At 50.4% G+C, this 278,799-nt stretch overlaps 7 protein-coding genes across 12 annotated transcripts; 3 read left to right on the forward strand and 4 right to left on the reverse strand.

Moving 5' to 3' along the window:
• Nucleotides 1-21,390: 21,390 nt before the first annotated feature.
• On the forward strand, nucleotides 21,391-30,760 carry TARDBP (TAR DNA binding protein; the record flags this gene model as incomplete). 5 transcript variants are annotated; one of them, XM_080690879.1, is made up of 6 exons in its annotated part: nucleotides 21,391-21,628; nucleotides 24,840-25,003; nucleotides 27,196-27,336; nucleotides 29,060-29,230; nucleotides 29,563-29,689; nucleotides 30,696-30,760. In XM_080690879.1, the coding sequence occupies 6 exons, from the start codon at nucleotides 21,391-21,393 to the stop codon at nucleotides 30,758-30,760; spliced, it is 906 nt and encodes a 301-aa protein (XP_080547005.1). The 5 variants fall into 5 exon arrangements, with proteins under 5 accessions (XP_080547005.1, XP_080547004.1, XP_080547006.1 ...); XM_080690878.1 differs by lacking the exon at nucleotides 30,696-30,760 and adding an exon at nucleotides 30,625-30,680 and having other exon boundaries at nucleotides 29,563-29,707; XM_080690880.1 differs by lacking the exon at nucleotides 30,696-30,760 and adding an exon at nucleotides 30,625-30,680.
• Nucleotides 30,761-34,093: 3,333 nt separating this feature from the next.
• Nucleotides 34,094-48,829, reverse strand: MASP2 (MBL associated serine protease 2; the record flags this gene model as incomplete). Its single annotated transcript, XM_080691282.1, has 10 exons — nucleotides 34,094-34,857; nucleotides 36,142-36,216; nucleotides 36,708-36,842; nucleotides 37,988-38,066; nucleotides 41,541-41,659; nucleotides 44,787-44,934; nucleotides 45,076-45,272; nucleotides 47,708-47,839; nucleotides 48,311-48,488; nucleotides 48,578-48,829. The coding sequence occupies 10 exons, from the start codon at nucleotides 48,827-48,829 to the stop codon at nucleotides 34,094-34,096; spliced, it is 2,079 nt and encodes a 692-aa protein (XP_080547408.1).
• An 8,973-nt stretch (nucleotides 48,830-57,802) lies between these two features.
• On the reverse strand, nucleotides 57,803-61,165 carry SRM (spermidine synthase; the record flags this gene model as incomplete). The annotated part of the gene is made up of 8 exons (XM_080690488.1): nucleotides 57,803-57,823; nucleotides 57,894-58,016; nucleotides 58,117-58,262; nucleotides 58,330-58,413; nucleotides 59,450-59,603; nucleotides 60,297-60,389; nucleotides 60,661-60,781; nucleotides 60,999-61,165. 8 exons carry the CDS (start codon nucleotides 61,163-61,165, stop codon nucleotides 57,803-57,805), a joined length of 909 nt encoding a protein of 302 aa, XP_080546614.1.
• Nucleotides 61,166-67,577: 6,412 nt separating this feature from the next.
• Nucleotides 67,578-99,791, reverse strand: EXOSC10 (exosome component 10; the record flags this gene model as incomplete). 2 transcript variants are annotated; one of them, XM_080690578.1, is made up of 25 exons in its annotated part: nucleotides 67,578-67,608; nucleotides 68,150-68,226; nucleotides 69,094-69,155; nucleotides 69,594-69,762; nucleotides 70,524-70,597; nucleotides 71,283-71,367; nucleotides 73,392-73,466; nucleotides 73,659-73,754; nucleotides 77,679-77,785; nucleotides 77,880-77,958; nucleotides 78,089-78,139; nucleotides 81,231-81,342; nucleotides 81,979-82,029; nucleotides 82,553-82,701; nucleotides 82,849-83,005; nucleotides 84,302-84,492; nucleotides 84,977-85,120; nucleotides 85,880-85,990; nucleotides 86,201-86,276; nucleotides 90,168-90,282; nucleotides 90,423-90,588; nucleotides 90,915-91,019; nucleotides 93,123-93,246; nucleotides 97,797-97,933; nucleotides 99,681-99,791. In XM_080690578.1, 25 exons carry the CDS (start codon nucleotides 99,789-99,791, stop codon nucleotides 67,578-67,580), a joined length of 2,655 nt encoding a protein of 884 aa, XP_080546704.1. The 2 variants fall into 2 exon arrangements, with proteins under 2 accessions (XP_080546704.1, XP_080546705.1); XM_080690579.1 differs by lacking the exons at nucleotides 70,524-70,597; nucleotides 71,283-71,367; nucleotides 97,797-97,933; nucleotides 99,681-99,791 and having other exon boundaries at nucleotides 93,123-93,245.
• A 4,333-nt stretch (nucleotides 99,792-104,124) lies between these two features.
• Nucleotides 104,125-239,135, reverse strand: MTOR (mechanistic target of rapamycin kinase; the record flags this gene model as incomplete). The annotated part of the gene is made up of 57 exons (XM_080691283.1): nucleotides 104,125-104,140; nucleotides 105,694-105,799; nucleotides 107,856-107,936; nucleotides 108,409-108,489; nucleotides 109,543-109,608; nucleotides 111,725-111,860; nucleotides 112,172-112,246; nucleotides 112,649-112,721; nucleotides 116,201-116,283; nucleotides 119,398-119,520; nucleotides 121,527-121,674; nucleotides 122,239-122,374; nucleotides 125,034-125,208; nucleotides 125,417-125,551; nucleotides 126,496-126,678; nucleotides 126,776-126,898; nucleotides 128,029-128,127; nucleotides 128,398-128,494; nucleotides 129,043-129,143; nucleotides 129,667-129,906; nucleotides 132,912-133,029; nucleotides 133,811-133,926; nucleotides 138,241-138,372; nucleotides 138,445-138,570; nucleotides 141,283-141,390; nucleotides 141,588-141,665; nucleotides 143,331-143,446; nucleotides 146,133-146,233; nucleotides 150,367-150,506; nucleotides 154,239-154,314; nucleotides 187,014-187,159; nucleotides 187,271-187,433; nucleotides 191,855-191,997; nucleotides 195,862-196,008; nucleotides 196,790-196,882; nucleotides 197,823-197,985; nucleotides 198,530-198,642; nucleotides 199,253-199,420; nucleotides 202,511-202,597; nucleotides 211,163-211,413; nucleotides 213,242-213,371; nucleotides 213,593-213,727; nucleotides 214,638-214,730; nucleotides 215,440-215,529; nucleotides 216,149-216,271; nucleotides 220,380-220,585; nucleotides 220,908-221,123; nucleotides 222,577-222,821; nucleotides 223,914-224,042; nucleotides 224,935-225,121; nucleotides 229,223-229,331; nucleotides 229,411-229,686; nucleotides 232,590-232,724; nucleotides 234,355-234,555; nucleotides 235,153-235,385; nucleotides 236,740-236,848; nucleotides 238,974-239,135. 57 exons carry the CDS (start codon nucleotides 239,133-239,135, stop codon nucleotides 104,125-104,127), a joined length of 7,641 nt encoding a protein of 2,546 aa, XP_080547409.1.
• On the forward strand, nucleotides 175,448-180,244 carry ANGPTL7 (angiopoietin like 7; the record flags this gene model as incomplete). The annotated part of the gene is made up of 5 exons (XM_080692752.1): nucleotides 175,448-175,817; nucleotides 178,243-178,343; nucleotides 178,868-179,062; nucleotides 179,670-179,868; nucleotides 180,075-180,244. 5 exons carry the CDS (start codon nucleotides 175,448-175,450, stop codon nucleotides 180,242-180,244), a joined length of 1,035 nt encoding a protein of 344 aa, XP_080548878.1.
• A 6,529-nt stretch (nucleotides 239,136-245,664) lies between the features above and the next one.
• UBIAD1 (UbiA prenyltransferase domain containing 1) lies at nucleotides 245,665-256,110 on the forward strand (the record flags this gene model as incomplete). Its single annotated transcript, XM_080692680.1, has 2 exons — nucleotides 245,665-246,193; nucleotides 255,623-256,110. The coding sequence occupies 2 exons, from the start codon at nucleotides 245,665-245,667 to the stop codon at nucleotides 256,108-256,110; spliced, it is 1,017 nt and encodes a 338-aa protein (XP_080548806.1).
• Nucleotides 256,111-278,799: the final 22,689 nt, after the last annotated feature.

The raw sequence follows: 278,799 nt of genomic DNA on the forward strand, positions 1-278,799 counted from the left end.
AATCCCCGGGGCAAGTCAGGAGCCTCAAACACCCGGTTATAACCCCAAGAGCTGCTCTGCCCACGAGCACCTTGCCACGAGTGGACGAAGGTAGCCGGAGTAGCAGACAGGCAGGGGTCAGCAACAGCAAAGCCCGTGGGTCTACCTTCAAAACCCCTGGCCTATCACGCCCGGCTCCGGGCCCTGGCCTGGACCCCGCTCCTGCCTCCTCTTTGCCCTCCTGCCCTGGCTACGGTCTACTCCACCCAGATGCCGGCAGGATTCTGCCCTCCCCACTCCTCTGCACCTCCTTCCCTTTGTGCCATCCACACTGGGCTGCCTGCCGCCTCCCGAGCACCCCAGGCGCTCCCCTGCCTCAGTGCCTTTGTACTGGCGGTCCCTACTCTCTCTCTCTTCTGGATATCTGCATGACTCACTGCACCAGTACTAGGGATTGAGCCCAGGGCATTCTACCTCTAAACAATATCTTCTGCCCTTTTTCTTCTTTCTGGTTTATTTTTTCTGCTGGTTTTTTTTTTTTTTTCTTCAGTACTGGGAATAGAACCCTGAGGAATTCTACCTCTGAGCTACACTCCAGCCCTTTTTTTTAATTATTTATTTTGCAACAGGGTCTTACTAAATTGCAGAGGGCCTAAGTAGCTGAGGCTGTCCGCGGTCCTCAATCCTCCCGTCTCAGCCTCCCGAATGCAGGAGTACAAGCATACACCACTACACCCAACTTTGTTTTGTTTTTGAACCAGGGTCTTGCTAGATTGCTGAGAGTCTAAGTTGCTGAGTCCAGCCTCGAACCTGTACTCCTCCGGTCTTAGCCTCCCAAGTTCTGGGATTACAGGCATGCACACCCGGCTTCACCCAAGTCTTTGTGCTAAGGTGCCCTTCTCGAGGAAGCCGGCCCTGACCACCCGCTTAACCCTGTCTCCTTCCGACCGCCTCACCTATGTCTAATTGACTTGTGATTATAGTGGCTGCTGCCCTCGCTCAAATGTCAGCTCCGCGGCGCCAGGAGCCTTTGACAGGTGTGTGCGTCTCTGCGTCTCTGCCTTAAGCAGAGTCTGGCATACGGAGGTCTCCCAGTAAATACTTGTGGGATGGGAGGGGGGAGATAAAGAGGGGTATCACCGGGTAGAGGGATTATAGGCAGCTCTTATTATCTTTTTTCGGATATCCTCTCGTTTCCATAATTACCTTGTGTGGCTTTTGCCGCGTTTTCTTAAAAAATCCTTTCTCAAAGCTCACCGTCTCATTTGCTGACACTTGACTCAATTGTACGGTTGACGGGAGCCGAAGATGCTCTTGCAGGGAACTGCCGGGGCGGCCTTTGTGTGTGGGGTTCTCTGGTGACAAGCGTTCCTCTTCAAAGCACACAGCTTAGCTTCCCCGCTCTTTTTAGCAAAGGAGATCAAGGCCGCGCCTGCCTCTGGCAGAGGGTGGCTCTGAAGGGTAGATCGCTGGGGAAATAGAGTGCCTGCGCCTGGATGTGCAAATTGACCTGGATCTAGGTTTTACATTCACATTTGCACTTTGTAAATATTTGCCCGGCGCCCCGCTGTTCACACCTGCTTGCCGTCCCTTTGAGTTTATGGAAGGCAGCAGGCAACGTCGTTTCTCCATCCCCACCTGGCGCTGCTGGCGCCTCCGCCTCCGTGTGAAATAAAAACTCTCCTTCCAAAGCCACAGGTGTCTCTGACAGCGCCTAAAACTAATGGCCTGTGGCTGGCTGCTGTGACTAATTCTCTGATTATTGACTTTATGATTTTACGCTTAAAACTTCTTTATAATAACGCACAGAAATGTTTAATGGGCTCTATCCAGAGCCATAAAAATTACTTATTGAACAAGCGTTTTAAAACTATTAATCTATTGTTTTCCATTAATAATGGCTCGCCAAAGAACAGGCGACAGCTTAATGTAGCCACCGCATTTCTCCGAGAAAAGTGGCCTTTTATTACAGAAACGCGGCTCCCAAGGCGTCGCAAGCCGGCTGGCCACCGGGCAGCCTCCCGGGGTAGAGTCCAGCGCTGCACCAGTCCCAGGAGGTGCTTATAAGAATTTCCAGAATTGAACAGGGCCCCTGGGAGGCTTTGCTAGACTCTGGGGGAGATGAGGAAACTCCTCTTTTCAATTTCTCTCTTTTCCTGTATGAGACAGGAGGAATCCTGAACACTCACACTGCAGCCTTCCAGACAGAACACAGGGAAGAGGGCTAGAGGCACCTCTCTTTTCTTGTTTCTTACGGAAGGTTCCAGGTAATCACCTTATGACATATCCATGCCCTTTCTACTTTTTCTATTGCCCGTTGGTTTCTGAAAGTGGTCATTTGTAGTTTAGACATGCCTATAATCCCTGTACTTAGGAGGCTGACACAGGAGGATCTTAGGTTTGCGGCCAGCCTCAGCAACTTAGTGAGATCCTGTTTTAATATGTACAAAAAACAAAAACAAAAACAAAAACAAAAACAAAAACAAAACAGGGCTGGGGGTGTAGCTCGAGGGTGGAGTACCCCTGAGTCTAATCTCAGCACCACACACACAGAAAGAATTACTTTTCTGGGCACGGTGGCAAACGACTATAAGCCCAGTACTTGGGAGACAGAAGAGATTTGCAGGTTTGAGGACAGACTCAGGAAAACTGTGAGACCCTATTTTAAAAGAAAAAGGGAGCCGGGCGTGGTGGCGCACGCTTGTAACCCCAGTATTTGGGAGGCTGAGACCGGAGGATTGCTGTTCATGGCCAGCCTCAGCTACTTAGTGAGGCCCTCCGCAACTTAGTGAGACCCTGTTTCAAAATAAAGACTAAAGCCGGGCGTGGTGGCGCACGCTTGTAATCCCTGCACTTGGAAGGCTGAGACAGGAGGATCACGCAGCTTCGAAGCCAGCCTCAGCTACTTAGTGAGGCTCTCACCAACTTAGTGAGACCCTGTTTCCAAATAAAAATAAATTTTTAAAAAATGGGTCTGGGAGTATAGCCTGGAGGTAGAAAGCCTCTGGGTTCCACCCCCAGTACCACCAAAATAAATAAATAAATAAATAAAAATAAAGACTAAAAAATAGGGCAGGGGGTGTAGCTCAGAGGTCAAATGCCTCTGGGTTCAATCCCCAGACCCGCAATAAAATAAAATAAAATAAAACAAAAAGGGCTGGGTGAGACCCTATTTCAAAATACAAAGGAGCCGGATGAGGTGGCACACACTTGTAATCCCAGCAATTTATTTTATTTTATTTTATTTTTATTTTATTTTATTTTTTGCGGGTCTGGGGGTGGAACCCAGGGGCATTCGACCTCCGAGCTATACCTCCTGCCCTATTTTTTATTCTTTATTTTGAAACCGGGTCTCACTGAGTTGCAGAGGGCCTCACTAAGTAGCTGAGGCTGTCCGCGAACCGCGATCCTCCGGTCTCAGCCTCCCTAATGCTGGGATTACAAGCGTGCGCCACCACGCTCGGCTAATCCCAGCAATTTGAAGCCTTAGACAGGAGGATTGGTTCGCAGACAGCCTCAGCTACTTAGTGAGGCCCTTTGCACCTCAGTGAGACCCTGTTTCAAAATAAAAAATAGCCGGGTGTGGTGCACGCTTGTAATCCCAGCATTTGGGAAGCGGAGACTGGAGGATCACGGTTCGTGGACAGCCTCAGCTATTTAGTGAGGCCCTTCTCAACTCAGTGAGAACCTGTTTCAAAAATAAAAAGACTAAAGCCTGGCGTGGTGGCACACGCTTGTAATCCCAGCATTCAGGAGACTGAAACCGGAGGATGGCGGTTCGAAGACAGCCTCAGCTACTTAAGTGAAGGCCTCCGCAACTTGGTGAGACCCTGTCTCAAAATAAAGAATAAAAAGCCAGGCGTGGTGGCGCACGCTTGTAATCCCAGCATTCGGGAGGCTGAGACTGGAGGATCGCAGTTCGCGGACAGCCTCAGCTACTTAGTGAGCCCTCTGCAATTCAGTGAGACCCGGTTTCAAAATAAAGAATAAAAAGTAGGGCAGGGGGTGTAGCTTGGAGGTTGAATGCCCCTGGGTTCCATCTCCAGACCCGCAAAAAAAAAAAAAAAAAAAATTAAATAAAGAAAGAAAGGAAGAATAAAAAATAGGGCAGGGGGAGACCGGCCTCAACTTGCAAAACTCTCAGCAACCTATTGATGCCCTGTTTTGAAACAAAATATAAAAAAGGCCTGAGGGTGTAGCTTGGAGCTGGGGTGCTCCTGTTTTTAATCCCAAGTAACACACACACACACAGTGATAGCTTGCCCTTGTTTGGGGCTATTTTAGGTGTGCTACTCACCTACCAAGTACGCATGAGCTGGCTTCCCATTTCCAGCAGTTAAGCCTCAGATCTATTTTTTTTTTTTAGGGTACTTTAGGGTTTGCAGCACACCAGCACCCGGTAGGCACTTCTTCATAGGTGTCAGGGCATTTTTCATGCAGCAGATACCGATTATGGGTCTCCCAAGCACCAGGCAGGGTGGTCCTGGAGCTGGAGATCTAACAAGCACCCGAGGCTGGGCCTCTCAGAGCTACTTCTGCCTCTAGAGCCGCTGACGAGGAGCAGCCGTGGGAGATGGTTCTTAGCAGTGATGAGGGCCCAGAGCAAGTGGGCGAGATGGGGACTGCGCTGGGGCTGCCCCTTACCTGGCCGGTGCAGGGTCCTGCCCAGCCACCGCCTCAAACCCTCCACGTGGCTGCGGGGGATCTGCAGGGTCATGTAGTCTGAAAAGCACTCGACCTGGGCTGTGGGACGAGAAGAAACTTGTGAGAAAGGAGGAAGGAAGGACCAGCTTCTCCCAATTCAGCTTCAGCGGACTAGCTAGGAAAGGGTGTGGAGGAGTCTTACTGCTGTAACTGACAGCCACCCTTCACTCCAGAGAGGTCGCAGTTGACACTCTATCCCATAAACTTCAGGGAGAGGCTTTTCAGATAATGGTGATAACGGTGGTGATGGTGGAGGTGAGTTCAGAGTTCAGCGTGCCTACAAATCACAAGGGCGCTGGCTAAAACACAGATTCAGGTCTTAGGTAGGACTGGAAGTTCAGCTGTTCTAAAGAGCCCCAGGTAGAGCCAGGCGTGGTAGTGCACGCTTATAATCCCAGAATTTGGGAGGAGGATTGTGGTTAGAGGACAGCCTCGGCTAATTAGTGAGGCCCTCTGCAACTCACTGAGACCCTGTTTCAAAATAAAGAATAAAAAAATAGGGCTGATGGTGTAACTTGGAGGTAGAAGGCCCCTAGGTTCCATCCCCAGTACTGCAAAAAAAATAAAAAAAGATCCCCAGGTGATGCGGAAGCTGCCAGTCCAGAGACCATACCTTGAGTGGCGAGGTCCTAGACTTCATTCACTCTAACTCTGTTTTACAAGGGGAGACAGAAAGCAATGCGCTCTGATGGCAAGAGTGTGGGCACGGCGACAGAGCATCTGGTTTGAATCCCACCTCTAAACTGCGTGTGCTTGGCTTGGTTTCCATCTCTCCCTGTGAACTGTCTGCATGATGACTGTGATGGGGTGGGGTGGGGATGGGTTGGGGACGGCACGATAATGGGGGTGGTGATGATGAAGACAGCGATGGTGATAACAGGTGATGGTGGGGATGGAATGATGATCATGACAGAGGATGGTGTTGATTACTGGTGGTGGTGATGGCATGTGATGGTGGTGGTGCTGATGCTGGCAATGATGATGATGGTGAGGGTAGTGACGGTGATCATGATGATGGCGATGAGGAGGGTAGTGATGATATGATGATGGTGGTGATGGAGACAGTGATGGTTGTGGTGATGGCGGTGATGGTAGTAGTGATATAGTGATGGTGACGGCGGTCATGATGATGGTAGTGATGGTAGTAGTGGTATGGTGATGGAGGTGATGGTGGTGATAATGGTGGTGATGCTAATGGTGGTGATGGTGGTGATAATGGTGATGGTGGTGATTATGGTGATGGTGGTGATTATGGTGATGGTGGTGATAATGGTGATGGTGAAGGTGGTGATGATAATGGTGGTGACAGTGATGATGGTCTGATGGTGATGCTGGTGATAACGGTGGTGATGGTGATGCTGGTGATAACGGTGGTGATGGTGATGCTGGTGATAACGGTGGTGATGGTGATGCTGGTGATAACGGTGGTGATGGTGATGCTGGTGATAATGGTGGTGAGGGTGATGCTGGTGATGATGGTGATGGTGTTGACAGTGCCGATGGTCTGATGGTGATGGTGGTGATAACAGTGGTGATGGTGATGGTGGTGATGGTAGTGATGCTAATGGTGGTGATAGTGATGATGGTCTGATGGTGATGGTGATGGTGATGGTGGTGATAACGGTGGTGATGGTGATGCTGGTGATGGTGTTGATAGTGCCAATGGTCTCATGGTGATGCTGGTGATAACAGTGATGATGATGCTGGTGATGGTGGTAGTGGTATGGTGATTGTGGTGAGGGTGATGTTGGTGATAATAGTGGTAATGGTGATATGATAGTGAGACTTCACAAGGTGAATGTGAGCCTTGAGTAAGTTAATACACATGGTGCTAATTACAGAACACATGCTTAAATAGGATACCTCTGGTAATGAGAATTGCTTTCCCCCCAGATGGAAGGATGTGCCCTGGTCTCAGTGCAGCAGGAACAGAAGCCTAAACTCCCACCATTATTTTCCAGGTCATCAAACAGATAAATTAGAACCCAGCAAAACTGAACAAATGTCAGAATACATGTGACCCAGAATCAAAGCTAACCCCAATGCAGTATTCCTCTGTTGGTCTGAGAGGTACACAAGGACCTACAGGCACAGCCTCTTGTTGTCTGGGTGAACAGGTGGAGAAAATAGGGGCTCTTGCCTGAATCTGCCTGGCCCGGACAGTTGGTACCCATGTGCACGTCAAAAGATCCCAGTAGCCAGGCGTGGTGGCGCACGCTTGTAATCCCTGCGCTTGGGAGGCAGAGACAGGAGGATCGCGCAGGTTCGAAGCCAGCTGCGTGCGCTGGCTTAGGAGACCCTGTTTCCAAATAAAAATGTAAAAATAGGTCTAGGAGTGTAGCCCCGAGGTAGAAGGGCTTCCAGGAACCCCAAAACCCCAGTACCACCAAAAAAAAAAAAAAAAAAAAAAAAAGATCCCAGTAAAGCTGGGCACAGTGGTGCATGCCTGTGTTCCCAGTACTTGGGGGGCTGAGACAGGAGGATCACAGGTTTGAGGCCAGCCTTAGCAATTTAGCAAGACTCTCAGCAATCTAGTGAGACTCTGTTTTAAAACAACAACAACAAAAAAAATAGGACTGAGGGTGTAGCTCAGAGGGAGAATGCCCCTGGGTTCAATCCCCAGTACCAAAACAAAAAAACAAACAAACAAAAAAAAACTGTGCTATCAGAAGCATGAGCAGGTCCCTCAAGTCAGATCTGACACAAAACACACCCTCTGTGTGCCGGTTATTATTATCAAAACAAGCACTGAAGCTGGGCGTGGTGGCACATGCCTATAATCCCAGTATTTGGGGGATGTGGTGGCACATGTCTATAATCCCAGTATTTGGGAAGCTGGGACAGAAGGATCACAGGTTCATATCCAGCATCAGCAACTTAGAAGGGATGCCCTTTTCAACTCTGTGAGATTCTGTTTAAAATAATAATAATAATAATAAGTTGGAGCCGGGCGTGGTGGCACACATTTGTAATCCCAGCATTTGGGAGGCTGAGACCAGAGGATCACGGTTTGCAGACAGCCTCAACTATTTAGGAAGGCCCTCCACAACTTAGTGAGACCATGTCAAAATAAAGAATAATAAAAAAAAATAGGGCAGGGGGTGTAGCTTGGAGGTAGAATGCCCCTGGGTTCCACCCCCCCAAAAAAAAAAGAATTAAAAAAAATAGGACTAGGGGTGTAGCTTAGAGGTAGAATGCCTCTGAGTTCGCTCCCCAGTACCATAAAAATAAATAAATAAATAAATCCAGCTGGAAGTATAGCTCACAGGTAGAATGTCCTTGTGTCCAATCCTCAGTACTAGCAAAAAAGAAAAAGAAAGAAAAACTCAAAAAACAAGTCCTGAACTCTGAGTCAGACGATGCTGGGTGCAACCTGAGTCTGGCCCCCGCCTGTCCAGAATCCTGTTTCCTTGGTTTTTTTTTGCAGGTCTGGGGATGGAACCCAGGGGCATTCGACCTCCGAGCGATACCCCCAGCCCTATTTTTTATTCTTTATTTTGAACCCGGATTTCACTGAGTTGCAGAGGACCTCACTAAGTGGCTGAGGCTGTCCACGAACCGCGATCCTCCGGTCTCAGCCTCCCGAATGCTGGGATGACAAGCGTGCGCCACCACGCCTGGCTCTGTTTCCTTGTTGGGAGAACGCACGACTGCCATCCACGGGCCTTTCTCACTTCCAAAATGATCCAGTCTCACACGGCAGGGTATCAGCCTGCTCCGTGGGAAATGCCTGAAGTCTGACGCCAACACCAAGCGCGATGCCTGAGGACTTACCTGCCAGGACGTGGAGTGCGGGGCGTGGCCTGTCCCTGCTCGGCCTGAGGGTGGCGCTCCACGGGGACACTGCGGGCTGAAGGCAGGCGAGCCAGAGGGCCCTGCAGGAGGAGGCAAGGGTGCTGGGGACGTGTGGCCACTGCCTGGTCTGCTGCCGCTCAGCCACTCGGGTATAGTGAATTATAGCTAACTTTATATGTATGAAATATATATTTTTTTATTTTATTTATTTATTTATTTTTTGGCGGTACTGGGGATGATCCCCAGGGGCATTCTACCTCCAGTCTACATTCCACAGCCCTATTTTTTTAGCCTTGTTTTTTGGTAGAACTGGGGATGGAACCCAGGGGCTTGTTTTTTGTTTTTTGGTGGTACTAGGGGTGGAACCCAGAGGCTTTCTACCTCCGGGCTATACTCCCAGACCTTTTTTTATATATTTTTATTTGGAAACAGGGTCTCACTAAGTTGCTGAGAGCCTCACTAAGTAGCTGAGGCTGGCTTCGAACCTGCGCGATCCTCCTGTCTCAGCCTCCCAAGCGCAGGGATTACAAGTGTGCGCCACCACGCCCGGCTAACCCAGGGGCTTTCTACAGCTACACCCCCGGCCCTATTTTTTAGTCTTTTTTTTTTTTTTTTTTTTGCGGGTCTGGGGATGGAACCCAGGGGCATTTGACCTTCGGGCTACACCCCCAGCCCTATTTTTTCTTCTTTATTTTGAAACCGGGTCTCACTGAGTTGCAGAGGGCCTCACTAAGTAGCTGAGGCTGTCCGCGAACCGCGATCCTCCAGGTCTCAGCCTCCTGAATGCTGGGATTACAAGCGTGCGCCACCATGCCCAGCTTTTTTTTTTTTTTTTTAAACAGAGTCTCACTGAGTTGCAGAGGCCCTCACTAAATAGCTGAGGTGGTCTGTGAACTGTGATCCTCTGGTCTCTGCCGCCTGAATGCTGGGATTACAAGCGTGCGCCACCACGCCTGGCTCTATCCTTTCTTTTTGTTTTACTTTATTTATTGTTTTGTGTGTGTGGCACTGGGGGTGGAACCCAGGGGCTTTTCTACCTCCAGGCTATACTCCCAGACCTATTTTTTAAATATTTTATTTGGAAACAGGATCTAAGTTGCCGAGAGTCTCACTAAGTAGCTGAGGCTGGCTTCGAACCTGTACGATCCTCCTGTCTCAGCCTCACAAGCGCGGGGATTACAAGCGTGCGCCACCTTGGGTGGCTATCCTTTATTTTTGAAACAAGGTCTCACTAAGTTGCAGAGAGCCTCACTAAATAGCTGAGGCTGACCTTGAACCTGCGATCCTCCTGTCTCAGCCTCCTGAGTACCGGCATTATAAACATTCAACACCAGGCCCAGCTGTGGGAAGGATTTTATTAACTCATTATTAATGAGGAAGCCGGCCAGGCAGATGTTACAACCACTTCAAAGGAGAAGAAAAGAACAGACCCTTTTCTGGATCAGGAATGTTGAAATGAATTTGCAAAAAGATTCAAAAGTGGCTCCTCCACTGTGGGAGAGGGGAGTCCAACTTGAACCTCCCTCCCACGCCCGCTGGAATTTATTTGCATGTCCCTAGATAGGAATCATCTACATAGCCACAGTTCCTGCCGGCCGGGAGCCCCGCAGAGCAGCTCTGAGGCTTGGAAGAGCGCAGCCAGGGTGCTGGAAGGGGCTGCTCTAACCGGGCATCGCCTCCATTGGTGATAGTTATAAAAAAATCTTTTTGCTTGCCAGGAGTGGTGGGCACGCTTGTAATCCCAGCATTCGGGAGGCTGAGACCGGAGGATCACGGTTCGCAAACAGCCTCGGCTACTTAGTGAGGCCCTCTGCAACTCCGTGAGACCCTGTCTCAAAATAAAGAATAAAATATAGGGCAAGGGGTGTAGCTCGGAGGTCGAATGCTCCTGGGTTCCATCCCCAGACCTGCAAAAAAAAAAAAAAAAAAAAATATATATATATATATATATTTGCTTATTCCAAAATTCTTTATGTCAGTTAAAACATCACTGGGAGGTGCCATTTGAACCAAGATGGTATGTCAAGGAGCCCCAAGCAAAGGCCCAGGGAGGGACATCCCCAGCAGAGGGAGCAGCAGAGGTAAAAATGCAAACAGGAGCCAGGCTTGGGGCAGGCCGCAGGTGAGCCCAGCACTTGGGAGGCTGAGCTAGGAGGAGCGCCGGTGTGCAGCCAGTCTCAGCTACTTAGTGAGGTCCTCTGCAACTTAGGCCCAGTTTCAAAATAAAGGAAAAAAAAAGATAGGGCTGGGGGTATAGCTTGGAGGTAGAATGTTCCTGAGTTCAATTCCCAGTACTACAAAAAAAAAAAAAAAAAAAATTCAAACATAGGACCCAGGCATAGTACACACCTGTGATCCCAGTACCGGAGAGGCCGAGACAGGAGGATCGCAGGTTCAAGGCCAGCCTCAGCAACTTAGTGAGGCCCTCAGCAAATGAGTTGAGGGCCCTGTTTAAAATAAAAAATAAGGCCGGGCGCGGTGACGCACGCTTGTAATCCCCGCGCTTGGGAGGCTGAGACAGGAGGATCGCGCAGGTTTGAAGCCAGCAGCGCGCACTGGCTTAGGAGACCCTGTTTCCAAACAAAAATGTAAAAATAGGTCTGGGAGTGTGGCCCGGAGGTAGAAGGGCTTCCAGGAACCCCAGTACCACCAAAATAAATAAATAAATAAATAAATAAATAAATAAATAAGCAAGCCGGGCGTGGTGGCGCACGCTTGTAATCCTCGTGCTTAGGAGGCTGAGACAGGAGGATCGCGCAGGTTCAAAGCCAGCATCAGCTACTGAGTGAGGCTCTCAGCAACTTAGTGAGACCCTGTTTCCAAATACAATATAAAAAATAATAATACGTCTGCGAGTATAACCTGGAGATAGAAACCCCTGGGTTCCACCCCCAGTACTACCAAAAATAATAAAATAAAATAAAATAAAAAATAAGGCCAGGCGTGGTGGTGCACCCTTGTAATCCCAGCATTTGGGAGGCTGAGACAGGAGGATCGCAGTTCACAGACAGCCTCAGCTACTTAGTGAGGCTCTTTGCAACTCAGTGAGACCCTGTTTCAAAATAAAGAATAAAAAATAGGGCTGGGGGTGTAGCTTAGAAGTAGAATGCCCCTGGGTTCCATCCAAAAACCAAATAATAATAATAATAATAATAATAATAAAAATAGGGCTGAGGGTGTAGATCAGAGATAGAATGATCCTGGGTTCAGTCCCCAGTATCGCCCCCAAGTAAAAAGCAAGCACTGCACTCCATCCCGGGACACAGCCTTGTAGCGCACTCCTGGCTCTGCCACTGAAAACTGAGCTTACCCCGCTTTCTTCATTTGTTGGGGGGGTGGTATTATTTGAGTAATTAGTAAAATAGACATGGCTGGGGCAATTGGGTGAGAAGTCGGGATCTCAGAGGGCAGGTACGTTGGAAACCAGGGCCGAGGAGGCAGCCTGGGAACAGAGAAGTGGTGGGCTCCGACGCCGACCGCCAGCCTGGCTGCTGTTTGGGGAAGTGGCATGTGGGCAGCCTGCCCCTCCTGCGGCGCCTGCTCCCACACGCCTCCCTCAGCTTCACCTGGGAGCAAGGTGTGAGCTTGGGCTTTGCACACAGGGTTCTGCAGGCGTGTCCTTTCCAGCCCTGCAGCAGACCCTTTACCCCCAGAGCCGTGACCCTTCACCCCCAGAGCCAGGCGCATGCCAGCCATCCAGGAGAAGTGGGTAGTCCCTGGCACTCCTCCCTCCCAGCCCACACAGCTTCTCCACAGCCTGCATTGTCCTCAGACTTTAAAAACCACAAAATATAGAACAAAAGCCCCGTTGTGGACAGCCCGGGGGGCCAGAGCAGCTACTGAAGAACTGCAAGCTAGCCTTGGGCCTCCCTTCCCACTCCCAGGAGTTTGGGAAGGCTTAGCTTAATTTATTCTTTTTTTTTTTTTTTTTTTTTTTTTTTTGGTGGTACTGGGGTTCCTGGAAACCTTTCTACCTCCAGGTTACACTCCCAGACCTATTTTATATTTTTATTTGGAAACAGGGTCTCTTAAGCCAGCGAGGCTGGCTTCGAACCTGCACCATCCTCCTGTCTCCGCCTCCCAAGCGCGGGGATTACAAGCGTGGCCACCACGCCCGGCTATTCATTTATTTTTGATACTAGGGATTGAACCCAGGGGTGTGTTCTACCTCCAAGCTACACCCCCAACCCTGTTTATTTTAAAACGGTGGTGTGGTGGTCTCACTAAGTTGCTGAGGCTTTAAACCTGCGATCCTCCTCTCTGAGCCTCCCAAGTACAGGGATTACAGGTGTGTGCCACCACGCCTGAGCACCTTAGCTGGGCAGGGGAGGCAGCCTTATCCTTACCATCCGACCACTGGTCTGCTGGTGTCCAGGACTCCTGTCATTTGGAAACTCCTTTAAATTAGAAACTTTTGTTAATTTGAACCTTTTTTTCTGTACTAGATGTTGAATCTGGGGGTGCTCTACTCCCCTAGGACCCCAAGCTCTTTCTGAGACAGCCTCACTAAGTTGCCCTGACTGGCTTCCATCTGTGATCCTCCTCCTCCCTCCTCCTCCTCCTCCCTCCTCCTCCTCCTCCTCCTCCTCCTCCTCCAGCCTCCTGAGTTGCTGGGATTACAGGCGTGCACCACCGTACCTGGCTTGAACCCTAATTTCTTTTAAGGGCCCTTCTAGGACAATTAAGGAGTGTGTCATTTCCTCCTAACATTCTGGAACCTCTTTACAAGAATGACTCAAATCCTAAAATAAACCGGGCGTGGTGGTGCACGCTTATAATCCCAGCATTCGGGAGGCTGAGACAGGAGGATCGCAGGTCCTGCACAGCCTCAGCTACTTAGTGGGCCCTTTGCAACTCAGTGAGACCTTGTTTCAAAATAAAGAATAAAAAATAGGGCTGGGGATGTAGCTTGGAGGTAGAATGCCTCTGGGTTCCATCCCCAGTACCGCAAAAGAAAGAAAGAAAGAAAGAAAGAAAGAAAGAAAGAAAGAAAGAAAGAAAGATAGATTCCAAAATAAAAGCTGGGTGTGGTAGTGCACACCTGTAATCCTAGTACTTGGGAAGCTAAGATAGGAGAATGGAAGGTTCGAGACCAGCCTCAGAAATTTAGGGAGACCCTGTTTCAAAAGAAAAAATAAAAAGGCCTGGGGGTATAGCTTGGGGGTAGAAGGCCTCTAACCCAGTACCACAAACACAAAAATAAAAATCAGGACAAGGTACGATGTGGGGCGTGTGAAGGAGAGCAGCTCCAGCCAGCCGCCCTGGGCTCCAGTCCCTGCTAGCACAGCTACACCTGTCCAGCCCGCGCCCGTGTGGCCGTCTTCCCTTTCAACGAAGGCTTTTTGTGTGTGTGTGGGTGTGGGGATGGAAGCCAGGGGCATTCGACCTCCAAGCTACACCCCCTGCCCTATTTTTTATTCTTTATTTTGAGTCTCACTGAGTTGCAAAGGGCCTCACTAAGCAGCTGAGGCTGTCTGCGAACCGTGATTCTCTGGTCTCAGCCTCCCGAATGCTGGGATGACAAGCGTGCGCCACCACGCCCGGCCGAGGCTTCTGGATTCTAATGGAAAAGATTTTATTTCTGTTCCTAGGAGTATGGGACGGTCTCTCCCAATTTACACCACTTCCAGATAAGACCCTTTTGGCAGGCCTGGTTAAGGGACACTTACCAGACGACTGCCAGGGACACCCGCATCCTGTCTCCGCAGCTCTCTCCTTCCCTGGAGAAATGTACCCAGAAGCTGTGGCAAGTTTATAAATGAAAGGTCAGAGGTCAGCCCCCCCCCCCCCCGTGTGGGGGTCAGTTGGGTGCCAAAAAGCACAGACAGACGCCAGCACCTCTCTGCCCCTCCCGCCCCCTCGGGAGGGGTGATGGCCTAAGCCCTGGGAGCTCAGGATAAGGAGGGTAACTCCGTGAGAACAGAGTGGTTCCACTGGACCGTCCCACCCACCGGCCGCCCCTCCCTGGCGGCAGGAGAAGGCCACGTGGGGAAAGTCAAGTTTTGGTGCTACGGATGGAGCCCAGTGGCTCTCTACCTTCCTGCTACACGCTCAGCTTTTTTATTTTTCTTTCTTTTCTTTTCTTTCTTTCTTTTCTTTTCTTTTATTTTATTTTATTTATTTATTTTTTTTTTTGGTGGTACTGGGGATGGAACCCAGGGGCATTCTACCTCTGAGCTATGCCCCCAGCCCTATTCTTTCTTTCTTTCTTTCTTTCTTTCTTTCTTTCTTTCTTTCTTTATTTATTTATTTATTTATTTATTTATTTTTGGTGGTACTGGGGGTGGAACCCAGAGGCTTTCTACCTCCAGGCTATACTCCTAGACCTTTTTTTTAATATTTTATTTGGAAACAGGGTCTCACTAAGTTGCTGAGAGCCTCACTAAGTAGTTGAGGCTGGCTTCGAACCCGTGCGATCCTCCTGTCTCGGCCTCCCAAGCGCGGGGATTACAAGTGTGCGCCACCACGCCTGGCTTTATTCTTTATTTTGAAACAGGGTCTCACTGAGTTGAAAAGGGCCTCACTAAGTAGCCAAGGCTGACCACGAACAGAATCCTCCTGTCTCAGCCTCCCAAATGCTGGGATTATATGCGTGCGCCACCACATCTGGCTTTTTCTTTTTAAGTTTTTCTTTCTTTCTTTTTTTTTTTTTTTGACTGAGGGTAGAACCCAGGGGCTTTTCTACCTCTGGCTGGAGTCCAGGCTCTCCTCCTGTGCCCTTCCAGGCTGGCTTCACCCGCCAAGCCTCCAGCACTAGCGTGGCTGCATCTGGTTCTTAGAGCCTCTGAAGACATTTCACAGCCCGGCATGGTGGCGCATGCTTGTAGTCCCAGTACCTGGGAGGCCGAGGCAGGGGGATCCAGGTTCGCAGACAGCCTCAGCTACTTAGTGAGGCCCTCTGCAACTCAGTGAGACCCTTTTTCTTTCTTTCTTTTTTTTTTTGGTGGTCCTGGGGTTCCTGGAAGCCCTTCTACTTCTGGGCTACACTCCCAGACCTATTTTTACATTTTTATTTGGAAACAGGGTCTCCTAAGCCAGCGCGCGCGGCTGGCTTCGAACCTGCGCGATCCTCCTGTCTCAGCCTCCCAAGCGCGGGGATTACAAGCGTGCGCCACCACGCCCAGCAGTGAGACCCTTTTTCAAAATAAAGAATAAGCCGGGCGTGGTGGTGCACGCTTGTGATCTCAGCATTTGGAAGGTTGAGAACGGAGGATCGCAGGTTCAAGAACAATCTCAACAACCTGAGACCTGTTTCAAAATTAAAAAACAAGCAGGCTGCGGTGGTGCACACCTGTGACCCCAGTGTTTGGGAGGCTGAGACTGGAGGATCAGCTACTTAGTGAGCCCTCCACACTTTAGTGAGCCCTCTGCAACTCAGTGAGGCCCCGTTTCAAAATAAAGAATAAAAACAGGGCTAGGGGTGTAGCTTGGAGGTCGAATGCCCCTGGGTTCAATATAGGAAAGAGAAAGAAAGAAAGAAAGAAAGAAGAGAGAGAAGAAGGAGGGAGGGAGGGAGGGAGGGAGGGAGGGAAGGAAGGAAGGAAGGAAGGAAGGAAGGAAGAAAAATAAGGCTAGAACCCAGGTATGGTGGTGCAGTTTATTATCTCAGCATCGATCCTCCTGTCTCAGCCTCAGGACAGACTAGCTGGGATTGTGGGCGTGGGCCACTGCAGCAGGCATAATTCAAGGCTAAACAGCCATTCAGAGCAAGCAAGATGGTGGCAGAACTTCAAAGCCAAAGATATGCCTCTCCACTTTGTTCTTAGAATCAAATTAATTATGCTAATTTAATTTGGTTTTTGATACTGGGGATTGAACCAGGGACATTCTACTTCTGAACTACATCCCCATCCTTTATTTATTTATTTATTTATTTATTTATTTATTTATTTGTTTGTAGAACTGGGGTGGGGTGGAACCCAGGGGCTTTTCTACCTCTGGGCTATACTCCCAGACCTATTTTTTATACTTTATTTGGAAACAGGGTCTCACTAAGTTGCTGAGAGCCTCACTACGTAGCTGAGGCTGGCTTTGAACATATGTGATCCTCCTGTCTCAGCTTTCCAAGTGCGGGGATTACAAGTGTGCGCCACCACACCTGGCTCTATTTTTTATTTTGAAATAAGATCTTGCTGAGTTGCTGAGGCTGACCTCAAACTGCGATCTTCCTATCTCAGCCTCCCAAGTACTGGGATTTTAGGTGTGTGTCACCATGCCCAGCAGGTTAATATTTTTTAATTTCTCTTTGTTACTTGGAATTGAGCAAATAACACTGTACCACTAAGCTACACCCCCACCGAGCACTGCTTGTCTATTTCTTTTTTTTACTGTGATACTGGGGATTGAACCCAGGGACATTGTACTTCTGACCTACACCCCCAGCCCTATTTTATTTTTTATTTGGAAACAGGGTTTCGCTAAATTTTTTGAGGCTGAGCTGAGTGTGGTGGTATAGGCTTGTGATCCCAGCATTCGGGAGGCTGAGACAGGAAGGAAGATCGCAGTTTGCGGATACTCTCAGCTACTTAGTGAGGCCCTTTGCAACTCAGTGGGACCCTGTTTCAAAAGAAAGAATAAAAAATAGGATGGGGGTATAGTTCGGCGGTAGAATGCCCCTGGGTTCCATTCCCAGGACAGCAAAAATAAATAAATAAATAAACAAATAAATAAATAAATAAATAGTTGAGGCTGCCCTCGAACCTGCGATCCTCCTGTTTCAGCCTCCCAAGTATTGGGGTTACAAGTGTGCACTTCCACGCCTGGCTTCTCTTTTTCTTTTCTTTTATTTTTTTGGGGGGGTCTAGGGATGGAACCCAGGGACATTAGACCTCCGAGCTACACCCCCTGCCCTAAGTTGCAGAGGGCCTCACTAAATAGCTGAGGCTGTCCGCAAACTGTGACCCTTTGGTCTCACCCTCCCAAATGCTGAGATTTCAAGTGTGCATTTTTCTCTTTTTAATTCAAAGTTTTCCCAGCAGCCCACTGTGTCCTAGATTGATTACGAGCCACCTGTCCTGGGCTGCGTCCTCACAGATGGCAGGCCCCCTTGGCACACAGAAGCTAACAAGAGCAGAAGACAGCTGGTCAAACCTCCCAGGTTCCCTTGAGCGGTGGGAGGAGCCTGGCCGGCCTCCTGCGGCCTCACACCCAATCGCCACCCCAGGACACCGTCCTCGTCCACAGCTCCCTCCAGGAGCACCCTGAGCTCCTGCTGACACCTTAAAAAGAGAAGCAGAAACAGGAATTGAAAGGCAGGTTTTCTTCCCTCTTTTGACAACGTAAACCCCATTCCTCCTACACACACAATGCATCCAAACACACACACACACACACACACACGCACGCACACACAATATAAAACCCTTCACAGCCTTGCTGGCTTAAGAGACCCTGTTTCCAAATAAAAATATACAAAATAGGTGTCTGGGAGTGTAGCCCAGAGGTAAAAGCCTTTCCAAGAACCCCAGTACCACCACCACCCCCAAAAATTATATGTGTGTGTGTGTGTATGTGTGTGTGTGTGTGTATATGTATGTATGTATGTGTGTATATATATATGTATATGTATATGTATATGTGTATATATATATATATATATATATATATATATATATATATATATATATAGCCTGGAGGTAAAAGGGTTTCCAGGAACCCCAGTACCACCAAAAATAAATAAATAAATAAATAAATAAATAAATAAAAATAAAGAATAAAAACTTAGGGCTAGGGGTGTCACTCAGAGGTAGAACACCCCTGGGTTCCATCCCCAGGACTGCCAAACAAACAAGCTAAGTAACTAAAAAACCATTCTACCTCCAAGCTACATCCTGAGCCCTTTTTATTTTTTATTTTTGAGACAGGGTCTTGCAAAATTGTTGAGGCTGGCCTCGAACTTGTGATCCTCCTGTCTCAGCCTCCCAAACATTGGGATTACAGGAGTGTGCCACCATGCTTAGATTATATTTTTATTTTTGAAAAAGTGTTATGCTACATTGCTGAGGCTGCCTTCAAATTTTTGATCCTCCTGTCTCAGCCCCTCAAGTACTGGGATGACGAGCATGTGTCACCACGCCCGGCTCTGTATTCTTTTTGTGTGCATGGGGGGAGTACTGGGGATTGAACGCAGGGGCATTCTACCTCCAAGCTACATCCACAGCCTGTTTTCCTTTTTCTTTTGAAACAGGATCTTGCTAGGTTGGTGAGTCTTGCTAAGTCTCTGAGGCTGGCCTTGAATCTGTGATCCTCCTATCTCAGCCTCCCAAGTACTGAGATTCAGGTGTGCGCCACCCCCAACTGGTTTACGAAGACATTTATGACAAGGACTGAACCAAACCATTGCCTGTCTTGCCCAAGGTCTACCTGATTAGTGAACGTACCCCAAACAGGTAAAGCACCTGAGCCCTTCTTAGCCTGGGAAACAGGATACGAGTGATTTTTCCTTCCTCTATTAGAACAATTTATGTATTTATTTAGCACTGGAGATTAAACCCAGGGGCCCTCTGCCTTCAAGATACACCCCCAGCCCTTTTATATTTTTTTCTTTTGAAACAGGAGCCCCCTAAGTTGCTGAGAGGCTCACTAAATTGATAAGGCTGGCCTCGAACCTGCCATTCTCCTGTCTCAGCTTCCCAAGTATGAGGATTACAGGCGTGCACCACTGTGACCAGCCTAAAATAGTTTAATTTATTCTAGGGAGGAATTTGCCTGTCCTGGGAGAGAATGCAAACCTTTGCATTCTCAAGAAGTGGGAGCCAGGCGTGGTGGCGCACGCTTGTAATCCCAGCATTCGGGAGGCTGAGACTGGAGGATGGCAGTTCGTGGACAGCCTCAGCTACTTAGTGAGGCCCTAAGCAACTCAGTGAGACCCAGTTTCAAAATAAAGAATAGAGCCGGGCGTGGTGGCGCATGCTTGTAATCCCTGCGCTTGGGAGGTGGAGACAGGAGGATCGCGCAGGTTCGAAGCCAGCCGCGCTGGCTTAAGAGACCCTGTTTCCAAATAAAATATAAAAATAGGTCTGGGTGGGAGTGTAGCCTGGAGGTTGACGGGCTTCCAGGAACCCCAGTAGCACCAAAATAATAATAATAATAATAATAATAATATAAAAATAAAATAGGGCTGGGGGAGTAGCTCGAAGGTAGAACGCCCCTGCATTCAATCCCCATCACCACAATAAACAAATAAACAAACAAATAAATAGGGGTGGGGGCATAGCTCAAAATAGAATGTCCTTGGGTTCAGTCCCTAGGACCACAATAAATGAATAAATAAATAAGAAAAAGGGCTGAGGGTACAGCTCAGAGGTAAAACTTCCCAGTACCAAAAAAAAAAAAAAAAAAAAAAAGGAAAAAATTCAAACCCCAGCTCAGCATGGTGGTGGACACCTGTAATCCCAGTACTTGGGAGGCTAAGATGGGAGGATTGCAGGTTCAAGGCAGGTTCAAGGCCAGCCTTATCACTGTAGAGACTCAGCAACCTAGGAAGACCCTATTTCCAAATAAAATATAAAATAGTACTGGGGTTGTAGCTCGGAGGTAGAATGCCCCTGGGTTCCATCCCCAGTCACACACACACACACAGATTCAAATCTCAGGACCATTTATTCCTCGGATAACCTTAAGCCAGATACTTCTCTGTGCCTCAGGGTCCTTCACTGTAGAATAAGAAACGTATGGAAGTCAACCACTGAGCCAAGCGAGGGAGGAGGGAAGGGGAGGGAATGAATGGGGTGGGAATCGGGTAGGGGTTAAATCAGTGATGTGTGCATGTCTCTACACACAAGTTTTTTACCCCGATATGATGTATGAATATGATAATATAATGCACCAATAAAAATTTTAAAAAAAGAATATTATCAGTAGTGCCCACCACACAAGACTGCGGTGACAACGAAGTATGTGAGTACTTAGCGAGTACCTAGCACACAGCAGCACCGCCGTTGCCATTACTTAGAACGAAGCTATTGTTTCCGGGTTGGGAAGCCGGCTAGCAGAGGGAGCCGGGGACAGGACACGCAGGCTTTAAGGAGAAGAACGACCCGGCCCGGAGCCCCGCCCCCGACGGGCCCCGCCCCTTCCGGGCCCGCCCGCCCCCCCCGCCCTAGTCTCGCGAGCTTTCACTGCGCGCGAGCTCCGGCCGGGACGGCGGCCGGCGGTTGGTCGGGCGGAACCATCTGCTACGATGCGTGGGGGGAGCCGCAAGTGCGCGCGCCCACATTTTCCCCGTTCTTGGGGTTCCCAGGCCCCGGGGCGGCTCTTGTTTCACCGGGGCCGTGGCGGCCGCAGTCCCAGCCTCCCTGGACGGCGCCCGGGCGGCTGGGGCGGGGGCCGCGGGGCCCCGGGTCGGCGCCCCCCCTGTGGCGCGGGAGTCGGTGGGCGCGCTCCGCGGCCGGCGGGGGGAGGCGGAGGCCCTGGCGCCATTTTGTGGGGACGACGCGGTGGCTGGGCTGCGCTCGGGTCCCTCGCTGCTTCGGCGTCCCTGTCGCGCTCCCCGGCCGCGGCCTAGCGGTGAGTCGCGGCCGCGCTCGCTGCCGGCGCCCCGGGCCCTCTCTGGCGGCGGCCTGCGCAAAGCGACGTCGGCCGGGCCGGGCCGGGCCGGGCCTGCGGGCCCCGGCCGCCATCACGCCCTGGCCGTCGCCCCCCGCGCGCTCGCTGCTGCGCCGCTCGGGCCTTGGGCGCGGCGGGACGCCCCTGTTTTTGGGGGGAGGTTCGCTCCGGCGCGCTCGGGCCTCCCGACCCCGGCTGGCAGGGCCGTTCGCGGCGTCGCTGGCCGCCGGGCATCGTGGGGACATTGCCGTCCCCGGCTTCCGGGGGCGGCCATGCAGAGGGCAGGGCTGCCAACGAGCTTTGAGACGGCTCCTGTGCCCCAGCTGGTGGTCACTCACACCTCTCTTCCCTTTCAGAGAACAAAAGATGTCTGAATACATTCGGGTAACAGAAGATGAGAATGATGAGCCCATTGAGATCCCGTCCGAAGACGACGGGACCGTGCTGCTGTCCACGGTTACCGCCCAGTTCCCCGGGGCCTGCGGGCTGCGCTACAGGAATCCGGTGTCGCAGTGTATGCGAGGGGTCCGGCTGGTAGAAGGAATTCTGCACGCCCCAGATGCCGGCTGGGGAAACCTCGTATACGTGGTCAACTATCCCAAAGGTTTGTTGCGATTCGGCTTTATGTAATTGGGCTGACGTCTCCTTGGTTGGGTTTGTGTCTCATCCTGAGTCATGGATCGTATGCTCTTTCCCTGGCGGAGTGTTTCCTCTTAATCCGTGCATTTCCTCAAACTACTGTAAGCTGAGTTTGGAAGACCACAAATAAGTGTAACTTGGTGAAGTTGGGAATTACAGAACCTATTTAAAGAGAAAACGGATGGACTTAAAAATGCCTGGATAAGCATTGCCAGGTTAATGACAAATGTAGAGAATTACAAAGAATGCTTTGTAGTTCATAAGTAGAACTTTTCTGTTTTTTTTCCTGGGGCTGGGATTGAAACTCAGGGGCATTTGATCTCCGGGCTACACCCCCTGCCCTACTTTATTATTATTATTATTATTATTATTATTATTATTATTATTATTATTTATTTTGAAACAGGGTCTCACCGAGTTGCCAAGGGCCTCACTAAGTAGCTGAGGCTGTCCACAAACCCTGATCCCCCGTCTCAGCCTCCCAAACCCTGGAATTACAAGCCTGTGGCACCATGCTGGGCTCATAAGTAGAACTCTCACAAGTGGGTCCTTCTAAAGCGCCCCGGTATTTTGGTTTGCGCATCGACTTTCCAGTTTTATGTGGTTCGTTAATGTAATCTGACTTAAATGAACATAATTGCGGTAGCCCGGGTCTTGAATTAGTATAGTCCTGATTATCATCTTGAGGTTCTGGTCTTCTTATTGCTGCCTCTGGTCACTGGCATTTTATTTATATATTTTGCAGCACTGGGGGTGGAGCCCAGGGACATACCACCTCCATGCTGCACCCTCAGCCCTATTTTTTTATTCTTTATTTTGAAACACGATCTCACTGAGTTGTAAAGGGCCTCATTAAGTGGCTGAGGTTGTCTAAGGACCACGATCCTCCTGTCTCAGCCTCCCAAATGCTGGGCAAGCATGCACCACCATGCCCGGCTGGTCACTGATATTTTAAATCTAAAAAAAAAGGAGATAGGAAGGAAGATTGGAATGTGTACCAAAGAAGTAGGCACCTTTACATTTAGTGCTATGGGAATACGTTAGCTGCTAGCTTTTATTTTACTTTTTTTTTTTTCTTTTTCCCCCCTGTGGTACTGGGGATAAAATCCAAGCTATACCCTCCAGGCCTATTTTATATTTTATTTGAAAACAGGGTCTCACTGAGTTGCTGAGTCTCACTGAGCTTCTCTGAGGCTGGCTTCGAACCTGTGATCCTTCTGTTTCAGCCTCAAGTACTGGGATTACAAGCATGCACAGCCATGCGCCCCCCCCCACGCCCCCCCCCCCAGCACTGGGAATTGAACCCAGAGGTATTGCAACTGTGCACCGCCCTGCCTGGCATATTATACTTTTTTATTATTTTGCTGTAACTTATTACAACAAAGTTAGTGCGCTAAATTTATTGTGCAAGACATTATGTCTAGAAAACATTTAACATTATAAACCTAAATTTTTCCCTTGTGCTTTTTTTTTTTTTTTTTTTCCTTGCGGTACTGGGGATGGAACCAGGGGCATTTTACCTCTGAGCTGCACTCCCAGTCCTGTTTTTTATTCATTATTTTGAAACAGGGTGTCACTGAATTGCAAAGGGCCTCACTAGGTAGCTGAGGCTGGCCACAAACCACAATCCTCCTATCTCAAATACTGGGAATACAAACATGCCCACCACACCTTGTTTCCTTGTGCTATTTATTGAAACATTTGCTGTGGATTAATATTTATCCCAGCCAAGTGTGGTGCATACACAGTACTTGGGAGGGAGGCTAAGACAGGAGGATTGCAGGTTCCTGGCCAACCTCAGCAACTTGTGAGTCCCTCTGCAACTTAGCGAGACCCTACTTCAAAAAGAATAAAATAGGGCTGGGGGTGTAGTTCAGAGGTAGAATGACCCTGACTTCAATCCTTACTACCCCTCCATATGTATATATAAATATCTGCTTATCCCAGTCTGAATGTTAAGCTTTGTGTGGTACTGCATGCCTGTAATCTCAGCTACTTGGAAGGCTGAGGCAGTAGGCTCCACCCCCCTCGGGTCTGGGGATGGAACCCAGGGGTGTTTGACCTCTGAGCTACAACCCCTGTCCTTTTTATTGTTTATTTTGAAACAGGGTCTCACTAAGTAGCTGAGGCTGTCTGGTAACCGTGATCCTTCAGGAGGATAATAAATTTGAGGCCAGTGAGGGCAACTTAGTGAGACCCTGTCTCAAAAACAAACGGTGAGCTGGGTGTGGTGGTGCACACTTGTAATCCCAACGTTTGGGAGGCTGAGATAACGAGGATTTTGGTTCGCAGGCAGCCTCAGCTACTTAATGAGGCCTTTTGCAACTCAGACCCTGTTTTCAAATATAAAGAATAAAAAATAGGGCTGGGGGTATAGCAAGGATGGGAATATAGTTCAGTAGTGGAGCACTTACCTAGCATTCATAAGACCCTGGGTTCAATGCCCGGTACTGCAGAAAAAAAGAGAGAGAAAATAATTGTTTCTCTTCCTTTCCCTTCTAAATATACTAAGGTTAAATCGGGGCTTTAATAATAATCTCAGCCAGGTGAAGTGGTGCACGCTTGTAATTCCAGTACTTGGGAGGCTGAGACAGGAGGGTCACTTCACTGTTCAAGGACAGCCTCAGGTACTTAGGCCTGTGCAGCTTAGTGAGACCTTGTTTCAAAAATACGGAATAAAAAACAGGGTTGGGTTGTAGCTCAGAGGTAGAACCTCTGGGTTCCATCCTCAGTACTACAAGAAAAAAATAATCTCAGGTTTTTTGTTAGAATTAAAGGCATATTCATTGTTGCAAGTTTGGAAAAGACAAATATTAAAATTGCTCTCAAATTTATGCATGGAAATAAAGTTACTCTGGTTTTGGCCATAAGGCATCCCAATAACTAAGGAATTCTATTAGTAGCCATAAGACCAAATGAAATAGTCATTTTTGTTTTGATAGACATTTTGAGAGGGAAAGCACAGCTGACTAGGCTTGGTGTTACACAAGCGTCTCGAGGAGGGAGCTTGCCTTCATTCTCTTCATGAGCGCTAGCATCACTCCTTGCCAAGTTTTCAGTGTCTTGCTATTCTTAGAATTGTGTTTTTGCTTCTCATTTCTAGATGTGGGAGTTAGTAAGTTTTAAAATAAGTGCCTAGTGAGGATTTCTAAAAGATTTCTGCTCATTTTGTTTAGATAACAAAAGGAAAATGGATGAAACAGATGCTTCATCAGCAGTGAAGGTGAAAAGAGCCGTCCAGAAAACATCTGACTTGATAGTGCTGGGTCTCCCTTGGAAAACAACGGAGCAGGATCTAAAGGACTACTTTAGCACCTTCGGAGAGGTTCTCATGGTGCAGGTAAATTTTGATCTCGTTTAGCCAGTGGGTGGCACTGGCATTCTTGTTGCTTGAGTGGCACTGTCCTTGGTTTTGGGTGGGTGGTCTGGGTGTGTGTTGGTTACTGAGGATTGAACCCAGAGGTGTTCTGCTTCCAAGCTATACCCCCAGCCAATTTTATTTCTTATTTGGAAACAAGGTCTTGTTGCTGAAAGTGTCACTAATCTTTGAACCTGCAATCCTCCTTGACCTCCCAATTATTGGGATTACAGGCATGCACCGCGGTACTTAACTTTTTTTTTTGGTGTGTGTGTGTGTGTGACGGCGGGAGGTACTGGGGATCGAGCCACACAAGCATGTTCTACCTCCAGGTTACACCCCCGGCCTTTTTAAATTTTGTTTTGAAACAGGGTCTTGCTAGGTTGCTGAGGTTATTCCTGTCTCGGCCTTTCAGTACTAGGACTACAGGTATGCTCCACCTTGCCCAGTGCACTGTCTTGTGAGTGTGAGTTACTGGGGATGGAACCCAGGGGCCTTCTACCTTTGGGGTACACTTGGGAGACCTGTTTTCTAAATTTTATTTGGAAACAGGGTGTCACTATGTTGGTGAGAGCCTCACTAAGTAGCTGAGGCTGGCTTCGAACTTGCGAGACCCTGTTTTCAAATATAAGATAGGTCCCCAGTACCAAAAAATTGTATAAATGGATTTTATCTGGCTGCGGTGCTGCAAGCCTTTGTGCAATCCCAGTATTTGGGAAGCTGAGATCGGATTGTAGGTTCGGATCCAACCTCAGCAATTCAGAAGGCCTTGATGTTGTGTTTGTGTGTGTGGTGCTGAGGATTGAACCCAGGGGCATTCTACCTTTGAGCTACATCCCCAGCCCTATTTTATTTTTTATTTTAAAATAGGGTCTCGCTAAATTTTTTGAGCCTAGCCATGAACCTGCAATCCTGTCTTAGCCTCCCAAGTACTTGGATTACAGGCATGCACCATCAGACCTGGCTAGCAAGACCGTATTAAAATAAAAAGGGCTGGGGGGTAGTTTAAAGGTAGAAGGCCCCTGGGTTCAATCTCCAGTGCCACCACCATAAAAAAAAAAAATAAATAAATAAATGAGTTTTATGCTAGATCTGGTGGTGAATGCCTGAATCAAAGTTCTTGGGAGAAACTGGGTGTGGTGGCACATGCTTGTAATCCCAGCATTTGGGAGGCCAAGATGGGAGGATCCGGGTTCGTGGCCAGCCTCAGCTACTTAGCAAGGTGAGGCCCTTTGCAACTCAGTGAGACCCTGTTTCAAAATAAAGAATAAAAAATAGGCTGGGGTGTAGCTTGGAGATAGAATGCTCTTGGGTTTCATCCCCAGTACTGCAAAAAAAAAATAAAAGTTTTGGGAGACTGAGGCACAGGTTTGAGGCTCACCTGAGCAATTTACAGAGGCCTTGTTTAAAAATAAAAATTTTTAAAGGGCTGGGAATGCCAGGCATGGTGGCACACACTTTTAATCCCAGTGCTTGGGAGGCCAAGACAGAAGGATCACAGTTTTGAGAACAGCCTCAGTAATTTAGTGAGACCCTCTTTCAAAATAAAAGAATAAAATTGGTTTGCGAGTGCAGCTCAAGAGTTCAGTGTCCCTGAGCTCCATCCCCACCACCACGATAGGAGGGGCCTGGGGATGTAGCTCAGTGGTAGAGCACCCCAGGTTCAACCCCCAGTATCCATCCATACATCTCTCTCTCTCTCTCTCTCTCTCTCTCTCTCTCTCTCTCTCTCTCCCCCTCCCCCCCCCTCTCACACACACACACACACACGAATATTACCGTTAACATCATCTGGATTCTCTCTTGTTGCAAAACCCAAGATTGACTTGATTTGAGTTTTCACTTTTGTGTTTTCACTTTTGTGTTTTGTAATACTGGGGAGTGAACCTGGGGCATTCTGCCTCTGAAGTAAGCCCTATTTTTTGTTTTATTTTGAAACAAAATCGCAGTAAGTTGCTGAAGACCTTGCTAAGTTGCTGAGGCTGGCTTCAAACCGGGTTCCTCTCGTCTCTGCCTCATGTGCTGGGATTACAGGCGAATGCCACCATGTTCAGCTTTGATTTAAATTTTAATTAACCACTTCATCCAATTGAAGCTGTTCAGATTTTATATCAGGGAACTTCGCTTTGGGGTGTGTGTATGGTGTTACAATAAATTTTAATCATCTTTTCTAGGTCAAGAAAGATATTAAAACTGGTCATTCGAAAGGTTTTGGCTTTGTTCGCTTTACGGAATATGAAACCCAGGTGAAAGTCATGTCACAGAGACATATGATAGACGGGCGGTGGTGTGACTGCAAACTTCCTAATTCTAAGGTACTTGGGGTTTTTTCTTCTGTGTTTTGGGAAAATTTTGCTGACAAACATCCTTATAAGACACTAAAATAAACTGTTACATACATGTGGACTAGGGAATACAGCTTGATAATGTGATAGAGTGCGTGCGTAGTATGCAGGGCCCTGGGTTTGGCCTCTAGCCCCACAGAAAGGGGGAAGGGGTTGTAAGTGGCAGGTGTGTTGAGATCTTTTGTATTATTGACGTCTTAGTGCTTTAATGCATGCTGAAATATTTAGCTCATTACTCTTCCAAACAAGAACCTTGGATTGTTTTTATTTTTTGTGGTTCTAGGGAAGGAGCCCAGGGTATTGCACATTCTAAGCAAGTACTAGCCACCGAGCTATGTCCTCAGCCTACACCTGGTTCATTTTTTTTTTCTTCCTTTCCTATTTTTATATCTGTCAAGTTCACAGTTTCTTGTGTAGTTGTTTGCTGAAACTTAAAGACAATCACAATACATTAATCTTGTTAAAAGGCCTAACTTAGCTGGATGTGGTGGCGCACACCTGCTCCTGGTACTTGGGAGGCTGAGACTTGAAAATTGCAGGTTCGAAACCAGCCTCAGCAACTTCGTTAAGACCCTGTGTCCAAAAACTGAAAAATAAGGCTTGGGATATAGTTAAGAGGTAGAAGGCCTCTGGGATCCGTTCCCAGCATGCTCGAGCGCGCACACATGCGCGCTGAATTTTGCCGGGCATAGTGATGCCTGTAATTTCAATACTTAAGAAGCTAAAGCAGAAAGATTGCAGGTTTAAAGACAGCCTCACCTATTTAGACACTGTTTGTAAATAAAAATTTAAAAAAAAGGAGGTGGTGTAGCCCACAGGTAGAATGCCCCTGGTTTGATCCCTAGCAAAAAAAAAAGGGGGGGGGCTAACTTGTTTCAAGCAAACAAATAAGACCCCCCACCCCCCGTACTGGGGATGGAACCCAGGGGCATTCTACCTCTGAGCTACACCAGCTCTATTTTTTATTTATTTATTTTTTTTGGTGGTACTGGGGTTCCTGGAAGCCTTTCTATATCCGGGCTACACTCCCAGACCTATTTTTTTATTTTTGGAAACAGGGTCTCTTAAGCCAGCGCGGCTGGCTTTGAGCTTGCTCCATCCTCCTGTCTCCGCCTCCCAAGCGCGGGGATTACAAGCGTGCGCCACCACGCCCGGCTATTTTTTATTCTTTATTTTGAAACAGGGTGTCACTGAATTGCAAAGGGCCTCACTAAGTAGCTGAGGCAGTCTGTGAACCCGATCCTCCTGTCTCAGCCTCCCAAAAGCTGAGATTACAAGCGTGCGCCACCACGCCTGCTGAATTGTTTTATTGGAACATCATCTTTGTTAGGTGTGTTCGTAATTTAAAGTTTATTCTTCCTTAAATGATCATAAGATAGGTACTAATGCAAGAAATTAAGAGTATTTCCACCTTTTTGTTTTTTGTTTATGGTACTGGGAAATTGAACCCAGGGCCTGTTTCATGCTAGCCAAGCGTTCTTACCACTGAGCTACGTCCCTAGCCAAGGGTATGTCCACCTTTTTGCATTACCTATTATGCAAGGCAGAAAGATTTCTTTGTATTTCTGCCATAATGCTCTGCATTGCTGGTAAAGGTTTTTTTGTTTCTGTTTCTGCGTTGCTGAAGTGTGCGCCACCATGGCTGGCTCCGATAAGTGTTTCTGATATTTTTCTCTTGTTTTGATTTGACCAGCAAAGCCCAGATGAGCCTCTGAGAAGCAGAAAGGTGTTTGTTGGGCGCTGCACAGAGGACATGACTGACGATGTGCTGCGGCAGTTCTTCTGTCAGTACGGGGAGGTGGTGGACGTCTTCATTCCCAAGCCGTTCAGGGCTTTCGCCTTTGTTACGTTTGCAGATGATCAGGTATTTTTCTCCTTAATAATTTGTCCCAACTAATGACCATCCTTGGCTAAAGCTTTCCAACCTTGGAAGGTCTGGGGTACCATGGATGGAGGTATGCGTGAGATGCCCTTTGGATCATTTTCAGCGTGTGGCCTTTTGGGTGCCGTGCATCTTAGGAAGGGAACCAAATGTCACTGTTACATTGCTAAAGCTGAAAGGCTGTTTGGAAGCCTCGGTGAAATGAGCAGTCAGTGCTTAGGCTTATTTTAGATAAATCATGCGTAAGGCCATGTCTTGCTGTTTGTAGTGTGAGTCAGTGGTTTAATCTCGTCTCCATCCCTTATTTCTTACAGGTTGCCCAGTCTCTCTGTGGAGAGGACCTGATCATTAAAGGAATCAGCGTGCACATATCCAATGCCGAACCTAAGCACAATAGCAATAGACAGTTAGAAAGAAGTGGAAGATTTGGTGGTAATCCAGGTGGCTTTGGGAATCAGGGTGGGTTTGGTAACAGTAGAGGGGGTGGAGCTGGCTTGGGAAACAACCAGGGTAGTAACATGGGTGGCGGGATGAACTTTGGTGCTTTCAGCATTAATCCGGCCATGATGGCAGCGGCCCAGGCAGCACTGCAGAGCAGTTGGGGCATGATGGGCATGTTAGCCAGTCAGCAGAACCAGTCGGGCCCTTCGGGTAATAACCAAAGCCAGGGCAACATGCAGAGAGAGCCAAACCAGGCTTTTGGTTCTGGAAATAACTCCTATAGTGGTTCTAACTCTGGTGCTGCAATTGGTTGGGGGTCAGCCTCAAACGCAGGGTCAGGCAGTGGTTTTAATGGAGGCTTTGGCTCAAGCATGGATTCTAAGTCTTCTGGCTGGGGGATGTAGGTGGGGGGTGTGGTTGGTTGGTAGAGAATGGTGGGAATTCAAATTTTTCTAAACTCATGGTAAGTATATTGTAAAATACATATGTACGAAGAATTTTCAAAATTGGTTTGTTCAGTGTGGAGTATATTCAGCAGTATTTTTGACATTTTTCTTTAGAAAAAGAGGAAGAGCTAAAGGAATTTTATAAGTTTTGTTACATATAAAGGGTTGGAATAATTGAGTGGCTGAAAGTGAACTGCTGTTTGCCTGATTGGTAAACCAACACACTACAATTGATAGCAAAGGTTTCTCCTGTAATATTTATCCCTGGACTTCAGTGAATTCTTTGCATGTTCAAAGTGGAAACCATTGATTAGAACTACATCTTTTTTCTTTTTTTAATTTGAATCCCACCACATAGATTTTTCCCCCCTTAGGGAAATCTCTTTGGGGAGAGTATGGTGTCAGTGTTTGGTTCTTTTGGTTTTGTTTTTAACACTTGTCTCCTCTCATACGAAAATACAATATGAAGCCTTCATTTAATCTCTGCAGTTCATCTCATTTCAAACGTTTATGGAAGAAGCACTTCATTGAAAGTAGTGCTGTAAATAATTCTGCCATAGGAATACTTCTGTCTACATGCTTCTCATCCAAGATCGTCATCACGCCGCACAGGCTGCGTCTTTGACGGTGGGTGTCCCATTTTTATCCGCTACTCTTTATTTCATGGAGTCTATCAACGCTATGAACGCAAGGCTGTGATATGGAACCAGAAGGCTGTTTGAACTTTTGAAACCTTGTGTGGGATTGATGGTGGTGCCGAGGCATGAAAGGCTAGTATGAGCGAGAAAAGGAGGGAGCGCGTGCAGAGACTTGGTGGTGCATAATGGATACTTTTAACTTGGCGAGATGTGTCTCTCAATCCTGTGGCTTTGGTGAGAGTGTGCAGAGCGCAATGGTAGCAAATAATGTACGAATGTTTTTGCATTCAAAGGACCCACCTCTGTTGGAAGACTTAAGTGAGTTTTGTTCTTAGATAACCCACATTAGTTGAATGTGTTAAGTGAAATGATCTTGTACTTCCCGCCCCTTCGTCAACTGCTGTGAATGCTGTATGGTGTGTGTTCTCCTCTGTTACGATATGTAAGTGTGGAAACGTGAACTGAAGCTGTGGGGTGCGAACATGGACTGAGCTTGTGGTGTGCTTTGCAGGAGTACTTGGAAGCAGAGTTCACCAGTGAGCTCAGGTGTCTCCAAGAAGGTGCGAGTTCTCATGTCTGTTAGCTCATAAGAATGCTGTTTGCTGCAGTTCTGTGTCCTGTGCCTGGATGCTTTTATAAGAGTTGTCAATGTTGGAAATTCTTAAATAAAACTGATTTAAATAATATGTGTCTTTGTTTTGCAGCCCTGAATGCAAAGAATTCATAGCAGTTAATTCCCCTTTTTTGACCCTTTTGAGATGGAACTTTCATAAAGTTTCTTGGCAGTAGTTTATTTTGCTTCAAATAAACTTATTTGAAAAGTTGTCTCAAGTCAAATGGATTCATCACCTGTCATGCATTGACACCTGATACCCAGACTTAATTGCTATTTGTTCTTGCATTGTCTAAAGTGAAAAGTTTTTCTTTTTCTTTTTTTTTAATCTAGTTTTTAATAAGTCTGGGTGCCCGCACCTAAAATGGTAAGCAGTACCCTCCAGCTTTTTCTTAGTGCCTCTGTGCATCTGGGCGATGTTCTATTTACACGGCCTGTACAGATCTCCATTAGGAAATAATGCTTTCGAAAAATACTCGGGAGAGTGGGCAAAAGAATGTTTATTTTCAAATGCTTTGTAGCAAAGCATGTCGATTGAAAAGAAGGGACTATCATCACCTTTGTGTTTGGGATTTGAAAAGTGGAATTAATTGCAATAGGGATAAAGTAGAAGAAACCACAAATTACCTTGTGCCTGAACTCCATTAAGAAGCCTGATAGCTTTAAGAACTAGTGGGGTGGGTTGTCTGTCTGGAAGTGTTAAGCGAGGTGGGCTTTGCCCTCCAAAGGGGGAGCGTGGTAATGTTGAATAAACTCGTTACAGAACTCAGACTAGACTCTCACGATGCGTTGTTAAGAATGTAAAAGCAATAATACATTGATTCTCTATTGTACTTTTCATGTAACTACTAATCCTGTGAGAATTGAGCTCGTTTTCTAGTTGGAAGAATGTGACGTTTTTTGTGTTGATAGTTATCTAAAGCCCTTACCTACTTAGATTATGATAAATAGGCTGTCATTTTGCAGTTTGTGTGCTTTAAACCTTTATAAGTGAAGTCATCCTTTAGACTTGAGATTGCCACGTCGTTGTTCAGTTTCCTTTGTAAAAGGATCTTGAGTTGTCTTATTTTTTTTCTGCACCTAAGTCTGCATGATTTCCAAATCCTGTACCATCTGAATTTTGCATTTTAGCACTTGCACTGTTACTCAGCAGCAGTAACATGGTAGCACTTAGAATGGTTTTCGGGGACCTCCAAAGACTAAACTGACAAGCCTTCAAGGAGCCCAGGGGTAAGTTAACCTGTCGACGGCATGGTTTGAATCCCTTGTTTACACTTGTTAAAGCTAGTTACTGGTCATAGAAGGCTTTCAACGTTGAGTAGCCGTTTAACGTGTTTATGATACTACATCGCCACGGGTAGTTATTCTACCCTTTAAAAAATTAAAGTTTAGAAGTATTAAACTATTTGGCAAAGATTTGTTTTTAAGTCTATTTAGTCATCTAAATGCCTTCAATTCTAAATTTTTTTGAACCACAGTTGAATAAAAAGTTTTGTTGTCACCACAGTTTAGTGTCTGGAGTCTTACTGGAAAAGTACTATTTTTCATTTGTGACAAAGATGTTGGAAAGTTATCTTTAGAAAGTAAGTCTCAAGAAGTTGCACTTTATATGCACAAGAGAAATGAAGCCCAAACTCACAGTGAATTTTTACCTGTAATGGTAGCTATTTAGCTGACTGAAAATTTTTATTACATGTTTATTATTAGAACTTTTTTAAGTGGGAGGAATAGCCAGTTAAATGAGGAACTTAAGGTTAAATCAGCACCTATATTGTATCCTTAATAGGAACTTAACTACTCCGTAATAAAACTGCATATGGTAGTTAGAGTTGTTATTGTTGTGCACTGGGGGAAAGCTCTGCAGTGCATGTTGGCTCTCTGGATGTTACTCGGCCGTGCAGGATCTGCGGTCTGTCGGCTTGCCTGTGACCAAGAACTTCATGTAAACGGCGGGACACACAGATTTCTCGTAGAACGTCAGGGCTTTGTTTCTAAAAGTGTGTTTCAGCTTGTGGGGATGCCAGGTTTGATTCACTCAGTCCTCTGAACCTGGACGCTCTATATTATTTCCAGTTGCTGGGAGCATCCTTACAGCTAAGTTAAATTCCTAGCACTGAGCTTGCTAAGTCATTATGGGTACTTTTAGGACATTGGAGATGTGCTGCCAAGTTGCCCCTTAGGCAGTTTGCACCAGTCTACCAGTGAGAAATCCGTCTTCCTTTTGTCTGAGTCTGATGAGTGAGCGCGCTCGCCATTTTACGGCATTTGTTTAATACGGGAGTTAGTTAACGACATGGGGTAAAGTGTCAGTGTTTTCAGGTTTCTGCCTGAAAACAATTATTTCCCAAAGTTACTCCTGATCCAAAACTGCTAGGATACATAAAGCACTCTTATCTTAGAAATCAGTAAGAACAATTGTAAACAATTGTAAATCAGGAAGAACACAGGTAAAGTCACAGGACATGGACACACAGTCTGAGCAAGCGGTATAAAGGTGGGCTTTGCAAGTCACCAGATGCGCGGAGCAGTGTGTCCCCTGAGCCCTCAGGACAGGGTGGCTGAGCGGCAGGCGGCTCAGTCCCTGTAGCCAGCCCACCTGCTCTGGTTTGTTTTGGGGGGAGCAACAGCTGCCATGTCAGTGCTTTGGGGGTCACGTTCCTGCTAAAGTCTTTCACTTCTAAAGTGAAGCTGATTGAGGACATGCAAATTAAAAATTATTAATTATATTTTCAATCCAGGGAATATAGTTAATGACTTTTGTATAAACCCCATACTGACCTGCTTCCCCACAGTTGGCGGAGCCCCAGGACACTATCCCTCCCACAAACCATCTCTGTGTCTCGTTGTCTAGAAACACTAGCGCCCCCCCACTGTCACCTCGACAGCTGTCCTTGCCCCCAGCTTCCAGGCCAGCGCAGAGCATGTTCTCGGTGACCCTCGCCCCTGGGGAGAGCTGCTTTTCATAGGCAGCGGTGCATCTTTGATGGTCGGCAATTGGGATGTCGACAAACATCAGATTTCTAGCAAGAAAGCCCCTTTGGGTTAACCCCCACCCAGATACGGTTCCCAGGTCATTTGTCTTCATCAGGGATTCGGCTTCTCTTCTCGGCAGGCAGATGGGCATGATGTTGCTGTTGATCACAACCTTGTTTCTCAGTTTAATCAGTGCTATGTCGTTGTCAAAGCCAGCGCCATGAGCGTAGCCTTCGTGTATAAAAACAGCCTCCGCCCAGGCCCGCGTGTGATTGGATGACACTCTCTTCAGGGCCCCCATCCGAATGTCCAGGGAAGGGGCCTCTTCCCTTTGCCCGTAGACGGCGTGAGCAGCTGTTAGGATCCACTGGTCACGCAGAAGCGCGCCGGCGGCTGTGCTTCCGCCCAGGAGCAGGACTTGCCAAGGAAAGTAGCCAGGCTTAGCGGTTTGCCCTCCGTGTATGCGGCCTTCTGTAGTGCGGGTCGACTGTCCACACACTGGGGAGAAAAGCAGACCCGTATTGAAGCTCCCAGTGGTGGGCTTCTCCCATTGTTACCACTTGGGTGGTGTGTGTTTAATGTCAACCAAAAAAACATCCTGGGAGTAGGGGTGTTCCCCTATCCAGGTACATGAGGCTATTTAAAATAGCATTGTTCAAAAACCTGCTAAGTTTGCTATTTCCTAGATCCTCAGGAACTAAGATGGTGAGAAGTAACTTGTTTTGTCAAAATGATTTAATCCACGGGGGAGTTGGGCGTATGTTCAAGGCCAGCCTGGGCAGCTTTGAGACCCCGTCTCAAAAGGGCTGGCATGGGTCCTGGTGGAGCACCCCGGGTATGATCCCAATGCTCCAAAAGGCAGATGGGTAGGGCGGTGTCGTGTGAGACAGGCGGGCAGGATTGCCCCGGGAGGGACGAACTGGTCGTGTTTCTGCTTTCAGAGGAAAAAATGGGTTCTGTACCCTGCAGTTCTGGAGAAGCAGGAGCTAAGGTCGCTGTTGGGATTTGCAAAATGGCTTTCACTTTTGAACATATAAATGTTTTAAATATTAGAATGTTGCAGTTGTATATAGGGCCCCTTGGGTTGAGAAATTAGTATTTTTGGTCTGGTTGGTTCTTCTAAACACTAAATTTTACTGGGTCTTTATTTGCAAACTAATTACCCTCATTAATGCAGCATGTGTTTCCTGTTGTGGTATACTTATATTAAAACTTAAAAATGTGTCAGCCAAGTATAGGTTTCAAAAACTAATTTAAGCCAGATAACACAGGGGTATGAATGTATTATTACCTTTCAGATTTTTTTTTAAATCATTCTCAACTATTATTGTTGGAGCCAATTCTGGTTAAAAAAAATTTTAAGTGCTATTAAAAGGCAAATTGCATTAATGTTTAAAAACCTAGATGTCATTGGAAACAATTGCTTAGGGAAATAATGAAGTTATTAGCTTTGGGTTTTAATAGCATTTTACAGAGAAGAAAAGTAACTCAACAGAAGAACTCGTGTTTATAAATGTATAAAATGGTTTGAGATAATTTAAAAAATCATTTACTTTTTTATGCTTGCCTAGTTATAAGGTCAAAGTAACCCCGTGACTGATGCAGTCAGCACCTCACAAACTCCGTGTGGAGTGGGGGGAATGAGAAGCTAGTATTTGGATAATGGCTTGGTCTCAGAGCCAAGTGCTGGAGGCCGTTTCTGCCGACCACAGCGAGCTCCGCCAGCGCTGCCTCCCGCCCAGCCCTCCCGCGGCTCGGTCTCCTGTGTGGATGTGCCCTTACCGGGCTCACAGGCCGGCGGCCGTTTTTCTCCTTTGCAGCTCGTCCAGAATCCATCAGCCGCACACACATATTTACCTGCGAGTCATTGGGAGAGCAGAGATGTAACTGCGTGTGTGAGGTGACTGTCGTTTGCTTGAGTGCCCCTGGAAAATGTTGATTCTTGGGCATCCATGGGAGAGAGAGGTGTCTGAATAACCATTTTACATGATTTCATAAATAGGAGCGCTCTGCATTACCGTGTTTGCTTGCAAAGTGGAAACCTTTTAGATGTGTAACTTGAATATGTATCAAGATCTCAAGTGCTTAATGATAAGGTTTTGACTTGTTAAATTAAACCATTTGGAATATATTGTGTGTTTGTAGTAGTCATTTACTAGATAAGATCTGTTTTCAGATTCTCGCAAATTGACATTAAAGTCACTCTCGCAGTAATAATTCACTTAGTGGGAGAAGTGCCTTTTTAATCTCGTCTCCCTTAGCCAAAAATGTGGGCTCGAGTTTCTTTTCAGACCCCGAGGGTTCGAGTTCTACATGTTGCCCCTCCCCGCTTTGAGGATTGTGCTCACCGTCGCTCCTCTCCATCGTGTAGAAGCTCTCTTGGCAGTGGTACTGGATCTCGGCCATGTAGGTGGTCACTTCAGCACCCGTGATGTACTCCACCTGGCCATTGGGCAGCTCGTCTGGAGGGCCGCAGTCCACAACTGCAAGAGAGCATGGGGGAGACCTCAGCGCGCGGGGCTGGGTGCCACGGCCCGAGTTCCAGGCCAGGCACCCCAAAGTGAGGGAGACGTGGAGGTCACGAGCAGCTAGTCCAGAAGGCAGTTGGCCACTTGCTGACCACGTGAAGCCTCGTTTCCTTGTGCGTGGCGGGCACTCTGGTGGGGGTGACGGCATTCTGCGGCCAAGCTACACCCTCAGGCTGATTTTATTTTTTTCTTTTGAAATAAGATCTCTGAAATTGCTGCGGCTGGCCTCCAGCTTGGGGTCCTCCTGGCCAGCCTCCCAAGTCCTGGGATTAGAGGCCCAGGCGCCAGCTCACCTTTCCTTTGCGTTGGTTGGGTGTAAAGTCATAAAGTTAAATTCCCCTAGGAATTTGTTCCGTAGAACCCTTGCACGAAATATGCAAAAAGCGCATGTACAAATGTGTTAAGCACAGCTGTGCCGTGATAGCACAGCTGGAAACAAGTCAGTGCAAGTGAACAGCGCACGCGCGGCCCGTGCGGCTTGGGAAGGGCCGATCGGCCCTGGCTGGCGTGGGGAGCAAGCCGCAGTCATTTTTGCTGCCCCATCTTGTCTGGGCCACATGACAGTGAAGGGCCTGTTGGAGACTCGGTAGTGAAGAATGGACCCCGCTGTTGTGTCGTGGTGCTGGGGATGGAGCCACAGCCCGTCCGCAGCTTCCTGGTGGTACTCCACGGATACGGGCCAGAGATGCTTTCACTGCTTTTGTTAAGTTTCAGTTTTTTTCTTCAAATAATTTACGTGGTTCTTAATTTACAGAATAGTTTGTGTAACACTCGTTGGTCTCTGTGAATTGTGATTTTTTATATGTGTACCTGTGCTCATGTCACGTGTACTTTATGGTACGTGTGTAACAAAGGACGTACGTCATGGTGGCGGTGGTGTGCGCTTAGCTGGTAGTGTGGTGGGCATACGGGTTGGTCGTGTATAATTACTACACCGAGTATTGATACCTTAATGCAGAACAGATGCCTGCAGGGCACATGTGGGCTTTTCCCTAGTCATCCTCTGCTTTACCCTCAGTGTGCCGAGGCGCTGAGTGGGCCCTGGGGGCGGCGCCATGGTGGGGGCAGGGCAGCAGAGGGGAGCTGCCGCAGTGACCTACTGCTGCACTCCGGCATCGGGCGGTCCCAAGATCCGTCTTTCTGACAGACTGCCGCGAATGACTTCAGGGACAGAGAGCCCTAAGGAGAAAGCGAGACAGACTGTTATATCAAGTCCCAGATACCTCACACAGCCTCAGCAAGTAGTGACAGTCACCAACCTAGTGCGACCCCGTTTCAGAAATAAAATAGGAGCCAGGCGTGGTGGCGCACGCTTGTAATCCCAGCGTTTGGGAGGCTGAGACAAGAGGATCGAACGGTTCAAAGCCAGCCTCAGCTACTGAGTGAGGCTCTCAGCAACTTAGTGAGACCCTGTTTCCAAATAAAATATAAAATAGGTCTGGGAGTGTAGCCTGGAGGTAGAAGGCCCCTGGATTTCATCCCCAGCACCACAAGAATAAAAAATAAAAATAGGGAACCGGGCTGGCGGCACATGCTTACAATCCCAATACTTGGGAGGCTGAGACAAGAGGATTGCAGGTTCATGGCTGGCCTCAGCTACTGAAGCCCTGTTTCAAAGTAAAGAAAAACCAGGCATGGTGGTGCACTGAGACAGGAGGATCATGGTTCTTGAACACCCAGCTACTTCTGCCCTTTGCAACTTAAAAAACAGGGATGGGGTGTATCTCTGAGGTAGAATACCCCTGGGTTCCATGAAGAGAAAATAGGGCTGGGGGTGTCACTTGGGTAGAATGCCCCTGGGGTGTACCTCGTTCCATGGTAGAGCACCCCTGGGTTCAGTCCCGGTAAAGTGCCAAAGGGTTATGCTCCTGAGTTTGAGAAAAGCCTGGCATCATGGCTCATGCTTATATTCCCAGTAAGAGGGGCTCAGACCGAGACCAGCTCAGCAACTTAGGCCCTGTTTCAAAATAAAAAGTAAAAATAGGGCTGGGGGCATAGCTCAGAAGTAGAATGGCCCTGGGTTCAATCCCTAGTACCACCAAAGAAAAAAAAAGTTTGTAAAAGGCTGGCATGATTAGACCTGATACTGTTGTACAAGTCTGTACCTTTCTAGCCGGTGGCCATTAGCCCGGAGAACTACTAAAAATACTCCCATGGCCAGGTGTTATGGCGCACACTTGTAATCCCAGCATATGGGAGGCTGAGACGGGAGAATCCGGGTTCGTGGACAGCCTCAGCTATTATTTAGTGAGCCCCTTTGCAACTCAGGGAGACCCTGTTTCAAAATAAATAATTAAAAAAAAAAATAGGAAGCCGGGCATGGTGGCGCACGTTTGTAATCCCAGCATTCGGGAGGCTGAGGCCAGAGGATCGCAGTTCGTGGACAGCCTCGGCTACTTAGGGAGGACCTCTGCAACTCAGACCCTATTTCAAAATAAAGAATAAAAAAATAGAGCAGGGGGTGTAGCTTGGGGGTCAAATGCCCCTGGGTTTCATCCCCAGACCTGCCAAAAAAAAAAAAAATAGGGCTGGGGGTGTAGCTCAGAGGTAGAATACCCCTGGGTTCCACCCCCAGTACTGAAGGGGAAAAAAAACAACTAGGAAGCTAGGCGTGGTGGCGCACACTTGTAATCAAAGCACTTGGGGGCTGAGAAGAGGGAAGGGTCCAGGACAGCCTCAGCAATTTAAAGAGGTTCTCAGCAACCTGTAGAGAGCTTGTTTCCAATTTGTGGCTAGCCTGGGCTACTTGGGTTCTCTGTAACTTATTGAAACCCTGTTTCAAAATAAGAATAAAAAAATAGGGCTGGGGGTGTAGCTCAGAGGTAGAATGTCTTTGGGTTCAACTCCCAGTACTACAAAAGTAAAAATAAAAGTGGGAATGTGTCTTAAACCAGTCCTCCCTAACACACACACACACACACACACACACACACACACTCTCTCTCTCTCTCACACACACACATACACACACACACACACACCAAAAAACATTAAAATGCAAGATGGCATTGGCAGAAGCTTATTCAAAGGATATTAAGATTTTTTCCCCTAGAAACTGGACAAGAACCTGGCCAAGAAGTCTGCAAGGTGGGAGCGTTTGCCTGGTTCTGGCCCTGCAGGGCCGCGGCTTGCAGAGCTGGCCAGCGTCTGTTATTACTTTTTACCACTGGGATTCCGTGACAATTTTGAAGAGCATAAAGAGGACGTGTTAATCTCTTACCTGTGCCCGTAAAGCAACATGCTAAGCATATTTTAAAATTATGCTCCCTCTCCCTTAACGGTGATCACTATTTATAACTTTGCAGGGCTGTCTCATTTTTGCGGGCCCGGGGTGGTTTCGTGGGAGGGACATCAGCTGCCCGGGGGAATCGTCGTCTAATACGAGGTGTTAGCACCGAGCCCGCGGGACGAGCTTAGCGCACGCGTCTTTCTGATGTTTCAGCCACTTCACAGAGCGCTGGTGTAACGTGAACGGACAGAGCTTGCCCATTTTAACCAAAGCTTCCCCACGTAGCTTTTTACAAAGCAGGCATGGAGCAGGGTCCACGCTGGAGCCTTTGTCTGGCAGACGTGAGGCTCAGGGTTCAAGCACAGCACCAAAACCTAAGTAAATTTAAACTTTTTTTTTTCAGGTCTGGGATGGAACCCAGGGGCATTCTACCTCCGAGCTACACCCCCAGCCCTATTTTTTTATTCGTTATTTTGAAACAGGGTCTCTGCAAAGGGCATTACTAAGTAGCTGAGGCTGTCCGCAAACCGCAATCCTCTGGTGCCAGCCTCCCAAATGCTGGGATTACAAGTGTGCACTACCACGCCCAGCTAAAAATAACTTTTTTTTTTTTTTTTTTTGGTGGTACTCAGGGTGGAACCCAGGGCCTTCTACCTCTGGGCTACACTCCCAGACCTATTTCATATTTTATTTGGAAACCAGGTCTCACTTAGTTGCTGAGAGCCTCACTAAGTAGCTGAGGCTGGCTTTGAACCTGTGTGATCCTCCCGTCTCAGCTTCCCAAGCATGGGGATTACAAGCGTGCGCCACCACACCCGGCTCTAAAAATAACTTAAAATTTTTTGTTTTGTATTGGGGGGGAGGGGAACCCATGGGCTTTCTACCTCCGGGCTATATTCCCAGACCTATTTTTATATTTTATTTGGAAACAGGGTCTCACTAAGTTGCTGAGGTTGGCTTTCAACTTGAGATCCTCCTGTCTCAGCTTCCCAAGTACTGGGATTACAGCTAAAAATAACTTTTCTTGCAGGTCTGGGGATGGAACTCACAGGCATTTGACTTCCGATCTACACCCCCTACCCAATTTTTTTTTTTATTCATTTTTGAAACAGAGTCTCACAGTTGCGGAGGGCCTCACTAAGTAGCTGAGGCTGTCTGCGAACCGCGATCCTCCGGTCTCATCCTCCCAAATGCTGGGATTACAAGCGTGCGCCACCATGCCCGGCTAAAATAACTTAAAAAAAAAAATTTCCAAGAATAAAATTCTTCGTAGCCCCTCCTGCCCACTGCAAACTCTGCTCTGCTCTTGAAGCCCTGATCCCCCCCGTGCTGTCCCCACTGTCTCCCACGGCAGTCATACGTCCGCGAGCACACGGACACTGGTGAGCGACCATGACCGTGAGCTTGGTTTTGCAGGCACTCACTTGCAGAAGCTCGTAGCCAGTCTCGCAGATCACGGAGAAGCTGTCTTGGAAGGTGTACTGGGCTTGCACGGGTGAGAGGCGGCCATTAGGTGGTGCCCGCGGAGCAGGGCACGGCAGCGCTGCGGAGGAAGCCAGGCTCAGTGTTGGCGCTGGAGCTGCGGCTAAATGGGCCATCTCAAGTTTTGTTTGGTGGCTCTGGGAATTGAACTCACGTGGGCATTTTACCTCTGAGCTACACCCCCAGCCGTGTGTGTGTGTGGGGTTGGTGGTGATGGGGATGGAGCCTAGGGGCGTTCTACCTCCCTATTTTTTATTCTTTACTTTGAAACAGGGTCTCACTGAGTTGCAGAGGGCCTCACTAAGTAGCTGAGGCTGTCCGCCAGCCGTGATCCTGCTGTCTCAGCCTCCCAAATGCTGGGATGACAAGCGTGCGCCACCACACTGGGCTTTTTATTCTTTATTTTGAAACTGGGTCTCACTAAGTTAGCTGAGACTGGCCACAAACCCAAATCCTCCAGACACAGCCTCCCAAGTACTGGGATTACAAGCGTGCGCCACCAAGCCCTGCTGTGTGTGTGTGTGTGTGTGTGTGTGTGTGTGTGTGTGTGTGTGTGTGTAGCACTGGGGGTGGAACCCAGGGGCTTGTCTACCTCTGGGTTATACTCCCAGACCTATTTTATACTTTATTTGGAAACAGGGTCTAAGTTGCCGAGAGCCTAAGTAGCTGAGGCTGGCTCTGAACCTGTGTGATCCTCCTGTTTCTATCCTTGTATTCTCTCTCTCTCTCTCTCTCTCTCTCTCTCTCTCTCTCTCTCTTTTTTTTTTTTTTTTTGTGGTACTGGGGTTCCTGGAAGCCCTTCTACCTCCGGGCTACACTCCCAGACCTACTTTTACATTTTTGTTTGGTAACAGGGTCTCCTAAGCCAGCGCGCGATCCTCCTGTCTCTGCCTCCCAAGCGCGGGGATTACAAGCGTGCGCCCCCACGCCCGGCCTCCCAGACCTATTTTTATTTGGAAACAGGGTCTCTTAAGCCATCATGGCTGGCTTCGAACCTGCGCGATCCTCCTGTCTCCGCCTCCCAAGCGCTGGGATTACAAGTGTGCGCCACCATGCCTGCTCCCCCGATTCTTTATTTTGAATCAGGTTCTTACTAAGTAGTTGAGGCTGGCTGCAAACCTGTGATCTTTCTGTCTCAGCCTCCCAAGTACTGGAATAACAAGCATTCATCGTCATGCCCAGCTATGAAGTTATTGATTTATAAATCAAATGAAATGAAAGACCGTCGACCACAAGTATGGTAGGGCTCTGGGGATTTAACACCATCCAGGCCTGGTAACACATGCCTGCAATCCCATTACTTGGGAGGCTGAGAGTAGAGGGTTACAGGTTTCAGGACAGCCTCCGCAGGTAGCAAGATTCTCAGCAACCTAGTGAGGTTTTCAAAACAAAAGGCTGAGGGTGTGGCTTGGATTTAGACTGCCCTTGGGTTCAATACCCAATGACGTGCGCGCACGCACAGATTTAACACCAAAGGCAAGATTACACTCAGTAGTTTACACAAATCAAGGTCTGGCTTTGCCCAGCGTGGTGGCGCGCACCTGTAACCCCAGTGCTCAGGACGCTGAGGCAGGAGCGTCACATCGAAGGCGGCCCAGGTGACTCGGTGCAACCCTGTCTCACATAAAAAGTGGGAAGGGATGGGGTGGCTTCGTGTAGAATGACCCTGAGCTCAGTCCCAGGTACCGTGGGAGGGAAAAAACTGTTCCTTTGACTGGGACTCAGCCCCAGGAGGGAGAGAGAGCCAGGCGTGTGGTTAGATGGTTCTCGGCTTGAAACCAGAGTCACTCTGAGGAGAGCGACAGCAGGGCTTCAGCAGCTGCTTGTGGGCTGGGGTGAAACTCAGTGACAGTGTGTGAGGCCCCGGGTTCAATCCCAGCACTGCCAAAAATATATATATATATATTATATACATATAATATATATATATAATGCAGCCCCAGCACAGCGCCTGGCTGACTCTTGCTTGGAAAGGGTGAGTTGCCACTAAACCCGGAGGCCGTGGTGTGGGGAGGAACCAGGGAGGAACCTGGGCTCAGACACAGGCGCGTGGGCAGCAGGACAGGTCAGGTCCCAGCTCCCTGCTGCCGCCCTGCAGCTGCCCTGTCTCAGCGCCCCCTTCCCCTCCCGCGCCCTGCTGCGCTCCTGGGCCTCTGGGCTCCCGGCACCCAGCCCCTGCCTGGGCCGGGTCCCGCCTCTGGGCGCCCACCATGCCCAGCGCTTGGCTCCAGGGCTGCGCTTGCGGGAGGGGCCTGTCCCTGGCTGGACTGAGGGCAGAGGTCAGGCAGCTGTGGCTTCTGCCGCCCTTCCCGCCCACCTTCCAGCAGAGAAGGAACTCATGCTACCTTACCATACTGGGGATGGAACTCAGGGGCCTTCTACCTCCGAGCTGTACCCTCAGCCCTGTTATTTAGTCTATTATTTGAGATACTGGGGATGGAACCCCAGGGGCATTGTATCTCCAAGCTACACCCCTGGTTTTTTAGTCTTTCTTATTTGAAACAGGCCTTGCTGAGAAGCTGAGGCTGGGCGTGAACTGTGATCTTCCTGTCTCAGCCTCCCAGATGCTGGGATTACAAGTGTGTTCTGCCATGCTCGGCTTTATTTATTTATTTTTTTTTTGGTGGTACCGAGCCACACTCCCAGACCTATTTTTACATTTTTATTTGGAAACAGGGTCTCCTAAGCCAGCGTGTGCGGCTGGCTTCGAACCTGCGCAATCCTCCTGTCTCTGCCTCCCAAGCGCGGGGATTACAAGCATGCGCCACCACGCCCGGCTTATTCTTTATTTTAAAACAGAGTCTCACTGAGTTGCGGGAGGGCCTCACTAAGTAGCTGAGGCTGGCTGCAAACCTGTGATCCTCCTGTCTCAGCCTCCCAAGTACTGGGATGATAAGTGTGTGCTCCCACGCCCGGCTCATCCATTTTATTTTGAAACAGGGTCTTGCCAAGTTGCTGAGGCTGGCCTCCAGCCTCCTAAGAACTGGGGTTACAGGCCTGTGCCGCGGCCCTAGCGGGGCCCCTGCCTTTTCTCTTCCTGGTGCTCACCTGGCAGGTGGGTGGGTGGGGAGAGTGGCCGCTGCTTCACAGTCCAGCCCACTCAAACCTGGTGTCCCTTCCTGGCCCGGCCTAGGAAGAGCCTCCTGGTGGCTCCTGGACACGTCCTGCCTGACCTGCCCGCGTCCTACCTGTGCTGGTGTAGCGGAGCTTCCAGCCCGTGTGGTCCCCTGACTCATCGGTGACAAAGGTGACAGTCACTGTGTGGCTCTGGGTTTCAATTCTTCCAGGGGGCGTCTTCCCACAAAATGGGCCGTACTCTGCTTCGCCGGCTTGGATCTGAAAAAGGACCAGGACCTGCTGCCAGGGACCTGCCTGGCCCGACGGGCGGATGGAAACTGCCCCCTGGCAGTCAGGAAAAGCCACGGCCAGGGCCCTCTCTGCAGCACCGCCCACCCCCTGTGAGGCCCAGGACCATACCTTGAGCGAGTCGTAGGGACACTGGGCTTCGGGGTGCGCCTCCACATCGAAGGACCCCACGAAGTCCAGGACGATGCTGAAGCCCTCCTCCAGGCGGATGCTGTACGCACAGCTGGAGAGCTTGGGGTACGGCTGTGGGTACTCGGGGCTGCTGAGCTCCCCAGCCCGCTCGGTGAAGACCTGGGCCGAGCACAGGGCTGGGAGAGGGCAGAGGCCGGCGTGAGCCAGCAGGCATGGCCTGGGCGGTGGGTCACGCGGACAGAGGCGTCCACAGGTGCCAAGCGCCCCGCCCGAGGTGGCACTAGGGAGGGACAATGCCAGGGTGAGGCCTCCTGGGCCCAGTCGCAGTCCCTGGCAGGAGGGGCGCAGGTGAGGACCGGCTGCCAGGGTTCGCAGGCACCAGAGGGGGGGGGGGCCTCTCCCTGGTCCCCAGGAATTCGGGAAAGTAGAGAGAGGCTCCTTCGTCCAGGGCCCTTCTCACAATTTCTCACGCCCACCAGACAAGGAGGCTGGAGGCAGGAGGATCGCAGGTTTGAGGCCAGTCTCAGCAACTAAGCAGACCCTCGGCAGCTTAGAGAAACACTTTTTTCCCTTGTGATACTGGGGATGGAGCTCAGGAGCATTCCACCTCTGAGCTACATCTCCAGCCCTGTTTTTATTTATTTTGAAACAGGGTCTCACTGAGTTGCAGAGGGCCTAAGTAGCTGAGGCTGTCTGCGAACGGCGATCCTCCTGTCTCGGCCTCCCAAGTACTGGGATGACAAGCGTGCGCCACCACGCCCTGCTCTGTTTAGTTTGTGGTACTGGAGCTTAAACTCGTTGGCATCCTACCTCTGAGCTGTTTTATTTTTAACCTGTGGTCTTCCTGAGACACTGTCTCAAAATTAAACAAAAAAAAAGGCCGGGCGTGGTGGCGCACACTTGTAATCCCAGCATTTGGGAGGCTGAGACGGGAGGATCATGGTTTGTGGACAAACTCAGCTACTTAGACCCTTTGCAACTTGGTGAGACTCTGTTTCAAAGCAAAGAATAAAAATTAGGGCCGGGTGTCATGGCGCACGCTTGTAATCCCTGCGCTTGGGAGGCTGAGACAGGAGAATCACGCAGGTTCGAAGCCAGACTCAGCTGGCTTAAGAGACCCTGTTTCCAAATAAAATATAAAATAGGTCTGGGAGTGTAGCCCGGAGGTAGAAGGCCCCTGGGTTCCATCCCCAGTACCACACACACACACACACACACTCTCTCTCTCTCTCTCTCTCTCTCTCTCTCTCTCTCTCTCTCTCTCTCTCTCTCCCCCTCTCTCTCTCGGGATGTAGCTCAGAGATAGAATGCCCCTGGGTTCCATCCCTACTACCTAGTACCTCAAAAAAAATATCTTCAAAGTCTGTGGTGTGGTGTAGTTCAGAGGGTAAACGCCCCTGGCTTCCATCCTCAGGACCCCTCCAAAACAAGAATCCCCACGCCCAGCACAGCAGTTCCAGTGCATCCACCAGGGCCCCGCTCATACCTGGCCCAGCCAGCCTGCGCTGGTGGTGCGGGGCGCGCTGGGCCTCTTCGGGCCCTTCCCCAGGTCTGGCTCTGCGTGATGGCAGTTCAGGGACATTGGAGTTGACGGAGCGCCCACCCCCGTGCTCTCAGCCCCCTCCCCACCGCCCAGATGTGCAGCGGGTAGGCGTTGGGGTGAGACTTGTAGGAATGGGGGTCACGGCTCGCCCTCCTTCCATGGGCCGCTCCCTGTGGGGCAGAGACTCGCCCTGTGTGGGGGGCAGGCTCCCCGCGCCAGCGGCTGCCTGGGGCATGCTGGGAGCCTGGCCTCGGGGGCGCAGCGGGCAGCAAGAGTGCTCAGCCCCTGGTGAGCCCAGGCCAGCCCCTGCCCACTCTGGGCCCCAGTGCCCACCTCCACATGTGGGGCTGCAGCCCGCCTTTCTGGAAAGGAGCTTTCGGAGGGGCCCCCACTAAGCTGGGCTCATCAGCTCTGGGGTGGGGCGGAGGGAAGAGGGCCGGGGTGCACCCCATCCTCCGACCCGCACCCACTGCACCCCCATCCTCGTGACCCGCACCCACAGACATGCAGCCGGTGGAGGTGTTGCCAGGTTTATTGTTAGATGGGGAGGGGCTCTGCGCAGCCAGGGTCTCCCTGACCCAGAGCCCCCAGGGGTGCTCCCGCGGAGCCCGAGCCGAGGTGTCAGGGACTCTGCTCTGGAAGAGATGTGAGAGTGAGGGCCACCATGGGGCAAGCGGGGTCAGAGCCAGGCCGGACACTGGCCGTCCAGTCCTGGCAGGGTGTCCACGTGGCTCAGCCTGCTGGGGGCCGGAACAGGAGGCTGAGCAGGCCTGCCCCCACCCAGAAGTCCCTGGAGGTGGGGAGCCCCAGAGGCCTGGGCCCCCATTTCCCCACCCGGGGAGCTGGTGGCAGCTACCTAAGATGGAGGGGTGTCTGTGCCAGAGCCCAGTGGGGACTGGGGCCTCCTGCTGCTAATAAGCTGCAGGAGGACGGGAAGGGAGGAGGCGCTCGGGAGGGAGGGAGAAGGGCCCAGTGGATCCCTTAGACCCGATTTGGAGCCCTGGGGTGGGTGTGCCCTGGGGTGTGCCCCGGGGCGGGACGGGCTGCCCCCACCAGCCCTCCGCTCACCTGAGCAGGTACGCCCGTTGCGGTGGAGGACGTAGCCCGCACGGCAGGTGCAGTAGAAGCCGCCCAGGTGGTTGTGGCAGTGGTGGTCGCAGGCGGGCGCCTCCCCTGGCGACTCTTGGCACTCGTCGATGTCTGCGAGAGGCACCGGGAGGTGCTCAGGAGGGAGGAAGGGCGGCCTCCAGCCCGCCGACGGCAACGCCACCCCTTTAGCTTTTTTTGGGGGGGGGGGTCTGGGGATGGAATCCAGGGGCATTGTACCTCCGAGCTGCACCCCCTGCCCTGTTTTTTATTCTTTATTTTGAAACCGGGTCTCACTGAGCTGCGGCGGGCCTCGCTAATCGCCGAGGCTGTCCGCGAACCGCGATCCCCGGTCTCAGCCTCCCGGACGCCATGACCAGCGCACCCACCACGCCCGGCTAATCCCGTCTAGCTCCCCCTGCAGGGCGGGGTCCGAGACGCGGCGGACCCGGGCCGAGGACCCCCGCCCTCCTCCACGCCAGCCAGCCGCAGGGTCCGCAGGGTCCGCGGGCCTGGCCTGGCCTGGGCTGGCCTGGCCTGGGCTGGCCGGGGCTGGCCGGGGCTGGGCTGGCCGGGGCGGCTCACCCTCGGCGGCGTAGAAGGCCTCGAAGCCGGAGAAGGCCGCCTCGTTGGAGAAGTCGGAGCGGAAGGCCACGTCCAGGCGCGGGCCCGGCGAGGCGAAGGACGCGTTGCCCGGCGCGCGCTCGGTGTCCGTGCTCTCCCGGCCGCACAGCGTGGCCAGCAGCCGGGTGCCCGCGCTCAGCTGGGGGCCGGGGTCGGGGTCGGGGTCGGGGTCAGGGGTCAGGGTCGGGGTCAGGGGTCCCCCCCTCCCCCCCCCGGGCGGCCGCCCACCTTGACGAAGTCGTACTCGCACCGGTAGGACGGCTCCAGGTCGAAGTGGGTGAAGTAGAGGCGCAGGCGGTAGCCGGGGGGCGCCGTCAGCGTCCAGCGCCGCTCCTGGTGGTCGCCGTAGGCCCCCGGGAAGCCGGGGGAGGCCAGGCGCCCGAACACGGGCTCCGGCCACCGGGGGGCCGCGGGGGGGGCCGCCGCGCCGCTCAGCAGGCCCAGGAGCAGCAGCCCCGGCCCGGGGGGCGCCCGCCGCATGCTGGGGTCACCTCCTCCTCGTGTGGCCGGCCGCCTTTGGCCTGTGCGTCCAGCGCCGCCGCCTTTGGCCTGTGCGTCCAGCGCCGCCGCCTTTGGCCTGTGCGTCCAGCGCCGCCGCCTTTGACCTGTGTGTCCAGCGCCTGCGGCTGGCCACCTTTGACCTGTGTGTCCAGCGCCTGCGGCCGGCCACCTTTGACCTGTGTGTCCAGCGCCCCCGCCCCGGCCGGGATTCCTGGAATCGCCGCGACCCGGGCACCCGACCTGGGCCGCCGGGCCTGGGAACAAGCCCAGCTTGGCCCTGGTGGACAGCCCGCCAGGTGGCCGGCTCTCCGCGACGGCGTGGACAGCAGAGGTCCCGGGCACACACGGCGGCGAGGCCTCCCCTCTGCCTCCCCCGGCCCAGGCCCAGAGCACAGGGACGGGTCCTCTCGGTACTGGGCACACAGAGTATCCCAAGCCAGCCGGGCCTGGTGGGCGCGCTTGTCATCCAGGCACTCGGGAGGCCGAGACAGGAGGATCGTGGTTCGCAGACAGCCTCAGCTACTTAGTGAGGCCCTGTGCAACTCAGTGAGACCCTGTTTCAAAATAAAGAATAATTTTTTTAAAGAAAAGGACTGAGGTGTAGCTTGGAGGTAGAATGCCTCAGGGCCCCATCCCCAGTACCACACACACACACACACACACACACACACACACACACACACACACAAAGTATCCCAAGCCTCCCAGTTACTGGATCACAGGCCTGCAGCACCATGCCCAGTTTATTTTATTAGGTTTATTTTTATTTGTGCATATTTTCTGTGGTACTGGTTATAGAACCCAGGGGCATTCTACCTCTGAGCCGCACCTACAACCCCTTTTTCTACCTCTGGTGCTACACCCCCTCCAGCCCTGTTTTTTTTTTTTTTTTTTTTTTTTTTTTTTGGTACTGGGGATAGATCCCAGGGACATTCTACCTCTGAGCTACACCTCTAGCCCTATGTTTTTATTTGTTTATTTATTTTTGGTGGTACTGGGAATGGAACCCTTCTACCTCTGGGCTACACTCCCAAGACCTATTTTATATTTTTATTTGGAAACAGGGTCTTTTAAGCCAGCGCGGCTGGCTTCGAACCTGCGCGATCCTCCTGTCTCCGCCTCCCAAGCGCGGGGATTACAAGCGTGCGCCACCACGCCCGGCCCTGAGTCCAAAGATTTTAAGAGGGTGATAAACAATTGGTAAAGGGTTTGGGGCTAACCAGTGATGAGTTTATTGAAAACTAAGAAAATGAAAAGAAAAAAAAAACAACCAAACTCCAGGGAGGAGCAACAGTGGGGTAGGGATGAGGCCGCCACGCTCAGTCCTCAACTGTGGCCGGTTAACGCTGCGGTGCTGGTGTGACCACGAGAAACGGGCGGGTCTGGGGGTGGAACCCAGGGCACCGACTCCGAGCTACACCCCCAGCCCTACTTTTTATTCTTTACTTTGAAACAGGGTCTCACTGAGTTGCAGAGGGCCTCACTAAGGAGCTGAGGCTGTCTGCGAACCAGGATCCTCCTGTCTCAGCCTCCCGAATGCTGGGATCACCATGCCCGGCACCAAGACTATTTTAATTGTTGAGCAGGGCCAGGGCCATGGGTTGAGAGCTAAATCCTCATCTTCCCCTACAGAAACGGCAGACCACGGCTACCACTGACAAGCCCGGGGCGGTGATGAGCATGGAGACGCGGGGAGAAGACACAAACCCGCAGATTCCTCAGCTGTTGACCCACAGACAACACAGTGGCACCTGGGGCTGTCTGCAGCCAACACCCGCGGCCTGCAACTCAGTGAGACAGTTTCAAAATAAAGAATAAAGTGCCGGGCGTGGTGGCACACACTTGTAATCCCAGCGCTTGGGAGGAGGAGACAGGAGGATCGCGCAGGTTCGAAGCCAGCCGTGCTGGCTTAAGAGACCCTGTTTCCAAATATAAAATAGGTCTGGGATTGTAGCCCGGAGGTAGAAGGGCTTCCAGGAACCCCAGTACCACCAAAAAACAAACAAACAAACAAAAGAAAAAAAATAGGGCTGGGGGCCGGGCGTGGTGGCACAGGCTTGTAATCCCAGCATTCGGGAGGCTGAGACAGGAGGACTGCAGTTCGAGGACGGCCTCAGCTACTTAGTGAGGCCCTGTTTCAAAATAAAAGAATAAAAAATAGGGCAGGGAATGTAGCTCTGAGGTCGAATGCCCACTCAATTTAGTTCTGACACTAGATGGCGTCAGAGCCCACGGTTGAGGGGTCAGCTCCAGGAACTGACCCCAAACTGTCACTTTTTTTTGGTACTGAGGATTGAACCCAGGGGCATTATACCACTAAACTACATACACTTCAGCCCATTATTATTATTGTTGTTATTAATTATTAAGTTGCCAAGAGCCTAAGTTGCTGAGGCTAACTTCAAACCTGAGATCCTCCTGTCTCAACCTCCCAAATTCTGGGTTTACAGGCGTGCATCACCAACAAAGGTGGCCAGCTTTGTCACCCATTTGGGAGACTGAGACAGGAGGATTGCAATTTGCAGACAGCCTCAGCTACTTAGAGAGGCCCTTTGCAACTCAGAGAGACCCTGTTTCAAAATAAAGAATAAGCCGGGCGTGGTGGTGCACGCTTGTAATCCCCGCACTTGGGAGGCTGAGACAGGAGGACAGCACAGCTTCAAAGCCAGCCTCAGCTACTGAGTGAGGCTCTCAGCAACCTAGTGAGACCCTGTATCCAAACAAAATATAAAATGGGTCTCAGAATATAGCCTAGAGATAGAATTGCCCCTGGGTTCCACCCTTAGTACCACAAAAATAAATACATTAAAAAAATAAAAAGACTAAAAAATACGACTGGGGTGCAGCTTGGAGGTACAGTGCCTCTGGGTTTTAGCCTCAGTATGGAAAAAAAATGTGGGGGGTGTAGTAGCTCAGGCAGAACGTCCTGGGTTCCATCCCCAGCACCACACACACACAAACATACACACACTCAAACGCACACACACACACTCACAAACACACGCACGCACACACAAACTTACAAACTCACACAAGCACACACACACACTCAAACGTACACACACACGCATGCACACACACAAACACACACACACACACACAGAGCTGGGGGTGTGGTTCAGAGGTCGAATCCTCCTGGATTCCATCCCAGGTACAAAACAAACAAACAAACAAAAAGGTTAAGGAAGATTAAAAACATTCCTATTAGGAAATTTCAGGGGTTTTCAGAGAGATCTGTGAGGCTTGGGGACAAAGACCAAATATATTTTGAGCTCTATCACAGAAGATAATCCCCAAATAATTAGCTCAAGGCGAGGAGGGGCTGCCTCGGGGAAGGTGGCCGAGCCGCCCTCTAACAGCTGGCTGCTTGGGAGCAGGGGCCCCGGTGCTGCACTGAGCTCAGTCCCGTCTCTTTTCTTTCTTTTGCTTTGAGATGGTTCCACATTGGCCCAGAAGATTTGATCGTCCTGCTCCAGCCTCCCGAGCAACTGCATTACAGGTGTGCCCTGCCAAGTCCAGTGGGCAGAGCCGGGCGTGGTGCGCACGCTGCGAATCCCAGCATTCGGGAGGCTGAGACGGGATGATCGCACAGGTTCGAAGCCAGCCTCAGTTACTGAGTGAGGCCCATTGCAACTCAGTGAGATCAGGTTTCAAAATAAAGAATAAAAAATAAGGCAGGGGGTATAGCTCGGAGGTCAAATGCCCTGGGTTCCATCCCCAGACCCACAAAAAAAAAAGAAAAAAAAGAAAAGAAAAGAAATTACCCAAGGCCCACTGGATTTTTTTTGGTTTTTGGGTCTGGGGATGGAACCCAGGGCATTTGACCTCCGAGCTACATCCCCTGCCCTATTTTTTATTCTTTATTTTGAAACCTGGTCTTACTGAGTTGCAATGGGCCTCACTCAGTAACTGAGGCTGGCTTCGAACCTGTGCGATCCTCCCGTCTCAGCCTCCCGAATGCTGGGATTCCCAGCATGTGCCACCATGCTCAGCCATGGGTAATTTGACAGAAGTTTGAAAAACCTAAGCAGGGTATGGGGACCCACACCTATAATCCCAAGTACGCGGAGGCTGAGGCAGGAGGACCGCAGGTTCAAGGACAGTCTCAGTGAGTAGTGAGACTCATTCACCTAGTAAGACCCTGTTTTAAAATAGAATAGGGCCGGGCATGGTGGCGCACGCTTATAATCCCAGCGCTTGGGAGGCTGAGACAGGAGATCGCACGGGTTCGAAGCCAGCCTCAGCTACTTAGTGAGGCTCTTAGCAATTTAGCGAGACCTTGTTTCCAAATAAAATATAAAAAAAAAGGTCTGGGAGTATAGCCGGGAGGTAGAAAGCCTCTGGGTTCCACCCCCAGTACCACCAAAAATAAATAAATAAATAAATAAATAAATAAATAAATAAATAAAATAAATAGGGCTGGGCGTGGTGGCACACGCTTATAATCCCAGTGCTTGGGAGGCTAAGACAGGAGATTGCACAGGTTTGAAGCCAGCCTCAGCTACTGAGTGAGGCTCTCAGCAACTTAGTGAGACCCTGTTTCCAAATAAAGTATAAAAAAATAGGTCTGGGCCGGGCGTGGTGGCGCACGCTTGTAATCCCTGCACTTGGCAGGCGGAGACAGGAGGATTGCACTGGTTTGAAGCCAGCCTCGCTGGCTTAACAGACCCTGTTTCCAAATAAAAAAATATAAAATAGGTCTGGGAGTGTAGCCCAGAGGTAGAAGTGTTTCCCAGAACCCCAGTACCACCAAAAAAAAAAAAAAAAAAAATAGGTCTGAGAGTATAGCCCTGAGGTAAAAAGCCCCTGGGTTCCACCCCAAGTACCACACACATACACATAAATAAAATAAATAAATTAATTAAATAGGGCCAGATGTGATGGCACATGCGTGTGACCCCAGCATCTAGGAGGCTGAGACCAGAGGATCAGGGTTGGGGGCCTCAGCTACTCAGCGAGGCCCTCCGCAACTCAGTGAACACTCTTTGAAAATGAATAAAAAACAGGGCTAGGGGTGCAGCTTGGAGGTAGAATGCCCCTGGATTCAGTCAAGACCCACCCCCCAGATCTAGGTAGGGTTGATTTTATCCCCTTACCATGAACAGGGCCTGTTCACAACCCACTCCAGAGCTCTAGGCCCTGGGGGGCTTAGTCACAACCTCATGAAAGCTGCTGGCTTTTTTTGTTTTTTGTTTTTGGTGGCGGGGATTGAATACACCCCCAGCCCTTTATTTTTTACATACTGGGGATTGAACCAGGGGCATTCTACCTCTGAGTTATAGTGCCAGCCCTGTTTTATTATTTGTTTTGAAAGGTTGTAGAGAGCCTTGCAAAATTGCTGAGGCTTTTTTTTTTTTTTTTTTTTGTGGTCCTGGGGGTGGAACCCAGGGCTTTTCTACCTCCGGGCTATACTCACAGACCTATTTTATACTTTATTTGGAAACAGGGCCTCACTAAGTCCATCCTCCCGTCTCAGACTCTCGAATGCTGGGATTACGAGCGTGAACCACTATGCCCGGCTATTCTTTATTTTTTTAATTTTTATTATTATTTTTGGTGGTACTGGGGTACACTCCCAGACCTTTTTTTTTTTTTTTTTTTTTTTTTTTTTTTTACTTTTTATGTGGAAACGGTCTCTTAAGCCAGCGCGGCTAGCTCCGAACCAGCGCGATCCTCCTGTCTCTGCCTCCCAAGTGCAGGGATTACAAGCGTGCACCACCACGCCAGGTTTATTCTTTAATCTTTTTGAGTGTGGTACTGGGGATGGATGCCAGGGGCATTCTACCTCTGACCTACACTCTCAGCCCTATCTTTTTATTCTTAATTTCAAAATGGCCTCACTAAGTAGTAGCTGAGGTTGTCCGCCAACCACGATCCTCCTGTCTCAGCCTCCCAAATGCTGGGATGACAAGTGCGTACCACCATGTCTGGCTTTTTTGAAAAAGGCCTGAGTTGCGGAGGCCCTCCTAAGTAGCTGAGGCTGCTCACGAACCTGCAGCCCTCCTGTCTCAGCCTCCCAAGTACTGATATTTTGTTTTTGAAGCAGCTTCTCACTAGGTTGCTGGAAGTCTCACCCCTTGCCGAGACTGTCCTCGAACCTGTGACCCTCTTGTCTCAGCATCTGAAGTGCTGGGGTTCCGGGCGTGCACCACCATACCCAGCTACTTTTTATGTTTTGTGGTACTGGAGATTGAACCCAGGGGCATTCTACCTGTCTCAGCCTCCCAAGTGCTAGGACTCCACGCCCTTTTCAAATTGTGAGAGGCTCCTAAGTTGCCCAGCTGACCTCAAACTCCTGCTTCAGCCTCCCGGCTCTTCCTCAGGAGGGCGGCCAGCACGGGGCTCTCCCCTTGGAGCTGGGCGGGTTGGGAGCCCCACTCCCAGCATCAGTCCTGGGTCCAGGGGCGCCCCGCGATTCTGCTATTGTGCCCTGCGCTCCCTCCTGCTCAGTCAACAGCCTAGCCTTTTTTTTTTTTTTTTAATTAGGGATGAACCCAAGGGCACGCTACCTCTGAGCTAGACCCCAGCCTTCACCAAGTTGCCAAGGCTGGCCTCAAATCCGCTAAGCCTCGTCTCAGCCTCCCTAGACCTGGGATTACACCCAGCTGCAACCCTGATTCTCTTTTTTGTGGTACTGGGAATGGAACCTAGGGGCAATCTACCTCCGAGATACACACTCAGCCCTACTTTTATATTTTGGTGGTACTGGGGTTCCTGGAAACCTTTCTACCTCCGGGCTACACTCCCAGACCTACTTTTTATGTCTTTATTTGGAAACAGGGTCTCTTAAGTCAGCGCAGCTGGCTTAGAACCTGTGCAATCCTCCTGTCTCCACCTCCCAAGCACGGGGACTACAAGCGTGCGCCACCACGCCCGGCTAGCCCTACTTTTATTTTTTTGTGGTACAGGGGGTGGAACCCAGAGGCTTTTCTGCCTCTGGGCTATACTCCCAAACCTATTTTTATACTTTATTTGGAAACAGGGTCTCACTAAGTTGCTGAGAGCCTCACTAAAGTAGCTGAGGCTGGCTTCGAACCCGTGCGATCCTTCTGTCAGCCTCCCAAATGCTGGGTTTACAAGCATATGTCACCACACCCGGCTTTTTTTGGTGGTACTGGGTATGAAACCTTTCTACCTCCGAGCTACACTCCTAGACCTATTTTATATTTTATTTGGAAACAGGGTCTCCTAAGCTAGCGAGGCTGGCTTTGAACCTGCACGATCCTCCTGTCTGCCTCCCAAGTGCGGGGATCACAAATGTGCGCGCCGCGCCCGGCTTTCAGCCTGACTTTCTAAGGCAGCGCTTGACCAGAGCTGGGTGCTTTGTTACAGGCGCTCCCAACTAAGGCTTTTGTGACCCAGTTCTCAGATGCTGAGACAGGAAGACACGGGCTCGTGGTCAGCCTCAGCCAGTGAGATTCATCAACTGAGTAAGACCTTGTTTCAGAAATAAAACAGGGCTGGGTGCGTCGCCCAGAGGCAGGAGGCCTCTGGTTCCACCCCTCGCACCACACACAAGAACAAACTTCCTGAGGCTCCCTGCTCCTGTCTGTAGCCAGGGTGCTGGTCAGAGCTGCCCCAGCTCACAGCTGGCAGGAGGCAGGTGAAACTTACACCCCGGCCTGGCTCCGCCCAGGCTCGGCCCATCCTGAGGGGCCTGCGGAGTGGAGAGGCTGAGAGCAGACCTCGCTGCCGGGAGCCCAGGGGCCTGGACAGCCGCCCCATCGGCACCTTTCTCCAGGAGCCTGTGAAGGCTCAGTGACTGAAGATGCCGGAGCCTGGCCTGGTGGGACTCTGGACACCACTGCAGCGCCCCTGGCTGCTCCAGGCTCCAGGGTGGCCCCTGAGCAGAGAGCCCAGTGCCCCAGCTGGCTTCTAGGAGTGCCCGGGAACAGGGCAGGGATGGAGAGCCTGGACGGGGTCACACTCGCTGCCTGGGTGAGGTCTGAAAAGGCGCAGAGGGAAGGAAGTTGGGGGGTGCCCAGCGGGGGAGAGGTTCCAGTGCCAGCCTAACATGGGGACTGTTCACAGCCCTGCATGCCTCAGCACCCCAGCAGCTCCCCCCCAGCTCCAGTCCTGCCTGGGGCACACACGGGCGTCTCTGGATTTTAAAAGGTGCAGGGTGCTCCCCCTCCCAGGGTCCTCCCTTCCCATGCCTACACCCGGGCTGGGCCCCAGGGCAGCTTTTCAACCACCCAAGTCCCTGTCTTGGCCAGCAGGAGCAGAGGCTGTGGCTCTGGAGCAGGAGCAGAGGCTGTGGCAGAGGCTGGGCCCCAGGGCAGCTTTTCAACCACCCAAGTCTCTGTCTTGGCCACTCGGGGAGCAGAGGCTGTGGCTTCAGCACCTTGGAGAGGGGACGGTGTTGTGCTGGGAGTCCCTGGCGGTGGGGCAGGCCTGCTTTCTTCACCCCGCCCCGGGTGTGGCTGGAGCTGCAGAGCAGCCGGACAGGCCAGCATCTGACGTGCAGGTCTCCGTGCCAATGTGGCGAGAGGTCTGGATTCTCACTCCAGGCGGCCCCAGGAGAAACCAAAGCATCTGGGCTCAACCTGGTCCTGTCCACCCAAGGAGTGGCCTGTGTGGGCAGCTCCGGGGCGTCAGGTCACTCCTGCGTCCCTCTGTGCCCTGGAGGTCAAGGGGCTGGGCCAGCGTCACGCAGGACTGAAGAGCTCGGGGACACACTGTGGCTTTTGTTATAAATACACATGTTTGCTGAGGGGCAACGGAGGGCAGAGACGGTACTGTACAGAGCTGGTATAGGCTTGGGGCTGAACGCCAGAGACGGACAGACGCACACAGTCCCGCGGCAGGGCGGGTGGACGGGCAGCATCCTGGGGCCTGTAACACTTGGTCGGTGGGCGGCGCCGGCAGGGTCCTGTCCGGGCGGCGGGCTGGCGGGCTCCGGGCGGCCCCTGGGCTGGCCCGAGGTCCTGGGCGGCAGCGGGGCAGCTGGGCTCAGCTGACATCGTTCAGGGCCTGCGGGACACGCGGCTGGTCAGGACGCAGAACGGCGGGGAGCGTGGGCCCGCCGCCCGCGGGCACCTACCTTGCGGGCGAACTCGGGCAGCACGAAGGCAGCGCGGTGCACGTCGGCATTGTAGTACTTGAGCTGCCTCTGCTCCACCTGCGCCGGCGTCAGCGGCTGCGCGGGCTCCCGGAAGTTGGTGCTCTGGGGGCAAGGACAGGGGTCAGGGCGGGCGGGGGCAGGGGTCAGGGCGGTGCAGGGGCAGGGGTCAGGGCGGCCGCCCGCGATGGCCCCGCCAGCTCACCGGGTTCTTGCTGCACAGCATGAAGCCGATCTGGCCGCTGGGGTAGGTGGGGATGGTGCAGTAGGCGTAGCCCACCACGGGGAACAGCGACTTGCAGAACTGCCGCATCTCCTTGATGAGGTCCAGGTGCAGCCACTGGCACTCGCCTGGGGGGACGGGGCGTCAGCCGGGCCCGCCGCGCCGCCTGCTGCCCGCCCGCCCGGGCCAGCTCACCCTGGCAGCAGAGGACGCCGTCCTCCTTGAGCGCCGTCTTCATGAGCTGGTAATACGACTCCTTGAAGAGGCTCTCGGCGGGGCCTGCGGGCGGGAGGACGGCGCGGCCAGCTGAGCCCGGGCACAGCCACCTGCTGCAGACCCGCGCCAGCCGAGCCCTGGCGCCAGGCTCCACTGCCCGGAGACCTGAGGGCCCCCGCACATATTTCTGAGGTCCTGGAGAGTGAACCCAGGGGCGTTCTACCTGAGCCGCACCCCTAGTCTTTGCCGTTACAGAAGGGCCGCAGGCTCGAGGCCAGCCTCAGCAACAATTAGGAAGGTTCTCCAGCACCTTAGTGAGACTGTTTCAAAGTAAAAAAAAAAACATGCCGGGCATTGGCCCCGGCCTGTAATCCCAGTACTTGGGAGGCTGAGACAGGAGGATCGCGGGTTCCTGGAACTGCCGCATCTTCTTGATAAGGTCCAGGTGCAGCCATCGAGTGAGGCCTCCCCAACTCAGTGCAGCTTGGGTGGGGTGTAGCTCAGAGGTAGAATGCCCCTGGGTTCACTCCCCAGTGCCACACACACACCAGCCAGGTGTGGTGGCACATGCCTGTAATCCCAGTACTTGAAAGGCTGTGAGTAGGATCATGGGTTCGAGGCGAGCCGCAGCAACTTAGTGAGACCATTTCCAAATAAAAAAGAAAAAAAACAATAGGCATTGGGGTGTAGCTCAGAGGTAGAATGCCCCTGGGTTCAGCCCCAGGTATAAAACAAGACAGACAAAAATAACCCAAACCAAAAAAAAAAAAAAAAACAAACAAAAAAGGCAGGGGGGATAGCTCAGAGATAGAATGCCTCTGGGTTCAACCTCCAATATTTAAAAATAAAAAGAGGGGAGACTGAAGAAGGGCTGGGACCTCTGTGGGCCGAACCCTCAACCTCCTCAGGCCCCAGCCTGTGAGCTGTGGCAGGGACCTGGTCTCATCTCCCCCATCTTGGGGCTTGTTTGAGGGAAGCGACAGCTAATAGAGGGGAAGTACAGTTGTAATTTCGAGGGCCCCCACTCTCCACACTGAACAGGCCGGGAGGCTGGCCCCCAGACTGCCGCTGCCGGAGGGCCCGGCCCAACCCTGCCTACCCATGGGGTCTGAGGAGTCGGTGATGATGACGTCAAAGGCATCTTGGTTCTGTTTCATGAACTCAAAACCGTCGCCCACATGTAGGGTCAGCTTGGGGCTGGAGTAGCCGACGGCCATGCTGGGCAGGAACTTCTTAGAGACTTGGATGACGTCCTGGGGAGGGAACGTGGGGACCAGGCTGGGCCATGGAGGACGGCGGCTCTGGAGCCAGACAGTTGGGGGCTCTCCTGGGTGTCACCTGGACAGGCCTCGGTGTCCACATCTGCAGAATGGGAGGACTCCGGCGCCCCCACTCCTCGCCAGGCCTCATCTCCGCCATCCCTGTCAGTTACTCCACCTGCGAGGCTTTCTCCCAGGTCCTACTGTACAGGCTGCAATTTCAAGCCCCGGCCAGAACCTTCCTTCAGCCTCCGCCCTCCCTGTTGTTGTCTTCAAGCCCTGGAAGCCGCCTGCTCCAGGCCCGTCCTGACGGCCTCCCAGCCCAAGCCTGCACCCCCCTGGCCCTGTCAGGCCTCCTGGGGTCCCCCTTTGATGTCTCCTCCAACTCGGAACATGAGCTCCAAGGGCCAGGACTGACCCAGCGCCGCCGTCCCCAGCACCTCAAGCAGCACCTGGCAGAGAGCAGGTGGGCTCCCAAGCCCTGCTGTGTGGAAACGTCTGAGCCCTGCCTGGGACTTAAAACTAGAAACCAGCTCTGACCTTACCAGGCACTGGCGTCCATGCTGCGTTACACACCGCCTCTGTCTGGTCTTTCCACGGAACCCTCCAGACACGGGCTTTTCAGATGAGGAAACGGGGCCAGGAAGAAGTCAAGGAGCCCGCCCAAGGCCGGACGCAGGTACTCACCTCGTCGATCTCGCACTGGACCACAGACTCCACGGACGGGTGCTTCACCACCTCCCGCAGGACGCCCCCATCTCCGCCCCCGATGATCAGCACCTGGGCGGGCAGGACGGTCAGGCGCAGGTGTGGGTGCCGCCGGGCGAGGCACTCACTGGACACCGGGGCAAGGCCGCTGCTCAGCTCCGCCATCCCCGGCGGCAGCCACCTCCCTGTCCCCGCGACTCGGGCCCAGGACAGCTCTCGGGGACGCGCGCCCCACCCTCCTGCAAAGGCTGCTGCCAGGGCACCCCTCCCCGCGGCCCTGCGGCCTCAGGGCGGCCCCTGGGCCTGCCTCTGCCCAGCCCTGCGGCTCGCCCCGGCGGCGTACCTTGCGGGGGTTGGGGTGGCTGCAGAGGGGCAGGTTGGCGATCATCTCCTGGTAGGAGAACTCGTCCCTCTCGGTGCACTGGATGACGCCGTCCAGCACCAGCACGTTGCCGTAGGTCTTACTGCGGGCGGAGTGGCAGGCGGGCCTGGGTCCTCGGGCAGAGCCGAGGCCCGGAGGTGAGGGCGAGGTGACACGTGGCGGGCGGCGGCTGCGGGTGGGGGCTGGGGCCTGGGGTCCGCCCGCCCGCCCCGGGCCGCGGTGCAGCGCAGGCCCGCCCGCGCAGCCCGGCCGGCGGCTCGGAGCTCCTGACAGTGCTGCCGGGCGCGGGCGGCGGGTACCTGCGGAAGACGAGGATGTCCTGGTATCGCGAGCGCTGGTGGTGCAGCAGCTGCTCCACCTGCAGCGACAGGGCCTGGCCCGGCCACAGGCTGCACGTCTCGCGGAACCAGCCCTCGCGGATGGCGGCGGGGCCGGGGGCGGCGGGGCCGTCGGGGCCGGACTCCATGGCGGGGCGCGGGGCGCGGGGCGCGGGGCGCGGGGCGCGGGGCGCGAGCCCGGGACTGCAGGCCGCGCGGAGCCGCTGCACAACGGGACCAGCTCCGCCCGCCGCCCGCGCCGCAACCTAACCCGGCCCGGGGGCGGGGCCTCCCGGGGGCGGAGCCGCAGCGCTCCAATGGCGGCGCGGGAGCCGGCCCGAGGCGACGCGTCGGCTCGGCCTCGCCGGGCGCTGATTGGCCTCCGGCTTGAAGCACGGCGCTGATTGGCCGGGGCGTGCCGTCCGTCGGCGGCAGCAGGGTAGTGCGGCCCGCTCAGGGGCCACGTGGGGCCCGGCTGGGCTCGCCCGCCCGGGCCGGGGGCGGGCTCCGGGGCGGGCTGCGCCGGCGGGAAGGGCCGGGGTCCCGGCTGCGGCCGCCCGGGCAGCCTGGCTGGGGCTCGGAGGGCGGCGCGGAGCCGGGGCGCCGCTGCATCGCCGGCCCGGGGGTTACGGGGGGTTACGTTGCTGCGTGGTCGAGAGATTAGAAGGCGTCCCTGGCCGGGCGCACACTTTGGGCCCCCGGATTGAGCCGAACAGATCCTGTGGAGGGTATAGGTGCACTGACGTCTATTTACGTGCAAGTCATCACAGCCTGCGATTTGATAAGCTGGATCTGGCCATTTCCCTTCGAGTCTCCGGCCCCTAAGCGGATGGCTGCACTAACAGAGTTGTAAACGAGTTTCTCAATTTACCAGGAGTGTCCAGGAAGAGGCCCAGCCATGCATCTTCAGCACCAAAAAAGACTGGCACTTTTTTTTTTTTTTAATTTATAAGCCGGGTTTGGCTCCTTGAAGGGTGGGTGGTAACGTGCTGTTTTAATAAGAATGTCAAAGAACTTCTCAGAATCACATTAAGCATGCTAATTACCAAATATTAAATGCTAATTGCTCTATGCGCACTTGGCATGCCGAGGAAGGGTGTTGGAGGCAGCCTCGCGGGCTGACGGCTTCTGGCTGGCTGACTGACGTTTTGCAGCCTCCACCTGGAGTGGGAGCAAGTTCCCGCCCTCTTTCTTTGCTAGGCAAGCACTCTGCCGCTGAACTGCACCCTCAGCTTTTATTTTATTTTGAGATAGGGTCAGTAGGTACACCCTTCAGTTTTGTAAACTTCAAGCTTGTAAAGGAGGAGGCAAGCTGTTTGTGGCTTAGTGAGGCCCTCCCCAACTTCATGAGACCTTGTTCAGAATAAAGAATAAACCAGACATGGTGGCGCACGCTTGTAATCCCAGAATTTGGGAGGCTGAGACAGGAAGATATGTGGTGGTTCGCAGACAGCCTCAGCCAACTTAAGCCCTTTGCAACTCAGTGTGACTCTGTCTCAAAATAAAAAGAATAAAAAACGGCAGGGGCTGTAGTTCGGGAGGTCGAATGCCCCTGGGTTTTATCCCCAGGCCCCGGAAAAAAAAAATAGGGTTGGGGTTTTCACTTAGAGGTATAATGCCCCTGGGTTCCATACCCAGTACTGCAAAATGAACAAATAAATAAATAATAGGAACCGGGGGTGGTGGCGCAAGCTTGTAATCCCAGCACTCAGGAGACTGAGACAGGAGGATCACAGGTTCAAGGCCAGCCTCAACTACTTAGTGAGGCCCTCCACAACTTAGTGAGACCCTGTTTCAAAATAAAGAATAAAAAATAGGGCTGGGGGTGTAGCTCAGAGGTAAGAATGTCCTGGGTTCCATGTTCCATCCATAGTACCACCACAAAAAAATAAAAAATAAAAAAGTTAATAGGACTGAGGGTGTAGTTCAAAGGTAGAACAGCCCCTGCTTCAATCCTCAGCACCACAAAATAAATAAAAAATAAACAAATAAACAAGCAAACAAACTAAAATAGGAGCCAGGCATGGTGGTGCCTGAAAGGCGGAGACAGGAGGATTGCAGGTTCATGGACAGCCTCAGCAACTAATGGAGGCCTTGTACAACTGAATGATGAGATGTTTTTCTTTTTTCCAGTACTGGGGATGGAACCCAGGGGCATCCTACCTCCCACTTATAGACCCAGCCTGATTTTTTACTCTTTATTTTGAAACAGGGCCTCACTAAGTAGCTGAAGGTGGCCTTGAACTGGTGTCCTCCAGTCTTAGCCTCCCAAGTACTGGGATTACAAACATGGTCGCCATGCCCGGCTCCCATTTCAAAATAAAAAAATAAAATCCTGCTGCTACATGCACGTGACCCAGAAATGCCATTCCTCTTCAGATCTCGAGGTAGAAACGCTGGTTTCCCCAGAAGCAGCCGCACTGCACAGCCCACCTAAGACCACACTGACGAAGCCCAGGAGAAAGCCAGGCACGGAGGAGACGCTCCGCGCTGCAGAGCGGTGGGGCGATCGTTCCAACTCCTAACAAGTGCTTTCAGTTTTAAAGGGGGAGGGGAAGCCGGGCGTGGCGGCGCATGCTTGTGATCCCAGTATTTGGGAGGTGAAGACAAGAGGACCTCGGTTCAAGGACAGCCTCAGCTACTTAGTGAGGCCCCTTGCAACTCAGTGAGACCGTTTCAAAAATAAAGAATAAAAACTCAGGGCTAGGGTATCGCTCAGAGGTAGAATGCCCCTAAGTTTCAGCACCAGTACTGCAAAAAAAAAAAAAAAAAATGGTGGTGGGGGAGAGGCCAGCCCGTGGCCACCCTGCAAGGTACGGTTTCAGTGGTACGGCCACGAGGTGTCTGTCCTAGAGATTCAGTAGCCGGCACCTGAGAGCCATTTCTTTTTTTTTTTTTTTTTGGTGGTACTGGGGGTGGAACCCAGAGGCTTTCTACCTCCGGGCTATACTCCCAGATCTTTTCTTATATTTTATTTGGAAACAGGGTCTCACTACGTTGCTGAGAGCCTCACTAAGTAGCTGAGGCTGGCTTTGAACTTGTGTGATCCTCCTGTCTCAGCCTCCCAAGCGCGGGGATTACAAGCGTGCGCCACCACGCCCGGCTCTGAGAGCCATTTCTAAAGCCCTATGATGGGCCAGGCAGTCAGCTGTGGCTGAGTGGGAACAAACTGGCCATTCAGTGGTGCGGCTTGGCTGAAAATGGCAGGTGAGCCTCTGCAAGCCCTCCGCTCAGCCTCGCCCACCTCCGACCCTCCGCCTGCCAGGCCCTCTGAGCTCTGCCGCAGGCCCTGTCCAGTCCCAGGCAGGTCCTGACCATCTCCAAACCACACCCACATCCCCTCCTCCTCGGCTCTAAGTGATCACCTGCACCCGGAGGCTCCCGAGGATGGGGCTGCAGCTGTTCCCGAGCCCCTTGACACTCTGGTCTCCACCCCATGCTCCAGGATAAGGACGACGCTGGGGACGCCTGCATGCTGACTTCATTTTCCAAGACTGGATACTAAAACGACCCCAGAGGCCGCATGTGGTGGTACATGCTTGTAATCCCAGTACTTGGGAGGCCGAGATAGGAGGATCGCAGGTTTGAAGGCAGCCTCAGCAAACTGTGAGACTCTCATTAACCTAGTGAGACTTTCTTTTTTTCTTTTTTTCTGGTACTGGGGGTGGAACCCAGAGGCTTTCTACCTCCGTGCTATGCTCCCAGACCTATTTTATATTTTATTTGGAAACAAGGTCTCACTAAGTAGCTGAGGCTGGCTTCGAACCTGTGCGATCCTCCTGTCTCAGCCTCCCAAGCACAGGGATTACAAGCGTGCGCCACCACACCCGCCTCAACCTAGTGAGACTTTCAAAAAAAAAAAAAAAATAGAGATGAGGGTCTAGCCTGGAGGCAGAATGCACCTGGGTTCAATTCCCAGTCTCTGTCTCTACACCCCCCCACCTCTCACACTCCTGTGGTCCCCTATCTTGCAAACAAGTGTCACAAAGACAAAACTAGTGGAGACCTTTCCTTTGTTGTTGTTGTTGCTAATGGGGATTAAGCCAGGGAACTGCACCCCCAGGTTTGTTTATTTTTGCAGTACTGGGGATAGAACTGGGCATTCCACCTCCTAGCTACAATCCAAGCCTTCTTTTTCTTTTCTTTTTTTTTTTTTTTTTTTTTGGCACTGGGGACGGAACCCAGGGGCATTCTGCCTCTGAGCTACACCCTCAGCCCTGTTTTTTATTCTTTATTTGGGAACAGGGTCTCACTCGCAGAGGGTCTAAGTAGCTGAGGCTGGCAGTGAACCTGCGATCCTCCTCTCAGCCTCCCAAGTGCTAGGATTAAGAGTGTGTGCCACCATGCCCAGCTTTATTCTTTATTTTGAAATAAGGTCTCATTAAGTTGCAGAAGGCCTCACTAAGTTGCTGAGGGTGGCTGCAAACTGGGGAACTGTGATCCTCCTGTCTCAGCCTCCCAAGAAAGAGGATTACAGGTGTGTGCCATCACACCTGGCTGGATACAATTACTTTCTGAGGCTGGTTCAATCTATGGACACGAAATCATAGTTATGAAGGGCTAACTGTATACCTAGAAATCTAAACACAGTAAGAGGCCTAAAAGAAGTAGGTATCAGAGGTCATTTCCAAGCTGAGCGTGGTGGCACACGCTTGTAATCCCAGTACCTGGGAGGCTGGGACAGGAGGATCGCAGGTTGATACCAGCCTAGGCTACTTAGTGTGACCTGGTTTTAAAAAAAAAAAAATCGGGTTGAAGATATAACTTGAAGGTTGGATGCCTCTAGGTTCCATCCCCAGTAGCAAAAAAGAAAAAAAAAGATAAAAGAGAGCCCAGCTTGGTGGTGCACATTTATAATCTCTGCATTTGGGAGGCTGAGACAGGAGGATCACAGTTTGTGGACAGCCATTGCTACTTAGTGAGGCCGTCTGCAATTTAGTGGGACTCTGTTTCAAAATAAAGAATAAAAAATAAGGCTGGGGGGAAGGTAACTCGGAGGTAGAATGTCCCTGGGTTCCATTCCCAGTACTGCATTTAAAAAAAAAAAAAAAAATGCCAGGCGTGGTGGCGCACGCTTGTAATCCCCGCGCTTGGGAGGCGGAGACAGGAGGATCGCGCAGGTTGGAAGCCAGCCGCGCTGGCGTAAGAGACCCTGTTTCAAAAATATAAAATAGGTCTGGGAGTGTAGCCCGGAGGAAGAAGGGCTTCCAGGAACCCCAGTACCACCAAAAAAAAAAAAAAAAAAAAAAAAAGACTGTAGCTCTGAGATAGAATAACTCTGGGTTTCATAAAAAATAAAGAGGTCATTTCCATGTGATAGGATTATAATTAAATAGTTTTCTTTTCTAAAAAAATTTTTTTTCAGTGCTGGGGATTGAACCCAGGGCCTTGCTCTTACTGAGCAAACACTATTACTGAGCTCCATCCCAGGCCCAGTGTTCGTTCGTTCATTCATTCATTCATTCATTCATTCATTCATTCATTCGTTCATTTTTGTGGTGCTAAGGATGGAACCCAGGGACATTCTGCCTGAGCTATACCCAAGCCCTACTTTATTTTTTATTTGGAGATAGGGCCTTGCTCAGTAGCTGAGGCTGTCCTTGAACGCGTGATCCTCCTCTTTGACCTCCCAAGTGCTGGGATTATAGGTGTGTGCCACCATGCCGGGCTGTTACTTTTTTTTTTTTTTTTTGCAGTACTGGGGATGGAACCCAGGGGCAGTCTACCTTTGAGCCACACCCCCAGCCTGATTTTTTATTCTTTTTCCTTTACTGCAGTACTGGGGATGGAACCCAGGGGCATTCTACCTCTGAATGACACCCTCAGTCCTACTTTTATTCTTTATTTTGAAACAGGGTCTCACTGAGTTGCAAAGGGCTTAAGTAGCTGAGGCTGTCTGCAAACGGCGATCCTCCTGTCTCAGCCTCCCGAATGTTGGGATTACAAGCGTGCGCCACCACGCCTGGCTCTGACTTACAGGGTCTCACTGAGTTGTGGAGGGCCTCGCTAAGTAGCTGAGGCTGGCTGTGAACTGCGATCCTCTGGTCCCAGCCTCCCAAGGGCTGGGATGACAAGCGTGCTTCTGTCACTCCTTTTGTAATCAGGAGAAGATAAAGTTTCTTGTTAGTTTTTTAAAGAGGAACAGAGAAGAGACCAAGTCCTCCGGAAGCCACAGCTGGCTCCAGGCCCCTGCGGCTCCTCTTCCCAACAGGACTCAGCAGAGCTTCACCCCCATTATCAGAGAGCAGGGAGGAGGCCACTGGGCCCAGAACCTCCCGTGCGCCGCGCCAGCGCCTCCCTGAGTCACCTGCTCTCCGCATTCCTCCCCAGGGTGGCTCTGACGTCTCTAGAAGGCGCAGCAGCGCTGGAGGGCTCACTCAGCTCTCACACAGCAACAGGACGGGACCTGTCCTCCTTACCAGAGCTGTGGCGGCAGCAAAGGAAAAGTCAGGAACCAGCTTTCTTCCAGTAGGAATTAGTTTTAATGGTTTAAAAATAAGTCTGTACAAAACCAGCCCCCTTGGTGCTCGCGGTCTGGAGTCCCAACGATCTTGTCCAGCACTATCTCTTTGGCCAGCTGTGCCTGAAGCCTCTGCAGAGAAAGGGCAAAAGAGCGTCACTTTCTCCAGCGGCGGAGTCGGTTCTCAGATGCGCGTGCAGACCTCCATAATGCAGACCCGAGGGAGAAGGGCTCGCTCGGGTCAGGGGGACGGGGCTGGCAGCAGCTCGGCCCACACCGCCCGCGGGCAGTGGCAGTGTGGGGGAGTGGCTGAGCCCGCCACGCCCTTGGGGCCAGGCTTCTGACCTGGGGCGGGGTGTCGCTCTAGGATGGGAAATTCAAGCTTTTACCTAAAATATTCTCCAACAGCATTTGCTTACTGACTCTTTCCTCATTCCTAAGAAACAGGCTGGCCTAGAAAAATGTCATACCTATGTGCTCTGAAGTAACAGAAGGAGCTACGGATGGCGGGATTCGAGCCCAGAGACGCAGTGAGTGGCCACGCACTATGTGGCACGGACACCCCCCCTCCTCCCGCCGTTTTCCAAATGGCAAAAGAAGGGCCTGGCCGTGGAGGTGTCCCGGACCGGGCCTTTTCTCCCCTGCTGCCCACTGGCCCAGTCGCTCCACATACCTGTCTGATTTTCCAGTTGGAAAGGACATGCTTTTGTTTCCCACTGACTGCTTAGGTTTTTTGGCTGCGATGCATTTCTGAAAAGGTAAGTGAGGACCATTTACACTGGGTGACGGCTGGGCGCGGTGGGCACGCTTGTCATCCCCGTGCTTGGGAGGCGGAGACAGGAGGATCGCGCTGGTTCGGAGCCAGCCTTGCTGGCTTAAGAGACCCTGTTTCCAAGTAAAAAAATATAAAATAGGCCTGGGAGTGTAGCCCGGGGTTAGAAGGGCTTCCAGTAACCCCAGTACCACCAAAAAATAAAAAATAAAAAAATAAACTGGGTGACAACTGTGACCACCCGACACGCAGGAGAGGCCGAGGCTCGGCTGGCCCGTGGAGACACCGGAGCCTTGCAGATCAGCAGACAGGCGAGCTCCGCAGCCCCGCCCTCATGCTGGTCGCAGCCTGGAGCAGCCTGCCCTCATGGTCTGGACCCTATGGGAGGCCAACACGGGCAGAAGAGGGAGGAAGTCCTTTCAGCCTGCAGCTGGGGTTCCTATGGCAGCAAACAGGAAAATACCTTTTCAAACTGCACACCAGCTTTTCGGCTTCTTTTTTGAAAATTTCTGGAGCTGGGCGTGGTGACACGTGCCTGTAATCCCTGTCCTTTGGAAGCTAAGGCATGAGGATCACAGGTTCGAGCCCAGCCTCAGCAAGTAAGCAAGCCCGCAGCAGTGTAGCGAGACACTGTTTTGAAATTAAAACGAGCTGGGGGCGTAGCTCGGAGGCAGAATGCCCCTGGGTTCAAGTCCCAGTAAAAAGATGATGTGCTGGGCAGTTGAGAGGCACTGCCGCTCTTGAGAGGAGCAACACGCGAGGGAAAACAGTCCCCAGGAGGGCCAGTCTCCTCGGCAGGGAGCAGGCAAGTGGGCACCGAGCGCGGGCAGGCCTGCGCTGCTTACCTTGCCAGACGTGGCCTGCTTGTTTGGGTCAAATTGGCAGGAAGGTTTGGATTTGCTGTCTCCTGCAAGGTAAGCGATGACTGAGTCAACAAGTCCACACGTGCAACGTGCTTACTGCACCCTACGATTCACACTCGTGTGGGATGTCTCCGTGCTCTGTGGCCCCACGATCAGGCGTATTTCTCAGATCTATTCCCAGGCCGTTAGGGTAGGGGCCGCTTTCACACGCCACACGGCTGTGTGTGTGCGACCTTCCTGATGAAGCCCCTAGCGTGGACTGCCCTGAGCGCTCGCTCTCCTCTCTAGGGAGCTGCAGGAGTCGACCTCACCTGCCTCAGGTGTCCCCACCCTGGGGCAGGCGTGGTGTGTGCGTGCATGTCTTTCCAGGCGCAGGACGGAGGACCCGCCCGCTCCTGGGCGTGGGGTAGCTGGTGTCACAGCTTGCCGCCCACTCTTCAGCTGCCTCCCATCCTGTCTTGCCAGCCCCCGCCCTTCCTCACCAGCAAAAGCCTTGAAGTCCGACTGGCTGTAGTCATATGGGGTGAACGCTTTCTCTGGTGCACCCGCATCCTTTGGCTTCTTGGAAACGCGGAGGCGCTTCTTCTCCTGCTTCTGCTCCGTGGTCCTGAGCTCACTTGTCCTCTCTCTCTTCTGAGCAGCGTTTTCTAGCTGCAGGCGAGCACGCCCAGGGAGGGAAGCGCAAGAAGCATGTGAGTAGACGCTGCGGATTCCACCGGGCGCCCATCTGAACGCCTGGGGATGGGCTTCAGATCTGGGTTTTTTCGGGGGTGGAGGGTAACTGCATACATACTGAGGTGTCTCGGCATAAGAGATACGCATGACATTTGTTTGTTTCATACATATACTTTATATACACAAGCCATACTTTTTGCCATATTTCTAATGATTCTGTGCATGAAACAGTTTCATGATGTGGCTTTTCTGAGTGCTGTAGGTGCTCAGAAAGTTGTATTTTGGAGCATTGTAGATTCTGGCCTCATATTAGGGAGACTCCACTGGCATGAGCGGGGACCCAGCTGGAGTGGGAGGTGAGGAGCCTCAGCTGGGTGTGGGACCTGGCTCAGACTAAGGACAGTCACACGGTCAGCTGGTACCCGCTCTCAGCCAGACAGGGCCACAGGCCTCGGGAGAGGGCAGGGTGCAGAACTCCCCAGTGCTGGGCGGAGCGGGAGCACCGGGCCCCACGCCCTGTCCACACCACCACGCCTCGGCCCAGTGCTCAGTGGATCTGCGACAACACAGCGGAAGCCACCATCTCAGGATGACAATACCGACTGCTCAGGACGAGGCCGGTGCTGCGGCATGGCGGGAAGGAAGGGGGGCAGCTGCTCAAGTGGGGGCGCGGGTAAATCCCGTCGGGGAAAGTCCTGACCAGACCAAGCACCGTCTCAAAGCAAGGCCACACATACCACAACCTGCTGTCGCACAGAGATGGTGTGCTCCACTGTGGCTCTGTGCTCTTCATCTGCCGGTTCCTGGGCAGCTGCAAGAGAAAATGGTCTGTGGAGCCACTGCCCGGCGTGGTTCTCCAGCTGACGGGGAGCGCAGCGCCTGGGCAGCCTCTCGTCAACAGCCCGTCAACAGCCCTACCCTGCCTGCTCCTCTCCAGGGACCCAGACCGTGTCTCCAGTGGCTGCCCAGACATTCCTGGGCTGTTTAGTGGGGGTCACCTCCACGTCAAAACAGAAACAAAGCTCCCCTCAAACAGGCTCCTCTGCCATCGCCATGGTCACAGCAACCCCGTCGTCCCTGCTCAGGACCAGCCCGTGGCATCCCTGCTCCTCCCCTGCCCTTCACACGACTCTGCATCAAGCTGCAGGCCTCACTGAAGGGCTTCCACGCCGCATGTTCACCACCTCCTGCCCCGGCTGCTGTCTCCTCACTGGGCCCTGCCTGCATTCCCTCTGCAACCCACTTTCCGCACAGCCGCCGGAGCTGCATGTGAGCAGCTCCCGCCTCTCTGGCCTCTCGCTCGCAGGGCGCCTCTGCGCTCCTGGCTTGCCATCCCACTCCCCAGGGGAAGGCGGCTCCACGGGTGGGGGTGAGGGGGAGGACAGAAGACCTGTTCTGGTCACTGCTGGACTCAGCCCCTTCGTTGACAGACTGAATCAACAAATGGATATGCAGGGAGTCTTAAGGAGCACGGCTGATAAGAAAGCGAGTGTTACCTGTTTGCTCAGCTGCCTCCTTCTTAGCCTCTTTAGATTCTTTCTGTGCCTGTACCTGGCTGGCCAGCTTCCAGCGGTTGCTGATCTATAATAAAGACAGACATGACAAAACCACTCCCAAACCCAGCCGCCCAGGAGAGCCTTCCTTGGGCAACGAGGCAGCGTGGGCTGCCACCTAACAGAGACGTGTTCCAAGCCAGAAACCCCAATCTAAGCACACAAAACTAAATCTCCTGCTGGCTTTATTTATAAAATCCTTATTCAGGAGGACAAAGGGAGACTGTTTCCAGGGCTGGGCTGGAGGCTTTCACATCCAGCGGCTCCTTCCTCCCTCAACACCCTGGGACAGAGGTCCTGTCAGCACTTCCCTTTGCAGGCGAGGCACCAGGCTGGGAGGCTCAGTGGCTTGCCCAGGGACCTGCCAGCGAGTGGTGGAGCTGGGACTCAGCAGGACTTCTGCAAGCCCGATGTGTGTCGGCTGTGGCACTGGAATACATCTGGGTGACCCAAAACAAGCATGGTAAGGTACAAACAGCTGCTCCCTGCGCCACACAGTGGGGGCGGGGTGGGGCGGCTCCCGGAGCAGCAGCCGACCCTCAGCACGGGGCGAGGCCTGCCCGCGCACCACCTGAGACAGAGCCCTGCCGCGGGGTGCAGGAGCCACTGCCCTGCTACCAGAGCAGATTCTTCCTACAGAGAGGAGGGAGGCTTTTAAGTTAGCACACTGCCTCCCAGGCACAGGGAAGAAACCCAGGGGGCGCATTCTCATTCTTTTTTTTTTTACTTGACTCTCACCCCTTTTTTTCCCCGTATTCTTATTCTTAATGTCGACAAGATGTAAGCTGCTATCCCAGTACTTGGGAGGCTGAAAGAGGAGGATCACTGGTTTGCAGACAGCCTCAGGTACTACTTAGTGAGGCCCTTTGCAACTCAGTGAGACCTTGTTTCAAAATAAAGAATAAAAAAACTAGGGCTGGGGGTGTAGTTCAGAGGTAGAATACCCCTGGGTTCCATCCCCAGTAACCCCCCCCAAAAAAAAGCCTGAACGTGACATTTATGTGTAAAAATGCATCAAGCTGTACATTCAATATTTGTGCACTTTATTACATACAAATTAAACCTCAATTAGAAACTGCAAAACAAGCCAGGCTGGTGGCACTTGCCTGTAATCCTAGTACTTGGAAGGCCGAGACAGGAGGATTGCAGGTTTAAGACCAGCCTCAGCAACTTAATGAGACCCTATTTCAAAATAAAATATAGGCAGGTGTAGTGGCGCACGCTTGTAATCCCCACGCTTGGGAGGCTGAGACAGGAGGATTGCACAGGTTCGAAGTCAGCCTCAGCTACTTAGTGAGGCTCTCGGCAATTTAGTGAGACCCTGTTTCCAAATAAAATATAAAATATAGGGCTGGGAGTATAGCCCAGAGGTAGAAAGCCTCTGAGTTCCACACCCAGTACCACCACCAAAAAAAAAAAAAAAAAAAAAAATATATATATATATATATATATATGCGCACACTTGTAATCCCAGCATTTGGGAAGCTGAGACAGGAGGATCACAGTTCATGGACAGTCTCAGCTACTTAGCGAGGCCCTCCACAACTTAGTGAGACCCTGTTTCAAAATAAAGAATAAAAATAGGGCCGGGGGTGTAGCTCGGAGGTAGAATGCCCCTAGTTCCATACCCAGTACCACAAAAACAAAACAAAACAGAAAAGAAAAAGCTCAGGGAATGTGGGCTAGAAGTAGAATAATTCTGGGTTCAATCCGCAGTACAAAAACAAAGAAACTCTGCAAAACAAAAACAAATGACTTTTTTCCGTGCTCGGGACCGAACCCAGGGACTCACGCACGCCAGTCCGTGCTCTACCACTGAGCCACAACCAGCCCAAAGCTATTTCTTAAGAGGTTTCCAAGAGCTTTTGAAAATCCGCCTGAAGTTCTGCCCCTCAAAGCCTTCTCTCTCCGGAAACAATACTCAGGTAAGAAGGGCATTCAGAGGATCTCAAGTCTGTCCACATGGAGCCTAAGATAGAAACCTGGTTCAAGTAACTAAGAAGTCCCCTTCCTTAGAGAGCAGCTCTTAGAAAAGCTGCCAACTCTACTCACTTCGAAGATTTTCGAGGATGGATCGAACTTTGCCGCCTGGGAGATGTGGCCTCGGTCTTCTATCGAAGGCAGGAACTGTGGGAGAGGAGACAGGCACGGGAACTGTGGAGAGGGCCAGGCGCTTGGCGGGGCTGCAGCCTCGATCTGAGCCCCCACCGGGCACCATGGACGACGGAGGCTTCACTCCCCAAAGACCGGCTGCTTCTCGGCCAGGTAAAAGGCAGCTCTGGCTCCTGCCAGACTTGAGCGCACACAGCTACTACTCACCATCCTAAATGGGTTTTCAAAGGATTCCATTATGTTCTGGGCTTTTTTCTGTGCAACTGTTAATGGAGTCTTTCCATTTTCTTCAGCACTGGGTTCCTGCAGGGACAGACAAAAAACCAATCACTTATAACCATGATCACGGTAGGACATTAGTATGCAAGAACTGTCACAACAGCAGCGACATTCATAATAGTGGCGGCCGCAGCCGGGCGTGGTGGCGCACACTTGTAATCACAGCACTTGGGAGGCCGAGACAGGAGGATCGCGGTTCATGGACAGCCTCAGTTACTTAAGGAGGCCCTTTGCAACTCAGTGAGACCCTGTTTCAAAATAAAGAATAAAAAATCAGGCTGGCTGGGGGTGTAGCTCAGAAGTAGAACGTCCCTGGGTTCCACCCCCAGTACCAGGGGGGAAAAAGTAGTGGCCAATTTTTCTTAAGCATTCCTGGGTATAAGACTCAGTACCTATAACGGCACACAGTAAGCCTGGGTTGACTTTTTTTTGGTACTGGGGATTGAAAACTGGGGATTGAAATCAGGGGCATTCTACTTCCAAGCTACACCCCCAGCATTATTTTACTTAGAAACAGGGTCTCACTAAGTTGCTAAGTATTTATTTTGAAATAGGCTCTTCTCACTAAGTTGCTGAAAGCCTCAGTAAGCTGCTGAAGCTGGCTGCAAACATGCAATCCTCCTGTCTTCACCTCCCAACAATCCTGCTGTCTAACCTCCAAGTACATGCCTGGCTGACTATTTTTTATTTTGAAATGGGTTTCTCCATGTTGCTGAGGGCCCAAGAAGTTGCTGAATCTGGTTTTGAACCTGTGACCCTCTTGTCTCAGCCTTCCAAGCACTGGGATCATGTGCTGTGCCGCCCCGGCTTGAGCTGCAGTATATACCTGCTCCATCAATGAATCCTTAAGGCTGACAGAGGCAAAGCAGGCGTTTAGCCTCAGGTCCACCTGGCCCAAGAAGCTAAGGTCTTAACTGACATCTAAAGTGTTCTATTACAGAGCCTCCTGAAGGAGCAGTGATATGATGCAGAGCAATGCTGCTTCCCTAACAGCATTCCTTTATTTACTGGTGGTGAGGATAGAACCCAGGGGAGCATTCTGTTTCTGAGCTACACCCCAACCCGATTTTATCCTTTTTAATCTATTTATTTCTTTTTTTTCTTTTTTTTCTTTTTTTTGGTACTGGGGGTGGAACCCAGAGGCTTTCTACCTCCAGCTATACTACCAGACCAATTTTATATTTTATTTGGAAACAGGGTCTCACTAAGTTGCTGAGAGCCTCACTAAGTAGCTGAGGCTGGCTTTGAACCTGTGCGATCCTCCTGTCTCAGCCTCCCAAGCGCGGGGATTACAAGCGTGTGCCACCACGCCCGGCTTCTCCTTTTTAATTTATTTATTTTGGTGGTACTGGGGGCGGCACTTAGGGATTTTCTACCTCTGGGCTACACTCCCAGACCTATTTTCTATTTTATTTGGAAACAGGGTCTCACTAAGTTGCAGAGGGCCTCACTAAGTAGCTGAGGCTGGCTTCGAACCTGTGCGATCCTCCTGTCTCAGCCTCCCAAGCGCTGGATCACAAGTGTGCGCCGCCACGCCTGGCAGCACCACCCTTCCCTTATAACACAGAGCAGTGGGAGACAGAAGCCGCCCGTAGACGAAGCACAGCATGTCCATGTTGGCGCAGCCTCAGCTTCATGCTTCAGGCTGAGCTGCTGAAGCCACCTGACTGCTCACGTTCACACGTGGTCAACCCAAACGCCTAGACTTTAGCGCTGGGGACTGCACCCGGGGGTAAGTGCAAGTTCTAACACTGAGCTACATTCCCAGCCCACTTTTCCCTCCTGGGTTCCCAAAGCAAGAGTCAATCTAAACTTAATGTAATTAAGCTTTCTTTCCAAATAAAAATGTAAAATAAAAAATTATTTGTAAAGAAAGCCAAGTCCAAGGCAGGACATTTTACTGATAACATTTTAACTTCTCTGCTTTGGCTCAACATTTTGGTATGATGGAATGGTAATTTTTTTTTTTTTTTTGCAGTACTGAGGATGGAACCCAGGGGCATTCTACCTCTGAGCTACACCCGCAGCCCTATTTTTTTTCTTCTTCTTTTTTTTTTTGTTGGTACTGGAGGTGGAACCTAAAGGCTTTCTACCTCCGGGCTATACTCCCAGACCTATTTTATATATATTTTTCGGAAACAGGGTCTCACTAAGTTGCTGAGAGCCTCACTAGGTAGCTGAGGCTGGCTTCGAACCTGTGCGATCCTCCTGTCTCAGCCTCCCAAGCACAGGGATTACAAGCGTGCACCACCACGCCCGGATTCTTCTTTATTTTGAAACAGAGTCTCACTGAGTTGCAAAGGACCTAAGTAGTAGCTGAGGCTGTCCTCAAACTGCGATCCTCCTGTCTCAGCCTCCTAAATGCTAGAATTACAAGCGTGCGCCACCACGCCCAGCTGGAATAAGTTTTAATACTCCAACCTCCTCCATGACCCAGGGTGTTTGCTATTTGGATACTGAATAAGCTTCATACCTGTCTTATCCAAACAGATAATACTTGCTTCTCTTCCTCAGTTCTTTTAATTTTTTGTTACTAGGGGTTGAACCCAGGGGCATTCTATCTCTGAGCTACACCCCAGCCCTATTTTTTTTTTTGGGCGGGTCTGGGAATGGAACCCAGGGACATTTGACCTCTGAGCTACAACCCCTGCCCTATTTTTTATCCTTTATTTTGAAACTGGGTCTCACTGAGTTGCAGAGGGCCTCACTAAGTAGATGAGGTTGTCCGCGAACTGCGATCCTCCTGTCTCAGCCTCCCGAATGCTGGGATTACAAGCGTGCGCCACCACGCCTAGCTTCCTATTTTTATCCTTTATTTATTATTATTATTTTATTATTTTTTTTTTGATGGTACTGGGGTTCCTGGAAGCCCTTCTATCTCTAGGCTACACTCCCAGACCTATTTTTACATTTTTATTTGGAAACAGGGTCTCCTAAGCCAGCGTGCGCGGCTAGCTTCGAACCTGCGCGATCCTCCTGTCTCTGCCTCCCAAGCACGGGGATTACAAGTGTGCGCCACCACGCCTGGCTATTTTTTATCCTTTATTTTGAAACATGCAAAAGGGCCTTACTGAGTAGCTGGGGCTCACCACAAATCTGAGATCCTCCTGTCTCAGCCTCCCAAGTATTGGGATTACAAGTGTGTGCCACCACGCCCGCCTTTTTCTGTTCTGAAAATTATGGCTTTTCTCTCCCTACCATGCCTGGCGGTTGCTCGCTCAGAGTTCTACCATGCATTTTCTTTTCATCTCTGGTCACGTCTGTACTCACTGTCCTGACCAACCAATGCACCTGCATTCCCTTAGCAAGAAGCCTAGAGTTCCACTTATGGGCAGAAATGCCAAGGCTGGGGTAACAGCTAGAAAAGGCCGTCAAAGCACCACATGCTCCAGCAACATGGCCCATCCCAGTGAGCCACAGTCTCCAGAATGGACGGAGTCACTACCATGCCCACCGAGGCCTCTTCCAGGGCCGGTGACAAGACCCTGCCCATTTCCTTGTGGCCGTTCTGCGCTCCTTCTTCCCACGAGCCACAGGGCAGAATGCTTAGAGTTTTTCCCCTGAAAGCACGTGCAGACGGTGTTGGCTGCAGCCAGGCAGCTAGGAGAAGCACCATGTCCATTAGGGGGAGCGCTCTGCTCTGCCAGGCTGCAAGACGAATCACCCACGCGCCTGGCTGTGTCAGAGAAGCCTGCTTCCGGCACCGGCACCTACGCTACTCAACGCGAGGACACCTTCCTCGGAGGCTTCTTCACAAGTGGTGCCCATGGCAGAAGCCTGCCATGTCCTGCAGCTCTGAGCGCTCACCTCTCCAGGCCTCTCCCCACCGGCTTTTACTTTCAGCATTAGTGTGAAAAGTGCACATACCTTTCCTGGCAGATCTTATCTGATAAGCCCAGTAAACACCCACAAACCTACATCACCTTGATAGAGCTTCCTGACACTCACATTAAACAGTGTGATGACGGCTGTGGCTAGCAGGCACTGCGTGTCCAGCAAGGCCTCCTCTTTAGGGTCAGCAAAGAGGGTCCCGTGTTTCTGAACTGGCACGAATCCTAGAGGCAGGGAGGTCGGCAAGGTCACAGCCTGCAGGCCGGGAACCCAGGCAGCGGGCCCCGCCCCTTCAGGAGTCCAAGGGCTTCTACCTACCGGTGGCTGGTGTGACTGGGAAGCCATCTGGAGCAGCATGAGAGCAGTCGTGAGGTCCAAAGAGAACATTCTCCAACCTCTGTACCAAAGAGAAGCCAAGGGCGTGTGTGAGACGCGTGAGCCGGCCAGGGGCCCGCCGGGTTTGCTTGTGTGGGCTCTGCTGGCCGCCCCGCCACCCGCCACGGGGGAGACAGCTGCGGGCACTCTACCTCCACACTGGGCAGTGGTCCGCTCTTCTTCACTCCAGTTGCAGCTTCGGACTAAGGAGGAAAGACAAGGGGAAACTGAGGAAGGCCGCGAGATTCGATGGCACACGTGTTTCGCCTGCAGACTGTGCTCTTCCTTGAGGCTGTGTTTCTCAAGAGCCCAAAGACACCTTTTCATTCCTGCATCCCTTCCAGTGCCCGGCACTACATGATCGGGTGCTCAAGGGTTACGTGTCCAATGAAAGAACAGAGCACAGGAAGGGTTCCAAAGAGCTGGGGAGAGTCTTCTCCAGCAGCCAGGGCTCCCTCTACTTGGACAAACTGCAGAACTAAGAAAAACATTTATTTCTTTTGTGTGGTGCTGGGATCAAACCCAGCACCCTGCACATGCTAGTGGTAAGCATTCTACCACAGAGCCACACCCCCAGCCCAGAAAGACACTTTTCTATGACAAGTGTAAATGTCTTTATCTCCAGATTCTTTCTGGGTCAATAATTTTTTTTTTTTTTTTTTTTTTTTTTTTGGTGGTACTGGGTGTGGAACCCAGGGGCTTTCTATACTCCCAGACCTATTTTATATTTTATTTGGAACAGGGTCTCACTAAGTTGCTGAGGGCCTCACTAAGTAGCTGAGGCTGGCTTCGAACCTGTGCGATCCTCCTGCCTCAGCCTCCCAAGCACGGGGATTACAAGCGTGCGCCACCACGCCCGGCTGGGTCAATAATCTTTTGAAAAATTACATAATTTACAACATGTTGATATTACTAAATAGCAAACACACTTAAAATCATCCCCATAATGCCCCAACAAGGGAACACTCACTCCATTTTAAGGAATGAGATGTTGCCCAATCACATATTGAAAAGTTAGGCCAATTGAGATGTTTAAACCAACCAACCACCAACTAACCAACCAACAAAAAAAAACAAGCATGGCGGCACAGGTCTGTAATCCCAGTACTTGGGAGGTTCAGAGCAGGACTGTAGTTTTTGAGGTCAACCTCAGTAACTTAGTGAAATCTTAGGCAACCTAGTGAGACCCTGTTTCAACATAAAATAAACAAACATAAATAAATAACAAAAAGGGCTGGGGGTGTAACTGGAAGGCAGAGTGCCTCTGGATTCAATCCCCAATCCCCAAACAAAACAGCCTCAAATAAAAACATGCAAATCTAATTTTAGCATTGCTGCATTACCTAACAGGGCACATGTAGACACATGCGTGTATGCCAGTACCTACTATTACACGCTCTCACAGGGACATGCGTCTGTTTTCAGTGGACAACCCACTACCACTTAAATTTGTCTGCCCTTTAGCATTTTCTTCGCAAGATTAACTCTTTTATTTATTTTTTTTTTTTGCAGTACCGGGGATGGAACCCAGGGGCATTGTACCTCTGAGTTATATACCTCCAGCCCTATATTTTAGTCTTTAGTTTTTTTTTGTTTTTCTTTTTGTGGCGGGTCTGGGGATGGAACCCAGAGCTCCAAGCTACAGCCCCTGCCCTATTTTTTATTCTTTATTTTGAAACCGGGTCTCACTGAGTTACAAAGGGCCTCACTAAGTAGCTGAGGCTGTCTGCAAACCGCGATCCTCAGGTCTCAGCCTCCCAAATGCTGGGATTACAAGCGTGCGCCACCACGCCCAGCTGTCTTTTTAGTTTTTGAAACAGGGCCTCACTGAGTTGCGAAGAGCCTACGTAGCTGAGGCTGGCTGTGAGCCGCGACCTTCGGTATCCACCTGCCAAATGCTGGGATTATAAGCATGCGCCCGGCCCACAAGATTAACTCTTTCTGAATTTATTATTTCTTGCAGTCCTGGACCTGAACCCAGAGTCTTGAGCATGCCAGGCAAGCACTCTACCATCGAGCCACGTTCCCAGCCTGAATTCCTGTTTGTACCCATGGCTTGGATTCCACCTCCATTACCCCTACAAGTCCAAGTGCCACCCAGGCCATGACTCTACACACTTACTGCTCAAAAACAACTGGAGCCCCTCATCAGCTGCTACCCGGTCCACTGGCCTTTCCTCCTGCTGCTCCCGTCCCTGTCCCTTTCCTTCTGTGACTGGCACACACTCTCCAAGCACCATCCCCTCGCACTGGGCCACTGCTGCACTTCCACGAGCTCCCTGTGCTGAGACGCCTGGCTCCACGTCACCCCGGCCTAACTGCCTTGCGACAGCAGCTCAGGCCTGCCACGAGATGTGGCCTGCTCTGCTCACCTAAGAGAAGCTCACTGAATAAAAGGAGAGGCCTGGTGTTGTGGCACACACCTATTTTTCCAGTACAGGAGGGTTGCAGGTTTTTTCTTTTTTTGGTGGTACTGGGGAAGGTACTGCGCGATCCTCTTGTCTCAGCCTCCCAAGTGCTGGGATTACAAGTATGTGCCACCACACCCAGCTAGGGCTGCAGGTTTGAAACCAGTACTGGCAACTTAGTGAGACTCTGTTTCAAAATGAAAAATAAAAAAAGGGCTTGGGTTATCACTCAAACTGCCACTGCTTTAATTTCTAGTACAAAAACAAAAACAAAAAAAAAGGGGTAAGTTTCAGTTCTTGAGTATCATAAAGAAAATGCAGGCTGGGCGTGGTGGCGCACACTTGCAATCCCAGCATTTGGGAGGCTGAGATAGGAGGATCACAGGTTCGCAGACAGCCTCAGCTACTTAGCGAGGCTCTCCGCAACTTAGTGAGACCCTGTTTCAAAATAAAAAATAGGGCTGGGGGTGTAGCTCAGAGGTAGAATGCCCATGGGTTCCATCCCCAGTACTGCAACAACAACAAAAAAAAGCAAAGAAAGAAAATGCAGGGTTTGGGGATATAACTCGGGGGTAGAATGTGCTTGCCTATCATGCTTAAGGCCCAGGGTTCCATTCCTAGTGACTCTGACATGTACGCACAACACACGCACAAAATACACACACACACACACACACACACACACACACACACACACACACACACACACAGTTAAATCCAAGAAGACACACCGGTCCCTGGATTTCTAAAACTTTCTAATACCTTTTTAGAGTTTTTTTTAGAGCAGATACCAGCTCATGAACACAGACCACCACAAGAGTCACGTACTAGCACAGCAGAAGGACCAGCCCACTGGGCCGGGGCCTTACGCAGAAATGCGTCTCACCTTGAGCAGGGGCATCTCCCGGGCCTGCTGGATTAAAAGGTGCATTTCGTTGATCTGCTGCCGCACAAGAGGCGGCACTGGGTTGCAGCAGGCTATGATGCCCTGAGGCTCCCTGGAGACAAGGAAGAACACACTCGATTCAGCCCAGAAACAGCCCCGAGGCTTCCCAGCAAGCACACTGACTGTGCTACGCCAGGTGCCTCCGCACAGCTAAGGACCGAGAGGGCCAATCGCAGGAGAACGGCCCAGGCTAGCAATGCGCACGCTTGCTCTGGCTGCCCTGGGCCCCGGCTGGCTCCTCGCCAGGAGGAGTCTGCAAAGGGGAGAGCTGGAGCTAAGCTCCTGGCACTGCTGACTGCATTCCACAGGGGAGTGTGGATTTTGATTCCTGCTTCTACTTCAAGCAACATCACGAACGCTTAGTATCATGAAGCCTTAGTTTGGAAGAAAGCACAAATGAGAATCCAAGATATCTTATTGCTCTGTAAGAGGCTGCTGTGGCTTCAGAGCCTGACACTAAACTCCACGTTAGGCATAATTATTGGAACATGCAGTTCAAAAGCCTTAGTTCTTTTATGGCAGCTTTAGGGCTGAAATTCTCGATTCCTTGGACTTGCTACCTTCCAAGCTCAGAGCATGAATTTTCTCTGAATAAACAGCCTTGGGTAGTAGCAATCAGAAAAGACTGAGTTTGAAGGGCTCGTGGTTTGCGGAGAAGGTGAGACCGTATCGATCAGCTCTGACTCACCTGGGCAGCTCTTCAGCTATCTTTAGCATCATATGGTTGGGCAGTACATATCTGGAACAAAAGACACAACAGGACACATCGGAATCCAGCTAGCAAGTTCCACTGACTAATACAATTAAGCGGGGGCATGGCGGCACATGCCCACAATCCCAGTACTTGAGTGGCTGAGCTAGGAGGATCACAGGCTCAAGGCCAGGTTCGAGGCTAGCCTCAGCAATTCAGCAAGCTCCTCAGTAACTTAGCAAGGGCTGAGGGTACAGCTCATGGGTAGAGAGCCCCAGGATTCAATCCCTGTTACCCCTACCACAAACAAACAGAAGCGCTTAATGCAGGCTGGAGAAGTGGCTCAGTTGTAGAGCACTTATTTATATTTAAGGTCCTACGTTTGATTCCCAGCACTGCAAAAGAAAAAAAAAGAAAGAAAGAAAAAAAGGAGCTATAACACAGGGCACCACACTTACCCTTTATGACAAAAGAGAAAAAAAAGAGAGAGAAAAGCAAAGTCCCCATTTCCTGCACCTCACCTGCTCAGTCCCCACGAGCAGCAGCATAAACGGAAGCCTGAGACCCTTACCCGTAGCTCTCGTCCTCCCTGCGAGCCATCTTATCCCTCCAGGCAAACAGCAGCTGGAACGCAGTCAGCTGCTGAGAGTTGAGATGCTTCTTTTGCTTCCGATACAGTTCAAGGTAGGACTCATCCGTGAAGATGGGTTTGACGAATTTCTGCAAAGCGGTAAAGAATATTTAAGATCAGCAGAACCAAGAGTGTGCCTGTGCTCGTCATCACGGGTGCAGAGTGGAGGTAAGAGCGGGCCGGGGTCAGGAGGAGAGCACGCGCCTGGGCACGGTGGGGCTCGGGCCGAGCTGTACCTTGAGGCAGATGTCCCTGCTGCGCTGCCACACCACCTGCAGCTGCACCGGCTGCTCGCCGCCTCGCTCCCACAGCTCCACCCTCATCTTGTCATAGATGTACAGCAGGTAGTGGGTGTCATCCCGGGCATAGCTGAGCATTTCCTCAGGCAGGGGGCTAGGATGGCACAGAGCACACGGTGTCACCGAGTACCCAAGGGGCGCGGTCCAGCCTGTCCACTCTGCGTGCCAGGACATTCTCAAAGCCCTCTGATTTCCTGATTCCCCCAGAAACAATACTATGATTTTACTAAACTTCTTGCATCTTAATAAGGCAAACCTTTAAAAGCTGGGTGGAAAGGGAGACAAGGGAGATGATGTGGTCAAGCAAAGTACACTGTGGCTGCGGGGTGTGGTGGCCCATGCCTGTAATCCCAGTGCTTGGGAGGCTCACACAGGGATTGCAGGTTTGAGGTCAGCCTCAGTAACTTAGTGAGATCCTGTTTCGAAGTAAAAAATAAAAAGGGCTGGGGTATAGCTTGGAGGTAGAATGTCTCTGGGTTCAAACCCCAGCACTTATACACATACACACAAAATAAAAATAAAATAAATAAAGTTGGGCATGATGCTGCACGCTTGTAATCCCAGCATTTGGGAAGCTGAGACTGGAGGATTGCAGTTCGCGGACAGCCTCAGCTACTTAATGAGGCCCTTGGCAACTCAGTGAGACCCCGTTTCAAAATAAAGAATAAAAAAAAAATAGGGCAGGGGGTGTAGCTCAGAGGTCAAATGCCTCTGGGTTCCAACCCAGACCTGCAATAAATAAATAAATAAATAAAATAAAAAACAAAGTAGGGCTAGCTCAGAGGTAGAATATCCCAGGGTTCAAACCTTACTACCAAAAATAAAATAAATAAAATAAGGCATGGTGGTCCGGGGATGACTCTTCACTCCAGCTGTCTGTCCCTGGGCAAGCTTCTTAACTTTCGAGGCTTACCTGCCTCAAATACATTTTTATCTTTTAATTTAGAAATGTGGACATGTGGAAATGGAGATCAGCTCAGTGGCAGATTCATCTGACAGCTGCAACCTAGGAGGCTGAGCATGAGCAGCTGGACCAGCCTCCAGGAGAGCGGCACTGTGACCGCCATGCCACACAGGCGAGCCTCTGAAGCTGAGCCTGAGCGCCTCGGCCTTTCCCACACCTCAGGGAGGCCGGCACCGGCACACACCATGCCAGGGAGGAGCTGCAAACTCGGGGCCAGTGTGGACAGGGCCACCTCCAGGAAGCAGATCAGTCCAGTGTCAACTGGCCTCTAAGGCTTCCTACTGCTTCTGTGTGGCAGCGAAGAGCTAGAGGGAACCCTGCCAGAGGGCCTTCAAACAGCCACAGCCTCAAAGGGCTCTGCAAGGAGAGGCCAGTGAGCGGCCGGGCCCCTCCCGCCACCCACCCCTCCTTGTCAAGCAAACTGACCGTATCCTCCAGTCGGCCAGCTGGTACTGCTTGTTGGACTCCACGCTGCAGTAGAGTTTCAGCAGGTGGTCCAGCGAGTGCCTGCCCAGGTTAAGAAGGCGTGCTGCCTGATGGGTATCGAACATGTTCACTACGTACAGCCCAAAGTCTTTCTGCAGCCACTCTATGTCGGAATCCGCACCGTGGAAGACCTGAAAAAAGAACCAGCCAGTGCCAGGCGGCTCACTGGCACACCAGCACACCCCGCCTCTCTCCTCTGCCACTCGGGGATCGGAACAATGGCATTGAAGCCAGAGCGAGGGGCAGGTGTGCTGTGAGTGCTTCTACCCGGGCCAGCCTTGGTCTACGCTCCTAACTGCACAGTGTTAAGAGCCGACTGTCAGCAACGCACGGGGCAGCAGCTCTGCCAGCCTCCGACGGCGGGGCTCCTCACAGCAGTCATCAGCATGAGTCAACACGGGTGGCAACCTCCTCCGTCCCGGCTGTCCCCATGGGGTTCAGAGACAAGCACTTCAGTGCACGCAGGGTAGGGCACGATTTCTTCAACCCCACCTGGTCTGTTGGAGAGTGTGAAATGCTACACTGGAAAGCACAGCAACCCTGCGGCACACGCAGAGACGGCGTGCCGGCTCACCTTAACCCCGCGGCACACGCAGAGACGGCGTGCCGGCTCACCTTCACGATGGCTGGGTCTGTGAGGCTCTCGTTGAGAATGTACATGTCGCTACGCAGCTCCAGCGTGTCGACGATGAAGTCTTCTGTGCGGGTGGAAATCTGCATCAGACAGGTGAGTCCTAGGAAGCTCCTGTAGGAGTGGTGCTAAAATAACAGAAAGAGAACAGGGGAAACATGTTTACGAGGCTTTCCTCACCAAGATATATATTTTTTTGGAGCTGGGGACTGAACCCGGCACCTCACATGTGCTAAGAAGTACATGCTCTACCACCGGACCAACCACACCGACCCTTCCTTTACGTTTTGAAAAGCATCTACAAGCCGGGCGTGGTGGCGCACACTTGCAATCCCAGTACCTGGGAGGCTAGGACAGGAGGACTGCAGGTTTGAGGACAGTCTCAGCTTAGAGTGAGGCTCTCATCAACCTAGCAGGACCCTGTTTAAAAAAAAAAAAGTGAATAAATAAAAAATAAAAACAGGGCTGGGGTGTAGCTTGGAGGTAAAATGCATCTGGGCTCGATTCCTAGCACACCCCAACCCCAAGCACAAGTGAGCTGCAGCACAGTGTCATGGCTGCTAGCAAATACAGATTACAACTAGGCTAATTTTGTAATTCTCAAAAAGGTGAACCCACAGAAAATTCAAGAATTAGCCAGGCACGGTGGCACATGCCTGTAATCTCAGTGCTTGGGAGGCCGAGACAGGAGGATCGCAGGTTTGTGCCCAGCCTCAGCTACTGAGTGAGGCTCTCGGCAACTTAGTGAGACCCTGTTTCCAAATAAAGAATAAACGGCTGGCACTGTAGCTCGGAGTGAGAATGCCTTTGGGTTCAATCCCCAGTACCACACACACACACAAAAAAAAAAAGTGCAAAAATTTTATTCGAGGTCAACTACAAGATACCTCTAAGTCAACAGCAAATTCTTGACACTTCAAGAGCTTTTCGTTGAGTTCCACAAGTTGGTCCAGAGAAGATACAAAATGGCAAGGTGTTTCTTGTACAGGTCTGTATAACTGGATTAAGAAAGTACAGGGGAAAAGGAATATTAAAAACCATCCCCACTAAAGTACAAAATGAATTCTGAGTTCAAGAACTGGCCATGTCACGGCCTCCTACTTTAAAGACAGCCAAGGGGAGTCAAAGCCACACCCATCTGGACTCTCCTGACTGGCCTCCTCTCCCCGGCTGGCAGGCGCCACTGGGAGGCTGCAGCGGGCACTCACCTGGGGCTGTGGCTTCTGAAGCACCGAGTCTGGAGGAGTGAAGTGATCGAGTTCATACTGATAAGGGTGTGCAAACCTGAAGCAGAACACAAAGAAATCTCTTTGATTCCATGATTCGAGTAAAAGCAGCTGCTCTGATCCAACTTGTAAAAGCAGATGAGAAAAGACCATTTGAAAACATTTCCCTTTATAACAGTACCATTATTACAATAATTACTCAAGTACATAAATAAATCATGTGATTCCCGATTATCTTAAAAGTATGATCATTCATTCTACTTCGTACGCTGGGTGTGGTGGGGCATGCTTGTAATCCTAGTAATTGGGAGACTGAGACAGGAGGATCGCAGGTTCTTAGCTAGCCTCAGCAACTTAGTGACACCCTGTTTCAAAACAGGGTAAAAAATAGGGCTGGGGGTATAGCTCAAGAGGTAGAATGCCTCTGGGTTCAATCCCTAGTATAGCCAAAAAAAAAAAAAAAAAAAAGTCTTTTTCTTTAGAGAGACCTAGAGATCCAAGTAGCTTTATAAATATTTCAGTGAGCTGGGTATGGTGGCACAGGCTTGTAATCCCAGTACATGGGAGGCTGAGACAGAAGGATCGCAGGTTTGTACCCAGCCTCAGCTACTCAGTGAGGCCCCCACAACTCAGTGAGACCCTATTTCAAAATAAAGAATAAAAATAGGGCTGGGAGTGTAGCTCGGAGGTAGAATGCCCCTGGGCTCCATCCCCAGTGCTTAAAAAAACAAACAAAAAAGCATTGAGTGTGTATTTGCAAAGTGCTGTATAGTTGATATTATGGATGATATAAAACTGACAAGCATACAATTCCTGTGGTTTAGAATAACAAGTTTCTGAGGTTAGAGAGAATAGCACTAATATTTTAGTTGGCTATTAACTAAATGTTAAGGTACTGGGGGTAGAACCCAGAGGCTTTCTACCTCCGGGCTATCCTCCCAGACCTATTTTTGGAAACAGGGTCTCACTAAGTTGCTGAGAGCCTCACTAAGTAGCTGAGGCTGGCTTCGAACCTGTGCGATCTTCCTGTCTCAGCCTCCCAAGTGCGGGGATTACAAGTGTGCGCCACCACGTCTGGCTCTAAATGTTAAATTTTTTCTGTTGCAGCCAGGTGTGGTGGCACATACCTATAACTTCAGTACTTGGAAGGCTGAGACAGGATGATTGTAGGTTTGAGGACAGCCTCAGCAAACGGTGAGACTCTCTTTAACCTAGCGAGACCCTAGTTTAAAAAATAAAAATAGAGCCGGGCATGGTGGCGCACACTTGTAATCCCAGCTTTCGGGAGGCTGAGCCCGGAGGATCGGGGTTCGCCGACAGCCTCAGCTACTTAGTGAGGCCCTCTGCAACTTAGTGAGACCCTGTTTCAAAAAAAAAAAAAAAAAAAAAAAAAAAAAGCCGGACGTGGTGGTGCATGCTTGTAATCCCTGAGCTTGGGAGGCTGAGACAGGAGGATCACACAGGTTCGAAGCCAGCCTCAGCTACTGAGTGAGGCTCTTAGCAACTTAGTGAGACCCTGTTTCTAAATAAAACATAAAATAGTTTTGGGAGTATAGCCTGGAGGTAGAAAGCCTCTGGGTTCCACCCCCAGTACCACCAAAAAAAAAAAAAAAAAAAAAAAAGAAAAAAAAAGAAAAAAAAAGAAAAAAAGAAAAAGTGGGCAGGGGTGTAGCTTGGAGGTCGAATGCCTCAGGGTTCCATACCCAGACCCCCCCCCCCACACACACACAAAAAAGAGCCGGGCGTGGTGGTGCACACTTGTAATCCCAGCGTTTGGGGGGCCGACTGAAGGATTACAGCTCGTAGACAGCCTCAGCTTTTTAGTGAGTTCCTCTGTAACTCAGTGAGACCGTTTCAAAAAAAAAAAAAAAAAATAGGGCAGGGGGTGTAGCTCAAAAAAAAAAAAAAAAAATAGGGCAGGGGGTGTAGCTCAAAAAAAAAAAAAAAAAAAAAGCAAGCAAGCAAGCCAGCAAGCCGGGCGTGGTGGCGCAAGCTTGTAATCCCAGTAATTGGGAGACAGGAGGATTGCATAGGTCTGAAGCCAGCCTCAGCTACTTGGGGAGGCTCTCAGCAACCTAGTGAGACCCTGTTTCCAAATAAAATATAAAATAGGTCTGGCAGTGTAGCCTGGAGGTAGAAAGCCCCTGAGTTCCATCCCCAGCACCACATAAAATAAATAAATAAATAAATAAGTAAAAACATTAAAATTATTCTGTTACTTTATCGTGAATCTGCACTAAACGCCGAGCCTGGTGCGTCCTGGAGGGCAGGGCCCTCTCTCATTCCCTTTACTTTCCTAGCTCCTGGCTGGGGCCTCACAGAGCAGAGGTGGGGCTGAACAAATGCATGGTCAAAGGCTCTGACTACATGTGAAAAAAAGCCAATACTAACAAAGCTTTTTCTTACCTTTTCCTAATAAAGGAAAATCCATTAGTGTATTTTTTTAAAAATTTTTTATTTGCGGTACTAGGGATGGAACCCAGGGCCATTCTACCTCCAAGCTACACCCCCAGCCCAATGGTTTTATTCTTTATTTTGAAATGGTCTCGCTGAGTTGCAGAGGGTCTAGGTAGCTGAGGTGTCTGTGAACTGCGATTCTGCCTCAGCCTCTCAGATGCTGGGATTACAGGCCTGCGCCGCCATGCCCGGCTCCCCATTAGTCTATTTTTACTAGTTTATGTTTTTTGTGGTAGCGGGGACTGACCGCAGGGGCATTCTACTTCTGAGTTAACTTCCACCCCTATTTTTAATTTAAAAATTTTATTTATTTATTTATTTTGTGGTACTGAGAATGGAACCCAGGGGCATTCGACCTCCAAGCTGCACCCCCAGCCCTATTTTTTATTCTTTATTTTGAAAGCGGATCTCACTGAGTTGCAAAGGGCCTCACTAAGTAGCAGAGGCTGTCCGCGAACCATGATCCTCAGGTCTCAGCCTCCCAAATGCTGGGATTACAAGTACAAGCATGTGCCACCACGTCCGGCTTAATTTTAATTTTTAGCTAGGCATGGTGGTGTACACTTGTAATTCAAGTACTTGGGAGGCTGAGACAGGAGGATCACAGCTTTGACGTTGGCCTCGGCAATGTAGTGAGGCTCTCAGCTAACTTAGCAAGACTTTCAAAATAAAAAATAAAAAGGGACCCAGGCGTGGTGGCGCATGTTTGTAATCCCAGCATTTGGGAAGCTGAGACCCAGAGGATCACGGTTCATGGACAGCCTCAGCTACTTAGTGAGGCCCTCTGCAACTCAGTAAGATCCGGTTTCAAAATAAAGAATAAAAAATAGGGCAGGGGGTGTAGCTCGGAGATCGAATGCCCCTGAGTTCCATCCCCAGACCCGGGGGAGGAAAAAAAAAATAGGGCTGCAAGTGTAGCTTGGAGGTAGAATGCTCTTGGGTTTAAATCCTAATAATAGCTGGGCGTGGTGGCGCACACTTGTAATCCCCGCACTTGGGAGGCTGAGACAGGAGGATCGTGCAGGTTCGAAGCCAGCCTCAGCTACTTAGTGAGGCTCTCAGCAACCTAGTGAGACCCTGTTTACAAATAAAATATAAAAAAGGTCTGGAGTATAGCTTGGAGGTAGAAAGCCTCTGGGTTCCACCCCCAGTACCACCAAAAAAAAAAAAAAAAAAAAAAATCATCACCACCGACATCATCACCATCATAATGTTACAGGGCTGTGGAGGTCATCATCTCTAATTTTGTTTGTACATCTGTAAATGGGACAAGAGCAGCAGTCCTCTCAGGACCCTGGGGAGGCTACATGGATGATGGCGTTAGGCCCTCTGTAAGCACAGACGAAGGGAGGCTGACTGCCAAGACCCCCATGAGGACGAGGGGAAAATCACCGGGTCCTCAGACACTTCACGCCCACATTTTACAGAGGTGACACTGAGTGAAAATGTGGTAACAAGGCGAGTCCAGGCTTGGAGGCAGCGAAACACTCACATGTCCTGCTCAACCTGCTGGGTTCGCTGCTGATGGATGAAGTCTGCCAGGGCAGGGGGGACGTCCAAGTCCTCAGGGCGGTCCTGTGGCCGTTCCCGCCTTTCTTTAGATAGAGCTGGAGGCCCAAGTAGCGAGAAAACAGCATCACAAAAGAGATACAACTGGCTCCCTCAGAGAGAGAAAGCCAGCGGGCAGACCTCTACTCCTCTGTCGGCTTCTGCATCAGACCGGAGAGACAGACTCAGCAGTACTCACCCTGAGGGAGCGGTTTCTGAGCATTGGGCTTGATGAAGATTTTGGGAAGAAACGGTGTGTTGGAATTGTCAATCTTCTCTCGAAATTTGAGCTGAGGTCGGATAATGTTTTTTGCATGAAGCAGCCGGAAAGTTTCAGATTTCGCTTTTCTGCCACATTCTCCTGCCTGGAATCAACACACATGCACTTTATAACACTCAACTGATGAATTAGAAAAGTAAATTCCAGCAGGGCTCTACTGTGGTGCACATGTAGTGAGGCTCTCAGCAACTTAGTGAGACTGTCTCAAAAGAAAAAAGGGCTGGGCGTGGTGGCCCACGCGTGTAATCCCAGGACTTGGGAGGCTGAGACAGATCGCAGGTTCAAAGCCAGCCTTGGCAATGTAGCCGACTCTCAGAAACCTAGTGAGACTGTTTCCAAATTAAAAAAAAAAAAAAAAAAGAAATCTGGCTGGGGTGTAGCTCCGAGGCAGAATGGCCACACGTCCCTTACCTTCCGGTTCCAGCTGGACACCACTGTCTTGGGGACCTGCAGCCCCGCAGGGAGGACAGGCTGCTGATGCTTACTCACACCTGATGCATCATCCAGGAGAATGCCCTAGGAGCAACAGGTATCACGTTGGTGTCTTTGAGATGAGCAGAGCTAATTACCTGACATTTTAGAGAAATATATTTACAGGATTACGCAGCAGTGGATCAACGCATTTGTCACAATGCCACGTTATGGAGCGCGGGTAGGCCCGTTGTTACCTGTCAGTCAAGAGGGCGTACAGCTGCCTGTGAAGGAACACACACACACACACACACACACACACACACACACACACACTCAAACACATTCTCTCTTTTCGGATCCCTGCATGAGGGGTCATTAGAGAGTCACATCAAGGCCGGGCGTGGTGGCGCACGCTTGTAATCCCCGCGCTTGGGAGGCTGAGACAGGAGGATCGCGCAGCTTCGAAGCCAGCCTCAGCTACTTAGTGAGGCTCTCAGCAACTTAGTGAGACCCTGCTTTCAAATAAAGTATAAAATGGCTCTGGGAGTATAGCCCGGAGGTAGAAAGCCTCTGGGTTCCACCCCCAGTACCCCCCCCCACACACACACAACAAAGACCGGAAGGGTAGTAATCATTTGCTCCCACCTATGACTGATTTTCTTTACAGCTCTCAATTATGTTGAAAAACCAAAGGCGACTTAACACCGTGCTGTGGCCATTAAAGACAGAAGACTGGGTCCTACAGATAGAAGTATAGGGGCTGGGAATACAGCCCAGCAGTGGAGTGCCTGCATGTAGCCCTGGCTTTGATTTCCAGTAAAAGTAAAACAACAACAAAGTGTAGTACTTAGAATGAGAACAAAGGCAGTTCTGTTTTGCAGTCAGAGCACATCATGTGGATTAGCAGTTTGGACACTACTAACAGAGGTGCCCCAGGTGAAAGGTCCTCTGACAGAGCTTGAAATCATAAAATAGGAGGATTCGCTGAAAGACGCGTGGGTATTTAGGCCGGGGACAGGATGACTTCATGGGATAGGAGACACATCAGTATCTCTGGGACTGTTACTGGTTCAAAGTTTTATTTATTATGGATGATCTGTGTATTTCTGCAAATAACGTTCTATTGTGGGATTAAAAAGAAGTGACAGAGCTAGGCACAGTGGCGCACGCTTTTAATCTCAGTACTTAGGATGCTGAGACAGAAAGTCACAGGTCACAGCCAGCCCCAGCTACTTCTGCAACTTAGTGAGACCTTGTTTCAAAGACAAAAAATAGGGTTTGTGGATATCTCTAGAGGTAGAATGCCTCTGGGTTAAATCTCCAGTACCATAAAAAAAAAAAAAAAGAAACTGATAGTAAGCTAGATAGATTAATACAAATTTCCCTCCAATCCTGCAGATAAGGGTGTTTAGCAGATTGTAACAATGAAAATGAATTAAATACTAAAGTTTGGCTGTACTGGTGCAAAGCTCTCCTATATTGCAATACAAACAGGATTTACAAATCAGGAAAATAAATATATAATCAGATGCTTAAAGACAAGTTTCCAGGTGGGTGTGGTGGAGCACGCTTGTAATCCCAGCATCTGGGAGGCTGAGATAGGAGGATCCGAGTTCGTGGATAGTCTCAGCTACTTAGTGAGGCTGTTTCAAAATAAAGAATAAAAAATAGGCCTGGAGCTGTAGTTCAGAGGTAGAATGAATACCCCTGGGTTCCATCCCCAGTACCGCAAAAACAAAACAAAACAAAAAACCTAAAACAAATCAAAATAAAAAAACAACAAAAATAGGTTTCCACAGGGAGTGATTTTTTTGGGGGGGCAGTGATATTTTAAAGACAACTGTGGCCAGGCGTGGTGGCGCATGCTTGTAATCCCCGCGCTTGGGAGGCTGAGACAGGAGGATCGCACGGGCTCGAAGCCAGCCTCAGCTACTTAGTGAGGCTCTCAGCAACTTAGCGAGACCCTGTTTCCAAATAAAATATAAAAAAGGTCTGGGAGTATAGCCCGGAGGTAGAAAGCTTCTGGGTTCCACCCCCAGTGCCACCAAAAAAGAAAAAAAGACAACTGTGGTTACTTTTGAGAATAAAGATGCCAACTATCAGAAGGAAACGTTATTATTTCCTTTTCATTTTCTAAGGTACTAAGGTTTCTCTATAATGCAAAAGTTATGTGTTAGCTAACTCAGAGTACTGTGGGGTACTCACCACTCTCTCCAGAATCACGTCATTGGTATCCACGAGTAAATCGAACTTGTCCTCCAACTCAGTCACCTTCTTTCGATCCTTAATGTTGCTGCGACAGCCATGGTACTGCATGACGCGACTCATGCTAAGGAAAGAAAACGTAGGCCAGTCTGTGCGCATTTATCTCACTTGCTTACAATCTGGGGGACCATTTCTGAAACTACCGGGGGATGGGAGCAGCCAAGGATCGAGCCCAGGGGCGCTCAACCTCAGACTACACTCCTATTCCTTTTTCCTTTTTATTTTTTGCGGCACTAGCAATAAAACCCAGGGGGCATTCTACCTCTGAGCTACACCACCAGCCCTATTTTTTATTCTTCATTTTGAAACAGGGTCTGAGTTGCAAAGGGCCTCCCTAAGTAGTGAGGCTGTCTGTGAACCGTGATCCTATCTCAGCCTCTGAAATGCAGGGATTACAAGCATGAGCCACCACACCTAGCTATACTTTTTATTTTGATTATTAGTATTTTTTTTGTGTGTGTGGTACTGGGGTTCCTGGAAGCCCTTCTACCTCCGGGCTACACTCCCAGACCTATTTTTACATTTTTATTTGGAAACAGGGTCTCCTAAGCCAGCGCGCGCGGCTGGCTTCGAACCTGCGCGATCCTCCTGTCTCTGTCTCCCAAGCGCGGGGATTACAAGCGTGCGCCACCACGCCCAGCTATTTTGATTATTTCAAAATTATTATTATTTTTTGGGGGGGTCTGGGGATGGAACCCAGGAGCATTCGACCTCCGAGCTATACCCCCAGCCCTCTTTTTTATTCTTTATTCGGAACCCAGGTATCACTGAGTTGCAGAGGGCCTAAGTAGCTGAGGCTGTCCACGAACCGTGATCCTCCGGTCTCAGCCTCCCAAATGCTGGGATGACAAGCGTGCCCACCATGCCTGGCTACACCTTTTATTCTGAAACAGGGCCTCACTGATTGCTCAGGGTCAGTTGCTGAGGCTAGCCTCGCACCTGTGACCCTCCTGCCTCAGCCTCCTAGGTAGCAAGTACTGGGATTTCAGGTGTGTCCTGACACGCTTGGCTTAATACACTTTTTAAAAGTTAAAAGCCAGGTGTAGCCGGGCGTGGTGGTACACGCTTGTAATCCCAGCGCTTGGGAGGCTGACAGGAGGATCGCACAGGTTCGAAGCCAGCCTCAGCTACTTAGTGAGGCTCTCAGCAACTTAGTGAGACCCTGTTTCCAACTAAAGTATAAAATAGGCCTGGGAGTGTAGCCCAGAGGTAAAAAGCCCCTGGATTACACCCCCAGCACCACAAAAGAAAAAAAAAAAAGCCAGGAGTGGTGGCACATTCCTGTAATCCTAGCATTTGGGAGGCCGAGATAAGAGGATGGCAGCGGACAGCCTTAGCTCCTTAGTGAGGCCTTTTGCAACTCAATGAGTCCATTTCAAAATAGAGAATAAAAAACAGAGCTGGGGGTGTAGCTTGGAGGTAGAATATCCCTGGGTTCCATTCCCACCACTGGAAAAAAAAAAGTGAATCCAGAAGCTGAGCGTGGTGGCGCAACTGCTTATAACCTGAGCATTTCGGAGGCTGAGACAGGATCTGTGTTCGTGGCCATCCTCGGCTACTTCATTTTGAAACCTGTTTTAAAATAAAGAATAAAAAATAGGGCTGGGAGCCCGGCATGGTGGTGCACCCTTATAATCCCAGCATTCGGGAGGCTGAGACTGGAGGATCGCGGTTTGCGGACAGCCTCAGCTACTTAGTGAGGCCCTCTGCAGCTCAGTGAGATCTGGTTTCAAAATAAAGAATAAAAAATAGAGCAGGGGCTGTAGCTCAGAGGTTGAATGCCCCTGGGTTCCATCCTCAGACCCGCCAAAAAAAAAAAAAGTAACTCAGAGGTCAAGTGCCCCTGGGTTTCATCGCCAATACCACACACACACACAGAAAAATAAATGAATAAATAAAAGTAAAAGAAGTTAAGCTGGAGTTGAGCTTGGTGGAGCACACTTGTAATCCCAGTGTTTGGGAGGCTGATCAGAGCATCATAGGTTCCACAACAGTTTCAGCAAGTACTGAGACGCACAACCTGGTGAGACCCGGTTTCAAAATAAAAATAAGATAGGGCTGGGGGTGCAGCTCATTAGAGGTAGAATTCATTGGGTTCAATCCCAAGTGTCAAAAAAAAAAAGTTAAACCAGGACAATTACAGTGGTACAACCTTGTAACCCCAATACTTGGGAGGCTGAGACAGAAGGATCATAGGCTGAAGGGCAGTCTCAGCAAGCAACGAGACTTTCACCAACCTAGTGAGACCTTGTTTCAAAAAAAAAAAAAAAAAAAATCAGACTGGGGGTGTAGTTTGGAGGCAGAATGCCCCTGGGTTTAATCCCCAGTGCCCCATGCACACAAAAACAGTTAAACTAGGCTGGGTGAGGCGGTACACATCTATAATTCTACTACTTGGAAGGCTAAGGCAGGATGATTACAAATTTGAGGACTGCCTGGGCAACTCTGAAAGACCCTGTCTCAAAATAAAATTTAACAAAATGGCTGGGGAGCTGGTGTATGGTCATAATTCTAGCACTTGGAAAGATGAGACAGGTCAATTGCAGGTTTGAGGACGGCCTCAGCAACCTAACAAGGGCAGGGAATGTAGCTTGGAGGTAGAAAGCTTCGAGGTTTAATAACAAGCAACACACACACACACACACACACACACACACACACACACGGCTGAGGGTATAGCTTGGAGGTAGACTGGGTTCAAACTTCGAGGTTTAATAACAAGCATCTCTCTCTCTCTCTCTCTCTCTCTCTCTCTCTCTCTCTCTCTCTGAGGGTATAGCTTGGAGGTAGACTGGGTTCAACCCCAAATCTGAAAACAAACAAACAATAAATGGGCTGGTGGTATAGCTCAGTAGTAGAGCCCTTACCTAGCATGCCTGAGTTCAATCTTCATTATGGCACACGCACACACACACACGAACTAAAAATTTACCAATTGAAATCTATTGTTTTAGGGGTTGGGCATGGTGGCACACATTTGTAATCCCAGCATTTGGGAGGCTGAGACAAGAAAATCAAGGTTTATGGCCAGCTGGGAGTGGTGGCACATGCTTGTAATCCCAGTATTCGGGAGGCTGAGACTGGAGGATCGCAGTTCACGATCAGCCTCAAGTACTTAGTGAGGCCCTTCACAACTCAATGAGACTGTTTCAGTTTAAAGAATAAAAAAGCCGGGCGTGGTGGCGCACGCTTGTAATCCCAGCATTCGGGAGGCTGAGACTGGAGGATCGCGGTTCGCAGACAGCCTCAGCTACTTAGTGAGGCCCTCTGCAACTCAGTGAGACCCGGTTTCAAAATAAAGAATAAAAAGTAGGGCAGGCGGTATAGCTCAGAGGTCGAATGCCCCTGGGTTCCATCCCCAGACCTGAAAAATAAAAAATAAAAAAATAAAAAACATGGCAGGGAGTGTAGCTTGAAGGTCGAATGCCGCTGGGTTACATCCTCAGACCCGCAAAAAGAAAAGAAAAAAAAAAAAAAAAAGAGAAAAAAAAAAAGGTTCATGGACAGCCTCAGCTACTGAGGCCCTTTGCAACTCAGTGAGACCTTGTTTCAAAATAAGGAATAAGCCGGGCATGGTGGCGCACGCTTGTAATCCCCGCGCTTGGGAGGCAGAGACAGGAGGATCGCGCTGGTTCGGAGCCAGCCTTGCTGGTTTAAGAGACCCTGTTTCCACATAAAGTTAAAAACTAGGTCTGGGAGTGTAGCCCGGAGGTAGAAGGGCTTCCAGGAACCCCAGTACCACCAAAAAAAAAAAAAAAGGAATAAAAATAAAAAATAGGGCTGGGGGTTTAGCTTGAAGGTAGAATGTCCCCTGGGCTCCACCCCAAGCACTGCAAAAAAAAAAAAAAAAAAAAAAAAACCTATTGCTTTATTTTCATATTTTTTTCTTCTTTTTGTTTCTTGTTTTGGCATTGAATCAGCAGGGGCATTCTGCCTGCCTCTTACATACACTGCCAGTCCTATTTTATTTTTTGCGGGTCTGGGGATGGAATCCAGGGAGATATATATATATATATATTGGTGGTACTGGGGTTCCTGGAAGCCCTTCAACCTCCGGGCTACACTCCCAGACCTATTTTATATTTTTATTTGGAAACAGGGTCTCCTAAGCCAGCGTGTGCGGCTGGCTTCGAACCTGCACAATCCTCCTGTCTCTGCCTCCCAAGCGTGTGCCACCACGCCCGGCAGAATCTAGGGATATTTGACCTCCGAGATACAGCCCCTGCCCTATTTTTTATTCTTTATTTTGAAACCGGGTCTCACTGAGTTGCAAAGGGCTTCACTAAGTAGCTGAGGCTGTCCACGAACCGCGATCCTCTGGTCTCAGCCTCCCAAATGCTGGGATTACAAGCGCGCGCCACCACGCCTGGCTTTATTTTTTATTTTGAAAGAGGGTCTCACTAAGTTGCTGAGGCCGCCCTCAAATCTATTATTCTGTCTCAGCCTCCCAAGTACAAGGATTACAGGCATGTGCCACTGAGCTCTGCTACACACTGCATTATTCTTTATAATACAGAAAATTATTAATGAGGCGAAACAAATTTTAGGAAAAATTACCCACCTCTTTCTTTTCATTTCTTTCACGAACACAACGGAACAATACGTAGTACTTACCAATGAAGCAGCCTGTCTCCCTGTGTTTCACAAAATGCCCGGAAGCCAGGAAAACTTCGGTAAAAATCATACTCATCACCGGACTGTGGCAGGCCCCCGGATGCTTTGGTCACCGCCACCACTGACCCCAGAGCAAACTGTCAAAACCCAGAAAAGATGCCGCACGTTAAATACTGGTCTTCATTTGTTCAGCCAATCACTCCTTAAGGATCAACTGTCTGTGGCAGGTTGTACTAGACGCTAAAGACATGCAGAAGATAATCCAGGCTTCATCCATCCGACAAATACTCAATTCAGCGAGACTCTACCCCAAGCCCTGTTCCGGGCCTGTGGATTGAAAGGTGAACGCAGCACCCAAGTCTGGAGCCTGTACTCTTGGGAGGGTGGGTTACCAGGGAAGAACGTATGTAGTCATGGACTGGGTAACAAGGGGGCCGAGTTTTAGAAATCCACCCTAAGTGAGTTCACTGACCGGTGACTTCAGTCCGTACCTAAGCAAAGACATCTACGGCATCACGTGCTAGACACTTTTATGGGGCACCGTCTTCTAGGGGGTCTTTCACTGATCGAAACATCATCATGCAGTATAATACGGCTAACATTTAAGGTGGGCTGGGTTTGAACCTCGGCTCTGCTACCTATAAGCTGTGATTTGGGGCAAGTTATTTATTTCGACCTTAAAAATAAGTACCTCAATAAGGAGCTCAAGTTATTAATGAGCTCCTCCAATCACTTAGAATAGTGTCCGGCACATGAGTGTGTGGTTCTGGGGATGGAACCAAGGGGCCTTCTCCCTCCTGGCCATGTCCCCAGACCTATTTTTATTTGGAAACAGTCTTTCTTATGATCCTACTGTCTCAGCCTCTTAAGTACTGGGATTACGCGTGTGCGCCACTACACCTGGCTACAGGAATGCTATTACCCCTGGCGTTCAGACCCATGAACTCTACCTAGAAATTGACTGTACTTTTGGTTTTTTTATCTTGAACACCTAAAATCAGTACTCTACTACTTTGAGTGGCCAATCTGTAAGGAAAATTTAGTTAATAAAACAGTTCTCAAGCCAGGCGTGGTGGCGCACGCTTGTAATCCCCACACTCGGGAGGCTGAGACAGGAGGATCACACAGGTTCGAAGCCAGCCTCAGCTACTGAGTGAGGCTCTCAGCAACTTAGTGAGACCCTGTTTCCAAATAAAATATGGAAAAATAGGTCTGGGAGTATAGCCTGGTGGTAGAAAGCCCCTGGGTTCCACCCCCAGTACCACAAAAACAAAAACAAAAACAAAAAACAGTTCTCTACTGAAAGTGTTGTAATGTAGTGAGGAAAAAAAGCCAAGCTGGGCATGGTGACACGCACTTGTAATCCCAGTACTTGGGGGGCTGAGACAGGAGGATCACAGGTTCACAGCCAGCCTTGGCAATTCTGCAAAGCTCTCTGCAACTTAGTGAGACCCTGTTTCAAAATAAAATATAAGATAGGACTGGGGGGGGGTAACTCGGAGGTAGAATTCCCCTGGGATCAATCCCCAGCACCCCCCCTCCCCAAACTGTCAAGGGGCGTATAGCCTGGAGGTAGAATGGCCCTGTTTGATTCCCAGGACCACAAAGAAAAAAACAAAACAAGACAATATAAAATAAAATAGGACTGGGGTGTGGCTAAGAGTAGAAGGCCGTGGGTTTAATCCCGTGCCACGCACACATCCTGAAGTGCTCTCCTGGGTAAAGCGGGGTTGTCGTCCAGCATCACGAGTCTCGTGAGCAGGAGCGCGCGCGACGCTGTGGCTCGGCCGCCGCTCGGGGCCCGGCCGGCCGGGGCGGCGTCGAGTCCCTCGGGTGAAGCCGCCATGCCGCAGCCCCCCGCCCCGGGCCCCGGCCCGGGCTCACCTTCACGAAGCTGTCCGCGTCCGGGAAGCCCGGCAGGACCATCTCGCCGTCGGGCTGGGCTGCGCTGGCGGCCGGCGGGGCCTTGGGCTCCCGGGAGCTGGGAGGCGCCATCTTTCCGCTTCGCGTGGCTCTTCTCGCGACAGCGGCGCACTGCGCATGCGCAGGCCGGCCCGCCCCCGGGCTGGAGGGTTTTTTTTCTTTTTTTGCGGGTCTGGGCCTGGAACCCAGGGGCGTTGGGCCTCTGAGCTACACCCCTTGCCCTATTGTTTTTATTCTTTATTTCGAAACAGGGTCCCACTAAATTGCTGAAAGCCTAAGTAGCTAAGGCTGACTTCGAACCTGCGCCATTCTCCTGTCCCAGCCTCCCAAGCGCGGGGATTACAAAGGTGTGTCACTACGCCCGGCTTTTTTTTTTTTTTTTGGTGCTAGGGATTAATCCCATGGCCATTCTACACCCCTAGCCCAATATTTTCATTCTTTTATTTTGAAACAGGGTCCAATTAACTTGCAGAGGGCCTAAGTAGTTGAGACTGGTCTCGAACCTTAGATCCTCCTGTGTCAGCCTCTCAATCATTGTTTATTCTTTCTCTTCCTTCCTTCCTTTCTTTCTTTCTTTCTTTCTTTCTTTCTTTCTTTCTTTCTTTCTTTCTTTCTTTCTTTCTTTCTTTCTTTCTTTCTGCGGGTCTGGGGATGGAATCCAGGGATATTCGGCCTCCGAGCTACACCCCCTGCCCTATTATTTTAAATATTTATTTATTTAGCCGGGTGTGGTGGCGCACGCTTGTAATCCCCATGCTTGGGAGGCAGAGACAGGAGGATCACCCGGGCGCTGGCTTAGGAGACACCCTGTTTTCAAATTAAAAAAATGTAAAAATAGGTCTGGAAGTGTAGCCCAGAGGCAGAAGGGCTTCCAGGAACCCCAGTACCACCAAAAAAAAAAAAAAAAAAAAAAAAAAAATTTATTTATTGGTAATGAGGATTGATTGAACCCAGGGGCATTTTACCTCCAAGCTACCCCCCAGCCCTAATTTTTATTCTTTATTTTGAAACAGAGTCTCGCTGAGTTTCAAAGGGCCTAAGTAGCCAAAGCTGTCCTTGAAACTAGAACCTCTTGTTTTAGCCTTCCAAATGCTGGGATTATAAGCATGTACCACGCCCGGCTTTATTTTTTATTTTGAAACAGGGTCTCATTAAGTGGATAAGGCTGGCCCCCAGCTGTGATCCTCCTATGCTGGCCTCCCAAGTACTGGGTTTACAAGTGTGTGTCACCACACCTGGCTCTGGTTCAGCCCTATTTATTTATTTATTTATTTATTTAAATATTGGGGATTGAACCCAGGGGCATTCTACCTCTGCTATACCTCCAAACCCATTTTATATTATTTTGAAACAGGGTATCACTAAAGCAGAGGGCCTCACTAAGTAGCTGAGGCTGGCCTCAAACTTTCATTTTTTTTTCCTTTTTTGCAGTACCGGGGATTGAACCCAGTGACATTCTACCACCGAGCTACACTGCCAGCCCTATTTTATTTATTTTGTGTAGTGCTGGGGATCAAACCCAGGGCCATTCTACCTCCTTGCTATGCACCCCAGCCTTCTCACTTCTCCCATAAGACCTGTCTTAAAGTCCCCTTTTCCACAAGCCTTCCCTGGTGCACGGGTAGAATTACTGCTCCTACTTATGGCTCCTCTTGCCAGTGGGGTTGGGTCCGTATTTCAAGCTTGTGATAAACTGTCTCTGCCCTGTCTGGTGAAAGATACCTTGAGGAAAAGGACATTATAAACATTCTTGTGTTATTTGTAGTCTGTAATACTAAGTGGTCAATACTGTTGAATATCAGGGTGGGCTTGGTGATCCAGGCCTATAATCCCAGTTTTTGGGAGGCTGAGACTGGAGAATTGAAGGTCTGTGGCCAGCCTCAGCAGTGTAGTAAGACTCTCAGCAACGTAGACCATTTCTCTTCTTCTTTTTTTTTTTTTTCCAGAGACATAGAGAGGTTTATTGAGGAAGGTAGGAAAGACACATTCAAAGGAGACTACGGGCCACTTCAAAACGAGAGGCCACAAGACTCTTTAAAAATTTTTTTTTTGTGTGTGTGGTACTGGGAGTGGAACCCAGGGGCTTCCTACTTCGTCTATACTCCCAGACCTATCTTATATTTTATTTGAAACAGTGTCTCACTAAGTTGCTGAGAGCCTCACTAAGTAGCTGAGGCTGGCTTCGAACCCGTGTGATCCTCCTGTCGCAGCCTCCCAAGCATGGGGATTACAAGGATGCACCACCACGCCGGGATGACTCTTTCAAAATTAAAAATAAGATCTGGGTATGGGAGCTCACGCTTGTAATCCCAGTACTTGGGAGGATGAGACAGGAGGATCAGAGGTTCCTGGCCAACCTCAGCTACTTAGGCTCTCTGCAACTTAGTGAGAACTTGTTTCAAATTAAAGAATTAAGAGCCGGAATGAGCCAGGCATGGTGGCTCATGCTTGTAATCCCAGTATTCGGGAGGCTGAGACCAGAGGATCGCGGTTTGCGGACAGCCTCAGCTACTTAGTGAGGCCCTCTGCAACTCAGTGAGACGTTTCAAAATAAGGAATAAAAACTAGGGCAGGGGTGTAGCTCGGAGGTAGAATGCCCCGGGTTCCATCCCCAGTCCTGCAAAACACAAACAAACAAACAAAGAAAAAATCAAATTCAAGAATTAAAAGTAGGGCGGGGAGCTGGGTGTGGTGGCTCATGCTTGTAATCCCAGCATGTGCGAGGCTGAGACAGGAGGATGACATTTGTGTTTGCGGACAGCATCAGCTACTTGGTACTTAAGTGAGGCTCTTTGCAACTTTGACCTTGTTTCAAATTAAAGAATAAAACATTAAGGCTGTATAGCTTGAAGGTAGAATGCTCCTGGGTTCCATTTCCAGTACTACAAAACAAACAAAAATAAATAGGACTGGGGGTATGGCTTGGAGGGTTGAATACTCCTGGGTTCAACCCCAAGTACCATGATAATACTCTGAATAGTGTTCAAGGAATAAATGTTTCCCTTTTTTTTGGGGGGGGGTGCTGGGAACACAACAAGTGCTACTGCTAAGCTATATCCACAGCCCCATGCGTTCTTTTGGAAATAATTTTTTTTTTTTCCCCATACTGGGAACCCAGGTGCATTCTACCTCTGAGCTATGCCCCCAGCCCTATTTTTTATTTTTTTTTATTTTTGGCGGGTCTGGGGATGGAACCCAGGGGCATTTGACCTCTGAGCTACATCCCCTGCCCTGTTTTTTATTTTTTATTTTGAAACCGGGTCTCACTGAGTTGCAGAGGGCCTCACTAAGTAGCTGAGGCTGTCCGCAAACCGCGATCCTCTGGTCTCAGCCTCCCGAATGCTGGGATGACAAGCGTGCGCCACCACGCCCGGCTTCTATTTTTTATTCTTTATTTTGAAACAGCATCTCATTGAGTTGCAAAGGGCCTAAGTAGCTGAGGCTGGCTGCAAACCACAATCCTCCTGTCTCAGCCTCTCAAACGCTGGGATTACAAGTATGCGTCACCACGCCCGGCTTCTTTTGAATTTACTAAGTGTCATGAATAAAAAGCAGCTTATATGTTTTTAAAATTCTGATGTCGTTTATTGGCACAAAAATTATCCAGATACAACATGGTGGCTGGGCATGGCTACATTTTGTACTGTGCGCATCTATCAGACCTCTCCTTTGCTCCTCACTCCCACACGTTCTAGCCATTCCTCTTGGCGCAGCAACTGCACGACAGCCTGTGTCCTGAGCCCCGCTGTAAGCAGCACATCTGGACCTCGCTGGACGCAGCGGTGGCCAGCGCAGGCCCTGCTGCACACCTGCCTCCCGGCGGCCAGGCCTTGGGAGAAGAGCAAGCGCAGCATGACCGGGTCAGGCAGGAGGCCGGCCGCTGTGGCCCATCCTGCAAACGTGGCCGCTAACGTCCAGGGACCAGTGAGGGAACGCGGCGAGCGGGGCAGTGCGCCTGCTTCTGCTTCTTTACGGCGCAGGCCCCGACCGTGTCCTCCAGGACCCCAGCCTTCTCCACCGTGCTTCCTGCCATCCCCACGTTGAGAAGAACGACTAGGTCCCTCTTCTGCCAGCAAATATTTACGATGCGCTCTCTTGGGAGATGAGTCAAAACCCGTATTTCTAAAGTTATGGACCTTCTCTTCCCTAAATCCATGGCTTGACTTGCGAAGTATCACTGTGTTTCATTGTCTTGGGAACAGAATCCAGCCTCGTGTTTCTGACAGTATCTTCAACAGCAGCTAGAAAGCTGGTCCAAACCAACTTTGAATATACAGTGGTTCTTTTCATTTTGATTTCAAAATATTTAACAGAGTCAACCTTCTGACCCTAGTTTCAGTTTACTGGAAGCATAGACCGAAGTACAAAGGACCGGAGGAGACGCCGTGGGCACGCCGGCCCGCTGTTACCAGAAGGGGCACCTGCGATGGGAGCAAAGGAGCTTAGCCGGGAGCCTCCGCAGAGCCTCAGCGGAGGCTGAGCCCAGGCCTCCCTGACTCCCGCTCATCGCCAGTCAAGTGCCACAGGACTCTCCTGCCGCTGCCCTCCCAGTGCCCTGTGCGTGACCACGTGCACGCGAGCGCTCCTGGAGGCCAGACCCCAGCACAGGCCTCCTCCATCTCGCCCTCCCCTGCCATAGCCCTGCCTCCCTTCCTGTGCCCTTCCTGCGCCTCTAGGTGATGGCCAAACTGCAGAAGGACCCTCACTACCAGGAGCGGGCGAGCAGCCATCTGGCCTCCGGGGTGGGCCACTTCTGGAGCTGTCGGTGTACTGCTGTGCTATGGGGGACTGAACCCAGGAGCATTCCACCTCTCAGTGACACCCCAGCGCTATTTTTTTAATTATTATTTTGTGGTACTGGCCCCCCTCTCCCCCACCCCCCGGTACTGTGGAATGGAGCCCAGGTGCTTTCTACCTCCAAGTATACCCCAGCCCTATTTTTTTCTTCTGCTTTTTTTTTTTTTTTTTTTTTTGGTGGTACTAGGGTTCCTGGAAGTCCTTCTACCTCAGGGCTACACTCCCAGACCTATTTTTTTTTTTACACTTTTTTATTTGGAAACAGGGTCTCTTAAGCTAGCGCTGCTGGCTTTGAACCTGTGTGATCCTCCTGTCTCTGCCTCCCAAGCGCGGGGATTACAAGCATGCGCCACCACGCCCGGCTTTTTATTCTGTATTTTGAAACAGGGTCTCAATGATTTGCCAAGGGCCTTCCTAAGTAGCTGAGGCTGGCCGCAGATCCTCCTGTCTCAGCCTTCAAAAGCTGGGATTATAAGTGTGCACTAACACACCTGGCTCAGCCCTTTTTAAAACTTTTTTTTTTTTTTTTTTGCCATACTGGGGCCTGGACCCAGGGGCATTCAACCTCTGAGCTACACCTCCAGCCCTATTTTTAATTTTTAATTTTGAAACAGGGCCTCTCTAAGTTGTAGCGGACCTCACTGCATTGCCGAAGTTGGCCTGTTATCCTCCTGTCTCAGCCTCCCAAGTATTGGGATTACAAGCGTGCACCGTCATGCCTGGCTTGGTATGCAACTGTAAAACCTATTTTGTTATCTCTCTTCCAAATTGCATCCATGTTTCTGGGTTTCCTCCTCAGTGGAACCAGGAGCACACATTGAGCACAGCCTGAGAGGAGCGGAGCCGTAGCTGCCCTCTTTGATTACCCCACTGAATCTTCTGCTCCCTGGGTTTGGAGCCTCAGGCAGGGCCTTCCCTGCCAAGGCTATTCTTTCTTTCTTTCTTTTTTTTTAATGGTACTGGAGATGGAACTCAGGGGCATTCTACCTCCAAGGTACACCCTCAGCCCTATTTTTTAGTCTTTTGATTTTTGAAACAGGGTCTCACTGAGTTGTAAAGGGCCTTGCTAAGTATCTGAGGCTGTCCAAAACCCGCAATCCTCCTGTCTCAGCCTCCCGAATGCTGGGACTACGAGCATGTGCCGGCACGCCCGGCTCCCTCTGACATGCCCACTCACCAGCCAATGTAGCACTGGCAGAGGTTTTCATGGGACGTGGCCTGTTTGATGAGAAGCTCCACTTGCGTTGGGACATCCAACGTATCATCGTGAGAGAAGTCTCGACCTAGCACCGGAGAAACAGACACTGTGGCCTACGACTGCGCTCAGCACACTGCTCGGCCCCTGCCTGACTCCCCTGCCTAGGCAGCCCCATGGCTGCTCCGCATGTTGTGAGCGGGCAGCACCTACAGCTGGCTTTAAACCCCACCTCTACGTGGTCTGAGTGAGTACCAGTCTCCTCCTCTTCATGGACTCATTCAAGAAGGCCAAGTCTTGCAGTTGGCGGAGTTCAGGTGAGGCCAGGACCTAGCCATGGGTCTATTCAAAACCTCGAGTGGGCCAGCAGCTGAGAAAGCCTCGTTGGAATCCACTAGCCATTGATGACCCTTTCCTCAAGATCTCAGCTGTGAGATGCCCTCTGCAACCTGCCTTCCACCTTGAGGTTCAGTTCCAACCCTCCCACTGCCCCGCATATCCCAGCCTCTGCCCTGCTTCTCTCCAGCAGCAGTACCCTCCCCTCCTCCTTCCCACAACACCTAACCCACCACGTGAGGCAAGTCTGCGGCTTCCTTCAACTTTCACCTGCGCTGCTTGTTGGGTTTTTATTCTGTGGTGCTGGGGATGGAACCCAGAGACATTCTACCTCCAAGCTAAACCCTCAGCCCTTTTGATTTTTCGTTTCTTGCTAGGTTTCTGAGACTCTTGGTACGTTGCCAACGCTGGCCTCAGACCTGTGATCCTCCAGTCTCAGACTCCCAAGTACTGGGTTTACAGGCATGTGCCACCGTGCCCAGGCTGGCCTCAAACTTGCGATCCTCTTCCTCAGCCTAAGCGGAGCTGGGATTGCGCCATTCCACACCTGGCTCTTACTTATATCTCAAACTCTCTTTAATGGCATCCATTTTGCTGTTTTGTAAACATGCACTTCTCCCTCTCATAAAAGAAAACAAAGCAAATGGACAAAAACCAGGCTGGCGGTGCAGGTCAGCGGTGGAGTGCGTTGCTGAGCACGTGTGAAGCCCGGGGTGACCCCGCACCACGGCTGCTCTAAGTGAACCCTTCCTAACCCGCTCCCTCCCTGCATAAGCGGCCCCAGAGCAGTAGCCATGTCGCCCTTCTCAGTCTCCTTTCACTCACTCTTTACTTGTGTGTGTGGTACCGGGGGTTGAATGCAGGGGCATTCTATAACTTCAAACTATGCCCCGCCCTGTTTTTGATTTTTTTTTTTTTTTTTTGGTGGTAACGGGTTGAAACCAGAGGCATTCTATCTACGTACTATACCTCGGCCCTATTTTAGTCTCAGTAGATTGATGAGAATCCCACTGTTTCCTGAATCTGTTCTTGAACCTGTAACCCTCTTGTTTCACCCTCTCAAGTACTAGGATTACAAGTGTGCACATGCCTGGCTCTTTGTATTTTGTGGTACTGGGGATGGAACCCAGAGGCTTTTCTATCTCTGGGCTACACTCTCAGACCTATTTTATATTTTACTTGGAAACAGTGTCTCACTAAGTTGCTGAGTCTCATTAAGTAGTTGAGGCAGTGACTCTCCTGTCTTGTCCTCTCAAGTACTGGGATTACAAGAATGTGCCATCATGTACATTTTTTTTTTTTTGCTTGTTTTTTGCAGTACTGGGGATTGAACCCAGGAGCATTCTACCTCTGAGATACACCCCCAGCCCTTTTTTTTTGTTTTGAAACAGGGTCTCGCTAAGTAGCTGAGGCTGTCCACGATCTGCGATCTTCTGGTCTCCACCTCCCGAATGCTGGGATTACAAGTGTGTGCTACCTACCATGCCCGGCCCCATGTACTGTTTTTGAAACAGGGTCTTGCTAAATTGCTGAGGTTGGCTACAAACCCAAGATCTTCCTGTCCCAGCCTCCCAGGCACTAGGATTATGGGTGTGGCTGCTGGACTCAAGAGAACCTTACTCACCTCCTGAGCTAAATGGGGTTAAGTAACGCTGCTGTCAGTCCTCAGCAAGAAGGGCCAGGGCACTTCACGCTGGCCCAGAGACAACAGGAGTCCGTGGGTAGAAGCTCAGGCACTGAGCCCACCCAGGCGGGGATGCCCACCCACCGCGGGAGGGAGCAGGGACTCAGGCACAACGCACACTCACCGGTGAGCTTATCTCGAACCCTGTTAATAATCTGGATTGCTTTCTTATTTAGAGCTTCCGGTTTCACCAAGCCATCTCCAACTGGGATGCAGAAGGGCGGACAAGACAGTGAGAACTGAGTGACCAGGTAAGTTCAAGGGCACCTCAGATTTTCTTAAACATCTGCTTTTTGCGTGCCGCACAATCCTTCCTCTGTACCCACCTTTGTCCTCAGAATATGATGGTTTTTTTTTTTTTGGTGGTACAGGGGGTGGAACCCCGAGGCTTTCTACCTCCGGGCTATACTCCCAGACCTTTTTTATACTTTATTTGGAAACAGGGTCTCACTAAGTTGCTGAGAGCCTCACTAAGTAGCTGAGGCTGGCTTTGAACCTGCGCGATCCTCCTGTCTCAGCCTCCCAAGCGCGGGGATTACAAGCGTGCGCCACCACGCCCGGCCCTCAGAATATAATAACTTTCTGGAACCTCTCCTCTCAAAGGCGGGCTTGTGGCTTCCTCTGGCTATTTTATTAATGAGCTAGCCATGGGTGCAGTTCCTTGGGATTTAACTTACTGAAAGAATGAATGGATTCTGGCACTGTGGTCCCTGTTTTCTTATGGGCTGGTTCACCAAGTTCCACACCGTCCAAAATTTCTAGAGGAAAAAAATCAGGAGAAAATTTAGTAGATACCAAGATAGCATTGGTAGTGTAACTTAAAAGTGTGTGTGTGTGTGTGTGTGTGTGTGTGTGTGTGTGTGTTGGTACTGGGATTATACTTAGGGGCATTAGCCCTTTTCTTTTTTTTTTTTTTGGAGGTACTGGGGATTGGGAGCTGAACCCAAGTGCATTCTACCTCTAAGCTATACCCTCAGCACTATTTTTTTTTTTTTTTTGGTGGTACTGGGGGTGGAACCCAGAGCTCAAAAGGTCAAATGCCTCTGGGTTCCATCCCTAGACCTGCAAAAACAAAGCAAAACAAAACAAAAAAATAATAAAAAATAGGGCTGGGGGTGTAGCTCAGGTACAATGCCCCTGGTGCTAAAAAAAAAAAAAATGCTTGATGACCAACGTAATACTGTTATTAATTACCCCAACCCAGACACCCCTGAAGGGCATGCTAAATGCTGGCTGATATTCAGATATACTTTTAACTGTTTTTATAGATAGATTAAAATCAGATGATAAAAAATTCTGAGCTTGACGTATCTGTTCCATCCTGCCAACAATAAATAAGAAACACAGGTGCCTGGGGCTGAGTAATTTTTTTTTTTTTTTTTTATGGTACTGGGGATTGAAGCCAGGGGCATTCTACCTCCGAGCTATACCTTTAGCCCTAATTTTTATTATTTTGAAACAGGGTCTCACTAAGTTGCGGAGGGCCTCACTGAGTAGCTGTGGTTGTCCTCGGACCCCGATCCTCCTGTCTCAGCCTCCCGAATGCTGGGATTATAAGTGTGCGCTACATGCCCGGCCTGAGTAAATATTTTTAGATCCTATCTTTGAAGTTCAGTCACTGCCTGCTGGGTGAGAGAGATGTCAGTGACGTGGCAAGTCTGCCCAGCTCCCTGTGAAGAACTCCAGAGGTCATGCTGACTTCCTTTACATCTTGCTGCCACTATCTGAGTCTCCCTTCCGAGTGCGGCGGCACCCGCCCCTTCAAGAAGCACCCTGGGCCCAGGGCACACGGCCTCCCGGGCTGCGCTTACCCACGGACTGGCCTGCGGAGTAGGAATCTGTCCTCGTTCTGGACCGCTTGTTGCCTTTGGTGTTTGCTGGGGAAAGAAATAAAGTCTTATAACTGCTCCAAACTTTCACTGGGGAAGAAGCCTGGTCAGTGGGGCATGGTGCACACGCCTACAGTCCAGCACTGGGGAAGCTGAGACAGGAGGATCACAATTCTGAGGCCGACCTCAATAATTCAGTGAGACCCTCAGCAACTTAGCAAGATCCTGTTTCAAAATTAAAAATACAAAGGGCCTGGGGGTAGAATGCCCGCGTGTTCAATTCCCATTTCAACACAACACACACACAGAAACCTGGTTGAGCCGGGCGTGGTGGCGCACGCTTGTCATCCCCGCGCTTGGGAGGCGGAGACGGGAGGATCGCACGGGTTCGAAGCCAGCCTCAGCTGCTTGGTGAGGTTCTCAGCAACTCAGTGAGACCCTGTTCTCAAATAAAACATAAAATAAGTCCAGAAGCCGGGCGTGGTGGCGCACGCTTGTCATCCCCGCGCTTGGGAGGCAGAGGCAGGAGGATTGCGCAGGTTCGAAGCCAGCTGCGCACGCACTGGCTTAGGAGACCCTGTTTCCAAATTTAAAGAATATATAAAACAGGTCTGGGAGTGTAGCCCAGAGGTAGAAGGGTTTCCAGGAAACCCAGTACCACCAAAAACAAAACAAAAAGCCTGGTTGATATATTTTCTTACAATGACAAAACAATGATTTTTTTGAAAGTCATAACCCCAAAGAGAGACAAAGACATATTACTGAGGAGTAACGAGGGCTGTGAACATGGGAAGTGAAGTCCAGGACGATGCTCTGTGCTGTACATTTAGATTTAGACAATGTTATATGGATAATTTAAGGTCAAACCCTGATTTAGAAACCTCCTGTTAATAAATCCGCAAAGGCAGCAAATACAAAGTGTAGAAGATATTGCTGATGAGATGTAACTGTTTGGCAGGGCGTGGCAGCACTGCCTATAATCTCAAGGATTTGGAAGGTTTAGATTGGGGGATTGTAGGTTTGAAGCTATAGGCTTTCAGTAACTTACTGAGACACTGTTTCAAATTGAAATAGGGCCAGGCATGTAATCTAAGTACCTGGGAGGCTGAGATAGGAGGGTTACAGGTTCAAGGACAGCCTTAGCAACATAGCAGGACTCTCAGCAATTTAGCATGATACTGTTTCTTTTCTTTTCTTTTTTTAATGGTACTGGGAATGGAACCCAGAGGCTTTCTACCTCCAGGATACACCCCTACCCCTATTTTATAATTTATTTGGAAACAGGGTCCCACTAGGTTGCTGAGAGCCTCACTAAGTAGCTGAGGTTGACTTTAAACCTGCATGATCCTCCTGTCTCAGCCTCCCAAGTACTGGGATTACAAGCATGTGCCACCACCCCCAGCTATGATACTGTTTCAAAATAAAAAACAGGAGCTAGGCATGGTGGCACATGCTTGTAATCCCAGCATTTGGGAGGCTAAGTAAGGAGGATTGCAATTAGTGGTTAGTGGCCAGCCTTAGCTACTTGGGGAAGTTCTATGCAACTCAATGAGACCCAGTTTCAAAATAAAGAATAAAAAATAGGGGAGTGTAGTTCGGAGGTAGAATGATCCTGGGTTTATTTATTTTTTTCTTTTTTTGGTGGTACTGGGGTTCCTGGAAGCCCTTCTACCTCCGGTATACACTCCCACGGGCTACACTCCCAGACCTATTTTTTAACATTTTTATGTGGAAACAGAGTCTCTTAAGCCAGCAAGGCTGGCTCCGAACCAGCGCGATCCTCCTGTCTCCGCCTCCCAAGCGCGGGGATTACAAGCGTGCGCCACCACACCCGGCGATCCTGGGTTTAATACCCAGTACTGGGAAAAAAAAGAAAAAGGTTTGCAAAAATTCCAGCTTGCTACTCTCTATAAATCCCCTCCTTCCAAAAAAATCCCACTACGGTACTTAGTTTATCATGAAAAATACTATAATTAACATTCGAGTCAATAATTCTAGCTGGAAACGTCCTTGAAGGCCTCCCAGCCCCCCGCGCTGTGGTGAGCGTGGGAAGCAGATGCTGGGGACCCGCCTCAGGCTCCGGCCCAGGGAACAGGCAGGGGGACTGCCACGGGTCAGACACCCCGACTCGGGAGGACGCGGCCCGGCCACCGTGTGCGCTCACTGTCCATCAGCCTCCAATTCAGCAAGGGGTCGTAGACGAAGGCTTCCAGCACCGCCATGACGCTGTCCTTGTGCTCGCGGAGGACCTCCATCACTGTGTGGCAGGTGATTCTGTAGTTGCCGTCCAGCCCCGTGACCTGAGAAGGACAGCCAAGCACCACAGGACTGCACTGGCTCCCCGGGGCCTCCTGGCGCTGTCACCCACCTGGGCAGCCCCCAGGCCACTGTGGGGCGGAGGCTGGGGGCCTCGGGAGGAGGCAGGACTGAGGTACACACGAAGGCGGGTCTGACGTGTGTAAGACTCTCAGGGACCGTCCCTGACACGGGGGGAAGGGAGGGGCCGTGCCACAGAGGGCGCGTGAGCCTTTGGGCACGGTGAGCTCCGACAGGCAAGTCCGTCCTCAGCGGCGACGGTGACCACCCGGCCCACCTCAGAGCAGCCTCTCACCTCCATGGCATTGGTCAGCATTCTCGTTAGTCTAAATGGAATCTTCTCTGGAAATTTCTCTCTGGTCATAGCAACCTACGTGGGAATCAAAGAAAAATCCAATCCCTGAGGAGACTTTTCTCTAGGTAAAACAAGGTGGGGGCAGGTAGCTTTTGATCGCACTAGAGCATAAAGCGAAGTGGCTGGAGTTCGGTGAGGGACTGTGATAGAGACTGAAAAACCCAAAATAGGCAAAAGAGAGAGAGGGGACAAGTGTGCGCTTTCCTGCCCTCAGCCAGCGTGAAGGGCGCGTCCCTCCACTCAGGCTGGGAAGCGTGGCCATGCCCGGGGAGCTAGAGTCCAGCCGTGAGCTCAGATTTGTTGCAGAGACTGACTTCCCATCACGGTGGCAGGAAAGGTAGGGGGAGGGCAGGAGTCTCTCGGCCCAAGTCTTCCTATCTGCTGGAGGGAGGTGAGCATTGTAGACCGTGTATTCACCTCGAAGCAGTCCCCGAAGTCAATGTGCAGAATCTTCCCACTAAGGCGGTCCAGCATCAGGTTGGATGGGTGTCTGAGACACAGAGGAAGAGGAGGGAGGAGTTAACCGCGGATCCACTGAGTCAAAGGACCCGCCTGTTAATTAGGCCGGTTTTATTGTGAGAGGCCCCGCTCCCTGGTTTCTGCCCTGTTTCAAGTCGCCTCTGTCCTACAGTGGCAGACTTGAGGACTTGTGACAGGTCACATGGCCAACAAAGCCCAAGGTATTTATTATCTGCTCTTACAGAAAGTTTCTGAGTGCCTGCTCTTTTTTTGGAGGGGTGGGAGGCGGGGTTTCTGGGGATGGAACCCAGGGGCATTTGACCTCCAAGCTACACCCCAGCCCTATTTTTTATTCTGTCTTTTGAAACAGGGTCTCACTGAGTTGCAAAGGGCCTCACTCAGTAGCTGAGGCTGTCTGCGAACCACGATCCTCCTGTCTCAGCCTCCTGAATACTGAGATTACAAGTGTGTGCCACCATCCCCACCTTCTTCTTATCATCACCATCACCATCACCATCATCATCATCATTATTATTATTATTTTTATTATTTGTGGTACTGGGGGTGGAACCCAGAGGCTTTCTACCTCCGGGCTATATTCCCAGACCTATTTTATATTTTATTTGGAAACAGGGTCTCACTAAGTTGCTGATAGCCTCACTAAGTAGCTGAGGCTGGCTTTAAACCAGTGCGATCCTCCTGTTTCAGCCTCCCAAGTGCGGGTATTGCAAGCGTGTGCCACCATGCCTGGCATCATCATCATCATCATCATCATCATCATCATCATCATCATTATTATTATTATTATTATTAATTTATTTTTTGGTGGTACTGGGGTTCCTGGAAGCCCTTCTACCTCCAGGATACACTCCCACGGGCTATACTCCCAGACCTATTTTTCGACCTTTTTTATGTGGAAACAGGGTCTCTTAAGCCAGCAAGGCTGGCTCCGAACCAGCGTGATCCTCCTGTCTCCGCCTCCCAAGCGCAGGGATTACAAGCGTGCACCACCACGCCCGGCTACTACTATTATTATTATTATTATTATTTTGGTGGTACTGGGGTTCCTGGAAGCCCTTCTACCTCAGGGCTACACTCCCAGACCTATTTTTACATTTTCATTTTGGAAACAGGGTCTCCTAAGCCAGCGCGCGTGGCTGGCTTCGAACCTGCGCCATCCTCCTGTCTCCGCCTCCCAAGCGCGGGGATGACAAGCGTGCGCCACCACGCCCGGCTACTATTATTATTTTTTAAAGAGAATTTATTAGCTAGTCTTGGTGGTGTACCCCTGCAATCCCAGTACTTGGAAAGTTAGGACAGGAAGATTCCAGCTTTGAGAACAGCCTTAGCAACTTAGGCCCTTTGCGACTAAGTAGAACCTTGTTTCTTTTTTCTTTTTCTTTTTTTTTTTTGGTGTGGTATGGGACATGAATTCAGGTACAGGCTACCTCTGAGCTACACTGCCAGCCCTTGCTAAGTTGCTGAGGCTGGCTGCAAACCTGTGATTCTCCAATCTGAGCCTCCCAAGTTATGATGACAGGCATGTGTCACCATGCCTGATTGAGATCCTTTTTCTAAATAAAAATATAATAATAAAAAAGGGAAAGGGGTGTAGCCTGGAAGAATGAACTTGGGTTTAATCCCCAGCTATCTCCCACCCCAAGAAAGAGATAAAGATCTATTTGGGTTGGTTTCAATTACAAAACATAATTATTTATCTTAGCCTCACTGTGCTTAGTAAATGTTTATCAAGTCAGCTGGGCTTGGTGGCTCACACCTGTAATCCCAGTACTTGGGAAGCTGAGACAGGAGAACTGTAAATTCAAGACCAGCCACACAATTTAGCAAGACCCTGTTAAAATAAAACTTATTTTTTATAAAAATAAGGCCAGGGATGGTGGCACATGCTTTTAATCCCAGCACTTGGGAGGCTGAGACTGGAGGATCGCACAGGTTCAAAGCCAGCCTCAGTTACTCAGTGAGGCTCTCAGCAACTTAGTGAGGCCCTGTTTTCAAACAAATTATAAAATAGTTCTGGGAGTATAGCCCGGAGGTAGAAAAGCCCCTGGGTTCCACCCCCAGTGCCACATATACACACAAAATAAATAAAAATAAAGTAAAATAGGTCTGTGTTGTAACTAAAAAATAAAGTGTTCTGGGTTCAATCTCTAGTACCACTAAAAAAAAAGTTTATCAAATTAATAAAATCAATTTGATTTAATAGGGTTTTTAGTGCACTGAACCAATCTATAGAGAAAGCAGTGCACACAGTTATGATCCTGCTTCTCTAGTTTGATGTTCTACTGTGCTGGCATAGATAGGCTAAGACTGAGGTTGATCCCTGTAGAAGGGATAATGTAGCCGGGCACGGTGGTGCACCCTTGTAATCCCAGCACTTGGGAGGCTAAGACAGGAGGAGCACAGGTTGTGGCTAGTCTCACTAAGTTGCCAAGTTTCAAAATAAAATTTAAAAAGGGCGGACAGCCTCAGCTACTTAGTGAGGCCTCTGCAACTCAGTGAGACCCGGTTTCAAAATAAAGAATAAAAAATAGGGCAGGGGCTGTAGCTCGGAGGTCAAATGCCCCTGGGTTCCATCCCCAAACCCGCAAAAATAAAAAACATAAATAAATAAATAGAAAAAAAATAAAAAGGGATAGTGTAGCCAGGTGTGGGGATGAATGCTTGTGATCCCAGTACTTTGAAGGTTGAGACAGGAAGAGGATCACAGGTTTGTGGCCAGCCTCAGCTACTTAGTGAGTCTCTCCACAACTAGTAAAATTCTGTTTCAAAATAAAGAAGAAAAAGCCGGGCGTGGTGGCGCACGCTTGTCATCCCCGCGCTTGGGAGGCTGAGACAGGAGGATCGCACGGGTTCGAAGCCAGCCTCAGCTACTTAGTGAGGCTCTCGGCAACTTAGTGAGACCCTGTTTCCAAATAAAATATAAAAAAGGTCTGGGAGTATAGCCCGGAGGTAGAAAGCTTCTGGGTTCCACCCCCAGTACCACCACCAAAAAAATATAAATAAATAAATAAATAAATAAATAAATAAAATAAAGAAGAAAATAAGGGCTGGGGGTATAGAATGCCCCTGGGTTCCATCCCCAGTACCACAACAAACTAACAAACAAAAAATGCTACGGTGTAGCTCAGAGGTAGAATAGAATGCTCCTGGCTTCCCTCCCCAGTATCATTAAAAAAAACAACAAAACCCTTAAGCAGCCAGGTATCGTGCCATACGTGTCATTCCAAGTACTCAGGAGGCTGAGATGAGGGTGGCAAATGTAGGGCAGCCTGGCTACTTAGTGAAGCCCTGTCTCAAAAAACACCAAATGGATTGGGGCTGGAGCTCACTAACAGAGCGTTTCCCTCGCAGGGGCAAGGCCTTGGGTTCAATCCCTAGTAGTGGGTGGGAGAAAGAGAGGGGAAGAAAGAAAGACAGGAAAACAAAATGAAGCCATCACAAAAGTACAATGGGGAAAAAAGACTGAAGGAAACAAAGGAATCCACTCACCTGTCTCCCAGGCCCAGAATGTACCCGACCATGGACATGACGGCTAGCGAGCGCGTGTAGTTGGTTCTTCGGTCAAACCACACCTGCCGAACAGGAACACACGTCAGCCCAGTTCCAACATAATCACGCCCCGATGGGTTGTGTTCTTAAGTCCATCACTGACCCGTGAAAATGTAGAATGGAATACAGATCCCAGTCACAATGATAACAATAAACTATGCCTTAGAATAGGCTTCATTAGAAAGGTGTTTGGCTAAGCCGGGGGTGGTGGCGCACTCTTATAATCCCAGTACTTGGGAGGCTGAGACAGGAGAATCCCAAGTTCTCGGCCAGCCTCAGCTACTTAGTGAGGCCTTCTGCAACTTAATAAGACCTTGTTTCAAAATATCGAATAAAAAATAGGGCTGGGGTATAGCTGGGAGGTAGAATACCCCTGGGTTCCATCCCTAGTACTGAAAAAAAAAGTGTTTGGCTAAGATGAATAAACTTTCTAAAAATCCTATAACTTGAGCAAATAAAAATATCCACTTAAGACTGTAAAGATGTAAGAGCCTCTCCCAAGTCATCTACTATAATTCTAATAAAAATTCACCGGTGCTCTTTATGGATCTTGACAAAATGGTATTAAATTTTATCTGGAAGACAAAGCATATGAAATAGCCAAGGTGCAGAGACTTGTATTAAAGACAGGACATTTGGGGAGAAGTAAGCAGAGAGAGCAGGAAAGAGCAGGAACCCTGGAGATAAGCCCACAGGCATCCGAGAATCTTTCACACAGTGGGAAAGGTGGGTTATTTGGTAAGGAGTGTGGTGGTGGCCAATCATCTTTAAAAATGTAAGTTATACCTTCGTTTTAAAATAAGTTCCAAATGGGGTTAGGAGTTATATATAAAAAGTCTTATAATACATGTATAAGAAATACAGGTAAAAGCTAGACATGGTAGCAAACACCTGTGATCCTAGTACTTGAGACTGGGACAGGCAGATCGCAGGTCTGAAACCAGCCATCTAGCAAGACTATTTCCAAATAAATAAAATCGGAAGCTGGGCGTGGTGGTGCACATTGTAATTCCACCATTCAGGAGGCAGAGACAGGAGGATGGCGGTTTGAGGATAGCCTCAGCTACTTATGCCTTTCGCAACTCAGAGCTTGTTTCAAAAAAATAAAGACTAAAAAATAGGGCAGGGGGATATACCATGGAGGTAAAATGCCCCTTAATTCCATCCCCAGTACTGAAAAAAGAAAACAAAAAAAGAAAATTGGGCTAGGAGTATAACTTGAAGTAGAATGCCTCTGGGTATAATCCCTAGTAACACACAGACACACACACACACACAAAAAAAAAAAAAAGGAAAGAAAATACAGGTAAAAATCTTGAGGTAGAGAGGGCCTTTCTAAATATAAAACCAAAGGTAGAAACTTAAAAACTCAAAGTCTAGCCAGGCGTGATGGCAAATGCTTATAATCCCAACACTTGGGAGGCTGAGACAGGAAGATTGTACAGGTTCAAAGCCAGCCTCAGCTACTTAGTGAGGCTCTCAGCAACTTAGTGAGACCCTGTTTCCAAATAAAATATAAAATAGGGCCGGGTGTGGTGGGCACACTTGTAATCCCCACGCTTGGGAGGCAGAGACAGGAGGATTGCGCAGGTTCAAAGCCAGCCTTGCTGGCTTAACCTATTTCCAAATAAAAATATAAAAAATAGGTGTCTGGGAGTGTAGCCCAGAGGTAGAAGGGCTTCCAGGAACCCCAATACCACACACACACACACACACACACACACACACACACACACACACACATACACACACACACACACACACACACACACTATATATATATATATGTCTGGGAGTGTACTCCGGAGGTAGAAAGCCCCTGGGTTCCATCCTCAGCACCACAACAAAACAAAACAAAACCTTAAAGTCTGAAATGTTACTTTTTTTTTTTTTTGAGGGGGACACTGGGGAATGAGACCAGAGGTATTCTATCTACCTCAGACCTACACTCCAGCCCTATTTTAATTTTTATTTTGAAATGGGGTCTTACTAGGTTGCTGAGAGCCTCACTAAGTTGCTGAGGCTGGCTGTGAACCTGCGATCATCTTGTCTCAGCCTCCCAGGGGATTATATAAGTGGGATTATAAATGTACTGAGATTATGTAAGTATGTGCCACCATGCTCCGCTAAAGCCTGATATCTTCTAACTTAAAAGTTTCTACATATCAAAAACAAAATTTCGGAGCCAGGTGTGGTAGTGCATGCCTGTTATCCCAGCACTTGGGAAGTTGAGACAGGAAGATCGCGGGTTTGAGTACAGCCTCAGCAAGTAGTGAGATTCTCATCAACCTAGACCTGTCAGACCTTGTTTCCAAATAAGAAGTAAAATCAAGCTGGGAATGTAATGCTAAGACAGAATGCTTCTGTTTCATCTCAGTACCACAAAAACAAAAGACAGAACTCCAAACCCCAGAACATTAACAAAATTATAAAAACAAATAAACAGCTAGGCGTGACGGCGCACACTTGCATGTTAAATCCCAGTGCTTGGGAAGCTGAGACAGGAGAATTGCAAGTTCGTGGCCAACCTGAGTAATTTAGTGAGGCCCTCCAAAATTTAGTTAGACCCTGTTTCAAAATAAAGAATAAAAAAATTAGGGCCAGGGGGGTAGCTTGAAGGTAAAATGCCCCTTGGTTCACTCTCCAGTACCACAAAAACCAAAAAACTAAATACATAAGAAATTTACAACATACATGAAAAAGACTACTCAAGAAAATAACCATTATATTATTACGGAAGAAAATATCAAACTACTCAGTCTAGTTAGGTGTGATGGTGCACACCTGTAATCCTAGTACTTGGGAGGCTGAGACAGGAGGATCACAGCGCCTCCCAAGCGCGGGGATTACAAGTGTGCGCCACCACGCCCGGCTGTGAGTCCTTATTTCTAAATAAAAATAAAATTGGGCTGGGGTGTAGCTCGAAGGCTGAGTGCCCCTGGGTTCGATCCCTAGTGCCACACACACAAAACAAAAATGACTCAATCTAAACCTGTTAAGTCGCACGGCTCACACGTTGAATTTTCGTGTAAAAGACAGTACGTAACCCACCGCTAAGCACAAGCAAGAGCAGTCACCCATCTGTCAAGAGTGAGCACACAGCGGGCAGTGGAGACCCAGACTCCAAGCGGCCCTACCTCTGAGCTGGGGCTCTTCAGCCACAGCAGCTTGGCCAGGTCGTCTCCGGCTGTATTGTTGACAGCGTGCTCGAACACCTCCACCTTCTGCATCAGAGTCAAGTGGTCGTAGTCTGGAGCCATCTGCATCAAGACACACCATTCAGTAAGTGCTGCCCCACACAGCAGCCTCAGTCTGCCCTGGGGAAACAGGCTGGGGGCTGACACGGCTGCCTTCAGATCTCGCCGCTCAGGCAAGTGCAGGGGGAATAAGGACTGCACACGGAAGGCGGAGTGGTGCGCTGACCTGATGCCACAGGGGCTCCCTCAACACAAGCCTCGCCTCAGTGCCAGCCCGCTGGTGTGGAGTAGAGTACTGGAGGCTCAAGGTGTGGATATGAAACAATTCTTACTTCTTACTAGCCATAATTTTTCCAGTGCTTTGTATACATTAGGTAAATAGATGTTGCCTGATACTTATCTGTTCAGCCCCTTTAGGATGATAAAAACTTAATTTCTGGGCTTTATTTTTTGCGGGTCTGGGGATGGAACCCAGGGGCATTTGACCTCCGAGCTACACGCCCTGCCCTATTTTTTTTTTTTTTTGTGTGTGTGTGTGTGTGTGTGTGTGGGTCTGGAGATGGAACCTAGGGGCATTTGACCTCTGAGCAACACCTCCTGCCCTGTTTTTTTTATTCTTTATTTTGAAACCGGGTCTCACTGATTTGCAGAGGGCCTCACTAAGTAGCTGAAGCTGTCTGCGAACCGTGATCTTCTAGTCTCAGCCTCCTGAATGCTGGGATTACAAGTGTACGCCACCACGTCTGGCAATTTTTGGGCTTTAGGATCCTTTGGTTTTTTTCTTTCTTTTTTTTTGGGTAGTACTTGGGATTATACCCAGAGGTGTTTTGTCCAGAGCTACACCACCAGCCCTATTTTATTTTATTTTTGTAGTACTGGGGATGGAACTCAGGGGCATTCTACTTCCACGTTACACCCCTAACCTTATTTTTTATTTTATTTATTTATTTTTTTGGTACTGGGGATGGAACCCAGGGGCATTTTACCTCCAAGCTATACCCCCAGGCCTATTTTTTTTCTTTATTTTGAAACAAGGTCTCACAGAGTTGCAAAGGGCCTCACTACGTAGCTGAGGCTGGTTGCGAACCTGCAATCTGCCTGTCTCTGCCTCCCAAGTACTGGGATTACAAGAGTGCGCCACCACGCCTGGCTTATTTTTTATTTTGAAACAAGGTCTCACTAAATTGTTGAGGGCCTTGCTAAATTGCTGAGGCTGATGTCAAACCTGTGATCCTCCCTGTCTCAGCCTCTCAAGTACTGGGATTATGGCATGTGCCCACATGCCTGGCTTTCTTTTTTCTTTTTATTGCGCTATGGGGGATGGAACCCGGAGACATTTTAACTCCAAGTCCCTCCCTCAGCCCTGCTTTCTGCTTAATTTTGAAACAGGGTCTCACTGAGTTGTGGAGGTCCTCACTAAGTAGCTGAGGCTGGCCGCGATCCTGCAATCCCCTCCTGTCTCAGCCTTCCAAGTACCGGGATTACAAATGTGTGCCACCACTTTTGGCTTTTCTTTTTCTTTTCTTTTTTTTTTTTTGTGGTACTGGGGGTGGAGCCCAGGGGCTTTTCTACCTCCAGGCTATACTCCCAGACCTATTTAATATTTTATTTGGAGACAGGGTCTCACTAGGTTGCTGAGAGCCTCCCTAAGTAGCTGAGGCTGACTTTGAATCTGTGCGATCCTCCTGTCTCAGCCTCCCATGTGCGGGGATTATAAGCGTGCGCCACCATGCCCAGCTTCTTTTTCTTTTTTAATGAACCTCAAGTTGGGCTAGTCAGGCCTCTCTGGCTGTGTTGAAATTGTACACAATTTTATGTTTTACAGCATGGGAACTGAATGCTAGGCAAGTACTCTACCACTGAGCTACGTCCCCAGACCCTTTCAGTTTCACAGAGAAAGTTATCTGCTTTAGGATTCTCTTCATTCAGCTTTTGAATACTGAATTCCCTGGAGTAGATTAACTGGTGACAGACACACACAGAACTGGCAGAGCAGCCCCGCGCCGTCCCGGACGTGCGCCTTCTGCCTCCCAGCCAGACAGCGCTGGGGCTGGAGGCTGGGCACGCACCCGCAGCATGATGCGATGCTCGATGTTGAGAAGGATCTTCTTCTTCTCCCGGTAGTCCCGGATGAGAGCGTGCAGCGTGTCGCAGTAGGGCACCCAGCCGATGAGCCCCGAGTTGGTCGATAGAGGGATGACGGCGTACCTCTGGATGCTGGCGCCCACGCAAGCAGGGCATTTTGTGAAGGAAAGAGAGAATGACGGTCAGCTCCAGCCGCGCAGAGCGTCTCTGACGACCCCCGAACTGGCTTTTGTGAGTGCACGGCAGGGGCCATTTGTGAGGAATGGGGGCACCACGGGATGACGCCCGAGGCGTGGGGGCCACAGTGGTCTTCCCTTCCTGCCTCTCCACCTCTCAGCTTTGCACAAGCATGACTGCCCGTTTCCGACTCTAAAACGACTGTCGGCATAATGTCCACAGTCTCGGGAGGAAGCAGGGCAGCGCTGCTAAGGACAGGAAGGCTTTGGCGGCGTTCACCCCACAAGGGTGACATCTCCAGGCTCAGCGGTGGCTCCGGCCTGGAGGCGCTGCAGGCGGTGAGAGGCAGGTCCCACGGGCCATCCTCAAGCCCCGTCTTTGTGTGTGGGCACCAGGGCTCGTGGCGGCGCTCCGCTAGGTGCAGCACTTAGCTGCTGACTTGTGGAGCGTGTGGTGACCAGGACAGCTGGAGGGAAGGGCGCCGTCCCAGCGCACTGCCTCTTCCCTGCACGCTCATACCTGAGGTTTTTGCGGAGAGACGTCGGGTCATTGGCCAGCAGGGTGTTCACCAGGCCGAAGAGCTGCATCACCCGCTCGTCCTGCCGCAGGTCCTCGTGGCCTTTGAGGAGGAAGACGAACTCGTGCCCGTTGCTGCCTGCAAGGACAGCGGAAGCTTAGTGCGCCCGGCCTTTGGCTAGGCATGCAAAGGTCCCACGGACTGGACACCGCGCCTAACCACACTTTTCCTACAAACGGAAAAGGACACATTCCCTAGAACTGAGAAAGAGAGTAACTCTGCCTCTGATGCTCCCTCAGCGACCAAAGCTGTGGAAGCTAAAATACTCATTTTGCGGACTGGGCATGACTGATGATGCACAGAGATCCTGAAAGTCCCCCTTCCCCACCCACCCGTCCTGGGAAGCCTCACCACCTGCGCCGGTTGGGTGTGGCCGAGGCCCTGGGAGGACGACGGGACAGGAACGGGTTAGAGGATCTGCCCTTGGCTGCAGTTTAGAAGCCACATCCTCCTACCTGGACTATGGCTTCTATTAGACGGCCTCTCTTCCAGGTGCCAGCCCTTGCCAGGCTCCTTGCCCTTTCAGGTCCGGGGGTGAGGAGCAGGAGCAGAAACAGCGTCTCACTGCTGCTCATTTCTGGGCACTCCCTGTCAGTTCTCTCATATGTACGCATGTACATATGTGTACACACGCGGGGACTGAACTCAGCAGCAGTCTACCTCTGAGCTGCACCCGTAGCCGTTTTATTTTTGTGCTATTGGGGATAGAATCCAGGGGCATTCTACCTCCGAGCTACACCCCCAGCCTAATTTTATTTTATTTTTGTGGGACTAGAGATGGAACACAGGGGCAGTCTACCTCTGAGCAACACCTCCAGACCTATTTTTTATTCTTTATTTTGAAACAGGGTCTCATTGAGTTGCAAAGACCCTCACTAAGTAGGTGAGGCTGGCTGCGAACCACAATCCTGTCTCAGCCTCCTGAATGCTGAAATTACAAGTGTGTTCCACCACGCCTGGCTCCAATTTTATTTTATTTTATTTATTTATTTATTTTTTGTTTGGTTGGTTTTTTGGTGGTACTGGGGTTCCTGGAAGCCCTTCTACCTTGGGGCTACACTCCCAGACCTATTTTTTATTTTTTTTTTTATTTGGAAACAGGGTCTCTTAAGCCAGCGAGGCTGGCTCCGAACCAGCATGATCCTCCTGTCTCCGCCTCCCAAGTGCGGGGATTACAAGCATATGCCACCACGCCCGGCTTATTTTATTTTTATTTTGGAACAGGGTCTTGCTAGGTTGATAAGAGCCTCACTAAGCTGCTAAGGCTACCTCAAACCTGTGATCCTCCTGTCTTAGCCTCCCAAGTACTGGGATTACAGGTGTGTACCTTCACACCTGGCTTATTTTTTGTTTTGAAATAGGATCTTGAAGCCGGGCTTGTAATCTCAATACTTGGGAGGTTGAGACAGGAGGATCACAGGTTCAAAGCCAGCCTCAGCAGCTTAGTGAGCCCCTGTTTCCAAATAAAGTATAAAAAAATTGGGCTGGAGGTATAGCTCAGAAGTAGAATGCACCCTGGGTTTAATTTGCAGTACTGCCAAAAAAGAAAAATAATAACAACAGGGTCTTGCTAGGTTACTAAGTTCTGCTATATTTCTGAGGCTGGCCTTCACCTGTGATCCTCCTGTCTCAGCCTCCCAAATCCTGGTATCATAGGTGTGCACCACCACACCTGCCTTCCCTGTTGCTTCTCTGAACTTTCTCACCAGTACCCTGGAAGCAATTCCTTCATGAAACTTTTTTTTTTTTTTTTATGGTACCGGGGATTAAAACCAAGGGCATTCTACTTCTGAGCAACACCGCGGCCCCCCCTTTTTTTTTTATTCTTTATTTTGAAACAGGGTCTCAGTAAGTTGTAGAGGGGCTCACTATGTAGCTGAGGCTGGCTACGAACCTATGATCTTCTTATCTCAGCCTCCCAAGTACTGGGATGACAAGTGTGTGCCACCATCCCTGGTTGAAACTTTTTTTTGGTTCTAGGGTTTGAGCCCAAGAGCAGTCTACCTCTTGAGCTACATCCCCAGCTGTCTCTTTTTCTTAAACTTGGAAACAGGGTGTCGCTAGGTTTCTGAGTACCACTGCTTACTCAGTCTGTCCTTGAACCTGAGATCCTCCTGTCTCAGCCTCCCAAGTACTGCACCATGCCCAACTTACGAAACTAATTATGCACTCTGAGACCCTGGCTGCCCATGGAGAGACCATCGCCAGTGCACCAGGACAAGCGGGCATCGGCGAACAATCACTGCACTTGACAAGTGAGCTCTGTCAAGGAGAAGAGACTCAAGGTGCCCCAGGCGCTCGGGCTCCCTCAGCATCACAGGTAGTCACGCTCTCCCCCAGGGAAACGCCAGAGGCTGTCGGCTTCATCACCCTCTCTGTGAGCATCCCTTTCTAGTTCAGTCTGCTCATTTTACGCAGACACTTCCCACAGGGGAAGATGACAATGGTAAGCAGGAATATTCAGGGCTCAGCTCTGTCTCTGGAGTAGCTTGCTGCCTTCCACATCTGTACCAGGTGCCTCTGAGTTCGCCTCCTTGGCTCCCTGACCACCACGGTTTTCCACACGCCTGGTCACTAGTTTCCCTTTGACAACACAACTCTGAGGAAACTAGAGTCCAGAGAGGTCAGACAGGGGAGATCCATTCTCCATTCCTGTCCCAATAGAGTGGCAGGCAGGGATTCCAGAAGAGGGGAGGGGGACTTGGCCAGGGCGGCAGGGGTGCACAGTGGTCCTTACCCATGAGGGTCAACTTCCGGGGCCTCTGCTTGGACGTGATGACTTGCAAAGACGGGGCGATGGACTGGATGCGGATGATGGGCTGGTTGGGGTCGTATGTTCCCGGCACAGCCAATTCCAGGTCGCGGCACATCAGGAGTTTGGGGGAAACATACTGCAGTTCTAAGGATGTGAGCTGTGAATAATTACCAAAGGATTTAGCTTCTGCCTCCAGGGGGGAATTTACACGGAATTTAAGTACTTTTCCATGGATTGCCATAAAGCAACTGCTTGCCCCAAAGTCTGCAGGTAGGCGGAAACCGGATGCTCACAGCGAGTGTCTGGAAGTCTCAGGCAGTAAACGGGAAGGATCGTGCTGTCCTGCAGGCAGACGAAGGGCCTACCTGGGGCAGCTGCTTTGAGATCCGCCTGAACACATGATAGTAGAGGTCCCAGGCTTGGGTGAGGTCCTTGACATTCCCCGACTTCATGTACTTCCGGCACCACTCCTGGGCCTCCATTAAGTCTCGACCATATGCCTGAAAGAGAAGGCAGGCAAAACGTCAAACTGTCAACGTGGCCACCAAAGAAGGGCTGAATCCCTGACCAGGCTGCAGAAGTCCCTCAGGAGTCCACTGCAGCAGCCCGAGGTGGGGCGGCGGCGAGCGGCGCGGCTGAGCGGCTCTCAAGCCCAGAGCTTCCCCATCACAGGGTGGTCTGTTAGGTGGCGGGCAAGTGAGGACAGTCGAGATGACCTCTTAGGATTTTCCAGTTAAAGTTTCAGGAGGGGCTAGGTGCACTGCAGTGGTCAAGTGCTTGCCTAGCATGTATGACAGACCCTGGTTTGGTGCCCAGAACTGCACCAAAAAGAAATAAAGAAAAAAAGAAATCAGAAGAGTTCTTGTGACTCAGTGACAATGACATTTCTGGTGTTTTTATATCCTATGACCTCCACTGGAGTTCTTTTATTAAAGGTAATTTGAAGCTGGGTGTGGTCAGGATCCATGAGGCTGACACACGAGGACTGCAGGTTTGAGGACAGCTTCAGCAATGTAGTGAGGCTCTCAGCAACCTAGCGAGACCCTGTCTCAAAACCAAACAAAAAAGGCTGGGGGTGTAACTTGGAGATAGAATACCCTTGGGTTCAATCCATAGCAACACACACACACACACACACACACACACACACACACACACACACACCAAACAAACACGTATGGTGGTGCAGGCCTGTAATCCAGTACTTGGGAGGCTCAGACAAGAGGATCACAGGTTCAAAGCTAGTCTCTGCAACTTAGTGAGGCTCTCCACAACTTCGTGAGGCCTTGTTTCCAAATAAGAACTAGAACTGACTGGGAGTGCAGCTTGGAGGTGGAGTGCTGTGGGTTCCATCGCCAGCGCTGCACATTAGCAAAGACTGCTGGGAAGGCAAGAGGGAAGGAGGGCAGAGACAGCCCTGGTGATCCCCGCGATCCCACCGTACCTGGTTGAAGGACGTCTCCTTCAGAGTCTGAGGGCCCCGCTCCATCATGGCGTGCAGGGGCTCCAGCACCTCAAACATGCCTTTCACATTCCGCTCCCCGAAGTACAAGCGAGACGCCTCTTCCAAGCCTTCGTGCCACATCTCATGCCAGAGGATGGCCACGCGGATCAGCTCCTCACTCACCTGGACCAGGGAGGGAGCAGGGGAGGCACCGGCTGAGCGCGGCACTGCGTGGGGAGCAGAGCCGGCCTCCGCCTCCGCCTGGCCCCGGCCCGCTCACCATCATGGCCTGCTGCACCAGGGTGTTGCTGTGCTCACACATGTTCTTCAGAATCTTGTTGGCCGCGTTGTGGCGGGCCGTGGTGGTCGACTTGGAGGCCACAGTCAGGGGGTAGATGAGGGCCTGGAGCAAACAGAGGAACATTTGCAAGGCTCCGGGTGAGAGGAGCTTGGCGCGACGTTCCCGCCGCTGGCGGTGCTGCGGGGGACTTAGGGGTGCTAGTCTTGCTACACTGCTGAGGCTGGCTTCCAACTTGCCAGCCTCCTCCCTCAGCAGGCGCCTCTATACCCTGCCAATGGAAGTTTTCTTTTGTTTGTATGTTACTGGGGATGGAACCCAGGGGCCTTCTACCTCTGGGCTACACTCCCAGATATATATATATATATATATATATATATATATATATATATATATATATATATTGTGTGTGTGGTGTGTGTGTGTGTGTGTGTGTGGTATTGGGGTTCCTGGAAGCCCTTCTACCTCTGGGCTACACTCCCAGACACCTATTTTTTATATTTTTATTTGGAAATAGGAAATAGGGTCTCTTAAGCCAGCAAGGCTGGCTTTGAACCTGCGCAATCCTCCTGTCTCTGCCTCCCAAGCGTGGGGATTACAAGCGTGCCCACCACACCCGGCCCTATTTTATATTTTATTTGGAAACAGGGTCTCACTAAGTTGCTGAGAGTCTCATTAAGTAGCTGAGGCTGGCTTCGAACCTGTGAGATCCTTCTGTTTCAGCCTCCCAAGTGCAGGGATTACAAGCGTGCGCCAGCACGCCTGGCTCTGATGGAAGTTTTAAGGAGGATGGCAAAAGAAGTAGTGAGGCTGAGCGGAGGGGTACACACCTGCCATTCTAGTACTTGGGAGGCTGGGACAGGAGAATTGCAGGTTTGAGATCAGCCTCAGCAGCTTAGGAAGACTGAGCAACCTGGTGAGACCCTGTTTCCAAAACAAAAAGTTCAAAGGGCTGGGTGTATAGTTTAGAGATAGAACGTCCCTGAGTTCAATCCCCAGAAGCACAAAAGGGGGAAACAAAAGGGGCGGTGAGGATGGCATCTGCACCATGTGAGTCTCCCAAGAAGGGTGCGCACCCTCCTGGAGGGGACGCTTCTCTTCAGGAAGGCCCTGGTCACCAGCTCTGCTGGCTGGACAGAGTGCCCACGTCCAGTTCCTGCACGGTGTCTCTCGAAGGCCGGACCCCAAATCAAAGGTCTGGGGCTAGATGAGAACTGCCCAGCGCCTCTCCGTACCTGGGGGTGGTAGCGACCGATGTCTGTGAGGAGCTGGTGGATGAGCCGTCCCACCAAGGGCCTGGGCGTATCGATTCTCGCGATGAGCTGAGGAATGACCTGTATTCAGACGACACAGGACGTGGCGTGAGACAAACTGCAGTGCTCCTGGTCACAGACTGACTCGTGAAACCTGTTTTGGTTGAGCTATTAGGATCTAAAGTGGCTTACTCCTTTCAGTTCTCTAAAAAGAAAGTTAAGAGATATGGAGCCTAGACCCTGGGGCTAAGCTCCACGCCCTGTTCCTGCAGCGCACACGCTGCCTCCTGGAGAGCACACTCTCCCACCACAGATTCCAAGGGAGAGACGCAGAGAGCTGCCCGTCCTCACCTGTAACCAAGTGTCAATCTGGATGGCTTTTACCCCTTCTACTAAGGCTTCGTTGACATCTGGCCAGTGACCATAATCAAACCATAAGGTGAGGACTCTGGAAAAGAGAACCAGTGGCTACAGTGAGTGGCAGAGCCCGCGACCCATCCAAAGCGTCCCGAGTGCATGAGTATTTCACCCCAGATGGCAAGGCTTAGACATGGAACAGCCGAGAAGGCGGCCTAGGAGAACCACACGGACAGAGCTGCCTGCAGAACATGGACAACGGGGAGCCTGGCACTTAGCTGGCCAGAGACCCCCAAACGGAGGAGGCGGCTGCCCTTGTCACCTCTGGGCTCTGGCCTGACTGGTTCGGGCCATCTGTTCAGAGCTTTCGCAGCTGCGGGAGGGTCTCAGACGTGGTGTGAGGGGTTAGTCCTCACACGGTCAGCTCTACACAGACAGCTCTCCTTCCCCTGAGCAGGTTTCGCCTCACAGGCATGGGCCACCGTGTCCGGCCCGAGGGAAGCCTGCTGGACTTCCAGGCCTTGAACAGCAGGCAGAGAAGGGCCCCGCAGTAGACCTCGCGCGCGCTGCCCTGGATGGGCGAGGGAAGAGGGCCTGCCACTGCCTCCTCACAGAGCCTCTCCCTCCCTCCTCCGGTACCTGAGTGTATCCTGGAGGTTGTTGCCTCGTGACAAGGAGATGGAGCGGAAGAAGCCCTGGACGGCGGGGACAGTGTACGTCAAGAGGGTTTTGGACAGATCCTGTTGGAATGCACACGTGTCAGTGACACACTTGTGTCAGTTTTCTTTTTCTTTCTTTGGTGGTGCTCTGGGGACTGGAGCCAGGGCTTCCTTCGAGTGTGCTACCTGAGCCGCACCTGCAGCCCCTCGCCTCGGCTCTCATCTGTCAGATGGTAACAATGGCAACCAGCCGTGCCTATCTCCAAGGGCAGCTGTGTTAAATCGGGTGCGCCTGGAGGGCCTTCACTGGTAGCTGGCACGCAGCGAGCACTGGATGGAGGGCTAAGGCCTCAGGGTAACGGAGGCAGTGGGAGGTGGGCCGAGGCGCTGAACATGCTGCTGGCTGGGCCTGCCGACTGCCCCAGTGCATTCTGGACTGACAGCCCAAGGGGAGGAGGATGGGGAGAAAACAAGGCCCTGTCCAGAGTGGACTGGAGACGCGGGGCCAGCCACACGCAGGTGCAGCATGTTGGTGGATTGGGCTCCTCCTCAGGGAAGCACAGGCGCCTGCCCCCGCGGGCCCGCAGAGTTCTGGGGAGGGTACCTCGGTGACCTTCTTCTGCAGGGGCGACGGGGTGGGGCTGCTCTCGCTCTCAGCCTCGCTCTCGCTGTTGCTGCCCTCTGTGCTGGCGGCGGCGGCGGCGGCGGCGGCGGCGGTGGTGGCGGTGTTGGTGATGTTGGCCCCGCTGGTGTGACGCAGTTTCTTTTTCTCGTCGCGGGCTTGGTTCTGGTGTTTGTAGTGTAGCACGGCTTCAAAATTCATCACTGCCCATGCGTGCCAAGCCTGGGTGGGGCGAGAGTCGAGGGCAGATGCTGGGGCCGTGACCAACGGCAGGGCTGAGGGCAGTGTGGAGCTGGCACTGGGCACGGCCAGCAGAGTAAGACTCCTGGCAAGGGGAAGAACGGGGCAGAGCCCCACCAAGAACAGGTGGAGTGCCCCTGGACACGCGCAGGGCTCTGCCTGCGGCTCGGGACACCATGGGAGAGGAGGGGAGGCTGGCAAGGGGCCCGGGCATAAGACGGAAGAGCAGGCATGCCAGGCCCAGGAGGTCCCACTTCATCTTCAGGAAGACGTAGCCTTACTGGGTTTTAAAGCATATGTTAGATTATTTAAGCGAGGAGAAGCTGCAGGCAAGCAGCGGGCTGTTACAGTATTTCAGGGGTGTGATGGTAAGCCCTAATTGACAGGTCACATGACAGTGGATGACAGGAGGCGGGGAAGGCGCAGGCGCGAGCGGCAGCCTCTGCCATCTGTCTGGCTCTCACCCCGACCAGGGCCTGGCCGAGCGCCAGCACAATGGCTGCTCGATGGAATGGCTTGGTGCTGCTTGGTCCAAGGAGGACGCCTCATCGCGCTGAGGTTTCGATCTGCAGCGACTCTGGAGTACGCCGCTGCATGGGGTGGTGAGACTGAGGCATCTGACTTAGGACTCGGTAACTATGGAGTGATCATAGCACCTTGTTCCGGATAATCAGGAAATTCCTAGGTATTTCTTGCTAAAGACCTCTAATGTAAGTTTGTCCATTTTCTCATCTGACCATGCGGCAGGTTGTAACTGCCTTTCCTTGGCAAGTAAGAGTCTACAGCAACCCAGTTCAGTTTTCCCACACCTTCATCTACTCAGCAAACGCCTCCTGTGCCTCTGCTGAGTGCCAGGCGCTGAGCTGGGGCAGGTGGACAGGACCATCAGTGCCCGGGCACAGCGCTCTGGAGCGAGGGCAGAGCCCAAGACCAAAGGGACGCGCACTAGGAAATGCTGTTACAAAACCCGAACACTACCCGGGCGTGGTGGCGCATGCTTGTCATCCCAGTGCTGGGGAGGCTGAGATGGGAGGATCGCACAGGTTCGAAGCCAGCCTCAGCTACTGAGTGAGATCCTGTTTCCAAGTAAAGTATAAAATAGGTCTGGGAGTGTAGCCCGAAGGTAGAGAGCATCTGGGTTCCATCCCCAGCACCACCAAAGAAAAACAAAAACAAACCCCAAAACGAATGTTCTTGGAACTAGGTTTTTCCTTGTGATTTGCTTTTTATTCTCAAAAGAGCTAAATGGAAAACAACAACAACAACAACAAAAACAAACAAAAACCTCTGGTTAGGTGACAGGTCTGATCAGTAAGGTTCCTGTGACCCAGGAGTTTACTCATGCTTGTCATCCCAGTGCTTGAGAAAGGAGACAGGACCGGAGACAGGAGGAAAGCGGGTTCAAGGACAGCCTCAGCAACTCAGAGGCCCTCAGGAGCTTAGCAAGACCCTGTTTCAAATGAAAAAGAACAGCGCTGGGGTGGAGCTCAGAGGCCCACTGCCCTGAGCTCAGCCCCATGCCCGGCCACAGCAGGGGCTGGCTTCGCTCCTCTAGCTGTGGGTGTGCAGGTGTCCTTGAGAGGGTAGTTACTGCTCTTAACACAAAAGGAGCATCTTTCAAACCAGTAAGAAGCATGCTTAAGTGAGGGTAAGACTTTTTATAGGGTGGTTCTGGGGATTTGAACCCAGGGGCATTCTACCACCAGGGTATACCTCACCAGCCCTTTTTATTTTGTTTTTTGTTTTTTTTTTTTCCAGTACTGGGGATTGAACCCAGGGGCATTCTACCTCTGAGCTACACCTCCAGCCCTATTTTTTATTCTTTATTTTGAAACAGGAAGAAGGCCTTGTTAAGCAGCTGAGGCTGGCTGTGAACCTGCAATCCTCCTATCTCAGCCTCCCAAGTACTGGGATTAGAAGCTTGTGCCATCATGCCCGGCAACTTTTTTTTTTTTTAAATCAGGGTCTTGCTAAGTTGCTGAGACTGGCCTAGAACCTGTGATTCTCCTGTCTACGCCTTGTAAATACTGGGATTACAGATGTGTGCCACCACACCTGGCTAGGGTAAGATTTTTATTGTGAAGCTGGGTGTTGTGGCTCATGCTTATAATCCTAGCACTTGGGAGGCTGAGACAGGAGGATGGCACAGGTTCAAAGCCAGCCTCTGCTACTTAGTGAGGCTCTCAGCAACTTAGTAAGACACACTGTTTCCAAATAAAGTATAAAACAGGTTTGGGAGGATAGTCCTGAGGTAGTAAAGCCCTTGGGTTCCACCCCCAGTAACACCAAAAAAAAAAAAAAAAGATTTTTATTGTGATTGCTGCTGTGATTTTCAGATGCAAGTCTTGATCCCAGTGGGATTAATTTACAAAGTATTGGCAAGTTCAGGAGATTCTGGAAAGAAATTGATGACATCTGCTCCAGCAAGCAACTATTATCTGGAGGCCCCAAAGGAAAGATATTAGAAAAATGAGAATGTGTGCACTCCCCAAGGATGTGCTTCCAAGAGTCTCCCTGAATCATCCGGTCACATCTTTTGTACATTTTCTAACTCTGTTTTTTTGAAGAGTTTCCTGTAATATAACAGGATGTTACCCAGATCTTTCCAATAAAAACAAAGAAAGTTAATTTCTTAGCTGAAGAGCAGGCAGGGATGGAGATCAGAAAGAAGCTGGTGAGGAAGAGCTGACCCCAGGGAAGGTAAAGTTCCAGGGACTAACCACCCGTCCAGATGCTCCTTGAAAACGAGACCCAGTCAACAGAGCAGCAGGGTAACATGTGTCTCACACACCAAACAACTCACCCATCTCCCTGCCTCAGGGCACTCGGAAGGGAAGAGGCCGGCTCCGTGGCCTCCCGAGTCAGGCTCCAGGCACTCTGGAGCAAATTCACAGCGCGGACAGCTCCCAGAGGCCCGGCTGTCACGAGGACAGAGAAGACCCACCAAGGCGCTGGGGCCTGGCTCCCCGCAGAGGCGCCGCCCTCACCTTGTACCAGCTGCGGTCGTGCTCCGTGGCGGCGCTGTAGTACTGCAGCACTTTGGGGATGGTGCTCTCATTGATGCCCTGGAGGTTCAGCTGCCACTCCCCGAGCTTTAGGAAACACCTGCGAACAGAGAAGCAAGCCCCAGGCTGCTCCCTCTGCACCAGGGCCTCCTGGGGAGAGCAGCCAATGGCTAGGCGTGCCCTAAAGCCTTTCTGGTGTCTGCTCGGACTCTTAAGGGTCAACACGATGGAACAGGCAGAATGTTCAACTTCATGGAAGGAAGGAGATGAGGCCTGGCAATAAAGGCTAATGCTACCATCCTTCCTGGTGCCCTTTGTGTTTCAGTTACAGCATACGTCAGGTCCCTGGTAAGGCTAGGTCTGCGTGGACCTATCTGTTCCAACCCGTTTCTGTGAGTGGCAGTTGTGGGAGTTACTTTTCTCTCTGGCTGCTGCCTGGCTTCTCATTGCCCCCCACCCCCGTTCTTTGCCTTGGTCACAGTACAGCTAACATTTACTGGTGGCTGCTGTGTTCCAGGCACTGCTGTTGGTGCTGGGACTGTGCCCTTCCCACAAAGCCCCACGTCACCTTACACCAGCCTAAGAACTAGGCATTCTTACTGTCTCTTTTATTTGATGAGGTAACTGAAACAGTAACTTATCTAAAATCAGACTTATCTACCTGCAAATTAGCAGTATATCTGGCACTTGAAAAGAGGGAGTCTAATCTCAGCACAGCAGGAGGCCAGCACACGAGAGCCTTGCGCTGCCAACCCTGGGAAGGTACGCGCTGAGGACGGGGGCGCAGGGATGGGATGGCTGGGTCCCTACTGGGAAGGCCAGCGTCGTTGGCGAGAGCCACGCGGAGCTCTGCGTGCCACGGAGGCGCTGGCGGGGCTCACCGGGCCATGAGCTTGTGCAGCTCCTGCTTGTGCTGCTGGTCCTCGGCAGCGATGGCGTGCTGGGCCTGCTGCTGCATGGTCTGCACAAAGTGCTGCATGTGCTGGAAGGCATCGATCTGCGCGGACAGAGCAGAGTGCGCGGCGTGGGCCCACTTCACAGGCGCACGAGGCAGCCCTCTCCCACCGACGCCGGGGCGCGGGGCACGCGGCAGGGCGGCCTGAGCTCCACACCGCGCACAGTTCCTTCAGCTCAGGTCTCAGCGCTCCTCTGCCAATCGTAATTACCAGTGCAGTAAGTTTTGGGAAAGTTACATACTCGCCTATCCCCAACAACAATTTAATGACGTAATCTGAAACAAACATTTACTTTGCCATCAGTATATTGCCCTGGGGGAATTTAGGCTTATGGGAAATTGTTTCAGGCTAGTAAAATCTTAGTATCTGCTTACAATATTGTGGCACCTTAGATAGTCCAACATAGCAAAAACTACGTATTTAGAAATCAGAACCCTTAGTATCCAAATAAGAACAAAGAAGAGGTAAAGGCCATCACCACCTGAGCAGAAGGAGATACTAGCTAAGAGACATCTAGGGCAGGAGGATGTACTAGATGGCTCAGGGCCCAATTGTGGGGTGTGTGTGTGTGTGTGTGTGTGTGTGCGCGCGTGCAGCTGGGAACTGAACTACAGACATTCTACCTCTGAGCTATACCCCCAACCCTTTTGAGGTTTTTTTTTTTTGCAGGTCTGGGGATGGAACCCAGGGGCATTTGACCTCCGAGCTACATTCCTGCCCTATTTTTTTTTTAATTTATTCTTTATTTTGAAACAGGATCTCACTAAGTTGCAGAGGGCTTCACTAAGTAGCTGAGGCTGTCTGCGAACCGTGATCCTCCAGTCTCAGCCTCCTGAATGCTGGGGTTACAAGCATGCGCCACCACGCCCAGCTTGAGTTTTTGTTTTGAAACAGAGATTTGCTAGGTTGGTGAGCATCTCAGTAAGTTGCTGTGGTACTGAACCTGTGATCCTTCTGTCTCAGTCTCTCAAGTACTGGGATAACAGGTGTGCACCACTGCACTTGGCCAGGAATGAAATCTTTAGCGTATCCTTCAGGAGTTAGATTTCTTTTTAAGCAGTTAGATCTATTACTGCTATGAGATTTGCTACAGAGTGGGCAGAAAGCATTTGCATTAGGAAAAGACAATGCGCTCGGAAAAAAGCAGCACGGAGCCATAGGTCTGAGGTTACTGTACACGCCCACCATGCCCAGATACACCAGCATCTTGATAAATGGGGCTCACATCATGGAGCCATAGGTCTGAGGTTACTGTACACGCCCACCATGCCCAGATACACCCGCATCTTGATAAATGGGTCTCACATCATATTTTATTTTCTTTTTTTGTGGTACTGGGGATTGAACCCAGAAGCATTCTATCTCCAAGTTACACCCCAGCCCTATTTTATTTTATTTTTTGTGGCACTGGGGATTTAACCCAAGGGCATTCTCCCTCTAAGATACACCACCCAGCCCTATTTTTTATTCTTTATTTTGAAGCAGGGTCTTACTAAACCTTCTGGGTGTGGTGGTGCACCTTGTCCCAGCATGTGGGAGGCTTGCAGGTTCAAGACTAGCCTCAGCAATTCAGTGAAGCTTTCTGCAACTTAGTGAGACGGTTTCAAAACAAAACAAAACAAAACAAAACTTGAGATCCTCCCTAGCACTGGGATTAGAGTGTGTATCACCAGACCCAGCTTCACACCATTTTTTAAAGGACTTCCAGGATGAAGCTCAATTATACAAACTCTTAAAGCCTGAATTGAAGAGTGGAAAAATCTAAATCCACTACCACAGGAAAGAAAAATTTTATATGAGAGAATGTGAAAAGGAGGTTATGTGTTCTTTGCTACAGAAGAAGGCAAAAAACTAACCCTTCAAGTAAATAGATCTCCTGATGGTAAATCATGGGCAAATCATGGCTTGGAGATCAGATCCAACCTCGGATACACTTTTGTTTTGGTTCTGGGGACTGAACTTGGGCATTCTACCTCCGAGCTATACCCCAAACCTTTTTACTTTGAAATGGTCTCATTGGGTTGCTAATCCGTGCACGAGGACAAGGCAGACACACAGATGTCCCACAGTGAACGAGACACCTGTCTCCCAAAGACATCTGCCTTCACAGGGCTCCATTGCTTACCACTGGCTTAGAAAAACAAAACTACATTAGTATTCCCCACCTGGGAGGTGATATATTGGCTAGACTTAAATCTGATGGAAGGGAAGAAGAGAGGGAAAGAACCCAAAAGATCACTAGAAAGGGAACTGACAACTCGAGTGTGATCAGAGTGCTCATTACGCAGGCAGGAGTGGGACCAGGATGCCTGGAGCTTTTCACAGCCCACATGCCACATGTCGCTGACAATTCAGACAGGGTTTAAACTCTTCTTTATGGCCTAACAAGGGGCTAGATAAAAAAACAAATGGCCACAACTGGGTAGGCTGAGTATTAGTTTAGGTTTGAAGCCCAAGATTAAAGTTTACCTGGCATGGAAGAACTCGTTATCTTTCTACTCTGTAGCATGGGGCAACTTATTTTAAAGGAATTAAAAATATTCTATTTAAAACTTCATTTCTCTATCCCCAAGAAGTGAAGAGGGGAGAAGTAATTCTTTCCCTCTTGCAAAGGAAGAGCCTGGTCACTTGGAGGAATGGGCACCCAGAGTTGAGCTGGCAGAGCATCTGGTTGTGTGTGTGTGTGTTGCCAGGGTAGAATCCAGGGGCATTCTACCTCCTAGCTACTCCCAGCCTCTGTATTTCCCTCATGCAGTCTGCTTCCCACTTAAACACCTCACTTGTGTTGGGCCAGGCAGAGAGCATCATCCTTGGTTCATTCGTTCGTTCGTTCCTTCCTTCCTTCCTTTCTTGTGTGGGACTGGGGATTGAGCCCAGGGAATTCTACTCCAAGCCACACCCCAGCCCTTCTTTTCACTGTTTTGAAATAGGGTCTCACTAGGTTGCTAAGAGTCTCGCTACACTGTTGAGGTTGGACTCAAACCTGCCGTTCTCTTGTGTCAGCCTCCCAAGTACTGGGATTACAGGTGTGCGCCCCTGTGCCTGCACCATCCTCGATGACTGTGCAGGAAAGAGGAAAGGAAGGCTCAGCGAGGGACGGCTCCGCTGCACAATTACTGACTTTTCTTTGAATAGCTCCTGAACTATGAAAATGAGCCATCACTAACTTTAAACTGGGTTTTAATCTTTCATCCCCTCAGAATCTGGGCTACTAAGAGAAGGCTGCATTCCATGAAGCTGGGCCACAGGCATGCTGACAGAAGCCACTCCTTGGAGGAGATATCACCCAAAACGCTCCTTCTGCAGCCTCGGCAGGACAATCAAAGACTTGGAGGCTGTACATAGGAGGAAACCAGATTATATTCAGAACCAGCACCTTCTGTTTTTCTCATTTGCCCAGAGGAGCTTGGGCTTTGAATCAGAAATGCTCTCGCCTGGGAGGCTCACAGAGTCGGAAAAACAAAACAATAAAAACAAACAATCTGAAAAGTGCACATCTGGAGAAGGAAACCTGAGTCACTGGCAGGGAGGTCAATCACCCCAAGGAGCAGGCGCCTGGGTGCCACCGAGTTAGCCACCTACGAAAGGCCAGCCCCCAGCCCAGCGCACAGGTTTTTGCGCATGCCCGTGTACAGACACAGCTTCTATTCCCAGCGCTTTCCACAGCCTCAGCTCGGGCGCCTGGTTTTCCTTCACTTTGCGCTCGGGCACCACTGTGGGGCCACGTGGGGAGAGCCCATCTCGGCCTCTCTCCTCCTTTTGGTAAGAAGCATGATGAGGGAGGCAGAGCAGGTGTGATTTTGCCTTCAGGGCCTACTTTTGGCTAATCGCCACCATCACCCAGGGAGATCATGTCAAAAACAAAAATAAAAACAAAACCAGGAGCCACGTCTATTTCCCAGGGTTTGCCCGTGAGTAAAGAGGAATTCTCCATTGGCTTCAAGATAACCGTCTCGCCTTGCTTCAGCAATACGCCCTGCATGTTGTTGCTTTTGAATCCAAGTTGCTGATAGGAAAGGAGACCAGAAGTCTGAGCAAACCAGCTGGTCTTGCGAAAGCTCGAGTCTGTTTTGTTAATACACTTCTTCTGTACATCCTGTACAGCCTGTCTTCTCTTACTGGGCAGAGACTGTGCCTTTCCTATGTCCGGCACTTTCTGGAACCCAATCAACATAACTAACTGCCATCACCCTCACCGGGTTGGTTGGCAGTGCACGTGTACCTCCTCGACTGGGATGCACTTTGTGAAACAGGAGAGCACTCCCTGGCGCCGAGCGTGGCTGCGGACACCGCTCCTCTCTGGGCGCTAAGGCGGCTGTGAGAGCCGGGGAGCGTTCTCAGGGGGCGGTACAGACCTTGCGTGCGCTCTTCCACATGTTCTTCATGTAGGCGTAGGTCACCTGAGGGTGAACTGTCGGCAGAGGGTGGTCAAGCTGCCGAGATGGATCGACTCCCAGGAGCAACACCAAGGTTTTATGGGCAAGAGCCTTCAAAACAAGACAGTCAGGTTAGAAACAGGACGGAGCGGAGCACCACCCGCCACCCGGCGGGGTACTCACCAGCCTGCCGCTCTTGCCACACAGGCTTGCGTACTTGAGCCAGGTCCTCATGTCCTCATGGGGGTTGACCACGAGGGACCGCACCATAAGGATTTTCTGCCAGTCCTCCACGATGCGCTGGCAGCCCTGGAACATTCAGAAACGAGGATGAGACGTGTCCTCGGCTCTGTCCTAACCCCCACAGGCAATAGGGCAACCCAGTCCCAAACTATAGACTTACTGATATAATTCAACTTTCTCAATCTAGGGGTTCCGTGAACCAAACACTTCTTAGGGCCTTGTCACCAGTTTGGGAAATAGCACGTTGTGGGGTCTGGGGCTTGAACTCAGGCTATGCCACCTACCACGTGACTTGGGGCAAGTTCCCTAAACTCTCTGCCTGATGTGAAGTGGAATAAAAATAGCTATAAACTTACGGAGCTATGGTGAGGGTTAAATGAGTGAAATGATTTCAACTTATTTTGCAGATTATGAATAAGGCATTCACAATATTTTGCTTTAGTATCTTGGTTGAAGACAACTATCACTGATAAAAAGAATAAATTTAAAATGTATCATTCAAAATTCAAAAGACATGCCGGGCGTGGTGGTGCACGCTTGTCATCCCAGCATTCGGGAGGCTGAGATGGGAGGATCGCGGTTCGCGGACAGCCTCAGCTACTTAGTGAGGCCCTCTGTAACTCAGTGAGACCCGGTTTCAAAATAAAGAATAAAAATTAGGGCAGGGGGTGTAGCTCAGAGGTCGAATGCCCCTGGGTTCCATCCCCAGATCCGCAAAAAAAAAAAAAAAAAAAAAAAAAAAAATCAAAAGACAAATGAAGGGTATAAGTGCTTAAAAAATTAAAATTGCAAATGTCATTGCAAGCTGTTAATGTCTACAGTTTTCAAGTTGTCACAGCCTCAGCCTGTGCTATGAATGTTGGGAAACCCCGAAGAAGGATGGCCGGTTCAGATTCTCTCCTCTCCACTCCTATTGGTCTCAGGTCAAAAACCAGATGGAGGGGGAAGCGCCTCGTTAATTCGTGCGTATGTGTTCTTTGAAATCAGAAGTAGAGTGAATTTAATCATGATCAAAGGGGCTAAGCTAATTTTATACCAAATGATGACTAGGAGTGAGGTGAGCCCCTTTCTCCCTCACTGGTGAGGAGTCACACTCGGGAAGGGAGACAGGTTCCTGGGAGCTGTCACTTCATTGGCGAATTCCACAAACCCAGGGAGCTTGAGCCTGGCCTGAGAACCCAAGGCATGAAGAGACCCAGGGCAGCCAAGGCTGGCCTCTCCAGCTGCCCCGTGGCAGATGATGGTTGGGGGTTTTAATTTAAATGACTTGACCACATACTGGCAGTTTTCCAGCCTGGGCAGTTCATTAGGTTCTGACAGCAAGCCATCCACAAAGGCCAAATTTCCATTACAGAATAACACTTTATTTTCAGCCTTGGATAAGAGCTTTCCATCCCACTAAGTGTGACAACAATGATTTGGAAAGTTAGAAAAACAAAAATAAAGTACATCGAGTAATTGTTTTGGTTACTTCTAACCACCCAGATGCTGAAGTCATTTGGCTCCCCGCAGGCCGAAAGAGCATCTTGCTGTCTTGGGACAAGTTGAGGAGGCTAAAGCAACAGTGGACAGTATCCTGAACATAATCAGGCATGGGCCTCCCCTCCCCGGACTCATTCCATCTATCCCCTTCCAGCTGCCTGAGTCCCACTTGATAGAATGTCCCAAGATCCATCAGGTTGCCAATTTGGAAACTTTGCACCCATTACAGACTAAAAAAAAACCTGGGTGTGTTTAAGTCAAGAGGCAAGTGCTTGCTTTGTGAAATTCTTTCTGGTGCCCAGTAGACAATTTTCCATCAAAACATTTGCCGGGTATTTCATAATTACTAATAAAACATGTAGAAGAACTGTATGTGCTTGTTTCAAAGCCATAAATGACTGTATTCATGAGACGCTCCTCTGCCCATTCCGTTCCTGTCCAGTGGAATGTGCCCTGAGCTTCCGAGGCAGGAATGCAGCTTGGAGTCAAAGGTTTGTCACAGCCTACTGGAAAGCCTGGAAGCAAAACTCTGACTGGTCTGGAGAGAGAATTTGGAACTAGGTATGGGTCTGGCCTGGAGGAAATCACTTCTAATTGAGGGGCTGATTATGACAAGCTGGGAGACCAGTGTGGCTTTCTTTCTCTTTCTGTGGTGTTGGGATAGATTTCAGGGCCATACACAAGCCAGGCAAGAGCTCTACCCCTGAGCTACCACTGGCCAGGGAGCAGGAGGACCACTATCTTTTCCAAACGTAGACTGCTGATGCCCAGTCTGGAGTGAACGGCTCCCCATGCTACAGTGATCAGAAGGCCGTACCCAAACTCCAGCAGAGCCCTTGCAAAAGTTTCTCTCCGACGGGAAAGTGCAGTGGAAAAGTCTGAATAGTGGCACTAGGATGACAGTGACCTGTGGAACTGTCATGGCAGGAGCTGGTGAAGGGGAACACCGGGAAGGCTGCTAAAAGCATCTTTGGTCTGCCCCAGAAACGGTGCTCGCCCAGCCTGGAGAACGGCCTGGGCAGCAAGACCCCCAAGAGCTCGATCCGCACGGATTGGACGGCGCAGCCAAAGTGGAGAACCACTGCTTTGAGGTTTTGATTCCCGGCTGGCTAGAGAGGGGCTGGGGACTGGACGGCGGGCCATTCTCGCACGGTGGAAGCTTAGATGAACAGCCTTTGAGTGTTCTCAGTAGAGCAGGCAGGAAAGCCATGGAGTGAGAAGGGAGGGGCGGGGTGCAAGTGCCCACCAGGCCCTTGGCCGGGCAGTGGGTGAATCGCGGCTGTCTCCTGGGCTCACCTGCAATCTCTCCCACCAGATCTGGCGGATGATCTCACGTCGCTCGGGGACGAGTTTGTACTGGATAACCTCCTCCAGCTCGGAGAGCATGTGGCAAGAGACCATGGCCTGATGGAAGCAAATCACATTCCAACCTAACTACTGCATGAATGATCCAAAAGACAGGGTTGATCTGAGTAATTCACAGTTTCAGGGTCTAGCTGACCCAGGAAAGCGGGCATGTTCCCAGCAGCCTGTGAAGTCTTTAATGGTGCCCTCTCAAATACGCCTCACAGAGGGCGGCGTGTAGAATATTCAGCACTCACCCCGTACGCGCGACTGTAGCTCTCTCCTGCCATCGCAGTTAACTCAGCATCCAGCAGGTCCCGGGCCTTGTCGATGCACTAGGAGAGAAACAAAGAACCCTGCAACTGGGCTCTGGACTTGGGTACGAACAATCACTTCGGGACAATTATTTTCTGACTAGTGCAGAAGTCTCTTGTCTCACTTAAATTTCAGTGAAGAAGATAAAATCCACCAAAGAAGGAAAGAAACCTTTTCCGAGGTTTCCCGGGTTTCAGCCAGGTCTGAATGGCTTCAAAGACTCACACAATTTCACATCAAAGACTGAAGTGTGCGGCATCTGACAGCTACAAGTCTAAGGTAGCATTCACGAGCCTAGGCGGCGAGGGAAAGGAGACGCGCTCTGGGAACGAGAACCGCTGTGCTCTTGCGCCTCCGGAGGACCCCATGGGGAGCGGCCGTCCTTTACCTCTCCTCACTGGGCGTCTCCGCAAAATGGAATCTGGGCACATCTGGATGGGTCCAGGTGGTCGTGTCTGGTTTCCAGGCACCCCTGCATCCTCACAGGAGTGCCCGAGAGCCTCGCCACAGGATGGGCCTCTTGGGGCTCTGAACTAGGGGGCCCCGGTTTGCACACCTGTTGCAGATTCGACCTGGGGATGCCTCAGGACTGCAGTTTGCGTCTCCCTCGTGACATGAATTAAATCCTCTCATACAGAGCTCTTCCTTTTCTGAATCACGGTTCATCACTTCGTCCCCCTCCCTGAGAGGCTCAGGTCATTTACCCAGCACCTGGCCCATGACAGGCGGCCCGGGGTGCTGGACGCGATCCTTCGTTATCCATTCTGCAAGTCAGCAGTCTCTGCTTCCTTGGCAGGTGGTCAACGGCACCGCCCCGCCCCGCCAGAGGCCCTGTGACTCCTGTGGCAGTGGGGACTGCTGGTCCTCGCCTCCTCCCTGGTGAAACTCAAGACCCTCTCTCTACTACAGAGTGCTCATGCAAGGCGGTAAAAAGGTAAAGTGATGGCACAAGAAGCTAGCCCCAAAGGAATCGTGATGGAAACTTCCAGAACACAGGTTTCCTCCTCAGAACAGTAAGCCCCAGCTGATGTGCTGGCATCTTCTTAGTGAATCCTATGTATCAAAGCTATCCTAAGAGCTGAGCGCGGTGACACACACTTGTCATCCCAGCATTTGGGAGGCTGAGACAGGAGGATCATGGTTCTTGGTCAGCCTCAGCTACGTAGTGAGGCCCTTTGCAATCAGCGAGACCCTGTTTCAAAATAAAGAATAAAAAATAGGGCTGGGGGTATAGCTTGGAGGTAGAATGCCTCTGGGTTCTATCCCTGGTACTGAAAAAAAAAAAAAAAAAAAAAAGACTATCCTAAGGAGCTCACAAAGCCCAAAACACCAGAGCTGGCCAGGCATGGTGGTGCACACGTGCTATCCTGAGAGGCTGAGGCTGAGAGAGGAGGATGGCAGGTTTGAGGCCAGCCACTACAACTTAGCGAATCCCCTTAGCAACTTAGTGAGACTCTGTTTCAAAAAAAAAAAAAAAAAAAAAAAAAAAAAGCTAGGAGGTAGCGGAAAGGTTCGATCTGAACCTGGGTTCAATCCCCAGTACCAAAACAGTAACAACAAAAACCAAACCAGCAAAGCTGAAATACAACGGCCTACTCAGGTAGGTGCCAGTGCTTGGTGTCCCACAGACCACGTGTGGTGACAGCCTTCTGTTTGCTGGGAGGCGGGGCCGCGAAGGTGTTTACCTGCTGCGCCAGGGAGAAGAGGTCCTGATGTAAGGCCAGCACGGCCCTGTAGAAGGCCCCGTCGTGGGTGTCCCGCGGAATCATGCAGGTGTACTCTTCCATGCTGTCCCACTGACCTGGTCACACGCAAGGCACCGGGGTCAGCTGCCTGGGGTTAGGGAGCTTCTCCAATCAACCTGGCCATTTCTACGAACTCGAGCCAGATACAGCACAACCCTCCATGCCCTCCCTCTACGGTGAGGGCTGATTTAACAAACACAGCCACATCTGTCTTCAGCATGTAGGATTCCACTGCTGCCCAGGGGGCAGCAGGAAAGACGAGAGACGGCAGGCCGGTGCGAAGCCTGCACCTCATTAACCTGGAGAACTCTCGCAGGCTCTTTGGGTAAGATGGAATTGTTTTCTTCCCTACTAGAGTACAAGGGTACATTGGGAAATTACGATTATCACTAAACAATTGAAAAGGGCCATTATGTGGAGTGGGGGCAGGATTAGATAAAATAGTTTGCCCATCTTTCTCTAGCAGTGCCTGATCCCCAGGAGAGAGGAGGTAAATATTTAAAGAAGCTCCGTTATAACGAAGGTGGCCGGGGCACAGGCAGTGGTCTCCGCGTCACGGGAGACCGGGAAAGGCTGTGTCTGAGGAGAGGCACTGCTTCCCCTGGTGGGGTGAGCGTGCACCACAAGCCAAGACTGTGAAGACCAGCTGCAGAGCGCTGCCGGCCTCATTAGCTGCAGACTGCAGTGCTGCGGGGCGTGCAGGGCGCTCTCCCGAGGCCACCTCGGCTCATCCATTCTCGATGCCTCTGGGCAAATGTGAACAGCAGAGGATGGCTCCTCGGTAAGCAACTTGTTTTGAAGGATGCTTAGGACCCAGCCAGAGCCCATGACAGGGAGGGGGAATCAGCTCTGTGACTCAGGAGGGATGGAGCGGAGGTGGGTCGTGCTACCGCACTCCCAGCTCCCTTGGTGAAGCTTTCCATGGGCACAGTCTAGGTATCCTTTCCCCTCTTATCAAGAACATCTCTGGAAGCCGGGTGTGGCGGCACATGCCTGTAATCCCAGTACTTAGGAGGCGAGGTAGGAGGACAGCAGGTTCGAGGACAGCCTCAGCAATGTAGTGAGACTTGATAACTTAGTGAGACTCTGTTTCAAAACAAAAAATAAAAAGGACAGGGCTGTAGCTCAGAGACAGAGTTCCCTGGGTGCAATCCCCAGCACCACCAAAAATAAAAAATAAAAAAGGAAAAAGCGGCCAGGCGTGGTGGTGCACTCTCATAATCCCAGGACGTGGGAGGCTGAGACAAGAGGATCACGGGTTTGCGGCCAGCCTCAGCACTTGATTTATAGTGCTTTGGGAGAAATAGTGAGCTGGGCAAGTGTCAGGCGGCAGGAAGAAAAGAGAAAACGAAATGGTCAAAATGTGTGTTAATTCTTGGAGAAGGTGAAGAAGGGCAGAGGGTGTGAGTTATAGTACCCACTTATACACAAGTTGGGAAAGTCCTATAATCAATGTTAAGAAATAGATGGACAGCTGCGCTCTCCCATCGCTCCTGCTTAGGATAAAGACACCATGGGTGGGCTCCGATGACCACTCCGGATCATCAACTGGACTCAGCGTGTAATGCAGATATGTGGAAAAAAGCTACTGACCAGGAGCCACAGTCCCGGTCTGGGAATACTTACCTCTAGATTTCATTTATAAGAAAAACAAGCCAGTATTTTATTGAAGACAAACAAAAACCAAATTCCACTGTGGTACAATAAATCCATATTTGGTCTTTGCTCCTACTTCCCAGCAGAGAGCTCCTAAAGCCCTGGGATTTCCTGAGTGGCGGGGATGCTACCGAACAGAGACCAGAAGGATTAGTGACTGCCCCCGCAGGCTGGGAGGGCGCTGCGCCCCGCTCAAGGGGAGCGGCTCCTGGTCCCGGGCAACCCTGTGAACCCGTGCGCCTGGCTCTTACTCTGTATTCTCCATAACAAACCAAAACACATGTAAAGTGGTTCCCTGAGCTCTGAGAGGCACCTAGCACGTTGTGGAACCCAAGGAGGAGGTTGTGGGAACCCTGGTTTTCAGCAGGTGAGTCAGAAACAAGAGTCACAACCTGGCACTCGTGACTGGCACCTGAGTAGGGGGCAGTCTTTGGACTGAGTCTATAACCTGTGGGATCTGATGCCATTTCAAGGGAGGCAGTATCAGAATTGAACTGGATTGCAGGACACCCGGCTGGCATCTGCTGGGGAACAACTGCCTGGTGTCTGGGGAAGCTCCTCACACACATGCGCACAAAGCTCGGTTTTCTTACCCACCACATCTCAGTCTGTCTGTCTGTCTGTCTGTCTGTCTGTATTTATTTATTTCTGTGGTATTGGGGGTGGAACCCAGAGGCTTTCTACCTCCAGGTTATCCTCCCAGACCTATTTTATACTTCATTTGGAAACAGGGTCTCACTAAGTTGCTGAGAGCCTCACTCAGTAGCTGAGGCTGGCTTCGAACCCATGTGATCCTCCTGTCTCTGCCTCCCAAGCGCGGGCATCACAAGTGTGCGCCACCACGCCCGGCTCACATCTCAGTCTTGATGTTTGTCCAGTTTACTTCGGCCTTCCAAGAGGCTCCATTTTTACCCACGTCTAATAGTCAAAGCATCAGGTGGAAGGACAGATGGCGTTTGCGGCAGTAGGTGCAGACAAGCTGCTTCATGGCTATGGACTGACATCCCGCTGCCGTGCCACGGCCCCTCTCCTGGGGAGTCCAGCATCGCCCTCCCTCCCTGCCTGGCGCCCATGAGGAAGCCTCACCTAAGCCCCAGGCAGCTGCAGCGGCCATCCGGGCCATCTTGGCTTGAGTCTCGTCATTGACCAGGGTCCACTTCTCACAGCACTGCTGGTGGAGCTGCCCCCTGCAGGGAGGAGTCACAGTCAGGCCACCTGCAGGGCCTCCAAATCCCTCAGCAGAGCTGAGGCCGCAGGCAAAAAGGAGTGGCAAGGTCCTGTCCCGAGCTGGGGACCTGTAGACAGGAAGCACATCCTACTGGGCAGGCCACGGGAAAGTGAGGGCGGACCGTGGTTTCTATGGCCTGGCGCGGATGGCTCGAGGAGCCTTGTCAAGGGTCGGGACCGTGTCCAGCTCTGTGTGATGTGCAGTGTCCTAAACATCTGGCCCTTCATAAATATTAAACAACGTCTCCCCTTTGCAGTGAACTCTAGGCGCTTCCCCTTTGGCAGATCTACAGAGAAAACAACCGGAAGAGACACCGCTGGACACTCACTTCCGGCTCAAAGATATAGGAAGAACTGGCTCGTAAAGGCCCTGTACAAATGTTCCAGTCTGAGATGAATCCCAGATGAACAAGTCTGCGTGAAGACCTGCTCTAGGATGTTCCCCTCCACCAGGAATTTAGATGCCGTCTATTTTTAGAATTTTGCAAATCACCACAAATGTGGGTAAGGACTTGGAGATACTGAGACATAAATGGTGCTGAAGAGACCACAGTACCCAAAAGAGTAGAAACCCTGTCAGGAATAGGGAATTACTAGCTGGGCACAGTGGCAGAGGCCTGTAATCCCAGAACTTGGAAGCTGAGACAGGAGGATTACAGGTTTGAAGACAGACCCTCAGAAACTTAATGAGACCATGTTTCAAAAGAAAAATAAAGCCGGGCGTGGTGGCACAGGCTTGTAATCCCGGCATTTGGGAGGCTGAGACAGGAAGATTGCAGTTCATGGACAGTCTCAGCTACTTAGTGAGTCCCTTTGCAACTCAGTGAGACCCTGTTTCAAAATAAAGAATAAAAGCCGGGCATGGTGGCACACACTTTTAATCCCAGTGCTTGGGAGGCTAAGACAGGGGGATCGTGAAGATTGGAAGCCAGCCTCAGCTACTTAGTGAGGTTCTCATCAACTTAGTGAGACCCTGTTTCCAAATAAAATAGAAAATTGATCTGAGAGTATAGCCCGGAGGTAGAAGGCCTGTGGGTTCCACCCCCGGTACCACCAAAAAAAAGAAAAAAAAGAAAAAGGGTGGTTGGGGTGTAGCTTGGAGGTAGAATTCCCCTGGGTTCAATCCCCCATAACAAGGGAAAAAAATTAAGAGAATTGTTGCCTTCCTTCGGGGTGTAGCTTAGTGGTAGAGTGACTGCCTGGCGGGTGCAAGGCCCTGGGTTTCATCCTTAGCTTGAGAGAGAGGCAGCGGCGGCGGGGGTGGGGGCAGAACTGTCGTCCTCCCAAGTTCTACTTATGAAGGAAATAAAGCGCAAGTTGCCACTGTGCTGTGCGAAGGCAAGCCCCTGGTTTCACTGAGCTTCAAGATGCAGCTTTGAGACTCCCTTGTTTTCCCTGCTTTTTGAAAGACACGTGATAGGGAATTTAAACCGCCACTGAAAGTCAAATCAAAAGAAAGGACACAAGCTCCGAGGGATGGGGCTGAGCTCAGAGCAGCCCCCCGGGACCACCCAGCAGTCACGGGGCGGACGCTCATCTCTATCTCTTGGCAAGTGCTCGAGAGAGCCAGAGACAAAAGCATCTGGTTCAATAGCGAGCAGAGGGCGACGGGAGGGAGGCGGCGGCCACTGCGCCCTTAACGCTCACTGAAGGAAGCTCGGGAAGGGGGCAGGAGGAACTGCCCTGTTGGCTTCATGCTGCCCACGTAGAAACCTTCCCTCCAAGGTCCTGCCAGGGGTTAGCCAGAGAAGTGAGTCTCAGACTCCCACTGCACCAGAATCCTGAGGGCTCCTTAAGGTGGATGGCCTGCACCCCAAGTTCTTTCCTTCTTTTGGCACTAGGGAATGAACCCAGGGGCTCTCTACCTCCAAGCTACTTTCTAGCCTTTTTTAAAATTTTGAAACAGTGTCTCACTGAGAGACTCGGGGTCTCCCCAGGAGACACAGAGCCTCACCAAGGTGGCGAGGCTAGGCTTGAACCTGTAATCTTCCTGTCTTAGCTTCCCAAGTACTGGGGTCAAAGGTGTGTGCTAGCACACCCAGCCGCGTCCCAAGTGTCTGATAAACTAGGTCTGGGGTGGTTTGAGAATACATTTGCCTTCCTCTCTTCTTTTCCTTCCCTTCTCTCTCTCTCTCTCTCCCTTCAGTATTAGGGACTGAACCCCTCTACAACTGGCTACACTCCTTTTTTACCGTAGTACTAGGGGTTGAGCCACTCAACAGGTAAGCTAAACTAAAGCTCTTTGAATTTTTGAGACAAGGTCTCAGCCGGGCGTGGTGGCGCACGCTCGTAATTCTAGTACTTGGGAGGCTGAGACAGGAGGATTGTAGGATTGAGGACAGCCTCAGCTACTTAGTGAGGTCCTCCACAACTTAGTGAGACTCTGTTTCAAAATAAAGAATAAAAAATAGGGCTGGAGGTATAGCTTGGAGGTAAAATGCCCCTGAGTTCAATCCACGGTACCACAAAACAAAAACAAAACAATAACAACAAAAAACCAGAATGGACTGAATAAACCATATCAAAAACCGGCATATGGTGCCAGCCGTGGCGGTGCACGCTTGTCATCCCCGCGCTTGGGAGGCGGAGACAGGAGGATCACGCAGGTTCGAAACCAGCCGCGCTGGCGTAAGAGACCCTGTATCCAAAAATAAAAAAATAGGTCTGGGAGTGTAGCCTGAAGGTAGAAGGGCTTCCAGGAACCCCAGTACCACCAACCCTCCCCAAAAAAACCCCCCAAAAAACAAACAACAACAACAAAAAACCTGCATATGATCAGGAAAAGAATTCTGCTTCTTTTATCTCTTTCAACTCCTTTAAGTCTCTCGGTCTCAAATCCCTTGGTCAGCATCATAGCCATTTACACTTTATAGGTAATTAGAAAACTGGCAAGAACCCGGGAGATCAGAGGTACAAGGACTGAGAGCTGCAGGGCCGGGAGACCCGCACCCCTCTACTTCGGAGACCTCGGGCAAGCGGCCTCAAATCCGCGAGCCTCAGTTTAGGCAACTGTAACGCAAGGGGACGGAACAAAATTGCCTCTCAAGCCTTTTCCAGTGTGTCTAAGATGTTGCCTCTGACCCTAGCCAGGGAAAGTGGTCGTTTTTACTTTGAAAAAGTGGAGTGGAGGGGAGGGCTAAGAAAGGGTTCAAGGAGGAAGAAATACTGGGAAGGGGGTCCCAAAATCAGGAAGGTGAACATAAGGGGAGGAGGTCAACAAAGGGAGCTGAAGGAGGAGTGGAGCGTGTGGAGAGGAGTAACGTGGCCAGAGCTCAGCTGTGAGGAGCCATGCTCGCCTCCTGTCGGCCTTGAAAAATAGTTGTAGAGCCACGCGTGGTGGCGCACACTTGTAATCCCAGTACTTGGGAGGCTGTGACGGGAGGATCACAGGTTTGAGGACAGCCTCAGCAAGTAGTGAGACCTTGTTTCAAAATAAAAATAAAATAGAGCTCAGGGTATAGCTCAGAAAAAGAACGCACCTGGGTTCAATTTCAATTCCCAGTAACACACACACACACACACACAAAAAAAAAAAAAAAACCCACCAAAATAAAAAACAAAAACAAAACAAAACTTAGCTTTAGTTGTATCAACTAATGAAGTACATTTTTTTGAGGGAAAGATAAAATGTTAATTTATTTAAATAAACTTTTGAATATTCCTAATAATGGTTAAATTCGTTAAGCTGAGTTCCGGTATTGAAAAATAATATGTATCGCCGGGCGTGGTGGCGCACGCTTGTGATCCCCGCGCTTGGGAGGTGGAGACGAGAGGATCGCTCAGGTTCGAAGCCAGTCGCGCTGGCTTAAGAAGCCCTGTTTCCAAATTTTAAAAAAGTATAAAATAGATCTGGGAGTGTAGCCCGGAGGTAGAAGGGCTTCCAGGAACCCCAGTACCACCAAAAACAACAACAACAACAACAACAACAACAATAATAATAATAATAATAATAATAATATGTATCTGTCTCTACCTACTCCCCACTCATCTTTTGTGTGTGCACGATACGACAGAATGGACTGCCAGGCGCAGAGGAAGGGCTCCTGGGAAGGCGGTCGGGCGAGCGCCTCCGAGCCGCGGCCGCTGGACTCACCACTCCCCCAGCGCCTCCAGGCAGCGCATGCGGCCCAGCATCAGCTCTGGCTCGTCCTTGTGGGTGTCCATCTTCTTGTCGTAGGCCACCAGCGCGTCCTCCCACTCGTGCAGCTTCTCGTACCACGTGGCCTGGATCTCCTGCCAGGGAGGAGCGGGGCTGCTGTGAGGGGGAGAACCAGGCCACGCTTCGAGCTCCACACACTCTTCCCTGAGGAGCGGTGGCAAACATGACACTTCACCAATCAGAGTATGCCAGGCGTGGGCTAGAGCGCTCGGACTGCTTGGTGGAGGGGGAAGCGCTGGTTCCTTGGCACACTGATGGAATGACCCTGGATCTTGGGTTAATCTGAGAGCACCTGTCGGCCACGGTCCACCCCATCACCAGCATGTGGGGATGTGGGGGAGGGAAATCATCTGGGGCCGGTGGGGGCCCCCAGAGCACCCGCAAAGTGGCCAGGCCCATCCACTGGACCGCTGGTGCTGGGCCAGGTGGCCAGGGTGGCAGCTGCTGTCCTGATGAGGCCAGAAAGACCCGGCCACGTGTGTACATTTGCTGGAAGGTAACAACTCCCTCCTAAGAGTTCTTGATTCCTGCATTCTTAACACATTTTTAACTTTCAGGAAGTAATTTAAAATACGATAGAACACCACCACTTAAAATATTTTGAATACCCTTTTCCTCCCCCTCTACCATCTTTCAATCACTGTTCCTCCTGGGAAGCGCCTGGAAGCTTTACCTGGGTCAGTGGCCAAAGGATTCCACTACCCTGGCAGACAGCGCGCCACGCTGCCGGTGAGTGTGGTCCACGTGAGCGCGAGGCGCTGCGCTCCTGACCTTGCAGGCCCGGACTCTACCCGGCAGACTGTTTTATGCATTTCCTGTCTGCCTTCCGTCTGGCCTCCACCTGTTGGTCTTCTGGACTTCTTCATCAGTTTGGCAAGTGCCTATTTCGCCACTAGCCAGGGTAGTGGCTCTCAAGGGAGTTTTTTTTTTTTTTTTTTTTTGGCAGGTCTGGGGATGGAACCCAGGGGCATTTGACCTCCGAGCTACACCCCCTGCCCAATTTTTTTATTCTTTATTTTGAAACAGGGTCTCACTGAGTTGCAGAGGGCCTCACTAAGTAGCTGAGGCTATCCGCAAACCGCGATCCTCCGGTCTCAGCCTCCCGAATGCTGGGATGACAAGCGTGCGCCACCACGCCCGGCTATAGAAGTTCTTTTAGCAATATGATCTGTGGTGGAATTTGTATGACATAGGCAGGGCCCACATTCACTTTCTCCCATGACCCTCTCCTCCTTTCTAAATGAGACTGATGTTCGTAGGGCACGTACACTAACGGCCACGCTGCTGACTGCTTTAAGGAGCCTCTTCTTCCTGAACCTCAGTCAGAAGGTCCTTTGAGCTATCCATGGCTGACTTGTACCCCCTCCCCGGCTTCGTTTCAGAGCACCAAAACCCTCTGTGGCCCCTGCACTGGCACAGCGGCCTTCTCCCAGTGTGAGAGGTGTTGGCCAAAATGGGTGCATCTGGCCCCATGCCCATTTTAGATACACTTTCTAAACCTCGTTTCCCAAGCTGGTCTAGAATAATGCCTCTGTTATGTCTATATATGACAGAGGAAACTGAGAAGGGAAAAGTGACTTATGAAGACAGCGTAAAATGAAAAGCTCTTAGCTGGTCAATTTCCCAGGCTGGGTTTCACAAGGAGCCGGTGAGTAATGTGCGTGCACGCGGTGAACCTGCAGGGAGCAGAGCGAGCAGCAGACGCGCAGGTCAAGCCGGGGGCAGGGTGCTTTGAGTTGCAATGGATTGCACAAACTATAAGGTTTAGGCAATGAATCACACAAAATTCTAATGAGATTGCCGTTACATAAATTGTGCTGAGAAAGCACAGGCTCTGCCAAGGAAAAGCAAACCATTGTCAGGCTTAATATGATTCAGCTACCTAAATATAACAGAAAATCTGCCATGGGTTAGCAGCAATCCTGGAGCTAATGGCCACCTTTGGAACCTGAAGACGGAGGGGCTTTCACTTAAGGTTGGTGTTCCCAGCACTGGGTATAAAGCATCTCTTGGCAGATCACCTGGACGCCAGACATGCGTGGAGCCCTGGTCTCAGGCAGCACTTGGTGGGGTCCCAGCTCTAAGGACAGCACAGCCCGGTCTAGTGGAGCACGAATAAGACACGGTGCTTTCTATTTCCTCATCCAGAGAGATGCTGCCTTAGTCTAGTTACAGATCATATGTACTAAAGATGGCAAAGGGTTCCCTTAAAAGTTTCAATCCGGGGCTGGGTATGGTGGCGCACGCTTGTAATCCCAGAGTTTGGGAGGCTGAGGCAGGAGAATCACAGAGGTTCGAAGCCAGCCTCAGCTACTTAGTGAGGCTCTCGGCAGCTTAGTGAGACCTGTTTCCAAATAAAGTACAAAAAACCCCTGGGAGCCGGGCGTGGTGGCGCACACCCATAATCCCAGCATTTGGGAGGCTGACAGAGGAGAATCGCGGTTCGAGGACAGTCTCAGCTACTTAGTGAGGCCCTCTGGAACTCAGTGAGACCCTGTTTCAAAATAAAGAATAAAAAACAGGGCAGGAAGTACAGCTTGGAGGTTGAATGCCCCTGGGTTCCATCCCCAGACCCACTAAAAAAAAAAAAAAAAGAAAAGAAAAGAAAAAAAAGCCCCTGGGTTCTACCCCCAGTACCACACACACACACACACACACACACACACACACACAAAGTTTCAATCGGAGTTACTAACCCTTGTATGAGGCAAAATGCTAGATAATCAAATAAAAACCTGTGAAGTCATAATTTTCTTCACTCTAACCCTATCTCTCAATTAAGGCAAACCAACATAAGTGAACCTACGGGGCTAATAAAAGGCTCCTCATCAAATATATGGACCCAGAGATTCTTGGCCTTCCAGGAACGCAGTGCAAAGGTGATCAAGCTGATGCCTTATATATTTGGGGGTTATCAAAAGTACCCTCTCAAGACCCCAAACAGTAATGGGAACATTTTAATACTGGCAGGGCAAAGATGACAGCAGCTATGTAAGCAAAAGAGAAACAGAAAATCCCTCAATAAAAGACGTAAATTATAGTACGTATTTTTCTAGAGAACTGGCCATGGCTTTTTCTGCAGTGTTACTGGGCAGCAACTGTGGGCCAGACATGGTAACTATCACTGAGGACACAGTAATAACTTGGATCATCTTAAATGCCAGGCCCTGAGGCCAGACTCTAACCTCTAGTCATGGTTGCCATTTCTTTGCCCTATCAGGCAGACAGGTTTCTAATCTGCTGGGACCGCAGTCTCCTCATCTGTAAAATGGAATGTGGCCGGGCGTGGTGGTGCACGTGTGTAATCCCAGTACCTGGGAGGCTGAGACTGGAGGATCCAGGTTCGCAGCTAGCCTCAGCTACTTAGTGAGGCCCTTTGCAACTCAGTGAGACCCTGTTTCAAAATAAAGAATAAAAAATAGGGCTGGGGATGTAGCTCGGAGGTAGAATGTCTCCAGGTTCCATCCCTAGGACCGCAAAAAAAAGGGAAGAGCAGCTACTGCGTCGTGTCACCGTGAGGACTGAATTAGAGGGAGCCGTAAAGCGCTTAGCCAAGGGCTACGGTACGCGCTAAGGCTTTGCTACGTATCAGCAATCCTTGTTTATTAGATTCTGTCCTTGTGATTTATGTTCAGTTTGAATTTTGTCCCTACAGCTACTGTCTTTAAGAGACAGGTAAGTCGGTGTTGTGACCGTTACAAATTGGGGACGACAGAAACGGAAAGCAACTTTCTCAAGGTCCTGGCCGAGCACCTCGGTCAGCAGGTCTCCGCCTCCTGCTGTTCTGAAAGGAGCAAGGCACTTACCAACTCCCCGAAGTGCTTCATGGCGTACTCCAGCACACCAGCGGCGGCCTCGGGCTGCTGGAGCTTATTATTAATGCTGAGGAGACAAAAGGAGGAGGTGGTCACACTCAGGGAGGCGGAGGCGCGGGACCGCTCGGGGAGATGGCTCACTGCACGTGGGGAGAAGGTCTACAGACGCAGGGGCCATCAGTTATCTATCTGAAGACTTCCTATGAGAAAAGGGTTTTGATCTCTCCTCTCTAATTTTGAGAGACAACAGAGTGAACGCTAATATTTGGCGCTCTGGGCTCTTCTTACCAACACGGACTGGCTTCCTCTTAGATGCCGCCTTGTGGAACATCTCCTTTTTCTTTCAGTGGGGTGTGTGCTAGGGATAGGACCCCGGGTCTCACTCGTGCGAGGCATGCATTCACTAAGCCAAACCCCTAGTTCTGTGTGTCCCTCCCTCTCTCCCTCCCTCCCTTCCTTTGTGGTACTAGGGATCGAACCCAGGGACACTGTACCTCCAAGTTATACCTATTTTACACCGAGTTACAGCCCTATTTTTATTTTGAAAGAACATCTCACAACTTGCTAAGGCTGTCCTCGAACCTGCAATACTCCTGTTCTCAGCTTCCCAAGTACCAGGATTACAGGCATGTGCCACCATACCCGGCTGTGTGTCCATTTTCTAAAAACTAGAAACCCTGGATCCAAAACGAACGGTCCCCCTCAGATTTCATGTGGTTGGACATGAAGTCTGAACGTTTTCCCCCCTGTGGTACTGAGGGGATTAAACCCAGGGGCATTCTACCTCTGACCCTCAGTCATTTTTATTTTTAATTTTTTGTGGTACTGGGGATTGAACCCAGAGGCATTTTCCCTTCAAGCTATATCCCTAGCCCAATTTTATTTCTTATTTGGAAACAGGGTCTTACTAGGTTGATTCAAGCCTCACTACTTGCTAAGGCTGTCTTTGAACCTGTGATCCTCCTATCTCAGCCTCCCAAGAACAAGGATTACAGGTTTGTGTCACCATGCCCGGCTACTTTTATTTTGAAATAGGGTCTTGCTAAGTTACTGTGCACTGGCTTCCAACCCATGATCCTCAGGTCTCAGCCTCCCAAGCACTGGGATTAAGGGCATGCAAACGACCCCTGGCAGCACTGGAGCTTTTAGTGCTTAGCTCTCAGCAATCAGTAGCAGGAAAACCCAAGACGAATCAAAGTCACAGGGAGGCGGGGCATCAGCGGCAGTGGCCCCGGATGTGGCTGGGCCCCTCCTGACTGCTCCCTCGGTGAAGCCCGTTGCCTTCACATGGCCTCTGGGGCAGAGGTGCTCGTCAGGACACCCTCTGTCATCTGTAGCTAGGAGGGTCCCTGGAGCTGGAGGACTGAAGCCACCCAGGGAAACTGGGCAGTGCACTGGGAGGCCAAACCGGAACTGGTTTTTTTTTTTTTGGGGGGGGGACCCAGGGGCTTTCTACCTCTGGGCTATACTCTGGACTTATTTTATTTTTTATTTTTATTTTTTTGGTGGTACTGGGGGTGGAACCCAGAGGCTTTCTACCTCCGGGCTATACTCCCAGACCTATTTTCTATTTTATTTGGAAACAGGGTCTCACTAAGTTGCTGAGAGCCTCACTAAGCAGCTGAGGCTGGCTTCGAACCTGTGCGATCCTCCTGTCTCAGCCTCCCAAGCGTGGGGATTACAAGCGTGCGCCACCACGCCCGGCTTCTGGACTTATTTTATATTTTATTTGGGAACAGGGTCCCACTGAGTTGCTGAGAGCCTCCCTAAGTAGCTGAGGCTGGCTTTTGAACCTGTGCGATCCTCCTGTCTCAGCCTCCCAAGCGCAGGGATTATAAGCGTGCGCCACCACAGCCAGCCCGGAGCTGGTTTTTTAGAGAGGCTACCAGGAGGCCTGGAAGCAGAACTGCTTAGGCCCTTTGTTCTCAGAGGAACTTACACAGCTAAACCCAGCACTGAGCACAAGCTGAGCTACGGAAGGAGGGGAAGTGGGGAGAGCGAAGGGGAGGCTCGTGAGCAGCTAGGAAAGCCACGGTTGTACCTGCTTACCGGCAGGGGAGCGCCGAACTGTGACATCCCAACTTGGGAATCTAGACTGATTTAACAGGCAAGGATCCAGGTTACTGCCCTAAGTACAAAATGTCTACTTGAGCAGAATTAATTTTTCAGTGGTTTTGGGAAATTCCAGGACTTGGGTTCAACGTGGTAACATGGCAAGAGATTGCTGCTATAAATATTATTTTTAAAAATCCAACTCCACCACATTTCTTCCAATAAAACTGGGAAGGAACTGCCCAAAAATCTGGTGAACTAGAGAAGTTAACATTTGTGAAAGTAATAATCTAATGGCTTATGTTTCCAAAGCACATTTCAACCAATTTTTTTTTTCAAATCACTCCTTTGACCTCATGTATCCCTGAGAAAGAAGAGAAGAAAAGGTAAGAAGACTGGCCTTGTTTTTACTAATGGGGAAACTGAGGCCCAGGAAGGGCAGTGATTTTCCTCAAGGCCACAGTGAGTCTGCAGTATCTATCATATGTCTCTGTTAAGGAGAGGTAGGGATGGAGTGGCTTTGGCTTTGGAAGCAAAAGACTTGGGTTTACATTTCTGGAGGTCTAATTCTGCTACTTACAAACCAGTCACCTTTTCTGGGTTTTAAATTCCTTATGTATCTGCCGGGCGTCGTGACACACACTTGTAATCTCAGAATTCGGAAGGCTGAGACTGGGGGATCGCGGTTTGTGGACAGCCTCAGCTAATTAGTGAGGCCCTCCGCAACTTAGTGAGACCCTGTTTAAAAATAAAGAATAAAAAATAGGGCAGGGGGTATAGCTCAGAGGTCAAATGCCCCTGGGTTCCATCCCCATACCTGCAAAAAAAAAAAAAAAAAAAAAAAAAAAAATTCTTACATATCAAACATGGCTAATACTACCTCCTTCAGAGCCATCAGGGAATTACATGAAACAATGGATTAGAAATTGCCCAGCAGGTCATAAGTGATAAGTAGGGCCTTCGTTTGTTTTGGTCCAAAGATAAAAGTTGCTAGAAACACACTGAATGCGTGCCCACAGGAAAAACGTGTGTGTGACTGAATCTTCAGATAGCGTTAGGAACCACAGAGCGAGTTCCAGACTCATCCTGAATACACTTTCGTTGAGCACCCAGCCCCAGGCCCCGGGTTCTACAACCAGAGGTGAAATCTCTGTGCCTCAACGGGTGACTCCATGGAGGAGTCTACCGGGAAGACCCACTAGTGCTTCTTGTGCTGGTCCTAAGCAAGCCACAAACCAGAATGTCCTTCATAACTCAAGTTTGCTGCAGGATTCAGAAATACTTTTTAATCTCAAAGTGAAAGCACAGCATCACTGTTTCCTTCAACCCTATGAGTTTGCCAAGCCCAGAGTGAAAAGTAAGTCTAAGGGGTGCACAGCTCCGCAGCGCCGTGAGGCAGGACCCAGGCCTCTTGGTCCCATCAGTTGGGACTAGAGTCTGGTCCATTCGCTTGGGGCGGGGTGAACTGTACTGATCGTGACCATTACTGGGTTTCACTCTGGTGGCACCTACTTCCAATAAAGCTTTTGGGAACATTGAAAAAATATAGCTTTTGGGAACATTGAAAAAAATAACAAGAAAAAAGAAAGTCAGAATATATTTTCTCTCTCTCTCTCACAGCCTATGCAATATGTAATTATATATTCTCTGTATTCTATTCAGTAGACTTGTTAGGAGTAGACTTCTGGTGAGAGAATAAGTGTTCTGATGTAAAATCCAAAGTACCTTCTTGCCTGACCGGAAGAAGTGAACTCTGAGAAACACATAAGCACCCTTGAGTTCTAACAGCTGCGGTCCAATCTTGTGTTGTGAAACATATTCTATTGTGAAGACAAGTAAGAGCACATTTCCTGGGAGGCTGAGACAGTAAGACTGCAGAATCGCAGGTTTGAGGCCAACTTAGTGAGGCCTTGTCTCAAAATAAAAAATAAAAAGGGGTACTTGGGAGGCTGAGACAAGAGGATAGTGGTTTGCAGGCAGCTTCAGCTACTTAGGGAAGCCTTCTGCATCTTAGTGAGACCCTGTTTCAAAATAAAGAATAAAAAATCAGGCTGGGGTGCAGCTTGGGGGTAAAATGCCCCTGGGTTCCATCCCCAGTACTGCAAAAAAAAAAAAAAAAAAGGGCTGGGGATGGGGCTGGGGGTGTAACTCAGAGGTAGGATGCCCCTGGGTTCCACCCCCAGTGCCATAAATAAATAAATAAGTAAATAAGTAAATAAATAAATAAATAAATGAAGGGCTGAAGGGCTGGGACTGTAGCTCAGAGGTTGACTGCTCCTAGTTTCAATCCTTAGTTCCAAAAATAAAAACAAGAACTGGGCGTGGTGGCGCACACTCGTAACCTCGGCATTTGGAGGCTGAGACAGGAGAACCTCGGTTCAAGAACAGCCTAAGCTAGTACTTAGTGAAGCCTTTTGCAACTCAGTGAGACCCTATTTCAAAATAAAGAATAAAAAATAGGGCTGGGGGTGTAGCTCGGAGGTAGAATGCCCCTGGGTTCCATCCCTAGTACTGCAAATAAATGAACAAATAAGCCAAACCAAAACAAAAAACAAGTTATAAACATTACCAAAGCTTGACTCATTTTGGGGACAAATGAAAACCAAAAAAAAAAAAAAAAAAAAAAAAAGCCTTTTCCTAATCCAATCTGTCACTAATTATGCTTAGCAAAGAGAATTTAACAACTAATCAAAATTAGGGAGTAGTGATTAGAGACCTCAAAAGAGAAATCCAAATCTTACTTCAATACCATTATGGTTTTGATATAGCTCCTCTAGGGCAGGCGGCGTAGCACTACAAATTAAAACGGAAACTTCTTCATATGGCTCTGGCTCCTTTAAGAGAAAGTCTAAACAAGTTCTCTTCCCCCTCTGTACTGAGGATTGAACCTAGAGGCATTATTCTACCTCCAAGCTACACCCCAGCCTGATTTTTCATTTCTTTATTTGGAAACAGGGTCTCATGGGTTTCTGAGCCTCACTATGTTGCGGAGGCTGGCTTTGAACATGCGATCATCCTGTCAGCCTCCCAAGTACTGGGATTACAAACCCATGCTACCACCTGGCCGGCCGGCCTTCCTTCCTCCTCTCTCTTTCTTTCTTTCTTTCTTTCTTTCTTTCTTTCTTTCTTTCTTTCTTTCTTCTTTCCTGGTACTGAGACTTGAACCCAGGATCATTCTACCTGAGTTATATCATATCTCTCCTTTTTAATTTTTCTTTTTTTTTGTTATTATTTTTGTTTTGTGGTACTGGGGATTGGACCCAGAGGCAGTCTACTTCCAAGCTATACCCCAGCCCATCTTACTTTTTGTTTTGAAACACGGTCTCACTCGGTTGCTGAATCTAAGTTTCTGATGTTGGCCTTGAACCTGCAATCCTCCTGTTTCAGCCTTCCAAATACTGGGATTACAAGTGTGCACCACCATGCCCAGCTTGTAAGTAACTCGTCTTTAGAAAGCTTCCCACTTGTGGGAGGTATGTAGCGCGCGGGGTGGCGGGGCTGAGCGGAGCTCAGCAGGAGGGTGCAGCAGGTTGGGCTCAGTAGGGGACTATTACCAGGCTTTTAGCAACTGCTATGAAACTTGGGGGTGCACCTTGAAAGCCAATGATAGCTCTTATTAGGGCAGTCTCTGAAAAGTCACACCTCTGACTAAAAAGACTAAAACACGCCCATGGAAAGTGGGTGGGCTCAGTATACACAATGATATTCTTGGTCCCCGATTTGAGGACAACACTTGCTGATCAGGAGTCTGTCCTCTTGCTTGGGACCTACTGCGTCCTGCTCCCCCATGCCACCTGCTCGCCATCTTTGGACGCGATGCATCCAGCAGCAGCAAGGGAGGGTGGAGGGAGCTCAGCATCCACACCCTCACTGCTTACTGCTTGTGCGGGTCTGGGGATGGAACCCGGGGCATTTGGCCTCCGAGCTACACCCCTGCCCTATTTTTTTATTCTTTATTTTGAAACTGGGTCTCACTGAGTTGCAGAGGGCCTCACTAAGTAGCTGAGGCTGTCTGTGAACTGCGATCCTCCGGTCTCAGCCTCCCAAATGCTGGGATGACAAGCGTGCGCCACCACGCCCGGCTCAAGTCTTGCCATTTAAAAGCTATCTTCAAACCGGGCGTGGTAGCACAGGATTTATAATCCCCGCACTTGGGAGGCCACACAGGTTCGCAGCCAGCCTGTTACTTAGAGAGGCTCTCAGCGACTTAGTGAGACCCTGTTTCCAAATAAAATATAAATAGGTCTGGGAGTGTAGCCCGGAGGTAGAAGCCCCTGAGTTCCATCCCCAATACGACATGAATAAAAGCTATCTTCACAATAGGTGTATAGTGTAAGCTGTTAGCTTTCTACCTGGGCGTCAGTGGGCACCCAGTAAATACCTGTAAACTGAGCGGACAAGAGCCACGGGTGGGATGGTTCAACTAGCCAGCTACCTGCTGTGCAGGAGAAAGGAGCCATCCTAGACCTTCGTTTCAAATTCACCCCCAGAACTGTGGAAATACTCCCCTGCAGCCCCCAAGCACCATGCCACATTGCCTACTTCCTTCCGGAAGCCAATGTGCCAGTCAGCCTGGCAGGCTTCTCCAAGGCAGCTTGTTCAAGGCCACAGGGCTTCAAGAATTGAGCTTGCAAGATGCAAGATAAAGAAAGGGGACTCCAAGCTGGGCGTGGTGGCGCACGCTTGTAAACCCTGTGCTTGGGAGGCTGAGACAGGAGGATCGCACAGGTTCGAAGCCAGCCTCGGCTACTTAGTGAGACCCTGTTTCCAAAAAAATATAAAATAGGTCTGGGAGTATAGCCCGGAGGTAGATAGCCTCTGGGTTCCATCCCTAGTACCACCAAAACAAAAAACAAACAAACAAACAAAAGAAATAAAAAAAGAAAGGGGACTCCAAGGAGACTCAGGAGTTCCTATGATGAAGTCTCTATTCTCCTGCCTATGTGGGTGACGCAGGCTGTCCTTTGAAATATTCCCCTCTTACGCTCCGCTGTGGTGTGATGAGACTGAAGGGAGAGACTGGCTCACGTGAAGAAGTCCCCTTTGCTCACACCCTTTAACAGGCAACTCTCATTTTATAGGGCAACCGGGAGTTTTAGGAACACACCCTCTGTGCCCCTGTCTTTCCCTATTAACATCAGAGGCTGTAAAGGGCAAGCTGCTCAAAGCCCCGGCCCTGCAGCAGGAGTGCTTCGACACAAGCCTGACCGCACTGACTTGGTCCAGAGTAAAACATCAGACAACAAACAAGAGCGCCCCAGGCAGGGGCGGTTAGCACACTCGGGTGTGCTCCAATGATGTCCCCCAGGCTTCCCATCTCCATCCTACCCAGCCACCAGAAGGAAAAGAGAACTTCGAGGGAAGAACTTTCTAGGCTGGGAGGCACCGGTCCCCGCTGCCTACAGGACGGACTCTACGATGTATGTACCTGTATTCTCCACTAGCCACTGAGAAAATCCAGTTACCACCTTACACACTGCTAAGTCTACGGAGCAACGGAGGCTGCCCGCCCGTAAAGTAAAACCCAGGCCTCAGCGAGCCTGGCGTCCAGATGCAGAGGAGAGCGGGGCGGATGAGGGTCATTATCTCCTCCCCACCTCAACAATGAGTCATTATTTTTTTGGTACAGGGGATTGAGCCCATGGGGATTCTACTTCAGAGTTACGACCCTAGTCCTATTTATTTATTTAAATTTTGAAAGAGGGTCTCACTAAGTTGCTGAGGGTCTCACGGGGGCTGGTCCCAAACCTCTGGTGATCGTCCTGTCTCAGGCTCCCAAGGACCGGGACAGTTACAGGAAACGATGATGGCTAAGGAACGCATACTGGGGTTGAGCAGAGCTGACCAGGAAGGCTAAGCAGCAGCCTCTGCGCCTCTAGACCAAGCGGACGATAACTGCGCACCTTTAGCCTCTCTGCTAGAAAATGCACGTCGGGAGGCTGGGAGCAGCGTGTGGGCTGCGGGGAGGGAATGGCCCAGGGGTCTGCTCGGCAAATGCTCTGCTGAGTGACGGCCGAAGGGCCAGGGCTGGGCGTTGGCCTGCGCACTCTGCGCCCCTCTGCTCTGAGGGGGTGGGCAATGATCAGCCTCACGGAGGAGGGAGGGGCTGCCGAGGGACTGCGAAGCAATCCACAGGCCATCCCCAGCACCCGAAGAGCACAGCTGTCCCCAGACTGCTTTTCCCCTCAGCCACCACGCCACGGGGTCTGGACTGAAGCCAAACCCACAGTCAGTGGCCTGGCTGTCCCGTGTGGCCATCGGGTTATCGCCCTCAGCTTGGCCTCGGCGGCCTCCAAGCTGCCCTGCAGCAACGGGCCGCGCAGGGCGGGTGAGCAGCAGCTGTGTCACATCTGGGGAAGCGCTCAGGCTTCCGTCCTGCGCCCTCAGGGATTTACGAGACCCTCCCCGACTGTTCCCACGTGGCTCTGGGCCTTCCTTCTCCTGTCTACTGCAGACTGCTGTCTGCACTTCACTTGACTCCCTATCAAGGAAGAATTCTCTGGATTCCTGGCACCAGGCCGGCGCCACCTGCGCCACAGCTGACGGGAGACGGTGGCAGGGCCGACGGGGGCGTCCTGCCCAGCCCGAGGAGGCCTCCCTGGACAGTGCCTCGGGTGTCTGCCAGCGTGGCCCAGCAGTTTCCCTCATTTCTTCTATGGAGTGGGAGCTGCTTCCGAGACCTGTGTCACTTCTCCCAGCACCGAGGTTCGGCTGTGTCCAGTGCATGACTAAAAACAGAGCAGCCTGAGGCCCCTGCAGAGCCGGGGTGACCCGGGGTCGCCAGCTCTGACATCTTCATCAGGCAGCTCCTCGGGGAGCCTGGGAACAGAAGGGTGGTCTGGGGAAACTAACTCAAGGATGTAACTGTTTTCTTTTTTCTCTTCCTCTTTATTATTGGCACTGGGGATTGAATCCAGGGACATTTGCCTCCAAGCTACACCCCCAGTCCTTTTTATTTGTTTTCTTCTAATTTTTTTTTTTTAATCGCTAATAGGGTCTAGGTTGCTGGGATTCTTGCTAAGTTACTGAGGCTGGCCCCAAAGCTTAGATCCTTTTGTCTCAGCCTCTCAAGTATTGGTCCCAAGCACTCTGGACCTCAGTTTCTCCGTCTGAAACACAACCATGAAGAGTCCCCCGGCCCCAAAGTCTCACTGGACTCGTGACCAGGACGCCTCTCTGTGCCTGTGGACCCTCCCGGCCGCCAGACCCAAGCGCCCATCCCGGGCCACCGGCAGAGCCTCTCCCAGGCCTGGGGACCAAGGAAGGGCCAGGGCCCATCTCAGAGTCAGCCCCCAAAGCTTCAGGCAGGACCCCAGCCTCCTTTTGGCCCCCTTTACCCTGGTCTGGAACTGTGGGATTCCCACTGGATTCCTCGGTAGTTGGAAATCACTTGGTTTTCGGGGGCGGCGGGCACAGGGACACAGCATGGTGCCTTCACTTTATTGGGTTTTGTGTAGTGTTGTGACATTTCTGAGGGGACTGGGGGGGGCACATTTGACACTTGTGACGCCAGAACAGGTTGGGGAGACCCCAGGGTGGTGAATACACCCCCAGCACCCCACACACCGAGAAAGAACTCTGGGGAGAGGAGCCCTGCGGCCAGTTGCAGAGCGCCCACACCCCTGGTGGCCCCGGAGACCCCAGCGTGGCCTCAGCCCGCGAAAGCCGGGCCCCTCCCGTCACCTGGCCGCCGACCCTGGGGTGGTACCTGGCCCACTCTTTACAACCAACTATTGATGAGGGTGGATTAAAAATAAAAAAATGGCGGGGGTCTCAGGCTTCGGAAGTGGGGACCACGAGCCACGCAGGGCAGGGGGCGGGGCCTATGTACAGGGGAGAGCCCGGCCCGGGGAAATCCTCAATAAATTAAAAAAAAAAAAAAAAAGTATTGGGACTGCAGGTGTACAAACCCTGCTGGGCTCAGCCCCTTGTATTTTGAAACAGGGCCTGAGTTACCGGGGTCTCCCTATGTTGTTGAGGCTGGCCGAGAATCTGCAATCCTGTCTCCGTGTCTCAAGTTACTGGGATTACAGGTGGGCTTCCAGCAACCGTCTCCTTTTAAATCAACTAATTTAAACAAACAATAAAAAATAAAAGTGGAAGTACAGCAGTGAAGACAGGGAGCACATCTGAAATGCAGCGTGGAGCGATGCTGGTGGGGCAGGGCCGCGTGGGTGCAGGTGGGCGGGAGACGGCACCCGAGAGCCAGAGTTGGCAAAAACAGCACCCAGGCCAGGCAGGGTCAGGCCTTAGGAAGATACCTGAGTCCTTTTTTACATATTAAGAAAGAGAAGGCAGCTGGGCATGGTAGTGCATGCCTGTAATCCCAGTACATGGGAGGCTGAGACAGGCAGATAGGAGGTTCAAAACCAGCTTCAGCAACTTAGTGAGGCTCTTAGCAACTTTGTGAGACCCTAATCCCAAGTAAAAAAAATAGTGCTGGGGTAGAGCTTGGAGGAAGAATGCTCCTGGGTTCCATCCCCAGCACCCAAAACAAAAACAACAACAAACCAAAAACAAAATACAAAGAAAAGGCTGGCTCTGTTATAGGGTTTCAAAGCTGGGATATGCTCTTCGAGTTCTTTGGGACCTAAGGCATCAGGACAAAAAACACTTGGTATGAGCGAGGTGGCCCATTTGGACGCTCTGAGTAGGTTCCTGATGTCTCGGTCCCCGAGTGGGCTTCAGAAGAAGGAGCTCCAAGCCGGGCGTGGTGGCGCACGCTTGTAATCCCTGCCCTTGGGAGGCTGAGACAGGAGGATTGCATGGGTTCGAACCCAGACTCAGCTACTTAGTGAGGCTTTCAGCAACTTAGTGAGACCCTGTTTCCAAATAAAATATAAAAAAGGTCTGGGAGTATAGCCCGGAGGTAGAAAGCCTCTGGGTTCCACCCCCAGTACCACAAAAAAAAAAAAAAAAAAAAAGGAGCTCCTAAAATGTCCTCACCCCCCTCTTTGGGCACTGTTTTAGTGATTTCTGTCACAACCTCTATGGGAAAATGCTAATTCTGCCTGTGAGAAAGTACAATCACTTAAGACAAAAATGGGGGAGCTTGATGCAGCGGGGCACCCTGTAATCCCAATACTTGAGAGGCTGAGACAGGAGGATAGCAGGCTCAAGGCTAGCTTCAGCAATTTTTTTTTTTTTTTTTTTTTGCAGGTCTAGGTATGGAACCCAGGGGCATTTGATCTCCGAGCTACACCACCTGCCCTATTTTTTATTCTTTATTTTGAAACAGGGTCTAAGTTGTGGAGGGCCTCATTAAGTAGCTGAAGCTATCTGCAAACCGTGATCCTCCCATCTCAGCCTCCTGAATGCTGGGATTACAAGCGTGCGCCACCACGTCCAGCTTGAGCTTCAGCAGTTTAGTGAGACTCTGTTTCAAAATAAAAGAAGGGCTAAAAGTGTACTTTGGAGGTAGAATGCTCCTAGTTTCAATTCCTAGGACAAAAAAAAAAAAAAAAAAAAAAAAAGAAGAAGAAAAAGAACCAGGCAGGTGTGGTGGGGCACGCTTATAATCCCAGCATTTGGGAGGCTGAGACAGGAGGATAATGGTTTGTGGCCAGCCTCAGCTACTTGGTGAGGCCCTCCGCAACTTAGTGAGACCCTATTTCAAATGAAAGAATATAAAAAATAGAGCCGAGGGTGTTGGTTAGAGGTAGAATGTCCCTGGGTTCCATACAGCGGCATACAACTGTAATCCCAGGACTTCATGTGAGGGACTGGAGGGTTAGACAAGACCCCAGCCCCATGAAGACTTAGAGTAACCATATAGGACAGTATGAGGTGTGTAGTAGGAATTAGGACTTAGAGTATAAGGTGATGCTAGGTGAGATTAAAAGGATAAGAAATAGGAAAATAGGATAGTAACAAGTGTGGAGAAAAGAATGACTTTGGAATAGAAAAATAAATAAGTGTTTTGATAGTATTTTTGAGTAAAAGTCGTAGGATAGTTTTTCTTGAGAAATGTGCGGGTGTGTCTTTTATGAATTGCTTGAACTTTAGCTTCTGTACTCTGCTTATGCAAAGATGCGGCCTAGGTTTAAAAAGAGATAAAAAGCCTGTAAAGAAACGAATTTTGAAAAGTTTAGAAGTCTGCTTTGCTTTTGAAATATGCTTTTGGAATAGGAAGGCTAAAGAAAGTTGAAAGCATTTTACAAGTTCTCTGCTCCAGGAAGCTCGTAACCACGAACTAACCTCTTTGGGAATATGTGAGCAGAGGTTCCCCCCCACAGCATGAAGGTTTAGCAAAGATAGCTCTATAAGTTACTTAAGATAGGATAATGTTAAGAGTGATGTGAGAAATGTAAAATTATTGAATGCAGCAACTAGTGGGATTGTAGTTAATTGACAAGCAGTTGACTGACAAGTTCCTGTTTTTCATCCTGATCTGCTTAAGTAAAATGCTTATGCATAGGACTGGAGAATGTAGGAAAGAGTGGGTTATCTTAGCTAGGCTGGTGGGTACTGACAAGTTCCTGTTTTTCATCTTAATCTGCTTAAGTTTTTGCTATCTACTAAGAACATCTGCAGGCCAGAGGCGGCACTAGCAAGCCCAGCATAAGGGAGATAAGCTGGCCCTTGGCGCAGTGACGTAGAAAGGCAGCTCTGTAAAATCATTTGCTGTGCATTGAGTATGCTTGCTTTTAAAATTATTGCTTGTACTTGTTTACAAGTTAATATGATTGGACATGCCTTTGGCGGGCTCTGACGTGTGTGACCACCCCCTCTTTGGGCTATAAATTCAGAGCCCTCAGTGAGCTTGGGGTCGACCCTCGACCGAACTCCCTCGCCTACTAAAGGGGCTGCGGCTGGGCCAGGGCCACTCTCCGGTAGCCTATAATCCCCTGTGAGGTGACTGGTGAGTGACGTCTGGGTTTTGACCCCTGGCTTGCCAGGAAAGAGCTGCAGCACAATGAACCTCGCTGTCTCTTGCATCTCTAAAGTGTCCTTCGTTATTTGGGGGTGGTGGGCTCGTCTCGGACCCTTCATTCAGAGGCTGAGATAGGAGGATCGCATGTTTGAGGCCAGCATGCAATAACTTAGTAAGGCCCTGTTTCAAGATAAAAAGATAAAACAGGTTTCAGGTTGTAGCTTGGAGGTACTATGCCCCTGGAGTTTAGTCTTCACTAATAGAAGAAGAAGGAGGAGGAGGAGGAGGAGGAGGAGGAGGAGGAGGAGGAGGAGGAGGAGGAGGAGGAGGAGGGAAAACCCAAAAACCTGTCTGGAGGGACGTCTACTACAGTAGTCACCATATCAAAATGATTTCAGCTATGCATACTCTGCATAATTAAACATGTCTTCTACATAGCAGTGACCGGAGCATTCAGTTGTAAGTTTTATTCTCTGCTCATTCACATAGCACAGGCACTTCCCACTCTACTCCATCTCCATAATTTCTTTTAATGACTGCGTGGTCATGCCATGCACCGAGAGCTGCCGCGGCTGGCTGAGAGCAGTACTTGTGAGCACCAGGCCTCCGGGCGGGCTGCTCACGAGCTCACAGTCAGGGCTCTCCGCCCAGCGAGTGATCTGTTCAAGTTTTGAGCTGGCTCTGAGAGTGGCGTCCGCCCCCAGAAGATGAGCGGTGCCGGTGATAAGCTCTGCACAGCCGCCCCGGGGCGTCCTCCGGCTGGCCAAGGCTGTGCCCGAGCAAACCCCACAGGCGGCGGCGAGAGGTGCACGGCCCCGGCGTGTCAAAACATACGATTTGTGCGGCCTGGTTTCCAACCGAGGGGCCTGTCGGAGGTGTGTAGTAAAAATGATGAATGGCTGTCACATTTCCAAGGCTCTGGCTGATTTACGGAGCTACTGGCAGGCGCATCGCTCCCAGCATGTCAGCCAGTTAATTACTTCCAACTTTATCTTTCTTGTCAACACTTCTTGACAAATTGGCCATTATCTTTTTATTCTACAACAATGAGCACTGCTCCTCTTTCCGTGTTGCCTGGGGGTTTTTCTCCCCCTTTCTGCCTCTTCATATCCAGGAGGAAACCAAGAGCTGTGGGAGACTAGGAGGCGGCGCAGCTGTCGTGAAAAAGAGCCGAGGGGCGGGGGCAGACAGGAAATCCAAAGTCAGTTTCCATCCACCTGGATGCAAAGCAGGGAGGACAGTGGGTGACATCCTGATTTCTCAGCTTCTGAACGTCCAGGGCTCTGACTCTGTCACTTATGAGGACGAAGCTGGGAACAAAATGGATAGTGCTGGCCCCGGGGTTCCGGCGGCTTCCAGCTCTCCACGTTTAATTGCAGAAGCGGACATGAGCCGGCCCTCCACTCTATTAAGGATCTGGCCAGCCTGTAGGAACACTGGCGGCCATTCTGGGATTGGAGCAAAGAAAGGATACGCATACCATCTTGGTAAAGAAAAGACAGAAAGGGAGCGTGCCACGTTGTAACTGTACTATCCAGACGCATGGGCAAGGAGCTACCCAAAAGAATTTCAAGGAACCGATGGCGTCTCTACAGATTCATTTTGTTATTATCTGGACAAATGTCAGATGTGGCCACAAGGCAGAATCCAGCCCTGCTCTAGCTCACTAATTCTAAGATGTACACTTTTTTCACTTCGACATTACTGAAAAGAGGGTGGCAGTATACAATTCAAGGTCACGGAGCACTCTGGCACAGTTTAATTGCCAGCGGCCCATCCCCACAACCACAGTAGTTTATAAAAACCAGACGTGGTATTTCTACCTCATGGTAAGAGCTGGTGCTGTTAAATCCCTCTGTATTCTGGAGGATGGGCTAGACACTGAAGAAAAGCAGAGGCTCACTACTGTGACCCAGCAAGCTTCTTCACAGCGGCCCCACGCTGCAGTAAAGACCCTCTGTTCTTCTGGCCCATGTTGTCAGACCCGAATAGGTCCCTTCTCATGAATCCTTGCTGATGGGTGGCTTTCTGCACTGAAAAGCTGCCGCTGGGGCCTGCAAGATCTCTGCACAGGCAAGCTCTTCTGCACTGAGCCTATGCGAAGTCCCTAGAGCACCCAGCAGTCAATTTCTATCCTCCTGGTAATGGGTGAGACCTGTGGGGTGGGGATGAACCTCGAGGGCACTAGAGAGCAGGAGTGGGCCAGAAGATGCGCTGGGCTCGAGCTTTCAACACATGGTGCCCTCTGCCCTCCCACTCTTGGCTGAGGGACCTGCGGGTGGCACCCAGGGCCCCCCATGCTAAGTCCGTGCCCTCACTGGGCTGCACCCCAGCCCCGCAGTTGTGGGGCTCTGTACAAGGGGCGCAGATTCCTAGAGGCACACTGGCACCTTGGAAGTCAGCGTGACCCAGAGGTAGGAATGTGTTTTGCTGAAGCAAATCCTCGCCTCTCTGGAAGGAATGCCTTTTCTTCCAGCAGAGATGCAGAAAGAGAACAAGATGGCCTGCCTTCTCTGGGAGCCAGGAAACAGTTGCAAAAGCAGGGCTCATGCTCCCAAGCAGCATGGAGGTGACACCTCGGAAACCTGTGTTTACAATTAAGACAGAGGGGGCTTTGTTCACCCGGCCAGCCCCTCGCCGGCAGCTGTAAAAGCCAGTCATCCCTGCCATTAATGGGCGGCTGAGGCACGGCTGGCGCGGGTCCTCTGACATTCTTAGAGAATGACAGGCCTGTTTTCCCGTTTGTGGTGCCTAAGTCGGGGCGGAGGTGTCAGTCTGAAGAGAAGATTTGCGGTTCTTGGAGCAGGTGGGGCAGGACATGATCTGGTCCTGCTGCCCCTGGAAGCGTCTCATCTCTGGCAAAGACTGACTTAGTGAAACTACAACGTAATGGGCATTTGATTTCCCTTTGGGGCAGAGTAGCCATGTTGGGTTCCTGGATAAACTGTGGGGAATACAGCCGCCCAAAGGTAAGGCTATTTTTATGGGAAATGGCACTCACGTTGTGCCGTCTTCACACGGGCTGCCACAAGTGGCCCCTCAGGCTGCCACAGGCCAAAGCGACCTGAGGCCACTTACAGGCCACCCGGATCAACAAACAGGAATGGGTCCGACCTCCCCAAAATGCTCGGGTCCCGCTTGCTGGTCTTCCTCACAAGCAAAGAAAGAGGGCAAGACTCAAACGTGATTTTCAAGGGTAGAAATTTATCATATAGTAAGGATGTTATCTCAAGTTATTGAGTAAATAACTTGACGCGGGTTAAACCAAATGATTCCAACTTTACCTAGGCTCACTTTTTTTTTTGGTACTGGGGATGGAACCCAGAGGCTTTTTATCTCCGGGTTATACTCCCAATACTATTTTATACTTTATTTGGAAACAGGGTCTCACTAAGTTGCTGAGAGCCTCACTAAGTAGCTGAGGTTGGCTTCGAACCTACATGATCCTCCTGTCTCATCCTTCCAAGCGCTGGGATTACAGGTGTGCACCACCACACCTGGCTGCTCATCATCTATCTTTAAACCAACTGTCAAACTGAAGTCTAACATAGCCACAGGAGAGTAGACACCGAGGGCATCCTTCGGACTACCACGCGACTGAGAGAACAGCGCCGCCTTCCCCAACCACCGTGACTTTTTTTTTTTTGGTGGTACTGGGGTTCCTGGAAGCCCTTCTACCTCCGGGCTACACTCCCAGACCCATTATTTTTATATATATATATATTTGGAAACAGGGTCTCTTAAGCCAGCGCAGCTGGCTTTGAACCTGCGAGATTCTCCTGTCTCCGCCTCCCAAGCGTGGGGATTACAAGCGTGCGCTGCCACGCCCGGCCCACCGTGACTTTTAACACAGCCGGTTAGTGTGGGCTGTCTGAACTTCATAGGAACCCCGAGCATGAGTGTCAGAGGCATCCATGTTGTATGCGACCGTAGTTTTTCCTTTCTCTGGCTGAGTGGTATTCCACTATGTAAATATACCACCACTTCCCTATCTAACTGCTGGCTGCCACGCGGGCTCTTTGTGTTTGGCCATCCTAAGCGGTGTTACCACAAACACTCCTGTACACGGTCTTTCGGAACATGCGCCCTCGGGTTTCTGTTGAGAAAATACCAATTGCTGGGTGACGGTACGTTCAGCTTTGTTTGAAGTCATTCTCCAAAATAGTTTCACTGTTGACATTTCCACCAGTAGAACATAAAAACGCCAGTGCCTCCAATAGCAGTCAGCCCGTGGTGTTTTCAATCTTTTCTAGCTCAGCCCTCTGGCTGGTGTGTAGTGGCGTCTTAGGTTGTTACTTGAGTTTCCACAATGACTAAGGAGAGGGAGCAGCCTTTCATGTGTTTACGGGGCCTCTGGAGATCCTCTTCTGTGAATTAAGTGCCTGCTCACATCTTGTGCTAATCTTCTATTGGGCTTTTTCCAACCTTATTTTCTGGTAAGAATTCTTCATAGACACATACACGAGTGTACGCTGGACTATGCTGTGCCTTTCAGCCTCTCACCGTGGTGCCTCCTGAACAGAAATGACCCCTGCTCTTGCATGTCTTAATGTTTTCCTTTATGATTGGCAATCTGGCATCTTGTTCAAGGAATCCTTGATTATCTCCAGATGCTGAGGATAATCTAATCTTCTACACCATCATTTAAAGCTTTGATTGTTTTTACTTGTCACATTAAGAATTTAAGTCTCCTGAGCCAGGTGTGGTGGCACACAACTGTACTCCTGATGCCTGGGAGGCTGAAACAGGAGGCTCACAGGTTTGCAGCCAGCTTCAGCAACTTAGTGAGGTCCTCCGCAACTTAGCAAGACACTTTCAAAATAAAAAATAGAATAGAACTGGCGGTATAGCTCAGAGGTAGACCGACGCTGGGTTCAATCTCTAGTACCACAAGAAAATAATAATAATAATTATTATTATTATTATTCTTTAAACCTGGACTTGAGGTTTTCTGTGTGGCATGAGGTAAGGATCAAGAGTCCTGTTTTCCCCAGAAGGCTACCTGTGGTGCTACCCTGTGACAAATCAAGTGTCTGTTTTCATGTGGGTTTGTTTCTGGGCACTAAATTGTGCTCTATTTTTCTACTAATCTATCCTTGTGCTGAATATAATACCTTAATTACTTAACTGTAGTTTTATGATAACTCAGGAAGAAAAAACAAAATGCTGGCCAGAAATGCACAGAGCTCTACTGCTCAGCTCCACTGCTCCCTCACGCTCTCTCCTGTGCTGCTCTAGGGCACCAGGGCCATGCAGGATGCCACGTATCACTGCACGGCACATGTGTGTGAGGGTACCACGAATTACTGTATGCCACATGTGCACGTAAGATGCTATGCACCATTGCATGGAACATGTGTGTGTGGGGTACCATGCATGATCGCACAGCACATGTATGCACTGGATGCCATGCATGATCATGACACATGTGTCCGGGATGCTATGTATGATGGCACGGCACATGTGTGCGCAGGATGCCATGTATGCTCGCATGGCACATGTGTGCATGGGATACTATGTATGATCATATGGCACATGTGTGCACGGGATGCTATGTATGATCGTATGGTACATGTGTGCGTGGGATGCTATGTACCACTGCATGGAACATGTGTGTGCAGGGTACCATGCATGCTCTCATGGCACATGTGTGCACTGGATGCCATGTATGATTGTATGGCACATGTGTGGGCAGGATGCTATATATGATGGCATGGCACGTGTGTGCACGGGATGCCATATACGATCGCATGGCACATGTGAGCATGAGATGCTATGTATGATCATATGGCACATGTGTGCACTGGATGTCAGACGGCATGGCACATACGTGCACGGGATGCCATGTATGATCGCATGGCACATGTGTGCATGGGATGCTATGCATGATCGTATGGCACATGTGTGCATGGGGTGCTATGTATGATCGGTATGGCACATGTGTGCACTGGATGTCATGTATGATGGCGTGACACATGCGTGCATGGGATGCCATGCATGATCACATGGCACATGTGTGCATGGGATGCTATGTATGATCGCATGGCACATGCGTGCATGGGATGCCATGCATGATCACACGGCACATGTGTGTCAGAGATCACCTTGAAGACCCCCATGCAATTTGGCCAAGCTTGCAGGATCTTAGCCATGGGAGATGAGCCCTCCTTGGTGCAATGACCTCCTCCACGGAGCTAACAAAGCCCCAGAGCCCGGCTGTGCCGGCCGTCTGCCAAGAGGAGAGCAGGCCCAGCAGACAGTGACGCCTCTCAAGAGAGGCCCTGAGCAAAGCAACAAGCTGCTGCGGGGCACTAACAATGTCCTCAGCCTGGGTGAAGCAAAACGGGGACGTGAAGAAACCAACCCTGGTGTCCGCCTGGGCCACATTATTTTTTTCAGCTTAGAAACAAAAGGGTTTGGTGAGTCCGGCTGCCTGAAGAGAAATGACTTTCCTAAGAGCTAGAGGCCCTGCCTGGAAAAGGCTCTGGGGACCCTGGCCCTAGCTCCTCACACCCCACACTCTGCAGGGGCGTCAGAAGATAGAGCCCGGCCAGGCGCAGTTCTGGGGTTGGTCACCCACACCCGTCAGTCCCCAGGCAGAGCAGAACAGGCCACCCTCGGCCCTGAAGAGAAATGAAGAGGAAGAGCTGCCTGGGGCCGGCTTGGTGGGAGGGAGACACTGAGTATCGAAATGCAAGTGACCGCCTCAGCCGCTCTCCAACATGGAAAGACAATCGTATGTGTTCCAAGAACACAGCTACTGTTTTAAGGACGGAGGCTCTCTGTATACAGTCAGAAAGCTTACTTGTAAGGATCTTTGGTAAAATTCCATGTTTTTACATCTGTCTTCAAAAGATCAGTGTCCTTCAAATATAATATATGAGCCAGGCATGGTGGCTCACACTTGCAATCTCAGTACTTGGGAGGCTGGGAAAGGAGGATTGTAGGGTCAAGGCCAGCCTCAGCAAGTAGTGAGACTCTCATCAACCTAGCGAGACCCTGTTTCCAAATAAAAATAAAACAGGGCTGGGTGTAGTTCAGAGGTAGAATGCCCCGGGTTCAATCCCCAGCACCACAGACACACATACATACACACACAACAAGTATAGTATACGGAAAATTACAAAAACCCTGTTTTTTAGATACAAAGTCAGATATCTAGTGAGAAACTAACTTCAATTTGCAAACAATACTGCATAAAAGAGTGAAGCAGACTCTTGGTCTGGATTTATTAGGTAGAGTCTTCTCTATACTTTGATATGCGTCCCAGTCTTGAACCACGGGCCGCGGGTGGCCTGTTCTGCTCTGCCTGGAGACCGACAGAGTGTGGGTGACCAACCCCAGAACCGCCCTGGCCGGGCTGAGCTTTTGCCCCGGCTCTAGTCTCCTGACACCCCTTGCCAACGTGCGCCGTGAGAAGCAAAAGTGGCCTGCTCCGGGCAGCTGCACAGGCCACAGGCACAGGCTTCAGGGTCTCTTCTGTGTGCTTCCTAAGACACTTATTCTATGTCTAGAACTTTCCTAGGCTGGAAATGTTCAAATATGACATAGTGTTGGATCCACCCTGGATAAGGATTTTTGTAAAACATTGGCTGATGACCAAAGAAATACCCGGCCTAGTTAAAAGCACATTCAGCAGGAAGCCAAAACGTACCAGTGCCTCATATAAACAGCATGGATTACATTAACAGGCCTCCCCGGTGAGCAGTGCTGCTCCCAACTCCCTCGCCTCCCTCGCCGCTCCACGGTTACATAACCTTCAGACGGGGATTTGGGAACTCCTCTGACCCTGCCAGGCCGCCGACAGAACCGAGCCAGTGGCTGGCAGGGGCATCATCTAATAGGCGAAACTGGAAACTCACAAATTCACAGTCCTCCTGTCTCAGCCCAGAGACTGTGCGGGCAAGGAAAGACGGGCTTGCCCTCCTCCCTCCTCTGGCCCAAGTCTCCGCTGACTTCACCCAGCAGGCACCTGGCCCTCCCAGAGGAGGTGGGAGGGGCTGGCCCCGTGCAGGGCCACGGTGGGGTGGCGGTGCAGCACAAACAATATTTAAGATGCCGACTTGGTGGAGCGCTCAGGCTTGGGGAGGAAAGCGAGAGAGTACCACTGGGCTGCACTTTCAGGAACTCAAGCTTTGAGAACCGCTAAGAAAAGCAAGCGAGCAAAGTGTGAGGCCGACCAGCGTGAAGGGGTCAGGCTTGCCGCAGCCTCCTGGGCCTCCGCTGGGCCACCCACACTGCCTCACAGGAAGACCCTTCTCCCGGGCCCGCCAAGATGCTGAAGAAGACGCTCTCAGCTGCGAGCTGGCTCTGCGTCTTCATCCTGGCCTTTGTCGGCCACCCAGCATGGCTGCAGAAGCCTCCCAAACCCAAGACGCCTGCCCAGCTCAAGGCGGCCGCCTGCTGCAAGGAGGTGAAGGAGCTCAAGGCCCAGGTCGCCAACCTGAGCAGTCAGCTGGGCGCGCTCAGCAAGAAGCAGGAGGGCGACTGGGTGAGCGTGGTCATGCAGGTGATGGAGCTGGAGAGCGCCAGCAAGCGCATGGCGGCGCGGCTCACCGACGCAGAGAGCAAGTACTCGGAGATGAACAACCAGATTGACATCATGCAGCTGCAGGCGGCCCAGACGGTCACGCAGACCTCGGCAGGTAAGGCCTCCCCTCGCCCGCCGCTCCCGGTCCCCGGCACGGCGTCTAGGGACCTGCTCCTCAGGCAGGGACGGGGCGCTCCTGGGGTGTATTTCCCCTTGAGTAAAGGCTTATGGTTTCTAAAGCCCTAAAAATTTACTCAGCACCTTCACAGTGTTTCAGCAAGTCAGGAAGGCATGAGCATGGGGCGCTGGGTGATGGCATGGTTTGCCAAAGTCACACAGCAGTCTTAGAGGTGGGGCTCACATCTTCCTGGCTGGCGTAGTTACTCCTTATCAAGAACTGACAGACTGTGCCCATAATCCCAAGAAAACAGGAATTGTAGCACCTCTTGCTCTGGACACAAAATTTTATCAACAAAAGCTCTCCCGTGTTTCTAAAATTCTGAGGGAATGCGCAGTAATGGAACTTTGTGTTCTCTTTCTGCAAACCCAACTCATCTCACTGGCTCGGAATTAAGTGTAGAGATCCTGCCCAGCCATCCGAAGAAGCCCTTTGTGCTCAGAGGTTCCTCAATTCTTTCTCCACGGTCTCAAGTAAAATTCCCCCAAATAACACAAGAAATAAGCAAACAGAATGTTGAAATGTGGGCTTTTAATGGCCCCAAATAAGATCCATTTAATGTCTTTCTGCAAACCAGCTTTCGGTGGCTGGTTAGGTTGGCACAGATGGACCACTACGAGTTTACAACTCGGCAACATATGTGGTTTTCTGAAATTTCAGGAAAACAGTCGTAAGGGACATATCTGATAGATAATGCCACCTCTTCCTAATGTAAGAACCGTTGGTTACATTATAATCCAAGTCAAGCACGAATCTATGGCTAACGAACAATGAGTAAACCGCATCAGTTCAGGGAAGACAAGCTTTAACATGAAGTTTAGCTCAAAAAGTCTGTTATCTAAGCCAACGCGTTCAAATCACCGAGCATGGACTTCCTGGCACTCAGTTTGGGATCGGAAAGATATTCTCAGGCCACTGTTCAGACAAGTGAGACCAGGTCTGGTCTGTGAGATGAGGCTAAACACATGGAAGTCTGGGCCGGAGGCCCCTGGCAGAGCCCCGCCCTGTCCCGAGCCAGGGCTCCCGAGCCACCCACGGGCGTGCGCAGGGCAGCGAGGCCCTCCCGCGGCGCTCTCACTCTCCTCGCCCAAGCACCCTCCCTTGACTTTCCTTCTGTGAGCAGCTGCCGGGGCACCTCTACCCACCATAAATAGAGCGCCCCTCGGAGCAAGCAGTAAGTTGAGACCTTCACCAGCAGCAGGAAAGGCAGAAGTCTGAGGGCGATGGCAAGCCCGCCCCACGCCCTCTGCCAACGGGCTCTGCAAGGGGAGTGAGGTGCTTCAGACAACTCCCGTGGCGGCCGCGTCACATCCGCCAGCTGTGCTGTTCTCTAAGACCCCGGCGCATGGTCACCCAGGGGAAAGCCGCGATTCGGAGGCCAGACAGCACCTCCTCGACAGTGCGAGCTCGTTGAGTCCCACCAGAAAGGATGTTTCTTTACAAAGTTCTTTGATATTTAGAACAGGACGTGAGAACCTAGGATAAACCAGAATCCCCAAGGGTAACCGAGGAAGAATTTAAATCACCCCAGGGGGAAAAGAAAATCTCATCGTCCTGCCTGTTTTTTGGTACTAGGGATGAAACCCAGGGATAGTCTTCTCTCAAGCTATACCCTATCCTTTTTATTTTTTATTTTGAAATAGGGCCTCATTAAGTTGCTGACAGTCTTGCTAAGTTACTACGGCTGGTTTGTACCTGTGATCCTCCTCTCAGCCTCCTAAATACTAGGATTACAGGCACGCACCACCATACCTGGCTTATTTCCTTGTTCTAACAAAACTCAGGGGAAGGCCTCAAAGGGTTCCTCAAGGTTTTGTTTTTTATTTGAGAATACGACATTGTTAGGATGGGGGAGAGGGAAGATAGGATTATAAAATCTACTTCCTTAATGAGAACTCCCGTTGGCAGTAGCTGTTACTTTTGAGAAACAAGAAAAACCAAACCAGACCCTCTGAGATACTTGTGACTTATCCTGTAACATAGGTAGTTGTCCAAGAAATCTGAATACATGACCCTCGCAGGGACATCTGATACATGACCCTCGTATACTGAACATTTCTAAAATTCATGGCCCCGAACTCCAGCAGGGTAATTATTTCAGACTTAAAACCTGAAACCATCTGTTTGGTTGTACCACAGGCACTCTCTAGATGAAGCCCTACCCCAATGCCACCAGTGAAGCCCACACAGCCCCGTCTGGGTTTCCTGATGCCCACCTCTCCAAATCTCGACACTTCCCGGAATCAATCCCCACCGGCTCCTGTGTGAAGGGAGTTTGGCGCCAGCCGCTGCGTTCAGATGTGCGGCGCACTCTGCCGCCGCGCAGCCCGGGCCCCGTTCACCACGTGTGCTCTGCTTGCAGATGCCATCTATGACTGCTCTTCCCTGTACCAGAAGAACTACCACATCTCTGGAGTGTACAAGCTTCCTCCCGACGACTTCCTGGGCAGCCCTGAGCTGGAGGTGAGGTCGTGGGCCCACTCCCCGTTTACTGTCCCCCTCCATCCCTTAAAGGCACAGAGATGACAGGGCTAATCATGGTGTACACAAAGGGAAGCAAAGAAGCAGCACACGGGTATCAGAGGACCATGCGAACACTCGGCTAGTGGCCCCCACCCAGCCATTACCACTCCACCAGCTCTAACACAGATAATAACCTCCACACAACTAGCTCAGATCTCTGCAAGTCACAGAAAAGCTGTTTGTTGGGGAAAAGAAAAGAGAGAATATGAAGGGGCATACTGTAAGTACCTGGACTTTCCCCTTTAACTGTCTGTGTACACCAGCATCCCCATTCCTGGTCTGAATCATTCTCCCTGAGGAAGCCACCTCCCACTGCAGCTTACCAACTGTGTCCACACCTCCCAGTGTGACTGTGGGAAGACACAGCTGGTTCTGCAAGGACGAGAGAAAGACCGGGCAGCCTGCCCTTGAGCCCTGCCACCTGCCCCTGCGAACTCCTGACCAGAGCTTCCTCTCTGCTCCAGGTGTTCTGTGACATGGAGACTTCAGGCGGAGGCTGGACTGTTATCCAGAGACGGAAGAGCGGCCTTGTCTCCTTCTATCAGGACTGGAAGCAGTACAAGCAGGGCTTTGGCAGCATCCGTGGGGACTTCTGGCTGGGCAATGAACACATCCACCGCCTCACCAGACAGCCGACACGGCTCCGCGTGGAGATGGAGGTGACCCGGGGGCCCAGGGCCACAGGGGGCCCTGCACGGAGACACTGCGCTCCTCTAAGGCCCCAGAGATCTGTGTTCACCATGGCAGTGTGCTGCAGGTTGCAGTAGAGTTGAGAAAGGTTTTGTTTTTTTTTTCATTTCTCAGCAAGGCAGGGCACCAGGAGGCACAGGATAATGTTGACCCAGGCCAGGAGAGCAAACCCAACAGGTGGCTAAGGCGAAACGTCGCTGTCTTTGCTCAGGTCTAGGTCAGGAGGTCTTAAGTGCAAACCTCACTGGTACTAGCAGGCCTTAAAGTGCTCACTACATCTCACATTGCTCTTGGACAACTCTGACTCAGCAAAAACACAGATCTAGGCCTTCTGACAGGGAAGTAAAGGGTTACAGAAAGACTAGTCAAGGCTGACAGGGATGTAAAGGGTTACAGAAAGACTAGTCAGAGGCAAATCCAGAGAGAAGCTTGAGCTAGACGGTATGATAAGCCAGAGGTAGCCAGCAACAAAGCCCGGTAGACTCGCACCTCTCGAGAGATGACTGAGGGAGGGGAGTGCAGGACGCAGGAGCTGCGGCCCTCAGCGCTTTCTGAGGCTTTGCTCCTCCCTGGCAGGACTGGGAGGGCGACCGACGCTACGCAGAATACAGCCACTTCGCCCTGGCCAATGAGATGAACAGCTACCGCCTCTTCCTGGGGAACTACAGCGGCAACTCGGGGAACGACGCCCTTCTCTATCACAACAACACGGCCTTCAGCACCAAGGACAAAGACAACGACAACTGCCTGGACAAGTGCGCCCAGCTCCGCAAAGGTGAGATGTGAGGGGCCCGGAGGGGGGACTTCAGGGGCAACCCACAACCCTATGGGCACGGGGGCCGTGTGCGGGGCCGAGCGGCTGGCGTCTGCCCGGGGCCACTTCTGCTGCGGCTCCTGCTGACTCCCTGCGGCGGTGCGGCCTGTGTCTGTGTGGAGGGCAGGGCGGCCCCCACTGACCAGCCCGTCTGTTTCTCGTGCCAGGCGGGTACTGGTACAACTGCTGCACGGACTCCAACCTCAACGGGGTCTACTACCGCCTGGGGGAGCACCGCCAGCACCTGGACGGCATCAGCTGGTACGGCTGGCACGGGGCCACCTACTCCCTCAAGCGGGTGGAGATGAAAATCCGCCCGGAAGGCTTCAGGCCCTGAGAGGGCGCTGCGGTGAGCAGCAGAAACAGACAAGTGGGGCTCCGGGCGGAGCAGGAGAGGGGAGGAGGAGGGCCTACCAACTCCAGACGACAGGACTCTCTGAGGTGCACAACGCAATTTTAGTACCCGCGCTACTGAGGCGAGCACCTGTGCACAATAGAACCATATGAACCAAGGATGTACGGCAACGGGAGGAAGCGTTTACGCTAGTGGGCCCTGCACATTCCCAGGGCAGGCCTGAGGGCGCTCTGCCCCCACCCCTGGAAGAGCATTGGCTTGTGTTTTCACATAACTTATCTGTGGAAAAGTGTAACTGTGAGGTCACTTTCTCCATTTTCTCTGAGGTACACATCAAGGTAAAAAGCAAATCCCTTCACTAAAAGGGACTGTATTATTCTGATTCTCCAAGGAGAGGCCGTGAGCATTACATAAGGAGCAAATGGGTGTGGGAAAGGGAAGCTTCTATCTCCAAGCGCAGTGAAATCACCCTCAGTCTGCACACTGGGAATGGTGCAGCTGGTAGGCTGGGAGGAGCCGGGCCGGCAGAGCCTCGGGGCTTGCACCTTGCAACCGGATTCTCCGTGCGCCCGCTCCCAGGCCTGGGAGTGGGCTCAGCCTTTCCTGGAGGCTTCGGAGAACAGCCTCCGAGCACTTATGGTTGATACAGGGAGTCTATTTTTACTCACTTTTAAGAAATGAGCTCAAAGAGCTTCCCTGTTTTATTTTGTCTATGAGAAAGAGCTGAAGAAAATGAAAGGTAGACGGCGCTATGGTTAACAGTCCATGCTGTACATAAGCATCTTGCTTCGTAAAAATAAAACATTGTAGTTTGTGTGTTAAATGTGCACAGTGTCTTTTCCTTCTACAACAAACACTTAAAAGTTGAGGATTTTTCTTTAAAAATTCTTATCAGTCTCCTGAAAAGTCTTTAAAAGTTTGTACATAAGCCGGGTGCACTGGGGAAGCTGAGACGAGAGGATCAAAGGTTCAAGGCCAGCCTCCGCTACTTAGCAAGGCTCTCGGCAACTTAGGGAGACCCTGTTTCACAGTAAAAAATAAATACAATAAAATAGAGCTGGAGATGTAGCTCAGAGGTAGAATGCCCGTGGACTCAATCTCCAGCACCAAATAAATAAATTAGATTAAATTAATCAGAATAAAGCTTGTACATAGGTAACAAAGTTACTTTTTTTGTGGTACTGGGGGTGGAAACCAGAGGCTTTCTACCTCTGGGCTATGCTCCCAGACCTATTTTATATTTTATTTGGAAACAGGGTCTCACTAGGTTGTTTGAGAGCCTCCCTCAGTAACTGAGGCTGGCTCCAAACCTGCCGGATCCTCCTGTCTCAGCCTCCCAAGCACGGGGATTACAGGTGTGCGCCCCCACGCCTGGCACAAAGTTACTTTTTAAGATACAAAGGGCTGTAAGCAAATTGTGTCTGCTGTGGGATCATGCGCTGTGAGGGTTTTCTGTGTGTCCTTTCTCTCGGCTGCATTCACCTATCTACTCTGGGATTTATACTCGAGTACTTTTCTTTTTTCCTTTACAAATCCCCTTTACTCCTGAAGCCTGCTGACCGTACCTCTCGGACATCCAATACGCACATTGTGGAAAAGGTACCTTCCGCCCTAAGTTTATTTATGCTCGGCCAGCGGTAGGTATTTATTACTGTAACCGCCTGCGCAGTCATTTCCCTCTGATCCACGCTTGTTAACTAATGATGGTGATAAGGGAGAGAGACACGTAGAAGAGAAAATTTGTATAATTTCAGCCAATCTGTGAATGTAAAAACTACCCTGTGGCCTTGCTAGCATCCACCTCCTGTAGCTGGAAAGTGAAGTCCACCCCCTGGGTGTCCCGGGAACTCGAGACTCTGACAGCGCCGGCCTGAAGGGGGCGCTGTGCGGAGCCCCGTGCCCGGGAGCTGGAGCTCTCCAGCGAGTTCTAACTACCAGGCTTTACTTCCATGTGTACTGTATTTGTTTACAGACTCTAGGTGGATATATAATTTAAAAGAATGGTTTAATAAAACATTACTCCCCCCAAAAAAAAATAAAAAAAAATAAAAATTCTTATCATTACCACTTAGAGCATGGCAAAAAGTTTCAAGTTAAAGAACCACAGAGCACTGGACAAGGCGGTGCTTATAACCCAGTTACGTGGGAGGCGGAAGCAGAGAGGTCACAAGTTCAAAGTCAGCCTGGTCAATCTGGTGAGACCTTGCCTCAAAATGAAATGAAATAAGGGGCGGTGTGGTGGAGCTGTAGCTCAGTTCCTGACAGAGTGATCACCGCCAGGTGCCGGGCCCGGGGTTCAGTCCCCAGCACCTCTAACAAGCACACCAGGAAGTGAAGACCACAGAATATTGAGTTTGTTTCAGGATTCAGGGAAACCAAGAGAAAAGCTGAAAGCCACAAAAGAAAAGGAAAGGGACAGCGGGGTGTGGTGGCGCACGCTTGTGATCCCAGCATTCGGGAGGCTGAGGCAGGAGGATCACAGGTTCACAGCCAGCCTCAGCTACTTAGTGAGGCCCTCCACAACTTAGTGAGACCATTTCAAAATACGGACTAAAATAGGGCTGGGGGTGTAGGTCAGAGGTAGAATACCTACCTGGGTTCAATTCCCTCGTACCACCAAAAAAAAAAAAAAAAAAAAGAAAGAAAAAAAAAGTGAAAGGGACAAAAAGGGCAGCAGTCAGAGACAGCGCCCAGAGAGCAGGCCCCTGCTGACACCTGCTTTCAGACAACTCCACAGAGGCCCCTGCCGACACCTGCTTTCAGGGTGCTCTGCAAACTAGCACTCCTACTTTCTCCTTAAAAATCCAGAGAGGAAAATTCTCTCTCTCTCTTTTTTTTAATATTCCTTCTTATATGTGTCAAAAGTCATACTGAACAATGAGTTCTGGGTTGCAAAAGAGGATTTAATCTTGCACCCACTTACAAGTCTATCTTTGTTGACAAGTTAAAACAAAAAACATATGAAAGTGCTAAGGAAAATTCTCTTTAACCATAAGAAATGTTAAGTCTGGAAAGTCCAACTTCCTTTCCAAAAAGAACCGCCCTCTGCAGCAGACAGCACAAGGCCAGCCATTATTCTCACTCAGTATTTTTCTTTTCTTTTTTTTTTTTTTTCGGGTCTGGGGATGGAACCCAGGGGCATTTGACCTCAGAGCTACACCCCCTGCCCTTTGTTTTATTCTTAATTTTGAAACTGGGTCTCACTGAGTTCCGGAGGGCCTCACTAAGTAGCCGAGGCTGTCCGCGAACCACAATCCTCCGGTCTCAGCCTCCCGAGTGCTGGGATGACGAGCGTGCGCACCACGCCTGGCTAGCTCAATATTTTCTACGGTGTTTGTTGGACATTAACTTCACCTTTATGGAGTCAGCTTCCTGAGGGACAGACACCACACAGAAAGCCCGCAGGAGAGTGGGATGCTCTAGAGACGCGGACTCAAAGAACAGGGGCTTAAAACGAGCGGAGAGAGCAAGGCGCCCACGGCACAAGCAGCTGACGATTTTCTCTCCTCTTCTACGAACAACACAACTGAAGACCCTGGGGCTTTTAGTTTAAATCTGCCTCTGTGGTCTCCGTTGCCCTTTTGAGGGAAACTTCACAGAGGGAGCAGGGGAGGAGCTGTGGAGCCGGCACCGAGCCTCTCGGTGCGCCCTCCGTGATGTGGGTGCCGACAGCAGGACCGTGCCAAGCACAGTCCCAGTGCTGGCTGATAAGGACACCAGCGAGTCGGCCCAGCGCGCTCTCTGACCCAGGACAGACTGCCAGGAACCCAAGGCAGAGCTCAGTGTGCTGCCCCGAAGACAAGGAGCCTTTTGTTCTGACCGGATTCTTTAAGATATGTGAGAGGGAGGTGCACAGGACTGCCCTGTGCGGGGACACGGACAGATGAGCCTGACGCTATGGCCCATGTGTCAACATAATGAGCATTGGCCCACTTTCATTTTTAATTCTATAGATGACTCAATCTATAGAGCTGCGCTTCAGCCCGATTTTATTTATTTGAAAACAGGGTCTCACTAGGTTGCTGAGAGCCTTACCAAGTTGGCTGTGAACCTGCAATCCTCTAGTCTCAGCCTCCCAAGTACCAGCATTACACACGTGTGCCACCTCACCTGGCTCAGAAATATTGTTTAAAAGAGGATTACATATCAGAGGGTGGCAGGGAAAGCGTTCGGCTCTGATCCTGCCCACTCTGCATAGAGAGAAGTGCCAGCAGACCCCAACTTCATGCTCTGGCTAAAAGCAAAAGCCCCAAACGTGTCCTGTGCGTGCGTTTCCTAATAACCCAACTCTCCTCAACCCACGGTTCTCCTGAGAAGCAATTATACTGACTGACAGATGCGGGCTCTGAGGACACGGGAGGAGCTCATATTGTCTCAGTGTGAGCCAAGTTTGGGGAACTGCGTATGGGATTTAATTTGTCGGCAAACAGGTCGACTGAACTACAGCAAGAAAACAATACTGGCAGCAGAGCAGAGTTTTTGACACAAAAACAAAAAATAAGAAGCAGCGATACAAATATGTTTTTGTGTAGGGCTACCTGGCTTCTCCAAAAAGAAACTAAGGCAGATGGTGCAAACAGAGATATTACAATAAGCTCTAAGAATTCACTGAGCTCATTGGCATGGGCCGAGGATCCTAGTACTCAGGAGGCTGAGACGGGAGGATTGCAAGTGCCAGGCCAGCCTCCGCAACTTTGTGAGACCCTATTTCAACGTGAAAACTAAAAAGGGCTGAGAGTATAGCTCAGTAGTAAAGTATCTCTGAGTTCAATCCCTAGCACCACTGAATAAATAGAAAAATAAATATGTGGATAAACTGGTAAAGGGAGGGTAAGAGTAGGAAACGGTGGACTAATGGGCAGAATAGGTGAGAGGTCTGTGATTTGTTGGGCCTGGGGGTGGGGGGTCAGGAATTTAGCTACAAGCTCTCCTGCAGGGGTTCAATCTGGGGCTGAAGAGTCACACCCCAACCACAGTAGTGGCTCCGGCCATACAGCACCAGCAGTGTGACCTCTGGAAGGGGGACGGGGACAGAAAGGGCAGCTTCGCCTAAGGTTGCTTCTTAAAACTTTCCCCGGTAAGCATGACGGCACAGCACCACGCTGGTGCTTAGGGAAAGCAGTTTCACAGCATCAGATGTAAATGGTAACCAGAAAGAAAGTGACTGGAGCTGGCGTGGTGGTGCGCGCTTATAATCCCAGCCCTTGGGAGGCTGAGACCGGGGGATTGCAGGTTTGCAGCCATTAGAGTAATTTATAGTGATGCCCTCTGCATCTTAGTGAGACTCTATTTCAAAGTCAGGGGTGTAGCTCAAAGGTAGAACACCCCTGGGTTCAATCCCCAGTACTACAAAGAAAAAGAAAAGGAAGAGATCAACTAGGGAAACATAGAGCCCACGGGAAGGGGGAGGAGCTGCAAGCTGAGCAGAGTTGGCAGGATGGGCCTCAGGGGCTGACAAGCACCTGCGTTCCCTCCACATAGAGCTGTTTTGTTTTTGCAGCCCAGGGGCATTCTACCTCCGAGACACCCCCAGCCCTAATTTTGAAACAAGGTCTCACTGAGTTTTAAAGGGCCTCACTAAATAGCTAAGGCTATCCACGAACCACGATCCTCCTGTCTCAGCCTCCCGAATGCTGGGATGACAAGCGTGCCCACCACGCCCGGCTAGGGACAGTTTTAAACGGGCCATCCCACGTGACAGGCTTCAGTGTCACTGGAGGATCGCGGTTCATAGACAGCCTCAGCTACTTACTGAAGCTCTCTACAACTCAATGAGACCCTGTTTCAAAATAAAGAACAAAACATAGGGCTGGGGGTATAGCTTGGAGGTAGAATGCCACTGGGTTCCATCCTTAGTACCCCCCCCCCATACACACACAAAAAAGCAAAACCTGTCCCTATATGAGACAAAATCAGCATTTGGGCAAAAACCCGGCTCCATTTCTACCTTTTGGCTCACTTGTCAGAGTATTTAAAGGGACACTTTCTCACGTCTGCTCAAAGGCAGAGCTAGTGGAGAACCTGGCTATTTGATTATGTGCTCCAATGGAGCAAGCACCGTGCTCAGTAGGGTCTATCGGCCACAGGAGGAAGTCATTAGCCACTGATTTTCCCTAAACGATCTACAGTGAAACGATTGACCGTGTTAGCATTTCCATGAAGATAATTAGGCCCAGAGCTAACACTCTGCTAAACACTGGGGGAAGTGAACGGTTCCCAGGGAGCTGAGGTTAACGTTCGAGGCTGCTTGGAATTTCCCAACAGCAGAACATTAAACTACCTCTTGTTTCCATACCCAGAAGACACAAAACCATTTTGAGAGGAGAAAATATAACCAAAACAGGGGACAATATCAGCGGATCTCAGACTTTGCACTGTCTTTTATATTCATAGACCTCCAAAGGAGGAAGAGCCAGGCACCAGCACATCCTGGCCCCGCACAGAGAGCGTGGCCTAATCCAGATACCAATCTATCTTTCCTGGGCTGCTGTGGCCACAGGATTGCTTCTGGACTATTTCACTGGGACAAGAAGCAAAGGCTGGAAAACAACGTGAACCCAGGTGGTGAGGATCCACGGGCCTGACGATCATTGCTGGAGTACCAGGGACAGCCATCTGTAACCACACGCCACTGAAGCGTGCTGGCCGGACGTGGAGGCAGATGTCACACAGCACAGTCTCCTCGTGCCTCCGGGCCGCGGGAGGAGAGCGGCCCTTGCAGATGACGCGCCAGTAAGAGCCCACCGCCTACCTGATGAGGGACTCGAGGATGGCGGGGGTGGGGCCCTTCTGGAACTCCAGCTCTTTGTAGTGCAGGGCTTTGGCATACGCCCGGCACTTGGCGGCTCGCTCCCCCAGCAGGACAATGCCGTTGTCGTCCCTCAGGGGCAGGGGGCCCTGGAGGAAGAGCAGAAGCCCACAGCTTAGGATCCTGGCAGACGGGGCACAAGCAAGAGTGGGCTGGGGACGGCCCCGCCTCCCTCCCGCCGCGGGCAGGGGAGAGCCCACCTTGTCACTGTGCTCCATGAATTCGGCCAAGTTGAGGAGGGTTTGTGTGACCTCGGCGATGTCTTGAGAGGTGAGGGCCAGCTCAATGCTTCTGATGAGCTCGTCCTGCTGGTCCTCATTCAGCTCCGACCAGCAGGACACAAAGGCGGCGTTGAAGAGATCCCTGAGGAGACAGGGCATGGAGAAAGATGCCGGAAAGCCCTCCATGCCTGGCCCGGTGCTACAGTCACGCTATCAACCTGCCTCTACAATTGTTGGTTTGGGTTACATATACCAGTGTTTTCTGATAGAACTCACCACAAGTGGTCTAAATCACCCCGAACAATATAGTAGCCACTGGTCAGTAAGCAAGTGTGACTGAAGAACTGAACTTTAAATTTAATTAAATTTGCTGGGTGTGGTGGCGCACGCTTGTAATCCCCGCGCTTGGGAGGCCGAGACAGGAAGATCGCACAGGTTCAAAGCCAGCCTCAGCTACTTAGTGAGGCTCTCAGCAACTTAGTGAGACCCTGTTTCCAAATAAAGTATAAAATAGGTCTGGGGTAGAGCCCGGAGGTAGAAAAGCCCCTGGGTTCCATCCCCAGTACCACCAAAATAAATAAATAATTAAATTTAAATTTAAATGACCATACATGGCTATTAACTACTGCTTTTTTGTTTTGTTTTGTTTTTGGTAGTCCTGGGGATTGAATCCAGAGGCATTCTACCTCTAAGCACCCCCAACCCTTTTTGAATGTTTTGTTAAGTACCTTATAAAGAAATATCTTACAGAGATCTGGAATCAGAGGTGACATTTCTAATACGGGCACAACTACTTGAAATCACTGCAGCAGCACATGGTCAGAGGGGTTGCCATTCCTAGCTTCTCACTTTAATCTTGCTGCTCATTTTTTTGGTGAATAGGGGGTGTTAAAATAATGAATGTAAGCCGGGCGTGGTGGCGCACGCTTGTCATCCCCGCGCTTGGGAGGCTGAGACAGGAGGATCGCACAGGTTCGAAGCCAGCCTCGGCTGCTTAGTGAGGCTCTCGGCAACTTAGTGAGAACCTGTTTCCAAACAAAATATAAAATAGGTCTGGGAGTATAGCCCGGAGGTAGAAAGCCTCTGGGTTCCACCCCAATACCACCAAAAAAAGAATGTAATCTACTTTCCGTTGTATATTAAATAGCTAAAGCCAAGGTGAATAATTTTAGAATCCAATGTAAAAAAACAAAATTTGAAATTTGAAGGACAATATGAAGACCAAAAAAAATTCTATATAAATTAAGAAATAAACATTCCTGATCTAGGTCAGAGGCCATCTTCATGCTCAAATGAACATATTTGGGACTAAGCAAATATACATACATGTGTCTTTACCATATGCCTCTTCTGTACAACACCACTCAGAGGTGACTTGGGTAGGAGAGGGATACAGTGTGTCAACTGAGCATAAGCAACCTACAAACCAGAAAAACAGCAAAGTCCTAGAAACTGTTTGTTTGTTTGTTTTGTGGTACTGAGGATTGAACCTAGGGGGCATCCTACCACTAAGTTACAAGTTAGCCCCCAACCCTACTGTGTTTTTTTTGGGGGGGGGCACTACACCCCTGCCCTATTTTTTATTCTTTATTTTGAAACAGGGTCTCACTAAGTTGCAGAGGGCCTCACTAAGTAGCTGAGGCTGTCTGTGAACCGTGATCCTCCGGTCTCAGCCTCCCAAATGCTGGGATTACAAGCGTGCGCCACCACGCCCGGCTTTTTTCTTTTTTAATTTTGAAACGGGGTCTTGCTAGGTTGCTGAGAGTCCCATGACTTGCTGAGGCTGCCCTGGAGGTGTGTCCCACTATGCCCACCTTGAGAACTTTTTCTGTGTGGTACTGGGGATTGAACCCACAGGCATTCTACCTCCAAGCTGTACCCCGGCCTGCTTTTATTTCTTATTTGGAAATAAGGCCTTGCTAGGTTGCTGGGGCTGGCTTGGGTCCTGTCTCAGCCTGCCAAGTACTGGTGTTACGGGCATGCCCATTGTACCGGGCTAGTAACTTTTTTTTTGTACTGGGAATGGAACCCTTCTACCTCCGGGCTATACTCTCAGACCTATTTTATATTTTATTTGGAAACAGGGTCTCTTAAGCCAGAGAGGCTGGCTTCAAACCTGCACCGCCCTCCTGTCTCAGCCCCCCAAGCATGGGGATTACAAGCGTGCACCACCACGACCGGCCATAACTATTTTAAAAAGTACTAAAAAACACTTGGAATAAAATTAGAAGAACCAAATCATGACATCAAAGCCATAGTCTCAGGGACCATGACTACTGCTAAATACATCCAGCAAAACAGCTGTGTTAATAAGAGTGAGATGAAATGCCTTCCCTCTTGCCTTTTGCTAATGAGAAAGGCTGCTTGTCACCACTTTATGCCTCATTATAAACAATAAATATCTAATGCAGAAGACTAGAAAATAAGGAGAATAACAAAGAAATAATCACGCCTTAAACCACCTTACTTAGAGTTAACTATTGCTATATTACTTCCTAATCTTTATTCATGCATATATATGAATAGTTGAAGTTACAAATTTATGCATTTTGTATTTCATCTTAGTCTTTTACATTACATTATAAATTTTTCATATGCATTAAGAATTTTTATCACCGGGCGTGGTGGCGCACGCTTATAATCCCAGCATTTGGGAGGCCGAGACCGGAGGCTCGCGGTTCGCGGACAGCCTCAGCTACTTAGTGAGGCCCTCCGCAACTTAGTGAGACCCTGTTTCAAAATAAAGAATAAAAAATAGGGCAGGGGGTGTAGCTCGGAGGTCAAATGCCCCTGGGTTCCATCCCAAACCCGCAAAAAAAAAAAAAAAAAAAAAAAGAATTTTATAAACCAGGGACGGTGGTGTACCTCAGTGGTACAGATCATGCACGAGGCCCTCCCTGGGTTTGATCCCTAATACCACACACACACAATAAATTTTTATAAACTGAATAGCTATTTAAGATTCACAATTAAAGATGGTATTTCCCCTGCACAATATTACAGCTCAGAGAAGCCAATCTTGGCGAGTGCAATTCTGCATGTTGGAAGTGTGCTACCTGCGCGGCAGGATCTTCACTCACACCAGCGCAGTGCCTCTGTGACGAGAACCTGATACACTCACTGCCACGTACCACATGTCCAATGCACAGCGGGCCAAGTGTTAGAGGTGCTGAATATATCGCTCAGCGATAGTGTGCTTAGCATGCACAAGGACCTGGCTTCAATCCACAGCACCACAAAAATAAAAAATCTTCCTGGAAAATTATATCTTCCAAAAATGCTTGCAGCAGTATCTTCCGTTCCTTCTGCTCGTCTACGATCTTATTACTCCCTTAGCAAGAGCTGGTGGCCCTGTGTCCACTCCCTGAGCTCGAGTCGGCCTTGGTGACGGCCTTGAGTGACGCCAGCAGGCAGACGCGACACTGTGGCTTACGGGGCCGGGTCACAGAAATACCGTGCACTGCCACACGACTCTCTGGAGAACGCACTCTTCAACCTACATACATTTTGAGGAAAGTCCAAGGAGTGACTGAGCCATGTGGAGAGAATCCTGGGCCCTCTGCCACAGTGGAGTTCCAGGGTGATAGCCTTGATCTGCCAGCCATAAAGCAAAGTGGATCCTTGAGCGCCAGTTAAACCTCCCTTGCTGACATGACACCATGTGCAGCAGAAGCAAGCTGTCCCTACAAGTCCTTCCACACTGAAGATTCATGAGCGAAATAAATGGAAGTTTTTTTGTTTTTGTTTTTGTTTTGTGGTGCTGGGGATGGAACCCAGGGGCATTCTACTTTCAAGCTACACTCCCAGCCCAATTTTTTATTTCGTATTTTAAAACAGGGTCTCACTAAGTTGCAGAGGGCTTCACTAAATAGCTAAGGCTGGCCGTGAACTGTGATCTTCCCGTCTTGACTTCCCAAGTCCTGGGATTACAAGCGTGCGCCACCATACCTAGCTTTGACTGGAGTTTTTTTTGAAACAAGGTCTCACTATGCTGTCCAGGCTGGCCTCAAACTCACGATCTTCTTGCCTTACCTCCCAAGTGGCCAGAATCACAGGCCTGTACCACCATGCCTACCATATTGCTATAAAACCATTTTTTCTTTCAGTGCTGAGCGTTGAGCCCAGGGTGTCTGGCGTGCTTGGCAAGGGCTCTACAGCTGGCCTACACCCCAAAGGCTGTTTAGACCACTGGGTTTTGTAGTATTTATAATGCAGCGATAAAGAATTAGAATATCATTAGTTTTGGAAATAGATTCTATTCAACGATTACACAGTTGCTTCTAGAGCTGCAAATAACTTTGTGATTAAAAGTTTGGGCCTAAACGTACTAAAGAAGAAACTTATTTCTTTTTACTAGCAAGGTTAGGATGGATGCTTTTCCTGTAATATGAACTTGTTCGACTTTCTTTTTTCTTTCTTTCTCTGTTCCACAGTTAGCGAACTTAAAAACACCAGCCCTTTCATATTGCCTCTAGCAAACCCTACTTCACATAGATCATTTCTCTGTGTGCATCCTCTACTGAGTGCGAAGGCCCGCGGAGGGAGCCGGACACGCCGCCATACCTGGCCATCGGGTTGTAGGCCTGTGCCAGGGCCCAGCAGGAGCGCAGGGAGGGCGAGGAGGAGTCCTTCAGCAGCTCCAGGCTTAGCCGGCGCAGCCATTCCAGCCAGTCATCTTTGGAGACCCTCCGAGCAGCTCCCCAGGCCTGCGACCCCACAGGGGACAAGAGAAACGTCAGCTTCAAGAGCCAACTACAAAGAGCCCTCGTGTACTTAATGGCTACCCTACTCCTTTGATTTACAAAATTATATTTCTCATGATAAAATTCCACCGAGCACAAATACAATAGACCCATATTTAATTAAAAGGCACAAAGGAGAAGCAGCAAGCTCTGGAAGATGCCGCACTACAGGAAAGGCCTGTTTTACATCTCGATAAAGCAGAACGCGCTGAAGAACCAGGATGGATGGGGACCGCCATGCTGAGGGTGACTCCACAAAGCCTACCGGCCTCCAGCCGTGTGCGACGGCAGCTGGGTACTGTGCACGGGCCAGACACCAGCTCGCCTGACACCGAGGAGTGACGGGGGAGGATGAAAATGGTCAGACTCAACCCGAATCATCTCACACTCAGGCGAGCAGTGAGCTCAAAGGAACAAGAATGGCGCTGACAGACTTAATTTCTACTCTCAGTTTATCCTCTCCAACTTTCCTCAGAACCCTGAACTCCAGGGCAGCTCAGGCAGGTGGATGGAAAGAGCAGGCTGGGTGGGGCGGGCAGTGCAGTGTCAGGGGAGAAGCACACTCTGGAATTCAGCGGCTGGAGGGCAGATCCCAGTTACATAACCTCCTCAGCAGGTTACCCGCGTCCCTGAGCCTCGGCTCCCTCATCTGTAAAATGAAGATGCTATCGTTCCACTTTCACAGGGTGCCTTAAGGATCTACATTAACAAATGTAGGAAATTTGTGATTTTAAATGCTTATCACAGCTGGGTGTTAGTGCCTATTTCTCTGGATATTGAAACAAAACAACCCTGGCCCTGCCACTCAGCAGCTGCAACACCCTGGGAAAATTACTGTGTGCTGCATCTGAGTGGCAGGCTTCCCCTTGTAAGGACAGTGTATCTAAAGGGCCAGAACAGAGGAGCAAAAACCCTGCCTCTATCAGAATGACAGCTATCTGAATTGGTCTAACTGCTAAATCTCTAATTTGTTTCTAAACTTTTTTATTTTTCCTTTTTCTTTTTTGCGGTACTAGGGATTGAACCCAGGGGCATTCTACCTCCAAGCTACACCCTCTGCCCTATTTCTTATTCTGTTTTGAAACAGGATCTCACTAGGTTGGGGAGGGCCTCACGAAGTAGCTGAAGCTGGCCGCGAACCTGTGATCCTCTTGTCTCAGCCTCCCAAGTACTGAGATTACAAGCGTGTGCCATCACGCCTGGCTTAAACTATTTTTTAAAAAGACCTTTCCAGCAGAATAGACATGTTACTCCTCCCTTCACTGCTCCCTGGATGAAGTGGAGCTTGGCAGCCACTTCTGGGACTCGCCAGAGAGTGACCCTGCACAGAGAGTGACCTTGCACAGAGAGTGCCCTGCACAGAGAATGCCCTGCACAGAGAGTGACCCTGCATAGAGAGTGCCCTGCATAGAGAGTGCCCTGCATAGAGAGTGCCCCTGCATAGAGTGCCCTGCACGTACCATAGCTTTGCCATTACAAGAGCCAAACCAGGAAATCACACTGACCAACCACACCATGTAATCCCTGAACAAGAAGGAAAGTGAGACCATGCACTAAAGACTTGACTTTGAAACTGTTCTGCTGTGTGAAAGAGAAACATCAAGTCCCTCTCTGTCCATAGATTTCTGGTTTCTTACTCACATAACTGGTCTGTGCATAGCTGCATTGTTATATAGCACTTAAAAATCTGGGCACAAGCAAGGAGCATGACTAATTCCCCTCTCTCAGTGTGAGGTGTCAGCAGGTGGCCCACTGACTGCCTGGGAATGCCACTGACTGACGACCCCTTCTTTCCCTGAAGACTCAGACTAGCAGCTAGGAAATCCCTAGGGGGAAAGCAGCACCTCCCTGACCAGGGACACCTGGCCATTTCCTTCTTACATCAGCAAGCACTTTTTTTTTAGTACTGGAGATTGAACCCGGAGGCATTCTACCTCCAAGCTACATCCACAGCCCAATTTTTAAAATACCTTATTTGAGCCAGGCGTGGTGGCGCACGCTTGTAATCCCCGCGCTTGGGAGGCTGAGAGAGGAGGATCGCACAGGTTCGAAGCCAGCCTCAGCTACTTAGTGAGGCTCTCAGCAACCTAGTGAGACCCCGTTTCCAAATAAAATAGAAAATAGGTCTGGAAGTGTAGTCTCCAGTACCACCAAAAAAAAAAAAAAAAATCTACTTTGGAGACAGGGTCTTACTAGGCTGCTGAGTCTCACTAAGTTGCTAAGGCTGGCTTCGAACCTGCAATCCTCCTGTCTCGGTCTCCTAAGTATTGGGATTATAAGCGTGCGCCACCACACCCAGCAGCAAGCATTTCTTTAGCAGGGTCACTGGACACTGTCCACGAGGATAAAGCTTTCGATACTCTTGTCAGCAAAAGCTCCAGCGCTCCGAGGCCGGGTGTGAACACACACACGTAGGAGCACGTTCTAACCTTCCTAGGCTCAGCCAAGGGAAGACAACGCGGCAGCTGGGACACAGCCTGCCCAGGGTTGTACCTCTGTGGCTACAAATGGAATATAGCTGCTGTGAGTTGGCTGTTAATAAATGAAGAATAGTATGTTGAGATCCAAACTAAGAGTTGCTTACAGTCTCCAGTGTCACTAACTGTGGAAAATAAGCAAGCTGTTGTATTTCTTAAAAGCCGGTTAAGTAACTAATGATTATTCTGCTCAGACCCACCAGAAATGCTTTGAAACTGCTTGTTTCTAGGTGGATGGCTGTTGGCACCCAGAGTCAAAGGCTGGACATTTCCTTGGCTTTGGTCAGCAGACAATTTAGTACTTACTTGCAAAGATCTCAAAGCACCAGCATATTCCCTGGGAGCTTATCAGGGCCGTAGAATATCAGCTCCAACCACAGAATGCCTGCGGTAGAGTAACCTTTTCCAACCCTGTGATATCAGGGATGGAAACCAGAGCCTTACGCACGCTAGGCAAACACTCTCCTATCGAGCTACGTCCCCAATCCTCCCACCCCTCCCTTTTTTTTTTTTTTTGGTGAAACTGAAGATTGAACCCAGGGGCATTCTACCTCCATGCTATACACCTATTCTACCTCCAAGGTACACCCAGCCCTATTTTTATTCTTTATTTCAAAACAGGGTCTTACTAAATAGCAGAGCACCTCACTAAGTAGCTGAGGCTGGCCATGAACCTGCAATTCTGTATCCCAACTACTGAGATTACCACGCCTGGCTCCCTATTATTATTAATCATTATTATTATTATTATTATTATTATTACTATTTTATTATTATTATTATTAATTTTTGCAGGTCTGGGATGGAACCCAGGGGCATTCAACCTCTGAGCTATACCCCTGCCCTATTTTTTATTCTTTATTTCAAAACAGGTCTCACTAAATTGCGGAGGGCCTCACTAAGTAGCTGAGGCTGTCCGCAAACCACGATCCTCTGGTCTCAAGCCTCCCAAATGCTGGGATTACAAGCCTGTGCCATCATGTCCGGCTCCCAAATCATTTTTAAATTTTATTCTGAGACAGGATCTTGCTTAGTTTTCTAGGATGGTCTAGAATCTGTGATCCACCTGCTTCAGCCTCCCAAGTCAGTGGAATCGCAGGTGTGTGACAAGACACCACACTTGACAAGAATAAGCGTGTTTACAGAATTCCCAGCATCTGGTAAGCCCAATGCAACCAAGAAGTTTGAAAAGCACTGTAAATACAAAATGTCCTAAGTTCATGGTATCTAAATTTTTAGAAAAATGCTGGGGCTGGTTTCTGGTTGGCTTAAAGTTAAGAGAGCAAGAGCTGGAGTTCTGAATGAGAGGATAGAGCCGCCCTTCCCATGCCCGCTGGAGGCCTGGACCTGCCTTTTGGAGGTTGATGGTGCTGACGTGCAGTTTCTTCATAGGTCCTGTTTCTACCGGTCCACTAGCCAACGCATCCCCTTGGCCGCTCCTCAGCATTCGGTGCTGGTAAATCAAAGGATCCTCCTCTTCATCAGCAAGGGTATATCCCTGCAGAGAGATACAGAAAACACTGGCAACTCCACTGGATCTCCCAGCATAGGAACCAGGCATAAACCTTGGGAGATTCAGACCTGCTGGAAAAGCCAGCGTTTCAACAAGCAGTAAAAAATGTCCTAACTGGCATGGACGTGAGACCATGCACCTGGCAAAGATGCAAGGAAACAGTGATAAAGTGTTCAGAGCAAAGGCTGCCGTCAGCCTGCCGCCAAGAGCCACAAGATGCTTTGTTCTGTGCTACTGGGGATCTCCAAGCTACGCCCACTCCAATTTTTTATTTTAGTTTGAAACAGAGTTTAACTAAGTTGCAGAGGGCCTCCCTAAGTAGCTGAAGCTAGCCAAGAACCCGAGATCCTCCTGTCTCAGCTTCCCAAATACAAGGATTAAATGTCCGGCGCTACAAATGGTTTCTACACTATTTTACACTAAAACCAAAAAATGGTTTTATAATATCAAGTTATTGGAAAGATAAAGTCCAAAGAGGATTAATATTTTGCATACATGAAGATTATATGAGAATCAAAATCTGGGGTCCGAGATTACAGTCAGGCTTGGGTTGCATACAGATGCTTTCAGGCTGCGACGGTGGAGCCAAGCATCTGCAACAGAGAGCACGCAGCCTGCCCGTGGGGAAACTGTGTTACTGTCCTTACCGATCCTAGTTCAGAGCTGAAACGCTAGACACACTCCTCAGCTAAGAGGACCAGATACCAAGGAGAGTCAGCGGAGGCGCTCTGAGTACTAGGAAGGCAGGAGTAGGACGGGCGCTCACCTTGACGATCCTGCAGATGAGCACATCGTAGCGCTGGTGGTTGATTCGGTGTCGCACCAGGACCTTATTCACCATTGGAATGAAAATCTGGTACTATGGCAGGAGGGGCAAGAGGTCAGAAGCCATTACTTTGGAGAGTGGAAAGAAAGGGGTGCTGTGCAACTGTAGGAGAGCTGTCTCCTCGAGGCGTCTGGCCAGCTCTGCTGTGGTATCCTGGAGAACCCCTTTTGGCCCCCTGGCTATAACCCCAGCCCAACTCCCCATCATCTTCCACGTGGTCTCCTGAAACGGCCTCTCCCGGGGTTCTGCCTCCACCTTGCCCACAGCCTATTTTCCACACGGCATTGGGAGTAATCATGTCAAAATATTAAGTCAGTCATATATTTCTTGTGTTCAAAATCCTCCCAAAGACGTCCACTCTTGCTCAGAGTAAAAGCGGGCAGCGGCATTACCAGGGGCTCATGGAAACAGACTGCTGGGTACCACACCCTGGCTCCGACCCAGCAGGCTCGGGGTGAGGCCTGAGTCTGTTTTCCTGACAAGTTCCCATGCAGATGCAGATACGCTTGCCCCTAAACAGACGCACGGCCCGCTCCTGAGGGCACGCCGATCTCTGGCTGTGTGTGCTTAGAACTCTGCGCGCCTGTGTCAGCCCGTGCGCTTGCTGCGCCTGTCTGCAGTTGGCTCTTACTGTTTTAGGTCTCGGTCAGCTCTTCCCATCTACCCTGAATGCGCAGCATTTTCTCTGACTTGCACCCATCACCGCTGACTGGACCGAAGGGGTTGGCTTGCTTCCCTTCATTGCAACGTAAGTGTCGGGAGAGCAAGGACTTTACTTACTGCGTTATTTTCATACAAGTACTTAGCCCACACAGGTGACTCAATAAATACTTGCTGAACAAAGGAAGAAAAGAAAACCAAAAAATTCCATCTTTTCCATTGGTGGTTGAGACCCATCAACTGCCAAATGGAGAAACATCCTCTTCTGGAACGAGGGGGAAGAGCACGGGTGTGTTCAGGACTCCTGCCCTACCTTCTTGCCCAGCTGAAAGACAAGTGAAGCCAACGTGTCCATGGCGGTGGAGCGCAGCTCTGGGCTCTGGTCCAGCGTTCGCACAATCGGGTGAATGATCCGGGAGGCATAGTCAGTGAAATCCAGGGACTCCGTCAGGCGGTCCACCGTCTCCAACGCTGCCCTACAGCGATTGTGATGTACAGGGATCACCACACACGATTCAGGGAAGAGAAGAGCCTGAGGGCTGCCTGAACTGTCAGATCTCAAGGGGCGGCTTCTGAGGTACTGTGCTGGTGTGCACACAGTGTACACTCCAGTGCGATGGGGACAGTTAAGATTTCCATAAATCTGGGATATTTCTGGACTAAAATAATGGGGGTTGAACTGAGCATGGTGGTGCATGCCTGTAATCCCAGTACCTGGGAGGCTGAGACAGGAGGATCACAGGTTCAAAGCCAGCCTCAGCTAATTAGTGAGGCTCTCAGCAACATAGTGAGACCCTGTTTCTAAATAAGAAATGAAAGGCCTGTGGATATAACTCATAGGTGGAAAGAATCGGAATTTAATCCCCAGTACCAAAAAAAGAAAAATAAAGTAATAAGAATTGAAATAACAAAAAAGAAGGATGGGGTAAGAAAGGAAGAAAGCCTGGGAACCTGAGAAAAGGATGGTTTTCAACAAAACCCAAAGCCTAATATAACTGGTGCCCAAGGGCAGGCGCTCACTTTCGAGACGGTAGAGGAACCTCAGGCGCGTCAAACAGCTTCACGATTGGTGGCAACAGCAAGTGCAGATAGTCGTCCAGGTTGGCCCCGAACAGCTGGATTGCCGCTAGCAGCTGTCAAGGGGACGAGAAGGACCGGCAGGCGTCAGGCACCACGGTCGCGGTCAGGGCAGCGGTGGGTGACCCGGCATCCCAGGGGCCGCTGCACGGGGCACAAGTGGCTTGAACTGCACTCCCCGGCGCCTCCTCCCCTCCATCTGCCCACTTATGGCTTTGATTTCTCTGTGCTTATGTCAGCTGATCAGCAATCAGTGTGGGATATTAGAGAAAAGTGAGCTGAGACAAAACCTTTACCCGGAATAATAATTTACCCAGTAAAGGACACAAAACATGAGGATAATCAAGAGGAATTGCAAACAGGTACAATGGCACACACCTGCAAACTCAACACTTGGGAGGCTGAGACAGGAGGACTGCAGGTTTGAAGACAGCCTAGCAACTTAATGAGATTCTCAGCAACCTAGTGAGACCCCGTTTTAAAAATGGCTGCAGGAATAGCTCAGAGGTAGAACACCTCAGGATTCAATCCCCAGTACGAAAGCACACAAAACTGTAAGCGCTCTATGAAGTGCCGGCTGCAAGCACCACGTCAGCTGTGGCGTCCCTGGAACTCGGTGCTGTGCGCGCACATCAGCTCGCCGCCCAGCACGGCCCCGGCGCTCACCTTGATGGAGACCACGCGGCCTGGGCTGTTGTCTTGCATGAACACGCGCAGCATGTGTGGAATCAGCTGCGGCAGGTAGAGCTTGAACTCCCCGCCGAGAGCTACCACGATCTGCTCCATGAGAAGGATGATGGTGCTCTGGATGGACGTGTTCATGACCCAGAACTCCTACAACGGGGAAGCAACAGAAGGAGAGTCAGCGCCGCTCCGCTGGAGTGTGAAACGAGGAAGCCAGGTGGCCACGGAGAAGCGACGTGCAGGAGCTCGGCCGGCCTCGCACCCTCCCGCCTCCTCACCGGGCCCAGCTGAGAGCCTGAGCTGCCTTCCCCGAGCGCCGCGCTCCCGCTGTGTCCTCTGCCTAGGATGCGCTTCTTGCTGGCTAAGCCTGTCTGCCTGTCCATCCTGGGTTCAAGCCTCACTTCTTTGAAGGCCCTCCTGGTCTCCTGCCCTCGTCCACTTGGGCCCGTTTCTACTTCTTCCCAGCTGTGTAATACGTCCCAGCACCTGTAATACTTAGACTGCTTTGCACCATCTCTCTCCTAGCCTGCAGGCTCTGTAAGGGCAAGGAACGGATCCACTGCTGTATCCCCAGAATCCGCCAGAGCAGCTGGGATGGATATCCTACCCACTCAAATACAAGTCTACAGAAAAACAGAAGAGCTCTGCAGTGGCACGGGGTGGACACTTCATTTTGGTATGACCTGATCTCTACCAGAGTGCAACGCCAGTGTTATCAACCTTTCCGGATTTATATTTTGCTAGATAGCATCTGACATCTGTCCCTCGAAATTTATCCACCAAGCTTGCACGGTGCCACAAAATGAGTACTTTTTACAACTATGTAACTGTAATCCACAGAAGTTACTAAAATAAAGATCTGTTCAGTATGCTGCAGACCCTGCCTTGGAACTGCCTGGCAAAATGGCCTAAGCCTCTGTTGCCCAAGAAGAGCTGTCATTTTATTTTTATTTATTTATTTTTAATTTATTTTATTTTTTTGTGGTACTAGGGGTGGAACCCAGGCGCTTTTCTACCTCCGGGCTATACTCCCAGACCTTTTTAATATTTTATTTGGAAACAGGGTCTCACTAAGTTGCTGAGAGCCTCACTAAGTAGCTGAGGCTGGCTTCGAACCTGTGCGATCCTCCTGTCTCAGCCTCCCAAGCGCAGGGATTACAAGCGTGCGCCACCATGCCCGGCAAGAGCTGTCATTTTAAATCAACTAAAAATAGACATGGGCCTGCTGCCTTCTTTACGCCTCCAGAGCAGGAGACATAATAACAGAAACCTCACAATGACAGAAACACACGAATACTAATGCTCTTGGGGTCCCTAAGTAATCAGAATGGAAGTCAATAAAAACAAGAGGAACTTCTTAGGTGAAAGGCTGTATAGGAGGATAAAGTTTGTTTATTTATTGTACTGGAGAGTGAACTCAGGGGCATTCTACCTCCAAACTACACCATCACCCCTTTTTTAGTGTTTTTGTTTTAAAACAGAGACCTGGTAGACTGCTGAGTCTCGCTAAGTTTCTAAGGGTGGTCTCAAACCTGCAATCCTCCTGTCTCAGCCTACCAAGTATTTGGATTACCTGGTGCATCACTATGCCTGCCTGGCTTAGTATTTTTATCTTCAAATAATTTAAAAACATTAACAATTTAGAAAATACAAAGCAAACTAGAAGAGGCCGGTAAAACGTTCTCTCTGCTAGAAGTATTCTCTCTAAAAAATCTTCATTCACTTTAGATAAAAATCACTGGCAAAGAAACACCGCAGCTCTTCAGGCCCCTCAGTAGGGAGCTGTCCATTCCCGGGATCCACTCAGCCGTCTTCAGAGAAAGCCACCCACCCCCATCTGCATCACCCCGGGCTCCTCACAGGGCTCCGCTCCGAGGCCAGCAGCCTGCCTGGGATGCTGGCTGGATCATGTTCACAGGATCGTCTCTTCCTGCCTGGGCTCGGGGGAGCTCATTAAAATGCCCGGATCAACAGCCAAGGGGGAGCCCCGCTGCACCTCCTCCATCTGGGACAGAACGGAAGCTGTGCTTGGCAGGTATGAGGCTCCTTCTCAGATCCCTGTGTTCTGCTCATGTGTCATGGGGGAGTGATCAAAGGCCACTTCAGTCCTACCATGAGTACACTGCTTTCCTCTCTCTCTTCCCCCAAGACCATCCACTGGGCTTTTTATCCTTCAGCCTAAATCGTCCTTGCAGAGGTCTCTGTGGTAGGAGGGAACCGAGTGGCTTTTAATGACTTATACATGTAGGAGTATTCAGTGCTGAGAGCCAGGCGCTGGCCAGCTCCACTTGGGAAGCTGGCCGTTCTGATTTGGCCCTACAGAGTCCTCGAGCCAGCGATAAAGGTTGGGGCCGGGGGGAGAAGAGAAATCATGACCAACTCTGAGGACACAGTCACGTCTGCAAAGCAACCTTCCCAACAGAGACATCTCAATTACACGGAGCAGTAGAAAAAAGTGACACTGCAACGAGTGGGCCTCTCCCGGTGCCTGCTGACTGCGTGTTATACGTCCTGGCCCAGCCCTGCTCTGTGCCACCGCGGGCAGAGGGCGACAGTCACGACCTGGAGGCAGAGGGCAAAGCTTCACCTTGTTCCGCAGTGCCAGACAGGAGACTGGTCCTGAGCTGTCCTGGGCAAACCCAGGTCCCAGCACTCCCTTTCGGCATGGTTTTATGGGCAGTAAGGCAGAGGGCTTTGTGAGAATAGAAAAGCACTGTTGTGAAATTAAAGTGAAATTGCTTTGTCGTGTATGAGGCAAATAACTCAAGAATATCTCGGGCAAGCAAGGTGTGGTGGTGCACGCTTGTAATCCTAGCATTTGGGAGGCTGAGACAGGAGGATCGCGGTTCGTAGCCAGCCTCAACTACTCAGTGAGGCCCTCTGCAACTTAGTGAGACTGTTTCAAAATAAAGAATAAAAAATAGGACTGGGGGTGTATCTCGGAGGTAGAAGGCCCCTGGGTTCCACCCCAGTACTGAAGAAGAAGAAAAAAAAGAAAACCGCTGGCAGAACAATTACTTGAGGATTCCTCCTCAAACTTCACACCCATCCTCTTGTACCTGGAGCCAGGAGCTTGGAGCAGCAGCCCCTCTTCCTCCTCAAAATCCAGTGGACTACTCCGCTCTACTTTCTAGACAGCTGCACCAGGACGCATGAGAAGATGTCTGTGCTACCCCCACTTGCTCCTGAGCGTCCCTGGACCCGCACGATGAGCAGGCCGGAGCCTTAGCTTCTACTCACTCTCATGAGGGTGACTATTTCATCCATGTACGGCCTGATGTGGCTCTTCACAAAGGACACCAACATCCCCAGCTGCTGGAACAGAAACTGAGAGACAGCGGTCAGCAGGTTGGCACCATGAAGAACGCAGAGCTCCAGGCCTCCCTCCCTCCAAGGAAATGGGTAAAGAAGAGGATGTTATCAGTTCCCACCCACCCCACGTAAAACATGCTCCAAGGACACAGATGAAAACCCTGGATGCTGACAGCGCTGGGGCTTTCTACGCCGGGTCAGCCTCTTGCTGCACGGCAGGGGCCTGGGGCCAGGCCAGCTGTTCTGAGCCACTTTTTCACTTATAAGCTTTATGACCTTCATTGGACTTTTCTGTGCCCTACCTCTTCAATGCAAAAATAGAGGTAACAGTACCTTTCTCATAACCTTGTTTTTGTTGTTTTACTTTGGTATTGAGGATTAGCCCCCGGGGCATTCTCCCTCTGAGCCACACACTTCCAGCCCCCTCCCCTTTTGTGTAGTACTGGGGATGGAACCCAGGGGCATTCTACCTCTGAGCTCTACTCCCAGCTCTTTTTTTTCTTATTCTTTATTTGGAGATAGGGTCTCTCTAAATTGTAGAGGGCCTCACTTAGTAGCTGAGGCTGGCCATGAACCTGTGATCCTCTTGTCTCAGCCTCCTAAGCACTGGGATTACAAGCATGAGCCACCACACCTGGCTTAACACCCAGCCCTCACCGGGCGTGGTGGCGCACACTTGTAACCCCGCGCTTGGGAGGCTGAGACAGGAGGATCGCGCAGGTTCGAAGCCAGCCTCTCTGGCTTAAGAGACCCTGTTTCCAAATAAAAATATAAAATAGGTCTGGGAGTGTAGCCCGGAGGTAGAAGGGTTCCATTCCTAGTACCACAAAAAAAAAAAAAAAAAAAAAAAGAAAAAACCACAGCAACCACCCAGCCCTTTTTTATTTTGAAACCAGAGTCTTGCTAAGTTGCTGAAAGTCTTGCTAAGTTTCTGAGGCTGGCCTTGAACCTGCGATCCTCCTGACTCGGCCTCCCAAGTATTGAGGTTACAGGTATGTGTCACAGAGCCTGGCTTCTCATAGACATGTTGTAAGTGTGACATGTGATAACACACGTAAAGCACTGAATAGGAACAGCACTGTCAGTGCTCAGTGAACATCAGCTAGCATTAAAGGACTTCTGGAGTCACTACACATTTTTATAATAGACCTGAGGCCGGGCGTGGTGGCGCACGCTTGTAATCCCAGCACTTGGGAGGCTAAGACAGGGGGATCGTGGTTTGCAGACAGTGTCAGCTACTTAGTGAGGCCCTTTGCAACTCAGTGAGACGCTGTTTCAAAATGAAGAATACAAAATAGGGCTAGGGGCGTCCTCTAAGGTAGAACGCCCCCGGTACTGCAAAAAAAAAAAAAAAAAAGAGGAACATGAAAATTTTAATCAACTACAGATGTACATTTTGTTTATTTGGCCCTAATTTATTGCCAATTACTTTCTAAAATAAAGTTAACACTTGATTATGGGCATTATAGCTCATTTATATTAACTGCCTCAATTAAGTCCATTAATTAGCAGTGTCTCTTAAGAAATTATGAGCCAAAATAGCAAGCGAATGGCAGCGAGGCTGGATACAGAGATTCTATTTGGGTTGGCACTCTGTAACTTAAGAACCGCTATCCACTAACTAACGCTGGGAATCAGGAGGGCTAAAGAGCTATCTTCATAGGGTAGTATTTTTAATTTTGTTATGATCTTCAGACAATGCTACATGTCAATATTAAATACTAAATCATATGCTAAGCCCTCCTACCCCCCAATTTTTATGGTTCTCCATGCCTTTAATTCTCTCCACTAACAAGGTCAATTTAGAACTAAACATTTATTTTCACGCCTAGTGATATTTTGAAGCTCAGGTCAATAAAATAAAATAAAGATAAATAAAAAGATAAACAAAAAGTATTGTATAAAATAGTGAGCCATCATTTCAGGCCTACTCTCATATGGACTTAGTGTAACTACCTGTGTGGCCTGGAAAAGTTTAAGCCAAGCGCTTAATTTCAAGTTCTCCTGAATCACTTGGCAGAAACAAAAATCACATTTACTCCTTTCTGGAGAGACGTAACTTCAGAGAAGCTGTTCTAGTACTCCTTCAGGAAAAGCCTAGCTGAATATGATATGAAGACCCAAATTACAAAACACACAGGAAGTGGGCCACACACGCGGCTCAGAAGAGAACAGGAACAGACCCACCCAGGACTTTATATATGGAAGCATTATTAAACGGAAAGTACACACTCTCATATACATGTCTAACCAGAATTCTAGAAAAAAAAAGTCTAGAAGGGTGGAAGAACAATGCTCAAAAAAAGATAATAGAAGATGGGCGTGGTGGTGCATGCCTGTAATCCTAGGACGCTGAGATAGGAGGATCATGGGTTTGAGGAGAACCCGGGCAACTTAGTGAGACCTGTTCAAAATAAAAAATAAAATTAAAAAAGGGCTCGGGGTGTAGCTCAGAGGTAGAATGCCTCTGGGTTCCCAGTGCCACAAAACAAAAAATGAAAGAAGATGATGGACGGGGATTTCTCAAGAGTTGGTAAAAGATTCAAGAGGCCCTGACTCTCACACAGGACAGACAAAGGAAATTCACAACTAGATACACAGCAGGGAGCTTCAGGACGATAAAAGCAGTGAGAAGGTCTGTAAAACCACCAGAGAAAGAGGGAGTTAGCCCGGCAGGCCCAGAGGCTGAGACAGGAGGATGGATTGGCAGGTTCGCGGCCAGCCTCAGCTATTTAGTGAGGCCCTCCGCAACTTAGCGAGGCCCTGTTTCAAAATAAAGAATAAAAAATAGGTCTGCAGGTATAGCCCAAGGTGGAATGCCCTTGGGTATTCAATCCCCAGTACCACAAAAAAAAAAAAAAAAAAAAAAAAAAAAAAAAAAAGACTTCTGGAAAAACAAGAGAGTTTACTTCAATGAATACTCACAAGAGGAATCTGCTTTAGGAGGAATATCCTCGGAGTAAGCTCTGAGCTTAAGGATGGAATGATCAGAAATGAAATCCCAAGTGTGAACAAATATAAAGAAAGACTGCAGAAAACAACAGTAGTAATGTTTAATTTGGTGGTTAAAAAAAAAAGTGGAATGTAACAAGACATGGCGACTGGCACGTGTGATCCCAGTACTTGGAGGCTGAGATGGGAGGACCAGTTGGGAGTAAAGCTCAAGAGACAGAATGCCCCTGGCTTCAGGCCCTAGTTCAAAAATGTGAATAAAAATAAAAAGAACTGAGAGCATGACTCAGAGGGAGAACCCCCTGCAGCTAATCCCCACGACCAAAAGAAGTGAAATGCTAGATGGCTGGATGATAACATATGAAAAAAGATGATTTGAGCAATTTTTTTAGTTTTTTATATTGTTCAGGGAAAGAATGGAGATACTAATTTTAGACTTTGTTAAATTAGGTAGACAAGTAAAAAAAAATTTTTTTTGGCACTGGGGATGGAACCCAGAGGCCTTTTAACTCCAAGTTACACCCCCAGTCCTATTTTTATTCTTTATCTGAAAAGGTCTCACTAAGTTGCAGAGGGCTTCACGATGTAGCTGAGGCTGGCTACAAACCTGCGATCCTCCTGTCTCGGCCTGCCAAAATTACAAACGTGCGCCACCACACTCAGCTCTGGCAAGTCAAAATTTTAGGGTGAAAAGATAAAGTTGGATCTATTCTTCATATTGGGACATATTCTGAAGGGCTTAAAGATCTAGAAAATGAAGCCAGTGAAGTATAAGAGAAACAGGTGAAGCCGGGCATGACGGCGCCCAACTGCCATCCCAGACTGACATCTCATCCCAGGGCTTCAGAGGCTGAGACGGGGATCACAGGTTCACGGCCAGCCTCGGCACTTAGCAAGGCCCTCAGCAACTGAGTGAGATTCTGGTTCAAAATAAAAGCTAAAATAAGGTTGGGGGGGTAGCTCAGAAGTAAAACACTTTCAGGTTCAATTCTTAGTACTGATTAAAAAATTGTTACCAAAATAAATAAATAAAAAGAAATTTAAAAAAGGGTTTCCAGGAACCCCAGTACCACCAAAAAAAAGAGAAAGGCTCAGAGGATACGAGGCTGTATCCTGAAATGGAAGAAGGCGGACAAGGACTGCAGGTGCCTGTAAGAGCTGGGAGAGCAGGAGCTGGACTTGCCCTGGGGCTTCCCGACAGGAACACTGCCCCCCCCCCCACCTAGAGAGCTTTGCGGGCTCCACAGCAACAAACCCGCACTGTGTTAAGTCGCTAAGTTTACGGTGACTGCTTACAGCAGCCACAGGAGGTCATGCAGGGAAGGGGGCGCATGGCACGGGACTGCACTGAATACGTCTTATTTTACAGTTGTGACTCTGAACTGTGTTAACGTCCTAGCAAAAAGACAAGTCAAAAATAAAAGTTAAAGTCAAGAGAACTCATTTCAGAATTAGAAATACAAACAAATGTTTAACTATAAGCCAGTCAGCTGCGTAAGTACTCAAAGAATACTTTGAGGGACTTTAAACACAGCATTTTAGTTGTGTATCCCTAGTGGGACACAGCCGAAGAACACCAACGGACTGCAAAACAAGTCTTACATCGTATCCGGCCATCTCCCCCCCCCTCCCAGTACCAATGGGAATTACATCCTCAGTCCTTTTTTTTAATTAATTAATTAATTTGTTTATTTATTTATTGTGGGTCTGAGGATGGAGCCCAGAGGCATTCAACCTCCGAACTTCGCCCCCTGCCCTATATTTTAATCTTTATTGTGAACCCGGGTCTCACTGCGTTGCCGAGGGCCTCACTAAGTAGCTGAGGCCGTCCGCAAACCGCGATCCTCCGGTCTCAGCCTCCTGAACACTGGGATTACAAGCGTGCGCCACCGCGCCCGGCTCCTCAGTCCTTTTTTATGTTTTTATCATTGCTACAGGATAAATGACCTGTACACAAACAAGTCATAAAAAAGCAGAGGAAGAAGGGAACGAAGGAGTTATATTAAATAAATGACAGCTGTAGATTTTCTTTGAATTCTGATTTGAATAAAGCAAGTGTAAAAAGACATTTCTAAAACAAGAAAATCTTAAGAACTGATATTAGTAATATTAAGAAACTACTCTAAATTTTGTAGGCCTTATAACTGTGTATAGTTCCATGGGGCAAAGTACTGGGGAAATAACATAGTATCTGAAATTAAAATACTCCATTAAAAAAACATCTGTGTGTTTAGGAGGGTAACAGCTAAACCAAATTGACAAAATGCTAATAACTATCAATTTGCATAGGAAATCTAAGGTTGTCTACTTTTGTTCATAATTGAAATAATTCCATTATAAAATGTCTTAAGGGCCATAGAGTAGAAGGCAAAAGATAAAAAAGAAAAGCTCAATCAAGCTCAAAGAAAGAAAAGAGAAAGAAATAAACAGATGAAGCAGGACAAACAAAAACAAGAGCACTAAGTAAGATGGTGGAAATAAACCCACGCGTCCGCAATCACAATCACAATAAAGGCGAGTGGACCGGCGCTTGTAATCCCGGTACTTGGGAGGCTGAGACAGGAGGATCCAGGTTCGAGGCCAGCCTCAGCTACTTAGTGAGGCACTCTGTGACTTAGTGAGACCCTGTTTCAAAATAAAGAATAAAAAATTGGGCTGGGGATATAGCTCGGAGGTAGAATGCCCCTGGGTTCAATTCCCAGGACTACAAAAAAAAAAAAAAAAAAAAAAAAAAGAACCAATCTTTTTTTTTTTTTTTTTTTTTTTGGTGGTACTGGGGTTCCTGGAAGCCCTTCTACCTCTGGGCTACACTCCCAGACCTATTTTTAAATTTTTTTTAAATTTGGAAATAGGGTCTCTTAAGCCAGCGCGCGCGGCTGGCTTCGAACCAGTGCGATCCTCCTGTCTCTGCCTCCCAAGCGCGGGGATGACAAGCGTGCGCCACCACGCCCGGCTAGAACCAATCTTAAACAAAGTCACAAGACAGTTAAAAATAAATGGCTAAGAAAAGATACCTCCAAAAAGAGTTGGGAGAGCTATATTATTATCAGGCAAAATAAATTTTAAGGTTATTTATTTATCTTTTTTGCAGCACTAGGGATGGAACCCAGGGGCATTCTATCTCCAAGCTACACTTCCAGCCCTATTTTTTATTTTTTACTTTGAAATAGGGTCTCACTGAGTTGCCAAGGGCCTCGCTGAGTAGCTGAGGCTGTCTGTGAACTGCGATCCTCCTGTCTCTGCCTCCCGAATGCTGGGATTACAAGTGTGTGCCACCACGCCCAACTATCTTAAATAATACCTTAAAGCTGGGTGTGTGTGGTGGCGCACGCTGTAATCCCAGCACTGAAGAGGCAGAGACCAGAGGATCGTGGTTCGCAGACAGCCTCAGCTACTTAGCGAGGCCCTTCACAACTCAGTGAGACCCTGATTCAAAAATTAAAAAAAACTAAAAAGTAGGGCTGAGGGTGTAGCTTGGAGGTAGAATGCCCCTGGGTTCCATCCCAGGTACCAAAAAAAAAAAAAAAAAGTCAACTCATAATGATGAAAGACCCAATTTACCAGGAAGATATGATTTTAAATTTGCGTTCATCTAATAATACAACCTAAATATACATAAGACAGAATTGACTAAACTATAAGAAATTAATAAATGCACCATTAAAGGAGATTTTAAACTTTCTTCTTAGTATATGATAACAACAGAAAATAAGGATTCAAAGACTTGAACACAAAGTAATAAATTCAAACTAATGACATATGTACAACCCTATGGGTAACATTAGCAAATCCACAACCTTCTCAAGCATATGGGAAACTTGGGAAAACCAACTCAGCACCATCAAGACCAGTAAGGCAGTTTCAGCAAACATTAAAGAATCATAAACATAATGCAATTAAGTTAGAAATCACTATCCAAAGGAGAAATTTAAAACCTTCTAGGGTTTCCAAGTAAAATATCCACTTCTTCTGAACTCAAGGGTCAAAGAAGAAATCTCAGAAGATAATTTATTTCTGAACAATAATGAAAATACATTAGCATTCAGCAATGAAAGAGCGATGAACTGGTAGACGTTACATCGAGGAGCCTCACAACACTGTGTTAGATGAAAGGAGCGCGACACAAAGACCACATCTTCTCTGAGACCAATTGAGTGAAATGTCCTGCAAGGCCCCCAGGGCAGAGTGCACCAGTGGTTGCCTGGGGATGGCTTAGGAAGGGAAATGACTGTCAATGAGCACGAAGCTTCTGTCGCAGTACTGAACATCTTCTAAATTTGGACTATTGGTGATAATTGGTCAACTCTATAAATCTATTAAACACCAATGAATTTTATACTTAAGGGTAAATTTTGTGTCATATAAATTTGACCTCAATAACATTTTTTGTTTTTGTGTGGTACCAGGAATTGAACCAAGGGGCACTGGACCTCCTACCTGTATACCCTTCGTCGTCAGTCTTTTTTCTTTCTTACTTTGAAACAGGGCCTCACTAGGCTGCTGAGAGCCTTGCTAAGTTGTTGAAGCTGTCCTGGAATCTGAGATCCTCCCAAGTTCTAGGATTACAGGCATGCACCACCATGATCGGATTGTCAATAACGTTTAAACAGTTTAAACGTTTTTGGGAATGCAGTGAAGTAATCTTTGGAGCAAACTTTACAGCCTCAACAGATAACATTAGAAAAGAAAGACTGAGCTGGTGTAGTGGCACAAGTCTATAATGCATAGAGGGGGAGGCTGAGACAAGTTCAAGGCCGACCTCAACAACACGGTGACACTCTCAGCAACCTAGTGAGACTGTTTACAAACAAAAATACAGAAAGGCTGAAGGCATAGCTCAGAGGTAGAATGCCTCTGGGTTCCATCGCCAGGAGGCACCCTCCCCGCCACACACACAAGGTTCGCAATTAATGACTTATAATTCCAGCACAAAATACTTAAAAAAAAAAAAAAAGCAGAAAAAAGCCAGATGTAATGGCTATACTCCCAGACCTATTTTATACTTTATTTGGAAACAGGGTCTCACTAAGTTGCTGAGAGCCTCACTCAGTAGCTGAGGCTGGCTTCGAACCTGTGCGATCCTCCTGTCTCAGCCTCCCAAGCGCGGGGATTACAAGCGTGCGCCACCACGCCTGGCTAGTAACTGATTTTTTATGCAAGGATTATCAATGAACACTAAAACTGGGTGCAGGTAGCTGAGGAAACGCATAGCCACATCTCAAAGTGTAACCCACAGATTAATAACAAAGGAAAAACGGTAACTTTTCAGTGGAGGAATCTGGTCAAACACAGGGTCAACAGCAATGGGACAAACTGACATTATGAGCCAGTAAGAAGAAAGCGACTTCACCTATGTAGTATTTTCATTAAAAATGTGAGACTTAAGCCTGTTTGTGAAGAAGCATCCAGAAATCCAGACACGAAACATTTTGATTGGACTGAACTCCTGATTACTGAAAACAACCAATCCGTGCCTCTTAGCTCTCCTGGGAGACGCCAGGAAAGTGTGAGCCGACGTTCACTGGGTGCTAAACAGTGGCTCAGCACCGAGAGGCAGAGGCCCCGAAGGACGTCTGCGCATGCGTGGCGTGGTGGAGAGCAGCGAGGACCTGAGTTTCATATACTTACTTCCCGGATGGCCCCGTCGCAGACCCGAATGACGTTGAGGAATGTGGGCATGACCTGGGGCAGGAACTGCACGCACTTGAGCCCCAGGGACTTGAAGATGAAGGTGATGGCCTGCACAACCATGGTGTGGTGGTGAGAGAGCGACTGGTCTCGGAAGATCCGCATCAGGGCCACCATGGACACGGCTGGGTAGAACTCGTCCAGAGGCAGGTTGCCCATGTTGACCAGCATCTCACTGGTGCTGTAGTCGGCTAGGACAAATGACACAGAGCACGAGCTACTCGTGACAAGACTCTGGTTAATGGCAGACCCAGGTCTCCTCAAAGACACCATCAGCATTCATACTGTGTTCTCTGGTATGCTTCAACGCCACTGGGAGTACTGGGTCTGTTAGAAACTGATGAATAGGCCCACCGCCAGGGACTAAACAGATTTTGGCTTTTCTATTACCCAAACCACCAAAGCCGGAGACAGTCCATGACGGCTTTTCTTTAAACTGTATGTTTAACTTAGCTCTTTACTATTAGAGTTCACCGCTTCGGAGCTAAAACCATCAATAAAAATAATTACTCCTCCATACGAAAGTAAAGGGGATTAAATTAAGCAAACATCTGTTCTACAGCTGCCTGATCCCAGCAGGCAAATGCTCCCTGCCCTGAACAACAAAGGCCTCAAGGGCACTGAGAAGGGTGTTAACACGCGGAGCGATCAAGAGACTGGCCGACCGGCGCTGCCCAGTGAGGCGGAGCCCGGGGCAGACACGGCTCAGGCTCTGCTCTGGCTGACCCCGCTGACAGCATGACACAAAGGGTGTGCTTCTCGACTACCCGAAGGAAGGAGGAGTTGGAAGTGATATGATCCCACCTACAGAGCTTAGAAATAAACAGTTTTGGAAAATAAAATTCTGCTGGCATGGCTGAGACAGCCATTGTTGAACCTATATTTTCAGAACGAGGCCTGCTCTGGTGGATAGTGGTCAAAATGGAAACTCTCCTGCATCCTATCCCCATTCCCAGTCTCTCAGGCTATTTATCAGAGTCGACAAGACACTAGGGCCAGGCTCTAGAGGGATAAAAGTACCTGGACTTTTCTGGGGTTTTTTGGGCAGGCAGTGGGGGTGGGGGGTTGGAGATTCTTTCAACCCAGGGCATCCTATCTCTAAGCTACATTTCTAGCCCTATTTTATTTTTTCTTTTCAAACAGGTTCTTGCTAAGTAGCTGAGGCTGGCCTTGAGCCTGCGACCCTCCTGTCTCAGTCTCCCAAGCACTGGGGGTCACAGGAGTGTGCCGTATCACCCGGCTCAGGCCCGGATAGCTGATTGCTACTAGTTTCACTAAACTGTTGGGGTTCTCACGAGGCAGCTGAGGCTGGCCAGTGTGCGACCCTCCTGTCTCAGCCTCCCAGGCACCGGGGTCACAGGTGCACCGCCGCACCCAGCTCGGCCTGGATTCCTGATTGTTACTAGTTCTTCTTTTCCTCAAGCCTCGCCTCAGATTTCCTTATCAATTTTTGTTGATTGAACCTTGAGGCATTTGACCTCCAAGCTATACCCCCAGACCAATTTTATTTCTTATTTGGAAACAGGGTCTCACTGGGTCGCTGAGAATCTCATTAAGTTGCTGAGGCTGGATCTGAACCTGTGATCCCGGTCTCAGCCTCCCAAGCACTAGGATTACTAACATGTGCCCCCACGCCCACTTCCTTATCAATTATAAAAGGGAGAAGGAAGTCTACCCTCTTCCCCCGTGGGTGCCATGGCAATGAAGAACCTCTAAGAGATGCTAACAAGGAGTGAGATGAAGAGGCAAAGCGGCGACAGTTCCCCCCTCGCTGGCACCAAGAGGACCGCAGACTTGACCTGGCTACGTCAGTTCACCACTGACGAGAGAGGTGGGCAGATGTGAGGACTCCAGCCACACTAGGAGTAGCATCCCTGGTGGGAGTCAGGAGGAAACTCCGACCTTTTCATCCAGCCAACAGCCTTAATGTCAGTGATCTGGCCCAAGAGCACTGCTAACACGGCCAGTGAGGGCTTTGAGTAGGAACTCGGCACGTCCCTCATGGTTCCGCCTACTTACAGGAATCCTGACTTGACTTGGATTCTGACAGGCTGACGGCTGACGCGTCCCGGGACTGGTCAATCATGCCGATGTTCACTTTGTGCTTGTAGGGATCCAAAGCCCCTAAGAGGCCTAAGACGCGGATAGCCTGAGTGGGAGACGGAAAGAAAATACTCATCACAAACTCGGACTGCAACAGCTTTTGTGGCTTCCTCTGGAGTCGCCAAGACCCCGTTCATACTCAGTGACCAGGTACATGAACAGAACAGAGGGCAGAACGTCTGGTCATGCAGAGCACATCAACCTACAACCTTCTCTTCCTCCTCATCCCAGCAACGTCGCTGAAGACCAAGTACCCACGTGCCCTACCTCTCTCCGCGTGCCCTGGTTCTGCTCTGTCTTCAGGAAGTTCAGCAGCACCTCAAGTAAGGTGGGGTACTTCCTGTAGGGCTCCACCACGTAGCCAGTGCTGGCCACCAGCTGCCCCAGGGTCCACAGAGCCACCTGGATGGGCAGAGGAACGCAGGGTCCGTTGGCCAGTGTGAGGGAAAGGAAGGCGTAGTTGTATTCATTACATCAAGACTGTCAGAAGCTGTTGTGAGGAGTTCCCAGAAAAGACACTGAACAGAAATCCCGAGAGTTAGGAAGCCGGGCGCAGTGGCGCACGCTTGTAATCCCTCAACTTGGCAGGCTAAGACAGGAGGAGCGCAGGTTCGTGGCCACCCTCAGCTTCTCAGTGAAGCCCTCTGCAACTTAGTGAGATCCTGTTTCAAAATAAAGAAAAAAAAAAATAGGGCTGGAAGTGTAGCTTAGAGGTAGAATGGCTCTGGGTTCATTCCCCAGTTTCACAAAAAAAAAAAAAAAAAAAAAAAAAAAAAGAAATCCTGAGAGTTAGGAAATAAAAACAAGGGTGATTAAGTGCAAACCTAAAACAATCACTGGATCAAAAGACAAAGGATACGCTCACCTTCCTCAAAGGAAACACAAAGTTCTTTCATATCCCAAGTGAATAACAAGAGCTTCAAAAGGAAATTAAGATCGGCCTGAGCTTTAGTCTTGTCTAATCACCACAAATGACAGGGAGGATGAGCTGAAGTGGTCTGTCCTCATGGCTTGTGGCAAGGGTTTCTTTTTCCCTCAGTAGCTGAGGCCTGATAATCTGCACTTTCCTTGGTAGAGAGGAAATGGCAGTGCTCAGCCACGACACTTACTGAATGTGACTCCAGGTCAGGATGACAGCTAATCGCAGGTCCCAGACTTCCTTCTTCTAACTCATTCAACAAGTACCACTGAGCATCTACTATGTGTCAAGCTCTGTGCTAGGCACTGCTTGGGGACCGGAATGTGGCTAAAGAGAAACAAGGTCCCTGGCCCCAGGGTCCTTCCTGCTCAGTCAGGGAGCAGTGGTCCTCACCTGCCTTTTGGCCAACAGAGAGGAATCCTGGAGCATGTCCATGATGATAATGAAAAGTTCATCAACCCATTTTCTCATTTCTAGGCCACTAACCTGCAAAATAAAAAAGAAATCACGACATTAAGAAGTATTGTGGAGGCCAGGCATGGTGGCGTACGCTTGTAATCCCCGTACTTGGGAGGTTAAGACAGGAGGATTGTGGGTACGAGGACAGCCTCAGTTACTTAGTGAGGCCCTCTGCAACTTAGTGAGACCTTGTTTCAAAATAAAGAATAAAGAAAACTAGGGCCGGGGTTATAGCTCAGAGGTAGAATGCCCATGGGTCCCATCCTCAGTACATCAACAACAACAAAAGTATTTTGGAGCCTGGCAAAGAGAGTGGTGTCCATCTGTAATCCCAGCAACTACGGAGGCTGAGGCAGGAAGGACACAAGTTTGAGGCCAGCCTCAGCAACGTACCAAGGCTCAGCAACGTAGGGTAACCCTGTTCCAAAATAAAAAAGGTATTTGGATTTCCTCATAGGTTAAAGAGTTTCTTTCCGCCAGGCGTGGGGGCGCATGCTTGTAATCCCAGCATTCGGGAGGCTGAGACACGCGGATCCAGGTTCTTGGACAGCCTCAATTACTTAGTGAGGCCCTTTGCAACTCAGTGAGACCCTGTTTATAAATAAAGAATAAAAAATAGGGCTGGGGGTGTCACTCAGAGGTAGAATGCTCCTGAGTTCCATCCCTAGTACCGCAAAAAAAAAAAAAAAAAAAAAAAAAAAATTTTCTTTTCACACTGAACAGCGGCCGTACCTACCTGAGCCAGTTCACCTATTGTGGCCAAGACATTATTGATCACACCGGGATTCGGATCAGGGTCTGGATCTTTCAGTTTCAATATTAAAGCCTATGGAAAGCATGAGGAAGTGAATACAGATTAGAATCTAGAAGAAACCTTTCCTTTACACAAAGAGACCTCACTCAAAAGACCACCTCGGTCACAAGCAAACACTGTGAATTCAGGATTTCTCTGGAACGCAGATTCCCAAACTTTCCTCCATACTCACAAGAGCCTGACATCTGAGCCGGGAAGCACCGTGGCCTCGGGACATTCCCGTGCCCTCTCAGGTGCACCTCTGTACTCATCTGTCCCGATGCACGTGCTATAAAAATGGCACAGCTCTAACATGTTCAGATTTGAGGGTTGGTTTTAAAGCTCATTCTCCTCCCTTTTGGGGGAACTATTTAATGCTGCTATCTACCTACTTCTCCCTTCCAAACACATCTGATGATTGCGTAAGACAGCATATCTTGTCTCTTACCAGAAGAGCATTTTTCTGCAACTGCTGAAATTCGTGGTATTCTATAGCAAAGGTGACTGATGTGGCCCTTGGTCCCAAGCCCGGGACCACAGAAATGAGTTATTTTGTTCAATATATCAGTGAACACAGAAACACTCCCTTCTCCTAACACGCCGAGAGAAGACCCCGGGGGTGAAGTGCAGTCTGGCATCTACTGTGCATTACCTTGAGAATAGGCTCCATGTAGGGACGGATCAGTCGGGGGGCATTAGAGACCAGGTGCCCCAGCATGCGGGCACTCTGCTCCTTGATTCTTCCAATGCCACTGTGCTCCAGCTCTGTCAAAATCTGAATGAAAAAAAGGCTCACTGTGGCACAGGACATTCAGAGAGAAACTGTGTATCAACAGAGAAAATGCGGCAGGGATCTAGGGGAAGGAATCCAGCCTCCATGGCAGATTAAGTTACTGCTAAGTCCTAACAAGCAAAGGACATTTCCATAGCTAGCCCAACAGCCTTGGATACGGCTGTGACTGAAAACAAACGCTGCCCCTCTCCATCTATTACGGCACCCTGAGCTCCCACAGTCTTCTAGAAAGCATGGCCTTTAACCGCGCAGCACAGGAAGAGAGCTGTGACTGGGATTTGTGACTGGGATCAAAACTCTTTGTCCCGACAGCAGTTCAGTGTAAATAATGACAAAGGAATCAAAGAAGTCAGAACAGTTGTGAAGCTGAAAAAGATGCTGATACTCTAGCTATTTTGGGCACATCTAGATAAAACCCAAGAGTTAGGGATTATAACAACAGGAGTGAACAGAAAGAGCATGTTTGTTCTGATGTCCTTAAAACACCAGTGCATCAGCACATTATGCTCATGGTGATACGGGGGTAGATGGATTGAAATAAACCGACTTGTGGATGTCAGAAGGACATCTCTGAGGAGCAAGGAAAGTGAATACCATGAAGAACGGTCACTCAGCTGACCAGAGAAGAGGACGCGATGGGATCATTCATTGGTCTTAGGTCACAGATGATAACTGATTTTCTGGGTCCCCCAGAGAGTCTTGAAAGGTACCCCAGGGAGCAGTGCAGGCCAGACCAGAGCCAAGGGGCAGCACAGACCCTGACAGCAACGACTAATGCCCACCCGACGGCCAACACCTCGAGAAGTGGCCACGGCCCTTACAAATGCGGGCGCATGTACAATTTGGGAAAATCTGTGGCAAAGTTAACAAAGCCTTCAAAAATGTTTTTGTAGGTTCAAGGGCTAAATTTAGGAGATGGTAAATTCATTCAATGGAGTTTCACATGCTCCAAATCAGAAAAAATGAGATGGCCTGAGAGTGAGTGTCAGTTTCAGAAAGACAGGGGCCATGCCTGGTTTGTCCATTAGTATGTTTCCAGCACCCAGGAGCCCTTGGAACATAGAAAGTGCTCAAAAATCTTGTCTGAAAGCCTGGCGTGGTGGCGCACGCTTGTAATCCCCGCTCTTGGGAGGCTGAGACAGGAGGATCGCACAGGTTCAAAGCCAGCCTCAGCTACTGAGTGAGGCTCTCAGCAACTTAGTGAGACTCTGTTTCCAAATAAAATATAAAATAGGTCTGGGAGTATAGCCAGGGGTTGAAAAGCCCCTGGATTACACCCCCCAGTACCACACACACAAAAAAAAAACCCCAAAACCAAAACCAAAAATCTTGTCTGAATGAATAACATACTGATATCTGGTTAAGAGGTACGGGGGTAGCGCACACCCATAATCTCAAGTGTCTTAAGAGATGGCGGCAGGAAGACGTCACATTCAAGGCCAGCCTGGCAATTTAGTAAGGTCCTGAATCAAACTCAAAATCGAAAGGGCTGGGATATAGTTTAATGGTAGAGCACCTGCCTAGCATGTGCAAGGCCCTGGGTTCAATTTCTAGTACAGCAAAAAAATAAGGGGGATGGGAAATTTCTATAAGCCCCCTTTCAAACTTATTAGCACAATTTCAACTGATAAGCTCAATGATGATATATATTTTTTTCTTTTCAAAGCCTTAGGTGTCTTAAAAAGACTTAAAATGATAGGTCTTCCGAGCCAGGCACACGCTTGTAATCCCAGCATTCAGGAGGCTGAGACCAGAGGATCACGGTTCACAGGCAGCCTCAGCTACTTAGCGAGGCCCTCCACAACTCAATGAGACCCTGTTTCGAAATAAAAAAATAAAAAATTGGGCAGGGGGTATAGGTCAAATGCCTCTGGGTTCCATCCCCAGACCCGCAAAAAAAAAAAAAAAAAAAAAAAAAAGTCTTCCTAACATGGGCCAACAGCTAAAGGAATAAATTATTAGGTTAAAAACAAAAGTGCCGCCGGGCGTGGTGGTGCACGCTTGTAATCCCCGCACTTGGGAGGCAGAGACAGGAGAATCGCACAGGTTCGAAGCCAGCCGCGCGCGCTGGCTTAAGAGACCCTGTTTCCAAATAAAAATGTAAAAATAGGTCTGGGAGTGTAGCCCGGAGGTAGAAGGGCTTCCAGGAACCCCAGTACCACCAAAAAAAAAAAAAAAAAAAAAAGTGCCAACATAAACACAATTTTCTAACCTGTTGATTAATATAACTTATAATCAGTTTTTTTTTTTGTGTGTGTGTGATACTAGAGATTGAACCCAGAGGCATTCTACCTCTGAGGCACACTCCCCGTCCCAGCCCGATTTTGTTTTTTATTTGGAAACAAAGTCCTGCTAGGATGTTGAGAGCCTCACTAAATTGCTGAGGCTGGCTTCGAACCTATGATCCTCCTGTGTCAGCCTCCCAAGTACTGGGATTACAGGCATATGCCACCATGCCTGGCTCTAGTCACTTTTTTCTTTTGGTACTGGGGATGAAAAACAGCGGAATTCTACCTCTAAGTTATACCCCCAGCCCTATTTTTTATTTTGTTTTTTTTTGTTGTTGTTTTTTTTTGGTGGTTCTGGGGTTCCCGGAAACCCTTCTACCTCTGGGCTATACTCCAGACCTATTTTTATACTTTTTAAATTTAGAAACAGGGTCTCTTAAGCCAGAGCGGCTGGCTTCGAACCTGTGTGATCCTCCTGTCTCCGCCTCCCAAGCGCAGGGATTACAAGCCTGAGCCACCACGCCCGGCTTTATTCTTTATTTTGAAACAGGGTCTCACTGAGTTGCAAAGGGCCTCACTAAGTAGCCGAGGCTGTCATCGAATGGCGATCCTCCTGTCTCAGCCTCTCAAATGCTGGGATTACAAGCCACCACGTGCGCCACCATGCCCAGCATTCTAGCCACTTGAAAGTATGACAAATTGTGGATAAATGACATTACTCTTTAGTGACTTACATATATTAATGATTTTCTGTTTACGTTCTTTATATGTTAAGAAAAGCATACATTAAGCCGGGCATGGTGGTGCAAGTCAGAAAAAGCAGAGAGTGAATTGGGGACGAGGTGGAGGTGGGGGTATAGGAATTGACTGCTTGAGCCATAAAGACACTCAGAAAAGGCAAGTGAAGTAAACTGAGGCAGCCAGGCATGGTGGTGCGTGCCTATAATCCTAGTACTTGGGAGGCTGAGGCAGGATGATTACAGCTTCACAGCCAGCCTCAGCAACTTAACAAGGCTCTCAGGAACTCTGAGAAACTGTTTCCCAATAAAGTATAAAGCGGGGCATGGCGGCGCACGCTTGTGATCCTAGTACTTGGGAGGCTGAGACAGAAGGATCGAAGGTTCGCAGCCACCGTCAGCTACTTCATGAGGCCCTCCGCGACTTAGTGAGGCCGTTTCAAAATAAAGCATAAAATATAGGTATGAGGGTATAGCTTGGAGATAGAATGCCCCCAGGTTCAATGCCCAGTACCACAAAATCAAACAAATAAGTTGAGGCAGAAAGGACTGGACCAGGCACTGTTCCTAAGGAGGCCAGAGAAGTCACCTGGGTAGGTGAAGACACAAACCAAAGAGACAGGTTTCAGCAGGAACTGATATCCCACTGATCTAGCAGCAATGCCAACCTGAATCTCTTTTAAGCTATAATCCAAGCAGTGGTGAATCTTCTTTAAGAATGAAAGCCACAGACTCAGACCGAGGACAGTGACTACTGAAAAATTTTGGGAACCATGTGTTATTTTTGTTACATACAATGATTTTTTTTTTGTTTGACCTGGCATCAGCAAAAAAGGAGAGGACAGGGAGGTGCCAAAAGACTGAGACACCTGCAGCAGAGTGAGGGAGCAGAGGAAAAGGCCAAGAAAAGAGAGGGCTGCGACCAGGAGGCACCTCAGGGCCGCACTGACAAGCTGGCGGGCGGAAGAGCTGTCACCACAGAGCTGGGGACACATGGGCCCTTGGAGCCGACGTGGCTTTACCAGGCATCGCGGTCTTTCTCCGCCTTCCTTGTTTTCAGCTCCCTTCCTCAAGCAGCTCCCACCAGGAAGGGCTGCCCACCGCCGGTCTCCACGTCAGCATTACCTGGATGAGCATCTTTCGCAGGAAAGGCATGACGAAGGCCGGGTTCATGCTACTGAGTCGGCCCACAGTGCAGATGGCCAGCTCCCGGATCTCAAACACTTGGTCATTCAGGGCCACAAACAGGGCCTGCAAATTCTCTGCCTGGGCGAGGTGTGCGTCAAAGCGCTCATCCAGGGATGCCAAGACACAGTAGCGAATGTCGGGGTCTGCAAGAGCAATCGGGCCTTTGAACGCCTCTTCAGGATCCCGCCCTCCAGCTTTTCCCAGCTTCTACATCCACCGCCTTCACCCTAGGGGGAGGACTCCAGATACCTTCCTCTTATCTAACCTTCTGTCATTCGTTTCCCTACTCACAGGGGGAAAGGGAAAGGAATTAAAGACCATGTTACACCAAGCCTGATACCTTGCTAGAGAAACAGCTGAACATCACCATGTCTAGACTAAAGCTCTCTAGAGCGTCACATAATGAAACCGGCAGCTGCCCCAAGCTCCCGAGTCCCTCCCCCCGTGCTTCTCCATAAACGTTACCAGGATCCGTTATCCCAACCACCAGCAGCTTGCTGAGCACGTCGGCCACCACCTGCACTGCGGTCTGGCTAACCACATGAGCGTGGCCGCTGATGAGGTGGATCGAGGGCGTGAGCAGGCGCGAGCAGGTGCGCGCAGCCTCCATGCGGATCTCCTTGTGCTCGCTGTTCAGGAAGTGGTCCGCACAGTGGCGGACAAACTGGGTCAGGGAGTGGCCTGGGCACAAAGGCAGAGGAGGACAGATGAACACTGCTGCTCTGGACAAGTGTCTACAGTTTGCGAGCTGCATCCCACCTTGTGCCTACTCATTTCATGTTCAACAAGTTTTTTTTTGTTTTTTTTTGTTTTTTTTTTGCAGTATCGTGGATGGAACCCAGGGGCTTTCTACCTCTGAGCTACACCTCCAGCCCTATTTTTTATTCTTTGAGTCTCACTGAGTTGCAGAGGGCCTCACTAAGTAGCTGAGGCTGTCCGCGAACCACAATCCTCCTGTCTCAGCCTCCCAAATGCTAGGATTACAAGCGTGCGCCACCACGCCTGGCATCAACAAGGTATTGATCAAGGAAATATTGACTCAGAACTGCTGCAGAGGGGCCTTCAGTCAGCAGAAAGGCAGAAGAGGGTGGTGAAGGAGCAGGGAGACAAAAGAAAGGCACCCCCAACCTTCTCTATACTCTTATCAGGGAATAAAATACTTTTGTTTTATTCTGACGCAGACCCTTCCATTCCCAGAGGGTAGAGCAATCCTTGATCAAGTTTACCTTGCCTATTTTAGTTCCTAGATTTCAACACCAAAAATAGAGTTTGATATAGGCTGGGTTTAAACATAACCACTTTGTACTCATTAAAAATAACTTACATTTGGTGCTAATCACACGCATAGAGGGACTGCGGTAGGAAAACCCCAGTGGGCTCTCCGCTCCAGGGAGCAGGGTTAGGCTTTTTGTACTTGTTTTCCTGTAGCCTGATAAAACCTTATGTACACAGTCTTAAATTTCACATTTCCTCCTGAAGCACATCTCCCTTGGGTGAGAATGTGGGCTTATCTGCAGGTTAGAATTCCAATCTGGCCGGGCGTGGTGGTGCACGCTTGTAATCCCTGCGCTTGGGAGGCAGAGACAGGAGGATAGCGCAGGTTCGAAGCCAGCCGCGCGCACTGGCTTAGGAGACCCTGTTTCCAAATAAAAATGCAAAAATAGGTCTGGGAGTGTAGCCCGGAGGTAGAAGGGCTTCCAGGAACCCCAGTACCACCAAAAAAAAAAAAAAAGAATTCCAATCTGAACTACGCAGTAGAGCATTCTTGGAGAGTATACCCCCACAGGGCTGGAAGCACCCAAAAGCCCTGCTTAGACACTCCCAAGCATGAACGCCATCATGGCAACAGAGAAGTGGATAGGTGAAGGAACCCAACTCTGACTTATTCATCTCTGAAGCAGTATTTCCTTGTATCAATGCATACTTTTCCTGGACACCTCTGTTTCCTAAACCTAGAGTCCAGGACAAAGCAAACAGCAGGCAGCTGACACACAGCGAGTGGGGAGGAGGAGCTGCTACAGATCCAGCACGTGTCTGGAGGACCCGGCCGGGGCCAAGAGTCTGAGGCAACCCTGTCCCTCCCTCAAGGTCCCAGGCTGCTCCCTCCCTTGGCAAGAGCCACATCATTTCTCACCTTCAAATTCGAAGCTGCCCAGGGTGCGGAGGGCGAGCGTGATGCTGCCCACGTCGCTGGCCTCGGGGAGGGCAGTGAGGCCGGGAGAGGCCAGCTGGTGAGCCAGGCCCTTGGGCATGCCTGGGTGCCGCAGGGGCTTGTGCATGAGGACCAGGGACAGCATCTTCAGCAGCCCGTCCTGGATGTCCTTCTTTAGCTGCGGAATCTGGCGGCTCAGGTCGTAGAGCACGGCAGTGAGGGCGGGGCTGAGGGGAGGGGGCCAGGCGTGAGGGCCTTGGTGGGAACAAGCCAGGGATCAGGCCTGGCACTGCTTGGTCCCTACAGTAGAAAGGAGGCTATAGAACAGAGTAAGTGCGCTGAACTCTCTTAGCCTGGTCTCAGGTTTCACATTCTATAGGGTTGATTTCCTTTCTTTCTTTTTTTTTTTTGGTGGTACTGAGGATGGAACCCAGGGGCCTTCTACCTCTGGGCTACACTCCCAGACCTATTTTTTATATTTTATTTGGAAACAGGGTCTCTCTTTTGTGTGTTTGTGTGTGTGTGTGTGTGTGTGTGTCTGGGGATGGAACCCAGGGGCATTCGACCTCCAAGCTACACCCCCTGCCCCTATTTTTTATTCTTTATTTTGAAACCGGGTCTCACTGAGTTGCAGAGGGCCTCACTAAGTAGCTGAGGCTGTCCGTGAACCACGAACCTCCGGTCTCAGCCTCCTGATGGGATTACAAGCGCGTGCCACCACGCCCGGCTGGAAACAGGGTCTCTTAAGCCAGCTGAGGCTGGAACCTGCGTGATCCTCCTGTCTTTGCCTCCCAAGCGCAGGGATTACAAGCGTGTGCCACCACGCCCAGCTTGTAGGTTTCTGATTTATCACAAAACTTCTTAATATAATTCAGCCAGTAGAGAAGACCAAGTCTCAATAAACAAACTGGGTAGAAGACCAAGAACACTATCCTTATTTTTTTATGGAGCTTAGCCAATTGGCTTGATAAGAACATAAACAATAACTTATTGAGACTTCCTGTGTGCCAGGTCCAGTGCTAAGAATATTTCATGAACTCTTTAGTCCCTACAACCATCCTACGTAACAGGAACTGCTATTATATCTACTTTTTGGATCAAAACACCAAGGCTCAGAGAAGTTAATTAACTTAATCAAGATTGCATAACTAGCTAGGGATAAGATTAAGACTCAAAGTAGCCCGATTTTAGTCTGAGCTATCCTCAATAAAATGCGGGAGGAGAGTCAGGTATGCAAACCACCATGCCCGACTCTCCTCCCGCATCCAACCCCACAGTCCAGCCTGGCGCAGGCAGGACGGGCTTGGGTCCCCGCCCACCTCAGTCCCACCGCCAGCATGGGCTCCAGCAGCTCCTTGATGTCCTGCTGGATGCCGGGCCCCATCGCTCGCGCCAGCATGCTGACGCACGTGAACACTGTGGCATCCACCTGCATCGCCTTCTGCCTCCTGCAGAGAAGAGTGGCTGGTTAAGACGAAATGCTAATCTGTGACATCCCACCTCAAAAGCACTTGGGGCAAGGAGGGCGGGTCACTCATGCAGAACCACCACAGGTGGGTGTATGGGCTGTCGACTGCACAATTCTAGGGCTCCCACCACATGGTAGTCACTGCAGACTTGTAAATATAAAATGACATTCCAGCAGATGGCAGTAATGTGTCTTAAGCAAGGGGCTCCTCTTCTGAATTCACGCAGAGGCACCATATGGGTTGGGGGTGCTCATCAGGGTCCTGGTCTAGGAAGTAAACTGAGCAATGGAATCATGAGGGACCAGAGGATAGTACTGGCCATCGTATGGAAAGAAATTCTCCCAGTGATGAGAACGCTGGGCTTGGGAAAAAGCCGAGCTCATTAATTCACCAAAGTGATGTCCTCAATAGAGACACTGACTCTCTAGCCTTCACCTTGGCCTCTCAGTCTGGCAGGGTGTTAAACGTTTTTCTTGTATTTTATGCACTGGAAAGTTGAAAGTGATGGAATAACTTACTGAACTTTAATGATAAAGAAAAAAGTACAGTTAGGACCCTTCAGTAAGACTCCTTGCTTTAGTTATATCAAAATAAGACCTGAGTGCCAGGGAGAAGAGCAAAGCTAGATGATAGATAACTCAAACAGTAAAGCCGAAAACGTACATAACACGTTCTCAGGGTATTCAACCTCCTCAAATATTGACCCAAATGTTATTTCACTTGGAAAAGGCTAGAACTCAGCTAGCAAGGGCTGCTCTCCACACGCTCCGCAATCATGCATGGAACGGGCTAGAGTGCTGTGGAACGGGGACGAAGCACCCCGCTCTGCAGCCAAACGCAGCGGAGGCAAAGTGACAGCAGAGAAGCTTACTTGTGGGCAAAGTCTTTAGGGGGCAGGGCTGCTCGGATGATGTCCAGCACACGAGGCAAGTAGACCTTAAACTCGGATCTCACGGCCACGGAAAGCAGCCCCAGCGCCTGGAAGGCTGCCGTACGTTCCTTCTCCTTCTTGACACAGCTCAGGACGTGGTTCATGGTATCTTGGAGGTACTGGGTATCTGAGCACAGAAAAGACAAAGTCAAGGTCAGAGCTGGTGTGAATATCAAAATCAGAGTTCCCACAGAGTCCTCAAGTTTGACAATAAATTAGGAGCTGGGCTTGGGGCCCATGCCTGTAATCCTAGTCCTTGGGAGGCTAAGAAAGGAGGATCACAAGTTCGAGGACAGCATCAGCAAAGTAGCAAGACCATTTCCAAATTAAAAATAATAAGTAAGTAACTGGGGATGTAGCTCGGAGGGTGAATGCCCCTAAGTTCAATTTTCAGTGCACGCGCGCGCGTGCGCGCGCACACACACACACACACACACACACACACCACAGAGTAAATTAGGAAATCCTGTTAGAAAGATGTTAAGCATTTGGAGGGTTAGGGATGTCACTCAGTGGTAGAGAACTTGCCTAGAAGCCCTGAGTTTCCAAAAATGCAATCAAGAGGAAAAAAACAAGAATTTAGAGAATATACTTCAGAGGATATCTTATGCTTAATAATCACCCCTCTGATATATCTTTTGGAAATATTAGACCTGTAAGGTTTTTCCCCTTTAATTAAAAACAAAAAAAATACATTGTATCCAAAACAATATCACATAATTAATTCCATTAGTGTTACCTTTGAGGGACAGATTACATGTTCTATTTTTTAAAAATGTATTTTAATAAAAGAAATATAGTCAGGCATGATAGTGAATACTTGTAATCTCAGTACTTGGGAGGCTGAGACAGGAGGATTAAAGGTTCAAGCCTCAGCAAGTATTGAAACTCTCATCAACCTAGCGAGACCCTCTTTCAAAATAAAAATATGTCTGTAATCCTAGTCCTTGGGAGGCTAAGAAAGGAGGATCACAAGTTCGAGGACAGCATCAGCAAAGTAGCAAGACCATTTCCAAATTAAAAAAAAAAAAAATAAGTAAGTAGGTGGGGGTGTAAATCAGAAGTAGAATGCCCCTGGATTCCATCCCCAGTACCCCACACACAAAAAGAAAAAAGAAAAGGAAATATATGTCAAATCTTGTTTGAAAACAAAGAAGACACAAACTATGTTACATTCTAATGAAGTGTAAAGTAATACTGAATATTATTTTTGCAAGCAACAGACCATTCCATTCAACTCAGGCCTAGAAATCACTCTGCTATCACTTAAAGAGATTTTTGTTACAGTTATATTTAATAGAATAGTATTTTTTTGCAGCACTACAGATTGAATCCAGGGAGCATTCTACCTCTCAGATATATCCCCAGCCCTATTTTTTATTCTTTATTTTGAAACAGGGTCTCACTAAGTTGCAGAGGGCCTCACTAAGTAGCTGAGGCTGTCCTTGCACCAAGATCCAAGTATCTCAGCCTCCCAAGTACTGGGATTACAAATGTGTGCCACTACGCCCAGCTAGAATAAGATTTAATCTGTAATTCTGGAAAGTCACGTGTGTATTTTCATTACGTTGATATAAGCCAATGTGCAAGGGTAGGTGATTCTCAAGTAAATCAAGCTGAAGTGCTGTTCTCCTGGTTCTTGTTTCTCTGCTGGCCCTGAGTCTGAGCTCGAGGAGCCTTATATGATAGCAGAGAAGACAAGACCACGTATCTATTAGGAAGACACGGGTACTGAGAGCTACCAGAATCCCGCTTAGTGAGCCCAAAAAACATGTATACATTTCTGCATTTACTCTAGCAAGAAATGTCTTCTCTCATCTGTGTCCAGATGTCAAGGAAGCAGGCTGGACCTTGAAAACAGAAAGACCAAGGTGATAAACCTTAAAATTAGACCAAGCCAACGAGGGAAACTAGCTTTCACATATGAGGGCAGCAGTTAAGCAGGAAGTAAACTTAAATCAAGAGCGTAAGTTCCTTTTTATTATTTGTGGGGGGAGGGCTGGGGATGGAATGGAACCCAGGAACCTTCTACCTCTGGGCTACACTCCCACACCTATTTTATATTTTATTTGGAAACAGAGTCTCACTAAGTTGCTGAGAGCCTCACTAAGTAGCTGAGACTGGCTTCGAAACTGTGCGAACCTCCTGTCTCAGCCTCCCAAGTCCTGGGATTATAAGAGTGAGCCACCACACCTGGCTCTCCTTATTTATTTATTTATTTATTTGCACCACTAGAAATAGAACCCAGGGGCATTGTACCTCCGAGCTACACCCCTAGCCCTATTTTTTATTCTTTTTTTTTGAAACAGGGTCACACTGAGTTGCAGAGGGCCTCATTAAGTAGCTGAGGCTGTCTGCGAACTGCGATCCTCCGGTCTCAGCCTCCCAAATGCTGGGATTACAAGCGTGCGCCACCACGCCCGGCGCGGCTCTTCTTTTTTAGATTTAGTATCCCAAGAAATTAGGAATCTGACATGGAAGAGATTAAGACTGATCTTAAGGTGACTATTTTCGATATTCCTAGAGGTTATACCATAGAAAAATTCCAGCAATGATTTCCAAGCTACAAACAAGCTATGAACAAGTGGCACTTACACGAGGGGGCATGCACTGCCGAGGGCTGCCCAGGCTGAATTCTTCTGACAGAGTTTAGTATATTACTTAATAAAACAACAAACTCAAATCACAGGAATAAGCTCAGGGCCTCTGAGTCTCTGTACCTGCTAGACAGCCCCTGAAGGTATCAGGACAACTGCTTCCACAGTGCGCCAGACTTTGATCAATTTGGCCTACTTATTAGTTTCTTTTGATGGAGACTTTCAACCAAGATCATCTAAAGCTCTGCTGACCAAGAGCAAGCCTGGTCATTAAGAAACAGAAGAGTTTCTGAGCACTGAAAAACTAAGGGCGATTTATGGCCTATCATTCTCCCTGGGCCGGTGATTTCATGTGACTAATCATCCAGCCCTATCTAGGACGTGCAGCCTCTCACATGCAGCTGTTTAGCGCCTCACCAGCTGGACTCTGAGGCTTCCTCCGGCCCAGGTGGAGTGAGACAAACCTGTCGGGGAACACCGGCTGCGGAGGTCAGGCTAACCTTCCCCACGCTCCGGGCTCGCCTTTGGTTCTGAGTGCTCGTTGAGCACAGCGATGTGTACCACAGTGCTGTACAACGATATGGGGCCTCGTGCTCATCAAACAGGAGGCAAAAGCCGGGCATGGTGGGCACGCTCATCATCCCAGCATTCGGGAGACTGAGACAGGGGGATTGCGGTTCGCGGACAGCCTCGGCTACTTAGTGAGAACCTATTTCAAAATACAGAATAAAAAATAGGACAAGGGGTGTAGCTTGGAGGTAGAATGCCCCTGGGTTCCATCCCCAGACCCACAAGACAAAAACAGGAGGCAAAGTGCAGACACTAAATATGAACAAGCACCGGGGTCATATAACGAGTACCTCTCTACCTTATTTCCCAAATAGGTTTTGGGTAGCCCGAGGAAGCAGTAATAACAACGCTTTCCATTTATGGGGCTGGCTCTGCGCCCAGCACTGTCGCAGGTGCACAGGTGCTCATGCTGTTCCATTGGGAGACAAGAACTGCTACTGTTTTATAAGTCAGGAAGTGGAGGCCTTTAACTTCACAGTTAAAGACCAAGGCAGGCTTCATCCCAGGTCTGATGCCAAAGCTGAGGACTATCAGGGAAGAGGAAAAGAATGCTTCCTGGTGGAACAATCCAGGAAGGCTTCATGGGGAAGCCACTGTCCGAGTTGGGGAGATGCCATAGCCAAGAATTCACTGTCCACTGGAGGCAGATAAGAAATACGGGAGCCCATAATCTGTCACCTATGGGGCCCACTCTGAAACGTCAGTCATTTCTTCCTGAGAGGACCTTGGAGACAGAGCAGGACAGTCACCAAGCCCTCCGCCCCACAGACAGGCTGCTGCAGCACAGCGTCTACCTGAAACCGCCCTTTCTCTCTTAAGCCGACTCACGAACTTGTCGGTTCCCACACACGAGGGTCTGCTGGTCCTAGAACTGCCTCTCCGCCTGTGTATCCAATCATGCCTGCCTCTGCCACCCCAGACATCCGCAGAACGCCGGGCGCCACTGAAACTGGACACTGTTTCCAGTGCACTGCGCCCAGGGGGAGCGGCGGCCACGCTCTGAAACACTTCCTCCACATCTCCCCTCCGACGGGAGCGACGCCTCCCGTGCACACGCTCACCTGTGAAGGCAGAAGGCCGGAACGCGGCCAGGCGCGGCAGCAGGTTAAGGACTGTCATTTGGATCAGCGAGTTCTTGCTATTCCTGCACTTCAGCACCCACTGGCACACCTGGGGAGGAAGGGCAGAGGTTGGCAGAGGAGAGCGAGGCGTGGAGCCTGGGAGGAGAGGGAGGGCTCTCACCACTCACCTGATCAAACTTCTCCTCCATCAAGTCTCTGCAACAGCGGCTCTCCACCAGGGTGGACTTGGCCGGGCTGGGCGAGGCCCCAAATGCCATGAGGCCTTGGTGGGAACTGTAGCCCAGCAGCCCCACCAAGGCGTTTGACTGCTGGGGCTGCACGGCCTGGAAGCTGGTGAAGGGCGTGATGTGCCGCGGCTTTGTCCCGAAGCCCATGAGGTCCTTGCAGTACTTGTCGTGCACCAGCTGCTGCTGTGTGATTTCTTCCATCTCTTCTCTGAGGCGCTGTGCACACGCGGGGGAGGGAACACCCATCACCTTTAGAGTGCCATTCAGCCAGGGCACCATGGCGTCCACAGAGCAACACATCTGCCCGGCACTAAATGCAACGTTCAAAGCAAAGAACGGCCACTCTATCGTCAGCGTTACAATTCCCCAGCGCCTTACAGGGACTAGGTTTCATTCTGATCGAGGGAGAAGAGTACCACCTACTGCACAGCGGAGCGCGGCAGGGCGGCCCAGGCCTCACCTCTGGGCTTCCCGCAGGTCTGGGAAGGAGGACGCGAGAGGTATGGAATGATGCCCTGGCTGAGAACTCTCCCGAAAAGCTGGTTAACAACTCATCCTCCAACAGCCCACCCCGAGGAAACATGGACATCTCCCCAACCTCCAAGCCTTCCTCAACACACATGCTTTCACTTTTCAGAAGTCGTGCCCGGTTCTTGTCGAGGTCACCAACGGCTCTGATCCCGACTCTGGGGGTCGAGTCTCAGGCCTCGCCTCCTGTGATGTCCTCATACCATTTTGTCCAGCTGCGATGTCCTCCTCCTCCAGACCTTTCTTCCCTTGGCTCCCTGGACCCCAAGCTCTGGGCTCCCCTGCCCTGGCTGCTCCTCCCAGCTCCCATCCTTCTGCCTCTCCTCAGGCTCATAGACCCCTGCCGCCCCCACCAGCTCTTTGTGGTTCTCATTCAGTCTCGGGCCTGGAATAAAATCTCCATGCTGCCGACTCCCAAATCACTTCTCTTGTGAAGATCTCTACCCAGCGGGCACCCCCAGCTTACCATGTTCAGAACCACACCCCTCAGGCTTCTGGGGTCGGAGGGTGGCAACTCCATCCTTCCCACTACTCAGACCAAACACCTTCACTGTTTTTTCTCTCCACCCACCTCCAATTTATCAGCAAATCCCCAACTCAGAACCCAGCTGTTGCTTCTTACACCTCCATAGCTCCCACTGTGGGCTGAACTGCAAAAATCCCCTGAAGACTGCTGCAGTCCCTGCTGACTGGATGCCTGACTGCAGCCCTGGCCCTCCAGCAAGCATCCCCACAGTGGCCAGGGTTCCCTCTGAAGCACGAGTCGGCCATCACGCCTTCACTAACAGCGTTCCGTGGCAGAGCCCGCTCACTCGGTGGCCTAACATCCGGGGATGCGCCCGCCGCCCTCACGATCCCACCAGCCGGTCCCCAGCACTCTCTCACGCTCACTATGCCCAGCCACCAGCCCGCCCTGCCTTGGGGCCTCTGAACTAGCCCACTCAGCCACCAGAATGCCCTCCTCGACACTGGTGTGGCCTGCTCCCCTCCTCCTGGCCACTCAAACACCCACCTGAGCGGTCTCCACTCCTCCCTGCCCTCCTGTCTCTGTGGTGCGGGTCACCATGCCACTCACAACAAGGTATCTGTACAGACTGGCTACTGTCTATCTTCCCCCATTACAGCAGAATTTGTTCACTGTGCCCTCCAGTGCTCTTAGGGCACGATGCTGCTGGCACACACTGGAGGCTCAACTAATACATGTTAGCTGAGTGTACAAATCGTGACATAGCCCTTGTGTTTGAGCAGTTCTCTATAATTAACAAAGCACCTTCAAGAGAACTCATGCACTTAAATCTGACGCCAACCTCATGTGTTAGGCGACAGTATCCTGTTTTACCCAGAGGAAACAGATGCCCAGCTGCCTGGGGTACAGGAGAGAGCAGCATGGCGCCCTTGAGTGGGCAGCCCTGAGAGCTACCATCTACAGAATGCCCGCTCGCGGTCAGGTGCTATGTGGGCAGCTCACATGTATAGGAAAGCCCACAAGAGTCCGACGAGCTGGGCCAGAGGCTGTCAACGTGAGGAGAATCAGGCGGAAAGGGTGAGGGTACCTGCCTGAACCACACAGAGTGCAGAGGACACTCTCCAGCCGTGTGTGCTGCCCCACATCCAGGGCAGAGCCGCTTCCAGATGACTGCAGTGTCTACTAAAGCGGGGACCTCGGAGATCAAAGTCCACCCAACAGATATTCACAGAAAGTCTTGAAGACAGGGCGCTTTCTCCTGAACATATCCTGAATCCAACCTTCCGAGTACCTGCACTGCCACAGTGGCTTAGCCAGAATACTGCTGGAGCTTCCAGGCAGCCCCGAGAATGCAACCTCCAACTACACGGACCATAAAGGACAACGGGCTCCAGCCGCTGCCGAGACCCTCCCCAAGTCTGGGCCGAGGCTGCCCTGATGGCTGACTTTGGCGTGAGGTCGCCAGGAGACCAGGCTGCCTCCCCTTCCTGTTCACGTGGGGTCAGGTGCGCATATGACTCGGCTCCCTCGTCTCCTCCGCAGGCGAGTCCCCTAATGAAATCCTTGTATTTTAAATGCATCTTCTGGAGCTAACCTGCCTAACCCCTTGCCTCGCCACTCCTCCCTCTCCACACTTTGTCCCCACGAGCCCAGTGGGTGTGAGAAGCGCGTGACACCTCCCTCCCTCCCCTGTATGCACGCCTCCAGCATCTGCCACTGCGGCAGAAGAGAAGCCAGTGCTGGCCCGGAACCATGCGGCCTGTGGATCTGACCCACTCCCTCCTCTTTCCCTGCTCTGGAGGCACAAGCCACACTTCCCTTCTTTCTGCTTCATCAGCGTGTCCAAGTCTTGAAGCCTCTGCCTGGAAAAGCCCCCAGCCAGATGAAAGGTGGCTCCCGTGTCAGCAGGTCTCAAACACGACCGCGGGGCCTCCACTCCCTCCCTCTCCCACTACCTTCTGTCCTACTGATTGTTTATTTTCTTCAGAGGACTTGTTGCTATCTGAGAGTATCTTACTGACTTGTTTACTGTTTCCCCTAGCTCCATGAGGGCAAGGACTTTCCTTGCCTGCTCACACATGGCACACTCACAGATGGGAGCTGGACTCCCGGCACAGCTTCTCACCTCCCCCTCCATGCTGCTGATCCGGACCAGCTCGTTGAGAATCAGCAGGGCTCCGTGGATCCGATCGTCCCGATTCATGCCCTTCTCTTTGGCCAAGGTCTCGTCAAACCCTTTCTCTGCTTCTTCAAAAGTGTGCTATGTAGAGACAGGATACCCTGATTACCCCGTACCCTAAGTTAGGAGGAGCACAGACCCACCCGTCACTACGGGGATCTGAGGTGTGTGGTGCCTGTCCAGTGCTGGGTGCCAGTGTCAACAATACTGACTTTTCAACCTCCTAATTTAGCTTCAATTCTCAGAAGCCCTTGAGGCAGATACCTTTGTCATTCCTATCTAATACCTAAAAAAACAGGATCAAAGAAATTCAGTGATTTTTCCCCCCCATGTGGTACTGGGGATGAAACCCAGGGACATCCGATCTCCATGCTATGACCCCAGCCCTATATTTTGTTCTTTATTTTGAAACAAGATCTCACTAAGTTGCAGAAGGCTCACTAAGCAGCTGAGGCAGGCCGCAAACCCGGATCCTCCTGTCTCAACCTCCCAAGCACTGGGATTACAAACGTGCACCACCACACCCAGCTTGAAATTTAGTGATTTGTGCAGGTTTTACAGCAAAGGCAAGAATGGAGCCCGGGTCTTCTGACACGTTCAGGGTGTGTGTGTGTGTGTGTGTGTATGTGTATGTGTGTGTGTGTTAGTGGGGATGGAATACGGGAGTGTTCTACCTCTGAGCCATAATCCCAGTGCAACGTTTTGTTTTGTTTCAATTTTGAAACAGGGTCTCCCTAAGCTGCTAAGGGTCTCCCTAAGCTGCCGAGGCTGGAGGCGAACCTGCAATTTCTCAGCCTCCCGAGTGCTGGGATTTTAGGTGTGCACCACCAGGTATGACGCCAGGGCTCCTCTTGTGATACAGGCTGCATTAATAAGTTCCCTCAGCACAGAGCTCACGACAGGGAACAGAGGGAACCCAGGTTAGTACTGACTTAATTAGTGCTGACTATAAATACATATTTTTTTTGGTACTGGGGATGGAACCCAGGGACATTCTATTTCTGAGCTATACTCCCAGCCCTATTATTTAGTCCTTTTTATGTTTGAAACAGGGTCTCACTGAGTTGCGAAGGGCCTAAGTAGCTGAGGCTGTTCGCAAACCGTGATCCTTCTGTCTCAGCCTCTCAAATGCTGGGATTACAAGCATGTGCCTCCATGTCCGGCAATACTGACTATATTTGACTGATTCCCAGACACCTATTTCTTCCTATTTTTTGCGGGTCTGGGGATGGAACCCAGGGGCATTCGGCCTCCAAGCTACACCCCCTACCCTATTTTTTATTCTTTATTTTGAAACAGGGTCTCACTAAGTTGTGGAGGGGCCTCACTAAGTAGCCGAGGCTGGCCGTGAACTGCGATCCTCTGGTCTCAGCCTCCTGAATGCTGGGATTATAAGCATGTGACACCACACCCAGCTTCTCCCTATTTTAACATCTCTGAAAGGAGATGTCTTCTAAACTTGGTAAAAAGACACTAAATCATGGTTTAGCTGGCCTACTGCATTCTTACTGATACATAAAATGTGTGGCTCTCAGTGGAGCTTTGCTCTAATGGAATGCAATAATAAAGTGAATACTGATTCCTACTGCACGTGGCAGGCTTGTGGAAGGCTGGTCCCAGCGTGGCTCTGCTCTGTGGCCAGGCTGCCGGCCTGTAGCAGGGACTCTAGGTAGCCGTGCTTGCTGGGGCCGGAGCGCAGCCCTCTCCTCACCCTGTACCACTGCGGCTTCTGCATCTCCTTCGGCTCACGCTGGGTGGTGAGAATCAGACAGGCACGAAGGGCAGCCACGGCTCCCTCGCGGATGGCCTGCTTGGGGTCCCATACGGCCACAAAAATGTTATCAAAGAACGGCTGCACTTGCTGGAAGAAGAAGGTGGGGACGCTGATGGCCAGCTCGCGGAGGACCAGGACCTGGAGAAAATGGCAGGTAGAGAACTCATTCCTAGCAGGAGTTTTGTTTCCTCAGGACAATCTCCTGTGGTTCTAGAGCCTCTACACCCAAGGGAAAGAGGTGACTTACCCTTCTAGCTAGGAAATTCTACGGTAAAATAAACCGATCAAGCAGCTCGGATGCACTAGCGTATGCTATTTGCAAACACAGGATGCTAGTGACGTTAGGATGTAAGCTCTGAAGGGCAGACACAACTGACTGCCTAGAACTGTGCCTGAGACTTACCACACAGTCAGTCTTGTTACCGTTTTCATTTAACAGAGAAGAAACTAAAGCCAGAGAGTGCCAAGTAAAAGATGTGCCAGTGTCAAAGGCAAGACTCCAACCAGGGTCCACGACCATGCTCCCTCCTCGGAGCGCTGCCGGGGGCGGGGGCCTGGGAAAGTCTGAGTGGTGCTCCTCACCCACGCCACGCCCAGACCCTCTTACGCAGCACCTAGCTCATCCTGAGGCCCGGAGTCCCGGCCAGCAAGCCCGCTCTTGCCAGGGCACGCCTCGCAAGGAGACAAGGCAGCCCAGCACACCCGCCTGGCCGCGCTCCTCCCGCGGGCACTCACAGCCGCATGTCTCCGGCCCTCGTTGCGGTCAGCGCCCAGCCACTCCAGGGCTCGCTTCACCTCGAACTCCACGTACTCGGCTGTGAAAGTGTCCCCCGCCATGGCAAGGCGGCCAATGGCCTTGGACGCCATCTCCATGACAACTGGGTCACTGGAGGGGAGGAGGTTCCGGAGGTAGTTGGCAAACCTGCCGATTCGGGTGGCATTGCCGCCTTCTACTCCAATGAGGCTGGCTGGAAGAGAGAAGGCAGAGGTGATGATGGGCCACGTGGCCAGGAGTGCGCGCCGCAACTGCCAGCCGGCACGTGGCCTTAGAGATGGTAAGATGGGGAAACTTCTTTTCAACCAGTAGATTTGGTGGTACTGGGGGTGGAACCCAGAGGCTTTCTACCTCCAGGCTATACTCCCACACTTTTTTTTTTTTTAAATTTGGAAACAGGGTCTCACTAAGTTGCTGGAAGCCTCACTGAGTAGCTGAGGCTGGTTTCGAACCCGTGTGATCCTCCTGTCTCAGCCTCCCAAGCGCAGGGATTACAAGTGTGTGCCGCCACGCCCGGCTTTTCAACCAGTAGATTTGATATTTGTACCATGAATACTTACAGAGAGCAGAATGATCTCACTTCAGCATTCATAACGTGTTTCCCCAAGAAGAAAAGGAAAACAAACCAGGACTGAACAATAATTCACAGGATTGATGACTAGTCCTTAGGTCTTAAAAATGACCTGCCTTTTATTGCCTGCACCTGATTCGACTTTCATATGCGTGAGTCCCAATACACAAAACCCTGCTCTACTGTGAAAGCAGATCCAGCAAAAGAAAACGTGGGGTAGTGAAAAGAAGGCTGGCTTCTAGTCTCAGCTCTAGTAAGCTGTCTGCCCTGGAAAACAAACTTAATGGTGCTGAGCTCAGTTTCCACACCTAAAAATACCCGTTTTGCCTTCATCCCAGGACTGCTGCTAGAATTAATACTCGATTAAGTGCACTAAAAGTTATAGGCTCCTTAAAATTCTTTAAAAAGCTGGGCACCGTGGTGCACGCCTGCAACCCCATCTACTAAGGAGGCGAGGCAGGAAGATCTCAAGTATGAGACCATCCTAGGCAACTCAGAAAGACCCTAAAGGAAGGAAGGGCAAGCTGAGGCATAGCTCAGTGGAAAAAAACCCTGGGTTTCATCTCTATCCCAAGTACTGCAAAAAAAAAAATAATAATAATAATTAATTAATTTTTTTTTGGTGGGTCTGGGGATGGAATCCAGGGGCATTTGACCTCCGAGCTACACCTCCTGCCCTATTTTTTATTCTTTATTTTGAAACTGGGTCTCACTGAGTTGCAGAGGCCTCACTAAGTAGCTGAGGCTGTCCACGAACCGCGATCCTCAGGTCTCAGCCTCCCGAGTGCTGGGATGACAAGTGTGCGCCACCACACCCGGCTTTAATTAATTAATTTTTTAAAAAAGCTGAAATTTGTTTAAACAAAGATAAACTAAGCATGTATTAAGCGGCGGCTGCTGAACGCGCAGACACAGCAGACACAGTGGCGCGCGCCCTGCATCCCCACTTGTCACTGTTCTCAGAACCTGTCCTTACCAATGGCCAAGATGCCTCCTTTCCTCTCGTTGGTGTCTGAGCTGGAAACCAGTTCAAAAATGTGATGGTTCAGCTGGTCATAGAAGCGCGTAGACTCCTCTTGACTCATCTGCAAAGGAATACGCGCTCAGAACAGTTCCCCGTGTCTCCCTGAAGCAGGGGCAATGGTGGGCTGACATGTCAAGATCAGGACCTGAGAGGCAGCAGGTACAGTTCACTAAAGAAGACAAAGATACTGCCCTTTTCTAGAGTGTCAAAGTGTAGTGCAACTGAACTCACGATTCATCTATTCATTTAACAATCACTAAGTCTCTACTCTTATGCCAGGGGCACAAGGTTAAGGTCAGGCCCCTTAAATCCATTCTCTACTTAGAAAGCCGGAGGCAGCCAGGCATGGTGGCACATGCTTGTACACCAGTGCTTGGGAGGCTGAGACAAGAGGATCACAGGTTCTCAGCCAGCCTCAGCTACTTAATGAGTCTCTTTGTAACTTAGTGAGACCCTGTTTCAAATTAAAGAATAAAAAATAGATCTGGGGGTGTAGCTCAGAGGTAGAATGCTTCTGGATTCCATTGCCAGTATTGCAAAAAAAAAGCAAGCCTGAGACTATCAACCCTACAAACCCAGTCCAATCACTGTTATAAGACAAAAAAGCTGGGCGTGCTGGCATACACCTATAATCTCAGTACTTGGGAAGCTGAGACAGGAAGATTACAGGTTCAAGGACAGCCTCAGCAGGCAGTAAGATTCTCATCATCCTAGAGAGACCCAGTCTCCAAATTAAAATAAAATAGGGCTGATGGTGTGGCTCAGAGGTAGAATACCCCTGGGTTCAATTTCCAGTGCCACAAAAAAAAAAAAAAAAAAAAAAAAGCCAGGTTTGGTGGCATAGGCCTTTATTTCCAGTACTTGGGTGGCCAAGACAGGGAGATCACAGGTTTGAAGCCAGCCTTAGCAATTTAGAAGTACAATGCCTCTGGTTTCAATCCCCAGTACCCCCTCCCCACAAAAAAATATAAAGAAGCCAGGCATGGTGGTACATTCCTGTAATCCCAGTAATTGGGACGCTGAAATAGGAGCACAGATTGGAGGCCAGCCTCAGCAACTCAGTAAGATCCTTAGCAACTCAGCAAAACCTTGTTTCAAAATAAAGAAAATAAGCCAGGCGTTGGTGGCGCACGCTTATAATCCCAGCATTTGGGAGGCTGAGACAGGTGGATCCAGGTTCATAGCCAGCCTCAGCTACTTATTGAGGCCCTCCACAACTTAGTGAGACACTGTTTCAAAATAGAGACTAAAAAATAGGGCTAGGGTGTACCTCGAAGGTAGAATGCCCCTGGGTTCCATCCCTAGTACCACAAAAAATAAAAATAAAAAAATAAAACAATAAAAATGAGCTGGGTGTTGTGGTACACACTTGTAATCCCAGCATTTGGGAGGCTGAGATTGGAGAATCGTGGTTCGGGGACAGCCCCAGCTACTTAGTGAAGCCCTCTGCAACTTAGTGAGACCCTGTTTCAAAAATAAAAAATAAAAAAATAGGGCAGGGGGTATAGCTCAGAGGTCGAATGCCCCTGGGTTCCATCCTCAGACCCACAAAAAAGTAAAAATCAAAAAATTAAAAGAAAATAAAAAAATAAAAGTGGCTGCTGGGGGTGTAGCTCAGAAATAGAAGTCTCTGGGTTCAATCCCCAGTACCAATAATAATAATAGTAATAGCCAGGCGTGGTAGCACACGCTTGTAATCCCAGCACTTGGGAGGATGAGACAGGAGGATCGCGCAGGTTGGAAGCCAGCCTCAGCTACTGAGTGAGGCTCTCAGCAACTTAGAGAGACCCTGTTTCCAAATAAAATATAAAATAGGTCTGGGGGTGTAGGCCAAGGGTAGAAGCCCCTGGGTTCCATCCCCAGTACCACACCAAAAAATAATAATAATAATAATAATAATAATAATAATAATAGTACAAGAAACAAAACAGAAAGAAACAAGGGGGTGTATGGTAGGGAAAAATTTTTTTAAAGAAACAACAGACTCCTAAAATAAGATCATAAACACAAGAATAGCACAGAAATGTGCAGCCGATGCAAAGGACCCTGTGTGTGGAATGACGGGAGGAGCTGGCGCCTTTCCAAAACCAAAGTTTTCACTTAGCTACCAGAGGGGTCTAAACCCGTGACGGCACACCACGCCCCAACACCCCACGACAACTGGCCCCGAGTCGCAGAAGCCCCACCTCTCGGAGCTCCAGGGTGACATAGTGCTGGAGCTCCTTGGCAGCTTTGGCTCTGGCCTCCTCATTCCGGCTCTTCAGGCCACTGGCGAACTGCTGCAGAACGCTCACGTTGCTGGGTGAGGTGGCGGCCGTGGTGGCGGCGGCAGGTCCGGTTCCAAGCATCTTGTCCTCCGGTTCTTTGGAGAGAAGCTTCCTTCACTATTGCAGATAAACTACGGTCATGCATTCATTTATGGCCCTGGCTCCTCCATGCAGATCACCACCCAGCTTAGGTCCGGTAGGAGGCTCTATAATGCTGGGAGAAATCACCCAGGAACTCACAGAAGGCCTAGATTCGTTCGATAATAATTGATGTTTAAAAGAGGCAGTGTCGCCGGGTGTGGTGATGCACGCTTGTAATCCCAGCATTCGGGAGGCTGAGACAAGAGGATCCGGGTTTACGGCCGGCCTCAGCTACTACTTAGTGAGGCTCTTTGCAACTCAGTGAGACCCTGTTTCAAAATAAAGGATAAAAAATCAGGCTGGAGGTGTCGCTTAGAAGTAGAATGCCCCTGGGTTCTGTCCCCAGCACCACATAAATAAATAAGAGGCAGTGCACTAGATAGGGTCAGATTGTGGGCTGTGGAGCTAGAATGAGTATTAATATAGTTCCAAAGTTACATACCTGGAAGAAGACACTTAAAATTCTTTGGTTCCTCAACTACAATAGGAGAATCATAGTACCTAACTCATGGGTTAAGCAAGGTGAGGATCAAATGAATTAACATTTTTAAAAGTACTTAAAAATGCCAGCGTGGTGGCGCACACTTGTAAGCCCAGCATTCAGGAGGCTGAGACCGGAGGATCGCGGTTCACAGGCAGCCTCAGCTACTTAGTGAGGCCCTCCGCAACTTAATGAGACCCTGTTTCAAAAATAAAGAATAAAAAATAGGGCTGGAGGTATAGCTCAGAGGTACAATGCCCCTGGGTTCTAGACTCAGTACCACACACACACACAAAAACAACAACAACAACAACAAAAGTACTTAAAAGCCAGATGTGGTGGCGCACACTTGTAATCCCAGTATTTGGGAGGCTGAGACAGGAGGACCATGGTTTGCGGACAGCCTCAGCTACTTAGTGAGGTCCTTTGCAACTCAGTGAGACCCTGCTTCAAAATAAAGAAAAAAAAAACAGGGCTGGTGGTATAACTTGAAGGTAGAATCCCCCTAGGTTCTATCCCCAGTAACACACACACACACACACACACACACACACACACACACACACACACGTACTTAAAGCACTGTTGGGCACACAGTAAGTTCCCAGGTACCCCAGGAGGGGAAAGAATGACTAAGACTGCCCCTTTCTTCAAATTCAATCTAAAGAGAATGATTGGCCAGGTATGGTGGCCCCTATCCAAGGGATCTCCAGGCAGCTGCTAAGCTCTGAGTGCAAAAGGAGATATGCTGGGAGCAGTAGCATGAACCGATAATCCCAGGAGGATTGCAGGTTCGAGACCAGCCTCAGCAACTTAGCTAGACTCAGCAACCTAACAAGATTCTGTTTCAAAACAACAAGATCTGGGGGTGTAGCTTGGACATAGAATGCCCTTGGGTTCAATCTCCAGGTCAACAACAACAAAAAGAAAAAAAAAGGAGAGGAGGGAGACCGATTATTATAGTAGCACCGTCCAGTAGAAACATGAGCCACAAATGTAATTTTATATTTTCTAGTAGCCATACTTAAAAAGGTGAAAGGAAGCCAGGTGTGGTGGCGCGCACTTGTAATCCTAGTACATGGGAGGCTGACAGGAGGATTGCAGGTTCGCGACCAGCCTCAGCTACTTAGTATTCTGTGGTACTAGAGCTTGAACCCAGGGGCATTCTATCTCCATGCTCCACTCCCAGTCCAATTTTAATTTTTTTTTATTTATTTATTTTTTTTTTTTGCAGTATTGGGGATGGAACCCGGGGCATTTTGCCTCTGAGCTACACCTCCAGCCCTGTTTTTTGTTCTTTATTCTGAAACAGAGTCTCACTGGGTTGCAAAGGGCCTCACTGAGTAGAAGCTGAGGCTGTCATTAAACCGCTATCCTCCTGTCTCAGCCTCCCAAGCGCTGGGATTACAAGTGTGCGCCACCACGCCCGGCCAATTTTAATTTTAATTTTGAAAAAGGGTCTCCCAGCCGGGCGTGGTGGTGCACCTTTGTAATCTCAGCATTCGGGGGCGGAGATTGGAGGATCGTGGTTCACGGACAGCCTCAACTACTTAGTGAGGCCCTCTGCAACTTAGTGAGACCCTGTTTCAAAATAAGGAATAAAATATAGGGCAGAGGGTGTAGCTCAGAGGTTGACTGTCCCTGGCTTCCATCCCCAGACCCGCAAAAAAAAAAAAAAAAAAGTAAAGAAAAGAAAAGGTTCTTCCTAAATTGCTGAAGTTAGTCGCGAACCTGTGATCCTCCTGTCTCAGCCTCTCAAGTACTAGGATTACAAGTATGCGCCGCCACACCCAGCAAAATCCTTATTTTTTAATGAACTTGTGAGACAAACAGTGGAAAAACCAAGAAATAACCAGTTTTGAAGAGCTTTCAAATAATCCAGTGCCGACGAAAGAAAGTCTCTTGAGGGAGGGCAAATGTAAAGATCCTCCATTAGAAAGGCATTACTATGCCAGGTGGTTGGCATGTGCCTGTAATTCCAGGAATTGGGAAGCTGAGACAGGACTGCAAGTTTGAGGCCAGCCTTAGAGCAACTTAAGTCCCTCAGCAAGTTAGCGAGACCCTGTTCAAGAAAAATAAGAAGAGTTGGGAGTGTAGCTCAGAGGTAGAATGCTCTTGGGTTCGATCCACAGTAAAAAGGAAAGAGGGAGAAGAGAGAAGGGAGAAGAGAGAGGGAGAGAGAGGGGGAGAGGGGGAGGGAGAGAGAGAGAGAGTGTGTGTGTGTGTGTGTGTGTGTGTGTGTGTGTGTGAGTGAAGGGGCTGACCAGGAATTTCCATTCTCAGGAAACAAGTGTATCATCTTTTTCAGGTCCAAGGCCCACAGATCATCAGCTCCAAGCTGAGCTTGGAAATTCAACTGCAAACTACCTGAAGTGGGTAGCACCGGGGTCTCGGCAAAGGCTTAAGGAACTTCAAGGGCTGGGGCGGGGCCGAGGCAGAGGGATGCACCCAGGAGCGGGTCCCCGGTCGGCCTCAAGGTGAAGTGCAAAGGGTTGGCTCTGAGCTCTGAGCTTTCTTGGGCGAGGTCCGTCATTTGCAGCTGGCCCAGAAGACGGCGTGATGGAGGTGGGGAAGGACCCCCAGAGGCCGGGACAGCGCGCCCGGGAAGCCCCGCGGTCTCCTCGGGGTCCCGGGGAAGGGGGCGCCCGCGCGGGGCGAGGTTCCAGGGCGCAAGCGGCGCCCAAGTTGTGGGGCCGGTACCGGGGGGGATTCACGTTCCAGACGCGCGGCTTCCCGCCCCCACCGCCACCACGGGCCAGCCTGGCCATGTCTGACTCTCCGCTGCTCAGAGGGGTCGGTGCCAGGCCCCAGACTCACCGCGCGGCTTCGGCCGAGGCCTCAGCTGCCGCCGCCAGCACCGGCAACGCCGCTTCAGGCCCCCGGCCCCACCGCCCGCCTTCCCCGCTGTCCTCTAAACCGGGCGGGAGAGAGGGCGGGCTTCTAGCCCTGAGGACCAATCGGAAGGCGTAAAACTAAGATGGACTGGAAGACAGACCAATAGTAACAAAGGAGAAGTGAAGCTCCTGGACCCGGCTTCCCCAGAGGGCGGGGACTGTTCAAATAGACAAACCACGCGGCCAGTGGCAGGCGAAGGTCCGCTCCCGAGAACCAATCGGTGGTGGGTTGACTTCAGTCACTTCCACGCATACATCCGGTGCATCGTTATTAAGATTCCCCTCTGCTGGGTCGGAGGCTGCGTGGAGTCAGCTGTCAAGAGTACCGCAGGACCCGACCAAAGGCAGGGAGCGGAGGTTTCGTGACCGCTCCCGGCGTTTTTCTTAGAGGTGTGGGCGCTGTGGGAGCCCTCTAATTACTACAGCAGAAGATGTACCATCTCGGGGTTAACTCGATTTGGAGGCCAATGATTTCTCTTTTATTAAACTTTACTGTGCACTTAAAAATATTTTTAGATTTTTTTTCACTTTTCCATATTACCTAGCTCACGAGGTCATTCTCGAGAAATCATCACCAGGTTGTAACTGGAGTATCACAGATTGGAGGCCAGAATCAGCAATTGAGGGAGACTCTGCAATTTAGCAAGAACCTGATTCAAAATAAAAAAGGACCGCGGAGATTAGTTCAGAGGTAGAACGAACGCCACGGTTTAATCACCAGTATTAACAACAAGAACCAAAATAATATTTTTCTGGGACTGAGAGTACAGCTCAGAGATAGAGCTTTTGCGTAGCAGGTGGGATGCCCTGGGTTTGATCCCAGCACCACACGAATTCTTTTCTAATACGTAATCTCAGAGTAAATGAGATATATTTATCTATTCTTGCTCCTTCACTACTTTTTCTTTTCCTTTTGTGTGGTACTGAATATTGAACCCAGGAACATTTTACCTCCAAGCTATACCCCCAGCCCTACTTTTATTGTTTATTTTGAAACAGGGCCTCACTACGTTGTGGAGGCACTCACTAAGTAGCTGAGGCTGGCAGCAAACCTGTGATCCTCATGTATCAGCCTCCCAAGTACTGAGATTACAAGCAGAAGCATGCATCACCACATCCAGTTCTGTTTATTTATTTATTTTGGTACTGGGAATTAAACCCAGGAGCATTCTACCTTTTTTAAAATTTTTTAAATTTTGGAACAGGGCCTGGCTAGGTTGATGGTAGTCTCACTACTTGCTGCGGCTGTCCTAGAACCTGCAATCCTCCTGTCTCAGCCTCCCAAGAATTTGGTATTACAGGTGTGCCCCACTGCATGTTTATTTTATTTTATTTTTGTGGTACTGGGGATAGAACTGAGGGGCTTTCTACTCCCGGCTACACTCCCAGACCTATTTTATATTTTATTCGGAAACAGGGTCTCTCTAAGTTGCTGAAAGCCTCACTAAGTAGCTGAGGCTGGCTTCCAACCTGCGCGATCCTCCTGCCTCAGCCTCCCAAGTACTGGGATTACAAGCGTGCGTGCGCCACCACACCCAGCTCCCACCGCACTCTTAAATTTCATCTGCATTATTTTTCTCTGCCACTTTCTCAAGTGTAAACAATGTCACAGTCATTCGGTGTTTGTTGATTTGCATGGTGTAAATACTCACACCATGGCAGATTTCCAACTACGGGTAAATGTCATTGAGTGAGAAGTTGGGAAGAGGTGAGCGTGTCCTCGGACACCACAGACAGTCCCAGCTTACTTACATAAAAGTACCAGTTTATGATTTTTCAACTTTACAGTGGTGCAGAAGCGTGCCCATACAACCATTCTGCTTTTCACTTTGAGCACAGTATTTAATAATTTACATGACATCCTGGCCTGGTGCAGTGGAACAAGTCTGTAATCTCAGCACCTGGGAGGCTGGAGGACCCCAAGTTGGAGGCCAGCCTGGGTCATTTAAGGAAATGTGTCTCAAAACAAAACAAAACAAAAAAACACCAGATGGGGGAGTGGGCTGATAGGACAACCTTGGAGTCAACCTCAATACTTATAAGCCAGGCATGCCTGTAATCGCAGTGCTTGGGAGGCTGAGACAGGAGGATCACAGGCCACCCTCAGCTACTTAGTGAGGCTCCTGCAACTTAGTGAGACCCTGTTTCAAGATAAAGCATAAAAAATTAGGGTTGGGGGGTGGTGTTGCTTGGAGGTAGGAGGCCCCTGGGTTCAATCCCCAGTACCACACACAAAAAAAGAACTTAATACATCAATCAATAAATTACACGAGAGCGTAAACACTGTTGTAAGAAAGGTTTTGCCTCAGATATTTTTTCCCAGCTGTAAACTAATGTTTTGAGCGTGTTTAAGGTAGGCACACTGACCCATGATATCCATAGGCCGGGTGTATTACTAAGTGCCTCTTCGATGTCAAATATTTTCAACATAGAGTGGATTTGGGGGGGAAACCTTCCCCCACCATAAGTGGAGCACCACCTCTCTATAATGCAGATACAAGTCGAGATAACGGAGTGTCTGCACAGTAAGGGATCGCTGCACGGAGAATTTAGTGAATCTTATCTCAGTGGATGAAAGTGCAGGGTAAGTAGAAAAGTGAGAGGTCTGGGCTCACTTTGGGGATCCTGTGGTTGTGGAAGTAGCTGCAGAGAGGAAAGCAGCAGACTAGAAGCGCCGGATCCGCCGGGGCCGCCCGGCGTGGCCCCGCCCCAGACCACGCCCACGGACACGCCCACATGCCAGCCCCGCCCCCGGCCTGCTCTCCCGGCCCTGCCCACGCCTGGGCCTCTGTTTCCGGGCCGGCGTCCTGAGGCCGGCGCACAAGATGGCGGCCCCGGCGGCCCGCTGGGGGCGACCCGGCCTGGGCCTCGAGCTCTAGGGCAGGGCTGGAGGTCGGCCTCATCCGGGTGGCGGGTGGTCGGGGCCCGGCGGGGCGCTGGCCGGCAACTGGTGCCCCCAGTGCCCGCCGCCTCTCCAGCCCTGCCCCAGGGCGGAGCCAGGAAAGGTCAGGCCCGGCCGCCCCGCCTCTCCACCCCCGGGCGGTCCCTGCGAGTGGCTCACCTTTAGAGTTGACTCTGGCCACGTGCAGCTTCCATGGCTGCCCTCCAGGCGCTGGGGGAGAAGATTAACATCCAGGCCGGAGAAGCGACCCAGGCTGGAGACAGGGACCCGCTGGGGAACGGGTGGCCCGAGCAGGACAGGCCCCCCCAGCGCTCCTGGAGGCAGAAGTGCGCTTCCTACGTGCTGGCGCTGAGGCCCTGGAGCTTCAGTGCCTCCCTGACCCCGGTGGCCCTGGGCAGTGCCCTGGCTTACAGATCCCAGGGCGTCCTGGACCCTAGACTCTTGGTGGGTTGTGCTGTGGTTGTCCTGGCTGTGCACGGGGCTGGCAATTTGGTCAACACTTACTATGACTTTTCCAAGGGCATTGACCACAAAAAGAGTGATGACAGAACCCTGGTGGACCGCATTTTGGAGCCCCAGGATGTTGTTTGGTTTGGAGTCTTCCTCTACACCCTGGGCTGCGTCTGTGCCGCGTGCCTCTACTACCTGTCCACTCTGAAACTGGAGCACTTGGCTCTCATCTACTTCGGAGGCCTATCTGGCTCCTTTCTCTACACAGGAGGTAAGGAGTGGCCTGTTTCCTGTGCTGGGAACTGCCGCTTTGCATAGGAATGATAGAGATGTCAAAAGTGTCCCCCCACCCCCAAATTAGACTCTTTACCTGGAATCTGTAGTGTGTGGGTCGTGGATGTTTTGAAAAGTAAGTTGTAAAGACCCTGGCTTGCCTTATGGATGTTGAGGATGCCTCAAATATATGTATGGACATTGTATGTATCTAGTTTTTTGTTGTTGATCATACTTCATAATGCCACAGTTTCAAATTTTAGTAGAACGAACTCTGAGGAGCACTGTTAACTTTCGGGCTAGCTTGCTAGGTGACACCTTGTTACAGGTTGTTAAGGTGATGGGCAGGGGTAAGCCCTACCTACTGTGCACTGTTCTGGGTCAACACAGCAGGCACAGATCCTGCCCTCTGCTTTTATGAAGAAAGACAAAAAGTAAAATGAGTAAATATAGGATGACCAGCTCAGGACTAAGGAGGTTCCTGGTATGTGGGACTTCTTTTGGTCTCTTGCTCATAGGAGTTATGCAACACTTAATGATCAGGATGTGGATACATTTTAAGAAATGTATTATTTGAGCTGGATACAAGGACACACGCTTGTAATCCCAGTACTTGGGAGATGGAGACAGGAGGATCTCAGATTGGAGGACAGCAGTAGCAAGTAGCAAGACTCTCCTCAATCTGGCAAGACCCTGTTTCAAAATAAAAGTAAAATGGGGCTGAGGGGGTAGCTTGGAGGTAGAATGCCCCTGGTTTTAGTACTCAGTCCTACCCCTCCTCACACACGACGTATTATTTAAACCGGGTATGGTGGCACACGCTTGTAATCCCGGTATTTGGGAGGCTGAGGCAGGAGGATCGCAAGTTCACGGCCATCCTCAGCTACTTGTGAAGTCCTCTGCAACTTAATGAGACCCTGTTTCAAATAAAAAGAATAAAAGATAGAGCTGGGTGGGGTGTAGCTTGGAGTTAGATGCCCCGATTTCAATCCCCACTACCACAAAAAGAAAAAGTAGTATTTGGCAGTTTTGGCCTTGTGTAAGCATTGTAGAATGGATGTATACAAATCTACATGGCCTTTTTTTTTTTTTTTTTTAATTGGAGATTGAACCCAGAGGCATTCTGCCTTCAAGTTATACCTCCAACTCAATTTTATTTCTTATTTGGAAACAGGGTCTCACTAAGTCGCAGAGGGCCTTGCTAAGTTGCCTAGGCTGGCTTCAGCACAGAGATTACAAGTGTGGACCACCACCCCCAGCTCTACATGGCCGCTTGATGCAGTTAAGTGTAATATCTGGGCCTGGTGCATGTCTGTAGTCCCAGTACCTAGGCAGCTGAGACAGGAAGATTATCCGTTGAAGGCCAGCCTCATCAATTTAGGGAGACCCTGATTAATAAACAAAAAAAAGGGCTGGGCTGTAACTAAGAGATAGAATGCCCCAGGTTCAACCTGGGAGTGGTGGCGTAAGCTTGTAATCCCCGCGCTTGGGAGGCTGAGACAGGAGGATTGAACAGGTTCGAAGCCAGCCTCAGCTACTTAGTGGGGCTCTCAGCAACTTAATAAGACCCTGTTTCCTAATAAAGTGTAAAATAGGTCTGGGAGTATGGCCCGGAGGTAGAAAGCCCCTGGGCTCCACCCCCAGTACCACAAAAAAAAAAAAAAGAAAGAAAGTATGCCCCAGGTTCAGCCAACATTTCATAATGTTTCAACTTATACATAACTTGATAAGTTGTATGAGGTTGCTGCCTGCATAATAACATACTGTTTTAAAGTATGTTTAAAAATTTTTTTTTAAACTGAGTGCGGTGGCTCACACTTATTACACCAATAATTGGGAGACTGAGACTGGAGGATTGCACGGTCAGCAACCTGGCAAGACCCTCTTTCAAAATAAAAATAAGCTGCGTGTGTGGTGATGCGCACCTGTAATCCCAGGACTTGGGAGGCTGAGACAGGAGGATCAGAGTTCTAAGACGGCCTCAGGAAGTAGTGAAACTCATCAACCTGGTCATACCCTCTTTCAAAATAAAAGTAGGCTACTGCTGGGCGTGGTGGCACATGCTTGTAATCCCCGCGCTCGGGAGGCTGAGACAGGAGGATCGCACAGGTTCAAAGCCAGCCTCAGCTACTGAGTGAGGCTCTCAGCAACTTAGTGAGACCCTGTTTCCAAATAAAATATAAATAGGTCTGGGAGTATAGCCCGGAGGTAGAAAGCCTCTGGGTTCCACCCCCAAGACCACAAAAAATAAATAAATAAACAAGTAAATAAAAATAGGGCTGGGTTGTAGCTTAGAGGTAGAATGTCTCTGGGATCAATCCCCAGTACTACAAAATAAAACCTAAAAAAGACTAGTGGAATAGCTCAGATGTAGGATGCCCCTGTGTTCAATCTCAGAACCAAAAAATAAAAAAAAGACTCACTGTAAGGTATCGAGAGTGGGTAAAGGGAAGTGGGCCAAAGGCAGAAGCCTGAAGACCAAGTACGAAGCGCTTGAGGAATCCAGGAAGATGTTTGTAGTGGGAAAGGTTAGGAGTCAGCTACTAAGTACATTTGAAGGTCGACAGGGTTTGCTGATGGGTGGGATGTGAAATAGAGAAAAATGGGAAGTAAGCGTAACTCAGAATGTTTGACCTAAGCAACGAGAATAGTTTATGTTGTCATGCAAGATGGAGAAAAGTGAGGCTGAAGGAGGTTGGGGGCAGTCAGGAGACAGACTAGGGGCATCTTAATGTCTGTTGGCTTGCCAAGCAGAAACATGAGGAGCTGGGTTAGACAGAAGCCAAGTTCAGAGAAGGGGTCTGGGCCAGACAACTGCCTGGAGCAGTTAGCTTATCGATAAAGTGGTAGGACCCGATGAGATCACCAGAGGAGAGAGCACTGTTATAAAAGTGAGGAGGAGCAGGACCGAGCCCTACAGCACTCCAGCTTAAGAGGTGGAGGAGATGGAGATGGCCAGATAAAGGGGACTGTGAGCGAGCATCCAGAGAAGGAGGGAGAAAGATAAGCATTCTCTGTGTCCTGCCAGCCAGCAGCAAATGTAGGGCTGTTTGAGTAGCTTGATGCCAGGCACTGTGGTGCATTCCTGTAATCCTAGTACATGGGAGGTGGAGACAAGAGGATCACAGGTTCAAGAACAGCCTCAGCAAGTAGTGAGACCCTGTTTCAAGATAAAACATGGGGTGTCGTTTGGGGGTAGAATGCCCTGGGTTCAATCCCCAGTACCACACATTCAATCAATCAATTGTTTGATAAAGAAAATCAATAGGGTGGTCTAATAGAAAACATAAGGTGGCAGTGGTGAAGGAAAAGGCTGTGTTAGTCAACTTTCTGTTACTATAACAAAATACCTGAAAAAAATCAAGTTAATACAGGCATGGTGCCACATGTTTATAATCCCAGCATTTGGGAGGCTGAGACAGGAGGATCACAGGTTTGCAGCCAGCCTCAGCTACTTAGTGAGGCTCTCCACAACTTAGTGAGACTGTTTCAAAATAAGAATAAAGCCGGGCGTGGTGACGCACCCTTATAATCCCAGCGCTTGGGAGGCTGAGACAAGAGGACCACACAGGTTGGAAGCCAGCCTCAGCTACTTAGTGAGGCTCTCAGCAACTTAGTGGGACCCTGTTTCCAAATAAAGTATAAAATAGGTCTGGGAGTATAGCACAGAGGTAGAAAAGCCCCTGGGTTCCACCCACAGTACCACAAAAACAAAAAAAGAATAAAAATAGGACTGGGACTGTAGCTCAGAGGTAGAATGCCCTGGGTTCTATCCCCAGTACCACAATAAAGAGAAAAAAGACAGGTTTATTTTGGTTCACAGTTGGGAGGTTCTGCCCTTGGCCCGTTATGATTGTGCCCGTGGTGAGGAGGAGATCATGGAGAGAATGCTTGGTGGAGGAAGACAGTTCACTTCATGGCCAGGAATGAGAACAAGAGAAAGGAGCTGGTGTCTCCATATCCCTTCAAGGGTAGGTCCCCAGTGACTGGAAGATCTCCCACAGGCCCCTCCTTTTAAAGATCCCACTACCACCAAGAAGTGCCATAGGCTGATCACCAGGCCGTGTGTGTGTGTGTGTGTGTGTGTGTGTGTGTGTGTGTGTGTGTGTGTTGTGCTGGGTTAAACCCGAGGGCATTCTGCCTCTGAGCTACATCCCAGCCCTATTTTATTTTTCATTTTGAAACAGAATCTCACTAAGTTGTGGATGGCCTCACTAAGTTGCTGAGACTGGCTGCAAACCTGTGAATCCTCCTGTCTCCGCCTCCCAAGTACTAGGATTACAGGCATCTGCCAGCACGCTTGGCTGTCACCAACCCTTTAACACATGGGCCTTTGGGGACCACTTATCCAAATGATAGCACCTGCTCTGCACAGGTGACATTTCAACTGAGGTTTGAAGGATAAGGAAGTGGCCATGGGGTAGAATTGGAGTCTGATAGTGGTGCCAGCCTTTGGGGTGGAGGGCCAGTGCAAATACCCTGGGGGAGGGGAGCTTACACCGTCTAGGACCTCCCAAAGGGCCTCGGTCTCAAGGGAGAAGGGGATGGCCATGGAGAGGTGGGCAGGAGCTGGGTCAGTCTTACGGCCCCACTCTTTGCTGCCTCCTCCCCACCCCAGCTCCAGGCCCAGTCCTTGGCTCTCTTTGGCCACATATTTCTTGTTGGCTTCAGGTTCATCTAGTGAGCTGGGGACTCTCAAACTGCAGACTTACTTTTGAGGGTGTGCGGAGGGGTCTGGGGATCGAAGCCCGGCCTTGTGCATGGTCTGCTGTACCTACACTTCCAGCCCACATCCACCTTCGTAATCATTCTGGAGGCCTCACAGACATCTCAGGCTTAGCATACCTGAAATCAGTTCTGTCTCTTTACGGTCAACCGCTCCACCACAACTTGTCCCATTTCACTGGGTGGCAACCACTGCCCGCCCCTCCCCGCCCGGTGCCGAGGAGAGAAGCCAGGCGTGCACGTGCTGGGCAGGAGCAGGAGCGCACCACGGGGCTCCGTCCCCGCCCGCTCTGAGGCCCAGGCCCCAGGCCCCGGCCGCCTCCTGGCCCTTCTCACATCCTTTGTCCAGCTCAATCACGGGTCCTCCTTGCATTTTTGCTCATATCTTACTACCGCTTGATCACCCCTCGCTGGGCGACTGAGCAGGTCCTGGCTGGTCTCTCCACCTCTCCCTGTCCCTTTCAGGCTCTTCCTAAATCAGCAGCCAGAGGAACCCCATTAGCAGAGCCAGCTGTCAGTCCTCTGCTCAGAGCTCCAGGTGACTCCATCTCTGGACCCACCCCCTTCCTCTCCTCCGCTGCCCCGGGCCAGCACACTGCCTCCTTCTGGGCCTGGAGCCTGTGCCCACCTCGGGGCCTTGGCAGGTGCTGTTCTCTCACATCTGCCCACATGGTGCCTTCTGACCCCGCCCCTCTCTGCTCAGCGTCAGCTTCTTAGTGGCCTCGCTTCCTGCTTTGTTCAGATTACCTTCTCCCCGTGTCCCTCGCCCTCCAGCACCTTCCCTGGGGTGCTTCTCTGCTTGATTCTCCTGTACATGCCACCTTCTGATACACTCATCACATACTGACCTGGCAAATTATTTTCCCCTGAAATGTGAGCTTGTGGTCAGGGATTTCTGTCTTTTGTTCTCAGCTGAACCCCTGGTGGCCAGGGCAGTGCTTGGTATGTACTGCTTATTAAAAATACTCATTGAAGCCGGGCATGGTGGCGCACGCTTGTAATCCTAGCATTTGGGAGGCTGAGACTGGAGGATTGCAGTTCACAGACAGCCTCAGCTACTTAGGCCCTCCGCAACTCCTTGAGACCCTCTTTCAAAATAAATAAAAAATAGGACTAGAAGGGAGGAAGGAAGGAAAAAAAGAAAATTGGACTGGAAGATGTAGCTCAGGTAAAATGCCCCTGAGTTCAATCCTCAGTACCACAGAAAAGAGAGAGAGAGAAAAAAAACTCATTAAGTGAACAAATAAGAAACCATTGAAATGTACTGAGCAGAGTAATGGCATAACCGATTGAGTGTGTGTGTGTGTGTGTGTGTGTGTGTGTGAGAGAGAGAGAGACAGACAGACACACACACACACACACACACACACACACACACACACACGGGATTGGACTCAGGGGTATTCTATGTCCAACCTACATCTTCCTAGCCTATTTTATTTTTATTTTATTTATTTATTTTTTGGTGTCTGGGGATGGAACCCAGAGGCATTCGACCTCCAAGATATACCCCCTGCCCTATTTTTTATTCTTTATTTTGAAACATGGTCTCACTGATTGCAGAGGGCCTCACTAAGTAGCTGAGGCTGTCCGCGAACCGTAGTCCTCCAGTCTCAGCCTCCCGAATGCTGGGATTACAAGCGTGCGCCACCACGCCCGGCCCTATTTTTATTTAAAAACGGTCTCACTAGATTTCTGAGAGTCTCATCGCTTGCTGAGGCTGTCCTCAGACCTGTGATTCTCCTGTCTCATCTCAGCCTCCTAAGAACTGGAATTACAAGCGTATAATCCTGGCTAATGATTTACCTCCTTGAAACACTGGTTTTCGCCGGGCATGGTGGCGCACACGCTTGTAATCCCCGCGCTTGGGAGGCCGAGACAGGAGGATCGCACAGGTTCGAAGCCAGCCTCAGCTACTTAGTGAGGCTCTCAGCAACTAGACCTGTTTCCAAATAAAGTATAAAATAGGTCTGGGAGTATAGCGTGGATGTGGAAAGCCCCTGGGTTCCACCCTCAGTACCACTAAACAAACAAACAAACATTTGCTTTCACTGATATATAACTGACATACAGTGACCTGCAGGGGTCGTAGTGTTGCTGGTGATGAATCTTGACAGTTGCACGTTGTGTGACCCACGCCCTCTTCACGATGCAGAGGTCTCCGTCACCCGAAAGCTTCCTTGGCTCTCCCTGCCGGTCCCTCTGCCCACCCTGCGGCAGAGGCAGCCACGGTTCCCATTCCTTCCACATAGAGTAGTTTTGTCTGTTGGAGAACATTGTACAGACGGAACCATTTAGTGTGGCTTATTTATGCCTATATTTTAGTATCAACTCTTATGTCTGGCTTCTTTTGCTTAGCACGATGATTTTGAAACTCATGTATATTAGTAGGTGTGTGTGTGTGTGTGTGTGTGTGTGTGTGTGTGTGTGTGTGTGTTGTACTGGGGATTGAACTCGGGGGCATTCTACCTCTAAGTTACACCCCCAACCCTATTTACTTATTTATTTATTTATTTAATGGTACTGGGGATCGAATGTAGGAGCATTCTGTCTCTTTTTTTTTTCTTTTTTTTTTTCTTTTTTTTTTTTTTTTTGGTGGTACTAGGGATAGAACCCAGGGACATTTACCTCCGATCTACATCCCCAGCCCTATTTTTTATTCTTTATTTTTGAAACTGGGTCTCACTGAGTTGCAAAGGGCCTCATTAAGTAGCTGAGAGTGAAGCCGGGCGTGGTGGCGCACGCTTGTCATCCCAGCATTCAGGAGGCTGAGACCGGAGGATCGCGGTTCGTGGACAGCCTCAGCTACTGAGTGAGGCCCTTTGCAACTCAGTGAGACCCGGTTTCAAAATAAAGAATAAAAAATAGGGCTGGGCTTGCAGCTTGGAGTAGAATGCCCCTGGGTTCCATTCCCATTACTGCAAAAACAAAAACAAGCAATCAAAAAGTAGCTGAGGCTGTCTTCGAACTGCAGCCCTCCGGTCTCAGCCTCCCAAATGCTGGGATTAGAAGGCTGCAGCACCACGCCCGGCTGGAGCGTTCCATCTTTGAGCTATTATGCCCCCTAGCCCTTTGTATTTTGACATAGGGTCTCGCTCAGTTGCCGAGGCTGGCCTCCAACCTGAGATTCTCCTAGATCAGCCTCCCAAGTACTGGGGTTGCGGGCTCTGCCACCCACCGGGACCAGGCTGTTTTCTGGAGCAGTTGTACTTTACATTCCCACCAGCAACACACGGGAGTTCCAGTGGCTCTGCTGCCTTGCCAGCTTTTTGATTTATGTCTTAACAGTTTAATTCTGGCGGCTATGCAGAGAACTGGCCTGGTATTTCACTGTGCCAGCTCGCTCAGAAAATGGTGTTGGGAGGGACAGGAATGCCCGAGAGGAAACTCCCGTGCGGCCCATCTCTGAATCAGGTGCTTACAGCCTGGGCCACACACCAGCCACTTGGGAAGCAGCTCTCTCCCCAAGGGCTCCGTATTTTCCTGTGTCCTAACTTCAGGACGGTTGTCAGACCGCTCATTCCTCCAGTGGGTTTGTCTTGTAGGAATTGCTTACGGCAAGGACGCAGGTTCTGCTCAACTTCGCTCCAGCCACGGTGAAGAGGAGGGTCCTAGGAAAATCCAGACATCTGTCACGCTGCTGCATTTTCTCCCACATCGGCCTGGGAGCTGAGGAAATAAGCAAAAGAAGAGTGGGTGGTGGGAAGCTGGGGAGAGGACTTCTGGGCTGGGGCTGGGGCTGGGCGGGCGCCTGCGCAGTCAGCTCTGGGCAGGGGCGCCCCGAGGGTGTGAGAGGTTGCAGGAGACACTGTTTACTAACTCAGCGCTGGAGCTGGGGTTCTGCATGAAGCAACCTCCTCCTGGAGGGCATGTCCTCAGACACCCAAATTATTTGTCAACACATAGCTCAGACTAGAGAATTAGCTTGCTGGTGTTGGAGAGCACCAGAGGCCATGCCTGGGATGCCTCTGGGAGCCCTGCATTCTAAAGATCTGAGGGTGATCACTTAGGCCCAGCACACCCAGCCCCACTGTGCAGGTGAGTTTAGGCTGCAGCCCGTTGTCACCATTTATTTACTTATTTATTATTATTATTATGTGTGTGTGGTACTGGGGATGGAACCTAGAGGCTTTCTACCTCTGATCTATACTCCCAGACCTATTTTATATTTTATTTGGAAACAGGGTCTCACTAAGTTGCTGAGAGCCTCACTAGGTAGCTGAGGCTGGCTTTGAACCTGTGCGATCCTCCTGTCTCAACCTCCCAAGTGCTGGGATTACAAGTGTGCACCACCACGCTCGGCTAACCATTTTATTTTACTTTTGGTGCTGGGGTTTTTTGGGTATTTTTTTTTTTTGGAGGGTCTGGAGATGGAACCCAGGGGCATTTGATCTCCAAGCTACACCCTCTGCCTCATATTTTATTATTTATTTTGAAACAGGGTCTCACTGAGTTGCTGAAGGCCTCACTAAGTAGTTAAGGCTGTCCGCGAACCACGATCCTCTGGTCTCAGCCTCCCGAGTGCTGGGATTACAAGCGTGCGCCACCACGCCCGGCTGGTGCTGGGGATTTTGCTCTGGGAAAACAAAGTGAGTGCGCAACCTAGGATCTAAGAACCCGCTCCTCGGCTTGGCAGACACGGCTTACCCTTGACTGACAGCAGCCTTGATCTCACACCATTCTCCTGGTTTTCTGGCCACAGGAATTGGATTCAAGTACATGGCCCTGGGAGACCTCGTCATCCTCATCACTTTTGGCCCGCTGGCCGTGATGTTTGCCTACGCTGTCCAGGTGGGGTCCCTGGCCATCTTCCCGCTGGTCTACGCCATCCCCCTGGCCCTCAGCACCGAGGCCATTCTCCACTCCAACAACACCAGGGACATGGAGTCCGACCGGGAGGCCGGCATCGTCACGCTGGCCATCCTCATCGGCCCCACCCTGTCCTACGTGCTCTACAACACGCTGCTCTTCCTGCCTTACCTCATCTTCAGCATCCTGGCCACGCGCTGCAGCATCAGCCTGGCGCTGCCCCTGCTCACCATCCCCATGGCCTTTGCCCTCGAGCGGCAGTTCCGCAGCCAGGCTTTCAACAAGCTGCCCCAGAGGACGGCCAAGCTCAACCTCCTGCTGGGGCTTTTCTATGTCTTTGGCATCATCCTGGCCCCAGCAGGCAGTCTGCCAAGACTCTGAGGGCGCAGCCCCCGTCGTAGGATGTTGTGACGTTGAGCCCCCGAGCGGCGCATGTGACTCACAGGGTGGGTGGTAAGCACGGGTCATGCACTCCTGTCTTTTTATATTATCATTGCCATTATTGTTATCATGTCTTTCTTAAAGATAATCTCTTGGTTTTTGGGTTTCCACGTGAAGGGGAATCTTGAAACCATTGTGGTACCAGAAGGTGAACTGGACACGTGGCCCTTGTTTTATTTGTAATTTCCACTAGAGGGTGTTGTCAGGTTGCTTTAAAATGGAATGGCCCGAGAGAAAATGCCCTAAGACCCGGGCGGGCGCCGCGAGGCTGGCCTCCTGTCCCAAAAGAGCCCGGTAGCTGGGCAGCATCGTGCTGTTATCCTGGCTATTAGGAATTGGTGGTAATTGGTGCCAGGCCCCATCGGTGGCGAGCACCTGTCCCTGACTCAGCACTGTGTCCTGAAATTATGCTGCTTGCGAGAGAAAGTCCTCGTTAACGGCCTGAGTGGCTCCGGGCTTTTTGCCTAAATCCTCATTGGGCCCCTTTTGTCCTTCATCTCTGCTTTCACTTACTGCCACAGTTAAGGAAAAGGCCAGGTCGCCCTGCGGCGAGACAGTGCAGCCAGACGCCTGGGCAGCTGGGGAAACCACTGCCTTTGCACAGAAATTGGTCGCGCGCTGTTCTTCCTCTGGAGGACCACTAGAATGGCAGGGAGGACTCCCGGCAGAGAGGACTCCCAGCCCTTTCAGTATCTATCAGGAGCCCTGAAGTGACGGACGTGCAGCCGTGCTTGGGGGCTACTCAGCCCGCAGCCCCTGTCCGCCCCGTCATCTCCCACGCTCCACTCAGCTCACCTGCGTCTCCATACCCCTGTGCAGCCTTGGGGCTTCCCATCTGTGGAGCCAGACTATTCGGGCAGCACCCCAGTACCTGAGTAAGGGACGGTCCACTTTCCACAGAGCTGGGGGTCGGCAGAGACCCAGTGAGTGTACAAGCCAGTGGCCAGCAGCCCTGGGCCCTCTTCAGCCGGACTGACAGGCCCTGCCCGTGAAGGAGCCCGGGCTTCGTCCTTGGAGACAGTTGTGAATGTGAGCCCTGTTCTCTCCCTGCAGAGGAAGTGGAGGGCTTCGTGAGGGCGGCCCGCAGCCCTGGCCTCCGCTCTGCTGCTGTCCCTTGCATTGCCCGCAGAGTGTGACTTCAGTGGCATCTGGTGTGTGGCTGAGGGGGCCACACTTGTCACCGCACTTCGCCGCAGTGGGGAGCTGGTCTGCTCGGTGTTTCAGGGTTCTGGCCTGCAGGAAATGACACAAGAACTCTTTAAACCTTCAGATCAGGCTCATTAGAACTTGGATCCTCCAGCTAGACATGATCATCTTTCTTGGGGAAAAAAAAATGTATTTGTATTTGGAGAGCCAGGCGTGGTGCCAGGAAGATCGTGCGTTCAAGGCCAGCCTCAGCTACTTAGCGAGGCCCTTGCAACTCAGTGAGACCCTGTTTCCAAATAAAGAATAAAAAATAGGGCTGAGGCTGAAGCTTGGAGGCAGAATGACCCTGGGTTCCATCCCCAGTACTGAAAAAAGAAAAAGTATTTGGAAATTGCTGGTTTCTCCTAAGTTGGGGGGTGTGTCTACCACAGAGCCAGGACCCTCGAACGGTGGTCAGGGCCCAGGACAAGGGAAAGAACGAGTCTTCCCTCCCACCCTTTGTCCCAGCACCATTTCCCTCCGTGCCAGCTTGTGGCATCTGGTCCTCGCAGGGTCCTGCCTTCAGAGAAGCACCTCACACGTGTGCTCGGAGCCGCCAAGCTCCTGTGGGGTCACCCGGGGGCTGGAGAGCACCCGTGGCTGCAGGCCACACCTGCCTTGGCGGTTCCCATCAAAACCACCAGTCAGCTGCTGCACTGTGCTCTGGTGCAGGTTTTAACGCATATTTTTATATATAAATCCCAAAAGGCCATATTTGGTGCCAGGTTTTATATATAGGTCACCATAATTTGTATTATGTACCCGGATTCAATGAAGGTTTTCTGTACACTTGAAAAAAAGAAAATGCCCCTCAGTGGTCTGGCTTCCAGTTTCTTTTTCTTCCTCCACCCTTTCTTATTGTCGGGTTGTGAACTCTGGTGCGTCAATCTCTCGGGGACCGGGGCAGGGTGAGGGGACAGGAGGGGAGGGTCACTTGGGCTTCGGTGATGAGCTTGGATGGGGTTTGACCAGCTTTGATAGGCCCCTTTGGCAAGGCAGTGGGGACCACTTGGAGGCAGTCAGGGTCAGGCCACATTAACCTCCTTTCCTTCTCTCCTCCCTACTTTCGTTTTTCTCTCTTTTGATGGGGTCACCGTGCTGATAGATTGAGTACAGCTGGCTTTCAGCTAGGCAGCTGACAATATATCCTCTGAATGGGGCAGAGATTCGTGGAGTGGATAGCACTATGGTTGGATAAATGCCTGAGTGACACGCTGTGGACCAGTGCCGAGGCTCAGCAGCAGAGGTGCGGGAGGGAGGGACGTGGCGCCACAGCTGCCCTCTGCCCTGCGCGGCCTTCAGCACCTGTCACTAAGGACTGGAGTGCGGCAGCCGGACTGCGGTTTCGCGACCCTTAGAGGAGGTGCTTATAAAATGACTGACAGGATGCTCATAAATCGGGGTGTAGCTTGGAGGTAGAACGCCCCTGGGTTCCATCCCCGGTACCACAAAACAAAAACAAAACACAAGCACCGCTTTGCTTCCCTACTCTTTGCTGGACTTTATACAAGATCCCAGCAGAGGACTTGGACGCTCAGTGCCACCTCTCCAGGGCCAGGGGGGGGAAGAAGCTGTGGACATATCGCGTGGCGCCTTTCTGACTCTTCTGTTCACTCCCATAGTAAAGGCAGACCGCGCACCTGTGACGGGCCCAAGCGCGGTTAGATTCAGTAATGACCTTCATGAAGGTAAATGTGATCTGAGGCGGAAGGAATAAGACATGAGCGTCCAGAACAGAAAGGTGGGAGTCCTGGCCATCCGCACTGGCCGCCCACACGGGTGGGCACGGCCGGTCCTGGGCACCTGCTCTCTTTCCTGAATAGAGTCAGTGTGGGGGTAGATCAAGAATGTGCCATGGATAGGGTACCTGTGCACTTCAGGAAGGCATTTGACAATCTGCTGTGGTGTGGAACGGGGGAAAGTAGTACCAGGATCTCTGTTTCCGTGTGCGTGTGTGTGTGTGTGTGTGTGTGTGTGTGTGTGTGCTTGCGCTTACGTGTGTTTTTGCACTCTTAACAGCTGCAGCAAAGATTTAACATTTCTCAGCATGGGAATCACATTTTGAAGAATGTTATTAGCAACCAGGGGCCTGTCCAGGAAGCTACTGGCAGCCTGGAGGAGAGGAGACCACAGGAGGGTTGACTCCGGGGCAGAGGGACTAGGCTTGGCGAGCATGCGTGTGGCTTCCAAGGGTAAAGCCTACGGCCGCAGATAGAAGCTCTATGGCCCCGAGTCTAAACCCTTAGGTCAGGAAGCACTTTCCATCCTTTAGGGGAGCCGGCAAGTAGGGTGTCCAGAACCTCCCAGTGGGTAGAGTTCCCTATAACTAAAGGCGTTCGGGTGAAAGCGTGCCTCATCACCAGGAACTTGGACGTGAACAGTCACACGAGAGAGGGTTGGCTGAGGAGACTAAGGTTTTCCAGTCCCGCTACACAGTTGTTCTTGTACGGGGCTGCTTCTCAGACCCGCCCCCAGGGGTTTCAAGGACAGAACCAGAGACAAGCTGACATTTCTCCTAGGTGTCGAATTGTTGTCTACCCGTCCATGTTAACAGGCATGGCTGTGATTGATACTCTTTTCTTGTTGTTGTTTTTTTTTAAGATTATACATAGACACACAAATGCACAGGCAGTAGACTTCACCCCTGAAAGCCCTCGATAGGAGGTGGATGACAGCTCCTTTCCTCCGAGCCCGGTGGACCACTCTGTGCTAATGTACTGTCAGCCTCTTTCATTACTGGCTCCAGACTGCGCAGGCTGGTGTAAAAGTAGCGCCTCCGGCAAGAACCTGCACTTGGGTCTCAGCCGGTTGACATTTGCGATTTGCCCTTCTTCAAACTGGGGCAGCCCTCCCCTGGTGAATGACTAAGCCAGGCCACCAAACAGCAGTGTAAACCCAGCCGGTCCCTGCCGGAGGCCCTGGTAAGGGCTGGGGCTCATCAGGAGAGCCGAGATGTCCAAGGGGGGCAGGGACGGGTGGGGGGCTATAACTGTCAGGCGCAGGGGCTCAGGGAGGGACAGCAAGGGCCTTACACACATGCTGCTCCCAACGAGGCTGGAGTGCGGAGGGTAACCAGAAGTTGGGGCCTACACTGACACGACATAAAGTGTGTCCAGAGAGGCAGGGCTCCGTGTGCTATGGTTCCAGGGGTGCCGCAAAGTCCACTGTTAGGGTTTTGGTTTAGAATGTCCCCTGGGGAAGCTTATGTACTGGAAATGCAAAAGTGTTCAGAGGTGAGATGATTGGATCAGGGCTCTAATCTCACCAATCCATTGATGTGCTAATCATTGGAATGGATTTGCTGGGCAGGAGCCTTGGGGACTGGATCTCCCCTGGCCCCTTCCTCCTCCTCTTCCTCTCTCTCTCTGCCTCTGCCACTCTGCTTTCCAGTTGCTTAGCAGCTATCCTCCCCCAACCATGTGCCCTGCCGCCACGATGCTTCTGTCCTGGAGCTGGCGGACCATGAACCGAACCTCCAGAACCATGATGTTCTGGTCCCAGCACTGTAAAAACGGACTCCTAACACCTCCACATCCTGCCAAATACTTGCTCCTCGCTCCCCCAGCTTGGCTTAGAATTGCTTCCCATCGGGGTCACAAGCAGGCAGTTGCACAGCCTGTGTTCCTTATGGATCTTTCCACATGTTTATTGCCAGTCCCCGCCCCCTGCGGGTGGTGGGAGGACTAGGGCCCAGGACCGAGCTTCCTTCACCATCGAATCTTGGGGCCAGCACAGTGCTCAGCACCACTGGGCTCAGTAGCTGGTTGCTGAAGGACTGAGATGCGCTGGGCATGGCTGGCCCCGTGGAACCCTCTGATAGGCCTCAGCAGCTGGCTGAGCCCGAGCAGCAAAGATAGGCGCGTTCCCCCTTGGGGCAGGGAGTGGAAGGGAAACGGCAGAAACTCTTAAGATCTTTTAGGGTCCAGCTCATCTCCCTGGCACAGGAAGGAAGCCTCTCCATAACTGAGTGTTGGATGAATGACTGAAAGAATGGCCCCGTGTCATTTTCCAGGTCCCATCCTGCAGCTTAATTACCCATGAATAGGGCATTGAGGACTCTTTCTCATAACACAGGAAGCTGGGGCTCAGGGAGTTGTTGGTTTTTTGTTGTTGTGGTTGTGGTACTGGGGACTTAACCCAGGGCTGGAATTCCAAAGTCAAGGTGCTGGCTGACTGTTACTGTTTGTCTCTTTCTTGCGGTACTGGGGATGAAAGCCAGGGGCATTCTACCTCCAAGCTACATCCCCAGCCCGATTTTTTATTCTTTAGTTTGAAACAGAGTCTCACTGAGTTGCAGAGGGCCTAAGTAGCTGCGGCTGGCTGTGAACCGCGATCCTCCTGTCTCAGCCTCCCAAGTACTGGGCTTACAAGTGTGCGCCACCAAACCTGGCTTTGTTATTTTTCATTAATTTATCTTTTTGGTTCTGGGGATTGGACCCAGGGTATTCTGCTTCTGAGCTACATCTCCAGTCCTTATTTTGTATTTTTTTGGAAAGAGGGGCTTGCTAAGTTGCAGAGGGCCTCACTAAGTAGCTGAGGTTGGCCTTGACCCGCGACCCTCCTGTCTCGGCCTCCCAAATACTGGAATTACAGGCGTGTGCCACCACGTGGGGCTCAGGGAGATTGTTAGACGTGTCTAGGGTAACCCAGCATGCAAGGGGCAGAGCCACAGTTCAGTCCGTGGTCTCCTTGGTCTGCTCCTAGCTGTCTTTGGCCCCGATAGTACAGGGACTCAGCCCATTGTCTGCCCTGGGGACTGGGAGGAGGGGATGAAGGTTGGTGCCTGAGCGGGCCTTGAAGAGTCAGAGTCCAACCTGGCCAAGTTACCCCTGGCTCTTTGCAGGGACCTGCTCCCGAGTCAGCCCTGGGTCAGCGCGGGCCCTCCCTGGTCCAGCGCCCAGCCTGGGAGGTGGTTTCCATCATGGCAGGCCCACTGCCTCCTGGCTGGCGGCATTCCAGAGTGGGGGCCAGAGTGAGAAGGTGGAGCGGGCTGGGTGCAGCTCTGAGGCTTGACACTGATCCACTGTACTTGGTTGTCAAACTGAAGTTCCCGCAGGCTCTCTGCCCTCCGCCCTCCAAACCCAGGAGGCCAGCTCTCAAGGTAATTATATATATACTGGGGGTTGAACCCAGGGGCTTTCTACCTCTGATCTATATACCCTGATCCCCTTCCTTCCTTCCTTCCTTCATTTATTTGTGTTACCAGAGATTTCTACCTCCAAGCTAGATCTCTAGCTCTATTTTAAAACAGGGTCTTGCAAGGTTCATGAGAGTCATTACTTGCTGAGGCTGCCCTTCAACCTGCGATCCTTCTTTCTCAGCCTCCCAAATACTGGGATTACAGGCATGCGCCATCATGCCTGGCTTATGTTTTTATTTTTGAAATGGTCTCACTAAATTGCAAAGACCTCACTAAGTTGCTGAGACTGGTTTTGAACCTGCGATCCTCCTGTCTCAGCTTCCCCAGTACTGGAATTACAAGTGTGTGCCGCCACGCCTGGTGCTCTCTGGATAATTAAGCCTGCTGTGGCTGGTGGCCTATTGCTGGACGGAAGGGGTCCCTTCTCAGGTCAGAGCTATGCTCCCCTGCCCCATCTGCCAACCTTGCTTTTCTTTTCTCTCCCAGACCTCCCCAGCCACCGAATCCCAGTGCCTGCATCAGGCTCCTAGAAACCACCCGGGTATCCGCCTCCTGAAACTGGAAAGAGCCCCTCGGGTGAGCAGCCCGGGAGCTGGTCATCACATGGGTGCTGGGGACACCCTGCGGGAGAGGAGGTGGACACATCCCTGTAGAATAAACCAGTATCCGCAGCTGTCGGGGGTGGACATGGAGCTGCTGATGGAGCCAGTCGGGAAGCTCCCAGGAAGAGGGGCCCAGGAGCAGGATCAAGGTTTCTCAGAAGTGGTCATGGGCGGTTCTGGAAACGGAGGTGCTGGTGGACAGCAGCCGCAGACCCCGCCCCTGTTGCTGCCTGAGAGGGCCATCTAGGGAACCTTTATCAACCTGTCCTGGCTGTGACACCTGGAGTGTGGACGAAGGTGTGTCCAGGGTGCTGTCTGCGGCCAAGGTCAACCTCCGCAGAAGGCCTGCGCCTCCTTGCTGAGAAGCAAGCAGGAGGGGCTGGGGGCGTTTAATCAGCCGAGGCTGCCAATACCTAATCAAGATGAACGGCTTTCAGAGACGAGCCAGCTGGGAAGGCGTCCAGTGAAGCGGGGTGCAGGGCGCCCGTCTCCTGCAAACTGGGGAGCACGGAGGCCAGGGGGTGCCGGGAGAGGAGGGGCCGAGGGGTCAGGGGTCCCCAGGTCATCACTAGGCCTTCCAGCAGTGGGCCTGCACCGAGAGGAGCCCAGATACAGCAGGTGCAGCCCTGCCTGTTAAGGACTCGCTGGAGCTGCTAAGGAAACGTTCGTGCACGGCTTACCCTCGCACGTCATAATAGAGGCAGCAGGACTCTGGGAACTGAGGCAGGAAGAGATTGATTTCTCCATGTGCCAGTGTTCAGGCACGATCAACTCACCACCTGCAACTAGAGCCCCCTTCCTCCCTCCCTTCCTTCCTTCCTCCCTCCCTCCCTCCCTCCCTCCCTCCCTCCCTTCCTTCCTTCCTATTGAACCCAAGGCACTCTACCACTAAACTGCACCCCAACCCTTTTTATTTTATTTATTTATTTTGGCACTGGTGATTGAACCTAGGGGCATTCTACCTCTGAACTACACCCTCAGCCTTACTTTTATTTGAAAACAGGGTCTCTCTAGGTCAGTGAAGTTCTCACTACTTGCTGAGACTGGCCTCGAACCTGTGATCCTCCTGTCTCAGCCTCCCATGTACTAGGATTATAAGTGTGCATGTACCTGACTTATTTTGTATTTTGAAATAGGGCTTCACTAAATTGCAGAGATTGGCCTCAAACCTGCAATCTCCAGTATCAGCCTTCCAAATACAGGGATTATAGGCGTGTGCCCTGTAACTTTATTTATTTTTTTTCCAGTACTGAGGATGGAACCCAGGGGCATTCTACCTCTGAGCTACACCCCAGACCTATTTTTTATTCTTTATTCTGAAACAGGGTCTCACTGAGTTGCAAAGGGCCTCACTAAGTAGCTGAGGCTGTCCGCGAACCGTGATCCTCCTGTCTCAGCCTCCTGAATACTGGGATTATAAGTGTGCGCCACCACGCCTGGGAAATTTTTTAAATTAAAAATAAATAAAAAGGGCTGGGCCCCCTCCCCACCCACAAATAAAAGAAGCTATGAGCCAGGCATGGTGGCACATGGCTGTAATCCCCGTACTTGGAGCCTAGACAAGAGGATTGCAGGTTTGCAGCCAGCCTCAGCAATTTAGTGAGGCTCTCTGCAACTCAGTGAATCCAAATAAACAAATAAATGATGGATGGATGGATGGATGGATGGATGGATGGATGGATGGATGGAAGGGCTGGGGTATATCTCGATGGTAGAATGGCCCTGGGTTCAATCCCCAGCACAGAAAGAAGAAACCCTAACAACACAAGATGAAGGAAACCAAGTCCCTGCAGATAAGGGCAGCGACAACTAATCACTGTGAACTGTGCCGTGGTCTGAATGTCTGTGCCCCCGAAACTCACGTGTTGGAACCTAATGCCAACGTGCCAGCACAGGAGGAGCGCTGCTGTGGGCGACTGGCACAAGTCCCTCACAGAGAGGCTCCTGAGAGCCGCCTCGCCGTCCTCCATGAAGACCCCTCTATGAACCGCCATGAACCACCGCGTGGGCCGTCAGCGGGCGCCAACCCGCCTTGGCCTTGGCCTCCCCGCCCCTGCGCAGTGAGACACGCCTGTTAAGTCCCCTGCTCTGTGCCCCTCCCCCTTTTATAGCAATCTGAAGGGACTAGAGCCTTATGTGTGTGCGTGGGCCCTGCTGATCCCCCAAGAGATCACCAGTGCCCGGCACCAGCACAGAGTTCTATGCAGAAACCAGGGGACCTCTCACAAAGGTCTCTTTTCTTTCTTTTTTCTTTTTTCTCTTCTCTTCCCTTCCTTCCTTCTGTGTACTGAAAAAGGAAACCAGAGACATTTTACCTCCAAGATACACCCTAGATCCCCCCTCCTTCCACTTTTTCCATCTTTTAGAACAGGGTCCTGCTAGGTTGCGGAGAGTCTGGCTAAGTTGCAGAGGCCGGGCTCTACTGTGCGATCCTCCTGTTTTAGCCTCTCCCATACTGAAATATAGGCGTGTTTCACTATGCCCAACTGAGGACTTTCTTTTCTTTACTTTCTTTCCTTCTTTCTTTCTTTCTTTTTTTTTTTGCAAGAATAAATTGAACCCAGAGGCATTCTACCTCTGAGCTACACCCCCTAGCCCTATCTTTTATTCTTTATTTTGAAACAGGGTCTCACTGAGTTGTGGAGGGCCTCACTAAGTATCTGAGGCTGTCCGCGAACTGCGATCCTCCAGTCTCAGCCTCCGGAATGCTGGGATTACAAGCGTGCGCCCCATACCCAGCTCTGTATTTTTTTAAAGTTGCTCATATTCACGGTGTACACATAGGTGTGTGCACGTATGGACACGCAGGTACCTGCAACCGCACCAGGGCAGTGATCCTGGGTATTCAGTAAGTGCCAAAAATTAATGGAGCCCGAGCCGGACGTGGTGGCACATGCTGGTAATCCCAGCATTTGGGAGGCTGAGACGGGAGGATCACGGTTCGCGGGCAGCCTCAGCTACTACTTAGTGAGGCCCTTTGCAACTTAATGAGACCCTGTTTCAAAATAAAGAATAAAATATAGGGCTAGGGGTGTAGCTCGGAGGTAGAATGCCCCTGGGTTCCATCCCCAGTACCATCAAATTAAAAAAAAAAAAATGGAGCCAAAGCAATGAGCTACACCTTGTAAAACACCCTTGACCACCAGATAACGCACTCCCAGGCAATTGCAGGGAGCACACACCACCAGGGCTATAAGCAAATGATGGCTCAGAGCTGCTGGGGCAGAGGCGGCAGACAGGGCCTTTTGTTATCCTGGCAGCTCAGCAGAGCTGGCTGGCTCTCTGGAGAAAAAAGCTGAGCCTCTCCCCAGGAGCAGCAGAGAGAGGCCAGGAAGGAGATAAGCCTACAACGCTGGGCTGTGAGGCAGCTCGGTGTAATCCCTGCCCCAAGCCACACAGCAGCTGAAGTGTCTCTGCCCAAGAGCTGGGAGAACACCTGCCTCCCCCCGTCCCTGCCCTGGAACCTAGCTGCCTGCCTGAGGGGTGCGGTCCTTGAACCTGTGATCCTCCTGTCTCAGCCTCCCATGTACTGGGACTACAGGCGTGTGCCACTGCACCCAGCTACCTCTCATTTTGCAGGTGAGGAGACTGAGTTCCTTCAGCAAGTTAAGCACCTTGCTGTTAATGTTTCCAGATGGATACAGCATCCCAAAGACACAGAGCTGGTGGCAGGGCTCTGCTCAGAAACTGGCTCCTCTGATCCTTAACCCAAAGTTCCTCCCACCATACCCTGTGTTGGGGGCCAGTAGCCTGGCCCAACCCTCAAGAAGACAGGGCTAAGCTGGGCGTGGTGGCGCACACTTGCAATCCCAGCATTCCGGAGGCTGACCCAGGAGGATCGTGGTTCATGGACAGCCTCAGCTACTAAGTGAGACCCTCTACAACTCAGTGAGACCCTGTTTACAAATAAAGAAGAAAAAACAAGGCTGGGGGGTAGCTTGGAGGTAGGATTGCCTGGGTTCCATCCCCAGTACCAAAAGAAAGCAAGAAAGAAAGGAAGGAAGGAAGGGAGGGAGGGAGGGAGGGAGGGAGGAAGGAAGGAAAGAAGGAAGGAAGGAGAGAAAGAAAGAAAGCAGGGCTGAAGCTGGAGGGCAGGTGACTTTTCAGTTCTTTCTAAAAGCAGGACCAGGGCCGGGTGTGGTGGTGCACGCTTGTAATCCCCGTGCTTGGGAGGCAGAGACAGGAGGATCATGCAGGTTCGAAGCCAACCGCGCTGGCTGAGAGACCCTGTTTCCAAATAAAATATAAAATAGGTCTGGGAGTGTAGCCCAGAAGTAGAAGGGTTCCATCCCCAGTACCACAAAAATAAAATAAAATAAAATAAAATAAAATAAAATAAATAAAGCAGGGCCAGACCAGCAGGGGCGGGCTGGAGCAGCGTGCTGGCGACCCCAGGTGAGGACAAGCACCCACAAGCAAGGAGCCCCGACACGGAGCTGCTCTTCCTGAGCGCTGAGGAGCTGCCAGCTGCTGCAGCTGGGCCCCCAGATCCGCACTGTCACCGGCTTGTTGAAAAAACAGATGTTATTGTCCTCTAGCCCTGTCCCTTGGTCCCTAATAGGCACTTAAGTGCAGGAGGGAGAACAAGAAACGGAGACCCGAATCCTGTGGCTGTTGCGGGCTCTCTCCGGAAGTGTGAGCACTGCAGGAAGATTGCAGGTTTGAGGCCAGATAGAGTGGGTGCAGGGGAGGACCCTCCCCCACTCAGAGCTCGGGGACAGCCCTGGGAGAAGCCGTCCCAGAGGCACCGGGCAGAGGGTCCCAGGGCTCGTTGATCGCGGGGGCATCCCTTGAAGTGCGAGGCTGCAGACCTCTGGCCTCTGCCTGGACTCCCAGGGTTTGGGGGATTGGGAGAGGTCGTGGGCCGATGAGGTCCAGGTCTCTTGATTCTCTCCTGTGGGCTTCATTTCCTCGCCCATTGTCTCCGAAGCACATTCAGTCCCTCCAGCAGCATGCTGGGTCGCAGGTAAAAACTCTTCCTGGAGAGGACAGTCCATCCTCTCGCGTCGGGCCAGCTGTAGCTCTGATTTAATAGGAGCTCAGAGGCTTTCCTGCCCCTGAATGGCTCTGCATCAGCCTGCCTCGGTGCCTCGAATTCCACCATTAGTCAGCTTTGAATGAAGGCATTATATTTCCCCAAGGTCCTTGCTAAAATACTGGCACATAACTGAGGAGGTTCTTTCAAAGGATAAAAAACCCTGCCTGTCACCATGGAGAGTGGGAACAGGGCCTCAAATGAATGCTACACAAGATGGGTAAATTTTCCCTTCTCTCTTCTTTCTTTCTTTCTTTCTTTCTTTCTTTCTTTCTTTCTTTCTTGGTACTGGGGATGGAACTCAGGAGCAGTCTACTTCTGAGCTACACTCCCTGGCCTTTTTTTATTTTTCATTTCAACCTTCCTGCCTCAACCTCCCCATTACTGGAATTACAGGCATGTGCCACCACGCCCTGAAAGATGGGTAAATTTTTTGTTGTTGTGTTTGCAGTACTGGGGATGGAACCCAGGGGCATTCTACCTCCGAGCTACACCCCCAGTTCTACTTTTTATTCTTTATTTTGAAACAGGGTCTCACTGAGTCACAAAGGGCCTCTCTAAGTAGCTGAGGCTGTCTGCAAACCGCGATCCTCCTGTCTCAGATTCCGGAATGCTGGGATTACAAGCGTGTGCCACCACGCTCAGCTCAGGTGTGGTGGTACTGGGGTTCCTGGAAGCCCTTCTACCTCCGGGCTACACTCCCAGACCTATTTTACATTTTTTTATTTGGAAACAGGGTCTCTTAAGCCAGCGCGGCTGGCTTTGAACCTGCGCAGCGATCCTCCTGTCTCCGCCTCCCAGGCACGGGGATTACAAGCGTGTGCCACCCCTGGGGCTCCCTCATCCTCAGTCCTCCCATTAGGCCAAGACCTTTGCCCACAGAGCACCTCTTTTGCCACACCAGAGCTGAACGTGGAGCAGGGGTGGGCAGGGTGGAGGACGCGTGGGGAGGGGAGAAAGGGCCCAGAGGTCAGCCTGCCCTCGGGGTCTCCGGCAGTTTAATGCACTCATTCCTCATAACACCCTTCATCCCACTCCCTGTCTCTCGGGGTGGGGCTGGGTAAGTTATGGGATGCCTTGGTCCCACAAAGGCGGGACGGCTGGAGGACAGTGAGAGGCCCGCAGCCCCCTCCTCCGTGCTTCCTGGAGCAGGAAACGGGTGTGGGCCATAAGGGCCGGGGGCCTGGGCTGCGGGCCCTCCCCTGCCTAACCACCCCAGCCCCAGCGTTTGGTGAGGCCTTCCCCCACCTAGAATTATCACTGATGATGATAATTGTCTTTATGGAAATCACTTAAGGTGAATGCTAACGTGCCGCGTGATGTGACTGCTGCAGAAACCGTGCTACGAGAAGGTGAAGCAGGTTCTGCATATTAAACAGGAGGGTTCACGAGGGCATCTCCGCCTGGCAAGCGCCTCCCCAGTTAATTAGCTCCCAGCACCAGCCAGGCAAGGGGGAGGGGTGACGGGGTCTCCAGCCTCCCTTGAGGACGAGGTCCTCGTCAAACTGTCCAGGTAACGGGGGCACCTTGAACACCTGGGACGCCCCCGGTTGGCTGTCTATGCACACCTGATGAGCAGGGATGGGGAGAGGGAGGAGATGGTGGAGCCTCCACCTCGGCCCCACTGAGCCACCAGGGAGGTGCCTGCGGGCACAGAGGCTCCATCCCTGCGCCGCCCAGTTTGTTGGTTGGTTTGTTGGGTTTTACGGTACTGGGGATGGAACCCAGGGGCATTCTACCTCTGACCAGTGGGATCAGGTTCTGGGGCCCTCCTGCAAGGGGAAGTCTCTTTTTGGTCCTCCTCAGGCCAAGGTGGTAGGTACCAGAGCCAGCTGGCCAAAGTATGGTTTTTTTTTGTTTTTGTTTTTGTTTTGATGGTACTAGGGGTGAAACCCAGGGGCTTTCCACCTCTGGGCTATACTCCCAGCCCTTTTTTAAAAAAATATTTTATTTGGAAACAGGGTCTCACAAAGTTGTTGATAGCCTCACTAAGTAGATGAGGCTGGCTTCGAACCTGTGCGATCCTCCTGTCTCAGCCTCCCCAAGCACAGGGATTACAGGCGTGCGCCTGGCTAAAGTACGGGTTCTGAAGAGAGGCGTGAGGATGAAGAATTTAACTCTAAGAATTTGATTCTCAGAATATTTATTTTAACGTGGGGGGGCCGCCAGCCTAATATCTTTACTGGCCAACCCCTGCTCCTGGGTCAATATCTCTCCTGGCCGACGCCTACTCCTGGGTCAGTATCATCATGTCTCTATTGTGTCGACGCTGGGCTTGTTTTTCCAGAGGTATTTATAGTCACAGGTCAATCAATATCCTTGTGCTACCACCACCAGAATACAATAGAGACCAACCTAAAGCACATATATTGCAGATAGGTCAATCAGTACCCTCGTGCCATCACCATCTGATCTTCTCCCAGGCCTTTTACTCTGAACTTTCCATGACCCCAAACCTTGGGCAAAGGACAGTCAGCTGAGTCAGAAACACTAATCTAGGGGAAAGCCTTAATGGCTCCCCACAGGTAGGCTACACCACTGCTAGATGCCTCTGGCTTCTGTCTCAGCCTTCTTAAAACTTCCCGGGTCTCCTCCTGAAGCGAGGAGCCATGTGAAGCAGAGGTGAAGCCCCTCGCAGGGGTCCCTAAGGCCCCCCAGATGGCCAGCACCGAGTACCATATATGTTGGGGCTGGTTGGGGGCGCTGGGCATCCCAGCCACGGAGCAAGCCCTGCTAAGCCATCAAGTTCCAGGATCAGTTCGTCCCTCGGCGATTCACAGGTAATAGGATCACCAGCATCCTCGCATGAGCATCCGCCGGCCACGTCGCCTTCAGGGGAAGGGGCAGGGCTGCGCTCCCACGGGCACTGCCCGATCTTCCTGTCCAGAAGTCCAGAACCAACTTTCCCCCAAGATTCATCACCTCTCATCCCCGCCAGCTTCCAGGCCTGACACGGCGGTGCCCATCGCTCTTTATTAGTTTAATATATGTTGAAGCTTCCAAATAGACGCTGGGCCCAGGTGGGGCAGATGAAAGGTGACTAAGTTCTGGGGATGATTGATAATGAGTAGGGACTGGAAAATCAATTGTGTTAATTCCTGGTCTGTCACAGGGACCGAGAATTAATGAGAAAATCTGTCTAACTTAATGGTATTTACACATTATACAGAGTGTGATAAAATTGTCGGTAGGTGCTGCCTGGCATTCCAATTATATAAGGCCCACACCGCCTAAGGGGCAGGCAGGTCTGAGCAGCCCAGGACCCAGGCTGGGAGGTTACAGCCTCCTCCCTGGGCTCCAACTGCCACACTAATTTTCCTTCCTCCTCCTCCCCCTCCTCCTTTCTCCCCCTCCTCCTCTTCTTCCTCCCTCTCCTCCTCCTCTTTCTCCTCCTCTTCATCCTCCTCCTCCTCTTCCTCCTCTTCTTTTTCTTCATTGAATCAGGGGCATTCTATCTCTGAGCTACCCCTCCACCCAGCCTTTTTTAAATTTTGAAACAGGATCTCACTAAGTTGCTGTTACAGGTGGATATAGGATGTCTCCTGAAAGGGCACGTATGTTGGTGTCCACGTTGATGTAATGAAGTCCTAAGCCCTTTGTAAACCACCGGGGTGTGGTCTTGGGCTCTGCTTGTATCTTTGGACCCCTTTGCTTGTTTGTACCCTCTTGCGCCTGGCCTCCGTGATGTGAGAGCAGAGGCCACGTTCTCACCCTCTCCCTGCCTCCCACCGCCATGCCCTGAGCTCCACTGAGGTAACCTGGCCTGACATGGACTGGACCCCTGAAATCTCCAGAACTGTGAGCAAATAAATCTTCCTTCCTCGAAGCTATGCGATGGTCAGGACTTTTGAGTCACAGAAGTGAGAATTCCACTCGAACACTGAGGTTCTGGGTAAGCTGCTGAGGCTGGCCTTGTACCCACAATCCTCCTCTCCCAGCCTTCCCATGTACTGAGATCACAGGCATGTGCCGCTACACCCAGCTCTGCACTAACTTCTGAGCAGGCCCAGGCTCCTGCATGGGCCTCGTTAGCATGGCTGGTCCCCACCAAGCATGGTCCTCCAACTGGCAGCATCTCAGGGGCTGGCTGAAGGGTGCTCTCTGGGTCTGCTTTGGGGATGAACACTCCAGAAGCCGGGAGGACAGCTGAACAAGCGCCAGGGAGGGCTCGCGCTTATATGCTGCCAGAGTCCACAGTGTGGGGAACACAGTGAGTCCTCCTCGTCCCCAAGCCCCTTCCCCAGGAGGTCAGCAGCAGCCACGCCCCACAGTGCATCCCGTCACTCCTGGAATGCCACCTGGAGAGCAGCCCGGGAACTGCTGGGGGAGCCTGCCTCCAGGCCTGAGGCCTTCTGCAGGTCGGGACTTGAGCCGAGTGGGGCCACACAGAGAAGGCAGGCGGCAGCCAGCCTCCAAGACGCCCCGGCACTCTCCAGCTCCTGCTCGTGGCCTCTCACGCTGAACAGGCTGATCTGAGTAGCCAATGAGATAGCGCAGAAATGACTGTGTGACCTCTGAGCCTAGTTCAGAGAACCATGGCAGTGCTGGCTGTGACGGCACACACCTGTAAGCCCAGTACTCGGGAGGCTGGGACTAGAAAATCACGGGTTTGAGGACGGCCTCTGCAGTGTGCCGAGACTCTCAGCAACCTAGCAAGACCCTGTTTCAAAACAAAGAGTAAAACAAAATTAAAAATAAGGGGGTGTAGGCTGGAGGTAGAACACCCCTGGATTCAATCCCTAGCAATGCGCGTGTGTGTGTGCGCATGCGCACACACACACACACACACACACACACACACACACACACACACACAAACTGTGGCGGCTCAGCCTCATTCTCTGGGCCTCCACCATGTGGAGAGGCGCCTGGGGGTGGGTACTAAGACCACGTGCCACCGGTTAGCACCAGGCAGGTGAGCCATCTGGGGGGCAGACCCTGCAGCCTGTCAAGCGCCCAAGTGACCACAGCCTCCTGAGTCACCCTGAACTCAGCCAATCTAAGTTCCTGACCCTCAGAAACTGGCAGGGAGGACGACGGGTATTCCTGTGTTTGGGGTAGTTAACTGACACAGGTGGGACGGAGACGCAGGCATGGCCAGGGTGACCTCAGCCTGCAGCGTGGCACTCACGGAAAGCTCCTGTGTCTCCCCTCCGCTCCCACCCGGGTCCTAGTCCAGTGGAATCCTCTCTGCTTCCTCCTCTGCGCCTTAAAGGTGTTGCTTTCTCTGCCTTTTCTCTTCTTCCTGAGGCGAACTCCTATTCAGCCTGCAAGGTCCAGCTCAAGCCAGGTGTGTCAGAGCATGCCTCTAATCCCAGTACTTGGGGGCCTGAGATAGAATTGCAGGTTCCAGGCCAGCCTCAGAAATTTAGCAAGACCTTGTTGCAATATAAAAAAAATGAAATTGAGCTGAGGATATAGCTAGAGGTAGAACACCCCTGGGTTCGATCCCGTATACTACCAAAACAAAACAAAACCAAAATTGGCCTGGAAGCATAGCCCAGAGGTAGAAGGCCCCTGGGTTCCATCCCCAGGACCCCCCCCCACACACACACACTCAAAACTGTCTCAGCTCAAGTCTGTGCAGGCTTTCCCAGTCTGTCTTGGGAACTTTTAATGACTTCCTTTGACACCCCCAGGACACCCCATCTATTCTACAATGAATATCTTAGGGGGTTGAAGTACCCAGAGTTCAGAAGCTGAATGGTGTTCATCCACTGCCTCTTGCCCCCTGGTCCCTGGTACCCAGAGGATGCTCTATGTAAGGGTGAGGAAGGGAGGGAGGGGGAGGAGGGAGGGGGAGGCCTATACAAGCAGCGGATGCAGCCTTGGCAGGGAAGAGAGGGGGCGCGCTGTGGCTTGGGGAAGGGCCCAGGCTCCATGGCTCCATTCCCCCATTTCAGGTCTCCACATTCTGACATCACAGGTGTGTGATGCTTTTGTCTCCTCTGAGCTTCCCTGGCAGCGGGGTCAGAGCCTCACTCAGGGCCCTGTGCCCTGCCACAACCTCTTCCGCAATGCTGCCCCCTCGCTCACTGTTTTCTGTGCCCCAAAGGCGGCCCTCCAAGGTCCCTTCCCTTCACTCCCAGCCTGGAAGGCAGACGAGCCACCTTCAGACAAATCTGATTTCCAAAACAGGTTGAAAGGTCTTTTCCCAGAGACCCTGAGCTCATTTCTTCTTTCTCTGTCTCCAAAGTGCCAAGACAGCAATTCAGATTTCAAATGCCCAGAGCAGGGTGCAGCTGAGATCTTTATGGCACCGAATGAATTTGTTACGCGGGGATTCTTCGGCCTGAAGGATGGCTTAATGTCTCCGTGTCACCTGGCTCCCCAGCTCGGCTGTGCACGGAGGCCGGAGCGCTGCCCCTTGCTGGCTGAGGGCAGCTGTGGGCATGCGAGGTCAGGGAGGTCTCCTGCACATTCCAGCCCTACTGTCAGCTGCTCCTATTTAGTAAGTGTGTTGCAGGCCCAGAGACAGCAAGTCAGTCCTCTGAGGTCCCACAGCAGGAGATGTCAGGGTTAAGATCTGTTCTCCCGTCTATCTGACTCCAAGGCCCTGCCCTTAACCAATGGGGTCATGCTCTGTGGTTACTTCTGGGGTAACAAGGCAGGTCCTCGAGTCCCCAGCCCATCCAGGGGCCTTTTGAGATTTAGGCAGGCCTGAGCCAGAAACCAAAGACATGACAGCCTGGGGCTAAGGTCCTGGGTCCCTGGTACCCGCAGGCTCCTCCAGCTCCCAGAAGCCAATCAGAGCCTGGGAGTTTCCTGTTCTGCTGAATTCTACTGCCATGGGGGCAGAGGGAGGCTGGTTCTTTATCTCTAAACCCTGCAGTGCGTGTGAAAACCTGTGAACCAAAGGAGGAGGGAAAGAAGATTAGAGAGGGAGAGGATGAAAATCTCCAGGGCTCTCGCCTCTGCAGAGCCTCTCTGGGAAGCAGCTCTGCAATCTCTCTGTTAGACAGCCCGCAGCCTGAGCCGCCGGGAGCGTGGCATCCCGGAGCGGAGGAGGAAGGGCAGGTGTGCTCTGCAAGGCCCAAACATAGAGTAGGTGCCACTCGACTAGAGATTGGGAGGAAATGGAAAGAAGACGCACAGTAGCCTCCTCCGAGCCCCCTGCTGCGCGGTGGGGTCACCTGGTCCTGCCCCCATCGCTCTCCCCCCAGACTTAGCACAGCAAACACGTCCTGTCCCTGCTGGTCCCTGCGGGTTAGAGACTCGGGACTGGCTGAGCTCAGGGTGTCTATGAGGCTGCGGTCACTTGGGGCTTGATTGGGCCGCAGGGTCTGCCCCCCAGATGGCCCGTCTACCTGGTGCCCGCTGTTGGCAGGAGGGCCTTGGTGCCCAGCCTCAGGTCCCCAGAGTGAACGAGAGTGAGTGCGAGGAGAGCAAGGCAGACCTGCCATTACTCCTTTGCTCTCCCCTCCTTTTCCTCTTCTTCCTCCTCCTTTTCTTCCTCCTCTTCCTCCTTCCCCTCCTCCTCTTCCTTATCTTTTCTTTTTTTTGTGTGTGGTACTGGGATGGATTCTACCTCCAAGCTACACCCCCAGCCCTATTTTGTATTCTTTCTTTTGAAACAGGGTCTCACTGAGCTGCAGAGGGCCTCGCTAAGTAGCTGAGGCTGTCCGCGAACCGCGATCCTCCAGTCTCAGCCTCCCCAATGTTGGGATTACAAGCGTGCGTCACCACACCTGGCTTCTTCCTTTTCTTTTTCTCTTCCTCCCGATACTGGACATCGAGCCCAGGGGTGTTCTACTACTGAGCTGTACCCCCAGTCCTATTTTTTTTTAAATGTTGAAACATGGTCTCATTATGTTGCCCAGGCTGGCCTCAACCCTGCAGTCCTCCTGCCTCAGCCTCTCAGGTACCGGATGGTGGGTGTGGGCTGCTGAGCCCACTGTGGCAGTTTTTTATGATCTATCTTTAGGAGTCACATGCAAACTTAAAGGTCACTGCTACTGCTCCTGGCTTCTGCTACATTTCTGACAATCATTGCCAATGGCTTGGCTGCGGGGGGCGGGGGAGGGGCTGATGGCTATGTCTGGGGCCAGGGTGGCCAGTCCCAAGAGATCGGGACGCCAATGACCCCAGGGTGTTTTTTTCTTTTTTCTTTTCTTTCTTTCCTTCCTCCATTTCTCCCTCCCTTCCTTCCCTTTTTCCTTTGATTGTGCCTAGGGCGTTTTGCTTCAGAGCTATACCTCTAGTGCCTTTCTTTCTTTCTTTCTTTCTTTCTTTCTTTCTTTCCTTCCATCCTTTCTTCCTTCCTTCCTTCCTTCGAAACAGGGTCTTGGTAAGTTGCTGAGGCTGGCCTTGAACCCAGCGATGCTCCTGTCTCAGCCTCCCAAGCCCTGGGATTACAGGTATGCACTCCCTCCCTCCCCTGGCTGAGGCCCCAAAGTCAGATCCTCCGTTCTCCCACCTCTGCCCTCTCCTGCCCCCTCCCCCAGGGCCTCATCTTTACCTGCAAAGAAGCCTCTGCTGGCAGTGAGCGGGGCAGATGCAGGGGAAGCTGGGAACAGAGTCCAGCTTTTCAGGGAACTCACTCTGTGTAGAGTTGGACCAAGCATGGAAAGAAAACTCCTCCCAGCTTCTCTGTGGCAAGGGTCTCCCACTTTACAGAAGAGGAAGCAGAAGCAGAGAGAGTGGGCAGCTGCAGAAGCCACACAGCTCCTGTGTGCCTGGCTAGGGCTTGAGCCCCAACAACCCTCCCCTAGAGCCCAGGCTGCCGGCCTTATCTTTGTTATGTCTGAGACAGAAGGCCAGATTCGCTTCCCACCAGGAAGCCGTGACCACCACACAGGGATGGTGGTATAGAACACAGCAAGAAAGGTGGCGCGCTGTCATCCCAGCATCCGGGAGACAGACAGGAGGATCGCGGTTCGCGACAGCCTCAGTACTTAGTGAGGCCCTTCGTAAGTCAGCGAGACCCGGTTTCAAAATAAAGAATTAGCCAGGCGTGGTGGCACAGTTTGTAATCCCCGCGCTTGGGAGGCGGAGACAGGAGGATCGCGCAGGTTCGAAGCCAGCCGTGCTGGCTTAAGAGACCCTGTTTCCAAAAACATAAAAAAAAAAAAGTATAAAATAGGTCTGGGAGTGTAGTCCAGTGGTAGAAGGGCTTCCAGGAACCCCAGTACCACCATAAAAAAAAAAAAAATAGAAAGAAAGAAAAATAAAATAGGGGAGTGGTGAGTTGGCCCGGGCCACCCTCCCCCCTTATGCCATTTTGGCACGGGGCTGTAACTATTTTCTGTATTTCTATTTTCTATATTTCTATCTTTTTAATAAACTTCTTTAAATCTTCAAAAAAATAGGGTTGGGGGTGTTGCTTGGAGATAGAATGCCCCTGGGTTTCATCCCAGTACCGCAAACAAACAAACATTATTGGACACCCGCAAGTGTCTGGGCCGCAGGCAGCGCGGCCTCTGGGCAGCGTTGTTGGGAGTGTTCAGGTGACCAGACCTCCCCGGGCTGCAGCTGAGCGTGCCCGAAGGCTGAAGGGCTCTGGCCTCTTTTTGATTTAATTTTATCATTATGTTCATATAAACATTGGACGGAATTGACTATTTTAGCTATTCTTTATGACACTTTTGGCAGTACTGGGGATGGAACCCAAGGGCACTCTACTCTCCCTCTGAGCTCCAGCCCCAGCCCTAGTTTTTATTCTTTATTTTGAAACAGGGTCTCACTGAGTTGTGGAGGGCCTAAGAAGCTGAGGCTGGCTGTGAACCCGGATCCTCCTGTCTCAGCCTCCCAAGCGCTGGGATGACAAGCGTGCCCACCACGGTGGGCCATGTGGAATTCTCTGGAAGCATTCACAGACCTCAAGGACTCCCCGGCAGCCCGGACTCCCTCTCTCCCTGCCTCCCTGAACGCTGCCAGAGGAGGAGGTGGCCCGAATGCGCTTTTTTCCCTCCTCTGAGGGGAAGTGCTAAAATGATCCACCTTTGAGGTCTCCTGTCTGCTTCGAAGTCCCACTGCCGCTCGGCGGATGGCGCGCCGTAATGTCGGCATGAAAGGGACTTTAGCAATAGTACCTGGGGCTCAGGAATTCATAAACCTTTCATTAGTTTTACATCGATGACGGCTCAAGTCCTAGGAAGTAGATTTAGGCTGGAAGACGGATGTCTCCATAAACTATCATCGCAGAAATTAGGGAAATGGAAGGAGCTTTTTTTTTCTTAATAGGCTTTCCCTGCGCTCAGGGAGCTTTGCTTCCTGCCTCTCCGTTGAACTGGGGCCGCATGCTGAGCCTCTGGGCTCCTGGAAATCTCAGTGGGGGGCTCGAAGAAGGGTCTCCTGAGCAAGCTTCCCCGGACATGGAGGCTGCCAGGTGCTCTCCCCTTTTCTGGAGCACCTTCAAGCCGGGAATCTGCTGGAATTTTTTTTTTTCAGTACTAGAAATTGAACCCAGGGGCATTCTACCTCCAAACTACACCCCCAACCCTATTTTTTATTCTTTGTTTTGAAACAGGGTCTCACTGAGTTGCAAAGGGCCTCACTAAGTAACTCAGGCTGTCCTCAATCAGCGATCCTCCGGTCTCAGCCTCCCGAATGCTAGGATTACAAGCCTGCGCCACCACGCCCGGCTAGGAATCTGCTTTTTAAAAACATTTAAAAAAAAAATTGGGGAGACTTCCGGGAAGATGGCGACCAAGAAGAGCGGGGCTTAA

This window comes from Muscardinus avellanarius (genome assembly GCF_963383645.1).
Source record: "Muscardinus avellanarius genome assembly, chromosome: 3".
Classification (NCBI taxonomy): Eukaryota; Metazoa; Chordata; class Mammalia; order Rodentia; family Gliridae; genus Muscardinus; species Muscardinus avellanarius.